This window comes from Plecotus auritus, assembly GCF_963455305.1.
Source record: "Plecotus auritus genome assembly, chromosome: 7".
NCBI classification, from domain to species: domain Eukaryota; kingdom Metazoa; phylum Chordata; class Mammalia; order Chiroptera; family Vespertilionidae; genus Plecotus; species Plecotus auritus.
The window spans coordinates 130,487,981-130,776,338 of NC_137774.1; the positions used below are offsets into that span (position 1 = coordinate 130,487,981).

A 288,358-nucleotide genomic window follows, 5' to 3' on the forward strand; every position below is an offset into this window, starting at 1 on the left:
GGTCAGGGAAAAATTCCTGAGAAAGTGACATTTAATCCAAACTAGAAAGGTGAATAGGAGTTAGCCAGAGAATGGAGGAAGTGAGAAAGAGTACCCAAGAAAAGCGAAGAGTAGCTGCAAGGGCTTGGAAGTAGAGCCAGAGCATGGAGAGCTGGAGTAGTTTAGTGGGTTTCAGGGGAGAAGAGTGAAAATGGTCAGTGGAGTGAGGAGGCATCATATCATGACAGGCCTTGTAAGACATTTAAGAAAATTGGACTCTTATTGAAGGCAGTGAGGAGCCAATGATGAACATGGAACCTTAAAATGACTGAAGTGGGAGACAGGATTGGGTTGGGGGCAAGGTTAGAAGAAGAAAGATTTGTTGGGAGTCTGTGATATTGTTTTAGACAGCAATGGTGGTAGTGTTAGTGAGGATAGAGAGAACGGGCCATTACAGAGGAAGAAACAACAAAATTTAGTGATTGGTTGAGAGCCAGGAGGGGGGACAATCCTGGTGAGGGAGATGGAAGAGTCCATTACAATATCCATGATGAAGTATACGGTGCTGCCTCTCACCGATGTGAACAGTGCCCGAGAGAGAACAACATGTAGCTAAAGGTGGAGGGAGATTATAAATTCAGTGGGAGTTTGCTGAGGCTCTTCAAAAGCAGAGATATGTGTGGACAGGCAGTGGGGCCTCTGAAAGGTACTGCTCTCCTTTTCTCTCTCAGAGATAAGTAAAGGAATGAAGAAATACTGACAATTTCTCCGTTCCCAGGAGCCTTCCCGGGAGCATGTGTGAGTGACCCACAATATAAGATGTGCAGAGTGGGAGTGCCAGGTTTCTAGGGGGGATCTGCCTTTCTTCTGAGCAGGAAGACACGTCCCACATCAGACAGAAGACACAGCTCAAGACCCATGGCTCTGAGAATTGGGCTGCCAGGGCATCTGCAACAAGAGTTAGACACTTAGTGTGAAAGATCACATGACTTCATCACCAACTTCTCAGCAATATGCTTAAAGGGGACTCCGTGGTCACAGGGTTTAGGAGTTTAGGGGAAGGAGGGGAAGCCTGAAATAGATAAAACCTGAGCTGGGGGCACTTGTACTTTCTCAGGATCCTGGCAACATATTGGCAATATACTCAGGTTTGGGATCAGCAAATCAGACCAAATTGAAATGAGCATAAACAGATGAAATATAAGGAAGAAAATAGTAGTTCTTTTCATCTTAGCTTTGTTAGGTTGTACATTTTCTTTTGTTTTTTAGTGGTGCATACCATTTGCAGTGGAGGCCTCATTTCTTGCAAAATCATTGCTTTTGCAATTCAATCTGGAGTAATATATAAAAAAGATCATAAAAAATGAGGAACTATTCTTCTGTCATTTTTAAAAAGACATTCACATGGCTAGATATTTGCTAAATGCCAATATAGTTCTTTATTTTTTAAAATTGATTTTAGAGAGAGAATGGAGGGAGGGACAGAGAGAGAAAGAGAGATCGATCGGTTGCTTCTCACACATGCCCTGACCAGGGATCGAACCCCAAACCTAGAATGTGCCCTGAATGAGAATCAAACCTGTGACCTTTCAGTCTATGGGACAACACTCCAAGCAACTGAGCCACACTGGCCAGGGCAATGCCTGTATATTTCTAACAACCCCAGTTGAAATATTTTTACTTCTCTGTGCTGTTAGCTGGACAAAAATGAAAGAATTCAAATATTGTAGTCTAAGGGGAGCATTTTTTATTTATTTTCAACCTGAGTTTTTCAGTTTATTTTCCCATTATCATCATCAAGTCCTATGTCTCTCTCCATACTATTTCTTTATATAATAATACAACCTGCCTCATCAAAGGCTAATACACTATTAACAAAGTATATTTCACTGCGGGCAGTTTGTTAGAGAGTTCCTAGAAAACTATATTGAGTATATCTTTAGAGGTGAAATTTTTCTGTAAATGAGTAAACTTATTCTAAGAACTATGGCAGGAGCTACAGGATTGGAGCTCATCAGTGACCTGAATTTCTGTAAGTGGACACAGTCAACTTTTCAACAAACCCTTCACAAGGGTGGCCAACTCCCTTCTGCTGTATTAGTCATTGTTAGCCACACCAGGGAGTGATTTAACTCAGTTTACAAAAAATGCAATTGTAGTTCTACCCTCATGGGAATTTAGTTAGTCACCATGCCTTCTTCATCACACTGCATCCATCCTTTCCTGTGTAACAGCTTTGGCTAAACTGGAAGTGGCAATAGATTAACACTAATAATCCCACACCCATAATGCAGCTCTTCTTGCGCACCAGGCACTGTGTTAAACCTTGTTTTACATGATCTCATTTAATCCTCAGAACCACCTGTGATGTGGGATTATTGGCTGCATTTTAGAAATTACAAAACTCAACCTCAGGGAGAGGAAGAATTTCCCAAAGGTCACCCAGAACTGGGGTTTGAACTCAACTCTTTGACTCTTCAGTCTGTTTCTTAATCACTAGACCAATGGCTTGCAAATTTTGTTCCCCAAGGATGAGGAGGCAGAACTCCAGGATCCTACCCCAACCATAGCAACTCTTCTCGTGTTGTTTTATATAAGTAAGTTTCGGTGTAGAGCTCATGGAAATAAGGGTTCACAGCCACGTTTTAAAAACAGTGAAGCTCCTGCATTGGCTGTGTTGTCTCTGTGCCGCCTGTGAGCCAGCCGGAGATCTATCCACGGAATCCAGAACTGCTGCACTGCGCACTCTGGGGCCACAGACAATTGTCTAAAAGAACAACTCCTGCCCTCGATGGTTTTGCTCAGCCTGTGGACCAAATGGTCCCAGGTTCAATTCCAGTCAAGGGCACATGACCTGGTTGTGGGCTCGATCCCCAGTGGGGGATGTGCAGGAGGCAGCCAATCAATGGTTCTCTCTCATCATTAATGTTTCTATCTCTCTCTCCCTCTTCCTTCCTCTCTGAAATCAATAAAAATATATTAAAAAAAAAGAACAACTCCACTGGTTGGCTATGAAGTGTACAATCTTATGTCAGTAACTCTGGGGCTAGATCAATGAAGGCCTGTTAAACTGATCACATGACAAGACAAAGGGTAACACAGTACAAGTTAACTTGCATGTGTCTTTGGCCTCAATTATTAGCTATCTTGTTATTAAAAAACTAGTGGCCCAGTGCATGAAATTCGTGCACATTAAAAGGGGGTTAATTAGAGAAAATATTTTAATATTGCTATTTGCCCTTTCTCTATAATACAAGTGTCAGAGATGAAAGAAAATTAGTAAAATGTGTATGAAAATCTTCCTCCTATCAGAGTCTGTGGTGCACCACCGGACCCAGAATCAAGTCCCTGCCCACCCACGTGCACCTCAAAATCGCATGAGACCCAGACCCAGCCGCCCCCTCCCCCCCACATTGGGCTAGATCAGCCTTGGGCAAACTACGGCCCGCGGGCCGGATCCGGCTGTTCTATCTGGTTCTCTTGCTCTCCCCTCCGCTCCTTTACTTTGAATTTATATTAGTTCACACAAACACTCCATCTATGCTTTTGTTCCGGCCCTCTGGTCCAGTTTAAGAACCCATTGTGGCCCTCGAGTCAAAAAGTTTGCCCACCCCTGGGCTAGATCCCGACCCGGCCAGTCCCAGCCTTGTCAAGCCCCACCAGGGCAGGGGACATGGCCTGAGATTCCCTGTCAAGCACTGCCAGGTGGGGGGCATGGCCTGAGGTCCCCCGACAAGCCCCGCTGGGCGGGGGGCAGCCTGAGGTCCCCCGGCCCGGGGCAAGGGGTGCAGCTTCAGGTCCCCTGGCCCAGTGCTGGGGTGGGGGGCATGGCCTGAGGTCCCTCATCAAGCCCTGCCAGGTGGGGGGCATAGCCTAAGGTCCCCTGGCCTGGCGCCAGGGTGGGGGGCGCAGCCTGAGGTCCCCTGTCAAGCCCCACGGGGGCCAGGGGGGCACAGACTCAGGGCCCTGCTGATTGCTTGTTAAGGATCATTACGGGAACTCAGCCTCTGCTGTGGGTGCAGCCATCTTGTGTTACGGAAACCCCCACCTCAGCTGTGGGCACCACCATCTTTGTGGCGAGTGATGGTCAATTTGCATATTCCCTCTTTATTATATAGGATGTCCCAAAACAAGAACCATGAACAGGTATATTTTGCTAGTAGTAAGGCTAGAAACAATTACAATAGTAGAGCCCCACTGAAGAGATAAAGTGGGACAGATAAAGAAAAATAATTTTCCCCCCATAATGAACTAGTCCCATATAGCAGACATTTGTTGTTGTTGTTGTTGTTGTTAATGAGAAGGTTCTGACTCATTGCAGAGTGTATTTGAAGGGCAGCTAATCAGATTTAATTTCTTATAGGCCACTCTGGGAAACTCATAGTGAGTCTCTTTACATTTTTTCCTAAAGACAGTTCTACAGTTAGAAATACATTAGTCTTCATCCTAGAGACAGCTACCATTTCACAATTCATAAACAATATTTGAGAGTTTATTTTATTAATATGGCACAAAACCTTTTGGATTTGAAGCATTACTATTATCTAATAGATAAAGGAAACCCAGATTATAGAGAAGTAATGTGCATAAACCACATTCAGCAAATCAGATGCAATACGGTTTCCTGCATGAGACTGTACTGCAAACTTTTGGACACTAAAGGCAGAAGCTGAGAAATCTTCCATTTTGAGGCTGCAAGTAATTTTTTGTATTCCAAGAAGCCAGACCTAGAGCAGACAGCTTTTTTATTCTGGGAAAACCAACCCTATATGCCTTTCAGTTCTGAAAAGTAAACTACATATTCTCTTTTTGGAGGGCAGAAATAATAACATTGATTCAGATACTGCAAATCCAGTGTGTGGGTCTTCCATTTTGACACATACATTGGATATGATATAGCAGAGTTCTCTTTCTCTGTAGACACACAGTCCAAGGCAGGAAACTTTCCTTTTTCTTTATACGTATTTATGCTGCCTTACATTAGCATATCATTGTTTATTGTAAGGGAGACCCCTCTCAGAGCATATAAGCCTGTGGTGTGTGTGTGTGTGTGTGTGTGTGTGTGTGTGTGTGTGTGCGAGCGCACGTGTGTGTACATAAGCATTTGTGTTTGTGTTCTTTTCTCATATGCCAAGATCTTAGCATCAGAGAATCCGAAAACTGAAGGAAAGTTGGGTATGTCTGAACCTGATAATTCCTAAAAGGTCTTGACTGGGCTTAGAACAGCTTATACTGAACAGCAGATGCCTCATACTTGGTGTAATAAGTAATTTAATAGCCTCATCTTGATACAGATATTGAACCATTTGCTTGCTGAAGTCTAGTTAATGCTCACACTAAGGCAGGGTGTGGGACTTCCCTTGGAGAATGAGCCCAATTGACCTGGGAAGAGGCAGATCCTGGGATATTAACCTGGCCCAGGAAGCTGGCTTTCAGATGAGAAGATCATTTTCTTTTTCTCTTGGAGCCTCATGATGCTTGGGCATTGAGGGCTATGCTTCCGTGTGTGCTGGAGGTACGTGTTGATAAGCTGGTTCTGACAACATGGCCACATGACACTGGTGACTCCTTGTAGGTCTGCCTGCTGTCAATGAAATTAGTCAGTGTGGCATATTTCCCTCTCATTACTCCCAATATTTCGGGGTTTTATGCAATCAGGGTTGCAGTGTGAATAAGAAGACTGTGGAATGACCATCAAATTTAGCAAGATGGAGGCCACCAGAGAGCTTGATAAAACTTATTTAAAGTAACAGTTTGGTCTCTGCTGTGCTATGGGAAGTCAAAGAAGGCTTGATGCCCCCTTTTGGGATGAAGCAGCATAATGGGGCAGCAGAAGCTTAAGGAAACCCCTTCTAGAGAGATAAAGAAGTGCGCAGTGAATCACAGAAGAAGCAGAGACCTAAGGTCTGAGCCAGATGATGGGCTGAAATGACAATGACTAGGATGGACATGGAGGGAGAAGAACCCAATAGTCACAGAGGGTGAAGGCTCAGGTCTTTACTTCAGATATTTAAAGTTAATCTGAACATGGGGATGCAAATATCTTTTCAAGATAGGGTTTGCTTTTCTCCACATCCTCATAACCCTTTATTTGACTGGGAATCCCATTGTCTTTTGAGTAGGTTGGTCACAGAAAGCACATTTATAAACAACTAGAGGCCTGGTGCACAAAATTTGTACATGGGGGTGGGGGAGGGTCCCCTCAGCCCAGCCTGCATCCTCTCCAATCTGGGACCCCTCGGGGGATGTCCGACTGCTGGTTTAGGCCCGATCCCGGAGTTTGGGCTGAAATTGGCAGTTGGACATCCCTCTCACAATCCTGGACCACTGGCTCCTAATTGCTCATTTGCCTGCCTGCCTGGTCACCCCTAACTGCCCCCCCCTGCTGGCCTGATTGCTCCTAACTGCCCCCTCCCTGCCAGCCTGGTTGTCCCTAACTGCCCCCTGCTGCTGGCCAGGTCAACCTCAACTGCCCCCCCCCCCCCCGCTGGCCTGATTGCCCCCAACTACCCCCCTCTGCCAGCCTGGTTGCCCCCAACTGCCCCCCCGCGGTGGCCTAGTGACCCCTCACTGCCCCCCCCACTGGCCTGATCACCTCCAACTGCCCCCCCCCACTGGCCTAGTCACCTCTCACTGCCCCCCCTGCCGGCCTGGTTGTAGGCAGCCATCTTGTGAGGGTGTGAAGGGCAATTTGCATATCACCTCTTAATTATATAGGACTAGAGGCCCAGTGCACGAAATTCATGCACGGGGGGGGGGTGTCCCTCAGCCCAGCCTGCACCCTCTCCAATCTGGGACCCCTCGAGGGATGTCCAACTGCCCGTTTAGGCCCGATTCCGGTGGGATCGGGCCTAAACGGGCAGTCGGACATCCCTCTCACAATCCAGGACTGCTGGCTCCCAACTGCTTGCCTGCCTGCCTTCCTGATTGCCCCTAACTGCTTCTGCCTGCCAGCCTGATCACCCCCTAACCACTCCCCTGCCAGCCTGATCAATGCCCAACTGCTCCCCTGCCAGCCTGTTTGCCCCTAACTGCCCTCCCCTGCAGTCCTGCTCACCCCTAACTGCCCTCCCCTGCAGGCCTGGCCACCCCTAACTGCCCTCCCCTGCAGGCCTGCATCCCCCCCAACTGCCCTCCCCTGCAGGCCTGGGTCCCTCCAACCGCCTTTCCCTGCAGGCCTGGTCACCCCCAACTTCCCTCCTCTGCCTGCCTGGTCACCCCTAACTGCCCTCCCCTGCAGGCTTGATCGCCCCCAACTGCCCTCCCTTGCAGGCCTGGTCCCTCCCAACTGCCCTCCCCTGCTGGCCATCTTGTGGTGGCCATCTTGTGTCCACATGGGGGCAGCCATCTTGTGTGTTGGAGTGATGGTCAATTAGCATATTACTCTTTTATTAGATAGGATAGAGGCCTGGTGCACAGGTGGGGGCCAGCTTGTTTGCCCTGAAGGGTGTCCCGGATCAGGGTGGAGGTTCCCTTGGTGCGTGGGGCAGCCTGGGCAAGGGGCCTGTGGTGGTTTGCAGGCCGGCCACGCCCCCTGGAGACCCAGCGGAAGCCCTAGTACAGGGGTGGGCAAACTTTTTGACTCGAGGGCCACAATGGGTTCTTAAACTGGACCGGAGGGCCGGAACAAAAGCATGGATGGAGTGTTTGTGTGAACTAATATAAATTCAAAGTAAAGGAGCGGAGGGGAGAGCAAGAGAACCCTCCGCTTTTTCGGCTCCGCGGGCCAGATAGAACAGCCGAATGGGCCGGATCCGGCCCACGGGCCGTAGTTTGCCCATGGCTGCCCTAGTATCTGGCGTTTATTTATCTTCTACAATTGAAACTTTGTAGCCTGGAGCGGAGCCAAGCCTTCTGCTTGCTCTGTGGCGGCAGCCATTTTTGGGGGGACTTATGTATCTTCTATAATTGAAACTTTGTAGTCTTAATCAGAGGCCTGGGCCGGCCAGGGTGTGCGGAAAGCTTGGCTTCTTCCATCGCCGCGGGCAACCCTAGCCTCCTGCTCTTTCCAGTTCCATGGCTGCCGCCATTTCTGTTTGGGTTTATGTATCTTCTATCATTGAAACTTTGTAGCCTTGAGTGGAGGCCTAGGCCAGCAAGGGCAGGCGGAAAGCTTGGCTTCCTCCATCGCCGGGAAACCCAAGCCTCCCTCCTGTTCTCTGTGGCTGTAGCCATCTTGGTTGGATTTATTTGCATATTCGCTCCTGATTGGCTGGTGGGCGTGGCGGAGTGATGGTTAATTTGCATATTACTCTTTTATTAGATAGGATAAGTGGTATTTCCTGAGGTGATGGACCTCCCATCTAATGGCCACTGAGTGCAAGTCTCATGAGCCATAATGATTCTTGCACACAAATTTGTGACTATCCAGTGCAGATTTTACCAAAAAGGCTCTTTCTGCATAAAGGGTTCTAAAGGACTGTGGCCGGCAATTTGAAAAAAACTGTGTTAGCCTCTCTTCACCTTTTCCTAAGCTTTCACCTCTGGGTTTTTGTTAACATTTTAAAAAGATATTTAAAACTGCACTTCAGCCACCTTGTAAAATGAAAGAGTACATTGTACAGCTACCAAAGGTACACGTCAGTGCTTTTATCAAGTTTGGGGTCCTGTTCTGCTGCACTAATTGGAACCATGTGTTGAAAATGCAAGACAGGATTTTCAGTTGTTCTTTAATTAAATGGAATAAAATATAAAGCTTACATTTCTTTATAGCAGGAGGCTGCTGTGTTACTCCATTAGCAGGGCTGGTGGGTGATCCTGAGGAGGAATACTGGCTCCCCCGTCAGGGCCCCAGGGACACTGGTAGTTGGCTTTACTAGTAATATTTGAGACATTGTCAGTGATTCTATGTTATGATTTAGCCAGGTCCACAGAAGGCCCGGTGGCACATGCCTCTCTCATAAGGAGATGAAGAGAAGTGATAGAGAAACCAATTATTTTCAAGTGTACTGGAATTGACTCATGAAGATTTTTAAATATTTTTATAAAGTTCAGTTACTGAAAAGATCATCAGTGAAGTGGAAAAAGTGCCTCCTCGTGCACTTGCCCACTGAAATCTGTGCAGAAATTGTGGCAAATGTGTCTACTACAAAGACTAAGAAATATTGTCTCGTTTTCTGTTGAAATACAAAAAATATATAATTTGATTTTTAAATGTGTTATTTCTGCTACTTTATATTGGGGGGGGGGGGCAATAATCTATCACTCTTACTGTCCTAGGATCAAAATCCCAAGGAATAAAGGTTAGTCCACAAATGTATCAGTTCAGGGCTTAAGCCCCTCTTTCACAATGCTATACATTATTAACATCTATTGAATGGCACCAGTGTAGTGACCTGCACTCCCTCCCTGTCTTCCCAAGGTTGGGAACCAGAGCTGGTACCTCTGCACCAAGTGCTGATGCTTTAGGGAAGAAATGTACATTCTGCTTCCAACACAACAGTTGCACCTACAGCCTCCAGAAAGAGGTACACGGACAGTGCAAATGAGGACAGCGACAGTAATTCCTCCAAAGGTGCCTATGAGTAGCATTCTGCAGGAAATGGGTGCCCATGTGCCCACTCAGAATCACCCATCAGTCCTGCTAATAGAATGGATAAATGCTTCTCTTTCGCTCTGGGGTGTATGGTTTAAGATATCTTTCAGAAGATCCTGGTGGGGTGGAGCATGCATCATCCATAGGGCTGGCTGCCTTGATAAGGCCTCCCTACACTGGCTTTTCCTCCTTCCCTTTTATGGTTTCTGTCCAGCACTCCCACTGCCTGCGTCACACTCCCAAATAAATTGACTGTATGCAAACCCTTGGCTCAGGCTCGGCTGCTGGAGAAATGCAGAGCAAGACCAATTCCTAGGAGTGTCTTGTATGAGCAAGTTCCATAAATAGTCTAATCTACCTATAATTTATTTGACTAGCTGTGTTGTTTTTCAGATAGTAATTAAGTTGGAGACTGTCTCTAAATCAAAAGTAGGTGGTTCAGGACCAGTCTATATTCTGTTTACTGAAACAGTGGCCACCAAAATTGCTCCTGCACTTAATAGGAATAGCTACTATTAAGATAGGCACAGAGCTCTAATCTCTCCTTTCCTAGAGAACCAAGAGCCTTTAGGGACAGAGACCCTCACTCAGAAAGTATGGTTCTCTGTGGCACTATGAGATCAAAGTTTAGGATGAGGGAAGAAAAATCAACGTAAACAATAAAATTCATGTTGAATATTATTCAAATAGAGGGGAGAAAAATCAGAAAATGAGGACAAAGGCTGGTAAAAGAGAGGACATGTGGGTATTTGAAAGGGAAAAATGAGTAGAATGTAGGCTGGAGAGTGTTTTGAGTTGGTCAGAGTTGGGAGTCAGAATAGGAGATGGTGGATGGTCAGTTATGAAGCAAACACAAAATGCTTGTTGTCATGTAATTTTCAAGGTATCCTTTTCGAGTTATTAAAATGCAGATAAAATCATTCAGGTTACCACTAAACTACTTGGAAATATTAGAAGCTGTCAGATCAGCAGTGAAAATTTTAAATTCAGACTGTAGCTACAAATGGATGCATGAATAGTTCTTTTGTGGTTCTATCACTCTTACAAAAAGTAACTATTTTTTTTATTTCCTGATTTATAGGTAAATTCATGAGGCCTTACATGAACTTAGATGTTAGCTTCATTTTATTAAAAATGAATTCTTCAAATAGTGCTGAGTGAAGGAATGAGACACAAAAGGACGAGTGTGAGCTGGCTCATCTGAGCAGTATCTACCAAGAGGCCCTTGACTAGGCTTACTGTCCATTCCCAGCTGTCCAGGATGGGCCTATGACCTGAAGTTTTCTGGGCGTCCATAACTTCCCAAGGAAGTGCCAGTCAGAACGGTGGAGCTTAATTATTGTTATGTCCTTATTACATAAATTAATATCACACTCCTCCTAAACACCCCTGGCCAAAACACTCTCTTCAACCTACTCCAAGTTCTCTTAACCTTTTTTTTTTTTTTTAATATATTTTATTGATTTTTTACAAAGAGGAAGGGAGAGGGATAGAGAGCCAGAAACATCGATGAGAGAGAAACATCGATCAGCTGCCTCCTGCACACCCCCTACTGGGGATGTGCCCGCAACCAAGGTACATGCCCTTGACCGGAATCGAACCTGGGACCCTTCAGTCTGCAGGCCAACGCTCTATCCACTGAGCCAAACCGGTTAGGGCCTCTCTTAACCTTTTAATTGGATCTTTTATCTTCTGTAGGTCCTCACCCATAACTTTCCACATATTATTCCCTTTATGCACTTATCTTACCACTTCTTGATATTACAGTTCATTACACAGTGATTTTGGGCCTAAGCCCACTCTCAATACTCCACTCTTTGAGAGCAAGCCCCAAATTTCATTTACTAGAACATAAGCTCCATGGCAACAGAACGCTCATATTATTCACTGCCACATCTAGTGCCCATAGCAGGGGCTGCCACAAATGCTTAACAAATATTTAGTAAATGGATGGATTCATCCTTAAATTCTTTGCATGGCCCAGTTCTGTGTTTTGTGCCTACCTGATCCTTTATAAACATTTGGTGAATCAAACTGAATCAACAAAGAGCTGCTCAGCTCCAAAACAGGGTCAAGTATTTTACTTTATTTTAAACTGTTTTTTATTGAGTTCAGAGAGAGGGAGAGGGAAAGATGGATAGAAACATCAATGATGAGAGAGAATCATTGAATGGCTGCCTCCTGCACACCTCCAACTGGGGATTAAGCCTGCAACCTGGGCAAAGGCCCTGATCGGGAATTGAACAATGATCTCCTAGTTCATAGGTTGACGCTCAATCATTGAGCAACACTGGCCAGATAGGATGGAGTATTTTATAAGTTTGAGTGATAGACCATTAAAAAAAGAAAATTTTTCTAAAGTAGTTTCTTGCCCTTTTAATATTACATAATATCTCTCTTCTGGAGATGTGACTTTTCTTTTCATGAATTTCCCTAAAGAAACCTGAGCCATACTATAGGATGCCAGGGCCAAGAATTATAAATTTTAAGCTGAAAAAAACCTTCAGAAATGCAATCCCATTATTGTATTATTTTCCACACAAACAACCTTAAACCTACTTTTGCCACACCCTGTATAAATATATGTGACTATAGTTTTAATACTCTAATTTTGGAAATATCAGCATATAAATGATATTTAAAACCACAGATAACCTAGGGAGATAATGTAAGTAATAAAACAAGAAGGCTAAAGATTTTTAGGTAAAAAAAACTCAGCCAAGAAGCCTTAAAAAAAAAAAAAAAATGAGTGGCCAGGAAGAAGAAGGAACACAAATAGCATATGTTATTGCAAAAGTCAAATGAAGAGAATGTTTACTGAGAAGTGTTTGACTATCAAATGTTGCTGAAAGGATTAGTATTATGAAATGGCCCAATTTTTAGATTTATCAACATGGGGGTCACTCTTAACTTTAAATAGCATGGAGGAAATGGAAATCCAACTGGAGAGAAGGAAGATGAAATGAGAGATTAGGAAGTAGGAATTGAATTTTTTAAAAAGTTGTTGCAGATGTCATTGAGGTGAATATGAAATGTGAATACAAGATCCTTGTCACCAAAGAAGGTTCCATACATGTAAAACAAATGTTTTATCAATAATTTCCATGCTTTTTTAAAAAATAAAAAGAGGGGTACATTTGTATCAGTAACCACTTTATGAAGACCTGCTAGTATAGTATAGTAAAGGAAAAAGTTAAGCTAAGTAACATATTTTATTAAGAATATGAAATCTTCAATGCATCAGAAATTGTATCATCAGATTTTAAGGTAGTTTGTGTATAAACTAAAAATAGGTTTTATACATCCACAATTTATTCCACAAATTAAAACGCTCAGATATAATTGTTCTGAATACAGTAGTTAAAAAACACACAAACCTGTAGACATTTTATTTGTCGTATTTCCAAAATCTTCCCAGACAGGATATTAGACAGCTCCCACATGTCATACGTGTGAACTGAATAAGATAAATGTGTCCTTTGCAACAAAAAGTGAGATTTTATATAATTATAGGCATGCTGAATGAATAGTTTAGAATAATGTACCACTGTCATCAAATCATATCTTCATATACACATGTAATCCATTTTGCACAATGGTTTCAGTTCAGTGTGTATGTAATTAAATCGTAAGATGAAGTAATAGCTGCTGCTGAGTTGAAATTTCACTTTTTTCGGTTCAAAGAAATTAATAGAAAACATAGTCTAGTGAACATCAAAGCCCTGTTCTGGGACAGTTAAATCTCATCAAAGAGGTCTCCGGAACTACTGTTTTTCAGAGTCTCTAAGGACATGTTGTCAGTTGAGCTGAGCTCCTTTTTCAAAGTCTCTGGTAGTGGAGGATCAAGCCTAGAGAAAAAGGAAACCATGATAATTTTATTTTTAAAATATTCCACATAGAGTAAAATAAGCCTAAGATACATAAGTAAAATAAAAGTTAATTTCTCTTTCAGAATTGGTTTTAGAACATAAAGAAAGATGAAGGGAATTTAATTACTTTAACTGTTTTAGAATTAATCTGTTGCTATTCTGGGTCACAAAAATTCAAGGGCCTACAACAACAATACTCATGATTAAGGTGAAAACACACAATAAGCTCTGTTTTCTAAGTACGTTTATGCCAAGATCAGGATGGTTTCTGAAGCCATTTCTTTAATTATTCTATCCCAATTTTCATTTCCCTTTGCCTACCTTAAATTCTACCTATTAACATGTGTTTTAATCTCAATAGTAGAAAGTTCCAATCCCAGGAATTCCCTTTAGTGGTCATTTGATTATAAGTGTGTGTATATAACTAACAATTTCACATTTTAGCAGTTGTTGATCCACATCTCTTCATATCTACACTTATAATCTACATATCTTCATTTAGTAACTAAATTTTATTCAGTTTCAGTACTGCAGTTACTACCTCAATCAACTGACCTCTCTATGTGAATATTCATTTTGAGTCCTAGGATGAAAGGCATAGTAGTCACGGACTGTTAACTCGTCTTAAAAACCAGTTTAAAAAAAACTTAACAACCTGCAGGGTAAACAGCTCAATCAGAAGGGCAGCTTAGGAACAGCTTATACACTTGTATAAGCCTTGTCAGTGGTCCTCTATGGGACCTAAATAAAATATGTTAATATTCACAATAAATGTGCCTTCAGGGGCAATTAAGACTAGGTCAAGTCACCCCAGCAATACTGAGTAATATTTCTAACTTCAAAGGCAGAGGAGCCACCCCAGCTTGGTGTGGCTGAAAGAAGGGCTTGAAGTCAGGACACATAGATTTGAACCCCGGTCTATTTCTTATTAGCTATGTGACCTTAGGCAAGTCATTTAACCTAACTGGATTTATGTTCTCTCTCCTGGAAAACCGATATAATAATATCTGCCTCAGAGGTAGTCTAAAGCTTAAACGAAGTGTTGAACATGAAAATGCTTATAACTTCTCACAAAACATTTGGAAACTATTAATATTAGCTGCTAATATTATGTAAACTACAAAAGAGCTCCTGCTAATAGCTTCTTTAATTTAAAAGAATAACCAATTTAAAATCCCCAAACATTGATTATGCTTTTGAGATTATGAGTATTTCAAAAAGCCTGCACCCATACTTAGCTGCACAGGTTAATAAAAATAAATCATGACTGCATACAATTAATTAACCATGGTTGGCTGCCACTAGACCTGGGGCGTGTTCTGTCTTATCTTGAGCAAGCCAAGTTCAGACAACATCACCTTCACTGGAATTCTAAGGTGTATGACAACTACTACCCTCTGGGAGTGCCAATGTTAAAATAACCATAAAGAGGGACACAATTATTGTGACATGCAATTAAATATTTAAAAATATAGTCCACAGGAGAATAAAATGATACAATACAGAATAAAAGTATAATTAATACATGCATAAGTTTTTAATGTCAACTCAAAACACATTAAACATTTTTCTCTGGCCATAAATGTCTCAAGAGTTGATTTCTCTCCTTAGTAAAACAGAGAATTGAAGTATTTCAATTAAAAAGTCAGACCTGGAAAAACCCTGTATAATTTTGTTTGCAGTCTGTAGACACTGTACAACCAGAACACAGAGATCCTTTTAATTTAAAAAAATTAGCATAAGACAAAAGGACCCCTCTGAAGTGACAAGTCTGAAGGAAATAGATTCCTAGTGCTCCATTTATGTTTCCCATCTTCTTCTGAAGTCAAGAGGAGCTTAAATAGATTTAGACCCTTTTGTTCTTAGTACCTAGTACATAATAGGTGTTCAATAAACTGCATTCAATGAATAGAGATAATTTTTCTACAGTTTTTATATCCCTGGTAAGTTCTTCCCACAACCAAAATAGAAGTTTAATCATTTTTATGAATAATAAATATTTATTTTCAGAGTTTTTATAAATTCTGAAAAGTCCATCATCCTGCCTGGCCAGCATGTTTTCCCATGAATATAATATTTACTAGCCTGGAAAAAAAAAAAAAACCAACACTAAAAACACAACCTAGTGGTGCAATTAAGGAAAATAAGAACACACAAAGAAAGAAGGCAGAACTCTACTTCTGGCTATCAAGAAAAGAAGGGAAAAGATGGGCAGAAAACAATATCCAGTGATGGAGGTTAGAGATTGCTAAGGAAGTGGCAACCAGGAGTGATAGTTTCACCAATGTGGAAGCAGCTGTTTAGTTTCTTGCTGCTGGTGTAACAAATTATCGTAATAGAGTGGCTTACAACAATACAAATCCATTATCTTACAGATCTGGAGGTTGGCAGTGTGACCCAGATCTCACTGGACTAAGATCAAGATGTTGGCAGAGCTGCTCCTCTCTGTAGGCTCCAGTGGAGAATGTTTCCTGGCTTTTTCCAGCTTCCAGAGGCCGCCCTCTTCCTCCATCTGCAGAGCCAGCAATGGCAGGTGGACTCCTCACATCATCACTTCGACCTTGCTTCCTTCCTCACATGTCTTTCTCTGCCTCTCTCTTCCATTTAAGGGCCTTTGTGATACATTGGATCCACATGAATATCCAGGATATTTACCTACTTTTAAGGTGAGCTGATTAGCAACCTTAATCCATCTGCGCCCTTAACTTCCCTTTGCCATGGGATCTACTATAGCAGTGGTCGGCAAACTCATTAGTTAACAGAGCCAAATATCAACAGTACAACGATTGAAATTTCTTTTGAGAGCTGAAAACCGACTTCTGTGCATGGGCCATGAAGTTTCAATCGCACTGTACGTGCGTGCCCGCACGTGGTATTTTGTGGAAGAGCCACAATCAAGGGGCCAAAGAGCCGCATGTGGCTCGCGAGCCGTAGTTTGCCGACCACTGTACTATAGTCTCAGTTTCCAAGAATTAGGATGTGGACATCTTTGGGAAGGGGGCATCATTCTGCCTACCACTCCAGCCTTAACTTGGTTAGGGCTCAATTGTCATTCCAATCTATCAGTGTAAATACATTTCAGTATAACTGAATAGAGAAAAAGACAGCAAAACCAGGATATGGAAGGCCTTCACTAAAAGAAACCCTCATGCTGGCTGGAGGAGACATGTGCAAGGTCTGTGCAATATAACCTGAAGCTCAAAGGAACCAACACAGGTCTTCTTATTTTGATGCGAACTGAATCAGAATCACCAGTGGGGAAGACAGCTGGCAACCACTGTTATCCAACACTCCCCCCACTCCTATACCACCCACTATTCATCAAGAGCTTCCCATGGTCAGAGACTGTGCTGGATGCTTGGAATACAAAGGTGAGCAAACAAATAATCCAAGGCAAAAATAACACTGAGCTGCTGATATGCTCATATATACTTCAGCAGCCCTGGTCTTAGAGATAGCAAAACAGAGTGACAGAGTGTTGGTTTCACTACGATAGTTCCAAAGAGTAAGGCTGTTAAAGAACCACAGACAAGGCCACTTCATGGGCACGTGACCCATGCCGTCAGTCACACAGAGCCACACGCTTAGAAGGGCCTTATCCCTGGTTTAATGTTCTGCTATCACTATTTTGAACAAAAGTGTTATGAGTTTTCATTTTGCACAGGACCTGTAGATTACTGTAGTCTGTCCTGACCTGTATGTCCTGGTCACTTTGAGTGACTTTGGTACACCAGACACAAACTGAACCTAACCAAGTGCTCAGACTTATTTTGGACCAATAAATGTAACTTAAAAACAACAACACCACCAATTGTATGGGTGTATGGACTCATTCTGTCCTATTCAGAATCTAGTTTTGATCCTTAATTAGCATAACCACAAGTTAACTTTTCTAGCACTTAAAAAACACCTACTTTTTTCTCTTCAGGGAAATATTTGGTGAATTTTTTCACTGGTAATTTTTGTTTTTTGCCTGAAAATAATTAAATAATAATGTATTTTCCTAACAAATGAATACTCTGCTTTATTAGACTTCTTCTCCCTCCCCTCCTCTTTTTTCTTTTTAAAGTTTCACTGTCTTCCGCTTTATAGTAAGAGAACTATTTCTACTTTAATTTACAGATTTTTTCAATAATTTAGTCCTTGCTAGTGAACTTTATTCTTAGTGTTCATCTCTGCTCACAAAGCAGCAAACTTGTCATCAGTATCATCTGTGTTGTAGACTTCCTATCGCCTTCCCTTTTGATTTGCTGAATATCAGTCTACCCCAAATCCTACTTGATGTTTTCAGGGTAAGTTCCCATAACTCTTGAAGAGACACTTAGCTATTAACAATTAAAAAGTGACTGATGAATCTCAGAGGAAAGATTGAGAGGGGGTGGGATGGGGGTGGGAAGTGATTAACCAACCGATTTATATGCATATATGCATAACCCAAGGACACAAGACAGTGGTGTGGTGAAGGGAGGGGAGCAGGTCTGGGTTGGAGGGGGTCAATCTGTAATACTTTAGACAATAAAAGATAAATTAAAAAATAAATGAAAAGGACTTATAAAAAAAGAAATTCTTAAAAGTAAATAAATAAAAGTAATTCTTACCCTTAATAACAATAATTGTTTTCATTCCTTAAGCAACTTTTCTCATAAAGAAAATGAAATTTATTGCTGTATCAGAAGATAATATTAAGGGAATATTTATTTATACTCATGGGAATTTTATTAAAATAATGATAGACCCTATTAGATACCCAGATAAATCCAATCCAAAATACTGCATCCAACATTTAGGTGGAGTGTGGTTAAAAGGCTATTTCCACATCGGAATGGCCCTTCTAGGTCCAAAATTCTAGTGTTTTCAGGATAGAAGAGAACAGTTAAACTTTTAGGTTTCATCCAAAGTTATGAAACTACATGTCCTGTTATTATCTCCTCTTCTTAACTTACTTTGGGTGTTGAAATGTTCCTTAGGATGAAACAGTTACTACTTAAGATAAACATTTGGTTAAAAGAAATAATGAATTTCCCTACTTGCTTCTTAAGAAGAAGACTAGGTTTCAAATACAGAAATTCTAAATCCTATATCAATCCTAGTGAATGCAAGGAATAACAAAATCATTTGTTTTTTGGTATATGAAGTAGTATATGCATATTATAAAAAAATTCAAAAACTTTATAACAACAGAAAAAGTAAAATAAAAATTATCCTGTCCATTCACCTGTTGATATTTTAGTATATGTTTTTTTTTAATTCAATCAAAATTCTGTTGAAAGTCTATTCAAAGTTGCTAATCTATCACTCAGACTAATAGAAACATTATTGAATGTTCTCCTTACTCCAGGTACTGTGTTAAGCTCCTTATTCATGTAATTGTCACAATAACCCTATGTCCTGTTATGGTTTCTATTTTCCAGATGAGAAACCAAAACTTTAGATATTTGAATGACTCACTCACCTAAGGTCTCACAATTTATAAATGGCCAAGGCATGGCTACTTTCCCATTTCTCCTTTGCCTCAAATGTCTTTCCCTTCATTATTACCTGCCCCAAACCTACCTACATTTGAAGGCTCAGCTAAAATGCTACATCCCTCAAGAAATTTGCCTTGAATTCTGCCTCTTTATTTAAAACTTGATTTTAGAGGGGTGGGGGGAGAGAGAGAGAGAGAGAGATTGATTTGTTGTTTCATTTACTTATGCATTCATTGGTTAATTCTTGTATGTGCCCTGACAGGGGATCAAATCCACAACCTTGGTGTATGGGAAGACACTCTAACAAATGGAGATATTGGCCAGGGCCTGAACTCTGCCTCTTTGAGATCTCATACCACACATCATTAGAGAATTATTCTAACATAAAGTAAACTAATTCTGTTCAAAACAACACAGCTTTATGTGTTCCCTGGGTAATTATAACGTGTGAAATTGAAAGCAGGGCCATTGACAGCAAATGTTTCTTAAAGTGAAAAATGTGCTTAAAGTTAGATTATAAGCTCTATTTTTCCTTGAAGTCATTAACATCACCACCTTGATTGACAATACTTAGCAAGCATTTGAAAGTGAATTATGCTCCACTGGACACTGTCTGCATAATATTAAATTGACATGGTCACTGCCCTCTTTGAGCTTACAATCTAAAACAGATGTCATGGTATAAACAAACATAAAAAGAGATAAAGACGCCGACATACATCTGTTCAACAATTGAAATACACTGCATGAAATGCTTATATTATAGTGAAAGTGTTGTGTGTGTGTGCATGTGTAGGAAATTGAGATGTTCATATATGGGATCGAGGTAAGGATTTTTCAAATGCAGATTTTGTCTGTATAAGAAGGCAAGAGCTCACATCTGTGCAATTGGGACTTTATTAGAGGAATACAGTTGTCAATCACCACAGAATAACCACTGTACACATGTGAACCAGATGCTTCCATGTAAAATAACCCAGGGTGTTTCACAGATGAATCACTGAAAACGTAATTACACATCAGTCCTCGTTTATTAGTAACAGGTCCACTTATGTGGAAGCCATATGGTACTGTCCATCCTGAAGTAGTGGAAAATACAAAAATGGGTACTCTTGAGATGTTCAAATATAAACTCTGCTGCTGCTGCTGCTGCTGCTTTGCTGTATTATCCTTGTGGTGGGATTAGTGATAATTATACATGTTCAATCAAATGTCTTTCAGAGAGATGTCTATGGTTGCCTTTTATTAGTAATGATTGTGCCAATAAAGTTTAGTTTTATTCTCTCCTTTTAGGATTTTATTTCAACAGAAAAGAAAATGTTTAGCGGCCACACAACTCCTATATAACTATATAATGACTGTTAGGATAAATATTCATTTACAATACCTTAGAATGTGAGCTCACTCCTAAATTGTTATGAATGTAATCTCTGCATATAGTTTAAATGTTGAGTCAATATATATGGATTCCCTGCAGAACAACAGAGCCTGTGTGAAGCTGTCAGGAAGTATCTATGTTTTACAACACTGATCCTCTGAGCTCCAAGGGTCATTGGTCTGTGTTTCATAAGCTGTCTACCTATTTACATAATCGATTTGCTTGTTTTTTTTCATGTGTCAGAGCATTGTCTGACAAATAGAAATGGAACTCTTTAGTTAACAGCAAAACCTTTTAAGAAGAGTTTAATTTTCTGCTTCAAAGAGACTCTTTAAAACAAAGAAAACCAGCTTGCCCAAGTCTACTTCTACAGAATACTTTGGTTAGAAAACTACAGCAAGATAGCACACATCTTCAAAGTCATCTAGAGCAGTGGTCGGCAAACTCATTAGTGAACAGAGACAAATATCAACAGTACAACGATTGAAATTTCTTTTGAGAGCCAAAAACTTCTGCGCATGGGCCACGAAGTTTCAGTCGCACTGTACATGCGTGCCCGCACGTGGTATTTTGTGGAAGAGCCACAATCAAGGGGTCAAAGAGCAGCATGTGGCTCGCGAGCCGCAGTTTGCCGACCACTGATCTAGAGTATTGTACCCAAATGTCCATGCTGTATTGTGAGGCTGAGGTAGAAACAGTTCATTTTCAAATAACCTAGGTCCTTGGGACATCATACTGAACTGTATTTGAATGCTTTTTCACCATATATATATATATATATATATATATATATATATATATATATTTATGCTTAAAAAATACATTGCTAGATATAGTTTTCTAATACTGTCCAGGATTTTTGTACCTATGCTCAGGAATAATATTGGTCTGTATTTTTTTTTTGTCAAACTCTTGCTTTTTTTGGTTCTGGAATCAAACGTATGTTAGCCTTCAAGAATTAGTTGGGAATATTTTCTTATTTACTTTGCCAGAAAAGTTCAATAATATTAAAATAACGTGTTCTTGAAAAACCTGAGGCCTTTCTTCTGAAAAGGATTTGTATGTTCTTTCCCACTGAGTTAGGGGACACTACTCAGGGTCCTTGAGGCATAAGGCAGTCTTCCAATGGCTGTGCTCAAGCAGCATTTCTATCTCAGGGCGGCCCTACTCTTCAGGTGATTTACTCTCATAGCAAGGTGCCTGCTTTGGCTTCAGCTTGTTGCTTGGCCTGAAAGAATTACAGTAACTTCAAATTCAGGTTTGTGTGCACTAGAAAAAAAATATTTGTAATTTCTGCAGGACTTAGTTGTATTTCAGTGAAAGGATACCTCGGATTATCTAGTTTGCCACATTGTCAGAGAGAGATTCAGTGGTTTTAATTTAATAATAAGTGGTCTTTTTCATGCAGTATGTACCAAGTTTGAAGACAAACAAGACTGGGTTAAAATTATGGATCTGTCACTTTGGTGATCACGAGATTTTGACGAAGTCCGAACTTTTCTGAGCCCATTTCCTCTTTAAATTGGGGATACTAACTCCTACTTTATATGGCTATTTAAAAGTATGCAACAAAATATAACTGACATTTACTAGACACTAAGAGCCAGACACTGTTAAAAGTGCTTAAAGATATAAACCCATTTAATCTACACAACAGCCCTATGAGGTATTATCATTATCATCTCCTTCGCACAGTTGTGTAAACCTAGAGGTTGTCAAGGCCATAAAACTAATAAGAGGAGGAGAAGGGATTTTAATCAAGTCTGGATCTATTGTTTAAAAAATACTATGTTATTATTTGCAGCATTAAATCATTTAAGTTATGTTAAAAGTATACCATAGGAGAAACCAAGATGGAGGCATAGGTGAACACCTAAACTGCTGCCTTGAACAACAATTTCAAAACTACAACTAAAAGACAAAACGGACATCATCCAGAACCACAGGAAGGCTGGCTGAGTGGAAATTCTACAACTAGAAGGAAAGAGAAAAGCACACTGAGACTCACAGGAGCTGCAGAAGGCAGAGGTATGGAGGCGCGCATGCGGAGAGGGCTGGCAACTGAGTATGCGGCTGGCTTTCTCAAGTGGGAGGGAGACAAAAGTTCCCGACAGCTCTGAACTCCAGTTCTGGGCGAGACTCTGGGGACCCAGACTCATTCGGGGAGAAACTGGACTGTCTGGCAGCAGGTGAAACTCGAGGGTGGCTTTCTCTCAGAGGTGCTTGCAGCGATTACCGTGGGACACTGAGACCCAGGGGCCTCTTAGGGCAGGGCTGATGGGAAGCCATTGCTGTCTGCTCTGCCCTGAGACTCCGCCCCATCCAAGCTGAGCACAGAGGCTTTTGAAAGTCTTGTCTCATAAGGGTGTTTCCAACACAGAAGTTCTCCCAGTGTAGACACAGCTGATCCTCACAGCCAATTGGCCTGGAGGTCAAATCCTCCCAGTGATATCAACAACAATCAAGGCTTAACTACAAGACTGTGCACACAGCCCACAAAGGGGTGCACCAAGAGTGTCACCTCAGGTAACTGGGGAGGCTGAGCCACTGGGCCCTATAGGACACCTAGCACACAAAGCCACTCTATCAACTCAGGGAAGCAGCCAAAATGCAGAGACAAAGAAACAGGTCACAAATGAAAGAAATGGAGGAAAGCAAATGACTGGATATAGAGTTCAAAACCACGGTTATAAAGTTTTTCAAGAATTTTCTAGAAAAGGCCGATAAATTTAGCAAGACCCTCAAGGATATGAAAAAGGACCAACTAGAAATTAAGCATACACTGACTGAAATAAAAAAATAATATACAGAGATCCAACAGCAGACTAGAGGATCGCAAGAATCAAGTCAAAGATTTGAAATACAAAGAAGCAAAAATCACTCAACCGGAAAAGCAAAAAGAAAAAAGAATCCAAAAATCTGAAGATAGTTTAAGGAGCCTCTGGGACAACTTCAAGCGTACCAACATGTGAATTATGGGGGTGCCAGAAGAAGAGAGAGAGCAAGATACTGAAAACCTATTTGAAGAAATAATGACAGAAAACTTCCCCCACCTGGTGAAAGAAATAGACTTACAAGTCCAGGAAGCACAGAGAACCCCAAACAAAAGGAATCCAAAGAGAACCACACCAAGACACATCAAAATTAAAATGCCAAGAGCAAAAGACAAAGAGAGAATATTAAAAGCACCAAAAGAAAAAGAGTTAGTTACCTACAAGGGAGCACCCATATGACTGTCAGCTGATTTCTCAACAGAAACTATGCAGGCCAGACGGGAGTGGCAAGAAATATTCAAAGTGATGAATAGCAAGAACCTACAACCAAGATTACTCTACCCAGCAAAGCTATCATTCAGAATTGAAGGGCAGATAAAGAGCTTCACAGATAAGAAAAAGCTAAAGGAGTTCATCACCTCGCACAACAATTTCAAAACTACAACTAAAAGACAAAACGGACATCATCCAGAACCACAGGAAGGCTGGCTGAGTGGAAATTCTACAACTAGAAGGAAAGAGAAAAGCACACTGAGACTCACAGGAGCTGCAGAAGGCAGAGGTACAGAGGCGCGCGTGCGGAGAGGGCTGGCAACTGAGTATGCGGCTGGCTTTCTCAAGTGGGAGGGAGACAAAAGTTCCCGACAGCTCTGAACTCCAGTTCTGGGCGAAACTCTGGGGACCCAGACTAATATGGGGAGAAAATGGACTGTCAGGAAAGAGAAAAGCACTGAGACTCAGAGGAACTGCAGAAGGCAGAGGTACGGAGTATTATAGTATTATATGAAATGCTGAAAGGTATTCTTTAAGAAGAGGAGGAAGAAGAAAAAGGTAAATATAAAAATTATGAACAACAAATACATATCTATCAACAAGTGAATCTAAAAATCAAGTGAATAAAAAATCTGATGAACAGAATAAACTGGTGAATGTAATAGAACCAGGGGCATGAAAAGGGAGTGGACTGACAATTCTTGGGGGGAAAGGGGTATGGGAGGTGCGGGAAGAGACTGGACAAAAACTGTACACCTATGGATGAGGACAGTGGGGGCGGGTAAGGGCAGAGGGTGAAGTGGGAACTGGGTGGAGGGGAGCTATGGGGGGAAAAAGAGGAACAATTGTAATATTCTGAACAATAAAGATTTATTTTAAAAAAAGTCTACCATTGTACCTGACACATAGTACTTTAAAATAATAGCTAAATTTTTCTAATAATAACATAATTATTAATAGTGAAAGAATTTATAAGGTGAATGGTTAAACAAATATGATACATCCACACACACACAGTACTACTTATTAGAAGCAATGAAATGCTGACACATGTCTACATGGAAGAATCTCAAGAGCATGCTGCTACATGAAAGAAGTGACTCAGAATGGCTACATATTGTATGATTTTATGTGACATTCTGGGGAAAAAACAAAAGTATTGAAACAGATCAGTGGTTGCTAGAGCTGAGTGTGGAAGAAAGGACTGACTAAAAACAGGCGTGAAAAATCTTTTTGGGATGGTGAAAATATTTCCTTGCTTGATTGTAATGTTTGCCAAAATTCATCAAACTATACACCTAAGAATCATGAATTTTACTTTATATTATTTGTATATCTATAAGCAAGACAAATAAAAAAGGTATAACTTTTCCCCTGAATAGCATTTTTAAGCTATATTTTGTTTTTTATTGTTATGTCATTAAGAATTTTTAAAAAATACTAATTTAAAAATATACAATGTATTCTTAATTGTGAAATAATATCCGTGGAACAGGAATAAGAGTTCCTTACCAATCCCCTAAGAATGAAGGAAAGCAATTAGGAAAGAAGCTTGCTAGTTTCAAACTTTCATGGGATGCTTAATATGCTTCTTTAGATTTTCTACTTCTTTCTACATTCATTAAGAAATAGGTCACAGCCCTAGCCAGTTTGACTCAGTGGATAGAGCATCGGACTGTGGACTGAAGGGTCCTGGGTTTGATTCCAGACGAGGGCACATGCCCAGGTTGCAGGCTCAATCCCCAGTGGGGGCCGTGCAGGAGGCAGCCGATCAATGATTCTCTCTCATCATTGTTGTTTTTCTCTCTCTCTCCCTCTTCCTTCCTCTCTGAAATCAATGAAAATATATTTTAAAATATATATAAAAATAAAAGTTTTCTAAAAAAAAAAAAAAAAGAAAAGAAAAGAAATAGATCACAAGCTGCTTTCTGGATAGAAGTACTTGCTGAAAGATCAAAAGAAATGTAACTGTACAGTACTAAAAACTCATGTTATGCAATGATAAAATTACACTTGTTGAAGCAAAACTTCAAGAAATAAACCATATTGTAGTTCCAAATGGAAGAGTGGAAAATGTGATGTCAGTAGAACATATAGATCCAAAATGGATTTTCCCTTACAGAATATTAAACATGAAATGGCTTGAGCTTGGTTAGAAGGTTTACTTACTTTCTTTCAATTACGCTTTAAAAATTAGAGACAGATTCTATTATGAAGAGTAATTAAGTAAAATGAAATCTGGAGGAAAATAGACTATTAATATTAAGAGGATCTGACTGAAAGCAGGTAAAGTTACAGTTTCTAAAAGTACAGTAAACTCAACTATGTGATAGCTTTGATTATGAGGCAGAAGGGGAATGTTGACTTTGGAATTAGGTTGTAATAGGGAGTAGAATAGGAAATGTCTACCATGTCAATGATCTGTTCCACATTGTGATAGGAGGCAACTTCTTCTACAAAAAATAAAATAAAATAAAAATCACGTGAGTGTTCATTTGATCTGTGAAAGTAGCAAAAAAAGTGTGTGTGTGGTGGGGGGTGGGGGGGAGATCCTATCCTACAGATTACCAAAGGCTCAGATCAACCTCTGAATTCCCTAGTCTATTTTCAAATGGTTTTTAGCCTGCCTTTACAGAGTGGGCTTCTTTTTGAATTTCAGATGGTAGCAGTAGGTATATTATCTTGAGTCAATCAAAATCTTTACTCTCCTAAGGTGACTACCTGATTACCTAGTGTCACAATCTTAGCAAAGTCTTATAGCTAATTACCACAGCATATTGTTTTCTTCCTAGAATAATAAAAAACTGTATTTTCCTTCTTCCAACGGCACAAAAAAAGCTACAGGAATAGCAAAAGACAATCTTACTGCTTATACTTAAAAAAAGAAAAAAGCATTGAGGCAGATATTCTACTGTTTCTCTTACATCTGTTAGGTTGGGGCAAGGATAAGATCTGTTGTAATTCTATATACTAGTAAATTAGCATAGTATCCCAAAACTGTGATTTTTGTAAAATTCACATTGGTATACTGGCTGATTAAATGGTAGTTACTTTTCAGCCTAGTTTCCCTATTTTTGTCAAATGGAGACAAACAGAAGTAATTTCTTGTCTAGAGACTAGCAGACCAAATAATTTGGGAATGACTGAAATGTCCAGGATTAGGCTGGCATGAATAGAAGCCAGAGAGATAAAGATGGAATAAGACAATATTTTTGTTAACAGGGTAGCCAATGAATACAACATATGAAAAATCCTTGAAAATTAATGGAAAGGTATATTTCTATATAAATGAATGGTATTACCAATGAACATAAAATTCTTAGATATCTGATTATAAAACTGAGCAAGAAATATATTTTTAGAATAGTTGCAGAAATATTTTGTTTTGCAGTAAAATGAAAAGTAGAAATTGTAAAATATTTAAAATGAATCTTTCTATAAGTGAATATTAGCATGTGTATTGTTCCTAGAGGTTATTATCCAAGTGATATATAAACGGGTGGGGGGTGGGGAGAGAAAGAAACTATGCTCAGAGGAATAATGAGATGATTCCTAAACTATGTGCCATCCATTATTTAAGCATTATTTGGTGGATATGAATAAAATATTTTAGAGTTTTATCAACAGAATTGATGAAAAACAAAGAAACAAACAGAATATTGCCATCTGTGTAAATGACTTCTAACACCTCTTTCAGTTCCATGTCTATTTGCATATAGAGCAATGATTTCCAGATTGGTTTTGGAGGCAATTATCTCATAAAATCCTCTGCCAAAATAATACACGAGGTGAGACCTCTCTGGTTGGCTGAGTTTACAAACCTATTTTTAACTGGAGTATAGGCATGGCTCCATTTACCAAGTGTTTGGCCAGAGGCAGGAGAGACTTGGGGAGGGCTTGAGAGCTACATGGCTCTCAGGTGAGCTGGGGATGCTGAGGAGGGGAGTAAATGTTGGGCTTTCACAGGAAACCAAGTGAATATGGCTAAGACATCATTTACAAAGTTTATCCCTTAGTGCTTTGTGAAATGCCATTTTTGGCCTTTTTACCTACAAAGTTGAAATGTTTGATAATGTTTTGAAGGGTGTGGGAATGAATTTCTCAGTATCTAGTAATTAGCTAATCCAATTTCTTGGCTCTAGAAAATGAAACAAAATCAACAGCTGCCTTTTTAATTTTACTTTTCTTGTATGTCCTGGATAAACCAACTGTGCTTTATGATTTATTTGTTCCCTCCTCTTTGTTCTCACAGCCAAATCACTGATAACCTGATTCATGTCATAGTAAATCTCCATCTGATTTATAACATCTTTTCTTTACCATTCTCTCTTTCAGGTACTTAAATAAACTTGGAAAATAGATTTTAAAACGCATTCAAATTCTGTCCAAAATTTCTAGGGATTACCCAACACAGTATCAGATATTTTGTTCAGTCCTCCTCAGTACTTCTAGTGTTTAATTTTGACAAAAGAACTCTGAGAAATTACCTCTTTTTTTTTTTTTTCTTGGCCAAAAATTTCTAGGCAAAATTCTTATAATCCAAATAAAATGGGAAAAGAAAAATATTTTTATTGAAAGTGTTGTCTATTTCTATTACAATCTAAGAGGCTGATAATTATTTGTATAAGTAGAATAAATAATCTCTCCCTAGCTCATTAAGTCAGGGTACTGTTGATATGCTTTAATCAAAATTTCCTTAAAATAACTTTTCCAAAATCCTCAGCTTCTGACAACGACAAGAGATAATAATTATTCTTTATACTTTTGATACAATGGGATATTCCTTTATCTATTCACTAGAGGCCCGATGCATGAAATTCGTGCCCTGGGGGGGGGGGTGTCCCTCAGCCCAGCCTGCACCCTCTCCAATCTGGGACCCCTCGAGGGATGTCCAACTGCCTGTTTAGGAAGCCTAAACAGGCAGTTGGACATCCCTCTCACAATCCGGAACTGCTGGCTCCCAACCGCTCGCCTGCCTGCCTGCACGATCACCCCCTAACCACACCCCTGCTAGCCTGATCGATGCCTAACTGCTCTCCTGCCGGCCCGATTGGCCCCAACTGCCCACCCACCCCTGCCGGCCCAATTGCCCCCAACTGCGCTCCCCTGCCGGCCCGTTAACCCCCAAATGCCCTCCCCTGCAGGCCTGGTCCCCCACAACTGCCCTCCCCTACAGGCCTGGTCACCCCCAACTGCCCTCCCCTGCAGGCCTGATTGCCCCCAACTGCCCTCCCCTGCAGGCCTCGTCCTCCCCCAACTAACCTCCCCTGCAGGCCTGGTCGCCCCTAACTGCCCTCCCCTGCCAGCCTGGTCGCTCCCAACTGCCCTCCCCTGCCGGCCTGGTCACCCCCAACTGCCCTCCCCTGCCAGCCTGGTCACCCCTGATCGCTACACCTCTGCAATTATGTTATATTCCTATCTGTATTCCACAATTCCAGTTAAAGCTATGAAATAAGCCTCCCATACCTGTGCTTCTAAAGTGGACATATCTAATTCACTTGCATACTTTATGAGATATCAAGCTGTTTGTATGTTTGGTCTCCTAATGTACTTGAAATTAACAGCAATTTGAAAAATAAAAAGTTACTTTTATGTTGTGGCTTCACAAAGTATATAAGACTACAAAAAATTCAATCTAAGTTTTTCTGTATTAATAACATTAAATGTTTCCATGAAGTAGGGGAATCTAAAAGCTCTGATAACACTATCAAAAGAGTTAGAGGTTTTCTTGATGTATTCTGCTATGTCATTCCACAGTAGCTGATGGAATTTGTGGCAAATTTTATAACTCTAAAAAAATGAAGTGAAACAAATATTTATTGCAGTCATATTGCTCAAAATTATTGTTTACTGAATATTGAAACAACACTGTCTACTGAAAGTTATTATCACCTATAGCATTTAAATTATTATTTCTTTCCATTTTGGGTGAAGAAAATGCAGACTATTTTACACATAACAATTTCACTAACAGAACTTTTTCTTTTCAAATTATTTTCTTTCACTAGGCTACATTTTATCTAAAAATGCTGTTAAAAGATAATTATCAATGTACAGGGTTATATTACTTTTATCCTTTTATTAGAGCAAGATATATGATTGATCTGTTTGACTAATACAGATTTTTTAAAAACTGGTGTCTACCAGGTATTATGATTATACTTTTATTTATTTTTAATTTTAATTTTTTTAAAATTTAAATTCTTTATTGTTTAAAGTATTACATATGCCTCCTTTCCCCTCCTTCCGCCCCCCCCCCCCCCCCGACGTCTATGATTATGCTTTTAAAAGAGATACACAGGGTGGGGGGGAGTAAGTTTGCAGTTGGGAGTATACGACATACAGAGTTTATTCTTGTTTTATTATTTATTAACTAGAGGCCCAGTGCATCAAATTCGTGCATGGGGGGTGGGCTGTCCCTCAGCCCAGTCTGCACCCTCTCCAATCTGGGACCCCTTGAGGGATGTCCAAATGCCCGTTTAGGCCCGATCCCACTGATGTGTTAGTGAAAAAAAGAGAAGTAAATTATATATAATATTTTAGAGAATATAATGCTCAATACAGAAAGATTTAAAAAAGAACTAGATTGGGAGTGGGATGGGATTACAATATTAAATAGTATGATCAAAGATGGTCTTACTGAGAAGATAAAATGTGAGACAAGATGTGAAGGAGGAGCAAGTTGATATCTAAAGGAAGAACATTGTAGGCAGAGGAATGCTTGTGCAAAAGCAGGCCTACAACTGATGTGTTGGAAGAATATGTAGAAAGCTAGTGTGGCTGGAGCAGATTGAGCAAGTGGGAGATGAATAAAGCTCAGAGAGGTAAATGGACACAGATAGCAACCAACAGAAAATCCTGCAGCAGTAGATTGATTCAGGTATCATGGGAAATCTGTACGATGATATACTTTGGGGCTATTACCAAGGATGGGTTAGATCTAAACGTGCTGGTATGAAAAGATCTAAATGGGCAGGTCAGGTACTATGATCCTATTTGTGTACATTAACATATGTCTTTATGACAGAAAAAATGCTTTCCAAAAGGATATATGAGAAAGTTAATAGAGCCCTTCTGAAATGGTCCAGAGGTGGAGTATGAGGCTTTTACTCTTAATTTTAAACATCTATACTGCCAGCGTTCTTGTTCCAGCATTAAGAAGGGTTCAGCAATCTGCAGAAAGGCTGTGCGTAGATTAAGTAAGAGTCCAGAGATGAAAGATAATTTTGAAAGGCATTGGGGGTCAGAGATGCCTGGCTGAAGAAGCCAAGTTTTCTGTGTCTCAGGACCCTTGATTTTTATTAACACAATTTGTCCTAAGGCAAGGTGGAGATAATACACTTCAAAGGGTAGGGTACAGAAGCATTGTCAGATTGGGGAATAGCCTACGGCTGTTCAGGTGTTTGGCCAGTAGGAGGCAATCACATGTAGATTAAGATGCCCTGAGCTGTCTGGCAGTAAACAATCATCCTATTCAGGTTTGGGGAAAATGCCTTTAGCCATTCCAACAGGTGATAACATATGTGACTCAGCCCTTGTTGAGTCCCCAAGTTCCATCAACCTTTTGATGAAACGCTTGCAATTATGACATGCTGGAACTGGCTTCTGGCACTCTACTACCTTTTAACCACCTCCATATATGATTTTTACTTTAAAAAAGACAATAAAAAGAGCTATTTATATATCTGCAGCATGGTCTCTTTCCAGTCAAACCTCATCAGCAGTTGATGTCAGAGTTTTGCCTTTTGCCCTTTGGATGGCTCTTCAGCATCCTGAAATGAATTTTGCAAGTATTGTTTCCTAACTTCCTTTCTCAGAGCTTATTCCAATGACTTTACTAAGTCATAATAATTTCACTACGAAAACCCAGTTCCTCATAAATCTTGGCTACTTAGCAACTTCATAAATCTTAGCACTTTCATTCCCATAACTTTTGTACCATCCACCTAGAATCACTCAGATTCCCTCCTCAATCCTGCAGATAAGCTATGTCCTCCATCCCGAAATGCATTTTCTACTCTCCTCAAAAAACAGACTCAAAACTCTCCTCCTACATGAAGAATTCACTTCCAACTTACTTTTATCACTCAGAACTTCCAAACATAATTTATCCTGTATTAACCACATGCTGGTATCAGTTTTGCTTTGCATTAAGCATGTGCTCTCTGTAAGAACGGGGGCCGAGTCTTTTCTTTTTTAGTATCTCTCCACCTTGATTGCATATGATGTTCGTCATACAATTGGTGTTCTATTCATGTTGCTACATTAACTGACTTAATTTTCTTAATTCATATTTCTTAGAAAGGTCTATAAAAACATAGAGAATGATGAAACCTAGAATGGTCATATAAATAAACTCAAACCCTCTGTTGAATTCTGTGGATTTTTCTGCTCATCTTCTATTCCACTCTCATTATAGAATAACTTTTTACCACTGCAGGTCTTGGAAAGCTAAAAACCACTTCCCATTCTCCTCTGTAAAACTACCAAGATACCTGGAAGGTGAAAATGAAGCAAAGAACATTTTCTTGATTCATTTTTGTTTCTCTCCTCCCACCAGCAAGCAGTCTTGATGCAGAGGAAGAGGCTTTTCTGTAGCAGATTCCTGTGTCCACCATTCAGCTTTCTATGTGTCAGGCAGTTGTGGCAGAGGTGATGGCCAGAATACAAAGTCCCATGACCATTTACCAAATTTGAGGCTGTCATGCACAGGAGTTTGCTGGCAACTGGATTAGTTATGGTAGTGGCCTTGTGTTCTGATAGCATGGCCTCTTGTGTTCTGCTAGCAGTGTGAGGCAGATGATTCTAGAGGCCCCTGGAGCTCAGTCCCAGGCTTTCCAACAACTTCATGAGCACCTAATGTCTGCGTACATTGATTTTCTGTGGCTGAATTATGAAAAAAGTGGTGGCCTACACACACAAAAAAAATGTATTCTCTTACAGTTCTTGAGGCCACAATGTGAAATGCAGCTTATGGGACTAAAGCAAGGTGTTGACAGGGCTAGGTTCCCCCCACCCCCCCGGGCCCCGCCGCCCAAGGCTCTAAAGTAAATTCATCTCCTTGCCTTTTCTAGTGTCTAGAGCTGCATTTCCTGGCTTATGTCTCCTTCCTGTGCATGCAAAATCAGTAGTTTAGTATCTTCTCTCTGTGACTCTGCTTCTATCACATAGCCTCTTTCTCTTCTGCCTGAAATCTCCCTCTCCCTCCTTCTAATAAGGACCTTTGTAATTGCATTTAGGGTTCATCTGGATAACCTGGGATAATTTCTGCTTCTCAATATCCTTAATTTTCAGCTGCAAAATCCATTTGCCATATAAGGTAAATTCATTGGTTCCAGTGATGAGAACATGGATATCTTTGAGGACTATTATTCAGCCTACCATCTATACCTTCCTCTTTCACATGTCACTATATGGAGGAAGATATTCTCAGATTCCAGGCATTAGAAAGTTGATATCTTTAGGGATGTGAAAGGAGGTATTATTCTTCCTGCCACAGAAGGGTACAGAGAATAAATGTGAAAACATGATATTGAAATCTTCAAACTTTTCGTTCTGCCAGGAGGATTTTTTTCTTTATTACATTCCCCACTTCTGGCCCATCTTCCTCCTTAGGTATGACTCCTGCTACTCCCTTAGATTAATCTCCACCAGGGCTCATCAAGCCTCAACCAGTGACTGTACTGCCTCCTTGCATAGAATGCCTCCTCCCTCTCCACGCAGCTTCAATCCTCCCTCATTACTGCAGTGAACCACAGAAAGCCTCCACTCCCTAACATCTTCCCCCAGCACTTCAGCTTACAGGGAGTTTGGGGATCCTATAGTGTTGCCTTTACCATCATAAGTTATATGAGTATATGTCATTATCTTCCCATATGACCACATCTTTATACCCAGCAGATACGTAATCTCCCAGAGGTCAGATACTATATTTTGCATTCATAGGTAGTTAATTGTCATTCCTAACTATGTCAAAAGAAAATTCATACTACTAAGCTTTAGAAATGTCTGCTTTTTTTAAACAATGATTTTTTAAATTGAGATATAATTTACATATAATATTGTGTAAGTTTGATGTGTACATGTTACTTTGATACATCTATATGTTAGAATATATTTGTTTTTATTTATATAGAATATGTGTATTTTTCTCTATATTTTCTATAACATATAAATTAGTTTTGAAATTCTTAACTTGCTGTGCTTTTACTTTGCAGAGAGATGACAGTGGATGGTATGTAAAAAAGATTGCTGTTTTCTTAAATCCTTAAACCATTTGTGAGAAGGCCCCAGAATAATTCTTTGTGTTCAAAAAGCATATGAAAATCACATAAACATTATATTTATTATAATACTATTCCTATAAATATTAATAGAAGTAGCCTAATGGAGTCCAGTAAAAATTTCAGTTTTGATATTTCAATGTTTGTTAACTTAATGTGAATCCCATGGATAGCCTTCTCAAATGGCAAATTGCATTTTCTATGCGTAAAATTCCCTAAGGAATTGATTCTTATTGTGCAATAAACGAAAAGAATGGTTCTCATATTATGAATTCTCACACATGGAACTATGAAAAACTCAAATCAAATCTGCATTGGGATACAAAATTATATAATGTAAATAATTATGAATCAAGTCTAAATTGCAAAAAATGTAATGATTATGCAATCTAAAATTTAATGAATACTTATGAGTTATACAAAGAGTTTAAATGTTAGTTTGAAAAATTTCCTTTAAAAACATAATTAGGATTATATTTACTGTTATTTTAAGTTTAGGAGATATATATTTAATAGGTAAATTTTTATTAGGTAAAGAATATGCCAAATATTACAGGTACTTACATTTTTTTAGAATGTAAAATGTAAATATTTTCAAAGAGAGCTTTTGAATTAAGGACAAAAATATGTGTAAAAGTGTGGAGGACTTTGGCATTGACCTTTCTAAGGAAACCAGAAAACTATTTTGTAAATGCTTGTGTGTGTAATATGCTGTTGAGTCAGCTCCAACTTTTGGTGACCTTATAAATGAGTGATGTCTACAATATCCTGCCCTCAACTGTACTTCTCAGCTTCTGTAGACTCAGGCCTGTGGTTTCTTATATATGGAGTCAATCCATGTCATGTTTAATCTTCGTCTTTTCCTGCTGCCTTCTATTTTCTCTAACATTAATGTCTTTTCCAAATGCCTGTATCCATGTATTAAGTAAGATTTGTATTTTCTCAAAAATATAAGTGGTTAAAAGTGGCCTATTTCTATAATGATATTAACTTATTGCCACACATATTTTTTTCAAATATCCCACACCACGTACTTCCATGCATGTGCCTAAGCCTCTATCCATTCACCTATCCATGGTATTTATGTCTATTATGTTAAAAATGGACTGCTCAAATGCATCAATGCTTCCTTGGTAATATGACTGCACAAGAATTTCTCAAAGGACTTAAACTTCACTTTATTGTTGAACTCTTTCTTCATATGAAACCTTGCAGAAATCATCTAACAAACAAATAGTAAAAAGTTGAACTGCTTTGGGAATGAGAAAGAAGAGGTGGGAGGAAGTTCTTGTGATTTACCACCAGAGCTCCCTTGACCCTCCAAAACATATTTGACAAATTTTTAGGGCTTTATGAAACATATTCAGAAAAGGGGGAATATATAGGGTGGGGCAAAATTAGGTTTACAGTTGTGAATACATGAAACACAGAATTTATTCTTGTACTAGAGGCCCAATGCACGAAGATTCGTGCAAGAATGGGCCTTCCTTCCCCTGGCTGCCGGCACTGCCTTCACTCTGGCCCAGAGCTGCCTTTCTGCCTTTGCTCCAGCTTGGAGCCGCCTTTCAGCCTTCCAATGCTGCCCAGAGGCCTGGAGCGGCTGGGGCGGGGTGGTGCCTGCATATGCAAATTAATCCGCCATCTTTGTTGGGTTAATTTGCATACTCACTCCTGATTGGCTGGTGGGCATCGTGAAGGTACAGTCAATTTGCATCTTTCTCTTTTATTAGTGTAGATTATTACTTATTAACTAGAGGCCCAGTGCACAGATTTGTGCACCAGTGGGGTGCCTCAGCCTGCCCTGCGGGGATCAGTGGACCTCCACGCCACCACAACATGGCCTTACCCATCAGCTCGTCAGGCTCCAGCCCGCTGTCCGGGTGGATCCTGCACAGCACAAAGTAGTGCGGGAAGCGGCAGGAGGCCGGGGAGGAGCCTGAGCCCAGGCTGGGTGCCCAGGCTAGGCGCTGCACTGCTCCCGCTCATCCTGGCCCTGTTGCGCCTGCCACTGCTGCCACTCAGGCACGCAGGGGGAGTGTCCGTGGGAGAGACTCGTGCAGCCACAGCTGCACTGCCAGTCATGAGCCTGGCATCTGGCGCCTGTCAGCTGAGGGGTGCTCCTGCTATGGGAGCCCACTGACCATGAGGGGGCAGCTCTTGTGTTGAGTGTCTGCCCCCTGGTGGTCAGTGCACGTCATAGCTACCAGCCGGTCATCCAGTCGTCCAGTTGCTTAGGCTTTTATATATATAGATTACTGTATTATTTATTTATTTATTTTTTTAAAAGGTATTTTATTGATATTTTACAGAGAGGAAGGGAGAGGGACAGAGAGCTAGAAACATCGATGAGAGAGAAACATCGATCAGCTGCCTCCTGCACACCTCCCACTGGGGATGTGCCCGCAACCAAGGTACGTGCCCTTGACCGGAATCGAACCTGGGACCCTTCAGTCCGCAGGCCGACGCTCTATCCACTGAGCCAAACCGGTTTAGGCTATTTTTTATATTAACAACTGTAAACCTACTTTTGCCCCACCCTGTAGAGTGTGCTTAAAGAAGACACAGAGTATACTACATGCTTCATAAAGACTTTCTTCACAAAAGTTAAAATACAAGGTTCAAACATTTAGTGAAGTTATTTGATCTGGAATTTTCTATCTGAAATTCCATATTGTTCTAGACAGCTAATCTTTTATAGTGCATATATTTAGTAAAGAGTTGTATACATAACTACAAAATATGCCTCCTGGCTTTTACCTTACTCTTTTTAAACATTTTTTTTATTATTGATTTGAGAGAGAGAGAGATTGATGTGAGAGAGAACCATCAATCAGCTGCCTCCACATGTGCCCTGACCAGGGATTGAATCCATAACCTGGGTGTGATCCCTGACTGGGAATCAAACCTACCACCTTTTGGTGTACAGCAAGCATGTCAAATTTGCGGCCTGCGGACCGCATGTGGCCCACAATGAATATTTTTGCGGCCCAGCCAATATAACAGTAAGAAACATTTTAATAAAAATTTCGTAACTTAATCTTTACAATATTCTGTTATACATAATTATTAATAACTACAACATTCACTAATGACTGATTATTATGGTAGTGTTGCATTCATTTTCCTTACGTGCCTTTCTCTCCACTAATACTAGCAGCGAATATTTTAGCAGCTGATTGCCACATCATTAGTCTTGTACTGACTTGTTTGGTGTGTGCAACAGGAAATATTTCGCTTTCGGAGAACAAGAAAAATAGGTTTATTTGTGTTACGCTTATTAATTGGTGCAGTTATTTAGTGTATGGTAAGTTAATGTTCAAGAAAAACTACTAATTTTTATTAAAATGTTCTATTATTTTATGTTAGTGATTACTCATTTATTTCAGCCCTTTGTATTCAGCACGTCTCTATCAAAATAAACCTACTTTTCTATGAAAATTGAAGCTTTTGTTTTTTTTTGCAGCCCACAAACTTAAACCTTTTTTATTTGGCCCGTGTCAGCCTTTGAATTTGCCATGCTTAGTGTACAGGATGATGCTCCAACAAATTGAGCCACACCAGGCAGGGATCACCTTACTTTTGCAGTTTGCTCTCTCACCTTTCTTACTATGCCCTACATTGCAATTAAAAAAGAATTGCTATGAGCAGCAAGTTTTATTAATTAGAATAATACTTGTTATGAAAGTGACTGATGCTAAATAATTCTGATTGTTTTTATTGGATAATTTATTACATATAGACTTAAACTATCAGCCTGCCTAGTGTTTATTAAACTTTGTCAAATATATATTCTTGTTTTTCCATTGTATGTAAATTGAAAAAAATATGTATCATTTCTTTGTTGTATGCTGGATTATGTAGGAAATGTCTGGGAACAATTCAAAGAAAGACAGAAACAGATCCTATGGATGTTTTGTATAGTATCTTGGCATTTGTGTTGACAATTAAAAGTTCACTTCCAGATAATTAAAACTCACATAATGCCAGATTTGGTGTGTGCCCAATTTGAACTTCGGTATATAGTTTCCTAATAGTCACAACTAAGTCAGTCCTCCACCCTGGTCCATGACACTCTGCTTATGATGCTCTTAAAACATTTTTTAAAACTCTTAAGTTAATATGTATCTTGCTTTGCCTTAAAAGTAAACATTTTGTGCATTTGTTCCTCCCTTAGCTAAATTATAAGTATATTCAGGGAACTACAGTAGAGGAAGTTGGTAGCCCCTCAGTGTTGAAAACAGTGTGAAATCTTTCAAAATTGCTTGTGGAAGGCCCATAAATAGATGTATTAGCTGTTCTCTACAACTCCTCTTATTTCTCCAACCCCCAAACAACCATCAGAAATAATGCGTAATCATTTTTTAAATGAGAAAGCATTACCAGATTGAATGAATTAAATTAAAAATGCCATCAGAATTCCTTAAACACTTTAGAAATTCTTCTACTAGCAAGAAAGTATGCTAGACGGAAATATTTTGGGGAATAGTCTTGTGCCTCTTTATAATATCTGGCCATAGAACTGTAAGTGTAAAGCCCAGAGGTTAGAAAAGGTAACTGGGGAGAGGGAAAGTAAGTGTGCATCCCTATGGCAGAGTAAAAGCCTTGACTTCCAAATACAAGCAATTCTGACTACTTACTCCCACATCAATAAGTCCTGACGCAAGAATTGAATATTGAAATATTTTAAGAGAGTTACAAAATGCCCCTTCCTTCTTTCCCTCTCATTTTGGTGTGCTCTGTTCTTTGTTCCGTATTTGGGTGCCACATGAGGGAAGAAATGAAGCCACAAAGATGAGTCAGGGTTTCCAGCCTCTCTCCTAGAGACACTGGCTCAGCTGTGATGCAGATTCCTGTTGCCTAATCTGTGCTTTCGCCAGAGTTCGGGAGGGAGATTGATGCTGTGGCTTTGCTGCCATCATCCACAATCCATCAATGCCATGTGCTGCTTACCCTAAACTATGTAAAATATCACACAACAATGGCTGGGAACCATGTCATTCCATTTCTATGATAGTGATACCCCCTGTTGATTATAAAATTATTCTTGTTAACATAAAATCTTAATCATTTGGCACTTAAGTCAATCTTAAGAAAAGAGTGTACAATCTAAAGAGATTTACTTCATTACTTGAATGTTTTATGTTTGACCCTACTTTAAAATGTGACTTATAAAGTCTAACATGGAAATTCAATAATAATCTGTGATTTCCTTTCCATGAAATGCTTCCTTTCCATATTTAAAATGAGATGAATATAGAAATTACTAATCTTGAATATATATATATTAATCCTCGCCTGAGGAATGAGGATATTTTTTCCATTGATTTCTAGAGAGAGTAGGAAGGGGGAAGAGGAGAGAGGGAGGGAGAGACGGAGGGAGGAAGGAATATGGAGGTGAGAAGAAAAAAATCAATTGGTTACCTCCTTGGTCAACACATTATGGTTTTCTTGGTTGCAAGAAGATGACTAAGGTTTGATTCTTTTTGTTCCAATCACTATAAAATGATCCCTAATATGAATGAGTTATAATTAGCTTATATGTTTATTTGGTTTTAATTCAGAAATTGAACTTCTGTTCAATAATTCAATATAACAAATATTTTTAGTTATATCGTACCAACCAATTTCAGTGCCTTTAAAAATTTTTTTTTATTGATTTGTGTTAGAGAGAAGAAGGAAAATAGAGGTAAATATCAATTTGTTTTCTACTTATGCATCCATTAGGTTGCTTCTTGTATGTGCCTTGACCAGGAATAGAACCTGCAACCTTGGCGTATCAGGACAATGCTCTAACCAACTGAGCTACCTTGCTTGGGTCAATTTCAATGTCTTTAAAAGAAAGTTAGTTTTATTTGATGAAGCAAATAAAACATTATTCTTAGAGCCTTATGTAAATATTAATTTATGTAAAACTTGATGATTTATGTAAAAATTTTATAGAAGCAAAAGCAAAGGTAAATTTCCTCCAGATGATTATATATTTGGAAGGGAACTCAACTCTTGACTATCTGGTAGAAGAAAAATAAAGTAATAATTACAGAGAATGTATTTGTGAAGAAATTAAATTACTGTAAATCTATACAACATCTACAAACCAAAATATATTTGTAATAACAGATAGTAGAGAGCAGTCTACAATCAGCTGACCGCTAAGGTCCTGTCCCTCAGCTCATACAACAGTGTTCATGGTATATTCTAACAGTGTACAGCATGGACTTTGGTTGAACTTAAATAAAGTTAGCAAAGAAAGAGAAACATGGTTTTTTGCCTAATTTAGGTCTCAAGAATACAAGCAATGTTTACTAAGAAGTTGTTTAACAGCTTAGTATTTTTTGATATATAATTTATGTGGTCTTAAATAAAGAATGTACTTGTATTATTTTTACACTTTTGGAAAATATCTGTGAATTGTGGTCTGAAATACCAGATAATTAATAAATTAATTTTGTGCCATATTATTATTAGTTTTGCTCTAAACACAATTCTGGGTAATTTGTGGTTTCCTTTTTATCTATTCATTGCTCCAATTATGACAGTTAATCAGGGTTCACTATAGTTGAGTTCAAAGTAATTAGTTTTACTATATTCTCAAATTGTTTCCTAATTGGCCATGCGTCATCTGCAAATATTATCAAAGTTTTCCTTAATAATATTTATAACCATTTTTGAACTTGAAATTGCTCTCATTTGAATCATTACCTCAAATCCTTCATCCTTAACACAGTTCATTCCTATAATATTAACAAATATAAATAGGCTATGTGGTGTTCTTTGTCTCTCTAATTAAATTTTCTATTGTGTTATTTGTGTCTTTTTTTTCAAGCTAGATTATACTTGATTTTCTCAAGTTATCCTACATAATAAAGAACTAATATGCTAATTAGACCGGACAGCAGAACGACCTCTGGAACGACCAGTGGACAGGGGACGGGGTGGCGTGGCAGCTGGGGCTGCAAGGGCCAAGGCAGCCAGAGCTGTGAGGGCCTACTCCTGCATGAATTTCGTGCATCGGCCTCTAGATGTACCATAAAATTAAGGCTATTTTAGTTTTTTAAAGATTTGCCATAAAAGTAATCTCTCCTTTACAATTTGGAAGTATTGTAAATTATTGTGGTTACTTAACTTCTATATACTTTATTATTATACTAGAGGCCTGTTGCATGAAAATCCGTGCAAGAGTAGGCCTTTCTTACCCTAGCTGCCGGCACTAGCTTCCCTCTGGCACCTGGGACCCAGGCTTCCCTTCTCCAGCCACCCACAGGCACCAGGGACCCACGCTGGCTTCCCTCGGGCCACCTGCAGGCACCCAGGACCCGGGCTGGCTTCCCTCTGGTCCCGGCTTCATCAGGAAGGACGTCTGGAATGACGTCCAGAAGATGTTCGGTCTAATTAGCATGTTACCCTTTTATTATTATAGATTGCCACAATTATAATTAAAACTTCTCATAATAAAAATATTGTCACCAACATTTATGTGATGTCTCCTATACTATATAATAACTGTTCTTATCAATGCATGTTTTGCCTTAAAATTATCCACAAAGAGATATATTTGAAACCTTCCTATATACATAAATAAAAATATCCTTCAGTTTCCTTTATTACTAGAGCAACAATATAGTATAGAGCATGGATTATAGATTGTTATTACCCCAGCTTGATTCCCTTTTATTATTTATTTTTTAAATTTTTATTTATTGATTTTAGAGAGAGAGGAAGGGGAAGAGAGAGAGAGAGATGGATTGATTTGTTATTCCCCTTATTTATGCATTCATTGATAGTTTCTTGTATGTGCACTGACCAAGGTTCAAACCCACAACCTTGGATATCAGGACAATATTCTAACCACTGAGCTATCCAATCAGGGCTCGACTGCATTTCATATCACTTATTATCTGTGACTCTTTTGTGTCTCAGTTTTCTCATGAATAAAATGGGAATAAAGTTACTACCTAATAGAATTAGTAGAAAGATTAACTGAGGTAAAGCATTTTGAAAAATTGTTAGTAGAAACTTTTGAGCTATTTCTCCTTGAATCTGGTCTTTCATAATTTATTTTCAATTAAATAAATGTATCACAATAAGTTATCTTTCATACATCTGATTAAATTTATCTATAAGTTTATTCCACTTATATCTTTAATACAATTCTTGCTAGATTTTCGCTTATCAATATGAATGCTTGTTTGCAATATTTAAAACACTAGGAGTCTACACAATATCTCTTGCTTAAAATAACTAAAAATGCTCATGTGAATGTGTGTGCGTGTACATACATACATACTTTCCCCCTTTTAATAGCACCGGAAAGCTGATAAAGTACTAAGGAAATATTAGATGAAAATTTAAAGAAAGGCAGGTCCTTCCAGAGGTAAGGAGCACTGAAGCCTTCCCCCTCCCCTCCCCCCCCCCCCCGCCCCAGGACATTTACTGGAACTTAGTGAACTAATGCTGCCGTTTTCAGAATTGTAGAGCAGAGACAAAGCCCAGGGTTTGCCCAAAGTGCAGATCCTCTCCCATGAAGGTAGGGCACCACAGATTTGCTTAGTATAGGTTTCAGGGGTACAATTCTATAAAAATATCATCTGCATATCATATTGTGTTCACCACACAAAGTCAAGTCTCCTTCCCAGTGGAAAACATCAACCTCTACATTGAATCTGACAACACATCATCCCTTTCATCTCTCTAAATTACTAGTACAATAGTCTCCTCACTGGCCTTCCAAAGTTCCACTCTTGCCCACACTCAATCTAGCACAGAGCAGAAAAGTGATCTCACAAGTAAATCAAATAACAAAACTCACTGTTTAAAACCCTGCAAAAGCTTTCCAAAATACATAGAATAAAAACCAACTCCCTTACTTTGGACTCCAGACTCTTCATGATCTGGCTTCTGCCTACCTTTCCAAGTTACAATCACCCTTCCCCCCCACCCAACCCCTTCTACACACACACATACAAATATCTTGCTAAATGCCATGGGACATAGAAGATGCAGGTGTCCTATCTCAGTGTGAAAGCAGCTTAAAAACTGAGAATGGAAGCAAGGCTTGTACATAAATACCAGGAAAAATGGGTAAAACATTAGATGATGTGCTAAATAGCCTATAAACTCAAAGAAGAAAGAGGGATTGCTTTTGTGATTTCCAGGAAGCCTGGCAGAAGAGGTCACTTTTGAAGGAAAGGACTGTAAAATAAATAGAAAACAAGAATTTTGAAGCAGCTAGAACAGTTTAGGGCAGCCGTGGGCAAACTACGGCCCGCGGGCCGAATCCGGCCCGTTCGGCTGTTCTATCCGGCTCGTAGAGCCGAAAGAGCAAAGGGTTCTCTTGCTCTCCCCTCCGCTCCTTTACTTTGAATTTATATTAGTTCACACAAACACTCCATCCATGCTTTTGTTCTGGCCATCCGGTCCAGTTTAAGAACCCATTGTGGCCCTCGAGTCAAAAAGTTTGCCCACCCCTGGTTTAGGGAGAAAAGAAAATGAATGGATGAGATGTATTTAAGGAAATAAGTCAGACTTGAGAAAAGTGCCGGTAAGTAAAGCAAAGATTAGTATTAAGAGAGAAGGTTGTAGTCCTAGCCAGTTTGGCTCAGTGGATAGAGCGTTGGCCTGCAAATTGAAGGGTTCCAGGTTCAATTTCAGTCAAGGACACATGCCCAGGTTGCTGGTTTGATCCTCAGTTGGGGGTGTGCAGGAGGCAGCCGATCAATGATTCTCTTTCATCTTGTTGTTTCTATCTCTCTCCCCCTCTCCCTTCCTCTCTGAAATCAATAAAAATATATATATTTTAAAAAGAATGTAGTTTAAAAAAAAAAGAGATAAGGTTGTAGATGTTGGTTCATAGAAAAGGACATCATTTTCTTTGGGAAGGAAAGGAAGAAATATATGGAGATACATAAAAGGAATATGATTAGTGATAACCTGTCATTAAATGTACAATAAAATAAAGACTCAAATTTCTCTCTTTTCTTGTGAACTAAGAAAAATCTAAAATCTATTTTTGTAACCTAGTATAGATAATAAATAAAAAGAAACACATTTGATGAAATTGTGAATTTATGAAAAAGTAATTTAGTTAATATGTTACTGCTCAAACAACTAAACTAAAAAAAGAAAAAAGAAAAGAAAGGGTTGCCTGGAATATTAATTAGCCTATAAGCGTGAGACCAAAGTACTGCTGTATTTAACTTGTAGAATTAAATTTACTTACAAAAATGAAATTAAATAATCTCATTAATTTTGGAAATATGGTACTATCCAAAATGTCTTTAAATAACACCATTTCGTTAACATAAAACAAACAGTGGGAAACTAAAATGCATATTTAAAGATTTGCTTCAAATTAGATTTTGCAGCTTAAGTTTTTGGGTAATGAATGCCATAAAACACTGAATTCTTCAGCAAAAAATCATTTAGTCAATTCCAATTATTCTGGAGGATACTTACTAGTAGTAGTATTAATTGTAATCATAAACTGCTCTGTACAGTGCTTTCCAAAATCCCATGAGACACTCCAGTAAAAAGTGTTCTATTTTCAAATACATTTAGGAAATGTTCAATAAATTTAACATTCAAATGTACACTGTGAATCTAGGAAAGGGTTATAGCCTTCAAAGTTTTCCAAAAACATAACCAGGGAACCTGTTATTGGCTTTTTACCATTTTAAGGAAGTAACTCTGAGATGCTACTCTATGAGAAATTATGGAATTCATTTTTCGCTACAAACTTTGCTAGTTTTGCTTCACCTTTCTTTATATATCTTATTCATAGGATGTCCTCAAGTCCCAAACCATGCCCTACATAACATACACACACAGCATATAAATGTATATATGTAAATATCGTATCTATCTACATTTCTATCTACCCACCCACCCACTCTTCATGGGCAATGCTCCAGGATCCAGTTGTTTTATCTTTCCATCTCTCCCAAATCAAAGTATTAACACAAAGTGTGCCTCCAAATCAGCAGTCACAGAACAGCAGCTAATTAAGATGATTTGGCAGATAAAGTTGGTAACTAATCTGGTGTACAGAAATGTTAAAAGTATAGATCTGGCTGTCTTAACCTAAAAAAATAAACCACAAACAGTACTGTGTGGTTATCCTACATAATAAAAGGCTAATATGCAAATAGACTTAACGGCAGAACAACCGAACAACCGGTCGCTATGATGTGTGCTGACCACCAGGGGGCGTGTGCAGAACATGGCGGGCGTTGGCTGCAGCGGGATGGTGGAGCAGGTGACAGGGGTGCAAGACCAAGGCGGGGTGCCAGTTGCTGTCATCGGGGCGAGCCTCTGGTGGTTACTGAAAATTCTTTGCTCCCAAGCGCCACAGTCCCTCCTGGCACTTGCATTTGCTGCTGGCGCTGGCCCTGCTCACACCTGCTACCGGCGCCAGAGCCACCGCTTGCACCCACTGCCAGCGTCAGCTCCACTTGCACCCACTGCCAGCGTCAGCTCCGCTTGCACCTGCCACTGGTGCCTGGCACCGGTCCCGATCACTCGGCGGTGTCATCAGTGGGTGTGAGCGGTGGCTGCCGGCCATGATCGCCCCTGAGGGCTTCTCCACCTCCCCTGCTCCAGAAGGGCGATTGGGGCAGCAGCCGCTGCTTGCACCCACTGCTGGTGCTGGCCCCAATCACTCCGCGCTGTCAGCAGGTGTAAGCTGGGGGCCAGCGCCATCAGTGCGTGGGAGCCACGGCAGTGGGAGCAGGGCTGCCGCAGACAGGGGACTGCGGGGGCTGTGGCGGGAGGGGCTGGGCGGGGGCGCGGAGGATGGGCCGAGACCTGCCCCTGTGCCTACTGCAGCCCTGTGGCCCACAGACAAATTCATGCACTGGTCCCCTAGTATATTATAAAAAGACTAGAAGCCTGGTGCACGAAATTCGTGCACGGGGGAGGCGGGTGTCCTTCAGCCCAGCCTGCACCCTCTCTAATCTGGGACCCCTCGAAGGATGTCCGATTGCCCGTTTAAGCCCAATCCCTCTCACAATCCAGGACTGCTTGCTCCCAACAGCTCGCCTGCCTGCCTTCCTGATTGCCCGTAACCGCTTCTGCCTGCCAGCCTGATCACCCCCTAACCACCCCCCTGCCAGCCTGATTGATGCCTAACTGCTCCCCTGCCAGCCTGTTTGCCCCTAACTGCCCTCCCCTGCAGGCCTGGTCACCCCTAACTGCCCTCCCCTGCAGGCCTGGTACCCCCCAACAGCTCTCCCCTGCAGGCCTGGGTCCCTCCCAACTGCCTTTCCCTGCAGGCCTGGTCACCCCCAACTTCCCTCCTCTGTTGGCTTGGTCACCCCTATCTGCCCTCCCCTGCAGGCTTGATTGCCCCCAACTGCCCTCCCTTGCAGGCCTGGTCCCTCCCAACTGCCCTCCCTTGCTGGCCATCTTGTGGTGGCCATCTTGTGTCCACATGGGGGCAGGATCTTTGACCACATGGGGGCAGCCATCTTGTGTGTTGGAGTGATGGTCAATCTGCATATTACTCTTTTATTAGATAGGATAGAGGCCTGGTGCATGGGTGGGGGCCTGCTGGTTTGCCCTGAAGGATGTCCCGGATCAGGGTGGGGGTTCCCTTGGGGTGTGGGGCGGCCTGGGCGATGGACCTGTGGTGGTTTGCAGGCCGGCCACACCCCCTGGCGACCCCAGTGGAGGCCCTGGTATCTGGGGTTTATTTATCTTCTACAATTGAAACTTTGTAGTCTGGAGCGGAGCCAAGCCTTCTGCTTGCTCCGTGGTGGTGGCCATTTTTTTTTGGATTTATGTATCTTCTATAATTGAAACTTTGTAGCCTTAAGTGGAGGCCTGGGCCGGCCAGGGTGTGCGGAAAGCTTGGCTTCCTCCATCGCCGCGGGCAACCCTAGCCTCCTGCTCTTTCCAGCTCCGTGGCTGCCGCCATTTCTGTTTGGATTTATGTATCTTCTATCATTGAAACTTTGTAGCCTTGAGTGGAGGCCTAGGCCAGCAAGGGCAGGTGGAAAGCTTGGCTTCCTCCATCGCCGGGGAAACCCAAGCCTCCCTCCTGCTCTCTGTGGCCGTAGCCATCTTGGTTGGGTTTATTTGCATATTTGCTCCTGATTGGCTGGTGGGCGTGGCTTGTGGGTGTAGTGGAGTGATGGTTAATTTGCATATTACTCTTTTATTATATAGTATGTTCTATTCTGCTGACCCAACAACTGTTCTACATAGGATTTACATGTAAGCTCAGTAATATATTTTTATCCAAGGAAAACATTGCTTTCATACTTAGGAAAAGTAATTTAATTTTTTCAATCTCTTCTTCTACCCTTCCCAACACACATTTAAAAAAAATATATAGAAAGTTTCAGCAAATTTTATAGAAAAATAACAAACCTTTTCAAAAACTTATTTTATAAATTTCACAATTGCATAATCTTATTGTAGCCTATGACATAAAATTATATAACTTATGAGCTGAAACTACACTTATGAATCACCTAATATAATATACTCATTTGTTGATGAAATATTAAGTCACACAAATTTATGGCAAAACCAGTTTACAATCCAGGTCTTTAAGCTATTTGTCCTTTAAGTTTTCCATTTCACCAGCATACCCCCTGCCTCCATCTTTTTGTTTTGTTTTGTTTTTGAAAATCTTCACACATTTCAAAAACTATATATACAAATATATTTTGTTTGATATACTTAAATGTCTAGAGATTAAAAGCTATGAGCAATGTTTATTTTATTTTCTATCTGAATTTATTCATATCAATCTGCTGATTTTGAAGTCTTGAAAACACATGTATAATCTAGCTAAACTGACTAAACACAAGCTCCCCCCCCCAAAAAAAAAATAATTTTGTGAGTGTACTACAGTTCCCCTTCAAAAATGACATTCTCATCATGTTTAAAGAAGAGTATATCTTTACCTGCCAATATTCCTGAGGGGTAGTAATTTTGTAGCATTCTACAAATCTCTGAATAGTGAATAGTGACAAAAGCACAAAACTTCAATTTATTTAGATTAAAGAAATTGTGAAGAACTTAGACTTCTTGTACTAATTTAGAAAATCCCTGAGCTCTCTAAAGTACTACATGAGCTCTTAAATGAGAAGTCACAAATAATGAAAAATTTTACTTTACGCATGTAATAAAATGAGACAGGTTCTTTCCAATTATTTTTCAGTCAAGAAACTGCTAGCTTCAGTCACAACAATGTGCTGTATAAAGTGTCTGAGTAGTGAAGATTGATATTTAGCAGAGAATCCTTGTAAATCACATGGTAAAGAATATAATCAGAGTACCTAAAATGTAGTAATCATGCAATAAATATTTACAAAACAAATGAAATATGGGTGGATATTTGTTTTTATTTTCTTAAATAATTATTAAAATTGCACACTTCATAATTCTACATAATGTATGTAGCATTCAATTTTTATAATATTCTAATTGTATAAATCAAATTTAGTCAAGATAAGAATATTTCAGTTCTCCATTTGTTTATAGATTAGGTAAATTCAGTATTTTACCATAAGGGAAATGTCTAGTTTCACTTTTGAAATGTAAATGACTTGGAAGTCATCCCTCCTATTCTTACAAGAAAAAGCTGAATAAAACTGAAAACCAGTAACTTTTCTTGGACGAATCAGACACTAGAGATTGCTGGGCAACCCCCTCCCCCCCGAATCTAGAAAGATAGGTTAATCCAGAGAGTCACAATTGAGATATGCTAACCTGGAGTTGAAGCCCCTGTAGCCATAAATTGGTAGAAACTCTTAAATGGGAATTTTAATGAACTGTTGAAGAATGAATGTAGACTAGCTTGAGAGTCAGAAACTCCCGGGGAGCATAGTCTTAGGAAATCCCCACCTTTTCCTGGATTTTACCTCAAGGAAACCCAGCAGTTTCTCATGGTGAAGATCCAAAAAGGGGCCCCTACTGATTCTGGCAGGGGAAGGTAAAGAGTCATCATTGTGAAATATATCCAGACCCTCCACAAAAAAGGCCTTCTCTCCAGGGTAAAAGCTTTTCCCCACCTGGGATAAGGATAGTTCTCATGCTGTATCTTTCTTATCTTCCTAACAGGGAAGAAGGAAAACCTATAACACCAAAGAGATATTGTGAAGGTCATAGCTCTAAGACACAGGCCCACCAATAGACAGAGATTTAACCATAAAAATATAGAATGCTTTCTTCTATACCATACCATCACACAAAGAAGGTGTCAGTAAAACAACAGTGGATTACAGTTGAAAGCTGGAAGATGCAGACTCTCTCTGAGAAGAAGTACTCAGGGAAGCCCAAAGTTAAGGGAGACAAAAACAAGAATACTGAGGAATTTAATGCTTCTGACACCCACAGCTACAATAAACATTAAATAGGGTACAATGTCTAGTCACAATAACATAAATCCTCACATAAATGGGCTCTTTATTTCAGACCCTATGTTCAGCTTTTAATAAAAAATTATAAGGAATTCTAGAAAACAAGAAATATGTCTTAAGAGTAAAAAGCAAGCATCAGACTTAGATGCTTGCTTTGGAGGTATTGGAAACATCACACAGGGAATTTAAAATAATTATGATCAATATGTTAAGGGTGCTAACAGAAAAACTAGACATTTTGAAGGAATAGATGAGTAATGTAAGCAGAGAGGTACACACACCAGGAAAGAATAAAAATTAAGTGCTAGCAATCAAAAGCACTATAACAGAAATAAAGAATACATTTGGTTCATCAAAAGACTGGACAGAGCAAAGGAAAAAAAAATAAGTGAGTTTGAATATAGGTCAAGAGAAATTACTTAAATTGAAATGCAAAGCATTCAAAGAATGGAAAAGAACAGAATATCCAAAAATTGTGGAACAATTTTAAAAGGTATAGCCTATACATAATTGGAATACCAGAAGGAGATGGAAGAGAAAATAGAGTAGAAGGAATATTTGAAGTAATAATGTCTGAGAATTATCTAAAATTAATGAAAGACACCAAACCATATATCTAAGAAGGTCAGAGAATACAAAGCCAGATAAACATCACAAACAAACAAACATATCTAGGAATGCATATTAAAATATCAGAAAACTAAAGACAAAGAAAAAATCTTGGAAGCAACAAGATGTGGTAAAATATCTTACCTATAGAGGCACAGTAAAACAAAGAATAAAGAAAACTTTCTATTTCCTTTAGTTGAGTTCAGATTAATTCATTTTACCATATTCTCGATGAACAAGGTAAAAATTATAGTGGATTTCTCACCAGAAACCATGCAACTAAGAAGAAAGGGGTGTGAAATATTTAAAGTGTTGAAAGAAAAAAAACAACCTACCAACCTAAAATTCTATATCCAGTAAAAATATCCTTCAAAATTGAAGAAATAATGACTTTCTCAGACAAACATAAAAAGATATAATAGACAAGACAAAACAACTTGAGCATATATGTAAATAATAATATCAAAATACATGAAGCACAGCTAATAGAATTGAAAAATGAAATAGAAAAATCCACTATTAGAGATGGAGATTTTAAAACCCTCCTTTGAGCAACTGAAAGATCAAGCAAGGATATAGTGGGCCTAAATAACATTATCAATCTCCTTGATTTAACTGACATTTATAAAATCCTTCATCCAATAGGAGAATACACATTTTTTTTTTCAAGCTCACATAAAAACATTCACTAATAGACCACATACTGGGCTATAAGACACAACACATTCCAAAAATAGAAACCATGTATGTTCTTAAATCACAATGAAAGTAAACTAGAAATCAGTAACAGAAATATTATAACTGGAAAATTCTAAAATATTTGGAGACTAAACCACAACTTTTAAATACATAGGTCAAAAAAAAAAATCTCAGGAGTAATTTAAAAATATTTTGAAGTAAATGAAAAAGAAAATATAACTCATCAAAATTTGAGGAAAACAGCAAAAGCAGTGTTCAGAAGAAAATTTATAGTTTTGTGCATATATTTGAAAAGAGAAAGATCTAAAGTCAATAACTTAATCTTTCATCTGAGAAAATTAGAGAAAGAAGAGAAATTTAAGCCTAAGAAATAATAAAAAAAGAAATAATATTAGACCAGAAATCATTGAAATTAAAACAAGATAACAATAAAGAAAATCAATATGAGCAAAAACTGTTTTTTGAAAAGATGAGTAAAATTTATTACATCAGACAATGTATGTGAAAGTACCTTGTAAAGTACAAACACAATATGAAACTGCATTTTTCATTCATTTAAAATGTATTCAAATAAGAAAATTAAACATCTTAAAGAGAGACTTAACATAATACAGATGGTCAAAACATTGATAGCAATCCAATCTTTTGAATATTATATGGATGAGAATGCATGATGAGGATTTTATTTTTATATTTCTGGATATCTGTCTGCACTTCTGTTCTGCATCATTTATAATGGGAGCAAAGAAAATTGCATTATAAAATTGTATGGTAAATTGTCAGCTGAAATAATCAAATGTCAATATTAATAAAATTTAACTCAGCTTTATTTTTCAACCCTTAGGATGAACACTTGTTGAATAAAGTATAGAGAGCTGTGCTATTCTCCCCTTGTTGCCTAGAACATTGGGTTATAGGTTGTTTGAAAATAGAGATTTCCTTGTCAGATAGAAAAGCTTTAGCCCATGATTTTGCACTAAAGTTTTTCTTTTATTTTCTCATATTGTTCCTGAAACCTTATAAAAAGACAGGATAGTAAGTCTACTATAGATCTTTTCAATATATGTGTCCTTCTTTTCCAATCTCCTAAAAATATGTTGACTGCAACTGTGAAAAGAAGGCAGAAAAATGGAGGTGAAGAGTCATCAAAAATCTACATGATTGCTTCCTGGAAATATGCCTAAAAATCCTAGATATGTAATACACACCATAAATGAAATTGTGATCCTTATGGGCCAGCCTAGAACACTGATGGTCAATGAATTTATTATTGGTGGTAGCCTTATATCATTTGTCCAACTGGTGACCAAGTACTGTCAACTCTATCTCTTTCACATTGTATTTGTCCCATAATTTTCATCTAGTCTTCAACTATTTTAGGTGCCTATCTTTAGCTATCTGCATTATTAATCACCCTTTATTGTACATCTCTCTCAACATTTCTCAATCTTCTTACATACTTACAGTTTCCAGCTTGTAACTGTTAGTTTTACATGTCAAGTGGCTAGGCTAGAGTACCTACCCAGTTATTTAATAAAACACTAATCTAGGTGTTGCTGTGATGTGGTTAACATCAGTTAGCTGAATTTCTGTAAAGGAAAATACCTTCAATAAAATGTCTGTTTAATTAATTTATTATATTTTTAATTTAATAAATCTTTATTGTTCAGATTATTACAATTGTTCCTCTTTTCTCCCCCATAGCTCCCCTCCACCCAGTTCTCACCTCACCCTCTGCCCTTACCTCCCCTCACTGTCCTCATCCATAGGTGTACGATTTTTGTCCAGTCTCTTCCCGCACCCCTCACACCCCTTCCCCCCCCCCCCGAGAATTGTCAGTCCACTCCCTTTCTATGTCCCTGATTCTATTATATTCACCAGTTTATTCTGTTCATCAGATTTTTTTATTCACTTGATTTTTAGATTGACTTGTTGATAGATATGTATTTGTTGTTCATAATTTTTATCTTTACCTTTTTCTTCTTCTTCCTCTTCTTAAAGAATACCTTTCAGCATTTCATATAATACTGGTTTGGTGGTGATGAACTCCTTTAGCTTTTTCTTATCTGTGAAGCTCTTTATCTGACCTTCAATTCTGAATGATAGCTTTGCTGGGTAGAGTAATCTCGGTTGTAGGTTCTTGCTATTCATCACTTTGAATATTTCTTGCCACTCCCGTCTGGCCTGCATAGTTTCTGTTGAGAAATCAGCTGACAGTCATATGGGTGTGCCCTTATAGGTAATTAACTGTTTTTCTCTTGCTGCTTTTAATATTCTCTTTTTGTCTTTTGCTCTTGGCATTTTAATTATGATGTGTCTTGGTGTGGTCCTCTTTGGATTCCTTTTGTTTGGGGTTCTGTGTGTTTCCTGGACTTGTAAGTCTATTTCTTTCACCAGGTTGGGGAAGTTTTCAGTCATTATTTCTTCAGATAGGTTTTCAGTATCTTGCTCTCTCTCTTCTTCTGGCACCCCCATAATTCGGATGTTGGTACGCTTGAAGTTGTCCCAGAGGCTCCTTACACTATCTTCATATTTTTGGATTCTTTTTTTCATTTTACTTTTCTGGTTGAGTGTTTTTTGCTTCTTTGTATTACATATCTTTGACTTGATTCTTGTATTCCTCGAGTCTGCTGTTAGATCTCTGTATAATATTTTTTATTTCAGTCAGTATATGCTTAATATCTAGTTGGTCCTTTTTCATATCCTCGAGGGTCTTGCTAAATTTATTGGCCTTTTCTAGAAAATTCTTGAAAAGCTTTATAACCGTGGTTTTGAACTCTATATCCAGTCGTTTGCTTTCCTCCATTTCTTTCATTTGTGACCTGTTTCTTTGTCTCTGCATTTTGGCTGCTTCTCTGAGTTGATAGAGTGGCTTTGTGTGCTGGGTATCCATAGGGCCCAGTGGCTCAGCCTCCCCAGTTACCTGAGGTGGACACTCTTGGTGCACCCCTTTGTGGGCTGTGTGCACAGTCTTGTTGTAGTTAAGCCTTGATTGTTGTTGGTATCACCGGGAGGATTTGACCTCCAGGCCAATTGGCTGTGAGGATCAGCTGTGTCTACACTGGGAGAACTTCTGTGCTGGAAACACCCTTATGAGACAAGACTTTCAAAAGCCTCTGTGCTCAGCTTGGATGGGGCGGAGTCTCATGGCAGAGCAGACCGCATCGGTTTCCTGTCAGCCCTGCCCTAATAGGACCCTGGGTCTCAGTGTCCCGCGGTAATCGCTGCAAGCACCTCTGAGAGAAAGCCACCCTCGAGTTTCACCTGCTGCCAGACAGTCCAGTTTCTCCCCGAATGAGTCTGGGTCCTCAGAGTCTCACCTGGAACTGGAGTTCAGAGCAGTATGGGGCTTTTGTCTCCCTCCCACTTGAGAAAGCCAGCCACGTACTCAGTTGCCCGCCCTCTCCCTGCACGCACGCCTCGGTACCTCTGCCTTCCGCAGTTCCTCTGAGTCTCAGTGTGCTTTTCTCTTTCCTGATAGTCCAGTTTCACCCCGTATGAGTCTGGGTCCCCAGAGTCTCACCTGGAACTGGAGTTCAGTGCAGTTGGGAGCTTTTTTCTCCCTCCTGCTTGAGAAAGCCAGCCGCGAACTCAGTTGCCAGTCCTCTCTGCATGCGCGTCTCAGTACCTCTGCCTCCTGCAGCTCTTCTGAGTTTCAGTGTGCTTTTCTCTTTCCTTCTAGTTGTAGAATTTCCACTCAGCCAGCCTTCCTGTGGTTCTGGATGATGTCCATTTTGTCTTTTAGTTATAGTTTTGAAATTGTTGTGTGAGGCAGCAGTTTAGGTATTTAACTATGCTGCCATCTTGGTTTCTCTGTCTGTTTAATTTATAGAAAACATCAAAATTAATAAGAAATTGATCCTTGGCAGATAGTAATATATGTTCATTGGAACCTCATTGTCTGTTTCCACTGTAGAGTGAAACTTGCTATCATGTAGGCTTTTGGGGAGGATACTATCTGGACACAGGTCTAAATCCTTACTATGCCATGTACCCTTGGGGAAACTAGCTTGGGAAAGCTCCCTATATCTCAGTTTCTTTTTGTGTCAAAGGTGGATAATAAGATCTTCCTTCAAGATTGTTGTAAAATGTAGAGAATCTATGTAATGCAATGGGGGAAATATCTCTATATATAAAAGCCTAATATGCAAAGTGTCCCCTCGGGAGTTTGACCGGTCGGGAGTTTGATTGCTCGCTATGATGTGCACTGACCACCAGGGGGTGGCGCAGAAATAAGGCTGGCAGCTGGCAGCCGCTAGGGACCCTACCTGTGCAAAAATTTTGTGCACTGGGCCTCTAGTAGTAGGTATAATGGTGGCTGCTGGTATTATTGCTATCATTTTATTGTTATCACAAACTTATGTGGTTTCCTGTATTATAAAGAGTACATCTTGGAGAATCACTTCAGAGAGCCACTAAGCGAAAGTGAGGACCACTGTTGGTTGCTTTGGGCATAGAAAAATGACAAGCTGTTATACAGAAAAGCAAATGTGTGAGTCAGAAAGGTCAGAGAAGAACTATAACAGGGACCTTATTTATATTTCAGACAAGAAGTTGATTAGTTGAAAAAGGAAACTGAAATTCACACAGACAGACCAATTCATAGTCCACTGGTCCCAAGAATCAGATTTATATTTCAGTCAGAGATGTGTTGTGCCAAATTATCCCATCTCTAGAACCTCGCCCAGCTACAAATATTATCTTACTAACCAAGAATTAAGGGCTGAATTGTCTGGTTTTTCTAAAGAAACACATGTAAAGGGCAGGGAATATTGTAGACTAATTCCATTTCAGATTCAAACAAATTTTAAAAAAAGAAATAACAAGGTCCTGTGAAAAGTCATGTTTTTATTTTTTGCAAGTCAGATGCCACATTACAGGAGGGTGGAGTGAAGGCAGAGGCAACACAGGCCATGTCTCCACCCTTGTGAACAATACCCATAGGAATTACAAACAGGACCAAAAACTATTACAATGTAGAATTATAAGAACATATTCGTGGTTTTCAACTGAATTTATTACTTTTAATTTATCAAAGCTATTGTGATGAAATAAACAGTTCACCCCTTGATATTAGTTTGCTGGGCAATATAGCATCTCAGCCAATTTCTCCTTAATTGCCATTTATATCCCAAAACTATGAAGAAATTAGAATGAGTGAAAAGAGGCTTAGTTTCAATTCCTTGGTGTCTGTCAGTCAGTGAGTCAAAACAAGCATAAAAAAATATATTACATGGTGATTCCAAAGACATGGAATTACCTGTTTTTGTTCACAAAATAGCACTCTACCATTTACCTCTCTTCTCCTTCCTAGTATAGTCCAATAACTCCCAGAATCCACCCATACACTCTTTACAATTAAAAAAAACAACAACCTAGAAATAAATTTAACAAGGATATAAAAGACCTATACTCAGAAAATTATAAGACACTGAAGAAATAAATTGAAGAAGATACATATACCATGTTCATGAGTAAGGAAGAATTAACATCATTAAAATGTCCATACTACCCAAAGGAATCTATAGATCCAATGCAATTCCTATCAAAACACCAATGGTGTATTTCACAGAACTAGAATAAATGTTCCAAAAAGACCCCGAATAGCAACAGCAATCTTGAGAAAGAAGAGCAAAGTTGGAGAAACACACTACCTGATATCAAACTATATTACAAGCTAGTAGTAATAAAAACAGTCTGGTACTGGCATAAAAACAAATATATAGATCAATGGAACAGAAAGAGAGCCCAGAAATATACCCACACCTTTATCGTCAATTAATATTTGACAAAGGAGGCCAAAACATATAGTGGAATAAAGATAGTTTATTCAATAAAGGGTTTTGGAAAAATTGGACAGATATATGAAAAGAAAGAAAAAGAAAGGAAGGAAGACCATACACCATACACAAGAATAAACTCAAAATGGATAAGACTTAAATGTAAATCACAAAATTATAAAAATCTTAGAAGAAACCGTAGACAGTAAAATACAGGACATTTCTTGTAACATATTTTTTTCTGATATATCTCCTTGGGCAAGGGAAACAAAAGAAAAAAAAAACAAATGGGACTAAATCAAACCAAAAAGCTTTTGCACAGTCAAGGGAACCATCAATAAAATGAAAACATAACCCACTGAATGGAAAAACATATTCACCAATGATACATTTGATAAGGGCTTAATATCCAAAATTTATAAAGAACTTATAAAACTTAATACAAAAAAAACAAACAAACAACAACAAATGACCCAACTTAAAAAAATGGACAAAGGACCTGAATAGATACTTCTCCAAAGAGGACATACAGATGGACAATAAACATATGAAAAGATGCTCAATGTCACTAATTATCAGATAAATGTACATTAAAACCACAATGAGGTATCACCTCACACCTGTCACAATGGCTATCATCAATATATCAACAAACAAGTGTTGACAAGGATGTGGAGAAAAGAAAAGCCTAGTGCACTGTTGGTGGGACTACAGATTGGTACAGCCACTTTGGAAAGCAGTATGGAATTACCTCAAAAAATTAAATATGAAATTGCCTATGTCCCAGCAATTCCACTCCTGGGAATACAACTGAAGAAACCCAAACACTAATTCTAAAGAATGTATGTATCCCTATGTTCATTGCAGCATTATTTACAATAGTCAAAATCTTGAAGCAGCCCAAGTGTTCATTAGTAGATGAGTGGATAAAAAAAGCTGTGGTACATTTACACAATGGAATACTACTTAGCATTAAAAAGAAGGAAATCTTACCCTTTGTAACAACATGGATGGACCTGGAGAGAGCATTATGCTAAGTGAAATAAGCCAGTCAGAGAAAGACAAGTACCATATGATTTCACTCATATGTGGAATCTAAAGAACAAAATAAACTAATAAACAAAATAGAGAACAGACTGACATTTGTCAGAAGGGAGGGCGTTGCAGGACTAGATGAAAAAGGTAAAGTGATTAAGCAAAAACAAACAAACAAACAAAAAACAACAACTCATAGACACAGAGAACAATATGGTGATTACAAGAGAGAAAGGGAGTGGGGGGAAGTAGATTAGGGTAAAGATAAGACAAATGGTGATAGAATATACAATATACAGATGATGATGTATTGTAGAATTGTATACCTGTAACCTATATAATTGTATTTGTCAATGTCATCCAATGAATTCAATGAAAAAGTAAAAAAAGAAAAACAATATTTTATTTATAATTCTATAAGTCATACATGACTGTACTTCAGATCAGGCTAAAATATCCTTTGAGATACTAACCAACCACCCCTCAATTTCAAGCCCCAACCTGCATCAGAGGTAGCCAGAATTAACAGTTTACATGTAACACTTCAGAATGTTTATGTACCAATAGAAAATATTCACTACTTTCTATTCTGTTTTTTTTACTAAACAAATTGTCATTATAATGTATGTCCAATTTTGCAACTTGCTTTTATTAATCTACTAGAGGCCCGGTACATGAAATTCACGCACGGGTACGGTCCCTAGGCCTGGCTGGCGATTGAAGCGTGAGTGTTTGGCATGGAAGGGCAGTTCCCAGCTGACCTCTGGGCCCTGAGCAGCACCTGGGCCCCCAGGCCCCCACTTGCCCCCCTCTGCCTGAGTCACGGTGCCCGAGTCCCCACGTGGAGATGTGATAAGCGCGGCTAGACACCGTGGGCCAGGGTGCAGCATGGGCTTCTGGCGCCGCACGGAAGCCGGCGGGCAGCACGCTCTCTCCCAGCTGGCTTTGGCAGACTGGCTCCTGCGCAAACCCAGGGTGAGCCCGACCAGCCCTGTGGTCTCGGAAGCCCACTGGGGCTGACAGCACCTCCACTGCCGTCCTCTGCAAGTGCCTCGTTGCCGACGCCCACCATGTTTTGCGCCACCCTCTGGTGGTCAGCGCACATCATAGCAAGTGGTTGAACTCCCGGTCGAACTCTTGGTCGAGGGGACAATATGCATATTAGGCTTTTATTATATAGGATATCTTCCATTGATTTCAGAGAGGAAGAAAGAGAGAGAGAGAGAGAGAGAGAGAGAGAGAGAGAGAGAGGGGGGGGGGGGGGGGGGAGAGAAACATCAATGATGAAAGAGAATCATGGTGGATCGGCTGCCTCCTGCACGTCCCACACTGGGGATCAAGACCACAACCTAGGCGTGTGCCCTGACAAGGAGTCAAACTTTGACCTCCTGAGTCACAGGTCTACTTTCAACCACGTAGCCACGCCCGCCGGGCTCTTGTTCTTATTTTAAAGGAGAAGAATTAACACTCCAGAGGTTGACTTGCCCAAAACAGCCAAGTTTTGCAGTGACAGAGTTGGAGGGAGGAAGGGGGACTGGTTCTAAACATGCACTCATGAGACACTATCTCTGGCTCTTCAAGAGGCACTTCCTCGAGGCCCTCAGATTCCCCACATGAACCCCCACCCTCCCTATCTGCCATCAGAGCTGAGGAGAGTGGAGGATGGGAAGGGCCATCTGTGGTTCACCTGGGAGAGGCATGGGAGGGGCAGACCTGGGAGCACCACAGACCCCGGGTGGGAGTTAGAGGCAGTGATCTGGATGCTGATCACCCTGTCCCAGCAACTCTGGAGTGTTTCTCTGAAGCACTGCAAGCACTGCCTTAGGCTGTGGGATGTGGGGCTGCTCTCCGCCGTTCTGTTCTGTGGTACGGGATCCTCTCTGTACTGGAAACTGGAGTCAGGGATTGGAGTCGGACCACCTGGGCAAGCCCTTTGCATTGGACCCTGACATCTTTTTTGTCACCTGTGACCCGGTTCTGGGCACAGTTGATCTGTGTGTCCAAAAGGGGACTTCATTTTCCTAGTTTTCAATGTTTGCTTTCCATAATACTGTACATTCTGTTTTGTTGTTTTTTATACCAAAAATAAAACCATTTGCTTGTTTCCAATAAGTACTTGCCATCACTAAAGACAGCTTGGGGTTGGGGGGCCATTGAGGGATTAGGGCAGCCAGCCGGGAATGATCTGCCTCTTGGACCTCAGGGTGGGATGCTGGTTATGAACACTCCATATCCCTCATGTGGAGCTCAAACTAAGGTCTGGGTTTTACAGTCAGACCCTCAAAACAGACGGCCCCTTACCAGCAGCTGCCAGAGACCCTGCCTTCCCAGGGGCCTAGCCGAGCATGGGTCCTCCTCATGCCTCTCCCCACATCGTTCCTCACGCTCTGGCTTCCCTCCAGCACACCCCAAAGCCGCCACCTCAACTGCCACAGTTTCCATGTCTCCACATCGCCCTTGGGGAGGGTGCTGTTGCCTCCTGCTATCTCCCTACTTCCTCTTCTCCTTCAGTCTGCTCCTGACACAGAAGCTAGCAGGTTCTCACCTACAGCCCTAGTGCCTCCGCCTGCACTCAGGGGATGCCAGGTTCTCACGGGCCCTTAATCCCTGCAGGATGTGTCCCTTGACCCAGCCTTGACCCCCTTCCATTCAGCCTCTTGCTCATCCTGCTGCCCCTCTATAGACTGTGCCCTCTGCCCGATGCCCTTCTCCAGGCATCTGCCTGGCTCTCCTCCATCCGCCCACTTTCCCTCAGTTACCCTCCCTTCACAGAGCCCCTATGTGGCTTCATTCCCATGTTTTCATGGTGCCCATGCCCACTAACAGCTGCACCTCACATCTGTCTGAGGCTGTTTCCTCCCTGCACTCCCGTCCTCTCCTGGCAGAACGCACACTCTGTAGGACAGGGTGGCTGGCTCCCTGCTGCTCTGCGAGCACCCAGGCATCGCCTAGGACATGGTGGGTGCTCAGTCAGTGATACGGGTTGAGTAAGATGCTCAGGCAGTGGTGTTAGGTGTAAAGGCCATTGAAAGGCAGACTCACTTGGAGCTGAGGGCCGGTGAGCTCTCCGCACAGCGCTCAGGGAGGGGCCTTGGGAGCCATTTGGTCTTTTCTTGCAAGAAGGTGGGAGGAAGAGAATGAAAAAGGAGCAGTGTGTGTTTTCCCTCAACTACTTAAAATCTCATTCCATTCTGAAAGCTATGAATAGAAACCCTTAGATCAACCCTGTGAGGCGGGTTCTGGGAGTATCAGATTCCATGGAGAGTACACAGCCTTCGCCTGCCACAAGGACGGTGCTTAGTAACCGCCAGCTTTTAGTGCTGTGATTCGTGCACTGGTCGGGGGTGGCCTGTGGGGTCAGCCCAGCAGCTGTGGACCCGCACGCTGAGGGGCTGCTACCGCTGTGGGAGGGCCATGCACTGACCACCAGGGGGAAGCTCCTGCATTGAGCATCCGGTAGGTCCATCGGTCGTTTCAGTCATCATGGTCACTGCCTTTTTATATATATAGGTAAGCTATTCTACGGCACATAATTATTTATACAGGCTACAAGATTAGCAGAAATAATGCTGGAAACAGCAGAACTAGGCCAGTGCATAGCCAGGAAACTTTGTGTATGTCACTAACCTCTCTATCCTCATTTGTAAATAACCTTCCATCTCCCTCACTTACAGGTTTGGTGTAAAAACTAAATACAGTGTGCATGTGTGCGTGTGTGTATGTGCTTTAAAAACTATACAGCTTTATATATAAATATAATTTCTCAAACATCTGAAAAATGAAATCAGGTAGTGTAATTATTCTAAAAGTATCCTATATAATAAAAGGCTAATATGCAAATCAACCTAACAGTGGAATGACCAGTCACTATGACGTGCACTGACCACCAGGGGGCAGACGCTCAACACAGAAGCTGCTCCCTGGTGGTCAGTGCACTACCACAGGGGGAGAACCGCTCAGCCAGAAGCCGGGCTCATGGCCGGCAAGTGCAGCAGTGGTGGTGGGAGCCCTGCAGCAGCACTAAGGATGTCCGACTGATGGCTCCCCTGGGGAGCGGGCCTAAGCCATCAGTCGGACATCCCCCAAGGGCTCCTGGACTGTGAGAGGGCACAGGCTGGGCTGAGGAACCCTCCCCCTGAGTACACAAATTTCGTGCACCGGGCCTCTAGTATACTACAATATACTATAGGTATTTAACTTAACATTTTAACCATGAAGTATCATAAGAATATTTCAATATTAAAATTTTTAGCTAGTGGTACAGTCATCCCTAGCTTTAAATGCTTCATTGGAAACACTGATACATTATATCAAAAGTTTAATCATGAGAAAATATATAAGCATAAATTGATTGTTTATAAATATGATTCCATTTTTATATCAATGAGGTTCTGTATTTGATTCCCAGAGTAAATAAACAGCAACTCTGATGTATTAAAACAATTAGAATTACTAAACCAGAAAAGAGGTTGCAAAACTACACTTAAAAATATTTTAAAATTTACCTTAAATCTAATACATGTGGTATTCAAAGGAATTATTTTAGTTAAAACCTAATAAATGATTTCAGTTGAAGTCACAATTCTTTTAAAACAAAATATTCTTATAAGATATAAGCCTGAAAGGTTTGCATTTTAAGTAAATTAAGACATTAAGATTCTTAGGGAAAATGGTTAGAAAAGAAGCTCTATAAAGCCCTTCATCTAGTTTTTTTCATGAATAGAATCATCAATAAAAAATGATTCCAGACTGGGGGAGAAACCAAGATGGCGGCATAGGTAAGCACCTAAACTGCTGCCTCGCACAACAATTTCAACTAAATTTCAACAACTTCAACAACTAAAAGACAGAACGGACACCATCCAGAACCACAGGAAAGCTGGCTGAGTGAAAATTCTACAACTAGAAGGAAAGAGAAAAGCTCACAGAGAATTGGAGGTACGGCAAAGGGTCTTTGTGCGCGCAGAGAGGAAAGGCGGCTGAGAGCCTGGCTGACTTTCTCTGGTGGAAGGGGGAAGGAAGCCCCCGTCCACACTGAACCCCAGTTCTGACTGCACTGAACCCCAGTTCCGGGCGAGCCTCTGGGGACCCACGCTCTTACGGGGGGAGTCTGGACTCTCGGGCGGAGACTCGGGAGCCGGGAAGGCAGAGGTCTGAAGGAGCACGCGTGCCAGTGCGCACAAAGGCTGCGGAGGTTGCCACAGGCTTTCCCTAGTGAAAGGGAGTCAGAAGCTCCTGACTGCACTGAGCCCCAGTTCTGACTGCACTGAACCCCAGTTCCGGGCGAGCCTCTGGGGACCCACGCTCTTGTGGGGGAGTCTGGACTCTCGGGCAGAGACTCGGGAGCTGGGGAAGGCAGAGGTCTACGAGTGCGCGCAAGGGCAAGGCTGACGGGAAGCCAAGACTGTCTGCTCCGCCCTGAGACTCCACCCTATCCAAGCTGAGCACAGAGGCTATTGCAATTTGGCAAGTCTAATCCTATAAGGCTGTCTCCAACACTGAACTTCTCCCAGCATAGACACAGCTGATCCTTACAGCCAACTGGCCTGGAGGTCAATTCCTCCCAGTGATACCAACAACAATCAAGACTTCATTACAACAAGGCTGTACACACAGTCCACAAAGGGGTGCACCAAGAGTGTCCACCTCAGGTTAACTGGGGAGGCCGACCCACTGGGCCATATAGGAAACCTAGCACACAAATTTACCCTACCAACTCAGGAAAGCATTGAAAATGCGGCATCAAAGAAACAGATCACAAACGAAAGAAATGGAGGAAAACAAACGACTGGATATAGAATTCAAAACCACGGTTATAAGGCTTTTCAAGAATATCCTAGAAAAGGCCGATAAATATAACGAGACCCTCGAAGATATGAAAAAGGACCAACTAGAAATTAAACATACACTGACTGAAATAAAAAATATTATACAGAGACCCAAAAACAGACTAGAGGAACACAAGAATCAAGTCAAAAAATTGAAATACGAAGAAGCAAAAAACACTCAACCGAAAAAGCAAAAAGCAAAAAAAAAAAATCCAAAAAGTTGAAGATAGTATAAGAAGACTCTGGGACAAATTCAAGCGTACCAACATCAGAATTATGGGGGTGCCAGAAGAAGAGAGAGAGCAAGATACTGAAAACCTATTTGAAGAAATAATGACCGAAAACTTCCCCCACCTGGTGAAAGAAATAGACTTACAAGTCCAGGAAGCGCACAGAACCCCAAACAAAAGGAATCCAAAGAGGACCACACCAAGACACATCATAATTAAAATGCCAAGAGCAAAAGACAAAGAGAGAATATTAAAAGCAGCAAGAGAAAAACAGTTAATTACCTACAAGGGAGCACCCATACGACTGTCAGCTGATTTCTCAACAGAAACTATGCAGGCCAGACGGGAGTGGCAAGAAATTTTCAAAGTGATGAATAGCAAGAACCTACAACCAAGATTACTCAGAAAAAGTAATCATTCAGAATTGAAGGGCAGATAAAGAGCTTCACAGATAAGAAAAAGCTAAAGGAGTTCATCACCACCAAACCAGTATTATATGAAATGCTGAAAGGTATTCTTAAAGAAGAGGAAGAAGAAAAAAGTAAAGATAAAAATTATGAACAAGAAATACATATCTATCAACAAGTGAACCTAAAAATCAAGTGAATTAAAAACCTGAGGAACAGAATAATCTGGTGAATATAATAGAATCAGGGGCATAGAAAGGGAGTGGACTGATAATTCTCAGGGGGAATGGGGTATAGGGGGGTTCAGGAAGAGACTTGACAAAAATCATACAACTATGGATGAGGACAGTGTGGGGGGAGGTAAGGGCAGAAGGTGGGGTGGGAACTGGGTGCAGGGGAGCTATGGGGGGGGAAAGGAGAAACAATTGTAATAATCTGAATAAAGATTTATTTTAAAAAAAAATGATTCCACCTTCACCTTAAATAAAGGTGAAAGGTTTTCATTATTGGTTATTCACTTTTTGGGGAGCCTGGGGGTTTTTGGAGGGAGTAAGTGATGTTTCTGAAACTTCCTTTATTTGAAATACATTACCTTTATTTAAAATAAGCTCAACTGGCCTACCCAATTTTCATTTCTCAACATGAAACCCAAAAAGAGCCATGGGAAAGTGCTGACATATATACACATATGTAAAAAACTATTACACAAAGCCATTACATTTTGGGGCGGGTGTCAATGTGATCATAGCAAGATAATTCAGAGATGAGTAAAGATCCTGAATGACACCTATTACAGAGTGCTTCCCAAGTACATTCATGTCTGAGAAGGAAGGTGGGGTAGATGGAACATGTATCTAATGTCTACCTTTTAGATGCCAAAAGTGAAGGAAACTGTAACAATCATTTGAGCTCAATTCAATTGAACTCCAAATTAAAAAATGTGAGTGAACCTACAGATTTAATGAATTAGTGGAATAAAGTAGATTATAAAAGTTGATTTTATAAATCAGAAGGAGTCATGACAGTTTTAGGATCTGTTTTAATGTCCTAGTTTGTGCCAATTTTTCTAAATAGAGAAATTTTAACCACTGGCATTTAAAAAAAAATTAGTTTTCACTCATAGAAAAAAGTAAAAAATACACAAAGATACATGCTCCACCTAGGATTTCCTGTGCTTTTTCCACTAACCCATTTTACACGTTGGGTTAGGGGGAAAAGCACAGGAAATCAAAAGGCCACCAGCTCCCAGCTCTCACTTCAATATACTGAAACATTTTGGTCATAGTTTCTTCAAATATAAAATGAGGGGGTTGGACTGTATCTTCAATATTCTCTACAACCTATAATATTTCATGGGGGGAAAATTCATAACAATAGCAGACTTAGAAAACCTATGATTTGCATGCCTAAAATGGTAAGCTAGGAATTTTACAGTGGCCTGTAGACTACTTACTGCTGTCAACAATTTTTTTTTAAAAAACCATTTTTTTTGGCCTGGTACAGAAATAATTACATGTTATCTGTAAACAATGTAGAAAATAGAGATAAATACAAGTAAAAAGGATGACCTATAGTCACTACCCCAAAAAACATCTGAGCTGTTAACATAATACATGTTTCTATATCTATTGTATAAATTACTATGATTTATTGAATCTACAAGTTTTCAAATTTTTATATTTATGAGCAAAAACATTTTTTTCTCACATGTAACCTTAATATGTACAAGAAATAAAAGTGAAACACTACTCTGGTTAAAGTGGTGATGAAGCTCAGGGTTTTCTAAGATGGTTATGAACACACTCTGTGGAATCATTAAGTTGAAGTACTGTTTTAAAACCATTCATTGACTTAAACAATTTTCTAATATTGGACATTTAAATTGCTTCAATTTCTTTGGTGTACACTCATGGTTACTTCCCTAGGATAAATTCCTGGAGGCAGGATTTCTGTGCCATATGCTTTTTTAAAAAATATATATTTTATTGATTTTTTTACAGAGAGGAAGGGAGAGGGATAGAGAGTTAGAAACATCGATGAGAGAGAAACATCGATCAGCTGCCTCCTGCACACCCCCTACTGGGGATGTGCCCGCAACCAAGGTACAGGCCATTGACTGGAATTGAACCTGGGACCCTTGAGCCCGCAGGCCAATGCTCTATCCACTGAGCCAAACCAGACAGGGCTGTGCTATATGCTTTTAAGGCATTCATTGTCATGCCAACTGAGTGTGATGATCACCTCCTCACAAATGGGGCCACTAGCAGAAGGTACCCATTTTCTATTCTGCTTGTTAAATGGTAACAAACCCCATTTGTAGCATTTGAATCAGATTCTATTTCTTTCTGACATATTTACTCATCTTTCTTATGATGATAAATAGGTTGCTATTAAATGCCCTCTCTGAAGCACCAATAATTCCTTCCTATTGAATGTCATTGGATACCTAATGGATTAGCCGTTTGCTGTCTTTGGACAATCATCTCTTCAAGCAGTCAGCACTTCAGGACACCACAAGGTTTAGTTCAGCCGTGGGCAAACTATGGCCCGCGGGCCAATCTGGCTGTTCTATCCGGTTCTCTTGCTCTCCCCTCCGCTCCTTTACTTTGAATTTATATTAGTTCACACAAACACTCCATCCATGCTTTTGTTCCGGCCCTCCGGTCCAGTTTAAGAACCCATTGTGGCCCTCGAGGCAAAAAGTTTGCCCACCCCTGGTTTAGTTTCTTTAAGTCTTGCATTGTATGCATATAAGCTTTTGTTAATCTCTGTTCAAAGTATCCTCTGACCCTGGATTCCCAAAAATGAACAATATAGAGCAGATTTTCAAATAAGAAGAGACCCTGGAGATCATCTAATCTATGTTCATCATTTTATAGATGATGATACTGAGGTCCACATTGTGACACAAAGACAAATTATACATTGCCTCTGTCCCCAAGAAGTTTACAGTCTTGTGGAGGATACCAACAAATAAATCAACAAATGCTATCCAGTGTGATAGACACTATGAGAGAATAGGTGGTGCACATACATCAGAAAGGTCAGCTGGGTGAGTTTTCTGAAGACGGCAAAACTGTACTGTACTTTTAAGGAAGAGGATGGGTCAGTGAGATAAGAAAATGGAAAGGCTGGAGGACATCCAGGAAAGGGTAAGCATAAAACTTTGGAAGAACGTGATAAAATTCAGTGCCATAAAGAATGAACATTAAAAAGTGGCTGAGGAGGTCAAAGGGGGATGAAAATTCAATGCCCACAAGTTACAGAAATGGGTGAGACTTCATGGATAAAAACTGTGGTATATTAAAGAGTAAATGTCCTTTCTAAAGACATATATTAAGTGTTCAGTCAGTATAGCCAATTGCTACCATATAAGGGATAATCTTAAAATTTTAAGAGAAGCCAGAAATCTCTCAATTTTTAAATTAATGTTGGTACCAAATTTTTAAGTAAACATGGACAAACCATAACAGATACTTTTGTGAGCTGAATTTTGCTTGCAGACTTACAGTTAATAGCCTCAGGGCTAGAGTCAGGCAAAGATCAGTTCAGGAAGGCTCTGTTTACTAACCTAAAGAGTTTGCACGTGATCCTGAAAGCTGTAAGGATTCATTAAAAGACAGAAAGTGATTGACATCTTAGAAGGATCACTCCGGAAGTTGTGTGAAGTCTAGAAGGAAACTATGGAACAAGGGCTTAAAGTTTAACCAAAGCAGTGACAGGGACCTGGAAAGAGGGAGACTGATTTGAAAGAGTCAAACAAGGAATAGAGTTTAGTAAATTACACAGTTGACACTTGAAAACAGGTTTTCAACATCCTTGCTCAATATTCTTGTAACTATATCATTGAAGGATGTCTTTTTGAGCCGAAGGTTCTTTAGTTTACAATTAAACTCCAGGGGAGATTCTTTGCAAGCATTAGGTTGGAACAGCAGATTTTTTTTTTCCCCCTATAGATCAGTGGTTCACAACCTTTCTAATGCCGCGACCCTTTAATACAGTTCCTCATGTTGTGGTGACCCCCAACCATAAAATTATTTTCGTTGCTACTTCATAACTGTAATTTTGCTACTGTCGCAACCCACAGGTTGAGAACCGCTAGCAGGGTCGCCTAAGACCATCGGAAAACACAGATATTTACATTACGATTCATAACAGTAGCAAAATTACAGTTATGAAGTAGCAACGAAAATTGCTAACTGTATTAAAGGGTCGTGGCATTAGAAAGGTTGTGAACCACTGCTATAGATACTATTAGTAGAGTGTAAACAAATACTACACTAAAACAAACTCCAGGAAAGAGGATAAAGAAATGAAGAAGAGATAGACAGCGAGCATAGACTTTGACCACAAATAAAGCCCCTGCTACCATGCTTTATTTGGCTAACATTCTATGCCAGTTTAAAGTAAACAGTGTATAAAGAAATCATCAAGTATTTAGTAAAGTAATAGGAATATCTTACTCTATTTCCATCTCAAAAGTTCTATGACTAAAAATGACTCAATTTATTAGTTTCTGGATCATCTACATTGTGGTTAATCTCTGCATACCTAGTGGAGTAAAGACTATGGCTTTAATTTGGTTAGTACTTTTTTTGGTTCAAGGAATAACTGAGACAGACAACAAATAAGCAAGTCAAATGGAAAGTGCAGTCATTTGGTGGAGTGAAGTGATGTCAAATCGGAGTGTTTTCTCTCTTTACCTTCTGGATAGGAGCTGGACTCCCTTGTCTGACGACCAAGAGGAGCTTATTAAAGGGCATTTGTTAAACATCTCTGTGAATAATAAAATCTACTCCCACTAGCTGCTTGAGGAAAAGGTGAAAATGCTAGATTTTTCTTTATTAAACAACATATTAATTTGTCTGCAAAATTATTAAAGAACTGCTGTCCTAACATAACATTTCTGTATTATATAAAATTACAATGGTAAGGGGAGAACATAACATTTCCAAATTGTAACAGTTGGAAATATGTTATATATTTGTAAGTTTGTAATAATACAAATATAGCTAAACAATGGTTTATTCTGATCCTCTACTCTGCTTACAGTAAAGGTCTCAATAATCAATGTTGTCTTCTGGTTATTTTTTAAACAGCAGTTTTATGGTACTAAGAATATGCTATAGGTGGACAAGTCTCTGTATTCTATTGGTTGGAATACGTTAGGTTATCCCACAGTAGCGAACACCCCAATATCTCAGTGACTTGAAATAACAAAGCTTTAATTTCTCATTAGTGCCATATGCCCATCAGCGGTGGCGGGGGGGGGGGGGGGTGCGGGGGCTCCACTCTGTGCTGTCCTCATTCCAGGACCTAGGATGACAGGGCAACTACAACATTGCCAGTGACTATAGCAGAAGGAAAGAGAGTTCTCTGACTTGGAAATTAACCATGACATTTTTAATCAAAACTTGCTGGTAAGAACTAGTCTCATAGCCTCACTCAACTGTATCTGTGAAGTTCAATTCTACCGTGTGCCCAGAAGGCAGAGAGCTGGAAATATTTAGTGAGCAGAACTTTTGACTATCACAGTCACTCAAATAATTGCTCTATTAGGGTTTCATGTATTTTTGTTTTCTCTACCTAGCTGGGCGGTGGAGTCAGAACCTATGCCTTAAAAGGCTCCCTCCAAAATTATTCTGATTCAGTAATTTAAATTGAGAACCCAGTTTAAAGTGTGATTAAAATAAAGTAATTATGTTCTATTGGAACTTTCCTCCAGTACTCTATATATTTTAAAATCCAGTTCTGATATAAAGTTACAGTCTCCAGGAACAGATAATTAAATTGTTCAGTTGTACTGAAAGCCCAGAAAGCAACCACCTGGCTATTAAACTCAGGTATAATCCATAAAATCCATCATCAAAAATGGACTGCATTCATTTTTCCACAGATGTTATAATCTATTAAAGGACAAAGCCTGGAACTCTGACACTGCAATAATATTTCTCTTTTTACCTTTAACCTATTTGCAGTTTAAGGCTACACATTAGAAACCACTCAAGCACTGTTGCCGAGAAACACCCACCCATGCTGACTATTTCACTTTAAGATCATAACCATAAATCCCAAATGTTTAGAACTCTCAAATCTTTGTCTCCAGACCTCTCTTCTTCCAGAAATTCCAGACTCATATATCTTGATATCTCTGCTTTGATGTTTGCTAAGTATTTCAAACTTAACCCAGCCCAAACAGAACTTTTTCATTTTCCTGCACTGCAAACCTGCGTCTTTCTCCGTCCTTCCCGTGTCTGAAAACCGCTACACTCACCTAGTTTCTCAAGCCCAAAACAGAAATCCTCCTGATTCCACCCTTCCCCTTTCTGTCCTAAGTAAAACCCAACAGCAAGTCCTGGCATCTTGACTGCTAAAACATCCCAGCATCTAGGATGTTCTCACTATTTCCCCACACAGCCTAAGCCACTATGGACTCCCACTGGGAATACTGTAAAACCCATCACCTGATGTCTCTGTTTTCATTAATCCCACTGCCATCCCATTTCCACAGTGAGAATAGCAATCATTTAAAAACAAACATAAGACCATGGCATTTCCCTCCTTAAAATCCACCATTACACTTAGAATGAAATTTAAAGAACATTGGCAGCAAAAGCCCTGCATGACCTGGCCCTTCTGGTTCACTGACCACATATTTACAGCATGTATTTCTCTTTCCCACTGTAGGAGCCACCTTTCTATTCCTTCAACGTGCTGGGTTTGGCTCACCTGAGCACCTTTGCATTGCTTGTTTTCTCCTGGGCTTTGTAGAGAGGTCTACTTGTTATCTGGGTTCCCTTTAAATGTCGATTCCTTACAGAGATCTTCCATGACCATTCCATATAAAGAGGAACCACCACATCACTCTCTTATAGGTCACCCTCTTTTAATTACCTGCGTATTTCTTGTTTCACACAACTAGAACATAATGTCAACTGTTACGCTCACTGTCATACCCTCTGTGCCCAGATCTGTGCCTGGCTCACACTAGGTACTCAGCAAATATGTGTTGAAAATTATTTATGATTTGAGTATGCACAAACTACATATTATCAGCAAGCAAGTACCAATGCTACATAACATAACCCGTCTAAATTCATCTTTGGCCACTTTCGAAATATTCTGGTAAATATTCTGGAATTTTCTATGATAAAAATTATTAGATTACAAATTATTGAACAGAATAAAACATAACTTATATGCTTCTATAGCATAACTTTACCAAGACTAATTAACTTGACTTGGAAGACAATCTACATTCAAAACTAGACAGTGGGGACAGTGAAAGGGGAAAATAAAATGAATAAGAACAAGAGCAGCAGTACTAACCTATACTGAACATTTACCATATGCCTGGCACATTATCTTTGTCACCTCATTAATTTTAATGAGGTAGGTATTACTATTCCCATTTTAGAAATTAGAATATTGAGCCTCCATGATTTAAATTTGCTGTCATTATTTTAGAAGTCGTTCTCTTCCTCTAATCTTAATGTTATCTAGTCAGTGATGTTTGATAATATATCATTTATAACTGTTATGTTTAAATTATCTGTATGGGAATTTAAACCATCCTTGGTTAAGGAAAACAAAGGTAATAATTTTTATTTTGTGTTATTTGTGCATACCTCTAATATTCATTTTAGTTAGGCATTCCAAATGCACCTGGAACTACTGTATCACATGGCCTCATTATTACACTGTTCAGAACAGATGAAATCTATTTAACAGTTTATATGCCTTATATGGTACCATCTATTTCTTAACCAAAATAAAAAACAAAACAAACCTCTCAATAAATAGAAAATATTTTTCTCCTGGTTTCCTTGAAATAGGGATATATAGGTTTGTTTGGTTTTATACCATTATCTCATAACTTCATTAGTTTGCCAAATGCATTTGTAAATACAATTACCATTTTATTCTCTATAGTCTGGAAATTTTAGAGTCATATATTTTTATCATAGGCAGAACACTTTGTAAAATCAGCACTATATCCATAACAAATTTTGACAGTGAAAAAGTTGATTTTCTCTGTAGCCCATAAATAGAATATCATATATCTGCAAGCAAGAGAAACCCCATAACTTCAGATTGAAATAAAAATACATGTTCAAAGGGAATATTTCTTGTGGCCGGAGCTAACGAGAACTCTTACATGGATGAAGGTTTTCAGAGGTTATAGTACCCCTTTCAGATTGACGACCGTTCTTAAAGTATGATTTGAAGATAGTTTACTGATTCAATTAAGTTCAAGAAAATTAAATAAATGAAAAGAAGTAAAATAATATAAAATTAATATTGTATATATCCATATACTTGAGCATATAAATATGCCAGCCTGGAAAAGAAAACTTTTCCACTCTTTTGTGAAATCACAGCTCATGACCACCAATATTTATTTATCCAGCTTTTGTGGTAGGCTGATTTCAAAAGACAGATCACTTACTTTAATAAAGATCACGTTTACCAAATACCTTTCAATAACTGATGAGGCTTCCCAGGTCTGTGGTAGTAAGAGGAGAGCAGCCTTAAGTGTTTCTCAATCCATCCCTTCCTTCCCTTTCCAATCACATACACTTATAATCACTATCCCTCTTCAGAGAACCCTTCCTGGAGTCCTCTAGTATCCTATCTTCACTGACAGTCTGCAAACATTCCCTCCATCAAATACTAGTATATGGTTTCCAGGGAAATTTCCCTAAAGCACTATTCATCATGCCATTGTTTGGCTCAAAACCTTGAACAGTTCCTTGCTGAATTAATGAAAGAAGCCCAAATAAATCAACTTCGGCATTTGTGATCTGATCCCATCCACCTTGCCAGCTGTATTCACATCTCTGTGCATCTCGTGACATGGTCACTGGTCCCCTTCTTCCATGTATTTATTTATGCACTCTGGTACTCTGAAAGAAAAGGCTTTTTTTTTTTTTGCTAGGGGATACCTCAAGTTCTGTAACGAAGAGACCCAAAAAGCACCATGATTCAAGTAAACTAGACATAGTCTAGAGGAAGCAGGGTGTCTATGGTGGAGATTGCTCAGGGACTGTGACTCTTCCTCTCTTGTTGCTCTGACCATCTCCTAGGATGTTTGCCTTAAATGCTAGATAGAAGACAGGCTGAGAAAGGAGAGAGACAGGGGAATGTATGCCCAATCATTTTGTGGACAAGACCCCGAAACTGTACATATCATGCAATTCATACCCCTTGGCAAGGACTTTGACACATGGCCAAATCTTCCTTCCTGTGGTGTGGGAAAGGTAGCCTCTAGGTTGGCAGCCACTTGCCCTATTAAAACCTGGGGATGCACGAGGTGGTAGGAAGGGGGTTCTATTACTGAAAAGAAGAGAAGTCAGGAGACTGGGTTGAATGATTAGTCTCTGCATTATCTTTCTTTAATTTATGTATCTAGAAACCTCAATTTTTCTACAAAGACAAACCCAATGCCTCAGTCTAGCCCGTTTTCTCTTACCACATGTCTGTATTCCACAGTCCTCCAAATGGAATATTGATTCTCACTCCTCTAAAATTTAATAGTTCTTATACCTATTATAGAATTTCAGCTTATATATAGTAAATATAGTTAGTTAGTAAGAAAATATGTGGTCAAAAAGAAAAAGATAAATGTGTGCTACTGATTAATCTTCCTTCATTGTTTTATTTCATACACAAAGTTGTTGAAGACAGCTGTGACAACTTCTTTATTCTGTTTTTTTCCTAGAAGTGGCATATGTGGGACAAAGCACTCAATAATGCTGGTATAATAACATTGCTTCATTCAATACACTAATAATTTATCTTCATTTACTACAAAAATATCATTTTAAAAAGTAATACCCATAAATTTGATCTACAAAAATTATAGGTTTAGGAACTGTTTAGAAATAAAATTATTGTAAAATATTTTCAATTAAATAATGTATGTGTCCTAAAAATTTGCTGAAAATACTTTTGAATAATGATGTTCAAACAAAAGATGTCTGTGTTTTTTATCCTTTACTAGAGGCCCGGTGTACAAAATTCGTGCATGGGGGTGTGTGTCCCTCAGCCCAGCCTGCACCCACTCCAATCTGGGACCCCTCAAGGGATGTCCGACTGCCAGGTAGGATCGGGCCTAAACGGGCAGTCGGACATCCCTCTCACAATCCAGGACTGCTGGCTCCCAACTGCTTGCCTGCTTGCCTTCCCGGTTGCCCCTAACCGCTTCTGCCTGCCAGCCTGATCACCCCCTAACCACTCCCCTGACAGCCTGTTTGCCCCTAACTGCCCTCCCCTGTAGGCCTGGTCACCCCTAACTGCCCTCCCCTGCAGGCCTGGTCACCCCTAACTGCTCTCCCCTGCAGGCCTGGTCCCCCCCCAACTGCCTTTCCCTGCAGGCCTGGTCCCCCCCAACTTCCCTCCTCTGCCAGCTTGGTCACCCCTAACTGCCCTCCCCTGCAGGCTTGATCGCCCCCAACTGCCCTCCCTTGCAGGCCTGGTCCCTCCCAACTGCCCTCCCCTGCTGGCCTGATCGCCCACAACTGCCCTCCCTTGAAGGCCTAGTCCCTCCCAACTGCCCTCCCTTGCTGGCCATCTTGTGGTGGCCATCTTGTGTCCACATGGGGCAGGATCTTTGACCACATGGGGGCAGCCATCTTGTGTGTTGGAGTGACAGTCAATTTGCATATCACTCTTTTATTAGATAGGACAGAGGCCTGGTGCACCGGTGGGGTCCAGCTGGTTTGCCCTGAAGGATGTCCTGGATCAGGGTGGAGGTTCCCTTGGGGCGTAGGGCGGCCTGGGCAAGGGGCCTGTGGTGGTTTGCAGGCTGGCCACGCCCCCCGGGGACCCAAGCAGAGGCCCTGGTATCTGGGGTTTACTTATCTTGTATAATTGAAACTTTGTAGCCTTGAGCGGAGCCAAGCCTCCTGCTCACTCCGTGGCCACAGCAATTTTTGTTGGGATTTATTTATCTTCTATAATTTAAACTTTGTAGCGGAGGCCAAGGCAGGCTAGGTGCGGGGGCTGGCTTCCTCCATCACTGGGGGCAATTCAAGCCTCCTGCTCTCTCCAGCTCCGTGGCTGCAGCCATTTTTGTTGGGATTTATTTATCTTCTATAATTGAAACTTTGTAGCCTTGAGTATAGGCCTGGGCTGGCCAGGGCAGCAGGGAAGCTTGGCTTCCTCCATTGCTGGGGAAACCCAAGCCTCCTGCTTGGTGCAGCTCCGTGACTGCAGCCATCTTGGTTGGGTTAATTTGCATACTCGCTCCTGACTGGCTGGTGGACGTAGCTTGTGGGTGTAGCGGAGGTACGGTCTATTTGCATATTACTCTTTTATTAGATAGGATTAATGATTTACCAAAATTAAAAAAAAATTCTTGAATAAAACTTACAAATAATTATCTATTTTTAATTTCTTTATTTAGATTTTTTGTTTTTTATTCTCATATTTGATTTCTTTACTCCATTTGCCAACATCTCAGTTACTTGTGAGGTTTATATATCTTCTTATTTTGACATAACTAGTTTATATCTTAACACAAGCTGACTTTCATACAAGCTTAGAACATGAAACAGCCGTCACTTCTATTGTGATAAAATATTTTCTTTCATTTCATGATGTTTTAATACAAACCAAATACCTATTTAACATTTAGTTGTATATCAGATGAATTAAGTTTTACAATTTCACTGTTAAAATGTAAATTTTGAATATAGCATACCAAATAATAAAAAATAAATATACCGCTTTTCCTTTTGATATGGAACTATAAATTATGAGCAGGGAATCATTTCCTTTGATTAATAATCCCTCTGACCAGGTATAATGAATATTTACACATTATTCTACATTGGTAAAGTACTTAAAATATCTGAAACAATAACTATTATCAAACCAAATTTATAGAAATTTTTATGTAAGGAAGTCTTCTAAATGATAGGGGCATAATATATATGAAACATGACAAATTCCTTTTATCTAAAATGCAGAAAAATTATAACAGATTTCTATTAAAATTTTATCAAAAAGAAGTTCAAGTCTGTCAGTAATTTGAAATCTAAATGCATGTAATAGCCTGAGGAAATTATAAGGGTTGTTCCCAGGGTGAGTAAACATGGAAATACTTTATATAAACATGTATGTATTTTCATTTATAACATAGTATTCTAAAATTATGTTAAAATAGAACTTAAAATATACATACTTATAAGACCAAGCCTCTGATACATTTGATAATCATGTGTAAAAAAGCCATAAAGCCAAAGTTAATATTGAATATACTTTTAAACTATATTAACATTTGTCCTTTCTGTATAGTTAAAAATATCCACTCAGGCAAACTTTATCTGAAAGTGTAATACTGATTTTATTGGCAAAAATATAGTAATGTATATGATCAATCTTTACTCAATTATTTGAGTCACAAACACAATTAATAAATCATCTTTGAAGTGCACTGACCATAATCAGTATATTCTGGAACAAGTCCAAGGGGCCATTAATCAAACATGCAGAAAGGAAAGTGAGAGCCACAGCCTGAACAGTTAGGTAAACACAGAGTGAAGCTAATAAAAACCCAGCTCGTTTTAAAACCACTATGGTGTTTACTTTTGCAACTAAGATAAACATTATGATAAAATTAAAGTTGTGTAAAAAATGAGGTTTGCTCATGATGACCAAAGTAAACATATAGCAATTGCACATATATTTTATGTTCCTAATTTGACACTAAAGAAGTTTAAAGTTCAGTTACCAAAATCTTCAAGAATTAGATATTTGAATCGGATAAATTATATTCTCTGTGTAGATTAAGCACACACATTTCAAATATGCTGAGGTTTAAACTAGAAAGAAAGCAATAAATTGTTAGAAATTTTTAAGAATCAGGGGTAAGTATGAAAAGAGTTCTTTTTGAAAGAATAGAATGGCCAACCACCATATTCTAAATTGACAGATGCAAATGATTAAATTGTAAAAAATAAGTAAATACTTGAGTGAGTTGGAAATAAAATTTTCAATGATTAATAATATAAAATATGATAAACTACAAACACATACATATCAAATTAACCAATTGCTTTTAAAACCTGATTTTCCAATTGTGTTATTTTCCTCCAAACTTATCTTATTGATTACTAAATAGAAGGAAAGATGATTTGCTGATCTAGCACATAAAATGGTAAGGGCTATCCTCATTTCCATAAGAATTATGAGGAAAGAAAACACTCCAGGGTTAAAAATTCCATAAACACAATTTCCTTCCCAGGAATAGGTTTCCAAGATTTAGCCGAAACCCCAGGGAAAACAGTGCTTTAAAAATAACAGTACATCATATTCCTAGAGTGTCCTACTGTGCTAGTGCTCTCATTCACATGATCTCATCTAACCCTCATATTCATGTTGAAAGGTAGGCAGGAGTATTATTAACCCAATCCCTGCACTAACAGAGCTGTACAGGTCTATCTCTACTGTGCTACTATGTAGAAATTAAACAGCAGTCAAATCTCACTGAAACTTATCGTCATTCAACTACTAATAAATATGCATATAAAAGAGCCCTACTTCATAGAATTGTGGTGAGAAATGAATTAATGAAATTTAAGTACTGAACACAACACCTAGCACATAGTTATAAAATAAATAGTTATTATTGTTATTTTTGAGGCAGCATAATAAAGTAGTTAAAACGTAGGGTCTTTGGAACAAAATGTAGTAGATTCGAAATCAAAGATGTGGCATTTGTTTTTGGGCAAGTTCTCTAAACTCTCTAGGTGAGAGTTCCGTGATATGTGAAATGGGTATTGCTAAATTAGATAATGCATATAAAAGGCTTTAGCACAGTATCTAGGACATAAATATTCAATGAATGTTAAGTATTATTATTGATAGATTGATCTAATATCTTATGTAAATATAAAATGTCATTAACAAAAATTAAAGGGCAAATGACCAGGTAGGAAAAACAAAGATTTATATTTTTGGAATTAAGCAGCTCTTATAAAACAACTAGAGGCCCAGTGCATGGATTCATGCACACTGAAAGGAAATTAATTAGAAGAAATATTTTAGAGGCTGGGGAGGGACCGTGGGAGATTGGCCAGAAGGGGAGGAACCGAGGGAGGGCTCCAGGGCATATCTGGCCTGTCTTGCCCAGTCCTGATCAGCTGGACCCCAGCAGCAAGCTAACCTACTGGTCGAAGCGTCTGCTCCCTGGTGGTCAGTGCACGTCATAGCGACTGGTCGAACAGTCAGACGGACACTTAGCATATTAGGCTTTTATATATATACTAGAGGCCCGGTGCACGAAATTCGTGCACGGGGGTGTGGGTTGTCCCTCAGCTCAGCCTGCACCCTCTCCAATCTGGGACCCCTTGAGGGATGTCCGACTGCCCGTTTAGGCCCGATCCACGTAGGGTGCTGATTGCCCCTAACCACTTCTGCCTGCCAGCCTGATCACCCCCTAACCCAGTGGTCGGCAAACTGCAGCTCGCGAGCCACATGTGGCTCTTTGGCCCCTTGAGTGTGGTTCTTCCACAAAATACCATGGCCTGGGCGAGTATATTTTAAAGAAGTGGCGTTAGAAGACGTTTAAGTTTAAAAAATTTGGCTCTCAAAAGAAATATCAATCGTTGTACTGTTGATATTTGGCTCTGTTGACTAATGAGTTTGCCGACCACCACCCTAACCACTCTCCCGACAGCCTGATTGATGCCTAACTGCTCCCCTGCCAGCCTGTTTGCCCCTAACTGCCCTTCCCTGCAGGCCTGGTCACCCCTAACTGCCCTCCCCTGCAGGCCTGGGTCCCCCCGCAACTGATCTCCCCTGCAGGCCTGGGTCCCCCCCAAATGACCTTCCCTGCAGGCCCAGTCGCCCCCAAATTCTCTCCTCTGCCAGCCTGGTCAACCCTAACTGCCCTCCCCTGCAGGCTTGATCGCCCCCAACTGCCCTCCCTTGCAGGCCTTATATAATTGATACTAGAGGTCCGGTGCACGAAATTCGTGCATGGGGGAGGGGGGTGTCCCTCAGCCCAGCCTGCACCCTCTCCAATCTGGGACCCCTCAAAGGATGTCCGACTGCCCGTTTAGGCCCAATCCCACTGGAATCAGGCTTAAACGGGCAGTCGGACATCACAATCCAGGACTGCTGGCTCCCAACTGCTCGCCTGCCTGCCTGCCTGATTGCCCCTAACTGCTTCTGCCTGCCAGCCTGATCACCCCCTAACCACTCCCCTGCCAGCCTGATTGATACCTAACTGCTCCCCTGCCAGCCTTTTTTCCCCCAACTTCCCTCCCCTGCCAGCTTGGTCACCCCTAACTGCCCTCGCCTGCAGGCTTGATCGCCCCCAACTGCCCTCCCTTGCAGGCCTGGTCCCTCCCAACTGCCCTCCCCTGCTGGCCTGATCACCCACAACTGCCCTCCCTTGCAGGCCTAGTCCCTCCCAACTGCCCTCCCTTGCTGGCCATCTTGTGGTGGCCATCTTGTGTCCACATGGGGGTAGGATCTTTGACCACATTGGGGCAGCCACCTTGTGTGTTGGAGTGATGGTCAGTTTGCATATTACTCTCTTATTAGATAGGATAGAGGCCTGGTGTACGGGTGGGGGCCAGCTGGTTTGCCCTGAAGGGTGTCCCGGATCAGGGTGGGGGTTCCCTTGGGGCATGGGGCGGCCTGGGCGAGGGGCCTGTGGTGGTTTGCAGGCCGGCCACTCCCCCTGGCGACCCAAGCAGTGGCCCTGGGCCACTTTTATGATTAGGAAACAAAGAAAATAAGCCTCATTTTATTGAAAACTAAATGGATTCCTTCAGAAGGTAAGTGGATAAACTGTGGCACATCCAGACAGTGGAGGGGAGGAAATACTGTGGTAAAATATGCTGTATCTTTTCCTGTTCCTTGTTGCCATGTGGACTATAAAATTGTGTAAACTTGACTAATTAAACCATAAACTTAATCTAAGAAGTGTGTGTGTGTGTGTGTGTGTGTGTGTGTGTTGTGTTGCCACATACCACTCACCTAAAATGTAGCTATACAATTACTTAATGGGTTTAAAGATTCAGAACACACAGTTAAAACTTCTTCACTATAATTCAAAGAGCAACATTTGTGAAAAGTTTTAATTTCATAATATTTTTAAGGTTGTGTATTAGACTCTGTTTCAGAAGACATCCATCACATAGAAGACTAAATATACATGTGGGCCTCGCATAAGATACCTATATGAACCTATATATCTTTACTTGCTAGCCTGAAGAAACAGACTATATAAAATTATCTTATATACATACCAAATTTTTTTTCTTGAGATATATTTAATGCCTAATACTCTATAATTATGGTAGAGAGGTTCTTATATTTTTAAAATCATTGATGTTTAAGAATTCTGAGAGTTCATTATCCCAAACTAAGGACCCTGCAGAAGGTTATTTTAGGAATGTTACTCTTTTGGAAGGAGGTAGGGAGAGTGGATGAAGGTGCTATGCTGAAGTACGCTTTAAAATTGATTAAACAAAGTAAAATAAATTATTTCCTATGGAGTTTCTCAGAGCCTTTAATTTGTAAATCTCAAAGTTTGAGGGGTTGGGGCACATGGAAGTGTGGGAGCTGTTAAGTATAGCGTTCCTGTTAAGATCTCTTTTATCTAGTTCTACAGAAATTAGTCTTTGAATAGTATCATAAAAAATAAATTCTGGACTCATTACCATCTAACTTAAATAAACATCTTGACTTTCTTCCCTCTACTTGTCCAAATCTCAGAGCTGGAGGCATTTTGTTCCTACCTATATATTGAGCTCATTCTCCAGACCAATGCTTTTCCTAGTTAAGGATCATTTAAGGAGGAACATCTGCAATAAGAACTTTATAGTGCAGTTCTGTTAACTAATCCTATATGTTATATCCCTGTTTGACTCCCTGTCTTAGTTTACAATATAATCCTTATTTGGTTGCGACTGGGGTTTGGCTTTATTTGTGGCCACCCCTCCTGGGGGCTGAAGCCCTGATTCTGAGACAAAGTTTTCATTTATAGACCCTTGTTCAGATGCTAATTTCAATATCTCTTAAAATTAGTTTCCTTTCAAGAAGAGAATCTATAGAACTGAGAAACAAAACAGCTAGAAGAAGGTAAAGCAGAATTTTCAAGCAGGTTGAAATGAGCTGAAACAGTTGAAGATGTAACAAGCAATAAAGTATTAATTAAATTATTTTATCTGAGCATTTTGTCAGGTGGTCAATTTTATTAACTGGTTGCTAATTTCAATGAGACTGGGACATTGACTTAATTTAACCTAATAAGTAATTAATGAATGGATTAATTTATCAATTTTAAAGTGATCCAACTAGTCTAACAGGCTACAACTGACCTTATGTCCTATCAACAGAATGCTATTAATAGGCTTTTAATGTGTTCACTCTTTTTAGGATGTTGGAAGAATTAAAAGCTCTTAAATTTGAAAAATATTTAAATGTAAAATTCTTCCTTGATTATTATGTTGTCTGATAAAGCATTACTTCATTAAAAATTTAAGCTGGTGCCTAATAGAGCCAGAATGTAGTGCTATTTCATTTAGACACATATTGTACCCTTGTCTATTTATAGAGAGTAATTTTACAATGTTCTTGCTTATACTCAGGATTTTACTATGTAAATATGAAAGTAATTTCACTATTTCTGTAGTCTTTGTCAGCTGGTTCATTTTGTTTAACAAATGGAATTAAAAAGTTATACTGAACAATTCTACAAATCACAATTTCAAGTGATGCAAAATAGAAAATAGCAAGGAATGTACAGCATATGGTTATGTTGGATAATAACTCTCAGTGTTGATGCTAGCTGACAGAACAGGATGAGTATTGTCCAAGCATAATCATATTGTGTGAATTAGTCACACTAAATTTTTTAATGAGTATTTATCAATGTATGCCAGATTTAAGGATTGCAGAGTCTTTTTTTAAAAAAAATATATTTCATTGATATTTTACAGAGAGGAAGGGAGAGGGATAGAGAGCTAGAAACATCGATGAGAGAGAAACATCGATCAGCTGCCTCCTGCACACCTCCCACTGGGGATGTGCCCGCAACCACGGTACATGCCCTTGACCGGAATCGAACCCGGGACCCTTCAGTCCGCAGGCCGACGCTCTATCCACTGAGCCAAACCGGTTTTGGCTGCAGAGTCTTACTAGAAGTGAGAAATCATCAAAGATCTAAAAATATTCCTGAAAAATGTACTTACATTTACCAGTAAAAAGGTAAAATGGAAGTACAATTCTGCACCTCAGTACTGCTAACACATGCCAATTTAAGCTAGTATCCCTGTGAGGACTCAACATAAGTTTCAGTATGTTTTCAATTTTCTAGTTTCCTGTGTTTCAAAAGGATGAAAGTTGTTATTATTGGGAATCCAAAACTGTACAACATTAACCAGTTTGAAAGCAGAGTAAAAAAAAAGAGAAAAAGAAACAAATTACAATAGCTTCAGATAATTTTTAATTATAATATCAAAGAAGATGACCAAAGTATTAGAGTTTTCTAATCATTCTGATATTTTTAAAACTCTTAAGATTTAAATAACTACATCAAAAGGTAGGAAAAACAGGAGAAAAGTCCTTTGTGATGTGAAAAACAGAAATGCTATCATGCTGTGGATGAAAAGGGGCCACATGCTAACATGCCTAGCTCAGGGAAGGCCTGCATGTTGGCCTTGCAAACTCAGAGACCTAAAGTAACCACAAAAAATGGTCTGAAATTAAAATTTTAAACTAAAAGCAGTTTATGGTGGGTAGTCATGTCCTAGGCCAGTATCTTCCCTGACAAAGGTCAATCTTTATCTGTCTATTGTCTTTTGTATCTAGGATAACATTCCTTTGGAACGTAAGGGTAATTCCCCCTTTTCCAGACCCCACCAGTGCACCAGGGCTGAAACCCTAAATCCTCTCATTGTTTTATCATGTTAATTTTTGGCTGTTAACTATCCTGTATCCACCTATGTAAAAGGTGTATGTATCTATCATTTTACTTTTCATTCAATCCCAGAGGTTTCCCCACTTTGCTTTCTCCCACCTCCCTAATTTATCACCAGTGAATTTAATGTAACCCACTTGCGCCCGTTCTTTTGATTGTAATGTATAAAACAAGGTGCAAAACTGCCATTCTCTGGAGCATTATCTGAATCCATTGAGATGTTGCTTCCCGGCAATTGTTAACAGTTTGGCTCAAATAAACTCACAAAAATTCTTCACAGGTTTGTTTCTTACATTAACACTACATACAAACAAAGGCTGATTTTTCAACCAAGGCCACACTACCACCTTGTTCTGGCCCTCATCCTCATTTCACTTCCTTCCTTCCTGCTCCCTTCACTCCCATCGCTCACAAATTTCACCTGGGGGCACACTCACAGGCCTTTCCTCTACTTAAACACTCCGCTCTCCAAGCTGGACTAAACTACTCTTTATCCTTCAGATTAGTGATCAAATGAGGATTCCTCAAGCCATATCCCCTTCCCTTTCCCCCAAATTCAAAAATCCTTCAAAAGGTTTCGAATATATATCTTTGTAATGATATAATTAATGCTTGCCTTCACTCAGACGGACTAAGCTTTATGAGAGCTGGGACTGTGCTAGTTTGCTCATCAATGTTCCCCAAGTGCTCGGCATGCAAGCATTCTGTAATGAACGATAAATGAATGAATGAATAAAGGAATGAGGGAAAGCCATAGTCAGTTTTTTTTTGTTCTCAATAAACAGCAGTATCTACTGTGCATATCCTTGGTCATTGTAAAATCATGTGGGGAGTCTTAAAATGCATGCACACCCTACTGAGGGGAAGAGGATACAAAGGAGATAACATTGTGAGAGTCTGACAAAAATGTTTCACGTCCAGTATATGCCTACAATTAAAACAAATAATGAAGTATGGCTTTCCAGGTAAATTAAATGGGATATAATGGTTAACAAGCCATGGTAATATGAACTATAAACACAAAACTTTCTGTGCAATCCTCATGAATTTTGATTGCTAGTAACTAACAAACGTGATTTTTTGCTAATTTGGGTTTATGTTTTGAAAGTGGTAAATTGATCAAAGTATAATTGAGTTAGGTGCCAATATCTTTTCACCCCTAAGTAGCAACCTACCCACATCTGGGAGGCTACAGCTAAAGCACATTAACCTAACTCAGTGGTCGGCAAACCGCGGCTCGCGGGCCACATGCGGCTCGCAAGCCGCGGTTTGCCACTCTGTTGACTAATGAGTTTGCCGACCACTGACCTAACTGATAGACATATTGTTGATGAGAATTTATCAGAGTGAAAAGCTGTTTAGGAAGGTAGAAATAGGTAGCATTTAAATTTAACAACATAAGATAAAGGTGCATCATCAGTGCTTGAGCCTGAAGGTACACAATGATATAAATAGCAGGCAATTAAAAAAGCTAATATGGTTTATATCAACTTTGTAAGTAAAGTATACAAAGTCAGTATTGTCATGATCATCTAAACCTGGAAAAGAAACACATTGCCTTTAGCAAAAAGCCTAAATAAAACATTTAGTCTTTCATCCACATCTAAACTTCTTCCATCATTGTACCATGCATATAAAAAACCTGTTTAAGCAATATATGTATTCAGAAAATGTTAGTAACCTCACAACCTTATATTTAGTTCACACATTGAACAGAAAGACTTAAGATGCAGCTCTCCAACATAAAACCAATATACTTCTTTCTCAAGATCCTGAAATCTTTATCAGAAAAAACAATTAGACTAAAAGTTCCATGAGGACAGGATTATGTCTATTTCCTACTCTCCTGAACTGTCAGCATCCATTATTATACCTGGCACATAACTGATATTCATTACCTTTTTGCTTACTACTTGACTGAATGAAGTACATTCTGAATATTTCAAAGTACAATTTTGTTTTTTCCATATTAACCTATAGGACTAGTTTGCTTACTCTAATGTTTTCAAATTGGAAATATTTTTGATTCATTACTTAAGAGATAATACCATACTATGAACTCTATGGAGCTAATTAATAAATTTACATAATAAACAACCAGAAAGAGTAGTGCACACTGGGTTTTTACATATATTGTCTGAAGACATAAGGGACCCACCATAGTATACAAATGGCATTTTCAAGTATTAGTATATCAGGCCAATTGTAGAGAGAATAAAACCCCAATGACAAACAAACAAAATAATTCCACTATTAACTGTAAAATTCTTACTTTTATGCAAGAAACTAAAAAAATCCTTTTGGTCAGGCTGTTAAGTCTCCTGAAGGCATGGACTTCTTGCGCTTATTTGGCATCCTCATGGTCTATACAGAATTCTAAAACTTTTTACTCTCAGACTCCTTTACACTTTTAAAAGTTTTTGAGGACTCCAAGAATTTTTGTTTATATCCAAAATTAACACTGAGAAAAATTTGAGATCTTTATTAATTCATTTAAAAATAAATCCAGAATATGGTAACACAATATATTCTTTATTAAAAAATCACTGTATTTCCCAAAGAAAAAAAATCCTGTGTGGTCAATGTCTTAACACCTTTACAAATCTGTTTGATGGGTGGCTGATTAAAAACTATGGAATTCTCATTGGCTTCTGCATTCCATCACAGGGACATGTTATTTCAACTGAAATACATGAAGAAAATCTGGCCTCACACAGGTATAGAATTGAAGAAGAGACACCTTGTGGATCACCACAAACGCCTTGGGAATGCCCCGGTCCTCATCATTCCACACTTTGAAAACCACTGGTGTGTAATATCATGTCATATAACTATTGTTCAATAACTATTTGCCAAATTAATGAAAAGTTTAAAGAAAAAGAAATAAATTTTCAGGTATACATAAGATTTGCACCTTTGTTTTTTTGTTTGTTTTTAAAATATATTTTCATTGATTTTATAGAGGAAGGGAGAGGGGAGAGAGAGAGAGAAAACTCAATGATGAGAGACAATACCTATAAGCTGCCACCTGCACACCCCATACTGGGGACCAAGCCCACCACCCAGGCCTGTGCCCTGACCAGGAATCAAACTGTGGCCTCCTAGGCTGCACCTTTGTTTTTTATTCAACTGATAAAATTCCTTATAAATGCTGATTATTTTGCTGCAATAAAATGTTTATTAATTCAACTTCTTGATTCATTACAACTAAATTAGAATGCAGATTAAAGGGAGGGTAATCAAAAGTAAAGAGTGAACTATAAAAATAAAAAATGTGTCTAAATTTAAAAGAAATAAATAGGTGACTAGAAAGACATTTCACATAAAAAAAATTGTAAGCATAACCAAATCAAGTTTGGTTACTTTGAATGCTGTGTGGGCCTCTTTAAAGCAGTAAATTAAATTGAAATACTTTATTAAATGGAAACTGAATTCTAATATTTTAGTATCTTATATGCCATTTCTAATTACTCCAAAAAAACCACAAGAAAAACTTTTTGCTAATATTTTTGACACTTCTGTCTTAAATATTAATAGGAATTAACTGAATACCAGGGAAAATGTATGGATTTAAACATTTTACAATTTCAAAAACCATAATTTTTGTTCGTTAAAAATAGCCTTATATTCAGAAATTAAAATATAATTTTAGATTAGATATTAGATTTTTCAATGTCATCTCACTATTTTACAAAGAATAAGATGACTTACTTTTCCTTTTCTTCAGGCTGATGTTCCTGAGAAGCCATTTTAGGTTCTGTCCCGAGATTTTTTCCCATCCGCTGCCTCCTCTTTCTACTTGGTGCAATATCAGTGACATCGGGACTTGAAAGAATGGAATCCTCTCTTCTTAAAGTAGCTAAAATAAAATGACATAAAAAATGTGATCCAACAAAATTCTGCATATAATCTGTAAGTAAAGTATCAACTTGCTGCTTTAGCACTGATAAAGTGACACAAATTATAGCAAAACTTTTTTTTAACAAACCATATAGATTTGAAGTGAACCAGTTACATGGTGTATTATACTTTAATACCAATATAAAACATAAGGTATATTGTATACATGGAATAATTTGGGCAAAATGGTCTTTGCCTATCTTGGGCAACAATCTTTCCAAATGCATTGTAGGCAGTTTGGTCTCTCAGTGCTGGGACTAGATAGAAGCTCCTCAGAGGCACCTCTAAAAGGTATTTGGATGGAAAAATAATGCCACAGGAATAATATAAATCAAATTGATACTAAACAGCACTTATTAGCAGGAATTGGAACTTCTAATAGTGATCCAGAGATAGTTACACAGACTTTTCCATTGTGAGCAGTGAGCACAAGAAAAATGTAAAAAAAATACTAATAGATGTCTCTAATGTAGCCAAACCATTAAATTGCCTCTAAAAGTTTTTGATACACATGAAACAGAAACAACAATAGAAACATGCTGGATTCATATTATTTTATTCTCTTATAAACAACTTAGTTACAAAGAACCTTAGTGGAGTTTAGAATTCTTTCATTTAATACACAGCATATTCTGTTGTAATACATATTTCTATAAAAAAGAGCTCCTTGCTATTGGTAAATAATAAATAATATCAATATAATTTGGACTTTGGATGTCCTGCCAGTTCATATACTTTTTTCTAGCATGTTAATGGTTTATAGTGATCAGGGGCAAGCTTTCATCACAATTAGAGAAAGACTTAGCAATGTATAAAGGTTTAAGAAACTGAAGACAAGTGGCTAAAAATCTTGTGCAAGTCCATTGCTTTAGCACAAATAGGGGCAGGCCTAGTGAAGCTAAGAATCCTACACTTTTCATAAGTTTAGCTCTATGCTAAAGCTGTAATTACAGCTGAACAACCTGTGGAGACTTTTCTCCCTGTATCTTGAGTCAGATACTTAATTTTGATGAAACTACTGGAATCAAATGCATCAATAACTCTCATCTCCATTTAAGAGAAAGTGTGATGGAAGGGGTTAGCCTACTGTGATGCTGGGTGCAAATGTTGCTAAATAATTAATGGAGTTAATATTTTTATTAGGATTGTAACTAGAGAACTAACAACAATCTAAAACAATAGATTTTGTGTGGTTCTATTATTTGTAGTATATAGTTCTGCAGATGGAGTGGATTTTAAGGCACAAGTTTATCACATTCAAGAAGAAAACTCTGTATTCTGAGTTCTCACTGTGCAGTCATGCTTCTCTGAGTGACCTGAGATAACTTGGACACAGTTGATCAATCTTTTGAAACTCTTCTTTTTTAATTTTTTTTCTTAAAATAGATACCATTTTTGAAAACACATATGCTGGATACTTTGCTGTAGGTTTTATATCTGTTATCTTATTAATATTTAACTTTGTGAAGTACTTACTACATTTACTTGTTAGGAAACCAAGTTAGTTAAGTAATTTGCCCAAATCATACAGCCTTTGTTTTTATAATTTATCACATGACAACTTAAAAATTTTTCTCCCTAGTGGGTAAATTAGTCTTTGATCAAATATTAATTGAGGGCCCATCAAAGCATATTTTACTTTCCAAAGCTTTTAAGTTATCAGGACACATAAGTTCCACTATATTTCTTGCGCATTATTTTTATTAACCCTGAAAAATATTTCTGGAGTAAAGAAGGATAAACTTAAAAAGGTTATTCCTCTGAACACATTAAAACTGAATGATTTCCCTACTTTTATTAAGCTAGGAGGTGACCAAGGAAGAAAACCGCAGCTTACTGATTTCTCACCCAGTCCGCTCTCACCCAGGATTGTTTACTCAGTCACCTACTAGTAAGCAAGCAACAGAGTACAGGCTTGTCTATGAACAAAACCAGCAAAACTGTCTGAGTTAGAGGAAGTTTCAACTATAGATAGACTTGAAAAGTGGAGAAAGACTGCGTTTGATGCATGTTGGACATCAAGGAGGAAAGAATATTAAGTTTAAATTAAAATGTATGGTAAATTAAAAAAAAAAAATAAAGTCACCAAAAACTTCTGCCACTCATTTCAAAAACTCTAAACCAGTGGTTCTCAACCTTTCTAATGCCACGACCCTTTAATACAGTTCCTCCTGTTGTGGTGATCCCCAACCATAAAATTATTTTCGTTGCTACTTCATAACTAATTTTGCTACTGTTATGAATCATAATGTAAATATCTGTGTTTTCCGATGGTCTTAGGCTCTACAGCAGCGGTTCTCAACCTGTGGGTCGCGACCCACAGGTTGAGAACCGCTAGCAGGGTCGCCTAAGACCATCGGAAAACACAGATATTAGAAAGGTTGAGAACCACTGCTCTAAATAATGGCTTACACACTGGCATCCAAAAGGATGTGTTATACATGATATGGTTATATTATTTGTTGTAACATCTACAATTTACTTTAAAATACAATATTTAAACGTGTATGTTAGGCAAAGTGAGTATAACCCAGGTGTGGCTAGCATCTACACAAAAATACACAGACCAGAAACAGTTGTTGGGATTTGAGTAACAATTCCCATGCCCTTAAAGAGGCTACCAGAGGCTCTCTGTGCTCTGCATCTCAATCAACACCAGATGATTTACTAATCAGTATACTGAATGACAGAAATGTGTGTGCCGCCTGGTGAACACAGGGCAGGAAAACAAGCATGATGAATATTGCTTATGAGTGAAATTAAAGGCATTCTAGATATACAGATTGGCTAAAATATTTCAGAGATCATCTACATCATTTTATGAACAGGGATAAACACTGTGAGGTCTGTTTACTCTTAGAGATGATGCCCTGTGCTAAATCTTAAAGTGGTTCTGTGTCCAGTTATGAACTCTGAACAATTGTAGTTGCCTGAAGCCAGGGAAAACTGCCTGATAATTCATTATCCTGCCTTAAGAATAAACATTTTATAGGAGCGAGTGACTGGGACACCCAAAATTTCTTTAAACTTTAGGGCAGGTTGGTGAATTATTTTGTGCTTACTTGCTAGTAAGTATTTAGTTGGAGATTGTCTGTATGGTGGGAGAACAACCTGATAATTCATTGTCCCAGCCTTCACATTTCTTGGTGTCTACCATTATTTGCCACAAACAATCACAAGTTGTGTGAAACCAAGTGTTTAAAGTCAGTTCACTAGCACCATTTTTTTCCCATTCTCCTGACAAACGTTCCCTTTCGAGTCTTGTAGCCACTGTCATGAGTGAAAGGGGCGCACACAAGCCAATTACTGTTGAAACTGAGTATGTCCTTTTTGGTTTCTGTTTGCACCATGGGAAACAGTTTTCCCTTCAGTTTATTATATACATGTACGAGCAAGCTGTAAGATATTACCTTAGTTTACATATCAATTTAAAATAAAGATTTCATAACATTTATATCATCTTTAATAAAAGGGAAAATGTTCCATCTTATATTTTCCTCTCCACCCCCTGCAATGCCAGAAACCAGGAAAAAAGAGGCACTATTCCAATACCTGGTACCTAAGGATTAAACTGCTCATTGCAAATAGTCTTCAAATTTGAACCCGTTTAGTCCTCTCTTTATGTTTGGTCTCAATGCTGATGCTTTATGTCTATTCTGACATTGGATCCTTTCAACAATGATTCTGAGTTTCCAAACAAGCAAAGCTGTTTTATATACAACAGAAGGGATCTGATCCACATCTATAAGAGGTCAAAATGTCTATTATTATTTCACAACCTTACATAAACTGGAAGTTTTCAAATCCAGGCAGAAGTATATACATTTGCTATTGACAGGGAAACTTTTTCTGAGATTCCACCTCCAGAATTCTCAGTCTATAGTATTCATCAGTCTTTGTCACGACAATGTGTCTTGCACCATTTCCAGGAACTTTTGAAAAAAAGAAAAAAAACGATTGCCAATTAACTTACTACAGCAGAAACACTCATTGGCGGAGCCACAGGATAAATTTCAAGTTCTCATTAGGTTCACTGAACCTAGAAAATGGGGCTCTTTACAGAAGCCTTGCTATTGTGAGAGGTGGCTCCACAGAAAGCCACACTTCTTCCCATCTGACAGAGAACTGCAGGAGCTTGGCAGCCAGAGTTCAGGCAGGATAGACGGAGGGCTGGCAGCCTGGGTACTCTCAGTCTCCAAAGGAAGCGGCTGTCGGCTAAACTGCTGGCGACCTGCATAACTGCCATGAGTTAAACTACCTGGTAAACTTAAGTCTCTGACCATTAAACCCTTAAATCTCAGTATTTTTTAAAGACATTTTTCAGGTTTATAATTTGTTTTATCAGGGTCTCCTTATTATCTCCTGTCTATGGATTTTTCCCTTCTTCATATGATATATAGCCTGACACATCGATTCTATAAAACTGAGAGATTGCCACACTTCATTCCATCTCCCCACCCCAAACACACACACCTCTCTCCAGCCCCTGAACAAAACAAAAAGTTAATATCCTGAGGCATGTTATTCATGGCAATGGCTACTTAGCTCTTTGGTTAAATTATTGAATAAAAGAGGCTCTGATCTTTAGGTCCCTTGTCCATGAAAAAATAAATGTATGCTGTTTGCAATAGGCCATATGCAAACAAAAAATTTTCAGTGTTTCCCATGGCCTGTAAAATAAAGTCCTAAGATCCTAGCCCTGCATTCAAATCCCTCTACAATGTGACCGTCACCTACCTCTCTAGCCATACTTCTCACAAATCTTCTACCATAGTATGTAAATTCTTTCAAGGGCTCCAGGGTTCCACATCTTTTTGGTTCCTTACTTTCTCTGTCTTGAATGTCCTCTACTCCTCTATGGGCTCAACTGTGTGTTCCCTTCCAGCACAGCCCAATTCAGTCATTTCAGTCATCTTGAGTAGTTCTAACCCACAGCAATCTCTCCTTTCTCTGTGTGGCTTGTAGTTGAACCACTCATTTTATAAGTACTATCTCGTATAGTTATTCTTTGTATGTATACCTTCTGTTTCTCCAATTAGATTACAAACACCCTACAGCTAGAGGGCATGCTTTATACTTTGATATAGTCCTAGCATTACCCAATGGTGTTATACATGAGAATATGGAGACTTGAACTCTTATTTTCAAATGTGTGTCATATTTTTAAATCAAAACTTAATTCCTATGGACCTCCAGATGAAGTGCATGAAAAAAAACCAAATCAGGACTGGGTCTGGGTCTCTAATTCTGCCAATTACCTTTGGCATATTACAGAATTTCTTTAAGTTCCTCACTGAAAAATATATGATTTCATTTATATGTGGACTCTAATGAACTGAATGAACTAACAAACAAAATAGAGATAGAGTCACAGTCCAAGAGCAAGCTGACAGTTGGGGGTAGGGCTGAGTGGTGGAAGAATTGAGCAAAAGAGAAAAAAACACTTAGATGTGTGGACAACAGTGTGGTGATTATGGGAAGAGGGGAAAGGGGGGTAAATAGTAATAGAAAGAGACTTGACTTGGGGTGTTGAACACACAGTACAGTAAAGAGATGATGTGTTGTGGAATTGTGCACCTGAAACCTGTATAATTTTGTTGCCCAGCGTCACCCCAATAAATTAAAAAAAAAAAAGGAAAGAAAATACCAAAAAAATTATATGTTAACCATGATTTCTGACATGATTAAATGAGATAAACTGTTTTATAAATCATAATATCAAAAATATTTGACATCAGCATTAAAGTATTATTAACAATATATGTATGTCCTTACAAAAAATTAAATTGAAATTCACTTAGATGCATTTGAAAATCTTTTAGGTTATCTTGTATAGCTTCTTAGAGATATACAAGTAAAATAATAATAATAAAGTAAGATAAATTCATGGCTTTAGAAATTAAAAGTAAACCAATTTTCATAGATCTATCATCTGTTATAAATATAGAGTAGCCAATCTGCTATGACTATTTTTGCTATTTTATTCAATTATTCACTTCACAAAGACTTAAGTCATTTTGTTTTATTTAAAAAGATACAAAATAATGAGGGAAAAACAAAAATCCAAACCTTAAAATACTACTCAAAGTAAATGTGCAACTTCATAAAGCATACTCTTTCTTACACCAGGGAAAACACCCAACCAAAGCCTTGGGCTATCCTGTGTCTCTGCAGTCTGTCTTACTGACAGGCATGAAGATAAACCAAAAAAGAAGCTGAGATAAGGTTGGTAACACCATACTTCAATGAGCAGTATCTTAAAGTGACCTATCTTATGGTAAATTTCTAATCTTACCAAACAAGCAAACTTTGTTTTGCCTCACCATTCACCAAATAGCTCTTTTTCAAATCTGTAATCAGTTGCTACCCAGTTTCACAATCTAATCTGAATAACTGATGACCATCTTACACAGAAGGTCAAGAGTCTAACCTACTAATCAGCAATCACCAAAATAAACCAATAATTAACATCACACTGAACACTTAAAAGCGTGTGTGTGTGTGTGTGTGTGTGTGTGTGTGTGTGTGTATCCATGTACGTACACTTTTCCAAAAGTCAGGCTCCTCTTTTAGCCAGCACAGTGGGAAGTCAGACTTAATGACAACATGACATTGGGGTAACCTAAGAGGTCATCTGTGGAAATCCAATGCTCTCAATGTCAGACGCAAGGTGGGCCACTAAAGATAAAGTACAGACTACAGAGATACAGTATTAAAAAATAGTAAGTTGAATATATTAAGTATTGTTCTATACTTGCAAAATAATCTGATTTTTTAATTAAAAAAGTGTAATACCAAATTAACTGTTAACTTAAGGATTCTAGCATTCCTCACTTATTCAACAAATATTTATTGAGCATATTATATGCCAAGCACTATCCAGCAGACACCAGCACTATGTATTCCAGAAGTTTATAACTGGATAGGGCAGAGGGACACACTGTTTGCAAGAAAGCCATAGTTACACAAGCACTTATAAAGGAATTAATTTCGAATTTCTAAGGAACACAAAGCTTTCTAATCTCCCAGTATTTTTTCCAAATTAATCTGTGAAGCTTCAGTTTTTCTTTTCCATTATCAAACACTAACTATAACTTGATTTCTTACAACATCCTTAGTAGACTTACCACACTTGTAATAATATTTGTAATATTTATAAGCTCTATGATGGCAAAAACTGACTGTGCTCTATACACTGTTAGTACAAAACAGACTAGCACAATCTCTGGCACACACTATTTCTGTAATAAATGTTAGTGGATTGACTGATATAAATTCTTAAATACTAATAGAGTTAATAATAAATAGCTTTTTAAAATACTACACTATTGGTTAGCTATGCTTGCTGCTGCCAGTCTAGTTAACATTAAAAGAAAAATATTAGTAGGGAAAAGCAGTTTATGAAAGAGAAAAATTAGCCTCCAATTTATATAATTTTGTAGTTAAAAATAAAAAACCTTAAAAAGTTTTAATGGTTAATACATTTTCAAAAAACAAAGCTACAATTTCCAGCTTTCACCAGCTTTATAAAAGGGCCTCTGCCTCTGACCTATGTCATAAATGTTTGGAGCCAACATAAAGCTTTTATTGTTGTACCTGAATCACAGGTATGGTCTTCTGTCAACTTAAGACTTTTTTTTAGTGTTTTCTTCATAGAGATTTAAAGGTTTCTGAAACTTTCATTCTTTTTTATTTGGGTAGACTTTTAATAAAACCTAGGCCTTTTACAGAGCTTAGGATTTCATTGAACTAGTATAAATTTAAACACTGGACAAAAATAAATAAAATATAAAACCTTTTTAAATAAATGATATAAGGATTTATTTATTTATTTAAATCTTCACCTGAGGATGTTTCTTATTGATTTTTAGACAGAGTGAGATGAAGGGAGAGAAAAAAACCCATCAGTGTAAAAGAGAAACATGGATTGGTTGCCTCCTGTATGCTCCCCAACCAGGAATCCATCCACAACCTGGGTACGTGCCCTGACCAGAAATTGAACCCGCAACCTTTTTGGTATAGAGGGCGACACTACAACTAACTGAGCCACCAGAGCTCAGTATATTTTTTAAAATAATGTACTATAAGCGTTTTATCTGCAGTGACTCTAGGTTAACTGGTTACAACTAGGACAAGGTCACTAGTTTAGCAAGTCAAATCAGAAAAGAATGGAAGTGGCAAAAGTGAAGTGGTGCGTAATTATATGATGAATTGGATAGATAAGAATCATTAATCTTGGGCACAAATCCTCTCTTTGAAAAATAATAACAGAAAGAGGCTTTGACAGTTTGACATGCCAGACTTTCGACTTTATTTTTCCAGCATTTGCTTAATCTTTTTAGAAAAGTTTGGACTATTTTTTTATTGGATTTATTGGGGTGACATTGGTTCATAAAATTATGCAGGTTTCAGGTATATGATTCTATAATACATCATCTGTATATTATATTGTGTGTTTACCACCCCAAGTCAAGTCTTCCATCACCATTTATTCCCCTTTCCCTTCTACCTCTTCCACCCCCCTTCTTTCTGGCAATCACCTTACTGTTCTCTGTGTCCATGAGTCTTTCTTTTACTTTCTTTGCTTAATCCCTTCACCTTTCATACCCAACCCCCAACCCCCTCCCCTGTGACAGCCATCAGTCTGTTCTCTGTATCCAGGAGTCTGTATAACTTTGTTAGTTTATTTTGTTCATTAGATTCCATATATAAGTGAAATTATATGGTACCTGTTTTCCTCTGACTAGTTTATTTCACTTAGAATGATAACTTCGATACATTAAGAAAAAGTCCTCTATTTGACTTCTTTATACTTCTTTACAATAAGGTTAATGCCTTTATGATATAATTAAGCCAGTTTGTAGTGGTTCTATGAAGAGCTAAATATGAGACTAAATTTCAGAGGCTTTCCTTGAAAAGTGTGGAATAATTTTCTGAAAGGAGATTTCCTGGTCTGCAGTGCTAGACACATAGTCCCAACTAGCTCTCAAACCAAATGTCATGAAGGTAATGCTTTCACCAAGAAGGACTAAAAAAATTTCCTTGCCAAATGGTAAAAAAACTAAGAGAATGTTTAAGTGAACTAATCTATGTATAAAAGCGCAGCAACCGAACGGCAGAATGACCAGAACAACTGGTCAACCAGTCGCTATGATGCACACTGACCACCAGGGGGCAGACGCTCAACACAGAAGCTGCCCCCTGGCTGACCGGGATGAGTGGTGCTCCCACAACAGGCCAATCCCACAGGCCATGCCCCCCACCAGTGCAAAAATCCGTGTACCGGGCCTCTAGTATTACAGAAATATCCTACATCTGACTCTGTCATCACTGTCTGATGACTCTGAGTAAATCATGTAATACTTCTGTGAAAGTTTTTTTTATTTTAGTTTATAAAATTAGATATAGAAAAGTTAGACCAAATAGTTACACCTATCATAAAAATGCCTAATGCTTTAATTTATTATGCTTTGCAAAAAGGATTATATTATTCGAATTTGGTAAGAAAAATGAAATGCACTTTCAGGCCAGTTTGAAGCACTTTTAAGTGACTACTATGTTAAATGTCTTGCCCAAATGAGAAAGTTTTTCTTTGGAAATTTCATTTCCAAACATCCGTAGACTTTTATTTATATTACACTGTTTCATTTTGTTTATTGATTTTTTATCTATATCATGAAAGGTGTGTGGTCCTGAAACCGTTATGGCGTCAAGACCAAACAACCCGTCACCAGGAGGTACATGGAGCACCTCTTGCAGGCTGAAACTCGCGGCTTGCACGGCGAGGCGGGGCTCGTGTGGGGCAGGCAGGGGGGCTGCGTGGCAAAGAAGGTGCAGCAAAGTGGGTGGCAGGCGGGCGGGGCTGTGCAGCAAAGACGGTACAGGGATGGGTGCCAGACAGGCGGGGGCGGGGATCGCGGCATGGGTCCCCAGGTGGCGAGTAAAGGTGCTCTCGCCGCTGGGGGAGGGGCAGGGGTGCACGCGGCCGTACGTGAGGAGAGGCGGCACGCGGGGGAAGAGCGAAAGCTGGGAGCTTTGTGGGGTGATGGCAGCATCCATGGAGCGTGCGAGGCGTCGCGGTCGGCAGACCTGGCCCTGACGGCAGGCTAGGCCTAGGGAACCCTACACGTGCACGATTTAATCGTGCATTGGGCCTCTAGTTTTTCAATAAAAACCTTGTAAAGTTTTTATTTTTAAAACAAATATTTTGTATACTATTTTGTCATGATACTCAAAATTAGACAAACAAGAGCAAAATTATTTTAAGCATTGATTTGACGAAGAGAATAACATTTGGGAAACTAATTACAGTTTATTATTAATGTATATTCTCTACATTAGACCTTATGTGTGTGAAGTTTGTTTACCATGCTTCATCATCACTATTAGCAATTGTTGCTAGCAATGTGCTAACTTCCCCTTTTCAGCATGCCATCTTAGTAATGTTCAGTCTCAGTACAAACCCTGCATAATGCCATTGTCCCCCAAACTTACCAAGAACCAAACTTAAAATCATTTTTGATGCCTTCTAAAACTTCTCTAGTCACATCCAATCAGCACCTTGTAAAAAGTTCTGAGATCTGATAATTCTCTGTACCCTGTACTTTCATAAGATCTTGCCTAGACTACTGTTAGAGCTTAAAAAATTGCCAAAGCAACTCCAATTCATTAATTTCCTACAAAATTCCTGAGAGAATTTTTCTAAAACTGCAAATCTGATCAAGTCTTGTCCTTTCTCCCTGCTTTAAAGACAAAGATAAAATTCCCTGATGCACTTTAATATCTCTTTTTTTTTCCTGGTTCAACTTACTTTTATAGCCTTACTGAATTCTGTCTGATGCACCATCCTCTCTCTCTCTCTCTCTCTCTCTCTCTCTCTCTCTCTCTCTCTCTTGGATTTTGCACATGGGATCTTCTGCCAGAAATAATGTTCTACCACCTAGCATTCAACTTGCTAACCCTCACCCTCCTTGAAATCTCAGTAAGATCTCACCCTGTCAGGAAACCTCAGAAGTCTGGTTAGATTTCCCTCCTCAGTACTTCCACAGCACCTTTACTCCTCCTAGCACTGCAGTATAGAGAGTGATTATGGTCACAGATTAAGAAAAATGAAGTTGGAAAAAACTGTTTTGGGTTCTTCTAGGAAGTACTAGATATAGTGGGGTTGAATCTTATTGTAAGTCAGTGCATATGGCAAACAATCACAATTAATCAAAACAACCCTTGAAAATTCCTTAAATTGCCCAGTAAATACAGACAGTAGATATAAAACTGTATGGTAACAGTCACACACAAATATTTAATAAATACCATATTACAGAGTTTCACAGAGAAATTGTATGCAGAAAGAAAATTACGCAAGGTTTCCAATAACCTAAACCAGTAGTTGGCAAACTGTGGCTCGCGAGCCACATGCGGCTCTTTGGCCCCTTGAATGTGGTTCTTCCACAAAATACCACGTGCGGGCGTGCATGTACAGTGCGATTGAAACTTCGTGGCCCATGCACAGAAATCGGTTTTTGGCTCTCAAAAGAAAATTTCAGTCATTGTACTGTTGATATTTGGCTCTGTTGACTAATGAGTTTGCCGACCAGTGACCTAAACCAGTGGTCAGCAAACTGCGGCTCGCGAGCCGCGGTTTGCCACTCTGTTGACTAATGAGTTTGCTGACCACTGGGATAGGGGTTAATCACAAGGAACAACAACAGCCTGTAATTATTGGAATCGAGAGTCTAGGTCAGTGGTCAGCAAACTCATTAGTCAACAGAGCAGCAAACCATGGCTCACAAGTCGCATGTGGCTCGCGAGCCGCAGTTTGCCAACCACTGACCTAAACGAACGATTTTCAACCCTTGTGATGCAAGAATTTTTAAAACATGCAATAGCTGACTATTTAGTGAGGGGCCTATTGACCTCTTTTTCCTTAGATTGTCAAATAAGAAAAATGACAGTAGTCAGCACAACAATAGCCGTTCCAGTGTGAATGAATCAAAATTATACCTATTTTTTTTGTCAGATTGGCAAAATCTATAATATATTTTTTGGTGTGCTGCAGAATTCTAGTAATTATGTGTGCCATGAGATGAAAAAGGTTGAAAATCGCTGATCTAAACACTTCAATATAGAAAGATCCAACTTGCTAGCTCTTCCCATTTAATGTACTCATCCTACCTTCTGCTCTGATGCTTCCTGAAGCAGGGCTCTCTATGGTCCCCAATCAATGTTTCATTGTTTTCTATCCCAGATGAAGATGGCATCATCTTACTTGCATAGCTACAATTTCTTTGTCAATAGCCCAATTCTTAAATAACCTAAACCAGTGGTCGGCAAACTACTCCTACTGGTTTGTAATTTTTCCCTATTGATATTAACTCATCAGGCTTAATAACTACTTGTGGACATACACTTGTAAAGTGGAATAGCAGGTAATCAGCAGAACTATTTTTAAAAGTGTAATTTTCTTCTCCCTTTCTAAAAATCTAGATTTTTCTAGATTTTACTTTTTCATTAGATCACAATAATACAAAATAATTTTAGATCCAAATTATTTTTTTAAAATCAAGGAAGACAGCAGAGAGAAGAAGAAAGAGAGACACAGAGAAAGAGTAAAGAGGGGAGAGAAGGAAAGGGAGGGGAAGGAAGAGAAAATCAAGAAGGAAACTTTTACTGAATTGTCATCTAATATTAATTTGTATTTTCTTCTTTTCTGATCAAACGAACTATTTTAAAATATCTTTCAAACAATTACTCTATCCGTATTTTTTTTAGGTAAAAAAAATTATTCCTTTTAAATACAGACATCAAATGAACATTTTAAGATTGAAAATTAAATAAATTGGTACATTTTAACACCCATGAAACTTGTTATAAAATTATTCAAGCCCAACCGGGCTGGTTCAATAGTTGAGCATGGACCTATGAACCAGGAGGTCATGGTTCGATTCCTGGTCAGGGCATATGCCAGGGTTGCAGGCTCAATCCCCAGTGGCAGGCATTTAGAGGCAGCCAATAGATGATTCTCTCTCATCATTGATATTTCTCTCCTTCTCTCCATCTCCCTTCTTCTCTGAAATCAATGAAAAATATATTTTAAAAATTATTCAAAAAGTAGTTTAACTTCTCATTTATTTTCTATTTATTAATGTGTTATTTCTATGATGACAATAAAGATTATATTCCTAGGTTTCTAGTAGCTAAACATTTCTGTTTTTGTTTATATTTAAAAATTATTTTAAAATCTACTAACTCTAAGTTGTTACACTAAACATGACAAATCCAAAAATCAGTAAGGATACTTCCTAGACTCCCTTCTTCAAGTCTATACAGAAACAGATTAATTTCAAAAGCTCTTGTTTCAGTAATTATAATAAACAAAACAAGGTGCCCTAATGATTTAAGCCATGACACCTGTTGCTATTTCCAAACCTATTTTCATTAACTACAGAAGAATGTTGACTTTGTTACCCGAGGACATCAAAAGCTAAGAAAGAAAGAAAAAAAAAAAAAGCTAAGAAAACAAACTTCTGTTAACAGAACCATTCTCAGAACACTTTTCTCAGCTCATGTGATTTTAACATGTTGTTCCTTCTCAGGATGGGGTTTTTATTAAGTGGTTTACATTAATGTTTCAAGCTGGTGTGATTTATCTTTACTATGTTGCTAATATATAGCCATGTTTGATTTCTTCAAAACAGTAGTAGTATTAATAAGGATATATAAAACTGGCCTCAGCAAAAAACAACCTCTATAAAGCTGAATTTAATTTTATCAAACCCCATGTTTAAGATGTTTTCAATTTCTCAAGAAGAAATGATTGGTTTCGAACACTGAACAACAGCTGGTGCAGGACTATGCTTCCTGAAATAAGGATGATACAAGAGGTGAGCCCAGGATCACTCTGGCTTTCTGACTGGTGGCACTTCCTGGACCTCAGCCAAGGAGGCAGATGGAGCCCAAGCAGAGCACAATGACTGCACTCCATTGAAGGGGCAAAAATTAGAGTTTGGTGCTATTGAAATAGTTGGAATTTGCAGGGCGGAATACCGAAAACTACACAAAATTGAGCCCCCCAAAGGAGTCACTTTGGATGAATAATAAACTATACATGCACAGAGCAGGACGTAAGGCCCAGCACAAAACAGCTACTAATGAGCCGAATAGAAAGTCCAGATGTAACATACACATGGAGATGCAGAACTTCTGACTGGTGGAGTAAAATGCCACCAGTCCGAAGTTGAAAATGCTGAGTATTTGGTGACACCCCTAAAATGTCTGGACCCACCATAATTAAGCATGAAAAACAAGAAAAAGGACTGAGCTTATTTGCCAGTAAATTAACTGTTTAACTGTTAAACTCAACAGTCTTCAAAGGAAGATAATAGACTCTTGACAATATAGAACTCTTAATGCCCAGTGTACAGTATAACAAAAATTACTAAACATGTAAGATAGGAAATTTTGGTCTATAATAAGGAAGAAACCACTAATACTTCAAATACATGATGTGAAGAGTTATATTCATTTTTCTACTACATTCACCATTGTAAAATAGTGGAATTATGAAAAATAATATCTTGGCCCTGGCCAGGTAGCTTAGTTGGTTAGAGTGTTGTCCCCATACACCAAGATTGTGGGTTTGATCCCTGGTCAGGGAACATACAAGAAGCAACCAATGAATGAATAAATAAGTGGACCTACAAATCAATGTTTCTTTCTCTCTCTGTCTCTCTCTTTATTTCTCTCTCTCCTTCCCTCCCTCTCTCCTCTCTTTCTAAAACCAATAAATAAAATTTTAAAAAAGAAAAATAATGTATTTAAATTAGTTACATACCTTCAAATCCAAAAACATTTTAACTTTACACATTATCTCAAAAAGATATGCTCTAAGAGTTTGCCCTCATCTGCCACATCGCACAGTTGTTTGTTCCTCTCTCCATTAATTTAGACTTTGTCAGTGATAGGCACATAGCAAGGATATAAACTTTGCAAATCCCTGAACAGCAATTTTCTGCTTGTATCTAGAAAGGCTGGTTAGATCAACATATCGGTCTTGACCTTCCTTTCTCTACATCATTAAAATGTGCTTCCAATTTCTTAATCTATTGCCTCCTTTATCCTGCTGACAACAGTATTCAGGATCAATACTCTATCTGTTGATATCTTTGCTAGATCTCATTTTCATTAAATGAATTTGCAATCCTTTTCAAGGTATCTATGTGCAATAGATTGCCTTTTTTCATCTACTAAACTCCTTGTTATGGACTGAATTGTGTCCCCCTAAAATTCACGTTAAAGTCCTTACATCCAGTATTCCTCAGAATGTGACTGGGTTTAGATATAGGACCTTTAAATAGGGCGTTAAGATTAAATGAGGCTATATGAGTGGGCCCTAATCTAATGAGTGGCATCCTTATAAACAGAGAGACACCAGGATGGGCACACACAGAGAAAAGGCCATGTGAGGACACAGTAAGAAGGCAGACAAGAGCAAGTCAAGAGAAAGACCTCGGGAAAACGAAATCTGCCAACACCTTGATTTTGGAATTCAAGCCTCCAGAAATGTGAAAAAATACATTTCTGTTAAGTCACCCAGCTGTGGCATGTTGCTATGGTGGCCTTAGGAAACCAATACATTCCTATATTTTCATTTTTGCTGGAGCACTCACTCAATCTCCTTACATTTGTGAAACTATTTTAATGATACCACATCCATCAAAACATCATTCTCTTCCCTTGAAGTAAGACAAGCATGTAGTCAGAACACTTACCAACCATTGCTACTTTTAAACTACTACTACATTATTACAGCTCAGTCTTTAAAAATGATGTTTGATTTTAAATGGAAACAATATATCAGGAGAGATATAGAAGCAGGTGTGTGTGTCTTGGTTAAAAATACAAATAGCAATCTGTTGTTACAGAAATCAGTTTAAGAGGGAGCCATATATGATACCTAGGTTTCAATATCAGTTTCCCTGCTGTGTATCCTTGGGCAAGCCATATATCTCACTGTGGACAGTAACAGTGCCTGTTTTGCTGTGAGTTAAATATGTTAATATTTATAAAGCACTTAGTCTGGCACATTAACTGTTATGTAAGTGCTTGCTATTATCAAGGAAACTGATTTTGGATGGATTGCTAAGGGAGTAAGTATAGCAAAAAGGACCAATGTAATGGGAAGATTGAAGTAGCAAGTGTTGATTACATACATATTAGAAATTTGGAGGAAAATTAAGGTTAGATTCAATAATAATTTTAAAAATGAGTAGAACAAGCAAGATAGAGGTTTTTTTTTTTATTTTTTAGGATAAATGAGAATCAGACCTGTTTACAATCTCATAGAAGAGAGTTAGTGAAGGTAAGAAAATAAGCATCAATAAGGCAAAACACTGAAACATTAGGGATATCAAATAATGTCTTGGGCCAGAGTTCTTCAAACTGCAGGCAGTGACCCATTACTGTGTTATAAAATAAGTTAAGTAGATGGTAACCAGATTTAAAAAATAAAATCTTAGAGAATACTCATGAGATATAAGCAAGAGTAAGTAGTATTTCATAAAATGTATGCCAGTTTTACACACACATGCAAATGTGTATGCTCGTTGAAATATGAAATATATTACTGTGAGGCTCAGTAAAAATGTGAAAACCTTACTGTAGAATAATAAAGCATTTTTGAAAAAGAAAGCCTTCTTCTGAGATGAAAAAAATAAAGATCCATGAACTGGAACTGGGTATTATTCTATTTAACAGAATTAATTCAGTACACTATATTCATTACAAAAGAAACAGATTCATGTAAACTTGTACCTCTTGGATTTTAAAATAAATAATATGAGTGCAATTATTTAACAAATGCATTAATCTAAAAATGTAACAACTCAAAATTTTATTTTCTTTATTTCCTTTGTATTGTTGAAATTTTAACATAAATCACTCTTTGGAAGTCCTGTGGGATAGTCACTAGATACCAATTAAATATACATACTGGTTTTCACACATCTGTATTACTTATTTTGAGTTACCTTAGAAACCCCTCAAAAATAATCTTTGTTTTTTCTGACAGGGCCCTTAGGGTCATGTGTAAGGACTCTCAGTATCTCACAGTACTGGCTCTCCTTGGTGACCTTGCCAACTTATGCTGCTGTTAACTATGACAGAATCTACAGTAGTGTGCTTTCTTAGCTCTGGATAAAATTCCAACTATTTATGGGATTTTTTTTTTATCTGAGGTCCCCAAAGCACAAATTCATATGTGAAAAATTTTAAACCATTAGTTTGATTACTAGTCTTACCATCTATCTACTACCGTGTTTTCCCGAAAATAAAACATCCTCCGAAAATAAGACCTACTTACAGGTTTCCTTCTGAGTGAAATATAAGGCATCCCCCGAAAATAAGGCCCCCAGGCTCTGTCTCAGAATGAACATTAATTTACCGTAAACTGGTCGCTAGGGCCGCCCCAACTGGCATCTAGCAACCAGTGACGTTACGCGGAGTCCTGACGTCACTGCTGTGTGGAGGCGGAGCGGAGGTCGGAGTGAGCGGTGAACGCGGGGCGGGAGAGAGGAGGAGACTTTCGCAGATGCGCGTAGAAGAACAGGAGGATTACAGCGGACAGGACGCGGCGAAGGTGGTGAGTGCTGGTCTGTCTCTGGTGACACTACCTGATGCTCGCGGCCGCCTTCATGATGACTGAAGGTTCTCAGTCAGTGGCAGACCCTGCTCCAGCCCAGATCCAGGCCCCAGCAAGCCCAGTGACAGTCCCCAGGCAGGCCCCAGGGGGTAAATGTCTGATAAAGGGGTAGGGGGGATGTCTGGTGAAGGTGTTCAGTGGCACAGGGGTGGGGGGAGGGGGATCACTTAAAATGACACAGGAGGATCAGAGGGGGCAATCAAAATGACACAGGAGGATCAGAAGGGGCAATCAAAATGACACAGGAGGATCAAAAGGAGTTACTAAAATGGTAATCCCCCCTCTGATTCTCCTGTGCCATTTTGATTCCCCCCTCTGATCCCCCCTGTGTCATTTTGAGTGATCCCCCTCCCCCCACCTTGATACCCCAATTCCTTTTTTTTTACCCCTAGAAATGAGCGCAAAAAGAAAAAGCTACTCCGTGGAGTACAAGAAAGGAATCGTGGAAGACTCTTGGGGCCAAAATCTTACTGCTTTCTGCAAAGAGAAGATGTTGAGTATCCGATTGGTCCGAAAATGGTGAGCAGAGTATGGTAACCTCATTGAACAAGTGGACAAGGGAAATGCTAAAAAGCGCAAGTGTGGATCAGGTCGGCAACCATTATTTTCCGAGCTGGAAGACCTGATCTGTGAATGGGTTGTTGACAGGAGAGCAAAGGCTTTGGTTGTGAATAGGGCTCAGATTCAAGAATTTGCCCTTGCAATGGCACCACAGTTTGACATAGCCCCCGAAGACTTCAAAGCATCACAACACTGGCTGGATCATTTCCTTCAGCGAAGTGAACTGTCTTTAAGAAGATCTACAACATTGTTTAGGTTGGAAGATACTCAAGTTATTAAGCGAGCACTTGCATTCAAGTCCTTTATTGATGATGCTGACTTCTCTAAATACAATCTTTCCAACATGATTGCTATGGATGAAACTGCAGTGTTTATGGGCCAATCATCTCAAACAACAATTGAACAGCGGGGTGCCTCCTTAGCGTACATTCCCTCCACTGCTTACGAAAGTGCACCTGTTTCCTGTATTTTGGCAATTCGTCTGGATGGCACTAAAATCCCACCTTTAATCATTTCTAAGGGCAAGAAGGAAAAGATTGAACGTGTTTTGGGCGTTTTTATTCCTGAAACTGAAAAAGCCTGGGCCACACAAGCAGTTATAAGGAAGTGGGTCGATTTAATGCTGCCGCTTGTTATGCGAGGGAGCCAAAGAGGTCTGCTAGTCTGGGATGCAGCCAGCACTCACCGCGCTAAAGACATGAAGACATTTCTTCACGAAAGAAAAATAGATCAGATAATGATTCCCGCAGGAATGACGGCCTATCTCCAGACTCTTGATATTGCAATAAACAAGCCATTCAAAGACAATTTGTCCATGGAAATTAATGACTACATTGAAAATAGAATGGAGAAAATCAGCGTGGAAACTTTGTGAAACCTAAACTGCAAGAAGTTGTGACTTGGGTGAAGAATTCATGGGAGAAAATCACTGACAGTTGCATTGCAAATGCACTGCGAGCAGGCTACCTTGACAAGAAGTACTCATTTAAAGACAGTGCTATTGCTAAACATGAGAGATTTGGTCCACTGATTCTGAAAGAAATGGAGTCACAAGAAATTCACCAGGAAATTCAGGAATTGGATTGTTATGATGATGTTCCAGAAGATGATGACATGATTGTCATTGAATAAATGAGTAAATTCTTGATACTGTAGGATTCACAGTTTGTCTGGTTTGTGTTGACAACTACTGTACTACCGTACTGTATACAGGTAATAAATTTCCTTTATTTTCATTTAACAATAAATGTGTACCATATTCTTCTTCATGGAAAAATAAGACATCCCCTGAAAATAAGACCTAGCGTGTCTTTGGGGGCAAAAATTAATATAAGACACTGTCTTATTTTCGGGGAAACACGGTAGTTTAAGATAGGAACCTAAAAAGTCAGAATGCTCCCATTCATGGGGAATAAATCATCAAGTTCTGTTAACTCTAGATCTAAATAGCTCTCAATCTTTCCGCTCTCCATCTCAGAGGACACTATTTTCTCTTGTTTTAATTCAATATTCTTTTAATTCATTGCTGCCTTCTGGGTTCTTCTTTATGGTCCATCCTCCACACTCTAATGACCTTTATCTTCCTAAAAGATTAGTGCAATTATATCGCTCCCTATCCAGCTCATTTCTCACCATGCTGCCTCCCTTCCTATTCTTTTACTCATTTTTAAAAAAACACCTTCATGCCTTTGCACATGTTATTCTCTCTACCTGGAATACTCTGTGCTTCCTTCTCGGCCTGCTCTCTCTGTAGCTCTTCTACTTACTCTTTAATGTACAGTTCAAACATCACCAATTCTGTGTATAAATCTTAGATGGATTCAGTCATTCCTTCAGTTTTTACCTTCATCTCACTTCTTACATAGCATTTTAAATTTTATTCATTAATTGTTCATTCACTGAACATATATTGAGTAACTTCCACTTCATACACTTGCTACTTTGCACTGAAATTAAATGTTTAGATATTTCTTTCCTCAAATACAGGCTGAATTCCTAAAAGAAAAGACATTTAACGTGAGATCCCTGGAACCAGATATTAGGCCCAATACCTAACAGGCATTTAACAAATACTGGAGTAAATAAATTAATTTGATGCTTTTTAACACACGATTCTCTTTCACAGTCCAATCATTTGTACTCTTCCCAACAAAATTTAAAATTCATGCAAATAGAATCATTAGGCATTTAATCGTTAATGGCATAGTCTAGTGCAGTGGTCGGCAAACTGCAGGCTCGCGAGATACATGTGGCTCGAAAGCCACGGTTTGCTGCTCTGTTGACTAATGAGTTTGCCGACCACTGGTCTAGTGTGAGCAGGAATTAAACATCTTTTCTAAAGAGATACCAGTCTACTTATGAGCTTTGATATCTACATCTATTTGTTGTCTCCTAGCAACTAACCATTTCTTAAAAGAAAAAGTTAACCCTATTTTGCCTAGCTCCTTACACTTTAAAGTCTGTATCTTGAAAACTTTTACAATCCTGATAAAATGGATTCATTTTTTTATTACTTATGAACCTGAGAACCATATAGCTAAAAGGTATGACCTAAGCTTGCTATGTTGATGAAACTAAATTGATTCATGGAAGAAATAAAATTTCAACTTCATCAAAATCACTTTGCAAATATAATTCTCTTATTCATCATATATACACATAGATGAACACTGTGTCTAATAGTATTTATTATTACACTTTTCTACCTCATTCTTTAATGTTTATTTTTGTTATTTAAAATAAGGCTGAAAATTAGAGAATTTACTAAAGAAAGAGCTTTGTGAGTATTTGGTAACATCTATTGACCCAAATAAGCATGAAAAGAATTACTAGAGCACAGCAGCTTTGTCCAAATTTTGAAAGTGGCTGGGGGTACGAAGGCTCATTGTTTAGCCTACCAACTCACATTTCTCTGAAGCCTGGTAAATCCCATCCCAAAATCAAAAGTCCTTGTTCATCAGGCAAGATCTTATTTACTGAAAGCCACCATTATATTTCTTCATAAGTCTCTTACCAAATTTTACTAAGATTAAATTCCAGGAATATTTTTAAAATATGTGAATTACTAGAATGAATATTAGCATATTTTTAAATATTTCTGAAAATTTAAGTAAAAGAGTAATATTTATTTGCATTTAACAGTAATACTCTTACCATCACCACCACCACCACTAATCTACACTAATAAAAGAGAAATATGCAAATTAACCACACCTCCACAACGCGCCCACCAGCCAACCAGGAGCAAGTATGCAAATTAACCCAACAAAGTTGGCGGGTCAATTTGCATACATAGGTGTGGAGCAGCTGGGTGGGGCAGGACGACTGCTATGAGGGGAAGGGCAGGGGGTGGAGGGAGCTACAGGAGCGGCGCTCTGGCCGGAGTGAATACTGAAGGCTCCGGCCGCAGTGAAGGCGGAAGGTGGCAGCCGGAGTGAAGGCCTGGGTCCCAGGTGCCAGAGGAAAACCGGTGACGGCAGCCAGGGGAAGGAAGGCCTATTCTTGCATGAATCTTCATGCAACAGGCCTCTAGTAGTATAATAAAAATGCTATATTCAGCTAATTTTTATTGAGTATGACAGGTATTATATTACATTATATCCTATATAATAAAGAGCTAATATGCTAATTAGACTGGACAGCAGAAAGACCAGTGGGCGGGGCCATGGGCCCACAATACAGCTAGGCTGCAAAGGCTGAGGCAGTAGGGGCTGTGAGGGCTGAGCCCCTTGTAAATTTCAAGCATTGGGCTACTAGAATAATAATATCAAGTGATAATTAATATATAATATAAAAATTGTATTTAAAGAAGCTTAAATTTAAATATTTTTAAAACTATATAATTTCCATTAATATAGCACCCCCTTAGCAATATAAATAAGGTGAACCAAACATTTTCCTGGAGATAGGAGAAATGTTATTGCCCAGGATGATAAATTTTATAACCATTTTAAGTTTCTTCTTGACTGAATTTCTAGTTACACTTTTGATAGGTAGAATTATCAAATACCATAGGGCTTCCCAAAAATCAGATGGAGGAAAATAAAACTATGATTTAATCATTGAGCTGCTTACTGTATATAATTCCTTTCAGAATTATTCTGATGGCAATAGGTAGACGAAAACCTAGGAACACGCTTCTACCAAATAGCATTAGAGTTACCTCCTGGCAACCTGACCTCATTAAAGAATAAACAATAGACTTTAAATGCATTAGAAAACTGACTGAATTTGTGGTTATTTAATTTTCTCCTTAAATTTTACAGATGAGAAAAATTAGATGCAGAGAAGTTAGCAAAAAATGCCTTGATCAGAGAACTAAGATATTGGTAACTACAGCTAAAAACTAGGTTTCCATAGTGGTGTAAACAATTGTGGCATATATCACAATTTAACAGAAGTTCTAAGAAGTAAACGTTTCTGGATAATACACACATGCAAGAGACCATTGTCCTTTCCTGGGAAAGGATGAGTTCTCCCTAAAGAGTCAGTCAATAAGCAAAAGATCAATTACATTATACCAAATTAACGCTTCAAAAGGGATGTAAATTATTAACTAGCAGAGGCCCAGTGAACAAAATTCATGCACTGGTAAGGTCCCTAGCAGCTGCCAGCTGCCGGCTGGGGCCTCCCTCCCTTCCCCCAGCTGGCCCTGACCCCTGGTCAAACTCCCAGACAAATTCCTGGTCGAGGGGACAATTTGCATACTATGCTTTTATTATATAGGATAGTAATCTTAGAATCTCAGGATGAGGAAGAGTAGAGGAGGCTCTTCTCTCTCTGGATTCTCTTCCAGAGAAAACCAGAAGCACTTGGGTACTTCCATTTGCCTACAGCACAGACAGACATAAGAACATGTGGTTATCCAAGTCAAAGTTTAAGAACTAAGTACAATTTATATTGACATCAGACTTATTAAACTATGAAGGGTTCTTTACAGATTGGCCTTTTCTGTACATCTAATTGAGTTTTAAATGATGTCTCAGTAACTTTTTATTTTCCAGATACTAAATGACAATATCGTTGTTGTTGTTTTTTAGTTCTTTTAAAAAAATACTTTTTTTTTTTTTTATTGATTTCAGAGAGAAAGTGAGAGGGATAGAGAAATATCAATGATGAGAATCATTGATCGGCTGCCTCCTGCATGCCCCTACTGGTGATCGAGTTCGCAACCTGGGCATGTGCCCTTGACTGGAATTAAACCTGGGACCCTTCAGTCTGCAGGCCGACGCTCTATCCACTGAGCCAAACCAGGTAGGGTGATAATATCGTTTTTTTTACTTCAATATTCTTTACATTAAACCTTGTCAGTTCACCCACATAAAAGAGTTAAGATTTGATTGTTTAACAATCAAATACAGTTATTATTTAATAGTAAAAGAGCCTAAATAACAGTGCATAATTACGTAAGACAGGCTTTATCAGCCACAAATGAGTTACTAATTTGGCCAATCAAATATGAGTTCAGTATGAGTTCAAATGTTGGCTATTTCACTTACTCATTGCATAACCTTGGACAAATTACTTAACCTCTCTGAAATTGAGAGCTATAAGGCCTGATATTGATGGTGGTCAAGATTAAATAAATTATGTAAAGCACCTAGCCCAGCATCCCATACAGAGCAGCACAAAATTAATGTTCGTTTACTTTCCCACTACTCTTTTTGACCAGAAACTTAGCAGACTCAACCACCTTGTTCTTGAACAAGATTTCATTACAATAATCCTAGGCATCCTATTATTTTGAAAGGGGGATAAGAGGTTATCTAGATGGATTTGGACAAAACTCCACAAATTCAGTTCTTAACCCCAAACTGAACAAGTCATTTCAGATGAAAGTCCTAATGCTCTAATGCCTTGTCTTTCACCCAGCCACCTGAGAATTACCTGACAGCTCAGCTTCTGCTCCTGGTTTTTAACTTTAGGCCACAGTTCTACTAAAGACCTCTGTGTAACTTCCTAGTAAGATTTTTCATAGATCTTTTATGGAAGTATTAGGACAGTTCAATCTGACCCAAAAATTTTGGTTACCCATTAAGTAAAGCACTGTGCTGATTCTGGGATACAAGAGTATAAACCGTGGTTTTATCCCTTTTCTAAAGGAGTTCACAATCAGGCAAATACACAACTAATTACATCAGTGGCATTTGTTGTGCATTTTTTAATTTATAAGAACTGTACTAAATGTAAAAGGTGATTTTGGTGAATTGGTTGATGTAGAATATTGTAACTGTTTATGTTTGTGAAAATATTTTATGGCGGCATAATTAGTTTGCACTCTGGCTTTTAAAATATTTTTGGATATGGTTTCATGGAACAAAAAAAATAATGAAGAATAAATGTTTTCTTTGGGGTAGTGTCCAACAAAACAGAGATTTAAACTGGGCTGACCTGCAGATGAAAGGAGTATATTTTGCAGAGAAAGTCATTAAAAACACCTTATTGCACGTTGTCAAGTCCAATAGCAGAGGGAATTGTGACTCATTTAAACTCTAACAAATGAGGAATCCGTATAAGTGGGTCTCACAGGCAGTTTATAATCAATCATAGTCAATGAATCTGTAAGTAAGTGGCACGCCAGCCAAAGAACAGAGAATGAATGGAGTCTTTTAGGCTAATTTGGATATAACACAAAGTTTAAATAAGTGTTATGAAGCTAAGAGAAAAACAACTAGTATAAACCATAATTTATCCTTCTGAAATAGGTAGGAAATTGCGCCAAATAAAAGTCATAACAGCAGAGCTTTGTTTAGCAATATTATGATGCTAAAATAAACTCTGAGTCAGTCCTGATTTTATGCCAGATAATAACAATGAAAGTCCAAATTTGTCCACATTTTACTAATGGTATTTAAACAACATGGCAGGAAAATGAATTTAAAACAATCCAATTAAACTTCATTTATTGTGTTCATCTCAAATATATTTAATTATACTGTGAAGAATTCATTCACCACTTAATGAACAAGTATTAAAAATCCTACCATGTACTGTGTGCAGGCACTGTGCTGGGTGATGCAAAAATAACACGAACTCAACTCAGCTACCTTTTACAATAGAGAACAGAAGTATGGAAAAAAAAGAAAATGGTATCTAAAAATTTCTTTGGAATCTATAAATTCCTTCTTAAAAGAATAACATTGATTAGAAAGATACTAGTCCATGTGTTCTACAGAGTGCAAATACTTTCATATATATAGTTACTATACAGCTTCAGAATCCCTGCCTGTTGTAGAGGTTCAGAAAGGGTATCCTGATCCACAATAATTAAAGGAAGATCAGACATGAGCTCTCAGCTCACAACGTAAATCTTCTCCATTAAAATAGGCTATGCCTCGCCAAAACCGGTTTGGCTCAGTGGATAGAGCGTCAGCCTGCGGACTGAAGGGTCCCAGGTTCGATTCCGGTCAAGGGCACGTAACTTGGTTGCGGGCACATCCCCGGTGGGAGGTGTGCAGGAGGCAGCTGATCGATGTTTCTCTCTCATCGATGTTTCTAACTCTCTATCCCTCTACCTTCCTCTCTGTAAAAAATCAATAAAATATATTTAAAAAAAAAATAGGCTATGCCTCTCACAAACACTATTTTATTTTTATGATGCCGACCTTCAAATAAGAAAGTAGCATTAGAATGTGGGAGCATCTAAAACATGTGGGTTGTTACAATTTAATGTGATATTTAAACAAGCACATATAATACAAAAGCAATTCTAAGCAAAAAGGAATTATTATAAGAAGGTAAATTTTCCTCTTCAGAATTACATGAGATGGTGGTTCAAGCGATGTCAGATTATCCTTTTATGTGAAAACATAGATTAGTTCTTAAAGTTTTACCTATTTTTTTTAAAAAAATTTTTGTTTCTAACTAAGCATGAAGTCAAGAAATAGAAAGATGCTAATAAAATGATGGCATCTTTGTTTTGTTTCTAAGGCAACACGCTTCTGCTTTTGAGTTACAATGAGAATGCCAATGGTATTCTGACCTGTCAATCACATTCTCTGTAACATGAGCTGTAAGCACTTGGCTTTGAAAACAGACTTTCCAACTGACAGCATGTCTATGAGAGGTTATCCATATAACTATCAGATGCTATTTTTTATATGTTTTGTTTAGCTTTGAGTATAAAATAAAGTATTTTAAAAAAGGTTGTCATTTATCAAGCAATTAAATTTTTAAAAGAAATGATTATTTCTGTCCTCCTTTGTAATGGAAATTACATCAAGTTATAATATCTAGTATTTTACTTTGGAAGCTGTTCCAGAATACAGCAGAGAAAGAGCTCCTCTGCAGGCTTGATTTGCAGTTGAAAAATCATGAAAAGAAATCTTCAGAATTTTTAAAGAGAAAATCACATTAAATAGCCTTTGAAATTTGTGTTGTTTACTAAAGAACATGGCCTGGCCCATCTGATGTGGCTCAGTGGTTGAGCATCAACTCAGGAACCAAGAGGTTACTGGTTGATTCTCCATCAGGGCATATGCCTGGGTTGCAGGCTCGATCCCCAGTAGGGGGCATGCAGGAGGCAGCTGATCAATGTTTCTCTCATTGATATTTCTATCTCTTTAGCCCTCTCCCTTTCTCTCTAAAATTTAATAAAAATATTTTTTAAAAAGAAATTAGTCTGAGTTTTGTCAAGTAAACTAAATCTATTTATTATTTTTTAAATCTCTAAAAATTATTATTAAAATTTTTATTTTAAAATGCAATCTTTCTTACCGAACTTCATAATTTTATACTTCCAAACCAAGTATGCTACAAATATCTCTATGAAACATAATAACCATTAAAAGTGAATAAAGAAAAGATAAATGCACAGAGAAATGTAAGGAAGTTCTATTTCAGTAAACATTGTTTATTAAAGACTGAATTTTATATTAACAAAATTAATTCGAGTATAGAATGGCAAATTGAAAAGTATATCAAACATTGTTATGCACTTTATTTAATTTTCAATAATCTCACATTCTGTTGGAAATAAATTAACTTTATAATAATGCAAATGTTGAACTGTGGAAAATGGTGCATGCTGTATTCATTATTTAATAAGATAAAAAATGCATACTAATTGCCATAGTAAAGATTGATCAATTTAGAAGTAAAGAAAATGTTTAATTTTTATTCACACAGTGTTTTGCAAACTTATTTGTTAATAAAACTCAAGAATATTTTAACATTTGTCTTCTGGAATAGTTTTAATGGAATAAACATAATTTCTTAGAAGGTATTTCTCTAGCCCAATTTATCTTCCTGTTGGTATTCAATTTTAACCATAATTTTTCCAAAGGAAAACTATTGGAAATGCATTGAAAGCAGGTCATCCAGCATCTTCTTCCGAACCCATCACTGGTCTTTTGATTTACCAATAGATCATTCCTGATTCACCATCAACACTGTCACTTCTACTGGTCCCAGCAGTTTTAAAAATCTTGTTGTTACCAAAGTGATATAATGAAGAAAGAGTTCAGACTGGATGTGTATAATCTTAGTTAATGCATCTTATAGTCATCACAGTGTTTGCCATTGTAATGCCTGAGAGTAGCAAGGTATATATCAAAGCCTCATATCTCAAGTCCAGCTCACAGAATAAGTTCTTAAAAAGTTCCCATTCATACTGTTACACTATTCTCAATTCCCTCATAAGGCCATAACACCCACCTCAATGATGAACAATGATGTGCCATATCAAAATACGTGGAAAGAATAAACTATATTATTTAAATTCTGGAGTTGTTTCTGTTTATTTTAATCACCCTTTGGAGGCATTCAGTTACTACATCTGCTTTAAGTATATGACTACAACATGCTTAATGCTCCTTTGGGCACTTTTACATTTGAAATGTGTCATGAATGGGGTAAAAACACTTTCAAAATACCATACACACATCTGCCATCAGTAAATCAATATGAAGCACACACATACGTCAAATTCACTAATTATTTTAATTATCACATTCCTTTGATTTGCAAGACACTGAATAAACCAGGTACTATAAGAGACCACCACCTTCAAGCAGCCAACAACCAAGGGATACATACCCTCAAAGTAGATTAATATACATGCCTATTTGACTCATCATATAGAAGGAAAATGAATAAGGACCAAACCAAAAGGTTGGTAATTTCAATAAACAAAGTAGATCAGTTGAAAAAAATATCAGCCGGAGCACACAAAACTAAAAAAATTGAAATTATGGAAAAGACCATAAGGAATGTATGGAACATAGTGAAAACTCTAACATATGGAAAAGTCTAATATTAGTGTAATTGAATTCCCAGAAAGGGAGAAGAGAAAGAACAGGATAGAATCAATATTTGAAAAACTACAGGCCAATAATTTTCTAACACTGACTAAAGATTTCAAACCACCAATTCAGAAAGCTCTATAAATCTCAAGCAGGAAACACACACACACACACACACACACACACACATTATGATAAATCAGACAAAAGCTATTAAACACTAAAATGATAGTATAAAATTAGCAAGAATAAAAAGACATTAATTTCAAAGAGACAATTCCTTAATAGGAACAAAAAAGCCAGAACACAATGGAGTAACAACTTCAAAGTGCTGAAAGAACAACTGTTAACTTAGAAATCTATACCAGCAAAATTCTTTTCAAAACTGCAGGCTTTCACAAAACTAAAACCAAGAGAATTTATTGAAAGCTAACTGTGCACTAAGAGAAATATTAAAGAAAGTTCTATAGGATAAAAGAAAATAACCCCCAATGACAACACAAAATGCAAAAGGGAATAAAGAACAAGGTAAAGGTAAAGCTGTGAATAAACATAAATATTGACTTTTCAAAACTACAATACTAATGCTTTATGAGGTCTACAATACATGGAAGATTTAAATACATGCTACAACAATGCAAAAAAGTGATGGTTAAGTGGCATTGAAGTGTCCTAAAGTCCTAGCATTATCTAGTAAGTATGAAAGCTACATTTACATTAGACTATAGCAGGTCACATATGTATGTTGCCATTTCTAGGGTAGCCATTAAAACAAAAATATAAGAATAAATAATTAACAAGTTAATAAGGATGGAAAGTTGGAATAATAAAATAAAAAACAAATAGTATCTCAGTAGAGCTAAATCTAAATCTATAAGTAATTACATGAACTACAAATTATTTTAATCCTCACTCCAGTTAAAAGACAAAGATTATCAGACATTACAAAGAATAACTATAAGTTGCTAACAAAGGACAGTGTTGAAAACTACAGAAAACTAGGGAACCTATGCCCTGTTTAAATGCATTCAAATTTATTATTTGAAGCATGATATCACCAAAGGAAAAACGAAGTATGTAAACTGGATCATGCTAAGGATTAACAGTTTACAACCTCTGATTTAGTCCAAGTTATTCATTTAGATTAATACATAATATGGTTGTTAATATGGCTAGCCATTGTGCTTAAAAAACAATATGCCCAGCAATACCCTAAATTCTTTTCTGTTCTGTAATCCCCCAAACTGTATAACCCTTCCCCTCTCCCCACAAAATCCTGAGTGTATATGTTTGAAGCTTCTATTTCCCAGCTTTCCAGATGTTTTACAAGGCTTGAATCTGACACTTAGGGTCTCACTTTGAGTCTTTCTTTTGCCCACCCTACTTGTCTGTTCTCTTCCATTGCATCATTCATAATCTGCTTAGCAAGCCTGCTGATATCTATCCTTCACACATCCCTAGACCCTCAGAGTTTCAGAAGTATCATGTCAATGTTGGTGGGATGGTACATTCTACAACCTCATCACTGGTAACCTTCTCTATCCCTTTGATCTTAACTACTGCTTATAGGTGATGCTGATGAAATGCCTCAAGGAACCAGATGTGCTATATGTGGTATAGATCCCTATCACAATTACAGAGAGATGAGAATCCTACATGTTACCTTACAGACATTCAGCTGATTTAGAGATTGCTGCTGCATTTCTCCATCTCTTGTTTCAACTGGGTCATGGTTTGCAGTTTTACAGGACCAGTAAAAATGTTTAGTTTCATTTTCTGAGGACAAATTGTTAAATGATGCAGGCTTCCTTAAGTCTGCTTTACTACAATTAATAAAAAACAGCAACAGTGCAACATCTTTTGTATTTCTGAGGTATAAAATACTCATATCCACCTATAGATCTCATGAACTTACGTTAAAAGTTTCATAGACACTTGGTAGTACAATTTGATTTCTTTTCCACAATCATATAAATCTATTATAGAATCACATAATCAGCATGACATGGAACTTTCTCGAACAGTAAGATCAGTGTGTCTAATAGAGACATAATGTGAGTCACATATAGATTTTTAAATTTCCTATTAGTTACATTTCAAAAGTAAAAAATACACACAAATGAAGTTAACACTAGTAATAATATTTAATTTTACTAAATATATCCAAAATATTATTTCAATGCATAATTAATATAGAAATGTATCAGATATATAACATTCTTTTTACACTAAATTTGTGAAATCCAATGTGTTGTTTATAATTACAGAACATTTCAATTTAGACTAGCCACATTTCCACTGTTCAATAGCCTCATATAGCTAGTGGCTACCTTACTGAACAATGCAGCTCTAGACAAACCTCCAGTCCAATGTACTGACAGAGGTGACTCAGCTTCCATTTGAATACTATTTTTTCTTCTCATCTTGTCATTTATTATAAGTTTCCATTTTCTGTCAACAAGTGTTATTCTATCTTTTTGGGTTCAACACTATTCTCTAAGATAAATGGTTTTGAATATTTTCTGGAACATGGTCTCTTTTGCAGATATACATTTCCATTGTTACGGGATGAATTGTATTCCCCCCAAAATATATTTTGGAGTTCTAATCACCAGTACCTCAGAATGTGACCTTTTTACAGAGGTAATCAAGTAATGAGGTCATTTGTGTGGGCCCTAATCCTTATAAAAAGAGGAAATCTGGACACCAATAAGATGTTCAGTGATAAGCCTAGGAGAGAGGCCTGGAATAGATCCTTCCCTCATGGCCCTCAGAAGGAATCAATCTTGATGACACCCTGACTTCAGACTTCTAGCTCATGAGACAATATATTTCTGTTGTTTAAGCCACCAAGTTTGTGGTGCTTTGTTACAGAAGTCTTAGCAAACTAATACATGCATACATAATTCTGAAGGGCTCACTGATGCCCTCATTAAACATTCTTCATGAACCAGAGGTTAAGAACTCCCTTTGAGATAGATCAAATTAAGCAGCATTTATGTAGTGTTTCTTTCAACTATCAATATTAATTATATCAACAAACATTTGTCCTAAGTCCATTTTCAGACCAGTCCTCTGACCACAACAATGGTAAAAATATCATTTTAAACTATTACCAGAATTCCTGCAAGTCACTCTATGCTTTGAAATTTAACATTATTCTCGTGGGTTCATACTATTCTTTGAGAATATATCCTTGATTATATCCTCTTCCTATCTAGTGCATCTTCTCTTAAAACAGGGACATATAGAGACTGTACTGGGAAAGTATTTCCTTTTTTAAACACTTCCCCCTTTCTCACCTCATTTATATACAAGTTGAAATAATCTAAAAGAAGATTTCTCACATGGGTTGCATGAAATAATAACATCCATTGAAAAAGTCCCTAAGGTCATATAATTTTGAGAAATGTTTTACAGTACATTGCACCCTTCCTCACTATGCACAATAGCATATTAAAGACTCTGACAAGTTATGCACAAAAGAAAAAATTTGTTTAAGTTAAATATGTGACAACATAATTTTTCTTATATAAGTATTACCCATTGAAATAGCATATAGATGACTATTTATGTCAAGTCACCATATCTGTAAAATCCTCGTCATAGATGTTTGAAGCAAGATGGTACAAATGTAGCCACATAGCAGGCTAACCTCAGGTTAGAACATCCATTGGTCCAACCCTCTTAACAACTATAGTCAAGATCATTACTTCCACCAATAACACTGCTGGATGTGGATATCACTTCCACTGATAATTGAGTGAGCTCTCTTTGGTCCAGGCATAAAAGTTGCCAGTCTTCATGGTCTCCCAGGTCTTGACAAAACTTCCATACTGACCAAGCTGAGGGAATGAGGGACTGGGGGATAACACTGGGGCAGCCCTAGGCAAGTACTACACAGACCCATTTTTTTACCTGAATTTCAGCAATTTTTCAAGCATAAACACTTCATATTGCTATTTGCCTTTTGCCAATTTCCAGAACACTGAAATGTTTGTTTCTCTTTTTTATCTAGTTACTTTTTAAAGGAGAGGATTTGCCAACCTCCTCATTCATCCATAGCTAGAGACAAATATTATTAATAGAATTATTTTTGTCTGTCTAATAATAAATAAAGATGCAGAAATAATGGCTTAGGAGGTTCGATCAGTTATATTTTAGCAATGGGGTTATAAGGAAATTCACAGATTTGCTAACAACCATTGGTACATTTGAGAGTTCTCAGGTAAATAACACTAAGTCAAAATCTGAAGAAATTAATATACAGAGTCAGACAAAGAAAGACAAATACTGTATGCTATCATTGATTTGTGGAATTTTAAAAAGCCAAATTTGTAAAAACAGAGGGTAGAATGTTGACTAACCAAGGCTGGGGAGGTGGGAAATTGGGGAAATGTTGTTTAACCGTACAAACTTGCAACTACCGTAGTAGATAAATAAATCCTGGAAATTAATGCACAGTATATTGATTATAGTCAACAATACTGTATTATAAACTTCAAAGTTGCTAAGAAATTATATTGTCATTATTCTCAACACATTTGTACACCTTAAACTTACAGAATGTTACATGTCATTTATATCTCAATTTGAAAAAATATAGAAGGAAGACCTCAATAGAAATACATACATTCTGCAATTTTCTCCCCAAGCTATCTATTTGTTTAATCTGATGATGCTGAATATCTTTCTGGAGATTTTACATACAAATAAGACCTCTCTTCTCTTTGGGAGAAAAAGTGTTCTCATTATTCAATTGCATCCATGGTGATTTACTCAGTGTTACGAAATCTCTTAGGTTTTTACAGTATCTCAAAAGAGATGTGAAATGTGGTTAATTTATTGTTACAGAAGGCAAATACTTTCTCATTTTTTTTTTTCTCTTGAGTGACCAACAGTAATCTACTTAACATTTCTGGCCGCCTCTGTTCCTTCATCTGAAAAATAATGAACTTGAACTACATAGAAGATCTAGAACTATAGGAGATCTAGATTTCTCAAGTTTAAAATGTCATTCCTCAGCAATACTACTACTAATGTGTAAAAGCCCACAATTGCTAGGAAATACATTCAAATTGCTTTTTTAGTTTTGTGGTAGGTTTTATTAAATCAAGCTTTTTATTCAGAATTTATAAATGAAAGTGCCTATGATACAAGCTGGATAAGATCAAGGGCAGAATCTGTGACTGTAAAGCTAAACTTCTGAGTAATCTCTTTGGCAGTACATGTTGTTATCCCCTCTGTGAGCAGACATTCACTGTTCGAAGCAACAAGCTCTTTGATACTTAGAAATTTTGGATTCTGCTCTATTTTTAAAAGCTACTATATCAGCATTCATCAACTGTGTGACATAGCCATTCATTTATTTTCAAAAAGGCTATTCTATAATCACACTTCCTTTCAGGAAGCCCACCAACTAAGCAGAAGCCTAAATTACTAATAACAGTTACACAGAGGCCTTCCTGTTGGTTAAGTAGCAGGACTAATTAAACTAATGTGCTAAATCTCAAACTAATAATTATGCAGGAAAGTGGCAAGAAAGCTTATTTTATTTGTTTTTAGTGGTTGTGCACCTTTCATATGAAGCTAAGAAGGGTAAAAAATTCTAGAATAAATATTTTTCCTACTTGTATTTTTAGGAAGGCTGATTTCATTGGTCTCTACTTGTAAGAAATATTGCCAATTTCTACTAATAGAAATAATTACAATTCAAAAAATATTATTTAAAAAATTAAAAATAATAAAATAATTCCTCTTATGATGGCTAATTAGGAGCCAAGTAAATTTTCAAATTCTTCATAAGAAAGATTCCATTTCTATGAAATAAACCCAATTTTTCCACTAAATATTCACATGCATTTTGAATTACAACTAAAATGTTTTCTAAAAATGGCTAAAATTCTTAGAATATTCATATGCATTGGAAAACTGTATTTACATACAATTCTACTGTTATTATAATACAAATTATTATGAAAAATATTTAAAAATACATAACCATAAATTATTTTTTTATTATATCAGATATTGTTGGAGCAAATGACAGGCAACTTAAATGTAATACTGGTAGTCTGGCACTTAGCTGCTATATTAATTATGTTTATATCTCTATATATTTTGGTGAGATTTATTACTCAGGGGACCTAATTCAACTTGTAGCTTCTCCACAACCATGGACATCAGGTGTTACCTTGATTTTATCCAAAGAAACAGAAGGTTTCTTGCAGTGAAGGTTGTTTCATAATATCTATAATAACCTAACAGGTTTCCATTAAATAAACACACACACATACACACACAAAAACAACAACCCATAAAAATACTTTAGATGCAGGAGGAACCCAGATTAACTAGGAAATCTTTAAAGCAACAGGCGTTAATACCAACTACATGGGGAGTTCAAGTGACCCATCTTCCTTTGTAATGGAGGGGTTGAGCTATATATAGAAATCCCAGTAACCACCGTCTCTGTCACAATCTTAATCGGGGAAAAATGTAAAATATCTATGATCCCTAGAGCCTTAGCATGAGGTCACAGCTAACGAAATAAAGTTTATAATACCATTGCTACCTATCTAAAAATTCTGGAAGTTCACACAGAGAAAGTAAACCTTGCTACAGAAAGATGCAAAATGTACTTGTGGGGTGGTGCAGACTGTGATATTTAGATTTCAGAATACTTTAGAGATCTTTTAGTTAATAAACTGCTAATGAATAAAGGTTTTTTTCATACCATATGCTGTGGTTCATATGAGCATGATGCAGATTATTAGACTGGACTACATATTATTAGTTATTTTCTCAATAATCCTAATGATAGGAAAAAAAATTTGAACTTCAGAGATAAAGTAATAAAAAAGATTGCTTATTCATAAAAATTAAAGTATCACTACCCTAATTCTGGATACAGGCATAAAAATAAACAGACTATTTTCTTGAATGAATACTGTGGAATCACTGAATGATCTCAGTCTCATTGAAAACCTCTTTTTGTCATGCAGTAATAGTTTAAAACAATGTGAACAACTAATGAAAAAATTTGGTGATTTTAATAATTAATGATGAAAATGCATAATAAAAATTACTACCCAGTTACACATTTCACAATGTAAAGAAATGGCTTTCTGAAAGATAGAGTAAATGTGTTGTATTAAATCCCATCAAGTTCCTTTCCTCTTGTTTTTATTGTAGGAAAAGCACACATGTACCTGCAATCTATATATTTAAAACCCTTATACACAAATAGACCAAACGGTGGAACAACTGAATAACCGAACAACCAAACAACCGGTCACTTTGATGTGTGCTGACCACCAGGGGGCGCGCGTGGAACATGGCGAGCATCAGCAGCAGGTGGCAGAGTGGAACATGGTGGGTGTCAGCTGCAGGTGAGTGGGAGTGCCAGACCAAGACAGGGTGCTAGTTGCTGTCATCAGGGCGAGCCTCTAGTGGCTACTGAATATTCTTTGTTCTCGCGCCGTGGTCCGGCCCGACATTTGCACCTGCTGTCTGCACCGGCCCTGATCACTCAACGCCATCAGCAGGTGCGAGCACCAGCTGCCAGCCCTGATTGCCCCTGAGGGCTTCTCCACCTCCCCCTGCTCGTGAGGGGCAAGCAGGGCCGGCAGCCGCCTCTTGCACCTGCTGCCAGCACCAGAGCCACTGCTCACACCTATTACTGGCACCGGCCCCAGCCCCGCTCACATTCGGCACCAGAGCCGCTGCTTGCATCTGCTGCTGGCACCTGGCGCCGGTCCCAATTGCTCAGCACTGTCAGCAGGTGTGAGTGGCAGCTGCTGGCCCTGATTGTCCCTAAGGGCTTCTCCACCTCCCCCTGCTCCTGAGGGGCGATTGGGGCAGCAGCCGCCACTCCCATGCACTGAAGGTGCTGGCCCCACTTGCCCCCACTGCTGATGCAGTCCCCAATTGCTCCATGCCGTCAGCGGGTGCGAGCGGGGCTGGCGCCGTCAGTGCGTGGGAGCCATGGTGGCAGGAGCGGGGCTGCCGGCAGATAGGGGACCGCAGTGGGAGGGGCCAGGTGGGGGCACAGAGGATGGGCTGAGAATTCTAAGAATAAGTATTATATAGTAAAGATGGAGAAAGGAATTGCTACAGCTCTCCCCAAAGCACAATATATTAACATGTAAAATACCAAAAGATACAGCTGTGATTAAAAAAAAACATGTGGCCTAAGAATGTACTTTATCTCTGTACAAAGTAAAACATGGAATATGGTAAATTATAAGGAGGCTCACTTTGCTGTTTAGCACATACAATGTTTTTCCTCAGATCTATGGAATCTAGTTCTTAATTCAGTATCAAGTATTTTAGAACTGAGGTTCAATTTTTTTTAGCAAAATTTAATTTCCTGAACATTTCTTACTGAAGCAGAAGGAAAAGAATAGTTAAAGTTTCTATCTTAGTTCTTGACATAAAAAACTTATCAAAAGCAATTAAATACAAAAATATTAGAATAAGAGACCTATACATCAAATATATAGTGAACTCAATGTGAGTTAAAGAAAATATGCCATGTAAAATAAAAAATAAGCAATGAACATTTTTGAAGAGAAGAGAAATTTTGCCAAATTTAAAAGAGTACAATTGTAACTTAAAAAGATTTGCTTAAAAGAGACTGAACATATAAAGAACCCATTCTCATATACCCAAATTTAACCATATATTTTCTCTTCAACAATAATTTTCATTTACCTCAAAGGTTGGTGAGATTCTCTGAATAAGGGACAAAATCGAAAGCCATTCTATTTTTTAAAAACTGTGAATATTTAAATTGGAAAGAGTACAGATTTTCTCTGTGAGCTTTTGATTACATTTTATTACTAAAGAATGATTTCATTTTAAATTGGTCACTAATGTAAAACAAGCATAGCCTCCAAATGAAAAGAAATTTAACTCTGATGTACAAAAGCAAGATTGTGTGATACAATTCAAATCTAATTAGAATCAGGTTAATCAATCAACTAATTTAATCAACAACAATAAGTTTCCATGACTGCAATTAGATATGTTCCTGTGTCTTTGTCCATTTAGTCTACCTTCTTTTCTGTCATTATGCCCATGCTCCTAGCTAAATGAATCCTGCACTTGTTCATTTGATCCCATTTTCTCTTTACTTTGAGACGTATTCCAGCAATCCTTACCTCTGTATATTACCTGGATATTCCCTCCACCTCTCCTTATTTACTCCCATCAGTATGCAAACATGATATTATTTCTCTCATCTAAGAAAAAAAAAATCAACTCTCTTGATTCCACCCGCCCCCTTTAGCTACTGCCCTGGATATCATGACCAAGGCCTTTTCTGTGCCCTGGCCAAAATCACAATCCTCATCCTGATTTAATTTTCTCCTTAGCACTTAACATATTTTATATTAAATGCATCCATTTTGTTATTGTCTGACTAGAATTTAAACTCCACAAAAGCAGAAATTTTTGTATTTTCTTCTCTACCGCATAGAAAAGTTTCTGGTACATAATAGACAATCAAAAATATATTTGCTAAATAAATGAATCCAACATTAATTGTGAGAATATTGGCTTATGCCATAATCATGTAAATATTAAATGAGTTCAGGGGCTTCTGCTTCTAGAAAATCTATAAAACTCTAGTAAAATAATCCGTGGGTTAAAAAACCTGCTTGCTGGGTGCTTGACCTGAGGGACTGAGAAAGGCTTAGGTATGTGTATGGTTGCCAGAGGGAGCGGAGGGAGGGGAGAAAGGGGTCCTAAAATGAGGTGACAGGAGAATATTTGACTTTGGGTGGTGGGCACATGGTCCTATATACAGATTTTGTAAATTAGTAATCCACACATGAAACCTATATGTTCATGTTGTCTAATGTCACCCCAATAAAATTTAATTTAAAAATAAAAATTTTTAAAAATGTACTTATAATAAGATTTTTTTAAAAAAGTGCCATTTCTCCTTCTCTTCTCACCGACCCCATGTCACCCCATTACAATTCCTTTTCTGAATAGTGAGAGAAGGTCTCAACCTCAGGGTAGTCTAAAGCATTCAAGATTTATACCACTGCTGCCTTATCCCACCCTAGCTAGATTTTATCTCAAATGTTAAAGGCAGCCATCTTTGAGCTGGAGATATTTAGCATGAAGTCATATTTTGCTTATTGCTTATGCATCATTGTTTAACAAGAATAGTATACCTTTGTTTGTATGTATGTGTTCATGCTTGCTTGTTTTGTTGTTGCTAATGAATTGCTGCATTTTACAATAAATATTCATGGTTAACATTAGTATTTAAGGTTTTAGACTAAAAAGTCTAAATAATTTTTTGTAGAGAATTTTCATAGCATTTATCATTATAGATTATTATAATTAGAGTGATAAGCCCAGCTGAAATATTCAAAAGAGGAAATAAGTGTATTTATTTTACCTGGAGCTAATGCTGAGGGATCAGGCAGGTTTTTATCTTCCTCATCAGTACTTTCATCATAGTTTGTATCTCTGTTAGCAGATATTTCAGAACCTGTTGTAGTTTCCCTAGAAAAAGAAAAAGTTAGATTATATATTGGTTCACCTCTGGCTAGATATCAAATTCACTAGTAAGTAATTATAGAAAATATACCTGGAAAAACATTATAATTAAACATATATTGAAACATATATAATTAAAATGAAATCACTTACGTTAACTACATCTATTTATATAAAAGGCTAAGTGACCAACCGACGGTCTGTCCAACCGACTGACCGGCTGGTACATATGACGTGCACTGGCAATTTAAAAATAAATGTTGACTTGCGCATGTGCGATACATACAAAACTCTCGCTGGTGCCAATCACACGTGTGTTTCGATCTGTCATTGTCGATGATGAATTTGGTTGTTTTTGTTGATATCAAAGTTAAAGTTGTAAATACTTCATCACAAGGGAAATTAGTCAAGCACTCTGAAACTGTTTTTACTCATAATGTGGTATACAGGGAGATGTTAGAATAAGTTTAATCAATTTATCAGTCACTGTTTTTATCAATGTTGTTTTTATATAATGTTTTTGTTGTTTTTATATCATGTCTTTGTTGTTATTGTTTATTAATCAATTTATATATTATTTTCATATACATTTTATTAATTTTCTTTCATTTCTGACACTTCTATTATAGAGAAAGGGCGAATAGCAATATTAAAATATTTCTTCTAATTAATTTCCTTTCAATGTGCACGAATCTGTGCACCAGGCCACTAGGGTTAATATAAATCACTATATGTTAACTATCTTTTAGCTAACCTACATATGGTTGAATGCTCACTATACTTAATTCTTGAATCAGTTTCTTATCACTTATCAAAATACTATTCTTCTGGGGTCACAGTGTTCAGTATTTTAATCTCAAAACAGTTCTTCCTTTCATTTGATCTCCTGAAAATTCTGAGTCAGATGCTTTTATTCATATTATGGAGATACTCAAGCAAGGCATAGAGAGTTTAAAGGACTTGCCTAAGGTCATGTAGTGATAGATGTCAATGTCAGACTAGCACTTGAAATAGGACCATCTGACATCAAATGTTATATCTTTATACTAGAGGCCCAGTGCACGAATTCATGTACCAATGGGGTCCCTCGGCTTGGCCTGCAGAATCGGGCCAAAACCAGCTCTCCGACATCCCCTGAGGGGTCCCAGATTGCAAGAGGATGCAGGCCAGGCCAAGGGACTCCACTGATACACGATCAGGGTCAGGAAGGAATGTGGGAGGTTGGCCAGCTGGGGAGGGACTGCAGGAGAGTTCCAGGGCATGCCCAGCCTGTCTCGCTCAGTGCCGATTGGCCAGATGCCAGCAGCAAGCTAACCCACCGGTCAGAGCGTCTGCCCCCTGGTGGTCAGTGCACGTCATAGCGACTGGTCAACCGGTTGACTGTCTGCCCCCTAGTGTATCATTAGCATATTACGCTTTGATTGGCTGAACGGATGACCAGACACTTAGCATATTAGGCTTTTATTATATAGGATTATGCCACTAGTAAACTTATGTTTTCTCTCAGATGCAAGGCAAAAGACCCAAACCTATATCTGCAAATGCCTAAAATAATTATAAATATCCAAGCCATACCAGCCATCAGTCACCTATGATTTTTCCTTAAAAATCCAGTACATACCCTCTCAGAACCACGATTCTAAAATTAGCTATTACTTAGTCATCAAGATTACAAATGTGTTACCACTCTGTAGTTGTTCAAAACATTAAACTTTTAAATTAATATATTTCTTAGTGATGTCTAAGAATTAAACCAATAATATTTAGATAAACTTCATGCCAGTTTCATGATTTAAGTGTAAGTGTGACAGTTGGGCAGACATGGAGAGATCATGTTGAGATCTCCACCCCATTGTATCTAACAGCGAGAGCATCCAACCCCACCCACACTATCAAATAATCTCATATTATTAAAGGAAGGCACCTAACTTTCATTGAGTTTGGGAAGAAATTCCACTTAAATTTATGCATCTGCCATCTCAAACCAGAATGGTCAAAATACCTTTCATGCTCAATGTTCTTTTCTAGTTCTTGAACTTCGCTTAACAATTTATGTAAGCTTCTGATCTTTGCTTTCTTCTCATTCAGCACCAAAATAAATCGTTTATAAAGATCAGTCTCCAAATTTTCCTTAGCATTCACACATTTTTCAAACCTAAAATGTAAACAAATAAATAAACCATGTTGTTTTTCTTAACACATACACTAATAAAAGAGAAAGATGCAAATTGACCATACCTTCACGACGCCCACCAGCCAATCAGGAATGAGTATGCAAATTAACCCAACAAAGATGGAGGGTTAATTTGCATACACAGGCGCCGAGTGGGCGGGGGCAGGATGCTCGTGTTGTCACCATGGAGACGACGCAGGCATTCCACACCACCCAGCCACTCCACACTGCCCCAGCTGCTCCGGACCTCTGGGCAGCATGAGAAGGCGGAAAGGCGGCTACATGCCGGAGCAAAGGCGGAAAGGTGGCTCCGGCTGGAGTGAAGGCGGTGCCGGCAGCCAGGGGAAGGAAGGCCCATTCTTGCACGAATCTTCGTGCATCGGGCCTCTAGTTAATATTATAAAATTTAATAGTGAAGATTATTTCAAGAAAACTTTTCAAGGAAAATGCAATTAAAAATGATTTTTAGATGCTTGCATTGATTTAATTTAAAGTTTTATAGAAATAGCTAAATAAATCAGAACTTATGGTTTATTACTGTTAATAATCTATGTATTGAGAGAAGAATCAAAACTAGAAACTGATACCAAAAACCTTTTAAAACATCTAAATGCCTAAATGCAATAATTCAGTCACATCTCCAGTTTATTTTCAAATGAATATTTTTATGGGAGAAAATAAAACAAGAGTAACTAAAGCCTATGTTTCCTATCTTGGTTAATATTACTCTAATAGCAATAGTGATCTTGTTTTGTGACTAAGTGATTTACCTAATCTGTTTCCCCTAAATAGATTATGAGCTGCCCTAGGCCAGTTGTAGCTTATAACCCAGCAACACACACACTCGCGCACACACACACACACACACACACACACGCACGCACGCACATGCACACAAAACGAATGAAAGTATACAACTTGAAAATTCCAAGCAGTGATTAATGAAACAGCAAATGTGAAACACTATATAACTTCAATTTTAGATATGTAAGACAAAACATAAAATTCTCTATTATTTCTAATTATTTCTACAATATTCAAATGAGCTAATAGAGTGTACTAATTTTGATCTCCCAGATACACTGCATAATATAAAGAAAGCAAACTAGCAGAGTTTGCATGTACTTGATATGTGCATATACACACACACACACCATGAATAAACATCTATGTAAAGACTCAAATATAAATTATTTCATATAAAATATGCTTTTAAATTTAGTCTAGTTCTGCCTTAGTTTTCTCTTTACCATATTGTTTGTGTTTATGTTGTTCCATGCAAGTATCCTAGTATTATCACTGTATATATTTTTACATATCTATACTATTTTTTATATATTTATAATATACAAAATATTTTTCAGTGAAATGATTAGAAACAAAACTGTCAAAAAAATTGATACCTTTGATATATATGCCCTTATGCTTTCAACAACATATCCATCTAGAGCTACAAAGAATTAGGACCTCTAATGTTATGAACAGAAACATATGGCAATATATTTTCTGGGAACAATTACAGCACTCTTATAGCATAGTCATAAAGGCAAAGTGCCTGTGTGTTTCATTGGCTGCTTTATCCTTAGTACCTAGCAAAGTTCTGCATTCAACAGATACTGAATAGTTATTTATGAGATAAATGAATAAAGTCAGTGCATTACATGGACACCTTATAAGGAAATGGAGAACCAGTGATTCTGAATTTTATATTTTTCACTCCTTTATCAGCTATTCATCAATGTAGCAGTAATACTTTTCATTTTCTTCAGCTTCTAAAAAATTGTGCTAAATATTAATATCACAGCACTCCTTTCCTCAAGCAAAGCTCTATGAGAAAGAAGTAAAGCAAAAAGTGTGTGGCAGGGAGGCGGGGTAAAGTTGAAGAGCTGCCAATATTGATGGCCTATTTTAAGCATTTGTATTTCAGATGTAAAGTGTTAGGTAAACATTATTTCTCATTTTCTTGTACCATTTTATAATGTAACACAATTAACACAAATTTTAAAAAGATAAATAGAACATACATACCATTAAAATACTTGAGTATATAATAATGAAATACTTTAAATCTATACAAAATAAAAACTAATTATAAAAATATACACTAAAAATCTTGTATAATTTATTATATAAAATTTTAGGAATGGTAACCAATTAGTAATTTGTCTGATTTAAATACATATTTAATTTCCATTTAAAACACTTCATTAATCCCTGATTGATAGAGTATGTGCACTTATCAACATGAATTAAAAGTGAAAAAATATATAAAAATGAAATATCATATAATTTTACTAAAATATTGTTAATCTAAATAATTAGTATCATGGCCACATTGTCAAAGGCAAAAACATTGCAGTAATAGGAGAGCAAACTCAGTAGAATGAGTGGTATCCTATGAGTTAAACTTGCTTGGTTTTAGCTCAAGCTCAATTGGTTAGAGCTTGTCCCATGCACCTAAAGGTTGTGGTATGGATTCAGGTCAGTGCATATTCACAGGTTGCGGGTTCCACCTCAGTTGGGGTGCATACTAGAAGCAGTGATTAATGTTCCTCTCTTATATCTTTCTTTCTTGCTTTCTCTTTCTCTTCCTCTCCCTCCATCCTTACCTTCCTCCCTCCCTTCTTCTCTCAAGTAAGGATAAAAAATAAATAAACTTGCTTAGTTTTAGCAAAACTTAGAATTTTGTTGCAACCAAATTTCTGACCATCAAACTGGATAACACTTCCTAAATATAGCTGGGAAGTGGGGCTTAGCAGGAACAGAGTATTACTGTGAAAAATTTCAGGAAATAAATTTACTCTTAATTTATCAACAAATTCAGAGGATGCTATCCTTTTATTCACTATTTAGTACTAAAAGGTAATGACCATCCCCCATCCCCCATATTTCATGCCAATCCTCCCTTAGGGCATTAAGTTACCATGACTTCCATATTACTTGTCTCATGCCAACCCTCCAGCTCAAGAATTAAACAGGCATTATTACTAAGTGGTACCATTCAGTAGAAGAGAGACATGGGATTCACTGCTAAGTAGAGATACTAAAGGAGAACTCATGTACAACTAGATTAGACAAAAATTAATCCAAGGCAAAGCTCAAACCTGATGAACCATAAATAACTTCAAACAGGAAAGGCCTAAATGATGTTTCATCTTTTCAAGGGTGACTAGGACAACAGAACAATTATTAAGTTTAATTAGTAACTTAGGACTGAGGCATAAAAAAATGAAAAGAATAAAAACTAAATATGAAAAATACTGGATATCCCAAAATAAAATATTTCTGATGGGAAAACAAAGAATCTAAGAATAAGAAGTTTAAAAACAACAAAAATAAGAACAGAAATAAGGCAATTTCATACAGAAATAACATCCAAAATAAAACAACAGGTTGAATAATAAACCCAAATAAAACAAAATACATAAATGTGAACATGTGGTACTTAGAAACAGTACAGTAATCCTTGTATTTATAATCAGCTCTGGCAAAATTTATATCCAGGTCAGGGTTGTACAGCATAGGAAAATATAAATAAAGTTCAGAGGACAAAGAATGCTGGAAAAGAAAGCAGTGGTAAAGAGATTTAATAAGCCTTAAGAACAGAAGATGGTAAACATCTGTTCCTCATCCTTTCTGAGGACAGAACAAGAGGAAATGGCCTTCAACTACACCCTGCAGGACTTAGATTAGCAATAGAAGAAAAGGGGAAATTTCTGACTGTGAGTGTTCTTCAACACTGTAATGGGCTACCAAAGGGAGTTGAAGCTATCTCTTGAGGTCTTTAAAAATCAGATTGAATTCATCTCAATATAATGTGATTCTAGCTTGAAGGCAGACTGATGGAATAGAAGAGCTTTCAAGGTCTCTTCTATTCTAATGATTCAATGTGTGTCAACCGATTTCGATCTGTTGAAAATTGCCTCAAATTATATGTTTAATAACTAAAATCAGAATAAAGCTAGAGAGTTTCTAGCTTGATATAGGAATGCAAACAAGAGACCTACTCAGTAACATGGAACATGAGTTATTTAAAATAAATAGAAAAAAAGTAAAATAAATATTGCTAATAAGCTAAGGGTTTACATACAATATTTCTAATGTTTTCTCTATCTAAACTATACAAAATTAAATTAATCCAGTAACATCACTTGTTCAAAATCGAACTAAGACCAAAATTATTAAAAAGTAAATAACAACAGCAGCAAATAAAGTCTACACATTAAAACTCATTCTTTTTAATTGTACTGTAATCCCTCATTTTTTACTCAAAGTTCCTTTACTCTCCACTGTCATCCCAAATGAAAATAGCTTTAGAGTTGGCTCTGATTATTATAATATGCTTATTTCAATATCAAAATATATGCAAAAAATATCACCAAAAAGTGAAGTAAAATTTAATTCACAATTCCAGACATAGACTATTAAAGATTCATTTTTTTCTTCTAGTCTCTATCTAAAGATATATTTTGCAAAAAAATGGGATATTATTCATATTTTAGGAATTCATATTTGCTCTTAACATATCATAAACATTTTTCATGAAATAAGCACATGTGTACATGATTACTTTTTTGCTTCTATAATATCCTATTGTGTATTAAACATATTTGAAACCTAACTACCCTATCTTATAAAGGAATTCTCTGCATCTATTTTATGCCCCTCCTTCTTTCACTCCCCTAGACATACAGTCTGGAACAGTGACGGGGAAGAAATGATTGGATCATGGATAGACACTGATATAAGAGAAATCAGAGGCTACTAAGAAAACTGAACTGTGGCCAGACCTAAATGATGGCCCCAACTAATGATTCTCTACTTTCCATGTCCTCAACATATTGACTCTTTCTAATCTCTATTTCTAATCTCTCTAAAGTCTCTTGATCAATATTGTTATAGGCAGTTAGACAGACATAAACAGAGCAAGGAAAATGGGCCAGGTATAGAAACTCACCAGGGCAGAAAGCCCCAGTTGCCCAACAAGGGGCAAAACTGGGAAAACCAAAACCTCACCTCAGAATTACCTATCCTTCCCTAGCACATCACTTGTCATTCAGTTTACACCCCCGGACCTTGTCCTCCCTAAAGATAGCATCTAAGCCTCAGCTGTATTTCAGCTCCAGGCCCAGAAAAGCAACAAAACCAGACAAGGGATTTCATGGCTATCTCAAGACCAGCTACACTGATTAATGAACCCCTGCCCTGGCACTGACCAATCAGAGGATACCACACCCTGAAAGAGCATACCTGGAAAACTAATGAATATTCTATTGAGACCCGCCCCTGTAACCTCTCCTAAGATTTCCACCTGCAAGAGAAAGATAAATAAGCTCAGGATGAAGGACCCAGTGCACGCTCTCCCACAAGGGAAGACACCCGTGCCATTCCCTTCCCCCTTCTTCCCTCTAAGGGACCCATGAGACTTGCAACCAGGGGAGCAATGAGCAGCAGCAGCTCATCCAGGGCTAACCCCTTGAACTGTCTCCAAGGACCCTTTTCTCTGACTTCTCAGTAAGCCAAAACAGCCCAGCCTAGGCTCTCCTGATGCTTCTATGCCCTTCCTTGTTTCACTGTTCTCAGTATATTTTTGCTATAGCCAATAAATTCTTAATTTGCCACACTTTGTATCTTGATTAAAAACTTTCCTTCCAGGAAACAAAAACCAAGGTCTTGTCATATCCCTAGTAACAGTACTACTTACCTCATGGAAGCTGGAACTGCAACTCTTGTGGCTCATTTTCTAGTATTCTAAGACTTTTGAGAGGGAACACTAAGAAAGTACTGCTTGGCCATGGCCAAGATACAGTTATAGCTCCTTAAAAGAGCCCCTTTCTCTGTTGAAATTGAAAATTTGGGGAATAGTAGATAAGCTACTAATCTGACACCTGGTATATAATGAACCTAGAATTCTCTGGAGTGGTCTCTCTTTCCTCTCAGTTTGAAGGGTTACCCCAACAGCACACATCTCCAGCCTCTGAAGATGTCTGTCCCAATATTTACAAAAACATAATAGCTGGCACATAATAAGGCAGGTGATAAAACACATGGCTATGCTTTGATCAAATAGAAAACCTTTTGCCACAATACCACAAAGGCACTTTCTGCATAGCTCAGATATAGTGAATGAAGCATCTGTGGGCCACATATTACATGTACAGCACAGGGAACATTTTCTCATCTTTGTTCCCTGCTGCTTTCCATTCTATGGCAGTGGTGTTGAATACTAATGAGATAATACCTCTTTCAACCTCTGGCAGACATTTTAAAGTAATTTGTTCAAGTACCAAAGACCCAGTCTGCATTTTTGTGGGCAATTTGTGGATCAAATTTTCTATCAACTTGAGGGTATTTTGAGTTTTAAATATAATGGCTTACCATGAACACAGTACATCTCCTTTAATTTGATTTATTTCATATATAAGTAGACCCCAAAACATGCATTCTAACAGAGATATCTGATACCAATTCAAACATGAATAAAATAGAAGTTAAAGAGAAAAATTAACTTATTTTTCTGTATGTTTTCCTAGTATTTATACATATTATATTTGGTTTTATTATTTTTATATGATTGGAGATAAAAATTAATTCAGAACTAACCAAACTACTTTCTTAATAACTGAGAGCCAAATATAACCTAGGTATTAGAAACTTAATTTGTATGTCTTGCATTAATTAATAAAAATGATAAGGGCACATATGTAACACCTTAATCAATAAAAAAATAAAGTGTAAAAAAGAAAGAAAAATAAATAAATACAAATAATTTATTTTAGTCAACCTCATTTTTACATACATCCTATCTAATAAAGAGGGAATATGCTAATTGACCCTCACGCCATCAAAAAGATGGCGGCATCCACAGCCAATAAGGAGGGAATACGCTAATTGACTGCCCGCCCTCAAAGATGGCAGTGCCCACAGCCAATAAGGAGGGAATATGCTAATTGACTGCCATGCCCACAAAGATGGAAGCACCCACAGCCACAAGATGACGGTGCCCAGTCCCCTCAGCCCCGCCGGGGTGGCAGCCGCACAGCAAGGCTGGGCCCGCCCCCAGGCGGGCCCAGTCTCTCCACGCACCTGCCTCCGGGGTCCCCCAGTCCCCTCAGCCCCCCAGCTGGCGGCTGCCCAGCCGCCCAGGGCCGCCCAAGGCTCAGGTAACCAGGGCCGGCCAAGGCTTGCACTGCCGGCAGTGGCAGCAGCAGAGGTCTCATGGGACGTCACCCTCCCCTGATCGCTGGGTTGCCTCCCGCCCCTGAGGGCTCCCTGACTGTGAGAGGGGGCAGGCCGGGCTGAGGGACCCCACCGCTCCAGTGCATGAAATTTCATGCACTGGGCCTCTAGTATATTAATAATATCCTTCATTTATTCTTCATGTATTCCCCCATACATATATGTTTACTAAAGTACATAAAACCAATGTCAAATGATTCCCCTAAAAAGAATATGATCCTAAATAGAATGTGTTCTTATGTTTTAGAGCTACTACTGGTTTGAATAAAAATTTTTAAAATCTATTGTACACACTGGAGGTAATAATAATTATCATTATTATGTACATTCCACATAATTAAGATGTTGTAAGATATATATGCACAAACATATGCATATTATACTATATATGTCTTTAATGAACTAGAGTGTTCACAACATACATTTTATTTTCTTCAAACATCTTTTACACAATAGAGTAACACAGGTTAAATCCTAGGCCAGCCTAGATTATTCCATAGTTGAGAAAATTTATAATGAAGAAAAAAAGTGACTTTCCTCTTCATCTTTTAAAAAATGAGAGGTAAAATCTGGAAAATAAAAGGCTTTCAAATGTCTTTTCCAGTAGTCACAATTACCTGGTCTTTTAAAAATGTTGGTGGTATGAATTTTCAATCAATCAGGAAAAATAAGTTTGTATCAGGAGCCAAGACACACATCATTTGAAATAGTTGCCATTCATATAAAGATTCCAAATAAGGAATAAATCATTCCTTATTTATGTTTCATGTCTCTTTTTATTCACTACTAATCCTGTAATTTGAGCTAAAGTAATCCTTATAAATATCACCTTCCTAAATTTTGATTAATATTAATTGATTCTGATTCTCATTGCCCAATTATTCCTTATCATTTATAAGTTTGCTGGTGCAACCAAATACTAATGACCTGAAAGTGTTCATTTATTACTATAATGTACAATAGTGACCAATAATTTGGTTTAATTATAATAAGGTATAACAAATGACATTTTAAATATATGCTAGTCTATGTTACACATTAACAAATCTTTAACACTAAATGATCTAAAGAGAGCTTAGCGTTTTTATGATACATTATGCACACACCTTCCTTGAACATCATTCCAATCTCTCAGAAGCCTTTCATTTTCTTTCTGCAGGTGCTCATTTTTGGCTTGGTTTTCTGCAATGGTGTCAAGGCAGTCACAAATAAGTTTTCTAATGACCTCAGCTGGGCTTGTGACTTTCTCTAAGTTGAAGGAACCAAGTCTGAACTAGGATGAAAGGAAAATATGATTAGCTTTAGAAGAATATAAAAATTGAGCAGCCCAGTTTTAAATACACATAATTTTTTCTAAAGGGAAAAAGTTTGATTCAAATACAGCACATTTACCAGATATATAATGAACAAAAACCTGAGCAACTTCCTTCTTCCTTATTAAACTTTATCACATAAAGCAACATATAACCTAAGAATAATTTTTGTAAGTTGTAATTCACTCTCCCACCTCCTAGAAGAAAACAACATAAATGCCATATGAGGATATTATTGTTTGCTATAACCTTATTTAAATCATTCTGCTGAGATTAAGATAAGAAATTACACATGAGGATTCTTAATGCTAATTTCTGTTAATATTGAAGGTAAAATTGAATAATTGAAATAAGCTATATCTGAAGAAAGAGAAAAATTTTGGTAATAGCTAAAAGAAGTGTAGGGTTTTAGGAAACTATTAAACCTGGGGACACCACACAGTAACAAAAGCAATAATTTATTACTATCCTATATAATAAAAGGCTAATATGCAAATAGACTGAACTGCAAAACAACCGAACAACCAGTCTCTATGATGTGTGCTGACCACCAGGGGGTGTGCGCCAAACATGGCAGTGTCAGCCACGGCGGGATAGTGGAGCAGGTAAGTGGGGGCACCAGACCAAGGTGGGGCACCGGTCGCTGTCATCGGGGCAAGCCTCTGGTGGTTACTGAAAATTCTTTGCTCCCGTGTGCCACGGTCCCGCCTGGTGCTTGCACCTGCTGCCAGAGCCAACCCCGCTTACACCCACTGCTGGCACTGGAGCCACCGCTCACACCCACTGCTGGTGCCCAGCGCCAACCCCCACCGCTCAGCACCATCAGTGAGTGTGAGCGGCGGCTACCAGCCCCAATCGCCCTCAGGGCTTATCCACCTACCCCTGCTCCAGAGGGGCAATCAGGGCAGCAGCTGCCACTCACACCTGCTGACTGTGCTGGCCCCACTGGCACCCACTGCTGGCACTGGCCCCAACTGCTCCACGCCTTCAGTGGGTGTGAGGCTGGCACCGTCAGCGCGTGGGAGCTGTGGTGGTGGAAGCAGGGCTGCCGGCAGACAGGGGACCAGGGGCCATGGCGAGAGGGGCTGGGCGGGGGTGTGAAGGATGGGCCGAGACCCACCCCTGTGCCTATCGCAGCCTCACAGCCTACAGTTCCTTTCAAGGTGCACAGATTTGTGCACTGGGCCTCTATTTTACAATAATAAAAGCATAATATGCTAATTAGAAGGGAGGACCTCCCAGACAAAGCTGGGGCTGCGAGGGAAGCCCAGGTCCCAGATGCCTGATGATGGCCGGAAGGAAGCCCGGGTCCCAGGTGTCAGAGGGAAGCCCGGGTCCTCAGGTTCTGGAGGGAAGCCGGTGCCGGCAGCCAGGGAAAGGAAGTCCTACTCTTGCACAAATTTCATGCATCGGGCTTCTAGTAAATTATAAACAATAAAGAACTTAATTCTTCTTCTAGTGGGCTTTTGAAAATAAGACAGTATGATATAGTTTTAGTTACAGTTATGGAATTCTGAAGGATACACAGGTTCTCATTTGGTAGATAAAAACACTAAAAAGCAATTAATAATTACAATTATCTTAACTACTAAAATTATAATTATTACAAGAACCAGTAAGATTTTAAAAATAAATACTATTATATAGCTGCCATGTCTTGCAGTGGAAGGATCACTCAAGTGCACCACAAATATAAATTCATCTAATCATCACCAAAATGGAACTAATATACATTTTATAGATATAAACTGGGGTTCAGAGTAGTTATCTTATAGAGTGAAGAAATCAAGTCAAGATCCTACTCTGCCATGCTGTTGGGCTGTTTCCTGACGTAAGAAGATGTCCTAACTAAACAACTAGAAGAGGAACCTACCAGGTTCAGAACCTCCACAGAGAGATTCTGATGACACTGAGTAGCACAATAGAGAGAAAAAAAGTGAGCATTTTTTGTTTTGTTTTGTTTTGTTTTAGCCTTCTAGATTAGTAATTTCTACTATGGCATTTATCTAATAAGAACATTTCCAAATGTCTTGCTTTAAAAAGAATCCTATATAATAAAGAGGTAATATGCAAATTGACTCTCATAAGATGGCTGCCTACAACCAGGCCAGCAGGGGAGGGCAGTTGGGGGTGACCAGGCCTGCAGGGGAGGACAGTTAGGGGCAACCAGGCTGGCAGGGGAGGGCAGGTAGGGGAAATCAGGCCGGCAGGGGAGCAGTTAGGTGTTGATCAGGCTGGCAGGGGAGTGGTTAGGGGGTGATCAGGCTGGCAGGCAGAAGCGGTTGGGGGCAATCAGGAAGGCAGGCAGGTGAGCAGTTGGGAGCCAGCAGTCCTGGATTGTGAAAGGAATGTCCGACTGCCCATTTAGGCCTAATCCCACCAGGATCGGGCCTAAACGGGCAGTCAGACATCCCTCGAGGGGTCCCAGATTGGAGAGGGTGCAGGCTGGGCTGAGGGACACCCTGCACCGTGCATGAATTTCATGCACCAGGCCTCTAGTATTTTTATAAGTATGTTATATACAGATTGAGAAATATGAAATAGTGGTTGATAATTCTGTTGCAAAACCCTATTAGCCAATTTACAAATAAAACTAAAAGTCACTAAAGTAAATATCCAATGTTTATAATCTGAAAAACATTTCAGTTTATTTCTGTAATTTAGAATTATTTGAATGTTTAACTACACAGAATAACTTTTCTGGATAAATTGTGTTTAGTAATTTAAATTTTCAAAAAGAAAATGTCTTAATATTAAAGAAACCCTGCCAAAGGCTAAATACTGATTATTCCTACATGTTGAGAAACATTTATTCATACTAGCTCTAAATCTAAAGGGGAAAAAAGGATATTTATATTCTTCAGTATTATTATAACACACTTTAGAGGACTGAATAGTCAAAAGAAAAACTGTGTGTGTGTGCAAATGTATGCTTCATCTTTTAATTTATTTTATCTTACCTCTTCCTGTTTTTTAACACAAGAAGGGGAGTCAGATTAGAAAAAAGATCATTTAATTCAATGAATACATCCAGGTAACTAAATTAAGCAATTTGGACAATGTTTACCCCAAAAAAGACTTGGAAAAACTAAGAATTATAATTTATTCTATTAAAATTATTTCAGGGAATTTGTCACATCTGATTTATATATCTTAAATTTAGAATTAAATGATCAAAAGCACTTGCATTTCCTCATATAATGAAACAAGAATCCATTTAACAAGCTTATAAGTTTAAATAAGAAAATTTTATCTATGTAAGGAATATATAAGTTGAAAGTTAATTTGAGCATTTACCTTTAGAAGCTTCTCTTAGTGTAAACATATATGCACACAAAATAAAGATCTTCTGTAGAGTATTACTTTTCAAGTCAATACAAAGTAGAAGAAAAATTAAGCTTATTTTATTTTTAGACAACATATTACATTATCAGTAAAATGTAAACCCAAAAAAGTGATTTTTTTATTCATCACAATTGTCAGGCAGCTTTTACTAAGATGGACATTTTTAGAAAGGAGTTTTTATAACTTGAAAGTTTCAACAATGACAAATGAATAATTAATTTGTGCCACACTTTAATCCTGAATAAAGTAATTGGTAAAATACAAATACACAGATAAACACAAGTCCAGACCCCATCCTTCTATTTTAGATGGCAGAGGAAGAAGGAACCAATTCTAAATCAATCATTACAATCAAGTTCTTTCAAAACATTATTCAAATGTATATATTTAAAATTCCAAAAGAGATTCTTACATAATTTCTTGGCTACTCAGTACAGAATAAACTTAAAATGTCACTGCTTCTTAACTGTAGGCAACTATTGTTTGGTTTCCATTTTAAAATTATATTTCCTAGTTTTTTCCTTTAACAAATGTGAGCATCTGTTATTACAAACAATAAAAATGAGCAAAAAGTATATAGAAACTCAATCCAAGAAAGGATTTTACTTAAATACTACAGGCCCGGTGCATGAAATTCGTGCACGGGAGGGTTCCCTCAGCCCAGCCTGCACCCTCTCCAATCGGGGACCCCTAGAGGGATGTCCGACTGCCGGTAGGACCGATCCCTGTGGGCCCACAATGGCCCTCCCCTGCCGGCCTGATCTTGCTCCCAACTGCCCTCCCCTGCAGGCCTGATCTCGCCCCCAACTGACCTCCCCTGCAGGACTGATCTCACCCCCAAGAGCCCTCCCCTGCCAGCCAGTTCACCCCCAACTGCCCTCCCCTGCCGGCCTGATCTCGCCCCCAACTGCACTCCCCTGCCGGCCTGATCTTGCCCCCAACTGCCCTCCCCTGCCAGCCTGATTGCCCCTAACCCCCTTCCAGCCTGATCTCGCCCCCAACTACCCTCCCCTGCTGGCCTGATCACCCCTAACGGCCTCTGCCTCGGCTCCCACCAACATGGCTTTGTCTGGAAGGAAGTCGGACATCCAGAAGATGGCGGATGAACAGATCTAATTAGCATATTTCCCTTTTATTAGTACAGACTAGAGGCCCGGTGCATGAAATTCGTGCACAGGGGAGGGGGGTGTCCCTCAGCCCTCTCCAATCTGGGACCCCTTGAAGGATGTTCAACTGCCTGTTTACAAGGATCAGGCCATGGGGGTGTGGCCAGCCTGGTGAGGGGCTGAGGGCTGTTTTCAGGCTGGGCACACCCCCCAGCGACCCAAGCTCCCAGCCCCTCCTTTTTTTCTTTTCCTTTTTTTTCAGCACCTCCTTGAGCGGAGACCAGGGCCAGCTGGAAGCAGGTATCTGGGATTTATTTATCGTCTATAATTGAAACTTTGTAGCCTTGAGCAGAGGCCAGGGCCGGCCAGGGCGGGCGGGAAGCTTGGCTTCCTCCATCACCAGGGGCAACCCAAACCTCCTGCTCGCTCCAGCTCCATGGCCGCCGCCATCTTTGTTGGGTTAATTTGCATACTCGCTCCTGATTGGATGGTGGGTGTAGCAGAGTGATGGTCAATTTGCATGTTTCTCTTTTATTAGTGTAGATTATATAGGATAGGATTGCTTAAATGGGGGGGGAGCCTTTTTCAGCAGGAGGAGATGCTCTTGACAGACAAAAATACATAATCCCTATATCTGGACTGATAGCCAGCCATATGCACTATACTGCCAAACCAGTCATTAAAAAATTGAACCGCTTTCTTAACAGCTGTTGCCCTAAAACCCCTCCTCAGTCCCCACCTTAGGTTCTGCCTTCACAGTTCACCCAGATTAGGTTCTGATTGGCCAGTTTCTATGCCAGTCAGCATCAAAAGCTCCACATTCTAGACAGCTATTGGCTCCTCGCACTTCACCCAGATTTGGTTCTGACTGGTCGGTTTCTATGCCAGTCAGTGTCTCCGGGCCTATCTCTGGGCCTGATCCGTAGTCTCTGTGGCAGCTGCTGATCAGGCCTTGCCTCTCTCTCTCTCTCCAGGCCTTGCCAGCAGCCACGGCAGCTGCGGATCAGGCCCTGCCTCTCTCTCTGGGCCTCTCTCTCCAGGCCTGATCCACAGCCCATGGTAGCAGCAAAGTCATCAGGCCTCCGCCTGGCCCCGGGCTGGAGGCTAATGACCTCGCTGCGCCCGCCTTGCCCTGCCCAACCCTGGCCACCCCACCTGCTCACTGGCCGCCAGCCTTGCTGTGATAGGAGCCTGTGGACCGCAGGGGAGGGACTGAGAGGTGCTCCATGCACTTCCTGGTGACCGGTCGTCCATCTGGTCGTTTAGGTCATGACAGGCCTTTTATAATGTAGATTAAGATTATTTTTTTGAAAAATTCTGTTCTGTCTGAGAGAGTGACTCTACTGGACCATTTTGCTTATATACACATGGGTCAGAACCGAGAAAGAAGCACCCTTCCACTTTCACGGCTGCTGTTCCAGCCTGCCCACAACATTGCAGATGCAAGACTCCACTTGCCCATATACACTGAATTTTGATAAGGACTTCATATCCGCCTTGAATAAATTCAGAGGCAAAAAGTATTTCTGTGCTCTAATCCATATTCAGCCCATCCTTATCCTGCCACTCAAATGAAAAGTGGCAACGAAGGAAAGCATTGTTTTTAAAACTAGCAAATTTGCACAAAAGCTATATTGTACGGTTGGGTCAATTTTAAATTCTTTAGCTTTCTGTTTGACAAGTAAGCCTATTAGCATGACTATTCTTTATTTATTAGTTCTGTCATTTCAAAATAATCTGCAATATAAAATCTGGGCTTCAAAAGGTACACCAGAATCAGAAACCACAAATTAAAGACATTTTGAAAGTATATTTCTTCCTTAGAATCATGGGCAAAAATATGTTTCTTTTTGCAGTCAGTTCCAAAGATCTTTTGAAGAATTAAATGTACATAGATTTATACTGAGCACCTCAATCAGTCTATAATCTAAGATTTAAGCTGCTTTATTTTTCTATGTTAAAAAGTTGAGAACAATTAACTTTTTAAATGTTGTTAATCATGGTAAGTTACACTAGACAAATACATAATTGCATATGCATAGTTGTAAAATTCTAGTAACACAGGAAATCAGTCATGTTAAGTAATAAATAGGAGAGTAAACAGTATTACTTTGGCCTAGTTATATTAATCATCAACTGTTAAGTATTTTGAATCAACTGTATCTTCACTAAGACCTTTTTATCATGAACTCTTTGGTTCAGTGACATGCTCAAATGTTTAGATTTAAACAAAAAAAAAAAAAAACACATTACAAATGAAATTTCTAAAGCAGTAACATATCTAAGTTGACAACTAGTCACATTTATCTTCCAAGGTAGCAAGAACTGAGAAAAGAATACTGATAAGAACTAAAGAGGCAAGAGATCTATATTGTGAGACTACTAATCTTACTTTTCCAACCATTTTCTTGTCCAACTTTCTTACAGCTCAAAAACATGCTTAAACATCTCAGATTGCATGATAAAGAAGGCTCTGCAGCCCTAGCTGGTTTGGCTCAGTGGATAGAGCTTCAGCCTGTGGACTGAGGGGTCCTGAGTCAATTCCAGTCAAGGGCACATGCTCAATTTGTGGGCTTAATCCCCAGTAGGGGGCATGCAGCAGGCAGCTGATCAATAATCCTGTCTCGTCATTTATGTTTCTATTTCTCTCTCCCTCTCCCTTCCTCACTGAAGTCAATCAAAAAATATATATATTGTAAAAAGGAGGCTCTGCATATTTTAGATCCTGTAGGTTCTTAAAATCAAAATGCAATAATCTAAAGGTAAAAAATGTGCTGAGCTCTAATTATAGTGCTTCAAATTATTAGCATTTCAAGACCATGCTATATGCTTTAATATATTAAGTATCATTTAAGAATTCTTATTTCAATCTTCATAATTGTAAAAAATCATTGGTGGGAGTCAGAGAATCCTTGAGAACAAAAATCCAAGTCTATGTGGTTAGGGAATAATATAAATTACTTTTACTTGGAATGACTATAAATGTTCACTCCATTAGTATGTTAAAATACAGGTAATAAGTCATTTGGCTCACAGGAAATACAGTGAAATCTATATTTATCTTAGTCTAATTGGGAGTTTTAATTAACAATGAGAAAGTATACTACATATAAATTCAGAATCAACTAGAAGGCTTTCTTATAGTAACTGGTCAAATTAAAAGATATTATGTTGATATTAGAAACATTTTGAACAAAATGTTTTATAAAAACTTGCATTAACTATAACTCTATTGTCCTTAAAATCAGTTATCATAAACTTATAAACTCAACACTAGTGAACCTTTAAAAGTCATAGAAATACAAAGTTTCTTTAAATCCTCAATTTAAATAAAATGAGAAAATATGAAATCAAGACAAAAAATGCTCATTTATTATATAGTTTATGAATTTATTTTTAAAGTTTTTAGAGCTTAATAATTATCTTTTTAAACTACAGATTAAAAATTATTCTGCCATATATTGTCATTCAAAAGTATTTAATAAGAATCCAAAACTCTTTACTTATAATTTTATAATTTAATGGCAGATCTCTAGGAAACAAATTTCTATCCAAAATATTTACACAGAGAAACTGGTAATATTTACTTTGATTCATTTCCTTAGTTACTTAGAGACAAGATAAAAACAAATTATTGTTCTAAAAACATTTAAAAATGTTAAGGTGGTTTTTAGGTGAATAATTACATAGAAAAACTGTTTATAAGCTATAAAATTTAGCATCTAATTTTGATGAGATTAAGAAGAATTGGAAAATACAATGAATGCTAACTATGCATTTAATTGAATTTTCTTGCAAATAAAAAAGTAATTAAATGTTAACAATAAGGTAGTTTCAGTTCATGTACTAATAGCAAAGTAAGCTGTACTAGACTAACCCTACCGGAGATAATAATTACAAACAATGAACCAGAAAGAAAAACCCAAAAAACACAAAAACCTAAAAACAAAAATCTATTCAAGGAACTGAAAATGACTGAGAGAAGGCAGCAATTGGAGAGTCCTCAAAAGAGGTTGAGATCCATATTTACATGACTATTTCTCACAGGTCACTCTCTACTTGTAGAGCTCATGTACAACAAGTAGAAACCACACTTGCTGACATGAGAGGTATGCAAGGATGGAATTCTGGGCTATACACACACACTAAATAGTTTGAAAATAGGAGGAAAAAAATCAGAGGATCAGTACAGTATAGGATCAGTTACAATCCCCAGAATAGAATTAGACAAAAAAAGAAAACAAAATGAAGAATGAATTTTAAAAGTATTAGAAGAAACGCATGAATTAAAAGATTTAAATTAACAAAAAGAAAGGGTCTACTATAAGGTTCCAATACACTGGATTAAAAGAGGAATCATATCAAGACATACTATCATTAAATTTTAGAACATTTCAGACAAGAGAATCCTAAAGATTCCAGAGCAATAAAATAGGTTACATATGAATGATCAGGAATCAGAATGGCACTGGATTTCTATAGCTATTCTACTAGTAGATATTAGAAGTCAGTTAATTAACATCTTCAAAATAATGAAGACATATTCAGAGAATATGTTCCACCAATGTGATGAAATAAACCAAATCTACACTAATAAAAGAGAAACATGCAAATTAACCATCACTCCACTACACCCACAAGCCACGTCCACCAGCCAATCAGTAGCAAGTATGCAAATTAACCCAACCAAGATGGCAGCCGGCCACAGAGCTGGAGCAAGCAGGAGGCTTGGGTTGCCCCGGAAATGGAGGAAATCAAGCTTCCCACCCACCCTGGCTGGCCCTGGCCTCCGCTCAAGGCTACAAAGTTTCAATTATAGAAGATAAATAAATTCTAGATACTTGCTTCCAGCTGGCCCTGGCCTCCGCTCAAGGAGGCGCTCAAAAAGAAAGAAAAAAAAAGAAAAAGAAAAAGAAAAAGAAAAAGGAGAAGGAGAAGGAGAAGGAGAAAGAAGGAGAAGGAGAAGGAGAAGGAGAAGGAGAAGGAGAAGGAGAAGGAGAAGGAGAAGGAGAAGGAGAAGGAGAAGGAGAAGGAGAAGGAGAAGGAGAAGGAGAAGAAGAAGAAGAAGAAGAAGAAGAAGAGAAAGAGAAAGAGAAAGAGAAAGAGGAGGGGCTGCAACCTTGGGTCACCGGGGGGTGATCAGTCCAGGATGGGACGGCAGGGGCCGTTAGGGGTAAGCAGACCAGCAGGGGGGCTATTTGGGGGTGAGAGGCTGTCAGTGGGGGTCAGTTGGAGGTGATCAGGACAGCGGGGGGGGGCAGTTTGGAGTGAGCAGGCCATTGGGGAGGGAAGGTGGGAGAGAGCAGGCCAGCAGGGGGGGTAGTTGGGGGTGATCAGGCTGGCACGGGGGGCAGTTGGGGGTGATCAGGCTGGCACGGGGGCAGTTGGGGGTGATCAGGCTGGCGGGGGGGGGGGCAGTTGGGGGCGAGCAGACCGGCAGGCAGAGTAGTTAGGGGCAATCAGGCAGGCAGGTGAGCGGCTAAAGCCAGTAGTCCTGGATTGTGAGAGGGATGTCTGACTGCCGGTTTAGGCCCAATCCCTGTAAACCGGCAGTAGGACATCCTTCGAGGGGTCCCAGATTGGAGAGGGTGCAGGCCGGGTTTAGGAACACCCCCCCCCCCAACCCGTGCACGAATTTCGTGCATTGGGCCACTAGTTATAACATAACACTCTTCTAATAGTAAGTAATATTTAATGAGTACTTACTATGTTTTAGGTATTGTCAGTTAATACAGAAGTCTCTGTGGGACTAATAGAAATAAATTCAGATTTTGTGCTCTGTATCTAAGACTAAAATAGTATAAGGAGCCCTGGTCAGTGTGGCTCAGGTGCTTGGACATCTTCCCATGCACTGAGAGGTCACTGGTCACATGCCAGCTTGCGGGACCAATCCCAAGTGGGGGGCATGCAGAAGCAGCCAATCAATGTTTCTCTCTCTCTCTAAAAATACATAAAAATTTTTTAATTGTATAAGAAACATGTAAAATGTAGTCAAAAAATTTCTGTAGAATCCTACATGAAAACTTCAAATTCAATTAAATATCCTTTCTTTAGTTTTGTATATTGAAACTTCTACGTTATAGAAAGATGAATCAGAATATATGCTTTACATAAATGCAAGAGTAATAGTATTTTATAAGACCTACAATGTTAATAGATTAATTTCAGAAAAATCAATGCAAGCTATAATACCACAACCATAAATTTTTAACATTTAAAAGCTCAAAGTGTAAATGTAGCCAGAAAAAAAAGAGTAAAAAAGTTGGGGACTAAAATTACTGTTTTTAATGAAATAATGTCATTAATAAATGAAATAACAAGTGTTTTGTGGTAACTATGTAAATAAGTCCTGTTACATAGACTAGCACCTTGCTGTTAGCAAATATTAAAACCAGAAGCTCAGTTTCAGTGTAGTCCAAAAAAAAAAAAAAAAAAAAAATCAACTGTTTTGGCATATTATAGCTTCACTTCTGCAAACTTTCTTATTGAAGCAATCAAATGAGAACTCTTACTCATTGCCAAAAAATGTCCAAATGGTATAGCAGTTATTGTATTTTGACAATGTAGTAATCCCAGTTCATTTGAAGGGGTACTAAGGGATGAATCCCTAAAATTAAAGTGAAGGAATAGTGGTAGCATTTTGAAAATACAGAATACTAGTGTACTGAGATACACAGTTATATAAAAAGTTATATTCACAGAGAAACAATGTCAGATGCAAAATGAATATATAATAATATTTTTAAAGGATAACTTTTCTTTGTATGACTCAAAAGGTCAGAGGAAAGATGTATGTTCAACTGCCAGAAATGCTTTGGCACTTACTGTCATTGTTACAATATATTAAGAGAGATTCACATCCTCTGGTGTACATGCCTATATAATCCTCTCCTTTCATGTGTGGGTAAAACTTGAGGATTTAATGATATATTCATGTGATTAGGTATGGTTACATGGCACATCAGACTTTAAAAAGAAAAGATTATTTTGGCTGGGTCTGATCATATCAAGTGAGCCCTTAAAATGGACCTTCATGAAGAACAGAAATTTAACTTGAAGAAAATTCTCTGCTGCTGGATTGAAAATGGAGGATGCCAGGAAATGTCCACTAGGAGCAGAGAACCACTCATGGCTAACAGCCAGGAGGAAATGAATGCTGCCAACAAACACGTGAGCTGGGAAGAAGAACCTGAGCCTCAGATGAAAATGCAGTCCTGCTGACACTTTGATTTGAGCCTCATAAGATCCTGAGCAGAGAACCCAGTTATGACATGGCTAGACTTCTGATCTATAGAAACTGTGAGATAATGGTTGGTGCTTTAAGCTGCTAAGTTTGTAACAATTTGTTGTGCAATGACAGAAAACTATACAGTTGGTAATTAGGAAGTAAAGTTTTTTTGAATTAAACAATGGGGATTGCTTCAAGATAAGATTGGTGGAACTGCCACATGAGAGCCAAGCTGAATTTACTTTCTAACAACTTTGGTTTCATCAAGTTTACCCAAATGTCATATCAGGCACAAGGTGGTACACTAGAAAGAAAAATAACTTCCTGTGTTATAAAGAACTAGAGGCCCAATGCACGAAATTTGTGCACGGGAGGGGGGGGTCCCCTCAGCCCAGCCTGCACCCTCTCCAATCTGGGAACCCTCGAGGGATGTCCGACTGCCAGATCGGGCCTACCTAAACCAGCAGTCAGACATCCCTCTCACAATCCGGGACCACTGGCTCCTAACTGCTCACCTGCCTGCCAGCCTGGGTGCCCTCAACTGCCCCCGCCCCCGCCCCGCCGGCCTGGTCGCCCCTCACTGCCCCCCCTACCGGCCTGGTTGCCCCACGCAGCCTGCTGTTCAGTCATTTGGTCGTCCCTCACTAACCCTCCTGCCGGCCTTGTTGCCCCACGCAGCCTGCTGTTCAGTCGTTTGGTTGTCCCTCACTAACCCTCCTGCCGGCCTTGTTGCCCCATGCAGCCTGCTGTTCAGTCAAACGTCTGGTTGTTTTGGTCATGATGGCCCCTGGCTTTTTATATATTAGGATTTTAGGTTATATACCAAGGAGTTGGACAGATCTTCAGAATGCACTTCCATGAAGTCTACAGAAGAAAGCAGATGGATACAGCAAACTCACAAAGTACAAGGTCACTATTTCATTGGTAGTTAACAAACATGAAAAATGCTATCAGGTAAATTCCTGAGAATTTAACACCTTCAGAAAGTTCTAGCCATCATAATTGCTATACAAAATTATAACTTCAAGTTTCTCCACTGAATAGAATAAATGACTTTCTATTAAACTCTAAAAAAAAAAAAAATGTTTGCATGGCAAAAAATTTACATATATATATATATATATATATATATATATATATATATAAATAATTGCTTCAAAAAGCATTTCAATAATTATGGCAGAAGTAAAACTTATGAAAGAATAATAGTATTAATAGAGTCCTGGTGGCATTTAATGACTTAGTCTTTTGAAATCCTTGTTTACTGTCTGGTTTCCACAGTAATAAACACAGCCTGTTTATTTTAAATATTCCATTCTAAAATGAGAATTTTTTTTCTCAAATTCATACTGCACACTAACCAACGTCCCAAGCCAAAAGAACACAGGAGACCAAATGCGTAAAAGACAAGTAAATCCAATACCAACATGATCTAGTCTTTAGATTTAGAGACGAAAAATGTCAAACTCCAGCTGTTCTAACTTAATAAAAGGAGAGCCCAGATTGGCCTACTCCTTTTCTCTTGAAGGAGACAAGCAGCCCATGACCTCTTTTGTTCATTTTTGTCAGTAAGCACAGCACTTGCTTTGTGTTTCATCTTTCTCTTGTCAACTTGCAACTCTCCCTAAAGAGTACAACAAAGGTCTCTTTAGATAAAAAGTAAAAGTCTATTCCCAATCAAGGAATATTAAAAAAATCAATCTCAGAAAAAACAGAACTTAAAATTTAGAATTGTCCTCAGATGAATAGTTTTAAGAAGGTATTCTCTGTTGTCCAATCAGCATATATTCTAAATAGAACAAAAGTGCCTCCCTTTAAATAAATTAGAGTATATACATATATATACACACATATTACATGTATGTATATATATGTACACATATATATGCATATATATGTATATATATAAAACAATCTATAATTTTAAAAAGGAAATTAACTATGAAAAATTGACTATTTTCCAAGAAATTATAAAATCTGAAATATATTCATTTAAAAATTGAAGCATAAAATAGGTGGAAAATGAGAATGGGAAAAACATTAAAAACAATTTATGCAAATATCAACTCTTACTCAAGACAACCTGACACATCAAATAATCAGCCTCCATCACCAGCCCCCTTCGATTCACCCCTCTTGGCATTCTCACCAACTCCTGCTCCAAAATGGCCTGGTGCTCTCTAAGTCCACTGTATTACAGTCATCCTGGATCTCCCTTCAGCATCATCCCAAGGATTCTCTTCACAGATCACATGGTGTGAGCTGAAAGCTTGGTTCATCAGTCTTTACCATTGCTAAATACACACTTAAAAATACAATAATTCTTTAGCTTCAAGTTCTGATATATACAGTGTTTTGGCTGCTGTTCAACTTTAAATGTTTCATAATCTTTAAATTTCTTCTTTGGCCCATTAATTTTCTTATGTGTGTGCTTTATATCTGTGGGAGAGACACTCTTTGTATAATTAAGTTATTACAGAAAACGAACTAATGTTAATTCTCTGGTTGAGGAATCCTTTGTGGCCTAGTGTCTAGTTAAATTTGTCATGTTTTAGTATGCATGAAAAAAAAAAGTATATTCCCTACTTGTTAAAAGGATCTAGCTATGTATATGGTGTCCCCAAAAATGTATACACACGTTTAATAATTATAAAGGCAGTGTTTATTAAAATACATTTCATTTTCAAAACAGAGCTATCTGCTTTAAAAGTGTGTATACATTTTTTTGGGGGGACACCCTGTATTTATCAACCATCCATCCATCCATCTAACCAATCTTATTAAAATATATTGTTCAAACCTTCTATTTTCTTGCTGTTTTCTCATCGGCTTACTATTTGGTTTCTGAGAGAGGTGTTTTAAAACTTTCAATTGAATTTCAACTTGTAATTGAGTCAATTATTGCTTTCTGCATTTTGAGGAATGTCGGAAGTGAATACAAGTTCTCAGAATTATTATATCTTCCTAGTCATTTGGTCTTCCCTATTACAAGCAACACTCATTGCCTTAAGGTGTATTTTTTGTATGTTAATAAAAATCTCTCAGAAGTTATATTTTAATTCATATTTGTCTGGTGTATTTTTTTGTTTCCAAACTTTATGATAATTATGTTTTAGATGTGTTTCTTATAAATAACATAAAGTTCGACTTTGGATTTTATAAAATCTAGAACCTGTCTTTTAAGAGGAGAATTTTAAGTTCACATGATTAATTTACTGATTTATTTTTATTATCTTATTTTGTTTTCCGATTTTCTATGTATTTATTGTTTGCTGCATTTTACTGTGTTTAATATTCCTTTAAAATCTGCTTAATCACTCAAAATATTTATTTTATATTAATGTGTATTTTTATTTCATGTTTTGTGATAATAATCCTTTTTTGTGGCTGCTGACTATATCAGGTTAGGTAATTATTGTGGCTGGAATTCTTATTTTGAACTTATCTTCAAAGGGGTATTCTTCCCATAAGATTCCCATCTATCTGCATGAAGCCTTGCATTACCTTCTGAATAGCTTAGAATCTGCTTTTGCAAGAGTCCAGAAATTATTTATGACGATCATTTGCCTTGAAATTTCTGTGCTTTGGGGACAGGAAAGTTCTGACTCAATTCAAAAATGTGCATAGGAGGCTCCACATAGGCAGTAAGGCAAACCCACTTGTACACAGGAAAAATGACCTCCATGGCCAATGAAGTAAAACCCTGGCCTCAGTTATCTTTTCCTTTCTATACCTGGAGGTGGTGTGACCCCTAACCCCCTTACTTGTCTCAGCATTTCTATGTAACTGGAATGGGAGAGAGGATCATGACAGTCCAGAAATCCATACAAAAGTTTTCTAATCACTCATATTACTTTCATGAATATCATTTGGTATTTACTGAGTAATCAGCTCAGCACAAATGTGAATGACAGGATAGTCATGTCATCGGCCCACTTTGAGTTTATAAAAGGCCTGTGGAGAATTCATCAACATCCTCAGCAATTTCAACATGAAATATTACCACTATTCCAATTTTCTATCAGGACATAAAATTCTCTGATTCCATAGTATCTTTTTCATAATAATTTTGAATTATATAAAATATAATCAATTATATCCAGTGATTACCCAAATCACAGACATGTTCATCACCTCAAGAAATGAGATTTTCAGAAACAATATCTCCTTAGAGAAACTAATTTTACTCTAAGAGGTTATGCTTATTTAGATAGAAAGATTATTTCCCTATGTTCAAAATCAGGCAAATTTCACATTTGTTTTCATCTTGAATTGAAAAATGATAACTAATTCTGCATGTTTGTTCAAAGTTGTAAAAATCTGGGATGCTATTATATAAAGGATTATCTTAAATCCTTACCTAATAAGATAATGGTTTCTTTAACAGTTCACATTATTTGGAATCTCTGGAGTAAAAAAAAACACCACATTTTAATTATTTATAATTAAATAAAATAAACATAAATGAAACACAATAATAACTTACATGTTATCCATAAAGTAATTTTATATTCCTAAAAGTTTCATATTGTCAGCTATAATTATGAGAGTTTGCTCTTAATCATTTCTTATATTTAACAAAATGAAATCAATATAATAGATGCATTTTTATTTAATATGAAAGATTGAAAGATTTTTTTAACAGAAGATACTATAATATGTTACATGCTCAAAATATGTCCTAAGCTTGTAAAATGTTTAACATTTCCTATTATTAATCTTAGTAATGTCTAAAGAGTAATGATTTTTGACTTTTGAAAAGAATAATTCATTGGAAACATTATACTGTAAAACTTGTGTAACAAAAATATATTTGAATAACAACTTAAATGTTAAATTCAACTTAAATATGTGCTAATACAATAAATTAATTATTATAGATTCTATTTCAAATTTCATGGTAATTTAATACAAAGTTGAAGTTTTTTTCTATTTAGTAAATTCTTATGCACTTATCAAAGGTCCTTATGGTGAATAAAACTTAATAGAACAAATTTCTTTCTAAGAATCAGGGAATTTACAAAATTATCCTTTCAATTAACAACCAATAGTTTTGTTTGTATGTTTTTTGTCTTTGTTTTGGTTTGTTTAAGAAACTTAATGCCCTCTATAATAGAATTTCTTTAAGGATTCCATACTAAAGACCTTTGACATGCTGGCTAGATTTTCTAAGACCTTAATAATTCTGTACATTTACAAAAACATAGACCTTCTACTAGCTACCACCATTTTCAAAGCCACATTGCTCTCAGGAGACGTTTCTCATGTCATAGACCATTAGGAGTTGCTCATGTTTTGGACATTAAAGTTATAAATATCAGAAGTCTACTGATATAATCCATGATTTGTATTTTTATATTTGGTCTTTTCCCTGAATTAATCTATGGTTTATTTTGTTTTGTAGTGCTTTGTTAACAGGTATACAAATATAGAAATGTGTCCATTTAGATAGTTTCATTAATAAAGTTTGATTATTGCCCTAGCTGGTTTGGCTCAGTGGATAGAGCTTCAGCCTGCAGACCTAAGGGTCCCAGGTTTAATTCTAGTCAAGGGCGTGCAGGAGGCAGCCTATCAATGAGTCTCTCTCAACATTGATATTTCTATCTCTCCCTCTCCCTTCCTCTCTGAAGTCAATAAAAAATATATTTTAAAAAAATAAAGTTTGATTAACAAATTTGGCAATGCTGATGAGTAAAAAGATAACAATCAACATTAACGAATCAGTTTGTACAACTCTGGGTCAATCTAAAGAGCACCCTCATTTGGGACTTCCTACCCTATTTATTCAGAATTATATTTCTTTTATTCAGACTAATAAACAACTGAGAAACACAACTGCTTGAATATAAACTACTGGAAAGAGGACTGACACTAGAACTGAGGGACTCCAAAACAGCAGCCGAGACTACTGCAAACAGCCACAGATGTCCACCACCTGACAGTCAACATGCTGACTGACCATGGGGGAAGTGATGATAGTTCTGTGACCCCACAATACTTGTCATAATATATAAGTAACCATCTGTTCTTTGTTTCTAGAAACTCAATAATTTTCAAGATGTATTCACATGGAAAAAACATGTATTAAAAACAAAACAGTATTTGACATTACTATCATCTTTGCATGAAATAACTGTTATGTATTTCTTGTATGTTAGGTGAATTTTATTGATTTATTTTTAAAAATATATTCACGATATTTTCTTTCTTAGGTTGACAATGATTTTACATTAATCATCAATATAAAAGCCTTTTACATTGGTACTGGAATATAGACAATGATTCTTTCACAATCTGATCCCTGTTGTAAAATGTCATATGTGGAGTGACTCAAAAAGAAAACAAGAATTCTTTTTAAATGGAAAAAATAGCTATTAGGTCATTGAATCCATCTGCTGTCATGTACTTCCACCTAGCACAGAAGCATAACAGAACACTACTAAAGATGGTGCCCTAGTCCTTGATTTGGGAGAAATCTCTGTTTCAAAATTTAAAGTTATTGAATGTAGTCAACATTTATCAAATTGTTTTTAAGAGAAAAATGAAACACTTAAGCATTTATCCTTAGGTATGCTTCCTCTTACAATGAGATTATTATAGAGCCACCATATCTTATTTATAAAAACTTCCAAATTGCACTTGAGTAAACAAACTATTCGCCATATAATGTACTATCCACCTAAATGCAGATTCTTAAAAAACAGTCAGTTGGATGGACAACAAATTTCAAAATAAGTATAGGCATTTTCAATTATAGGCTAGTGGCCACTACCTTAACTTTCTCTTTATCAAAAATTATTTATGGCCGAAACCGGTTTGGCTCAGTGGATAGAGCGTCGGCCTGCGGACTGAAGGGTCCCAGGTTCGATTCCGGTCAAGGGCATGTACGTTGGTTGCGGGCACATCCCCAGTAGGAGGTGTGCAGGAGGCAGCTGATCGATGTTTCTCTCTCATCGATGTTTCTAGCTCTCTATCCCTCTCCCTTCCTCTCTGTAAAATATCAATAAAATATTTTTAAAAAAATTATTTATGCTCTTAAATGTTCATAGCACTGTTTTATGTAATAAAAACATATTTAAATCCTTACTTCTCCAAGGAGGTTTTATATCCTATTAGAAGCATGCAGCTATGGACCAAGAAAGTGGACACAGCTATCTATGTAATCAACTTGACACATCAAATGAAAATTTAACTCAAGCATTTTGAGAGCTGGAAACTGTTCTTAGTATTAAAACAATCACATGTACAATATGGAAGAGCATATCAAAATCAAAGGAATATTTAATTTCATTTTGTTTGTTCTTAAATATATTTTTACTAGTGGCCCAATGCACAAATCTTCATGCAAGAATGGGCTTTCGTTCCCCTGGCTGCCTGCACCGCCTTCACTCTGGCCGGAGCAGCCTTTCTGCTCCGGTCCGGAGCCGCCTTTCTGCATTCCCACACTGCTCAGAGGCCCCGAGCAGCTGGGGTGATGCGGAATGCCTGCATCATCGCCTTGGTGACAACGCAAGCGTCCCACCCTGTCCCTGGCTGCTTGGCTCCTGCGTATGCAAATTAACCCACCATCTTTGTTGGGTTAATTTGCATACCCACTCCTGATTGGCTGGTGGGCATCGTGAAGGTATGGTCAATTAGCATGTTACTCATTTAATAGGTAGATAGATTTCAGAGAGGAAGGGAGGAGGGAAAGAGAGATAGAAACATGTATGAAGAGAGAGAATCATTGATTGGCTGTCTCCTGAAGGCCCCCTACTGGGACAGAGTCTGCAACCCGAGCATGTGCCCTTGACCAGAATTGAACCCAGGACCCTTCAGTCCACAGGCCAATGCTCTATCCACTGAGCCAAACCGGCTAGGGCTTTAATTCCATTTTCCATCAAAATAATGCATGTCCATAGTTTAAAAAGTCAAAGAGTTCTACAAGATTTATAATGAACAAGTTCCATCGCACTCCCACTACCCAGACTCTACCTCTACAGAAGCAGCCCCTTTCAAAGCTTTTAGCTACTTTACATGATTTTCAATTTTACCCATTTACTACTGATTTCCTCTAGTCTTTTCTTCAATCTATTCCCTACACCAGATTTAACTCTTCCATGACTCCTCATTCCCAATTTAACTCTTCCATGACTCCTCATTCCCAATTCATTTTTTCTACTTCCATTCATCCACTAGTTATATTTTTAATAAATCAGTTTAGTTTTTAAATAATTATGAATGTGTAATTACATAGTACATGGCAGAACTATGTAATACATCATGGCATTCATATGCAAAAAAAAAAAGAATCTAGACACAAACCTTATACTCTTCACAAAAACTAACTCAAAATGGATTACAAACCTAAATGTAAAGTATAAAACTAAAAACTCTTAGAAGATAACATAGGAAATGGGTATGGAAGTGAGCTTTTAGATGCAATACCAAATGCACAATTCACCAAAGAAATAACTGATAAGCTAAACTTCATTAAAATTAAAAACTTCTGCCCTGAAAAGGACAATGTCAAGAGAATGAGAAAACAAGTCACAGATTGGGAAAAAATATTTACAAAAGACAAATATGATACAGGACTGTTATAAAAATATACAAAGATCTTTTAAAACTCAACAATAAGAAAACAAACAACCTGACAAAAAAAGAAGCAAAGTCTCTAACAGACCACTTTCCCAAAGAAGAAATACTGATGGCAAATAAGCATATGAAAAGATGCTACCCATCATATGTCATCAAGGAAATGCAAAATAAAATAACGAGATACCACAACACATCTATCAAAATGACTCAAATCTAAAACATGGACAACACCAAATGCTGCCATGGTTATAGGACAGCAAGGACTCTCATTGCTGGTGGGATTACAAAATAGTATTGCCACTGTGGAAGACAGTTTGGGAGTTTCTTATAAAAGTAAATACAGGGGAGAAACCAAGATGGCGGCATAGGTAAGCACCTAAACTGCTGCCTTGCACAACAATTTCAAAACTACAACTAAAAGACAGAACGGACACCATCCAGAACCACAGGAAAGCTGGCTGAGTGAAAATTCTACAACTAGAAGGAAAGAGAAAAGCTCACAGAGAATTGGAGGTACGGCAAAGGGTATTTGTGCACGCAGAGAGGAAGGGCGGCTGAGAGCCTGGCTGACTTTCTCTGGCGGAAGGGGGAAGGAAGCCCCCGACGGCACTGAACCCCAGTTCTGACTGCACTGAACCCCAGTCCCGGGCGAAACCCCATGGACCCAGGCTCATACAGGGGGAGTCTGGACTGTCAGGTAGAGAGAAAGGCACCCGGAGACTCGGAGACCCGGGGGAGACCCGGGGGAGCCCCGGCAGGCAGGGTTCTGAAGGCGCGCCCGCCAGTGTGCACAAAGGCTGCGGAGGTTGCCACAGGCTTTCCCTAGCAGAAGGGAGTCCGAAGCTCCTGACTGCACTGAACCCCAATTCTGACTGCACTGAACCCCAGTTCCAGGCGAGCCCCTGGGGACCCGCGCTCTTACAGGGGGGAATCTGGACTCTTGGGAGGAGACTCGGGAGCCAGGGAAGGCAGAGATCTGGAGGCGCGCACATGCCAGTGTGCACAAAGGCTACGGAGGTTGCCACAGGCTTTCCCTAGTGGAAGGGAGTCAGAAGCTCCTGACTGGACTGAGCCCCAGTTCTGACGGCACTGAACCCCAGTTCCAGGCGAGCCCCTGGGGACCCACGCTCTTGAGGGGGGAATCTGGACTATCAGGCGGAGACTCGGGAGCCAGGGAAGGCAGAGGTCTGGAGGCGCACTGAAGGGTCCCAGGTTCCATTCCGGTCAAGGACATGTACCTTAGTTGTGGGCACATCCCCAGTAGGGGGCGTGCAAGAGGCAGCTGATCAATGTTTCTCTCTCATCCATGTTTCTAAACTCTCTATCCCTCTCCCTTCCTCTCTGTAATAAATCAATAAAATATATTTAAAAAAAAGAATCAACCAATGAATGAATAAGTGGAACAATAAGTCCTTATTATTCTCTCGTTCTCTCCCTCTCTCTGCATACATCTAAAAATAGATTATTTTGCAATAATTAACACTTTGCCAAATAAATACTGAGGATTTCAGTTTGGGATATGTTTACGTCATAAATATGAGATACTTCCTAATTTCAATATTTCCTTCTCTAATAAAAATTATTTTTTTTTAGTAAGATTCATTGATTTCTTAGAACTTTTCACACCAAAAAATTATTATCACACTAAGATACTTAGATTATGTTTGTTAGTATTTCTCAGGAATGACTTTTGGGTCTTTTTAAATTATATCATTTATAATATTTTGATATTTTAATGCTGAAGAAAAACTATCACCTTTTAAAGAATAACTACCATATCTTAGTTAATAAGTGTCATTCACAGGGTAGTGCTCCATTTGCTTCATTTTTGAAGTTTTTATATTTCATATGTTGTTTCTTAATGCTAGGTCATCCCTGACATATTTTTTTCTTGTAGATAACTATTTTCACAAAGAAATAGTTTTATTACTTTATAATAGTATTTGCATATAACACAGTAGATGGCAAAAAAAAGTTGTTTTGAGATATCAATTTATCAGTTTTTCTCTCTAAGTGTCTTAACTCCCACAGAAGATCCTTTGTGATATCCAGGACTTAAATTTGTGCCTAGCGAAAAAATTAAATCACAAATATGGACAGCACAATAATGTAAAATTATTGAATACCAAGGATATACTGAGAGTCATGGGCTTTCAGTGTTAGTCTTCACAGAAAATTTTTATTTTATCATTTAGTTTTATTGTTTTTCCAATTACACTAAAGCCTATTAATAATACTAAAATACTAGACTAATACAGGTAGTGTTTTTAAAAATTCTTATATCTATATTACAAAAAAACCACCATGTTTAGAAAAATGAAGCAAAAGGAAATAAAAATAAGAGCATAAAACTCAGCAAGAAATGAGCTATTACACAAAACACATAAAGTGAAGACATATGTAGTAACTAGGACTGAAGTGTCTATTATATAACTATTATTTACTCAACTATATGACATGTAATTTGTTACAAGCAAAAATACAATTGTAATCATATTTGTTAATTTGTTTCAGATGACACAGACACAAACTCATAACTACGTAATTGCATACTACAGTAATGATATAATTTCATAATATATACTCAAAATTAAATAGCATTATGTATGCCTGATAAACCTTTCATAATCCTGCTGTAATCCCCTTCTCTTCTACATTTGTGTTCTGTGCATCAAAATAAAAAAGTATGAGTATTCCTAAGTATAAGTTGTTCAAATTATTTTTAAAAAACCCTCTTACTTTATTAAATAGCTAAAAAAGACCTATGAAAAACACTGTAAGTATAATTTAAGAGCAATACTAGAAGTGCCTGTTCAGGTCCTCTGCCCATTTGTTTATTTAGATTGTATTTTTGTTGCTGAGTGTGTGAGCACTTCATATATTTTGTTGGGAATGTAAACTGCCACAGCCACTATGGAGGTTTATAAAAAAATTAAGAGGAGAGTTACCATATGACCTGGCTCCTGGATATCTACCTGAAAAATTTGAAAACCTATATTCATAAAGATATCTGTGTCTCTATGTTCATTTCAGCATTATTCATGGTGGCCAACACATACAAAGAACTAAAGCAGCCTTCAATAGAAGATTAGATAAAGAAGATGTGTTACATATATACAATGGAATACTACTCAGCCATAAAAAAATATGAAATATTGCCATTTGTGACAATACGGGTGGATCTTGAGAACATTTAATATGCTAAGCAAAATAAGTGAGATGGAAAAAGTGAAGAATCATATGTGGGATGTAAAACTGAAAATGAACAAACAAGACAAATAAAAACTCATAAACACAGACAACATATGGTGGTTAACAGAGGGAGGGGAGAGGGGAAGGTAGTAAAAGATAAAGGGGATCAAATATATAGTGACAGAATGAGATTTGATTTTGGGTGGTAAACACACAATGCAATATATGGATGATTTATTATTGAATTGTACACTTAAAACCTAGATAATTTTATTAAACAATGTCATCCCAATAAAAATAAATAAATAAATAAATAAATAAATAAATAAATAAATAAATGTAATACATTGTAGAAATTACTATTACTAGCATTTAGGTCTTCTGGAGACCCGAAATCTATCTCTAAGACTCACATATACTATGTGGATCATTACATAAAAGGCTTTTTGCTTTCTATACAAAGAATAAATCACCTTAAAAGGAGAATAAATATAGAAGTGGAGATAAAGAAAAATATGAGTAAAGGGAAAAAATAAGCGTGGTGTAGAGGTTATGACCATCAGAATTACATAAATCATAACATACCAAACATTTCCTTAAAATGAAGTCTATTAAATGATGAATCTTCCCAGGAATGCAATGAAAGCCCCATCACTTAAATTGAGAACTAGCCCAGACAAAGCACTTGAGAAAATCTCATAGGGACCAGTCTAGTATTCGCAGGAGAATTGCTTGATGAATTTCTTAAATTTTCAATTATGTTTGTCATTCAATACACAAAAAAGATAGGTTACATTCCCTGAAGAATTTATCTGTAAATAAATAATGAAGAATTCATTTCAAAATGAAATGTTATGTTCTTCACAATTTGCCCTTCTAACCATTTCAAAATTAAATAATTAACAGTTCTTTTGCATTGAACATATTTCATTCACAACTGACTTGTCAGTTATACTATCTAGTTTTATTTACTCTTCTATCTTTAAGCTTCCAATTTCCAGGAAGTATTTAACTAATGAGTAAAATTAATATGTAAAAAGACATGAACGTTACAGTTCATATTGCCTATGTAAAGCCAGAGAAAAAAAGAGGTAAAATAGCAAAATGCTTAAGCAAAATATCCTAGAAATACATGTTTTTAAAATAATTTTGAAATATTTCATTCCTTTTTTTTCCAAAAAAAATTTAATATACCTTTTATTGATTTCAAAGAGAAAGGGAGAGGAAGAGATAGGTAGAAACATCAACATCAATGATGAGAGAGAATCATTGACTGACTGCCTCCTGCATGCCCCCTACTGGGAATCAAGCCCACAACCCCAGGAATGTGCCTTTGACCGGAATCGAACCCGAGACCCTTCAGTCCGAAGGCCGATGCTTTCTTTATCCACTGAGCTAAACTGGCTAGGGCAAATATATCATTCTTTTAAAAAAAGATTTTTCTTAAGTTTTATCTTAGTACCAAAATAAATTTGACATTCAACTTATGTATATGTTTTTAAAGTATTCCATATGCTAAATTACAATTAGTTAATCATATTCTGATGTCTATTCTTACAGTTATAACAGTGTTGTATATTTTTCATGTATTGGAAAAATGTCTAACTATGATTCACCCAAGAACTACTTCCTCACTTAAACTTTATACCACTCTTGTTAGATTAGTCTAAGCTGAATCTTCACATGTGGGAATTAAATCCATTGAGGACAAAATTAAAGATTCAATGAACATTCTGTACTTTACATTTAACTAATTAGTTTCCAATTTCACATCATGCAAGACTACATAAAATCAATGCTTGCAAACCCCTTTTAAGGTAAACAGTCAAGTTACATGTATGGAGCAATTATTTTTGTACATTACTTACTCAAATACAGGGACTGAGGGACAGCTTCCTAAGGGTAATAAAAGTAACATTTTGTTATACTATTGTAATCCTTTCCTTCTTTAGAAATACATTAAAGTTATCTTCAGAGAGTCTGATGAGGACTTCCCTAATATATATTTAGATGCATATCTTGAATATATGGAAATTTATACTCCTTGGATACATTGAGAATCATACCTTAAGTGTATTTCTACCAGGCAAGAATATGAAAATCCTTATTTTTAGTAATTTAACACTTTATTTTTAGAGCAGTCTTAGGTTCACAGCAAAGTTATGAGAAATTTCGCATATACCCCCATACATGTATAGCCTCCCCCATTATCAACATATTCCATTGTCTGATGTGTCACGGCTTATTTATCCATTCACTGGTTGAAGGACATCTGATTGTTTCCCACTCTGGACAATTATGAATGAAGCTACTATAAACATCATGCATGGTTTTGGCATGAACATAAGTTAATAGCAGATTTATTTGTAACTAGAGGCCCGATGCACAAAGATTCGTTCAAGAATAGGCCTTCCTTCCCCTGGTTGCTGGCACCTGGGACCTGGGCCTTTGCTCTGGTCATTACCTTCTGCCTTTGCGCGCTGCCCAGAGGCCCAGAGCAGCCGGGGTGGGGCGGGACGGAACGCCTGCATCCCGGCTCGGCAGCCGCCATCTTTGTCATGTCAATTTGCATATTCCCTCCTTATTTGCTGTGGGCGCCATCATCTTTGTTGTGAAGTGATCATCGATTTGCATATTCTGTGTTTATTAGATAGGATTGCCAAATTTTGGAAGCAACCAGTACAAGGGTTGGCAAAAGTAGGTTAACAGTTGTGAGTATGCAAAATAGTTTACTCTTTATTATTTATTTATTATTGTATTACTAGAGGCCAGTGCACAAAATTCGTGCACAGGGGGCAGGGGTCCCCTCAGCCCAGCCTGCACCCTCTCCAATCTGGGACCCCTTGTGGGATGTCCGACTGCCGGTTTAGGCCCGATCCCGGGGATTGGGCCTAAACCGGCAGTTGGACAACCCTCACAATCTTGGACCACTGGTTCCTAATTGCTCACCTGGCCTGCCTGCCTGGTCACCCCCAGCTGCCTTCCCTGCTGGCCTGGTCGCCCACAACTGCCCCCCATGCCAGCCTGATTGCCCCCAACTGCCCCCGCTGCCAGCCTGCTTGCCCCCAACTCCCCCCACCCCCCCACCGGCCTGCTTGTCCCCAACTGCCCCCACCGGTCTGATCACCCCCAAGTGCCCTCCCCTCCTGGCCTGATCACCCCTAACTGCCTCTGCCTCAGCCCTGCCACCATGGCTTTGTCCGGAAGGACGTCCAGAAGGTCTCCCGGTCTAATTAGCATATTAACCTTTTATTAGTATAGATTTATTATTATTATTAACCTACTTTTTGCCCACGCTTGTATGTCCTTCAGTAGGTGAATGAGTAAATAAACTGGTATTTTAAATTTAAAATAAAGAAATGAATTTTCAAATATGTGATTGTTATAAAACTGGATATGCTTGTTTAAATTATATCCATCCTCTTACTCCTTTCTCAACCTAGAAGCTGAGAATTATCTCTTTTTAAAAAAATGAGTGGAGGGGTAAAGGAGAGAATTTTGGACAAGGTGAGAACATTAGCAAGAGTACAGAATAGAAAAATAGTGTGTTTTAGGGAGAAACTAGATAAATAAAAAGCCATAAGATTGGGGATGGTAAGAAATGAAGGGAGAAGAAGGCATAGGACAGGTAATGGGTGCCTTAAAAGCTGTGTTAAGTTTGAGCCATATCCTGTATGGAACTGAGCTTATAGACATTTGTTACAGCACCTCACAGGAAACAAATAACTGGTTTTAATACTAGATAGATGGAAACATATTATGAAAAAAATACCAAATGTCTTCATAAAATTAAAAATGTTCATCAATGTATATTTTATTTTTTAAAATCAGTGTACTATTTCAAAATTAGATTTTGAACTCTATAGAAAACATACATCATAAACATGACAGTATTTTCTCCACAGGATAGCATTTTATGAGAATAGTATATACTAGTCACTGTCACAAATGAAATAAAATGAGAGACCAGAATATTATTATGCAGGTGGCTTTCCTTCTAGTATTCCAGGCTTACACAGTGTCAAATTATGATATATCAAGAACAAGAATTGTCACTGACCTGAATCCAGAAGAAATTATCTTTTCCTTTGCAATCAAGTTTATAATAGATCCTATCAAAGAAAAGTTTTGAAGAAATTATCTTTTCCTTTGCAATCAAGTTTATAATAGATCCTATCAATGAAAAGTTTTTACATGTACATTTTTTACCAGACTCTAAAGCTGATGAATTGAAATTATACCCATGAAAGCTATAAAATCTTTAGTTAATATAAACACGAAGAAGCTATTTTATTTACTTGTGCCTGTATTAAAAACAATTAAAAAATTCTTTATCCAAAACCAGTTTTCCATTTTGATTGTCAATGTTCTGTGTCCACTATTATTTTCAATAAACACATTTCAGCTGAAATTTTCCACTAGGGAGGGTTCTAAAACTGAATGGAAGATCAGGTGTCAGTACATAATGTTACCTCAGCATGCAGTTTGACGTGGAATGAAAAAAGTTAAGTTTTATAGTACAGATTCAATTCAGCAGAGATTATTCAAAACCTGACATAATTAAAGTATTTTCTCTATGCATCGCTTTCCTAAAGCACTTTGTCACTACAGATCTATGACTGACCCCAAGGAGCACTCCAAAGTGGAGCTGTGGTCAGCCAGTGTTGGTAGAACTACTTATAATTCCATAAGAATGGCCTACATTTATTCTTTTCTAAACCTATATACCCCAAAACATTCTAATTCACAACTAACATTTTTAGAAATTTTTAAAAAGTGAAACAATAGTCCTATATTGAAATAGCTGTTACCAAACTACAAAATATTGAAAATGTTAATTCCAATGCTATTAATGATAGTTCAATATTGACTTCTGATTATTCAAATTAAAAAAAGATATATCCACACTTGTTTTATATCAGGATTTTTTTTTTTTTAATTTTTAAGGGACTAAGAGATTTCCCCCTTCCTAAGGCCTAAGAATATTTAACTGCATATGTAGGTACAATTGTCACAGGACTAAAAATATATTTATTTTACATATTGTTTAAGTAAGTAAATGAAAATTAAATATAAAAGAATGTTATGGAAAGATCCATGCTCTTTTTTTTATTAAATTTTTAATGTTGAGACAATTGTGGATTTGCATGCAATTGCAAAAATAGTACAAAGAAAGAAATCCTGGGTACACTTTACCCAGTTTCCCATATGGTGACATCTTCCAAAACTATAGTGCAACCTCACAACCCAGAAATCAACACTGATACAATCTATCCATCTTAACCAGATTTCCCCCGTTTTTCCTATATTCATTTTTGAGTGTATTAAGGTCTACTGTAATTGTAGTTCATATATATTGTATCCATCTCCAGACGAAGAACACATTCCATTACCATAGTTCTATTACCACAAGAATCCGTGATTCTTTATCCCTAACCCCTGGCAACCACGAATCTGTTCTCCATCTCTATAATTTTGTCATTTCAAGAATTTTGTGATATAAATGGAATCAATTTGGGATTGGCTTTTTTCACTCCACATAGTTCCCTTGAGATTCATCCAAGCTGTATGTATAAATAGTTCATTTGCTTTTATTGGTTAGTATTCAATTTAAATGTACCACAGTATGCTCAACCATTCACAAGTTAAAGGACATATGGGTTGTTTCCAGTTTGGGGATACTAAAAATAAAGCTGCTATAAACGTTATTAAACAGTTTTTATGTGAACCTAAGTTTTCATCTCTCTGATTGCTACTTCGTTAGTGTATGTTTAGTCTCATAAGAACCAGTCAAATTTTTTTCAAGAGTGAGTGTGACTATTTACATTCCCACCAGCAATGCATGTGTGATATTGTTTATCCACATCTACACCAGCATTTGTAACTGTTACTATTTTTTGTCATTTTGATAGATGTATAGTGATATGTCATTGTGTTTTAACTTGCACTTCTTTAATAGCGAATATTGTTTCATGTGCTTATTTGCCATGTATATATTTTCTTCAGTAGAAGGCCTGTTCATGTCTTTTGCCCATTTTTCTAATCGAATTATTTGGTATTTTTACTATTGCATCTTGAGAGTTTTTATATACTTTGGACACTAATCCTTTGTTGGATATATGGTTTGCAAATATTTTCTCCAATGTATAGCTTGTCCTTTCATCCTCTTCACAGGGTCTTTTGCAAAACAAAAGTTTTTAATTTTTTGAAATCCATTTTATCAATTTTTTGCTTTATAAATCATGCTTTTGGTGCCAAATATAACAACTTTTTACCTATACCTAGACCCCAAAAATATCCCAAAGGTGTTTCCTTATGTTTTTCTTTCTAAAATTTAGACACTTTTTTATATTTAAACCTGTAATCCACTTTTAATTTCTGTAAAAGGGATGAGGTTTAGATCAAGCTTTATTTTATTGACTATGGATATTGCAGCACCATTTGTTGAAAGACTATCTTTCCTCGATGGAATTTTTTTTGCACTTTTATCAAAATCAGTTGGGAAAAAATACATAAGGTTGGGGACCATTTGTAGATGGCTGTAGTGGTTTCCAGTTCAATTCTCTTCATCATCTTCCCCAAGGAGAATCACAAGCAACTAAAAAATCTGTCACATAATTTTAGATTGGCACAAATCGTAAGCAAATTGGAGCAGAACCATATTGTTAGGCTTGTCACTGAGACATTCCCTGGTTCCTTGACACACAGTTGACCATTCCCTGGCAAATACTGCCTCAAGATTTTTATCTACTTTGACTATAATACTCAATTAATTAAAGTAAAATAATTTCTTGAAAACATAAATTGAATATATTCAAGTGGGTCTATTTCAGTGGTTCTCAATTCTGTTCTATTGATCTGTGTCTATGTCTCTGCCAATACCATACTGTCTTGATTAGTGTTAATAGCAAGCTTTCATATCAAGTGAAGTGATACCTCCCACTTTACTCTCCTTTGTCAAGATTGTGTTGGGTATTCCAGAGTCTGGGCCTTTTCTTTTAAATAAAATTTAGAATCTGACTCTGTCTACAGAAAATTTTTCTGTGATTTCATAGAAATTACTTTGAATCTATGGGTTAATTGGGGAGAAATATAATCCTTATTACGTGAGTATTCTAATCCATGAACATAATACATCTCCCTACATGAGTACTTCATTTTCTCTGGAGCAACAGTCAATAACATCTTTAAATTTTAGCTCCTACATTTTTGTTGTTTCAAAGTACTTTTTAACTGGCTTACCTTTGTTAGGGAAAATGGGTAAAGACTTTGAAACAGGCAAAAGATATTTGTCAGTGTCTTTTCAATGGAATGCTGGATGTTCTCTAGAGAACATCCCAGGGTATCCAATTCTATGGAGGTGTACAAATAATGACTGTCTTCTATAACTCTGTAAGTTTTTAAAAAACTGCAAGTACAATGGTTTTGTCCATAGAAATGCATTTTGTCTGACATAAATACACCAATTTCCCTCCATAGAAAAGATGATTACAAACATTATATTGCTGTATAGAATATTACCCAGTTTTACACTGATTAAAATTTATTTCAGCATTACTGATTACATAAGTATACACTATCTTCCTTTGAAACAGTTTTAATATCTTACAGGTTCCCACATTAATTAATGAGTTAAATAAAACCTTATATGGGTTCATTTTATAATTATAATGTTATGATTTTATCTGTTTTGAAATTATACTTTAATCGATTTAATAAAAACCAAAGTTAGTTTTATTTACTAAACTGCCTCTACAGGAGTTTACTTTCCTTGTCAGGCTATGCAGATATGAATTTCTTGTTGTACTATTGCCAAATGGTAAAATTGGCAAAGTACCTAATGCAAGGGTCTGCAAACTTCTTCTGTTATGGGTCAAACTATAAATATTTTAGGCTTTGAGGACCTTATAGTTGTCTGTCACAACGATTCATTTCTGCCCATGTAGCATAAAAGCAGCCAAAGACAATATGCAAACCAATGAGTGTGGCTGTGTTCCAAGAAAACTTTATTTACAAAAACGAGGCAGGTAGAATTTGGTCCACAAACATAGTTTGCCAACCCCTGGCCTAATGTGCTACTGTATTAGAAAAACAAATCTCCAAAAAAATGTGTTTGTCCCAAAGTAACTCCCAAATCTATAAGCAAACCACTCCCATGGATCTATCAAGGATGAAATGGCTGTCTCCTGTTTACAGCACTGCCAGTTGCTCCCATGCAATGCCTGGTGAGTTCATTACAGCTCCACCCATTTCTTACAACATGTCTAGATGCTCTGACAAAGATCCACTGATGATTATTTTTCCTCCTGACACTGATAGAATTAGAAGAGTGATTAATCTTCTGAGTAAAGCGTTTACGATATTTTCAAGCCTACTGTTTTGTACATGAGAAACTACTACTTGTCAAAAAGCAAATACTTTTAGTTTATAACATCAAAACATGATGCTATTAGAAACTTGACTGCCCATGAATGTATTCAAAGCTTAGTGTGCAAATGAAAACTGGGAGTCTCAAAAACTATCCCAGAGAACATGGCAACGCTCATATAAACATTTCTCTATTTTTTCAAAAACACCACATTTTAATTGAGCTAAACATTGATCAATGATCTCATGCATTTATGCTAAGTACTATGTATACATGGCCCATGACCTTAAATAAAGTAAAGCATAGCATTTAAGAGAGGTGGGTTAAATGACGGCAATACCTATGTCAACAAAGAGGGTGCTAAGGAAATGTATGGCTTGAGAAACCAAGAGGCATGTGTTGATAACTGAAATAAGTCTCAAAGTACTAGGAGTTAGTCAGGATAAGGATAGTGAGAGAACTAGTAGCACAAGCAAAAGTAATTTCTTGGTGGAAGTAGACAAGGATAGTAGGAGAAAAACAGATCATAAAGGGCCTCATATGCCACGCTATAAAGTTTAATTTTTATCAGAAAGCTTCTGAAAATTATTAAAATATAATTTTACTAAGTCTTTATAAATTACATGCATTTTAAATAAGCAATGTTATTCTAATTGCTTTCAAAATTGTTGTTACACTCATGGTGAGATAGAAAAGGAAAACAGAAATATAGCTGATAGCAACTTTTGCTAGGACAATTTACACACTATCAGAAAAATATAACTGTTCCCATGACAAGTAGGCTGAGGCAGAGAAGTTTAATAAAATGCCCTACGCCACACATGGAGTGAAAGGGCTGGATTTGAATCAGGAGTCATCTATCACCAAAGCCCATGCTCTTCTCATTACATACTGGCAACATTTTATAAACCCTTACCTTAGGCCAGTGGTCGGCAAACTGCGGCTCTTTGGCCCCTTGAGTGTGGCTCTTCCACAAATACCACGTGCGGACGCGCACGTACAGTGCAATTGAAACTTCGTGGCCCATGCGCATAAGTCGGTTTTCGGCTCTCAAAAGAAATTTCAATCGTTGTACTGTTGATATTTGGCTCTGTTGACTAATGAGTTTGCCGACCACTGCCTTAGGCCATCACCACAAGCAGTAAGTGACGTTACATCATATACATACTTAACATAAGCAATGTAAATTCTATAGACTTACAAAAAGTGTACAAACAAATATTTTTGGTACAACATAGCACCTAAATTAAGGGTGACTTTTTTTTTTAACCCGGTGGTCAGTGAAAAGAACAGCAATGTCTTTTATCACTATAGAAAAAAACTGCTTGTACTGAACTTAGTGGTAGATAGTGCCATGCATATTATACTTACTGGCAATTTAAAGGACTTTCAAGGATAATTTTGACTACTTTCAACCTTTACCTTAGGCAATGACTCTAACATTTAGCCCTCCACTATATTTGTAAAATAATCCACCATGATTTACACTAACTCATTTTTACTTCATCTACCACTCTCTTTGTTGAGGGCCATAGGAAAAAAAAACACTTTAAAAAAGTGCTATATACTTACGTTTATATAAGAACTAGAGGCCCGGTGCACGAAATTCGTGCACGGGGGGTGGGGGGGATCCCTCAGCCCAGCCTGCACTCTCTCCAATCTGGGACCCCTCCAGGGATGTCCGACTGCCCATTTAGGCCCGAGGATCGGGCCTAAATGGGCAGTCGGACATCCCTCTCACAATCCAGGACTGCTGGCTCCCAACTGCTCGCCTGCCTGCCTTCCTGATTGCCCCTAACCGCTTCTGCCTGCCAACCTGATCACCCCCTAACCACTCCCCTGCCAGTCTGATTGATGCCTAACTGCTCCCCTGCCAGCCTGTTTGCCCCTAACTGCCCTCCCCTGCAGGCCTGGTCACCCCTAACTGCCCTCCCCTGCAGGCCTGGTCACCCCCAACAGCCCTCCCTGCAGGCCTGGTCCCCCCCAACTGCTCTCCCCTACAGGCCTGGGTCCCCCCCCAACTGCCCTCCCCTGCAGGCCTGGTCACCCCTAACTGCCCTCCCCTGCAGGCCTGGTCCCCCCCAACTGCTCTCCCCTGCAGGCCTGGGTCCCTCCCAACTGCCTTTCCCTGCAGGCCTAGTCGACCCAAACTTCCCTCCTCTGCCGGCCTGGTCACCCCTAACTACCCTCCCCTGTAGGCTTGATCGCCCCCAACTGCCCTCCCTTGCAGGCCTGGTCCCTCCCAACTACCCTGCCCTGCTTGCCTGATCGCCCACAACTGCCCTCCCTTGGAGACCTGGTCCCTCCCAACTGCCCTCCCCTGCTGGCCATCTTGTGGTGGCCATCTTGTGTCCACATGGAGGCAGGATCTTTGACCACATGGGGGCAGCCATCTTGTGTGTTGGAGTGATGGTCAATCTGCATATTACTCTTTTATTAGATAGGACAGAGGCCTGGTGCACGGGTGGGGGCCAGCTGGTTAGCCCTGAAGGGTGTCCCAGATCAGGGTGAGGGTTCTCTTGGGGCATGGGGCGGCCTGGGCGAGGGGCCTGTGGTGGTTTGCAGGCCGGCCACTCCCCCTGGCGACCCAAGCGGAGGCCCTGGTATCTGGGGTTTATTTATCTTCTGCAATTGAAACTTTGTAGCCTGGAGCGGAGCCAAGCCTTCTGCGTGCTCCGAGGCAGCAGCCATTTCTGTTGTGACTTACATATCTTCTATAATTGAAACTTTGTAGCCTTAAGCAGAGGCCTGGGCCGGCCAGGGCTGCAGAAGCTTGGCTTCCTCCATCACCGTGGGCAACCCTAGCCTCTTGCTCTTTCCAGCTCCCTGGCTGCTGCCATTTCTGTTTGGATTTATGTATCTTCTATCATTGAAACTTTGTAAACTTGAGTGGAGGCCTAGGCCAGCAAGGGCAGGCAGAAAGCTTGGCTTCCTCCATTGCCAGGGAAACCCAAGCCTCCCTCCTGCTCTCTGTGGCTGTAGCCATCTTGGTTGGGTTTATTTGCATATTCGCTCCTGATTGGCTCGTGGGCATGGCTTGTGGCTGTAGCAGAGGTACGGTCAATTTGCATATTACTCTTTTATTAGATAGGATGGTTATGTATTATGTAAGAATTTTGCTTTTATTTTAAATAAATCTTTTTTAAAAAACTTACTATATTGAAAAACACACAAGCTCAATTTATAATAAGACACATACTTCAATATAAAAAAAAAAATCCTCTTCACCAGCAGACTATGAATTATACAAATACAGAATTCCTGAATAATTATGTTTATCTTTATCATGGAGGCAAAAATTCTAGCCACAATAAATCCTAGAAATATTCTGCACTAATTTACAGCTGTGTGACAGGCCAGAGAATAAATTTGCAAAAAGTTAGGATATATTTTTGGAATAAATTTCATAGCACACAAGCCCAACAATCTTTCTTATTGTTCATATACCATCAATGCAAGGACGTGTGTGTATGTGTGTGTGTGTGTTTGTGTATTTATGTTGAACCCTCACATAAGTCTTCAATGCACCCATGTTTTCTGTAACAGTAAAACTTCATCTTTGAACAGGCTTTTTTTCCCTTAATTAAACAGTCAGTTAAAGTACCTGGGAAACACTCTGAACTCCAAGTGACCTCTGCTATCCAAACATTATATATTAGACCACACAGTTATATTATAATTCAAACCTTGATCTACCAAATTCTGCTTAGGAAGCTTTTAACACCAAGAGGCTTCCTTTGCAAAGTAAAACACTTAACTCCATAATGATAGACTGCTATGAACATGCATTATTCAAGGATACTCAATAAAATTGATATCAGAGTGATAGCTGTTTTTTTAATATTCTCAGAAATTTCACTGTCGTGGCAAAACATAGAGACAGATAATACAAATATTTTATTTAAAAAACAATAGCTTTATACAGAAAGTTATTTAGATAGTATTTAAAATAAGATGTTTGCCATACTAAAATTAAATATTATAATTTAGCTACCATTTAAGATTCAATTTAATTATCAGATTTTAAATTTATATCAAAGATGATTCTTCCTGATTTTATTATTTTTATTTTTTAATATAAAATCTTAGCAGCTCATATACTTGGAAAGATTCATTTCTTTCTAACTTATGTAACTTAGATCAAGCACCAAGTCACAGAATCAGCAGTGCTGTTTGCTTAGGTGGCAGCAGCTTAGGTAGCCAAGCCTCAATAAGTACTCACTGGACTCTCCGTGGGTGGCGCATTTTAGCCTTGCAGCTGGGTTAGCACAATATACCAAACAAGCTGCTATTTTAATGGAAATAAACAACACCTTCTGTGCTCATTACTCAAACCCTAAAAAAGTGATCCCTTATTGAACACTTACAACCAGCCAGATAGCAGCTTAGTGAGTTAGCATATCAGTGCATTTATAAATCAGTTCTTACAACATCATCTCTTTTGATGAAATATTACCTTGGTTGGGAGTGAATATTTCAAAATACCGAGTCACCCAGAAATGCAGCTTCTTTGATCGCTGCTTCAAAAGACTAAATGGAGAGCAATAATTATAATTAAGAATGTTAGAAATATTTGGAGTTTGTTGTTTTGAATGAATTATTCATTTTGCTTTAAGGATGCCTTTAATCATTATGCTACTATTAAAGTATAACATTTAACAAAGTCTAACATGTAATGACATATCCATTACATATATTTCCTATATCTCAAAAATAAAAATACTGTGGACTAGTAGTAAGTTAATGCAAAATACTTCAACATAGTTCAGTCATTTAAAGAACGCTATATGACTAACTAAAAAGAACAAGAGCCCAATGTAAACTCCATGAACAGCAGAACACAATGTAAAACATTTATATTGTTGGTCTTCTTCCACAATTCCTGGCTCACAGCTTCCCAAACCACTGGGATTTATAAGTGTTGAAAGTGATAAAGATGTCATTTGTTATGTTAATTTAGGTGACTTTCAGACCTGATGGAAGGGTTGAGACAGATTGCCAGAACCAACCACATGATTAGAGGTTTCTGAACTTTCACCCCAGATCTCCAAGGAGGACAAAAGAACATAAAGTTGAATTTAACTGCCAATGGCCATGACTGAGTCCAGTGTTTTTCAACCTCTCCATATCATGACATACATAAAGTAATTACTAAAATTCTACAGCACACCAAAGAATATATATTTTTTTGCCAATGTGACCAAAAAGAGGGAAAATTTTGATTCATTCACACAGGACAGCTATTGTTGTGTTGGCTATTGTCATTTTTTTATGACAATCTATGAGAAAATAGGTCAGTACCCCTGACTAAATAGTCAGGTATTGCATGTTTTAAAAGTTCTTGTAGCACACCAGTGTACTGTGGCCCACTGGTTCAAAATCACTGACTTTGTCAATCATGACTATGTAACCAAGCCTCCATATAAAACCCAGGAGGACCGCACATTGGTCCTTTTTCCAAAAAGCTTCTACTATCAGGAACCAGAACACTCCCATGGGACACCTTTCTGGGCCCCAGGCTCCACAGAGGACAAAAGTTCCTTTGTTCAAGACCTCCTCCTATGTATCTCTTCATCTAGCTATTGATTTGAATCCCTTAATAATTAACTTGTAAGTAACGTTTCTCAGAGTTCTGTAAGCCATTCTAGCAAATTAATCAAACCCAGGGAGTGGGTTGTAGAAACCTCTGATTTATAGCCTGTTGGTCACAAGTGCAGGTAACAGCCTGAACTTTCCATTTGCATTATGAGTTGGAGTGATGGTTGGCACCTCCAATCTATAGCCAGTTGGTTAGAAGAGTAGGTAAAAGCTGGGACTCATGGCTGGTGCCTGAAGTGTGTGTGTGTTGGGGGAGTCTTGTAGTACTGAATGCTTAACCTATGGAATCTGATGCTATCTCTGGGTAGAAAGTGTCAGAATAGAGTTGAATTCTTAGACACTTTGCTGGGGTTAGAGAATTGTCTGTTTGTGTGTGGGCAATCCCCATCCCCAACCCTCATGTTGGAATTCAGTCCAGAAACTTCATTTAATCAGTGGGATTAGCCAGAACAAACCTGGCTCACAGAAATGTGTGGTTTGGGAAGAAAAATAATGAAACGTCAAGGGATGGGGAATCTTTGATTCCTGGGTGGCCACATGGTCATCCATGGTATGGAGCAGCCACTATGCTACAATTACTACTAAAGGTACAAGTTACCAATAGAATTTCGAGAGGATGCAACTCCTAGGGAGTTGGTTCATTTGATACATAAGAAAATGAAAACTAATAAAAAATGTTAAATACATAATTCCCTGGTTATTATTATCTGTAATAGCCAAAATGAAAGTAAAAGAAAGTACTGGGTCTTAATGTTAGACCAAACTTATATTTGGGTCAGGAAAACCCATTCACCATGTATAAAGAAGACTCTCACATTTCAAGATGCATGAAAAGGACCATTAGTGAACTGATGGAAATCTCTGCTAGATACATAAAGCAATAGGAAATGAAAATATAAATATACTAGAGGCCCAGTGCACGAAATCCATGCACTCGGGAGGGTCCCTGACCACAACCTGTGCCCTCGCAATCCGGGAGCCCTCGGGGGATGTCCAACTGACAGCTTAGGCCCCCTCCACACGGGGAGCGGGTCTAAGCTGTCAGTCGGGGAGCGGGTCTAAGCTGTCAGTTGGACATCCTTAGTGCTGCCACAGAGGCGGGAGAGGGTCCTGCCACAGCCGCTGCGCTAGACAGCCATGAACCTGGCTTCTGGCTGAGTGGCACTCCCCCTGTGGTAGTGCACTGACTACCAGGGGACAGCTCCTGCATTGACCATCTGCTCCCAGGTGGTCAGTGCACGTCATAGCGACCGGTTGTTCCACCATTCAGTTGATTTACATATTAGCCTTTTATTATATACTAGAGGCCCGGTACATGAAATTCGTGCACTTGGGGGGGTCCCTCAGCCCGCCCTGTGCCCTCTCGCAGTCTGGGCGCCCTCGGGATATGTCCAACTGATGGCTTAGGCCCCTTCCCACAGGGAACGGGTCTAAGCCGTCAGTCAGACATCCTTAGTACTGCCACAGAGGCAGGAGAGGCTCCCACCATGACCACTGTGCTTGCCAGCCCTGAGCTCGGCTTCGGGCTGAGCAGCACTGACCACCAGGGGCCAGCTCCTGCGTTGAGCAGGATCAGGTTGAAACAAGCTCTCCGACATCCCCAGAGGGATCCTGGATTGTGAGAGGGCGCAGGCCAGGCTGAGGGATCCCACCGGTGCACGATCGAGGCTGGGGAGAGACAGGGAGGTTGGCCAGCCAGGGAGGGACCACAGGAGGGCTCCAGGGTGTGTCTGGCCCCGATTGGCCAGACCCTACTGGTCAGAGCATCTTCCCCCTTGTGGACAGTGCATGTCACAGCGGCTGGTCGACCAAGTGACTGTCTGCCCCTGGTGGTCAGTGTAAGTCATAGCGAGCAGTTCAGTGGCCTTAGCATATCATTAGCATATTACGCTTTGATGGGTTGAATGAACAACAGGACAGTTAGCATATTAGGCTTTTATTATATAGGATGATATGATAATATAAACATATAAGTGATGTGATCTGATAATTGAATACAAAATACACTGTATATTGTATTTCGATATTCTGACTTAATGAAGTTTTTGTTTTGGGTAGGACTATTAATGTTATAACGTTGCAAAAATAAAATATAAACTATTTTTGCTGGTTGGAACTGAAATTTTTGCAGCTTAGGTACTCTGTTAAAAAGCATATCTCTTCATTTGTAGTATATTTGATACAATTTCTTTATTATAATTATTAATAATAATTATTATTGTTATTGTTATTATACTGAATGTCCTAATTAAGCTATCTCTTCCAGGAAAAGCCATTCACTCACTGATACTTTCACTCTTCACAGACCTAAAGGAAATACTTCACACAATACATTATATAAAGTGGGCACTCAATGAGTATTTTTAAAATATGAAGTTACATAAACATATCTCTAAGAACTTATTTTACACTAGAGGCCTGGTGCACGAAATTCGTGCACAGGGGTGTGTGTCGCTCAGCCCAGCCTGCACCCTCCCCAATCTGAGACCCCTCGAGGGATGTCCGACTGCCCGTTTAGGCCCGTACTACTGGATTGCTGGCTCCCAACTGCTCATCTGCCTGCCTTCCTGACTGCCCCTAACCGCTTCTGCCTGCCAGCCTGATCACCCTCTAACCACTCCCCTGCCAGCCTGACTGATGCCTAATTGCTCTCCTGCCAGCCTGTTTGCCCTAAATGCCCTCCCCTGCAGGCCTGGTCACCCATAATTGCCCTCCCCTGCAGGCCTGGTCACCCCTAACTGCCCTCCCCTGCAGGCCTGGTCCCCCCCCAACTGCTCTCCCCTGCAGGCCTGGTCACCCCTAACTGCCCTCCCCTGCAGGCTTGATTGCCCCCAACTGCCCTCCCTTGCAGGCCTGGACCCTCCCAACTACCCTCCCCTGCTGGCCTGATCGCCCACAACTGCCCTCCCTTGCATGCCTGATCCCTCCCAACTGCCCTCCCCTGCTGGCCATATTGTGGCGGCCATCTTGTGTCCACATGGGGGCAGGATCTTTGACCACATGGGGGCAACCATCTTGTGTGTTGGAGTGACGGTCAATTTGCATATTACTCTTTTATTAGATTATTAGATAGAATACAGGCCTGGTGCACAGGTGGGGGCCGGCTGGTTTGCCCTGAAGGGTGTCCCAGATCAGGTAGGGGTTCCCTTGGGGCGTGGGGCAGCCTGGGCGAGGGGCCTGTGGTGGTTTGCAGGCCGGCCCTGCCCCTGGAGACCCAAGCAGAGGCCCTGGTATCTGGGATTTATTTATCTTCTATAATTGAAACTTTGTAGCCTTGAGCGGAGCCAAGCGTCCTGCTTGCTCTGTGGCCACAGCTATTTTTGTTGGGATTTATTTATCTTCTATAATTGAAACTTTGTAGCCTTGAGGCCAGCCAGGGCTGCAGAAGCTTGGCTTCCTCCATCGCTGGTAGTAACTCAAGCCTCCTGCTCTCTCCAGCTCCGTGGCTGCCGCCATTTTTGTTGGGATTTATTTATCTTCCATAATTGAAACTTTATAGCCTTGAGTGGAGGCCTGAGGCAGCCAGGGTGTGCGGAAAGCTTGGCTTCCTCCATTGCCAGGGAAATCCAAGCCTCCTGCTATCTCCGTGGCCGCAGCCATCTTGTTTGGGTTAATTTGCATACTTGCTCCTGATTGGCTGGTGGGCATGGCTTGTGGGTGTCACAGAGTGATGGTTAATTTGCATATTACTCTTTTATTAGATAGTATTCTCGTTTACTGAAAGTTGAAGATTGAGGCTATGAACAGGTAAGCAATGTTAAATCTGGCTCACAGACTCATACTATTACTGGAGGTCTTCCAGTGAACCATGCAAGCAGCCCCAGAGTACACTGAAGAACAATGCTCTAAGAAATTCCCACCAATCAGAGATTTTACAAGAGAGAAATTCTGAGTTAATTCAATTACTCAAGTCATAAACAATTTAACTAACGATCAAAAGTTAAGCCAAAAAGGCTCCAGGTCACAGAGCAATTAGTTGGTCCCATGTTAAAATATAAATCATCTAAAAAGCAAGAAAGAAGAAAGTACAAAGATTAAAATAATTAGCATAGCCATCCTATATAATAAAACACTAATAGGCAAATTGACTGAATGGCGGAATGACCAGTTGCTATGACACATACTGACCACCAGGGGGCAGACACTCAATGCAGGAGCTGCCCCCTGGTGGTCAGTGTGTACTCCCACAGGGGGAGCGCCCCTCAGCTAGAAGCCAGGCTCACACCTGGCGAGCACAGGCCAGGCTGATTGACCGCCCCCTCCAGTGCACGAATGTTGTACACCAGGCCTCTAGTCATAAAATAATAGCTATCATTTATTGAGTGTCTACTGTGTATCTCAGATGATGCTAAACAATTTTATATATTAATCTCATTTTAAATTCACATTTACTATTTGAAATAGGTATTAATTATCCACACTTTTTAAAAGTGATAAATCAGAGAAGTTAGGAAAGTTTTCAAAAGTTACAAATGAATACAATATGTAGCCAGGATTCAAAGTCAGAACTATTAGACTTCAAATCTGGTACCATTAACCAATCTGAATAATATTCTTTGATCTAGCAAATAACTTTGATATTCTATTCGATATTATATTCTCCTGGAATATATTTCACAGTTAAATATATATATATATTCCTTTTTTTTCCCCCCCCAAATAACCCAAATGACAAAGTACACCTAAACCCAGGATTCTGGACTTAGAAGAAAAGGGAAACAGAAAAGAATAAGATAAATAATGGAAAACATCAACCTTATTTATCACTTTCAATAACTGACATCCATTTGATAGTGTACTGTTATTTAGAAAATGTAATAAAAGTACAAGGAATACTAATACTTATTAAATGCCTTTTATGTGCCAGGCACTATCCTGGATATTGGGAATGCAGTGATAAACAAGACAATTCAAGGCCTATCATGGAATTTTATGACGAACCATATAAAAATAAATACACTATTTCTTTTCCTTTCCAGGAGAATTTTCATGATCAATTATAAGCTTTTTAAAGAAGTCCATTTTGTCAACCCAATTCAGAAGCTCATGTTAATAATGTACAACCTGAAGGGCTTTCCTGCTAATGAGGACACTGAGAAAGATAACCATGAGATCATGCAAACTGCCATCTGCCAACACAAGACCTGGACGTATTACCTGTTTTTCCTCTGACTTTTCCAATTCAGTTTGACATAGCTCAGTGAAAGTCCCCTTGCCAGACTGTTTAGTCTCAGAAATCTCACCATTAGATACTTTTTCCTGAGGTTCAGCCTAACTGGCCCTTTTCTTAGTTTCATTTCATAAAACTCTTTTGAGTGTCAATACCTCAATACTGCTATTCACTTTCCCTGGAAATTTTCTACTATTCAAATATAGGCACAAGTTTAATTAGACAAGGCAAAAAGAGTAGGACATCTGAAAGACTGATTCTAAGGAATTAGGCCAGAACACAATTTCCGAACAAAAAGATCAGAAATATAAACATACTTTTGTTGAAATAAGAAAAGCCATGAGATCATAAGGGATTGAAGAGCTTAAAAGCTAAGTACAGATCTCTGCTTCTAGTCTTGGTCAGAAAGCTCTCTTAGGATATGATCACATAGATGACAATTACAAACTCTAAACAAATTATTTTTTAAAATACCTGAAAACACAAAAAAGTTAAAGTAGGATGAATCTGAAAAGAAGAGAATCACACTGAATAAGATTTCCATTTTTATGGCTTTTAACCTGGAAAGGAGAGATCCAGAGAAGGGAAACTCTAATATGGATAAACTATTCAAATCTCTTGTTAATTCCTAAACCAAGTATGTGAGAGTTGGACTCCAAGCAGCCTTCTTCAGGTTGAAAGAACTGACCTGATATTTCCCACCAGCTGAAATTTGAAGTTGGGGGATAGCCAAGTTAACTGACTTAAAAAACAAACACATCAAAAAAGTCAATATTCTTCAAATGTGTCTAAGAGAATCCACTTTCTATAATATATCATTCACAATGTCCAGGACAAAATCTGAAATTTCTCAAGAAATGAAAAAACAAAAACATATCAAAGCTATATCCCATATATCATTGGAGAGGGGCATATTTTATCCAGATGTTGAAATGAGCAAAGATTTTAAATCAGCTAATATAATTATAATCAAGGATTTAAAGTAAAATATGATCATAATAAATGAAAAGATAGAACAGCTCATTGGAAAAATAAAAGTTATAAAGAACCAAATGGAAATATTGGAAATTAAAAATTAGTAAGTTTTTCAAAATCGCTGGATTGAGATGAAAAAAGAGACAATAAACTTTAATATCAATATAAATAATCTAATCTGAACAACAGAGAAAAGGAATTTTTAAAATGAAGAGAGCCTCAGGAACCTTTAAGTGAAATCTCAGAAGGAAGAAAAAGAATAAGAATATATATTCCTATATTTGAGAAATAATGAAGAACTTCCCAATTTTAGTGAAAGACATAAATTTACAAATTCAAGAAACTCAGGAACTCGTACAAAAAAGGTATTTTTAAATTAAACTCATAGGCATATCATGGCCAAATTTTTGAAAAACAAAGATAAAAACAAAATATTAAAAGCAGACAAGAGAAAATATTACATACAAGAGAATTATAAACTAAAGGAACAATAACTTCTCATCAGAAATAACAAAGATTTAAAAAAAGAACTTAACATATTGAAATTCCTAAAATAACAAAAAATGTCAATCCAGATTCCTTTGTCCCCCTCCCCCTGAAAACAAACAAATAGATTCTTCAAGATTGAAGGCAAAATAAAGGAAATTTCAGAAAAAATAAAACTAAGAGAATTCATTGCAAAAACAAGCCCTACACTATAAGGAACATTAGAGAAGCTTCTTTAGGCTGAAGGGAAATGATACCAGAAGAACATATGGATCAAAAGAAGGAATAAGAAGCAAAAAAAAAAGAAAAAAGTAAAGTATCAACCCCACAATATAATATTAAAAGTTTTATTTTCAGCACTTTTTTGTTGTTGTTAATCCTCAACCCAGGATATTTTCTCCGTTAATTTTTTTTTTTTTTTTTTTTTTTTTTTTTTTTTTTAGAGAGAGTGGAGGGAAGGAGAGAGAAGAGGAGGGAGGGAGTGAAGGAGGGAGGGAGGGAAGGAAGGACATCGATGAGACACATCAATGTGTTGCCTCCATCATGCACCCCAATGCCTGACAGAGGTGGGGACCAAGCCTGCAACCCAGGTACTTGCCCTTGATAGGGAATCCAACCAGCAACCCTTAGGTCTGCAGGTAGATGCTCTAACTACTAAGCCAAACCATCCACGGTTAGCAGACTTTATTTTAACTAAGAGGATAATTTAATCAAGTTGGATGAACTTGTGATATAAAGAATACCTTTAAAATTAAGTGACTTAGTGGTTTTATATTATATTTCTTTATTTTCATTTCATTTATAAGTACAACAGACTTTACTATTCTTAAGTATTTTTAGTATAATAATTGTTTAAAAAACAACACTAATAAAACTGATTCTCCTAATATAAAAACAGCACTGAAGAGGATTTTAACAAATCACTTAATCTTTGAATCACCCTAACAAATAATTATACCTGTTCCATAGGGTTATAAAGAGCCCATATAGTAATATGCAAAAAAAGTTTATCACTTTTCATCACAAAGTATTCTGTTACTGATAACTATTCAAATCTCTATATTTAAGTGCCATCAAGTAGAAAAGATGAGCTGATATAATAGAAACTATCATTAACATTGAATACCAATTTGACAAACCCATTGAAAAACATTTATGCTACTCAAGGATTTCTGAAAACTATTTAAACAAGTAATTTATCTGAAAGAAATTTTAATAATGTCTATTATTTACCACCTAGAAATAAAATGAGATCAAAGATGGATCTCTGAATAATAATTGTGAAACAACGTACAAAGGAAATGGGTGTCTCTCGGATGTCATTTAACCAGGAGCCATGTAGAGAATGGGTTCCTTTTGCCAATGTAATCAGAATTAAGGATTGTTTCTTGAAATACAAGGAGGCTTACCCTGACAAACCTTCAAAGAGCCTTACAAACTTGGCCAATACAGCTCAGTGTACCTGACTGCATGTCGATGTACAATTTGTCTTCCTAGGACTCTTTCCTTTTACTGCTGCTCCCTTAGCCAAGACCCTCCCAACCTTACAAATGACATATTGTAATGCCACAGAACTTTAGTAAATCAATTCAATATAAATTTGAGCACATTAACTACATACAAAATTAAGAGACATTATATATAACTCGGCAGTTAGCCCATATGCTTTGAAGTCAAATCACCTGTGTTCAACCCCAGCCCTGCCACTCACTAGCTGTTTGGATTTGGATGTTATATCCTACTGAGTGTTAGTTTCCTCTATAATAGCTAATTTTCATCCATAATACTGAGATGATAACAGGATCTAGTTCAGAAAATCATCAGGGTTGTATGTAGCATAACGTATGGCACATAGTGGTCATTTTCAATGTTAAGCACAGTAAAAGAATGAAATATGACAAGGTCCCAAGTATTAGATTTAAATGGAATTGTAAAATATCAAAAACCTATAGGAATACCAAGAAAGTCAAGAACAGTTTTGAAAAAAAGAAGTGAAAACTTCTTGAAGGATAAGGCATTTTCACACATCAACAAAAATAAGCACTCTCCATAGAACAGTATATATCTATCTATATATATATAAAAAGCCAGTGACTGGAACACTGTAACGACCAGAATTACTGGTCGCTATGACGCCCACTGTGGTCAGCAAACTGGCCGGCCAGCCAACCTCCCGCAGCCCTTCCCCCTGGACGGGCCCCTCCCCTGATTGCCCCCAAACCCAATAAGGGGCAGGGCTGGCAGGCCAACTTCCTGCAGCCCAACCTCCTGCAGCCCCTCCCCCCCCCGCCGACCCCACCCCTGAAGGGCCCCCACCACTCCAATTAGCCTGTAGCCCCTCCCCCAGGCCGGTCCCACCTGTGATTGCCTCCCCCTACCCAAATAGGGGGTGGGGATGGCCAATCTCCTGAAGCCTCTCCCCCTGCCCAGCCCCACCCCAGATCGGCCCCCACCCCAATCAGGGGCAGGACCGGCTGGCCAACCACATACGGCACCTCTCCCCAGCTGGCCCCACTCCTGATGGGCCCCCACCATCCCGATCAGCCCGCAGCCCCTCCCCCAGCCAGCTCCGCCCCCAATCAGCCCCCCCACTCCAATCAGGGGCAGGGCCAGCTGACCAACCACCCATGCCCTGCCCCCAGGCTGCTGGCCCCCGATTGGCACCCTGGACCCCATTCAGGGACAGGGCTGGCCAGCCCACTACCCACAGCCCCTCCCCATGGCTGGCCCCACCCCCAATCAGCCCCCACCACGCACATCGGCCTGTGGCCCCTCCCTGCAGCTGGCCTGGCCCTGATTGGGCCCCGATTGGGGCGGGCCGGCCAGCTGGCCAACCTCCCACCATCTCCTCCTCCCAACAGGCCTGGCCCTGATCCACCCCACCCATGCACAAATTCATGCACTGGGCCTCTGGTCTATACTTATAAAAGGGTAATATGCAAATTGGTCATGGCGCCCTCACAATAACAACTGACCAGCCGGCTGTGTGGGGCAACCAGGCCAGCAGGAGGGTTGGCGAGGGACGACCAAACGACTGACCAGCAGGCTGCGTGGGCGACCAGGCCAGCAGGGGGGGCAGTGAGGGGCAACCAGGCTGGCAGAGGGGTGCAGTGAGGGACAACCAGGCCAGCAGGGGGGGGCAGTTGGAGGCGACCAGGCCAGCAGAGGGGGGCAGTTGGGGGCAACCAGGCCGGTGGGGGGGGGCAGTTAGGGGCGATCAGGCTGGCAGGCAGAGGCAGTTAGGGGTGATCAGGCTGGCAGTGGGGGCAGTTAGGGGCGATCAGGCAGGCAGGCAGGTGAGCAGTTAGGAGCCAGCGGTCCCAGATTGTGAGAGGGATGTCTAACTGCCGGTTTCAGCCCGATAAGGGGTCCCAGATTGGAGTGTGCATGCTGGGCAGAGGGGACCCCCCCCCCCCCGTGCACCAATTTCATGCACTGGACCTCTAGTATATAAATAAAAGCCCAGTACCATTATGGCAGAACAATCAGAATAACCAGAACGACCGGTGGCTGACACACACTGTGGCAGCCAACCAGCCTGATCTGGCCCCTTTGGTCCCCCCAACCTCCTGCAACCCTCCCCCTTGCTAGTCCCACCCCTGATCGGCCCCCACACCTGCTGGTCGCAGATTCAGGGAGCACACAACTGAGGTGTCGGCACCCTTCTGAGAGGAGATGCCCGCCAGGTAACAGAAAGTATACAGAAAGCGCTCAGCGAGGAGTCCACACGGGTTGTGTTCGCACCTTCATGCTGTCCCCCCACCACCACCACAATGCCGAAGGAAGCTGATTCAGGAACCCCATGCTGACCACCCACACAGAGAAACAGTGTGTAATAAACATCATGTCTTGCAGACACCTGAATCTGCCTCAAGAGGAAGACGCAGAAAGATCGGGACTGAGACAGAAGGTCTGGGAAAAGCAGGGCCACGATGGCCGTGTTCTGCATTTGCTGCCCGACCCTGCTCCCCGGCCCCTTCTGTGTGTGAAGCGCCTGCATCACCGCCCTTGCACGGAGACCTGTGAGTGAGTGAAATACCATGACTGCACTCGGCCTCCTGCCCTCGTGGATAAGCAGGAAACATATTTACGTGCCAGACTCTAAAACCCTCTTTATCTGTAATAGCGCAAATAATGCAAGACCTACACGGTTTCTAAACAGGACTCTGTCCAGCTGCATGTGAACCCAGATCGAAGGCGTGCTCTCTGCAAAGGAGGCTGCAAGGGCTGCTCCTCTCTCTAACACAAACAGCCTGGAGAGGTTTAAAGGGAAAAGGAGATAAAAATAAAACAAAATAGCAACAAGCTCTGAAGCCAGCTGCTGATGCTGTCAAATCCTCAGCACAGTGGTGATGTCAGAGCCCGTCTCCCTGTGCCCGGGGCTCAGTCAGCTGAACTGCTGACACCTGCCAGGTCGCCTGGCACTGGCCTCATCTACACAACCACTTTCAACCTCCCGCCAGCTCCTGGAGGCGGTTGGGCTTGCAGATGGAGGCTTCAGTGTTAAAGCAACCCTGTTGGTGTAGCACAGACATGCGTGGGCTTTTTGGTGAGAAAGAACCCATAACATCCTTTGACGAACATGTTTTTAACTGTTCTGAGATCACGCTCCCAGCCTTGGCGACTCTGAAATAGGCCTCAGTGATTCCACTCGCCCAATGCAAAGACTGACCCGGGTTTCACAGAGACCGAACCCTTGGCCCCCAGAGCAGCTGTGTCCTTTCAAAAGGAAGGTCACCCTGGCTGCAGGTCCTTGCTCTTCGTCACTTTGAATATTTCTTGCCACACCCTTCTCTACCCAGCAAAGCTCATTTAGAATTGAAGGCCAGACAAAGAGCTTCACAGACAAGAAAAAGCTAAAGGAATTCATCACCCCAATCGGGGGCAGGGCCGGCTGGCCAACCTCCCTTGTCCCCTTCCCTGGCCGGCCCAGCCTGATCAGCCCGATCTGGAGGCCATCAGGACCCCACCCATGCACGAATTCGTGCACTGGGCCTTAAATATAAAATATACTTAAAGAATTACAAGGACCATACAGAAGTGAACAAAATGTCCAATTCATTTTTTATCACAAAGAGATTAAAACAGCATTATTTTTTCAGTACAAGACTATCCAGGATATTTGAGATATGTTCTCAAAGCCAAATAGTATAACTAAAAAATAATTTTAAAGCAATAATTTGAGTCCTTCTATGGCTTAACTAGAAAATACATACTTTGAGCAGGATTTCTGCATCACTTACACTACTAATTTACTTCCCACATTCAAAAAAGGTCAGGAAATTATAAAGTGTTTAATATAAACATGGCAGATGTATACAAATACTTTTACCATAGAAATAAAGAATACTAAAACTTCTTTTTCAGGCATTCAAACAACACATTTGCAACCCATACTCCCACAAACCTGAAAGTCATTATTATTTTTGACAAAGTATTTGGCAGAGAACCATAATAAATGCTCCAATTCTGATATTTCATCTGGAAATCGCCATTTGAATTTAAAGTCCCCTAAACCACAAGGACACATGGCAGTAATACAGGATTTTGGACTGCTGTTTTTAAAAATAACTTTAGCTGCTTTTGGCTAATTTATTTTACCTCATTTATATATATGAGAAATGTAAGTTAAATAAATGTAGGGAGGATGTTTGAACTTAGAATGCATTTTCCACTTTTAAAATAAGTTAAAATATATAGTGATTACAGTTAGCCTATATGTTGAATATTTTTTAAAACTAAGATATGACTGAAACATAGATTTGTAATAAAAAATACTAGGGAAATACCCTTGTAATAACTAAAGTAAACCTTTCTGAATGATGTTTCAATCTTCCCTAATGTTAACATGCAGAAACTGCTAGTTGTCCCTCAAAATCTACCTTCCACTCTATATACAATAATGGAAATTTCTGGGCATAGAACATAGTTGAAATCACATTTCACAGACTTCCCTATAGCTAGGTGAAGCCATGTGATTTAGTTCTGGACAATATGATGTGAGCAAAAGTAATGCATGCAATTTTAGGGGGAAAGCCTAAAAGAAAAGGCACATGGCTCTTTATTTTCTCTTTTACTTGGTCCTGTTGCCTGAAAGGTGAACAAACAGTGAAGCCTAGAGCAGCCATCTGGACCATCAGATAAAAACTACCTGCTAAAAATGGCAAAGCAACAGAATTAAAGAAGCCTAGGCCTCCAACATCATAAAGCCATCATATTAATCCAGGACTGCCAATTTGGACTTTTACATCAGAGAACAACAAACCTCCATGCAATTCACATCATAAAATTTTCAGCCTAAACGGCCAACATTTGATGGTGGGGTTAGGGGAGACGAAAGGAAAGGAGATACAAAAAGACTTTACCAGAATTCTAATAGAGACCTGTAGTCAATTCTCATGTATGTGTTTATGCAGTATATGTGTGTGCACGAGCGCGTGTGGATTTATTTGTCATACTTAATTTTCCTTCAAATCTCCTGGCTTTCCTTCATTAGGACAATTTTTAGAAATAAAAACTACAGTATTTTCAATGACCTAAACTAAATCTAAGAAATCACTTTGAAATTTTATAGATGAGAAAACAGAGATGTGAGCAAGCTAAATGATGAGCCCAAGGCTATTATTATAAAAAATAATTAGGTCTTTTTTTCTTTGTAGCTCATGAATGAAATTTTTTTTTCTGAAGAAACAAGCAAGCTATGAAAGCAAAAAAAGGAAGAAGAAAACATTAAGATGTACTATTTGCATGACAAAGCATATACTAATGTAAACTCAGTATGAATTGTGAAAGGCAGAGGGAAAACAATGACACGAAGACCATGAATAGTCTCCAGAATGTGTGAGAGCACTTATACAGAAGAGATAATGAGCTCCCAATGAGGGCACTAGAGTATGCTTTCATCTAGCACAATCTACTGCCAACTGATGAGCACTGGTGATGGTCCCAAAGGTTTATACTGTACAGGGAAAAATAGTTAAGTGTCTAGCAGGTCATTCAACATTTATCCAAATGGGAATTAAGCTAAAATAAAAGCATCTATATTATCTATAAAGAAAAGCCAATTAGAGCATAAATGAAATATTGGATGTGTTGAGTTCAAAAGCAATCTCATGAAAACTATGCACCTACTCCCCATTTCCCAAAATGTATATAAACATCGACATATACATTATACATTTAAAACATTTAATTGCTGTCCTGCTGGTACGGTTCGGTTGGTTGAACATCCTCCCATGCTCCAGAAAGTCACAGATTCGAGTCTCAGTCAGGGCACATACCTGGATTGCAGGTTTAGCCCCCAGTCAGGACACATAGAGGAGGCAACCAATGGGTGTCTCTCTCACATAGGTGTTACTCTCTTCTCTGTCCTCTCTCTCTCTTTTCCACTTTCATCAATAAAAATTAATATTTTGCTGCTTTGTAAATTGACAGTTCTTTCACTCTGATAAAACACAGATAATATTTTTTAAAAATCAGTTTTTAATATAAAAATCAGCAGCTATTTTATTTTTTAAGATTGAAAAAAAATAAAATTTGATACGAATATAAATTTCAAATGCCTTGTATGACTTTGTATATTCAAAATGCTTATATTGTGTAGTGATTACCAACACAGAATTAGACGCATAAATCTTCTTGAATTATGGCAACAAATGCTTAAAAACCTGGAATCCTAGAATTATGACTCTGGTAGCAAATATACTTAGAACTCATGGAATATATTTAGCCATGAAAAAGTAAATTTATGTCAACAAACACCAGAATTCACTGAAACCTTTTGAGCGGAATCTACATTCATTCTTCTCTTTTCTTCTAAGTGTAGGAGGTCATATTTGGCAATAATCAGATGTCTGTGTCACCAAGGAAAGGATTATAAACTCCATTTAAACTTTTAGGTCACCAAAGTATAATTAACCTTAAAAAGTATTCTGCTATGTTTCCAATTGTCTGCAAATTTTTGCCAGCAGATGAATTTATGAGATACTGTAACTCTGAAATTCAATTTGCAGAAACACATCCTGAAGCACTGGAAGATTCCCAAGGCAGTTTGTCCAAATGGACTTGAGATTTTCATCTGTATCCATTAGGTTGACTGCAGAACTGTAAACTGAAAGTTTTACCTCATTCAAATATCCAAAAATATCTCTCAAGTAAGCCAAGCCATGAATAAACTCCTCCTTGTCTCTGAGAATAGCTTTTCTCTTTCCCATAAGCAAGTTAATAAATGAATAAATAAAGAGGCTGCTATCTAAACTACAATGTAGTGATTTAAGACATATCCTTTAGGAAACCATACACTTCTCAATTACTGGGAATCTCTTATTCTGTTTCCATTTCTTAAGAAACCTGTTGAAAAGGCGTTGGCTCTGAAAGAGTTGGTTAGTTTCAGGGTGGTATCTTTCTGGATTACTCTCACCATTTCTGATGCTGATACATGGCAAGCCAATTGAAAAAGACATGAGTCATGAGGACTTGAAGTTCTTTCTTCACAGAAGCAACAAAACCAGATGTACAGCCAAGCATGGCAAGTTCTCCATCCATGCCCAATGTACCAAACCCCACTTTTCACCATGTCTAAGATACCAATAGCCTTTCAGATTTCAAAGATACCTCACAAATATGGAATTTGTTTTAGTATACATAAAACACATGAAATCTAGAAATGGGCTGCATAAAATAACGTTATTTACTTCCTACAAAATGAATGGGAATGTTGAATGAGAAATGGCATTACTCCCAATCTGACAATGATTTACTTCAAAATATTAGAAGATACCATCAACAGTACTATAGTGTGTGTGTGTGTGTGTGTGTGTGTGTGTGTGTGTGTGCGTGTGAATCCTAATATATAAAAACTCTGGGTCCATCACATCCACAACAACCGGAGGCTCAACCAACCAGAAGTCAGTCCTGCAGTCGGCGCTGTGGCAACCCAGCGCTGACTGCTATTGCTGCAGGCACAGTGACTCAGCACTGACTGTTGAGGGGGCTGCGAATCAGTCCCAGAGAGAGGCCTGAAGAGAGAAGCAGGGTCTGATCAGTAGCCTCTGTGGCAGCTGTTAATCAGCATTTGCGTCTCACTGTCTCTCTGGGCCTGGCGTGCCTCCATTTCTCTCCAGGCCTCCACCGGGTCTGCTGATCAGCCCCGCCTTTCTGATCAGGCCCCGTTGATAGGCCCAGAGATGCTGACTGGCATAGAAACTGACCAATCAGAACCAAATCTAGGTCAACTGTGAGGAGCCAATGGCTGCCTAGGAGGCGGAGCTTTTGATGCTGACTGGCATAGAAACTGACCAATCAGAACCAAATTGGCCGGCAGAGGAGGGCAGTTGGGGGCAAGATCAAGCCGGCAGGGGAGGGCAGATGTGGGCGAGATCAGGCCAGCAGAGGAGGGTAGTTGGGGGCAATCAGGCCAGGAGGAGAGGGCAGTTGGGGGGGACCAGGCCTGCAGGGGAGGGCAGTTGGGGGCGAGATCAGACCGGCAGGGGAGGGCCATTGGGGGCGAGATCAGGCTGGCAAGGGAGGGCAGTTGGGGGCAACCAGGCCCGCAGGGGAGGGCAATTTGGGTGGGACCAGGCCGGCAAGGGAGGGAAGTTGGGGGCCATCAGGCCAGCAGAGGAGGGCAATTGGGGGTGAGATCAGGCCGGCAGATGGCAGTTGAGGGCAATCGGGCCATCAGGGGAGCAGTTAGGTGTTAATCAGGTTGGCAAGGGAGTGGTTAGGGGGTAATCAGGCTGGCAGGCAGAAGCAGTTAGGGGTGATCAGGCAGGCAGGAAGGCGAGCAGTTGGGAGCCAGCAGTCCTGGATTGTGAGATGGAAGTCTGACTGCTGGTTTAGGCCCAATCCCACAGCGATCGGGCCTAACCGGCAGTCAGACATCCCCCAAGGGGTCCCGGATTGGAGAGGGGGCAGGCTGGGCTGAGGGACATACACACACACACACACACACACACACACACACACACACACATAATTGTACAGTATTCAGGGGTCCTCAAACTTTTTAAACAGGGGGCCAGTTCACTGTCCCTCAGACCGTTGGAGGGCCGGACTATAGTTAAAAAAAAAAACTATGAACAAATTCCTATGCACACTGCGGGCCTGGGACAAGTCGGCTGCTAAGCAGGACAGGCAGCGGCACCCGGCGGGCCAGATAAATGTCCTCGGCGGGCCGCATGTGGCCCGCGGGCCGTAGTTTAAGGATCCCTGGTATAGACAGTCATTGAATTGTACAGGAAAGAACACTGTATAGGCAATCTAAACCTTCTTATTTAACCTATTTTAAATTACCATTTTTAAGTACTTAATTTATTGGAATTTACATACATTGGCAGCTAATTTAAAAAGTATATATCTTCTAAATAGAAGCAATTACTGATGCCAGTCTCTCTGTACTATTTTCTGAAAAAAAAAATGATTCAATTTTTTGCTTCAAATGTTTCTCTAATTGATGAAATTCCTATCTGAGTTAAAGAATTTTTAAAATAATTTTAAACCAATTTAGTTCTAGCACAAATTGTCAATAACTGTCTTTAAACTTAATGTAATAAAGATGGCCCTCCTTTTCTTCTATTACAGAGCTCATTTCTGATTAATAAACCACTGGCCAAATGCAGACAATTTAATCTCCAATTATCCCTTAAACTTGGGTAAAATATACAAACAGTAAGCATAATACTTTTGATCAATAAATCACTGGTCTTGATCTGAGGTATAGGAACTGAGCAGGACAAGCAGTAGATATCCTGGTCTGAAAAGCATGTAAGCTTTGGAAAGCTGGGGTTAAATTATTTCTTTCTATTTTAATATTTCTAAGTTTGATAATATAAATAAAACATCTTAATTCCTAATTATAAATTCTACTACACTTAATTATATCATTTTATAATTCCAAATACATTCTGATAGTAGAAAAAGTCATAATTATTAAATATTCAAAGATAAATACATTATTTTCTTTCTTAAAATCAGTATTTCCCCAAATGTATTTCAATAGACCTTGTCTCAATTGTCTAAACCTTCTGACCTCACTTTTCAGAACTGCTCCTTCATGTAATTATCTCTAAAATATTTACTTAAAGCTTTAAAAACTAAACACATTTTCTAGTAATTATTTTTCATAATTCATTAAGATAAAGCATTGACTGTAACTTCAAAGCATTCTTCCAACTTGGAAAACATATACTTTTCAAATTTTTATTTCTGAGGTATTCTGAAAATAATACACTAATTACTTCAATAATTCCTCAGATGTGCTCTGACATTTTACCACATTTTGGAAAGTATTACTTACAGAAACGTCTTTCAGGTTTTTCTCAAAGGAAAAATGACAAGACTCTCTAGAAAAATTAAACTTGTATGCATCTGCTGGTCCTGCTCCTGACACCAACGCTTTTTTCAGTTCATCAACATATTTCTCTTTTTCCATTGCCATGTCATCAGCTTCTTGGGAAATCGCTGATTCACAAACTATGGAAACATTAATAAAAAGTTTTGAAATAAATTTCTAAACATATGACCATATTTCTTTACTTGTTGCTACTAATTTAACACTTATGTAGCAAAAATTTAAACAAAAAGTAAAACAAAACCTCACACCATACATTTTTAAGTCAAATTATACCTTTTAACTAAACTCACAATTTTTGAGAAATGCATTTAGTTTCAAATCTTATCTGAAAGTATTAGATTCCTTGCCTTCTTTCTCTTCTCAGATGAAATGCATGCCTTGTAAAATACCACAGAAACTACTATCTTATGTACCTGCTCCAAGGTCATAGCCAGAGAAATCATTTTCTATAATCTTTATAAGCTCAGTATTTTACTACATCTTTCTATTATTAAAGAGATTAAATAGTCAGCAGTCTATTTCTCATTCACATAGGCAGAGTCAAATTAAAGTAAAAGTGGAGTTCATTCCTCTTATCTCAGTACTAGAGGCCAGATGCACAAAATTCGTGCAAGGGCCTTGGCCCTGGCCCCCGTCCGCTGCCACGACCAGGGCCTCTGCCACCTCTGCCTGGGCCCCTGCCCACTGCAGCTTTGTCCAGATGGAAGGATATCCGGAAGGACATCTGGTCTAATTAGCATATTATACTTTTATTATTATAGATGTGCCAACAACAGAAAAGGTGAGGTGATGAGGAAGGAATTAATAATTATAGAGTGTCTCTATAATTAGGGAAGGGAACTAATAATTATAGAGTGTCTCCTCTAAGGCAGACACTATATTATAGACCTGGCTTCCAGTTTTCTCACCTAGGTATTTTTAAAGCTCAGGTTTTATTCATCCATAGGGATATTTAGTTCAATAAATTTTCAATTTTAGATACTCTGTTTCTTTGTCATAATCTGGTTTTAGTCACACCCTCCTTTTAAATATTTGAAGACTTTAAAAATACTTAAAATCTCTTTCAGATCAGTCCTTATGCATATTTCCTGGGTATATATTCCATTTCTTCTATCTGCTTACATATTCTCATTATGCTTTTTTCACTTTCCTGCATGGCCATGTTTCAGCATGGCTCTCCTATAGCCAGAGCATCCAGAGTGGTATTAAATAAAACTGCTGGTTTGCCTGCCTTGGAGTCAGTCCCTATAGATGTCACTGTTCTGGACCAATTTTGAAAATTAATTTCTTAACTTGGTTTCTACATGTGAGACAAAGAACTCAAATTTAAACCCTCCCACTCAAACATAACACAGGCTTCAGGTTCTTATTTTTGTTGGGTTATTCATTTGTATCTCTTGACTGATTGTGTGCTGCATCCCCAACTAGAGTGTAGTTTGAGTGGTTTTTTTGTTGTTTTTTCAAGATGATTTCATTAACATGTTAACATTTCCAGATTCCTTTCTTTATATAAAGAGCTCAGCTCCAATTCCTTAAGAGGCCTGCAGTCTTAACATCTTATCACACTCAAATATTACAATCACAGACATCTAGACATATTATGTAGTTCAGATATTCAACGAACCTATATAGTCAAGCTTTAGTTGCCATTAACCACTCTGGTTTTCAGCTGTCTCCTCATACATGGCACCTGGGGATTTCTCTTTCTTACATTCAAATGCTGTGATGTATCTTGTATCTGTTTGCTTTCCAAATTACAAGGTTTAATCTACATTTGTTTGGAATGAGTGTGCAATTGGGTAGTTTTCTGTGTCTAAGTAAGCTACCACAAAGATGCAAGACCATCGGTTCTATATTTTTATATTTAAAGGTTACATTTATTTATCCCATTCCTCATAACACTGAAAAATAGACATTATTTTCATTTTACAAAAGAGAAAATCGAGGCTCAGCGAGATCGAGTAATAGTCTAGGACCATGGTTGGCAAACTGCGGCTCGCGAGCCACATGCAGCTCTTTGGCCCCTTGAGTGTGGCTCTTCCACAAAATACCATGGCCTGGGCGAGTCTATTTTGAAGAAGTGGAGTTAGAAGCAGTTTAAGTTTAAAAAATTTGGCTCTCAAAAGAAATTTCAATCGTTGTACTGTTGATATTTGGCTCTGTTGACTAATGAGTTTGCCGACCACTGGTCTAGGGTCATGGAGTCAGTAAGCGGTGAACCTACGATTCATATTTATGTCTCTCTGGTTGTTCTGTTTGGACGTGAGGCAGAGATATGAGATATGGGATAAACTCTTTTCTGCCATGATACCGAGAAACATTAATATTAAGTATTACAGAAAACAATGAAATCTTGATTAAAGAATCCCTGAAAATACAAGAGCTTTTCATAATGTTCGTCTGTGTGCTAACAAGTATCTGGAAGCCCCGTGACAGGCAATAAGGAAGAGATCCATATATATTTCATGAGCAATTTTTGATAATAAGTCTAATATTTAAATGAGTCTCAACGCAGCCTTTGAAGACAGGTAAGAATAAAAATATATTCTTTTGTGATTTTTACAGTTTCTAAAATATTTTCACATATTTTTTCTCTCTGAAGCAGATGCATATTTAAGATGATCATCACTATCAAATCTATTCACCTTTTAAATACCCTATTAGCCCTTCAGAAACAATCTACAAATTAGAAGACAAATGCTTTCTAATTGAGGAATCCCATATAATAAAAGTCTAATATGCAAATTGACCAAACGGCAGAACAACCGGTAGAACGACGGGTCGCTACGATGCACACTGACCACCAGGGGGCAGGCGCTCAACACAGGATCTGCCCCCAGCCTGCAAGTCCCAGGCCAGCCAAGGCAGGTGCCAGCAGGGCCCCCCCCTCACCGATCTCCTTGCCAGTCACCCCACAGATCGGCCCTGATCGCTGGTCAGGCCTAGGGACCCTTCCCATGCATAAATTTCGTGCACTGGGCTCCTAGTAATCTCATATTTTGTGATTGGATAATTTTAAAGAGTTGCAATTAATTCACAGAGAAATAAAAATCTGTAGAAGCCATCTTTAATGCAGCTATTGACAAACTTATAAAACACAAAAGAAAATAAAAATAGATTCTCATTGATAAAACATAGTTAAAAGTATTCTAAATTTCATTAAAATGAAAAGATAACTATCTGAAAATATTTAATATAATTTATTGATTCATTTATTTAAAAACACTTCATGAACTTCTAGTATGTGCCAGTCACTATTCTAGGCACCAGGGATACAACAGTTAAAGAGAGACAAAAATGCCAATCTATAAAGTGTAGATTCAGATAATAACATCTTAGATATCCTCTTATGTTACCCCATCTGTGAATGCTGCATTGATTATTATGGAATATTTCATTTTAAAGAAGAAAAAACATATGAAAGAAAATTATCTTTTTCTTAACTGAACTTATTGGAATGACACTTGTTCACAAAACCATACAAAACCCCATAGATTTCAAGTATACAACTCAACAAAATATCATCTGCACACTACAGTGTATATCCATCACCCAAAGCAAAGTCTCTTTTGTTCCCCATTTTTCCTGTTAATCCTCACCTGAGGATATTTTTTCCCACTGATTTTTAGAGAGAGTAGGAGGGAAGGAGGGAGGGGGAAGAGGAGAAAAAGGAGGAGCAGGGAGAGAGAGAGAGAGAGAGAAACATGACATGAGAGACACATGGATTGGTTGCCTTCCACATAGAATCAAACCCGCAACCCTTCATTGCTTGGGCAGATGCTTTAACCACAGAGCAACACCAGACAGAGCTTGGTCCCCATTTATCCCTGCTTTGTCCACCTCTCCCTATCCCCACCTCCCCTTTCTTTCCGGCTATCACTATACACTGTTGCCTGTGTCTATGTGTTATACATATACAAATACATATATGCTTTCATGCTTAATCCTTTCACCTTCTTTCATCCAGCCTCCCAACAAACCCCTTGCCTCAGACAGCTGTCAGTCTGTTCTGTGTAACCATACCTGGTTCTATTTTTTGTCAGTTTTATCTTTCTAGTTACTAGTACACTCATCCTTTCAAAAACTGTTTAATAAAAAGGGACCAGCTTTTTTAAAATTTTACTTGAACATGTCCTTAACAACAAATGTGAAATTTTGACTGCCTATTTTGAACTTCAATCTTAAAAAAACAACAGCTTAGCTACCAGTTTCAAATTTTGTGCTAAGACCATATGGAAGGAACACAGCTGTAAGCATTCAATACTCCAAAAGCTTCAGTGACCAGGATTAAAAGCCATGGAAATAATAAAATTCAGCAAGGATATGGAAATTTTTTTCAGACAGGTAGGAGCCAAGAAGGTATCACTTTCTCACTGTGTATGGTTAGGTGGAAATGTAAGTAAGGAAAGAAAATTCTTTCCTTTGGATTCTTATGTATTACGAACTAAAATGGCCCCACTTTACTACCTCATTCATTAAAAATTCTTTTCCACTGAGCCCTGCCACATAATCTCCATATAGGTCACCAAATATTACTGTTTAGGACAAGTATAAGTGGATATAATTATGATAATAAAAGAATTACTACAACTTAATTGACTCTTCAATGAAATTTAAACTACTCCAGAGATGGGTGATATAAGTTTTTTACTGTTGACTGTAACTCTTATAAAAGTCACATAACAGCCATCGATCATTAGCCCACTTTGTGACTTAACCCTGTGATATTACCCCCTATAGTGAAGTGATGATAGACCACAAGATAATTAGACCCCAAAAACATTCATTAGATAAAACATTGCTAATGAAAAAGAAATCAGTGAGTTTAGTGTGTGGGAGATTAAAAAGAACCCCACATCCTTTTAATTTCACTCAAATGAAAAGAGAAAAAAAATTATTCAAATTGAAGGTTGCAGCAATCAAAAAGTTGTACAAAAAGCAGGATGAGGTATAGGAAGGAAATCCATTTTCATGTTTCAATTATTTAATTGTTTCAATGCTCTTAATCATATTATTGTCTATCTGTAAACCAAATTATATTTATGTAATAAGCCTTAAATAAACATGGAAAAAATGTTATATTATCTGGCTTTCATATTTTGTCCCTAAAATTTAAACAAGAAAATAGAAATGAATAATGAGTGTATAAAACATATGTGAGATTTAAAACTTTATCAGATATCTTTGAATAGAAAGTGACCAATGCACTGGAAAATTTTGTTTGAAAGTTTGTTTAGTACAGGAAGCCAACCCACCAAGTAATCCAGAAGTCTGATATCTAACTTTTGTGACATTAAATTCCTTTAGCTGGAAAATACATGGTAGAAATGTACTTCATTTAATATCAATGACAAGAAATATGAAACTGGATTTTTAATAATCTGCTAACTCTAAAATGAATGGTTCACTTTTGTTTTTTTCCTAACCAGTTTTATATATTCCAGGCATCCTTTCATTCTTTCTTTCAAAAAACATTCATTAAGTAAGTATGTCCTAAGTACTAGTCAAGATACTTATCTAAAATGGTTGACAAATCAGATGTGTTCCTTGCTCCTGATGGACCTTGTCTAGTGAAATAACATTCTTAGTAATAGTATTAAGAACAACTGCCAACACATTTTGTATAGCATAAACAAAATGTTTCATAAATGTAAAATTAACTTAAATTTCTGGTTAAATTAAGATTTAAGTGTTAATGAAATTACTCTTTTTCTTTCCCAATGCTTAATAACAAAACAAATAAAATTTAAATTATTATTGTTCTTTGCCTTGGTGAATGAGGGTTACTGACCAGATTAGAATGTAATCTTTTCCTTTAATAATTAAGGCTCTTAAAGTACCTCAAGGTCCTCTGACCATAATTGTTCACTATAAAAACTAGAGGCCAGGTGCACGACATTCATGCACTGGGAAAGGGAGGGGGAGATATCCCTCAGCCCGGCCTGCGCCCTCTTGCAGTCTGGGACCCCTCGGGGGATGTCCGACTGCCACGGAGGTGGGAGAGGTTCCCACCACTGCCACTGCACTCACCAGCCATGATCCCGGCTTCTGACTAAGCGGCCCTCCCCCTGTGGGAGCACACTGACCACCAGGGGACAGCTCCTGAGTTGAGCATCTGAACCCTGGTGGTCAGTGCATGTCATAACGACCAGTCGTCCCACCGTTTGGTCTATTTGCATATTAGGGTTTTATCATATAGGACTAGAGGCCCGGCGCACAAAATTCATGCACAGGTACAGTCCCTAGGCCTACCTAGCCTGTGATCAGGGCCATCTTCCCTGGCTGCTGGCAGCCAGCCCTGCCCCCCGCCACCACCCACCCAGCTTCCCAGTTTGCCACTGGGCAATCAGAGCCTGACGGCCAGAGAAAGAGACGGAGAGGTTGGCCATTCCCGCCCACTTGCGGGCCCCACCCCCACCACAGGTCACCCTCTGTGTTGGGGAGGTGACTGGCAGGGCGGGGGCCTTGGCCTGGCACCGCCCGCAGCCCCAGCCACCCACCCCCAGGTCCCCGTTTGTCATAAGGCAATCGGAGCCTACTGGCCAGGGTGAGGGACCAAGAGGTCAGCCTTTCTGCCTGCTCGCCGGCCCCACTGCCCGCAACCACCCACCCCGGTTCCCTGTTCGCCATCGGGCAATCAGAGCCAGACGGCCATTCCCGCCCGTTCATCAGCCCCACCCCCACTGTGGGTCACCCTGTGTGTGGGGTGACCCAACTGGTGGGGCAGAGACCTTGGCCTAGCACCGCCTGCATCCCCCGCCATCTACCCCTGGGTCCCCGTTAGCCATCGGGCGATCAGAGCCTGCTGGCCGGGGAAAGGGACCAAAAGGTGGTCAGTGCACCTCATAATGAATGACTGGTTGAGTGGTCGTTCTGCCATTATGGTCACTGGGCTTTTATTATATAGGATAAGCCATTTGCCAATTAGAAATATTTAAGTTATAAACACAGTATTCCTCACATACAAGCAATCACTTCACCTAGGACCTGCCTCCTGGGCTCTGCTGTTGGAATTGACCTACTGCCAAGGTCTTCAGCCCTGTGCAATCACTTTACCCTAAAACAGAGCAATTGTCACCTGGGTCCTCCTTGGACAGCACACACAGAACTAACCTGACAAATTTTTCCTCCACTCCTGCACTACAACAACCAACCAACAACTGATTTCTCTTACATAAAAATTTACAGCCTAAATAGATACTGTAAAAGGTACTGCAAACATCACTCTAAAAACTTCTTTCTTTATTTTGCAATAATCCTTATACCAATATCCTTTGCAATCAATCTGTCATAAAATAAACAAAAACAAAAAACCCTCACAAGTATAAATTCAGTTTGACTGAGTTATGTAACAGAATATTTTTAAATTTATTGAATTTACTGGGGTGACATTGGTTACTAAAAGTATACAGGTTTCACAATACAATTCAAAAATACATCATCTGTATATTGTATTGTGTGTTCACCACCCTAAGTCAAGTCTTCTTCCATCACCATTTATCCCCCCTTTACCATTTTTTACCTCCTTGTATGCCCCCTTTCCCTCTGGTAATCATCATACTGTTGTCTGTGTCTCTGAGTTTTTTATTTGGGGTTTTTTTTGCTTAATTCTTTCACCTTTTCACGCAGCCCCCATTCCCTCCCTCCTCTGACAGCTATCAGTCTGTTCTTGGTATCTATCTGGATCTAGAAGTCTGTTTCTATTTTGCTTGCTAGTTTAGTATTTTGTTCATTAGATTCCACATATCAGTGAAGTCATATACTTGTCTTTTTCTGACTGTCTTATTTCTCTCACCAAAATACTCTCCAGGTCCATTTATGCAGTTATAAAGGGTAAGATTTTATTCTTTTATATGACTGAGTAAGATGCCATTTTGTAAATCAGGGGTGGAGAACCGTTTTTCTGCCAAGGGCCATTTTGATATTTATAATATAATTTGAGGGCCATACAAAATTATCAACTTAAAAAGGAGCCCACTATATTTGGTCAAACATTTAATTAACTCACACCCTAATGACTTTGCAGGGACAGACTAAATAACTTTACAGGCCTTTATATGGCCCACAGGGCGGATGTTTCCCATCCCTGGTATAAATGTACCACAGTTTTTTTTTATCCACTCATCTCCTATAAATCAACAAACAACAAGTGTTGGCCAGGATGTGGACAAAAGGGAACCCTTGTGTACTGTTGGTGGGAATCAGATTGGTACAACCACTGTACAAAACAGTATAGAATTATTGAAAAATTTAAAAATGGAACTGCCTTATGACCAAGCAATTCCACTTCTGGGAATATATCTGAAGAAACCAGAAACACTAATTCAAAAAATTATACGCAACCCTATGTTCACTGCAGCAATATTTATAATAGCCAAAATTTGGAAGCAAACCAAGTGTTCATTAGTAGGTGAACAGATAAAAAATCTGTGGGGTAACAGAATTTTTTACATTAAAGAAAGAAACAAAATTTCAGAACATATATAATTTTAAAAGCTGATATAATATCATATGTTAGAGAAGTATTTCAAAAGTTGATAGAAGATAGTAATAGCATGTAAATTAACATGACAAAATTATTTTACCTAAAACATCATTCACAGCTATAGAAATGACTGTTGCATAGTTATCAAAATAGTTTTTAAAATCTTTTGATTAATACTTTAGAGGAGTGTTAAAACTTTGTTATATAAGTAAAACAGATTTCTAATATTATATCTAGATTTCTGATATTATATGTGCCATGTTCCATAAATTATTTCAGAGCCATTAGCCTTTTTAAAAAGATTATCACCAAAAATAAAAATAATCAAGAGTCCCTGGCTCCTGTGCTCAGTGGTTAGAGCTTGGGCGTAAGCACTGAAGGACCTTGGGTTCAATTCTGGTCAAGGGCATGCATGTACCTTGGTTGCACATTTGATCTATGGCCCCAGTCGGGGAGTATGTGAGAGGCAACCAATCGATGAGGATTAACAAAAAATAAATAAATAATTCAAGAGTCTATTTCATATACTAATTGCCCAAATCCAATATATAGGTTTAAACCTTGCATTATAAACCTTTAGGCTATAAGTTCTGTTTCATTTTGTTACAAAGGTGGTATATGTTCATAAGACAATAATTAAACATAAGTATGTGTGTATGTACACTATATATATATACACACACACAAAAGGTTAATATGCTAAGTGTCCGTCCGGGTAATGACATCACATAGCAACTCCTGGCTTCCTCTCCCTAGTGACTAGGCTCCTTGGAGTTTCTTCAGCCCAAGAACACGACTTGCTTCACAGCCAGGTGGGAACATTTTACACTGTAACCAAATGTCTGTGAAGCATTTTCACGTGCCTCAACTCATTTGATCCTCACAGAAGTCCTGGAGTAGGTAGATAGGAGACTCAGTAGAATCCTATTTTCTTTTCATTAGCCGGAAAACAGAGATTTAGAAAGCTTAGAAACTTGACCCAACTGAAAAGAAGTAAGAAATGGTGGACCTTGAAAATGACTTCAGGTTTTCTCACTGCGCAGAATATAGTCAAACACTGCTGCAGTTAAATATTTTACCCTTTGTTCTCCCTGTGTGATCTACGATAATAATCTGCTCTGTGTTGATATTTACTGCTGTGTTGCTGACAATTACCTGAAAGAGAAGTTGGGTGCTTCACTGGGCTTGAAAAAGTTTAGCTAAATCAGAAAGCAGATCTAATTAAGCAAGTTTATTCCATATATATAAAAGGTTAAGTTGACTCACGCATGTGCGATACATATAAAGCTCTCGCTGGTGCCAAGTGCATGCATGTTTCGATCTGTCATTGATCATGAATTTGATTAACACTTCTATTATAGAGAAAGGGCGAATAGCGATATTAAAATATTCTAATTACTTTCCTTTCAATGTGCACGAATTGGTGCACCAGGCTACTAGTATAACATAAAAAGAAAAGCACCACTACTCTACTCCACCAAACCAACACAAACTCTTGAACTAGCCAATCCCTCTCCCCTACCTGCAGCATTTCCCTGGTGTCCTCAGAAAAGATACAAGTAAAAGGTACTATTTTCGTTTGGTATAAAGATGTCATTTAAAAGTCCAACCAAGTGCCAAAACCGGTTTGGCTCAGTGGATGGAGCGTCGGCCTGCGGACTGAAGGGTCCCAGGTTCGATTCTGGTCAAGGGCATGTACCTTGGTTGCAGGCACATCCCCAGTGGGGCTTTTGCAGGAGGCAGCTGATCAATGTTTCTCTCTCATCGATGTTTCTGACTCTCTGTCTCTCTCCCTTCCTCTCTGTAAAAAGTCAATAAAATATATTTTTAAAAAAATAAATAAATAAATAAAATAAATAAATAAAAGTCCAACCAAGTTCAAATACTAAGGCTCAAATGGTAACCAGAATTTGCAGACTCTTATTTCTCTATCCTTCTATTAATATTAATTATATAAAATGGCATTAAATACAATACAAATCTGTATATAACTTAGATATCAATAACAAGCAAAAGCAACAATATTAATTTTACCCAACATCTGTTTTAAAAAAACACTTTAATTTGAAGTATCACTGAAAACTGGAAAATAGATGGTTACTGAAATTTTACTTTTTATATTACCTGTCCCAGTCCATGCTGACTGGCCATCGGTAAGTGTAACAACAAAGCCAGATCCAAGTGTTTTCTCCCAAGTGACTTGTAGAAAATGAATTCTATCAGGTTCAGAAGCAAGGCAGATCCTGATTAATTTTTTCTCCATTTCTGGTCACCTGTCATATAAGAATAAAATTAATAATTTAGCAAGAAATTATGACTATCAAACAGCAATGTTTTCTGTATTAGTTTATCAGTTATTGCAACAAGAAAATAAGTTTAAAATAAACTGTAATAGTTAGCCAACCACTAAACTCAATAAATCAGTTCTGTTCAATACTGATTCACAATTTTTATAGATATGAAAAGCGGAGGCCCATTAATGGCGAATGATTTGCCCAAATCATGAAGCTAAATAAAAATTACTATCTCCAATATGAAGAGTAAATTTTCTACAAGATCCAATAGCCTCTTTCTCTGTCAAAGACTATTTGAAATGAAAAAAAGGCATTAAGAACAAAGACCAAGAAAAGAAAATCTTAGAACCCAAAAGTTGGTAGTACCAAGTCAGTCATGCCTTCTCCAGGAAAGAAGTTACCAAGCTCAGTGACTCACTCGGTCCCCTGAGACAGGAACACCTCTTAATAGAGATGTGTTATATGGAAGTATTGCAGCTTAAAACCAATAAACAATTTTTTGCATTTTTAAAGTTTGGATTGAAGTATTATATACAGGGAAAAGTACACATAAAAAATACAACTTTATAACGTTGAGCAAATGTAAGCAATACCTAAATCAAGAACATTACCATCTGCCCTACCCAGTTTGGCTCAGTGGATAGAGCATTGGCCTGCGGACTGAAGGGTCCCAGGTTCGATTCCGGTCAAGGGCACATGCCCGGATTGTGGGCTCGATCCCCAGTAAGGTCGTGCAGGAGGCAGCCAATCAATGTCTCTCTCTCATCATTGATGTTTCTATCTCCCTCTCCCTCTTCCTTCTTCTCGGATATCAATAAAAGTATATTTAAAAAAAAAAAAGAACATTACCACCCAAGAACCAATTCTCATAATACCTCCCTTCATGTCCCCAAAGAACCACTCTTCACACTTCTAACAGATATTAGAACTTGAGTATTTCTGTACTTTTATGTAAATACTAGAGGTCCAGTGCACAAATTCATGCATGAGTGGGGTCCCAAGGGTGGGGGGACGGGACGCAATCAGCCCTCCGGGTGGGCAGTGGAACACCCTTACCGGCCTGGGATCCAGATCCGTCCCGCTGACAATCGCACTGGTTGTTGGAAACCACCTGGCGACTGCTTTTATATCCTTTCTTCCTTGAGGAGCATCTAGGGAGGGGAAGCAGCTGTGGTGCCCGAGGCTGACTTCCAGGAGGCCAGGGGCACTGTCAGGATGGTGCCCACAGTGCTGGTCCATCAGTGCCTGCCTCATTCTCCAGAGATTGGACCTGCAGGACTAGTGATGGAGTGAGTGGCTACCACTGGGCTGGTGGGCCGCCAGGACGGGTCAGTCAGCTGAGCAGCGCTCCCACTGTGGGAGCGCACTGACCACCAGGGGATAGCTCCTGCGTTAAGCATCTGAGCCCTGGCGGTCAGTGCGCATCAGAGCAACTGGTTGACCAGTCATTCTGGTCGTTTAGTCGTTTGGTCGCTTAGGCTTTTGTATATATACTAGAGGCCCGTTACAGGAAGATTCCTGCAAGAATAGGCCTTCCTCGGGCCTATTCCTGCAAGAATAGGGCTTCCTGTGGCTGGAGCCAAGCAGAGAAGGGAGCAAAGCCCACCATCGGGAGCAAAGCTCCCTCCCATCTCCGCTGCCTCACTCCCTTCTCTGCCGCCTTGCTCCCTTCTGCAGTGCGTGGCTTCCTTATATGCTGTCTTCAGTCTTCGCTCCGTGCCTGCGTATGCAAATTATCCACCATCTTTGTTGGGTTAATTTGCATACTTGCTCCTGATTGGCTGGTGGGCGTAGCAGAGGGACAGTCAATTTGCATGTTTCTCGTTTATTAGTGTAGAAGACTAGAGGCCCTATGCATGAAATTCTTGCAAGACAGGCATTCCTTCCCCCGGCTGCCAGCACCAGCTTCCCTCTGGCACCCGGGACCCGGGCTTCCCTGCAGCTGCCGGGACCTGGGCTTCCCTCGCAGCCCCAGCTTCGTCCAGAAGGACACCTGGTCTAATTAGCATATCACACTTTTATTATAAACACATGGCATATTTTATTTTCTGTCTGGCTTCTTTTACTCAAACTTATATTTGAGAAATTTATGCATATTTCTTAAGAGTTGTATGAAGATCATGTATACTATTCCATTATATGTAATATAATTTGTTGATCCATTCTACTAGTGATAGACATTTGAATATATTCCAGGTTTTGACTATCACAAATAGTGCTGCCATAAACGTTCTAGCAAATACCTACAGCATATATACATATGCTCAGTTTTAGTATTATACAGCCAAAAATTTTCTAAAAGGTTTGTACCAATATATACTTGGTATATGAGAGCTTGCTTGATGTCCTCGCAAACATTTCTCATCTTTTTAATTTTAGCCATTTTAATACGTATGCAGTATTATATTATGGTTTTAATTATAATTCCCAGATGAGAACGTTGTGTACTTTTCATATATTTATTGGGCATTTGAATATCAAGATTTATGGAGTATCTGTTCATGTGTCTTTTTCTTATTGATGTTCTTCTTTTTTTATTTGTTCTTTATATTGTGGGTATTAATCCTTTTATAGATATACTAGAGGCCTGGTGCACGAATTCGTGCACAGGTGGGGTCCCTCGGGGTGGCCTTCGGGGATCTGGCCCCAGCTTGCGCCCCCAGGCTCACAGTCCCGGCTCGTGCCCCCAGCCTTGCAGCACCACAACCCTGCAGCCCTGCCTGGCACCCCAAGAGCCACCCCCTCACCTGCTTTACCACCCCCCTGCAGGACGATTGATCAGGACCGGGATCCCCACATGCTCCCTCAGTGCCTGGGAGCCGGGCGGCGGCCTCACACCCAACCACTACCACTGGTCGCCGCCTGCGGGGCCATCGGCAGGGCGATAGGGCCCCGCTTGCACCTGCCTTTGCCTGGTGCTGCCCGCTCACCTGCTCCACCATCCCACCGCGGTCCCGCTCTCATCGGGACCCATCTGGGCCGGCATCATCACCACTGCTGCCCGCTGCCAGCGCCGCGTCGCCAACACCTGCCATGTTCCGCACCATCCCTGGTGGTTGACGCACATCACAGCGAGCAGTCAAACTCCCAATCGAACAACAACCCGAGGGGACAATTTGCATATTAGGCTTTTATTATATAGGATGTACTGTGAATATCTTCAACTCTGTAAGTGACCTTTTCATTTCCATAATGGTATTTTTGGATGAAATGTTCTTAATTTTACTGAAGTTACAATTTACCAAAATATTTATGGTAATACTTTTTGTGTTCTGCTTAACAACTCTTTGGGCACTAAGATGTTCTCCTATGGCTATCTCAAAACTTTATAATTTTATCTCTCACATTTAGATCTGCAATTGATTTCTGTGCATTGTGTCCAGGAGGGGTCAAAATATATTTTTTCCACATGGATATCAAATTGATCCAGTACTACTTATTAAAGACTATCCTTCCCTGACTGCACTGCTGAATCTCCTTTGTCTTCAGTCATGTGACTGAATATGTGTATAAGGTTCAATATTGTTTCCTTGTTTCTGCAGGGGTGCAATTTTATGTTTTACTAGAGGCCCAGTGCACGAATTTTGTGCACAGGTAGGGTCCCAAGGCCTGGCCAGCGATCAGGGTCAATCAGGACCTTCCGGCTTCCCACCAGGACCTTCCTTCCCCAGCTACTGGCTGGGGCCTTCCTTCATTCTGCACTGCCCCCTGGTGGTCAGCACACGTCATAGCAAGCGATTGAACTCCCGGTCAAACTCCCGAGGGGACACTTTGCATATTAGCCTTTTATATATATAGAAGATATTTGGCTTATCAAGTTTACATTGAATAATGATTCTGTTACTGTGATCCAACATATTATAATCTCTTCCTGATCTTGCCATTTAGAAATTTGATAAACCTCCGTCCTAAGTATTAAAATAACTTATGTAAAATTTTATCAGGACAAGCTTGAGCATAGACATCTGTGGCTTACAATTAGAAACAAGCCTCTCATAGACATCAATCACTACTCAGTAGGTATACTGCTGTTATCTCCATTTAAGTCACAAGGATTCAGGAAAGTCCTTTGTAAAACCTACCTACTCCACAAGTCTAGCAATACTCTGTTTTTAAAAGGAGAATAAATTAAGACTTAAGACTTTTTTTAGTGATTCATTCTCATTTTAGTGTTTTTTTGTGTGAAAAAAACCATTCTTCTGGTAATTCACTCTAGAACCTTGCCCAGCGTGACCTCAAACTTACCAGACTACAGTAGGACACATATTATTTAGTTCAAAGGAAATAATCACATTTTTCTAATACTAGAATATCACTTGACCATGTCACTTCATTGGATGTATAAGCTGTAGAAGCGAAAAAGCAAAACTAAAGAAATGCCCTAAAAATGACAAATATGCAGAGAATAAACATGATAAAAAGTCAAATCCAGGAACAAAGCACAAACTTCAAAGATAGAAAACTAAAGAGAATTATCCTTTAATTACATAGCATGAATCTCTTACTAGATGATCCTAAAAAAAGATAAAAGGATATTCTGTAACCTTTCATTTGGGGGGAAGAATGTAAATTTGCTTCGAATTTTTATGACCAATAAATATAACATGCTACAAAAATCCAAAAATAAATTACTGTCATTTCATTGACAACTGACTACATTTTAATAAGAGCAAATTTTTACATCAGAACTTCTACTTTCCTTTTCAATTTAAAACTATTATGTTCTTATAAATGAAGCATCATATTTTTCTAATTAACAATGAATATAAAAATAAAAACAACTCACTTTGTCAACTCTTCACAAAACAACACTAGCTTACTACAGATCTCTGTCTTTTGGAAGTGGAAAAGATGCTTAATTGTAGAATGTTAAAGCTATACAAGGAAGTCGAGAAAGTTTCATAATAAAGAGAAAAATATCTAAAATTAAGAGTCCATGATACCTCCAAATTGATGAATAACATACAATTCTAATTTCTACCTGAAGTTTATTCAGAAAAATATTTATTATTCTTCCCAGTAAAAAACAAAGTTATAAAATATCCATACTTCAGTCACCTCAATTAAGCATGTTGACATTTCAGACATATGTAAATTTGTAGGACTGACATCAGAATCACTAAAAATATATATAATAATTTTTAAATATTTCATTTAGTCCAAATTTTTTCCTACATCAAGGCCATTGTTGCCTATATGTGCTTAACTCTGAAGTGCTTTACCCATTTGGGAATAATGCTTTTAGATCAATTAGTTAATACACTTAACATGCAGTGAATTACTCACATGCTCCATAATCCTTAAATTTGAAAAGTACTGGAAAATGTGTGTTACTGTTTTTATAAGCCAATCATTGAAAAAGACACATAGAAGCTTACACAATTCTAATGGGGAAAAGGAGGGTAATAGAAACTACTTATGAAGGCCACATTTTGCCTCTACAAAATTTATATACAAATACACACACACTTACACAAATTATTTATTCTTAAATGTGCCTCATGAACCACAGCTATTGCGAGCAATGAATGTAACTTTGTGAAAGGAAAACACAGCACTTAGAATTACTACACTAAAACAGCAGTTGGTTTCACTGCTATTTTTTACCATATTGAAAACAAGTCACAATTTTTAAATTATAAATTAACTTAAAATTCAATATTCCAAATGCCCATCAGTAACTCATCCTATTCAAAATTACACAAAGGGCTTTAATTTCAATAATCTTAAAAAGATATTTAAGAATTAGATTAGTTTTAGCAACAGCTTTGAATTATTAATGTTTCAAATATTTTCCAATTTCCTGATTAACTCTAGGTACTCATCACAAAAACAAATTAATATCATTTCAAAGATTCTATTATTTTAGTAAACTCAGATTTGAAACCATGGATGCTACATGTGAGCTGAGTTTAAGCACTTAACATATTGATAGCCATATGTGATAGCTTAGTTTTCCATAAGTATTTTGTGCAAGTAGCCTCAGAAATGTTTTATCAACTGAATCCTAATCCTATCTAATAAAAGAGTAATATGCAAATTGACCATACCTCCAAGCTACACCCACAAGCCATGCCCACCAGCCAATCAGGAGGGAATATGCAAATAAACCCAACCAAGATGGCTGCAGCCACAGAGAGCAGGAGGGAGGCTTCGGTTTCCCTGGCAATGGAGGAAGCCAAGCTTTCCGACTGCCCTTGCCGGCCCAGGCCTCCACTCAATGCTACAAAGTTTCTATTATAGAAGATAAATAAAGCCCAACAGAAATGGCCGCAGCCACGGAGCTGGAAAGAGCAGGAGGCTAAGGTTGCCCGCAGCAATGGAGGAAGCCAAGCTTCTGCAGCCCTTGCCGGCCCAGGCCTCCACTTAAGGCTACAAAGTTTCAATTATAGAAAATACATAAATCCCAACAGAAATGGCTGTCACCATGGAGCGAGCAGAAGGCTTGGCTCCGCTCCAGGCTACAAAGTTTCAATTGTAGAAGATAAATAAATCCCAGATCCCAGGGCCTCTGCTTGGGCCGCCGGGGGGCGTGGCCAGCCTGCAAACCACCACAGGCCCCTCGCCCAGGCCGCCCCACACCCCAAGGGAACCCCCACCCTGATCTGGGACACCCTTCAGGGCAAACCAGCTGGCCCCCACCCATTCACCAGGCCTCTATCGTATCTAATAAAAGAGTAATATGCAGATTGACCATCACTCCAACACACAAGATGGCTGCCCCCATGTGGTCAAAGATCCTGCCCCCATGTGGACACAAGATGGCCACCACAAGATGACCAGCAGGGGAGGGCAGTTGGGAGGGACCAGGCCTGCAAGGGAGGGCAGTTGTGGTTGATCAGGCCAGCAGGGGAGGGCAGTTGGGAGGAACCAGGTCTGCAATGGAGGGCAGTTGGGGGCGATCAAGCCTGCTGGGAGGGCAGTTAGGGGTGACCAGGCCAGCAGAGGAGGGAAGTTGGGGGTGACTGGGTCTGCAGGGAAGGGCAGTTGGGGGGGACCCAGGTCTGCAGTGGAGAGTAGTTGGGGGGGACCAGGCCTGCAGGGGAGGCCAGTTAGGGGTGACCAGGCCTGCAGGGGCAAGCAGTTAGGGGCAAACTGGCTGGCAGGGGAGCAGTTAGGCATCAATCAGGCTGGCAGGCGAGTGGTTAGGGGGGTGATCAGGCTGGCAGGCAGAAGCCGTTAGGGGCAATCAGGAAGGCAAGCAGGCGAGCAGTTGGGAGCCAGCAGTCCTGGATTGTGATAGGGATGTCCGATTGCCCGTTTAGGCCCGATCCTACCGGGATCGGGCCTAAACGGGCAGTCGGACATCCCTCGAGGTGTCCCAGATTGGAGAGGGTGCAGGCTGGGTTGAGGGACACGCCCCCCCCTCCCCCGGTGCACGAATTCCGTGCCCGGGCTCTAGTTTCCTAATAAAACACTATTTCCTAATAAATAAAGTACTTCATTATTTTACTTACTGAGGACATCCTCTCATTAAGTATCAAATGCAAAATACATAAGAACAACAGAAAGAAAAAAAGATTGACTTGGATTATCTTTTAAGATTCAGTATGAACAAATCAAGCACCTCTTTGCTTTCACTAGGCATGTAAATAAAAATAGTCAATCATAGGGGTTGTTGTTTTTTTGCCCAAAGACTACTTGAAGAAAAGCGGTGTGATCCTTTTCAAAGGGACTGATTGATTAGGGCCATAAGAAAGCCCAGATTCTGTTTTCTAGGGGCACTAAAGGTCAGACTAGTATCAGTACCTCTCCCAGCCAGAGCCAAGGATCTAACACAAGCCTGCAGGTGGAAACAGTTAGGTCCCACCCCAATTTGTACATCAGTAGCTTTATTGAGGCTCAGAACAGATGAGAATTGAGAGGCTTATCTTTAGTACTTTGTGTCTTTGATACTTGGCTTCTCTCTTAGAAGAGAAATAAGTTGTTGGCTGGTATGCAATTGATGTGATCTACACTCTGAACAAATAGCATTCACAGTTTCCTCTGAATAAACAAGACACTTTTTAAATTAGTTTACAAAGAATTTTGTATGCCCTTTTGGATGCTGATAAGGAGCAGTGCAGAAGCCAACTCTCTTAGGTCAGCTCAAGTTAGTGACAACACTGTATCATTGATAACACCATTTGGAACTTGAGCCTCTTTCAGTTTCCTGTATAGTAAGTTATGGTTTCTTTTCAAGCTGCTTGGGCTGCAGGTGTTCAAACTTCTGCAGCTATGCCAAGGAGTTGTACTTAATCAGAAACGGCTAAATGCATGTTTCTAATGAAGCAATTAAACTTAAGTGCCCCTTGTTGAGAAAAGTAGGCTGATACCTAAAGTGAGTTCGGAATAAAGATTAGCACAGAGCACATGCTGTTAGTAGTCTGTAATTAGATTACTGATCACATTATTTTGTTCGACCTAATGTCTTTTTTTTCAAGGAGAAGAAGAGCCCTAGTCAGTTTGGCTCAGTGGATAGAGCATAGGCCGCCAGACTGAAGGGTTCGATTCCAGTCCAGGGTAGGAACCTCGGTTGCCGGCTCTAGCCCAGGTCCTGTTGGAACTTGCGGGAGGCAAGCAATGGATGTGTCTCTCTCACAGCGATGTTTCTCTCTGTCTCCTCCCTCCCTTCCATTCTCTCTCTAAAAATCAATGGAAAAATATCCTTGTTTGAGGATTAACAACAACAAAAAAGAAAGAAAAAAGGTAAATTGTAAATCAAAAGTATGCTGATAAATTTTTTAAAATCCATCACATTTTAAAAATTCAAGGGTAAGACCATGTATAATCCTATATAATAAAAAGCTAATATGCAAATTGACAGAACGGCAGAACAACCGGCCGCTATGACGCGCAATGACCACCAGGGTCCAGACGCTCAACACAGGAGCTGCCCCCTGTGGTCAGTGCACTCCCACAGGGGGAGCACTGCTCCGCCAGAAGCTCTGAGCTGGGCTTATGGCTGGCGAGCACAGCAGGTGGCGGTAGCCTCTCCCACCTCCGTGGTAGTGCTAAGGATGTCCAACTGACGGCTTAGGCCCGCTCCCTTTGGGAAGCCGGCCTAAGCCGTCAGTTGGACATCCCCCGAGGGCTCCCAGACTGCGAGAGGGTGCAGGCCGGGCTGAGGGACCCCCTGAGTTCAAGAATTTCATGCCCTAGGCCTCTAGCTGCTAGATTAAAAAAAAAAAAGAAAGGTTTAGGCAACAAATATTGAGCTATTTACTTGTGATAAGGCAAACATCATACAATAATTCAGGAAAATTAAGTGTAAAGGACTATTTCCCTATTTATTTAGTATTTTTTTTCTTTTTTTTTTTTAAATATGGAACGCTTCACGAATTTGCGTGTCATCCTTGCGCAGGGGCCATGCTAATCTTCTCTGTATCGTTCCAATTTTAGTATATGTGCTGCCGAAGCGAGCACTATTTAGTATTTTTTAAAGCATTGATTATTTGTATATATCTTGTCAGAATTCTTATATTGCAATATTTTAATTAATTATTCCTAGCATTTTCATTATTAATAGCATGTCGACTTGCTGGTTGATGTTATCTAATGTAAAAGTTTTGTTTTGAAAAATGACCATAAAACCAATTTACCTTTACATTTCCAAAGCAATTAAAATAAAAATATCAAACTAACCTTATTTAAAAGAAATGCTTTCCTGAAATAATCTTTTCAAGTTAGAATTTTCTAAATTTTAAGGGTAAAGTATTTATAGAACTATTAAATAGTCCCTTTCTAATCATGGTAGGATTATCTCCATTCTATTATGTTTGAAAATGAAAACAAAGTGACCATCTGCCCAGGTTCAGCTGAGATTTTATGATTTTAATACTGAAAGTCCTATGTTCCTATGGGGTTAGGAAACCTCCTAACCCCAAGCAAATTAGAATGGTTGGTTTACCTTAAGTAAGGGTAAAATATAGTTAAGACTGTGGGCATAATCTTATTCAAAAAGTGATACTATATGGCTGATGTTCAAAGAAGACATTATGTTAACAATATGATGTTTCATAAATATTAGAAATATAAAATAAGTCTAAAAAATTAGGTCATAGTCCATTCTCAATTACCTCTCATGGCTGTGGAATGCCAGCTGCTGCCATTTCAAATATCATATTTACTGTTCATTTCCTCTGCTAAATCTTTTAAAAATACCATTCATAAGCATTAGTTTCAGGGATTCATTTAAATTTAACTTCCTCTTCTTTCTTTTCTCTTACTTACGGAAGTATTTAAAAACAATAAAATAGCCTGAATAAATTTCCCACATTAAATCTAACGTATAGGTTTCCAAAATGCCCTTAAAAGTGGCCCAAAAGTTCCAAGACTATGACTTGTTCATATTCATCAAAAGGACACTCTTGATTACAAAAAACGAGGGCAGATGAATTAGTATACTTATCATTTAGAACTTTCACAAGAACACTTCAGTTCTAATTGCAGAGTTTCATGTGAGAATGACACTTAACAGAACTAGAGATACCATAGTACCTGAAATATAGCATTATTAAGCAACAGTCTTTTCTCATTAAGAATTCAGTAATTATGATTTCTTAAGTCTCAAAATCTTGACACCTCTCTCAGATTTTACTTTCAGAAAAGTTAGGATATTCTTATGAAACACCATCAGTTATGCTTATATAAAGTCTTTTCTACATGAAAAAATATGCTGCTCAGAACTGAAATTTAACTAAAGGCAATTGTGTGGAAAAGGAACAAGACTTGCACTGTACTTTTTTTCATTCACAAACCCACCATTTACTTAAGACTGCATCCATTTATCTCCCTATTTTCTAATGGCAAACAAGGAAATGAATGATAATACTGGGGTACAAATGAAAGTTAATCCTACCTAATTCAGCCATACAAAAATATTTAAGAACCATATAAAATTGTCAGTATTTAACAATTTTTAACCCACAAAGAATGGCAATTTTACATGGTTGAAATAATAGTAAGTAATAAACAGTGCATGCAGATTACATTCCTAATTGGATGAATAATTACATACTTCCTATGCTGCAATTTCAACCACATCTCTGAATATATTTTGGACAACTCTATTGGGAGGAGGTTCCAAGATAGAAGCAAAGATTTAATTCTAAGTCTGCTTGGATGATACATTCCCAAACTGAACTGAAACTTTGAACTTCCTAAAACTTAAATCAAGCCTTGTACATTTAAAACGAGGGTAAAAATCCTAATGCCTCCAGGAGCTATGTGCGTCAGGTTTAAACCCCCCTTATCCATGGGGAGCCCCTCCCTTTGGATGCCTGAAACTATGAATAGTATCAAACTATATCCTATATAATAAAAGGGTAATATGCACATTGACCCAAACAGCGGAACAATCAGGAACGACCGGTTGTTATGACACGCACTGACCACCAGGGGGCAGATGGTCAACGCAGGAGCTGCCCCCTGGTGATCAGTGTGCTCCCACAGGGGGAGCTCCACTCAGCCACAAGCCAGGCTGACAGCTGCAAGCGCAGCGGCAGGGTAGGAGCCTCTCCCACCTCCTCGGCAGTGCTAAGGATGTCCGACTGCGGCTTAGTCCCGCAGCTGTCAGTCAGACATCCCCCGAAGGCTTCCAGATCCCAGAGGGATATCTGACTGCCGGCTTAGGCCTGCTCTCAGCAGGTGGATATCCCTCGAGGGGTTCCAGACTGTGAGAGGGCGCAGGCTGGGCTGAGGGCCCCCCCCACCCAATGCACAAATTTTTGCACGCCGGGTCTCTAGTATATACTATATGAGAATCTTAAAAGCAGCAAGAGAAAAACAACTTGTTGCATACAAATGAAACTCCATAAGGCTATCAGCAGATTTTTCGGCTGAAACTCCACAGGCCAGAATTGAGTGGCATAACATATTCAAGTGCCCAAAGAAAAAAACTTCCAACAAAGAATTAATTCTCTAGCTGCAAGTTTATCATTAAGAGTTGAAGAGATTAAGAGTTCTTCAAATAAGCAAAAGCTAAAAGAATACATCACCACTAAACCAGCCTTACAAGAAAGAAATGACACAAATTAAGACAAGAAAGCATACAAAAGTAAAAATCTCACTATAAAAATGTAAACATATAGTAAAGATAGTAGGTCACTCACTTATGAAGCAAATATAAAGGTTAAAGGACAAAAGTAGTAAAATTAACTAAATGACAATAATTAGTTCAGGGATGCATAAAATAAGATGATGCAAATGTTGTGTGGACTTCAGCAAATCATTTAATTTTCTTAACCTAAATTATCTCATGCTACCTGCAAAACAGCTGTAAGTAACTGTGCATATTCCATCAGCGGTATGTATGCACCATACACTTTGGGAAACACTGTATTCGACAACAAACAGGAAATTTTACATTTTAAACTTACTATGCTTACACTCTCATCAAATCTAAAACACATGACATTTTCAAAATACTGGACAACTTTCTCATCCTGTATAATAAAAGGGTAATATGCAAATAGACCCAACAGCAGAACAACCAAACAACCAATCAAAGCGTAATATGCTAATGATATGCTAAGACTGCTCAACTGCTCGCTATGATGTGCACTGACCACCAGGGGGCAGTGCTCCAAACAGTAGGTTAGCTTGCTGCAGGGGTCCGGCTGATTGGGACTGAGCGAGATTGGTCAGACACGCCCTGGAGCCCTCCAGCACTCCTTCCCTGGCTCCATTGTGCACCCGTGGGGTCCCTCAGCCTGGCCTGTGCCCTCTCACAATCTGGGACCCCTCAGGGGATGTCAGAGAGCCAGTTTCAGCCTGATCCTGCAGGCCACTCTCCTTGGGAGGGCACCAGACGCAGGGCTTATGTCTGGCAAGCACTGCTATGGCAGTGCAAGCCTCTCCCAATCGGGACTCATTGGGCACAAGCCCGCGACAGGCACAGTGGGGCCGGGATGAGCGGGAGCAGCAGGTAGGAGCTGCAGATGGCATTGGACTGCAGGTTTCGGCCCGATCCCTGCAAACCACCCATAGGGATCCCACTCGTGCACGAATTCGTGCACCAGGCCTCTAGTTGCTACATAATAAACACTTGAATATTTTGCACAAGGCCCTAATAATTCTAGAAGAATATCGTATCTTATTCAAAGCACAGGTTCAAGTCTTAGTTACATGCCAAAAAATAAAAAAAGTTTTCTAGGTTTTAAAAGTCACTAATTAATAAGTCTAGTGTTTTCTCCTTAAAACTTAACATCTAAAATCAAAATGTTGGCAAATTCTCTCTAAAAGAGAGATTCAACCAAATTAAATTTTAAAACTGTCTTCTCTTCCATCTTTAATATAATGAAAATAGGTTAAAAGCTTTAATGAAATTCTAAGCAAATTTGTCTTTTCATGTTTATCAAGGTATTTATAGAAACAAATAGTGTATAGCTTCTAACAAAATATCTGACCTCAAATGAACTTTGCATCCATTCTTCACAATATAAACATAACATTATGTGCTTAAATGATTAAATTGCTGAATAAAATCCATCAATTTTTGCTATCAGAAAAGAGAAACAATGACAGGTGCAGTTGCAATACCCCTAATTTATGACCTTCTGGGACTGTCTGTAGGACTATCACTCAAAAAAACATGAAGTTTAACCTTCTTCTACAGTTTGCATAACAGATGTAAGATTGTGTGGTTGCAATGACTCATTATAGAAGCTTCAAACATCCTTCTACTTTACATCAAATACAGTGATATTCATATGGGATTTAACAGTGTTGATGTGTGATATTCAACCATACATATCAACTTTATTCACTCTTTTCTCCAGACTTTCTTCTTAGACATAGTTATTAGATGATAACCAGAACCAATTTCCTTATCACATTTAAACTTCACAAACTTTTTTTTTTTTTTAATCTTCACCTGAGGATATTTTTCCACTGATTTTTAGAGAGAGTGGGAGAGGGAAAGACAGAAACATCTATGTGAGAGAAGCACATCGACTGGTTGCCTCCTGCATGCACCTGACCAGGGTCCAGACTTGGGAGGAGCCTGCAACCTAAATACATGCCCTTGACCATAATCAAACCCAGGACCCTTTACTTCGGTCCGCAGGCCGATGCTCTTATCCACTGAGCCAAACCAGCTAGGGCCAGAAACTTCATATGTTTTCTATATTGCTAAATTCTCAGAGCACAAACTTTTAGTTCCCAAAGGTAATATCTAAGTCATGACTTGGGCCAATTTTTATAAGAATAATGCTTAAAATGAAGAGGTTGGTTCCTAAACATAATATTAAGGGAAGATTTTTAAAAATCAATTTACACATGAGTAAATAGCACAACTAATTTACAAAGTTATAAATTACAACCATGCTGTCATTTTTTAAAAAAAACACTTAAGTGAAGCCCACATATGGAACTATATCAATATACTCTATTGTATAAGCACCTACCTACAAATTAGCAAAGAAGCATCAATAATTTTTTAAATGTTAACTATTTAACTGCCCCACATTTAACAGATGCTATATATTTTTTCTGAGCAACTGTTCATTTGGACATGTTCCTTATTTATTCATATACTGTATTCAATGCTAGTGTCATATTTCTTAAACAGGAACTTGGAAACTTCCAAATTCTATGGTAAATATTGACATGTCATGTCAATATTTGTACTGTAAGGACTTCGAGTCTCTTCAACAATGGCTGCATCTTATTTCTTAGCAGCCACTTGCTTCTGTTCCAATTGAGTAAGTTCTTTCTTTATCCAATAAAATTCTCATTAACTGTTCAGATAAAATTATAAAGCTAAAAGCATCCTCTCAAGCAAAAAAAAACAGATTAAGCTCTGTGCTTATTTCAGCAGTTTGGTCACTTCTGCATGGTGAGTAAAGCTCAAAGAAACCAGTCACAAATTCAGGAGTGTCCTCCAAGTATTATTTGGTTTTGACTACTTAATCTCAAGCCTAATCATTTTCAGCTCCACAAATGACAGGGAACAAATTGCCCATCCTTCTATTATTTTAAAGATGGTCACCTTTCCTCCAGGAAACAGACTATAGCAAATGCAGCATTGATTTTATACTCAAGAGACCAAGCTTGAAATCAAAACCCTACTGCTATGAAGCTGAGTGACTTTGGTCATGCCAATACATTAAAACGTTCATTCACTACCTATGTACCCAGGCTTGGATATCCCACATTCTCAGCTCTCCAGTGACACAGAAACACACAAAGAGAAGTATTACAAGCCTCAAAAGTGCAGAGGCAGGGTGGGAGCTCCTCTGGAAAGCCGCACATAAGCCAGCCTGACACTGCAGGAAAGGCTTCCTTGAGTTACATCTTCTAAGATATGAATCTTAAAGGGTAAAAAAATGATTTAGGGGTAGAAGGAAAAGATAAGGAAAGGAAAAAGAATCCGCAGGAGCAATGGCTTGGAGGCAAGAAATAGCATGATATATGGAAACGATAAATAATTCAATGTTTTGGACGGACTGTAAATCAAGGTTTACAAATTCAAATACCCAGTCAAGTTCAATTATTTAACCAAAACATATTGTGTACTCCTATGCATCGAACAGTATTTTAGAAAACGGCATAATTGAATGAGATAAAAATTCTTGCCTTTCTGAAGTTCACATTTTAATAGGAGCAGACGAACAATTAAAATTATACCTAAAGAGTATTAGAATATGGTGATAAGTACTATAGTAAAAGGTGAAGATAAAACAGGGTAGAGGAAACTAGGAGCACAGAAGCCAGCTGGGAGAAGAGGGGAATCAGTTGCAAAGCTACAATTTTTTAATTAGGAAATCAAGGCACGCTTTATTGAAAAGGTGACGTTTGAACACATTCATAAAGGAGGTGAAGGAATTAGTTGTGTGGATGTCTGGGAAGAAGCAGTCCAAGTAGATGAAGCAGCCAGTACAAAGGCCCTAAGGTGGAAATGGGCCTAGCGTATTTACAAAACAAGGCAGCCAGGATGGCTGGAACAGAGTGAGGGGGCAGAGAATATAAAGGAATAAAGTAAGAGAGGTAATGGGGAATCAGATCATGTAGAGTCTTGTCAAATGAGAAGACATGAAATGTTTTTAAGCAAAAAAGCAATGTGACATTTGCTTTTAACAAACTTTTTATTTGAGAATAATTCTGAATTTACTGAAAAGTTGAAAATACAGAATTCCCATATACCCTTCATACAGTTTCCTCTAAAATTAACACCTTATATTACCATGGTGCAAATATCAAAACAAAGAAACCAACATTGGTGCCCTACTATTAGGTGGACTCCAAACTACTCAGATTTTACTAGTTTTTTCCACTAATATTTTTTGTCTACTTTAGGGCCCAATCTAGGATAACATATTGCATTTGGAATCTTACATTTTAATACAATTTTTTACTTACATTTAAAAGTATCACTCTGGCTACTGTATGAGAATAGACTGTAGAGAAGCAAGGATTAAAGAATGCAGGGAGACCAGATAGAACATTATTACTGCAACCCAAACAAGAAATGATAGTGGCTAATAACAGACATCCAAGCAAGAGATGATCAGAACACTAACAGTAGAAATAGTAGGAAACAGTCAAATTCTAGATATATTTTATAGAAAGAATCAATAGGATTTGCTGATGGATTGGATGGAATATAAGAAAGAGTGGAGAATGACTCCAAATATTTAACTTTTAGCAACTGGCTGTACAGAGTTGCCATCAGCTGAAATAAAGAATGGGGTAGGGTTGGGGGTAAAAGAGTTCAGTTTCTGACATTTAAGTTTGAATATCTTGAAGTAAACAAGTGGAGATGTAGAGGTAGAAAGCTGGATATGTGAGTCTGGAGTTCAGAAAGAGAGGGGACAAGGAATATGAATTTGGTAGTCTTCAGTATACAGATGGTATTTAAAGTCATTAAGACTTGATATTATTAAGAGGGAGTGTAGACAGAGGAAAAGAGAACCAAAGACTGCACCCTGGAGCACTTCAATAATAAGAGATCAGGACTACCTGAAGGAAGACTGAGAAGGAACAACCAATAAGTAGAAGAAAAACCAAGAGTGTGGAGTCCAGGAAATCAAGTGAAGAAAATATATCATCAAAAAAAGAATGATCAATTGTGTCAAAAGTTGCTTACAGTTCAAATGATAACGAATGAAAATGATTGCACCTAGAGATCACTGGTAACGCTAACAAAAGCATTTTGCAGGTGTGTGGGAGCAATTGCCATTTTGAAATAATTCCAAAATATGCTTACTGGGATAGTGATTATTTAAAGCTGGTTAAATAATCAGGAAAAATCTTTAACCTCTCCCCAATAGCTTAAAAGAATTTAAACAAAGGTCCTGCTTCAGGAAGAGAGCTATTATCATAGACAATTATAGTTTAATAAGAACTAGTATATAATAAGGAGGAACCTACCAAGGCTCATTCGACCAAAGTCCTCTCTGCACTGTTAAAGATGGCCCAGGAAACATTTATTTACAAAACATTTGCTTTTCTATTTCTAAGTTTGCTTCCCTCCCGTATATAGTCCCAAACCATCTATCCTTTACCCTTCTCCAGGGCTCAAAATGGCATATGAGCCTTAACTACCCAATTTGACCTCTTATCACATTTTCTTATGAAACTCCCACATGTAATATGTAATAAACCTGGTTATTTTCTCCTATTAATGTATCTTATATTTACTTATTAGTCCAGCCAGAACGTTATAAGTGTAGGAGGGCATTATTTTTTCTTCCCCCATACAAGAAAGAATAGAAAAAAAATTGGGATTTAGAGTATAGAGAACTAAGGATTTTTCAGAAGAGCAAATCAATAGGGTTGGAAGTGGAGAAAGGTTGAGAAGCATTTCTTAAGGTAACAAAAAATAACATGCAAGTCAAACAAAACGTTTACGGGTCTTAATCTACGAGCCATGGGAAAAGAGAATAAAAAAAGAGGAGGGAAAGGACAAAGACAAATACTAGAACATGAAGAACCTCAACCTCAAACTATGGCGGCTACTTGAGGATCAGAGAAAACAGTTAAATAAAACTATTTAATATATGTGAATATCAGTGAATGAAAGAAAATGGGAAGTCATATAAAAGGAAAGCTTCAATACTCAATACTAGATACAAAGTAAAAAGAGAAAAGGGGGAGAAAGTGGTCTGGTGTTATAAAAGCAATACCAATTTATTTCAAAAACCTTTTGAGTGCCTAACATGCAAGCCAATCAACTCTACATCATTATCCCTCCCTTTAAGGAATTTTTAATTTAGTGAAAGAGAAAGCCAGGCACACAATAGGCACTGCTTACTGTGTGCTTATTAATGCCAAATTCTTGACGAGATGATTTATTTTATGAACTCATTTAAGTTGTAACACTGGAGAAGACTCTGAACTCTCTCCACAGAAAAATATAAATATGCACTATTTTTACATAAAATTCTAGGAAACCCATGAAACCAAAATTGAAAATACTCTTCTAGATGCAGGAGTGACAATGGTTTTTGAACAAAGGAATGACACAGTCAGATTTTATTTTTAGTAAGTAAAGGATCTAAGATGATTTAGTAAGAAATGAGAATTCATAGCAGAGCTGCCAGAAAAGAGACTTTTGAAATAGTTAGCAATGTAAGAAAGTACTTGAAATAGTTCATTGGCAGTAAAAACCAAAAATAGGGGATTTATGTACTTAACGACCATGTAGCTCAACTACTAACTTCCCACCTCTCACTACAGGTCAGATTAATTTTGTTTGCTGTGTTACATTTAAAAAAAACATTATACACATATGTTTAGCTTCATTTATTGCCATTTGTGTTCCTCAATGAAAAACTTTAACTGGCAAATATTGTTCTTTATTCTTTTGAAGCTGAAGTACATAAGTGCCCATGGTCTAAAATTAATTGTAATTCACAAATACAGAGTGATCTTGAACAACTTCAGCTTCCTAGTGCTCTTCACAGGTAGCTTGAAGCACAGCTTCACACGGAAGTATTTCCCTTAAATGTTCATATAGATCAAGACGATCTTCACATGAAAGCAAAAACAGTTATGAAATCTCAACACATTTACTACTTTAGAAGCCAAGCTTGATGAGTTGCACAACATAACTTCTATAACTAAGCCAAGTTTGTTTAACTTGAATGGCAAGACTTGTAAGGTATAAATGGCTTGGTTTCTTGTAGAAGAGGTTACTGTACACTTTTTACACATTTCTTACTCCCCTCTTTCCCATGATCATTAAATTTCTCCAAGAAACAGGACATCTTTATTCCTCTGCTGCACTCTCATTTTCCCATTAAAAAAGCTCAGTAAAAACTTGATATTGTATATTTGACCAACTCTTGACAATTCAGTAGATTGGAAAGTTAATTATATTTTTTTAAAACTGAATGTGGTAGCAAGCAATATAATCACATAACAGAAATCTAATGTTTTAATCACCATGCTGCCCTAAATATAGAAGGATCTCATAGTTTGGCCAAATACAGCTAAGGATCTCATAGTTTGGCCAAAAACTAACAAATCAACTCCTTATTAGTTCCTTTCCCATTTTTCCTCTATCCACTTTCTGAGTTAATAAAGAATGTAAAAAATAACATTCTGAAAAGAACTCTGCAGTCTGAGAAAAAAAATAAACTATACATCTAGAACCAACGAGTTGTCATAATTTTCTGATTCATTTAAAGGGGTAGAGGAATAAACTCAAATAATTCCAAAAACTATGCAAACTGAATACGTCAACGCGCCTGTTTATCTAGGATATGCGAATAAAGAAATGGGGGAAAATATAGTCTCAGCTACTGGGATTATTAAAATTAGAGGAAGCTAAATAATACTAATTAAAAGAAAAAGTTGGCATATGATTTGTCTTGCCGTTGGATCACTTCTCTAGAGTACATAATCGGCTACTGAACTTAGGAAAGAGCAGTTGCTCTCCTTTCCTTACCACAGAAAGTTGCCAGTGATCCCAAAGGGCCAAACATTTCAGCCCCAAATGCAACCTAATGACTGTTTACAAAAAGCTGGGGATTGGGAGAGAGAAGAGGCCAGTGATAGAGAAATGATCAAACAGCCTACTCAACACAACCCACAAGATTCAAGGGTCCTCCTCATCCAAAACCATTACAGAGCATTTCAAAGACGCTTTTTAATCCAAAAAATCCCCCAGGTACAAAGGGAGAAACTGATAAGGGGGCCCAGCAGGGGCACGCCTTGCGGATCCGGCCAGCGAACCCAGGCGTCCCGGAGTCAACAAACGGATGGCCCAGTAGCTTACACATTAAAGGGGATCCTAGTCGGAAAATATCCACGCACTGCGGAGTTCTAGACGGAAAAAAAGAGGGAACTAAAAACAACTAAAATTTAAAAAATTAAAAGAGGCGGGGGGAAACAAGCAAAAAAAGGGCAAGACTACAATTACTGTTACTTAAAGAGGCAAGCCCTTGCTTCCGAAACCTACCTCTCAGTGACTCGACTTCCGGTCTCCTCCAAAAGGCCCGCTCCCACAGGCTGACGTCCCGCAGCCAATGAGAGTGTCATCTACTTCCGCAGGGGCGCGTGACGTCATTAACTCCCGCCTTCTTCCGGTGGAGAGAAGCCTATCCCGCCGTCTGCGTCGCGCGGCTCAGGAGGCGGTACCCTGAGAGGCCCAACCGGAACGCCGGAAGGAGCGAGACCGGCAGGCAGCGAGCACGCCTTTTCCGCCCTGGGCCCGGAAGGGTGATGTGGCTGGGGCTTCGCCGGCCTCACTATGGTAAGAACTGGGGCTGTGGGGTCGTGGTTGAGCTTTCTGAAGGGGCTGTTACCCCGAACCAGGGCTTGAGGGTTGGGAGGCGGCCCGGGGCGCGCGGGCCGGGGATCCTTGTCACTAACCTAATTCTACCGGGGTTCGGAGGATGCACGGGCCCGGGAGCCATGTGGCCCCTGCACGCCCAACCCGGAGAACAAGGGCTGACCACCCAAGTATGACCCCGGGGTCTGGAGCCCCTCCCTTTCTCAGAGGCCACTTTCTTGATCTCTTTCGAAGAAATGTGCTGGTTTGGTTCTTGGAGGTCTTTGACCCTCTGAGACATTATAGCTTCTAGAGTTTGCTCTGTTATTTTGCTCTCCTTTCCTATGCTCCTGATCCAGATTTTTTATTTTTAATTGTCCAACTTTACACCTTAATTTTTTATCTGTTGAATTAGTGGCCTTTATGTCCCTCCTACTTGATTCTCTAAACCTTAAGGATGCTACTTTACACACTATAGGTTTTAATGCTTGGAGGTTTCTGCAAAGATGCGTCTTCTTCCGGTAGCTTAATGTACTTGGAGTGGTGTCTGGCCTCAGGCCTTCCTCGCCTTCCATCACGTTATTAAGATTGTATGTTATTTTGTGTTATTGCAGATTCATCTGATAGTTTGGGCCTCTTAGAAAAGTTTGAAATAAGTCACAAAATTTGCAAAAGAAATGCTTACATCTTCAGCCTGAAAAAAAGGAGGTAAAGCCAGCATGGACAGAGGACAGATGCAGTATCAGTAGTAATAGAACAAGCGCCCAAGCTCTGTCTGAGGCATTTTACCTGTGTTATGATAAAATGCCAAAAACCTACTTCATGCCCTCATGATGAATTTATGAAGTCCATGTGCCAACTGTTGCAGTTATGAGCATATTTTGGGGGAAAGGATGCCTGCCTTTTATCATAGAGTCAAAAGCAACCACAATGCCCAAAATGCTATTCTACAATAGTTGCTAAGCTTGTATTCCCAGAAGTTCCCAAGCAGAAAACCTTTAGACATTTAATGGAAAATTTATTACTTGTTACAGCTTTATGCTAGCTACTTTAATTATAGCTAGCACATAAGTCATAGTCGCTTCCCTGAAGAAGTTCACCACTCACTTATGAGGAGATGGCAGTTTGTCCCAACTTACTCCTTCCTTGGACAAGGATATTGTCCAGCTTCTTTCTCCACCTACCAAATGACAAGGTGGATACACTTGTTCTGAAAGAGTGTCATTAGTGAGCTGTCATTTAACTTAGATTTGGTTTCTTAAATTTAAAAAGAGTAGAGAGACTGTTACTCTTAATTCTTGTATATCTTCCAAGAAGTTTGTAAGTATTGTCTTATTTCAAGCTTAAAAGCATTGTCTTATTTCAAGCCCACAACAAATTCTGAGTAGATGAAGGAAGTCAGGGACAGGGAGATTGATGTGCTTGGGGTTGCACAACCTAGTAGAACTCAAATTTATTTTAATGTCCAGATGCCAGAAATCTTCATTTGTTGTTAATAGAAACAACCTAATAGAGGATGAAATGTCTCAGTTATTTGTCACTCATATGTAATATGCCAATCAGACATGGGTGGATAATAGAAACAACTGCCAGGTGATTAATTTTTCTTTTCTGCTCTGTTCCTATGAGCTTCGGGTGTCAGCATTGAGTTTGCACCTAAACTTGGTATATTTATGAAGTTACCCAGGGATAATGACTTAAATCTGAGTTACCATATTTTAATGAATTCTTTTTTAAATGCTTTTCAAGGCTTAAAATGTTGAACAACAGTAATAATTTACAACTATCAGAGCATTAAACAGTCTGATAAGTAGACCACTTAAGAATTAATATTTTTTAGAACTTTAGAATACTTTGTTCTCCCTAAATTTTTATATCTTTCAAGATTCACTTCAAGTTTCATCTGTTCCTAGAACCCCTTCCCTGTCCTTCTATTTTTGTCTGCTTTAGGTATCCATTTGGGCATCCAGAGGCCTGGTTTGTATCTCCAGTATCCCACTAGCATAGCACTTATCGCAAGAAAAACAGCAAAAAGGTGTTGCCTATATTTCTCCCCTCTTTTGGCAGATAGACCTTTCAATCTTGACATCACAGTGTCAATTAAAGTTAGTACACCAAATGAATGAGAGTTTGGAATACAAAGTCATGTGAGACATGCTCAGTGTATTCAAGAACTTCACAATCCAATGGAAAAGTCTATTAAATAAGTAAATTCCATGTGGTATCTGCTAATATTTAGAAAGGCAATCTTGTAGTGGAAAGACTGAGCCAGATGGTCAAAATCATTACCAATTCCCATCCTTTTCTTGGTGAACCTAAGGAAGTTTATCTTCATTTCATTTATTTGTTGATGTATTAGGTGACTTACAGATATTCTCATTTAATGCTCACAAATTCTACAGAGTGGGAGCTTTTGCCCACATTTTATATTTAAACTGAGTATAAAAGAAGCGGTGTGAAATGTTCTCCCTCATCTTATAGCAGAGAGAATATTAGCACAAAAGTTCTGATGAAACACAAAAAGGAGTAATTCTGGCTGGGAACTGCTGCAGAGAGGTAATGCTCTGACCTATATGTTCAAGAGTGATTAGGGATTACCTAAGGAATCATTAGCTGGAGCTGGACAGTGTTCTCTATCCTTTAGATAACAGATAAAGGAAGTGGCAGTTATGGAGCCAAAGGGCATCATCAGTTGGATAGTTGCTTGGAAACTGGCAGCAATAGAAGTTAAGTACTGAAATGATGAAAAATGAGACTAGAAATATTGGGGCCAAATCTTGAAGGGGTTTTTGCCATACTAAGGACTTTATATTTTGATGATGTTTAATTGTTTACCTGGTAAAGACTTTGAGCAAGGAAAAGAATGGTGTGCATTTTAGAAAACCAACTGGTAATAATACAGAGTGTATATTTAAATAGAGGAAGATTAAAATTTGGGAGACCCGTTTAGAAACAAAAGCAGAGATCCAGGTAGTACATGATTGAATGCCTCAACTCTTGATAATAGTAGTTAGGTTAAAGGAAAGGATAAATAAGAAAATAATTTTGAAGGTGTTGCCAGTGGAGAACAGAGTTGACTGTAGCTTTATGCGTAGCAATGAAAGTTATTAATTTTAAGTGGAAAGTGTAAGTGGAGACAAGTCTCTATACTTTTGAAACAGATTCAGTGAGATCAAATGGCTATTTAGTCCAGCTTCCTCACTTTATAAAGGGTATTAAACTGATGCTTAGAAATGATGATTTACCCAAGGACAAATTTATACACTTGGATTATTTCACTAAATAATCTAGATGTTTACTAGCCACAGGTACTCTGAGAAGCTGGTGTGTTCTTAGCATTGAAGCATGAAGCAATCCTGGTTTCTGGGTTTCAAATTAAACTAAGATAGCTTGTATATTTGGTACGATATCAGTGCTACCTTAGCTTGACCTTAACGTTCTAAAAATGCTAAAAGAAAATGTTATATTTCTTTGTATTAGTGAAAATCTTTTCAGTCACCTGTAGTCAGTTATTTGGGGTAAATGGAGTATTTGTGTATGTGTTTGAACATTCACATACAGGCTTACATTTATCCCTGTATTTCCATGTTTTCCTTTTTCAGAGATAATAGTGGTACATATGAATTTACAAGTACAAACTAGTTGGAAAATGCTGACCTGACCTAGATTTGTAAATGATAAAGTGCTGACCCACTTTTCCAGTGCTGTATAATTTTGTAACACAATTAGGTCAGGAATGTCATCTCTGGGTTTCTTTTGACCCCCCAGAGAGGGATAAATGGCTTTAGTTTTGTGTAAAAGCAGTAGTTATTAAAGTAAGTAAAATTGCTACTATTTGGAGTCTTTTAAATTTAAATCTTTGGTATTCAGTTCTTGATTAAAGTGAATTTTAGTTAAACTGGCAGAATTAAATAGATTAATAAAAATGTGTTTTCCACATAGGAAACAGTCAGCATTTAAAGCTCCCAGACAGTATTAAGCATAAAGAAGGCCCTTAATTAACAAATTGATTAAACAATTTATTTTAATAATCTTAAAAATAAAGAAATAAGCTACTTGTAGCCTAAGTGATCCAGGACTAATGAAAATACTATAGGCTTAGTTAAAGTCTTATGGTTAGCAACCAGTCATTGAGCACTCTCTGGGGAATCACTGTTTAGCATATTAATATGCATATTTCTGCTGCTTTTCTCATTGTTTCTTTATTTGAACCTTTAAACTGCTGGGATCTTTTCCTCTTTTTTCCTCTGTTCCTAATGTTTTGAATGATTTCTTTTACTTAGAACTATTTTTATTTATACATCTAAAAACAAAACTTTATATTGAATTCTTGTCCTTATATTCAAACTCAGTGACTAGTTTTAACACTTGTGTGTAAGTGCAGACACGCGTTGTCTCGTGACCAGTCAGCATTAACATTCAAGAATGATTCCAAAAATAATAATAATTATATCTGCATAGATGAAATGACAAAAACAGAATCTGATATAGGTATTGCTAACTTTTCAAACTGACTTCAGTACAGCGAATTTTAAAAAGATGTATCAACATTGCAAATAATTTCGTGTTTGGACATTAAGCTTTGCATTGACCATTCTCTTTGTCTATTCATTGATAAATGATTCCATGCACTATAGTAGTGGCCAAATGAAAATCTTTATTATTTTCATTATTTCAAATGGACTGAAAAGTCATGATTTACTTTAAAGAGATTATACAAAGCAACTGACTCATCAAGTTGATTTCCTTCTGGTTTAGATAAGTTAATTTAGTACAATAACACTAATTATTTGAAGTATTTTAGAAGCTCTGATTAGCTATGCATAGTGTGATAGGTCTGGAGTAAGGGGCCTTTGGAGAAAAATAGTTGGAGATCTCTCATTACCATTTTTTTAGAGGCACAACTATGAGAGTAATGGTCAAAAGTCAAGGGTTACCATTTTGGCTATATTTGAGGTTGTTTGTGATCCAGGTGTCCAAGCAACCCTGAGTCTAGGAAATGTTATTGGATACCTCATAAAAAGCAAGTATTTGTAGGTTTGGTCAACAGAATGCCCCCCCACACACAAACAAAAGGAAACCTTGCAAATATGTTATCTTATTTGGCAAAAGGAACTTTGCATATTTGATTAAGAATTTTGGAATGGGATGAGTATCTTGAATTATGGGGAGAGGGAAGGGACGATTTAATCACAAGGATACTTGTAAGAAGGAGGCAGGAGGGACATGGATCACACAAAAAATGACTATAGAAGTCAGGGGGTCACTAGCCAAGGAATACATCCAGCCTCTAACAGCCGTGGGCAAACTATGGCCCGTTCGGCTGTTCTATCCGGTTCTCTTGCTCTCCCCTCCGCTCCTTTACTTTGAATTTATATTAGTTCACACAAACACTCCATCCATGCTTTTGTTCCAGCCCTCGTGCAGTTAAAGAACCCATTGTGGCCCTCGAGTCAAAAAGTTTGCCCACCCCTGCTCTAGAAGCTAGAAAAGGCAAGAAAATAGATTCTTCCCTAGAGCCTCCAGAAGGAACAAATTTATAACTCCTTAGTTCCAATGTGCATTATTTAGTGTTTAATTCATGTAGCTATTATTTATTAAGCTGGATAGCATGCCATTGTATAACCCCTGCCATTGTCACAGGGTGTCCTCATGGACAACTAGGTAAACCTGAGATTGGAGAATTCTTTGAGGTTCTAGAATTTTCTGGCAGCCAGCTTGCCCACTTAGTTATCCAGACCTCTTAGGTGAATCAGAAGAATACACATTGTCCCATATGCAAGCACCTTAAGACTGGCTGCCTGATAGAACTTTCTCTGAATTCCAGTTTGTGATACAAAAAGATTTAAATATTGAAAGGAAATTACCTTAGGCCTTTATTTTTTACCCTACAGCCTATGCCCTTAACATAAACATAAGGATATTTGCTTCTTCCTTCTGGATTTTCCAAGTATCAGTGACAAGTAAATATAAATGCAAAGGAATATGTGGAGGTTTCTCTTAAGTAAACAATATTCAGCAGTCTGATCTACACTTTTTTGTAATAACGTGCATTGTTAATTTGGAATCTAAGTATGCTCTTGCATTTGTTAAAATGATATTATTTGTGATTGTTTACAAGTTCCTGTTCATTCAGCATTTTTCAGTGACTACTGTGTACTTTTTTTTTTAATAGTCACCGGGGTTGATAAGAACCCCACAAAAATAAAAGATACAATTACAGTACAGTTTGATGGGCACTGTCATGGGCATCTGTGTGTGTAACACATGTCAAAGATCCTGACTGCTTGGTGTGGAGAGTGGGGACAGGAAAGATTTCACAGAGGAGGTACCTCTTGAGTTGAGACCAGTTTTAGTCAGTTCACCAGGCAGGCAAAACTAGATGGAAATGTGCGAAAATGCAGAATACCTTGAAAAAGATTTCACGATTTAAAAGATCTGAAAAAAATTAAACACAGTAAATGAATTTTACTTCCTTTACCACCTTATCATCTTTCCCTCTATTTTGTGATCAGATATGCTTTATTTTTCCTTAGCTTCTTCCCTTTTCTTTACTAACACTTCCCTATTTAAAATCCCAATTAATGTTCTCCAGAACAGGAACATCTGTTTCCTTTAACCCTGAGAATAAAATTTTATATCAGTGGCCAACAGATGCTAAGCGTTAAGAGGACTGCTTAGGTAGGCTAAGCAATGATACACTGATGTCTAGAAGTTGAAACACTCTTTAAACCAGTCGGAGTACATCTCAAAGACTTTACCACCTAAGATTATTTGTTTAAATTTGAGGTTTTATAAACCCCAGGAACAAAGTTGTATGTATTATATATTGCATACTTGTAAATGATTTTCATTTGTAAATGGTTTAACATACAAATGTATATGACACACCTCACTTCTTTAATAATAGTCATGTTTCTAAGTGCCTCAAAATCTTTTATTATGAAAAATTCAAACATACAAAGGTAGAAAGAAGAGCCCAATGAAGCCTCATACTCAGCATTTCATCAACCCTACACCTTCCACCACACATGCACTGGATTACTTAGAAACCAATCCCAGACAGCGTATCATTTAAGCATGTTTCTTTAACAAGACATTCAGGGAAGGAAACAATATACATTGCAAAATCATGAATTTAGGTACTCCATTAAGGAAGATGATAAAGCTCCTTTGCAAATTTATTTTCCAGCCACTTTACTACATAAATCCTTTGCTTAATACAATAAATCTGCACATTATTCCCTGAACATGCAAATTTCTGATTCTGTGAAATGCTTTACATGCTTTGGTCTCTTCTGGAGCCTGCTCTCTGTTCTTTGCCCATCTGATTATGCTCTTTCAAGGCTTGATTCAGTGCCTGCTTTCTCCTTGAGGCTTTTCCTGACTTTCCTTTATGAAAACAGCACTTTTTTGTCAGCATGGCTCAGTAGTCACATATGCTACAGCGAATTGCTATTTAGTTTTGAAAACATATGTCCTATTATAACTACTGTATACCTCAGTTAAAATGTATAAAATAAGGGTATTAGTAACATATATATGAGGATAAGTAAGATAATCCTATATAATAAAAGAGTAATATGCAAATTAACCATCACTCCACTACACCCACAAGCCACGTCCACCAGCCAATCAGGAGCAAATGTGCAAATAAGCCCAACCAAGATGGCTACAGCCACAGAGAGCAGGAGGGAGGCTTGGGTTTCCCCGGCGATGGAGGAAGTCAAGCTTTCCGCCTGCCCTTGCCGGCCTAGGCCTCCACTCAAGGCTACAAAGTTTCAATGATAGAAGATACATAAATCCAAACAAATGGCAGCAGCCACGGAGCTGGAAAGAGCAGGAGGCTAGGGTTGCCCCAGGTGATGGAAGAAGCCAAGCTTTCCGCACACCTTGGCCAGCCCAGGCCTCCGCTTAAGGCTACAAAGTTTCAATTATAGAAGATACATAAATCCAAAAAAAAGGCTGCCGCCAAGGAGCAAGCAGAAGGCTTGGCTCTGCTCCAGGCTACAAAGTTTCAATTGTAGAAGATAAATAAACCCCAGATACCAGGGCCTCCACTTGAGTCACCAGGGGGTGTGGCTGGCCTGCAAACCACCACAGGCCCCTCGCCCAGGCCACCCCACACCCCAAGGGAACCCCCACTCTGATCTGGGATACTCTTCAGGGCAAACCAGCTGGCCCCCACCCGTGCAGCAGGCCTCTATCCTACCTAATAAAAGAGTAATATGCAGATTGACCATCACTCCAACACACAAGATGGCTGCTCCCATGTGGTCAAAGATCCTGCCTCATGTGGACACAAGATGGCCAGCAGGGGAGGGCAGTTGTGGGCGATCAGGCCAGCAGGGGAGGGCATTTGGGAGGGACCAGGCCTGCAGGGAAAGGCAGTTGGGAGGGACCAGGCCTGCAGGGGAGGGCAATTAGGGGCAAACAGGCTTGCAGGGGAGTGGTTAGGGGGTGATCAGGCTGGCAGGCAGAAGCGGTTAAAGGCAATCAGGAAGGCAGGCAGGTGAGCAGTTGGGAGCCAGCAGTCCTGGATTGTGAGAGGGATGTCCGACTGCTCATTTAGGCCTGTTCCCGGTGGATATTGAATGTAAATTCAATATAGGTAAATTCAATTCTTATAGATACTGAATGTAAATTACTCTAAACATCATCTGAAATTTTTTTTATACTTTAGAATAAAGCTTTCCATAGCTAAAGATAAAACTGTGAAATCATACATGCTGCTTTTCCTACCACTTAGCATTGTATGGAAGCATTTTTTGTCCTTAAGGATATTGGTAAATAACGTATCTTTTTTTAAAATGTTTTGAATAGTTTATAAATATTCTAAAAATGAATAAAAAGTTAAAAGTATTATGACAATTTTTGACAGGGCTAGTTCTTTTTTTAGAATTCTGGCCTTTTTTTCCACATGTAAACTTCAAAATCAATTATCTCTATTTCAAAAATAATTTGTTGATATTAAGTTCACTTTAAATTTACAGATTAATTTTACAATGTTGCCTTCTAGTATAAGAACCAGGTATCATACTTAGTTCTACTTCTATGTTCTTTGTTATGTTTTATGGTTTTGTCAGTTTTGTTCTTTGATGCCAATCTTGCACATTTCATATTAAGCTTATTCCTAGATATTTTGCTATTGTACATGAAATCTTTTTTTTTCTTTTATATCTTTTAACTGGTTGATGATATAATCATGAAGCCTATTGATTTAAATATTTTAATTATGTACCTAGCCACCTTATACATAATTCCTTTATAGTCTGTAATTTTTTTTTCATTAGATTCTTTTGGGCTTATTATATATACAGTAGCATTTGTGCACTTTTTATTTATTCAGCCATCCCTTATTTGGTTCCTAATGTGTGTTAGGTGCTAGAGATTGAGTCTGATAAGACAATGTCCACTCTTCAGGGCCCGACCATTATAATAAATGTATGTCAATTTACTATGGGAACAGAAAGGAGAATTCTATATGAAATAGGAGAGGGGAAGCAGATGAGTTCAAGATTTCCTGGGAAAGATAATGCTTGAGCTGAATTTTGAATAGAGTAAGTCTACCTTTCTTTTACTATGACTGGAAACTTACGATTTCCTGTGTGGTTTTTTTTTATTGAATAGCTTTTAAACATTCAGCAGTATAAATGATCAATTGCTTTTCTTTCACCAAAAGCAAATAACATAGTATGAATCAGTGCGTAATTGCTTAAATTTAAAGCATCTAAAGAATTTCAGAATTGAAAGAAACTTTAGCCAACATTTAGTCTATCTCCCCACTCTCCACTCAGTTTTACAGATGTGAAACAAAGACTTAGAGGCTAGTGATTCAGTTGAGGTCATGTAGCCAGCTACTGGTAGAGCCTTGGAGACTCTTTGTCCTACATGTAGTCTGGGCCTCCAGAACATCTGTATTAATTACATATTGATTCAGCTTTGATGAGCTATTTTGGATTTGTGACTTTTTTTTTTTTTTTGTAGTGTTTTAAAGTTGTTGAATTTAGAATTTTTGTTACATCTTCTCCATTCCTTAGCCCAAAGACTAAAAGAAGAAAGTACACTCTCGGAATACCTTATTATTTTGGTTTTAAGTGTTCTCAGATAAGTTTTTCTGTTTGGCTTTTTGAAGAAAAAATATGATTCTTTATATGGACTTGTCAGGCATATTTTGCCTATGCAGTTTTTCTTTTGATATTAATTTTTCTTTTTCTCTTTTTAGTCTGCCATTTTCAATTTTCAGAGTCTGTTGACTGTAATCTTGCTGCTTATATGTACCTGTGCTTATATCCGATCCTTGGCACCCAGCCTCCTGGACAGAAATAAAACTGGGTATGTTACTAATGATATCTAATCACCCAAATTAATTCTTATAGATATTGAATGTAAATTACTCTAAACGTCATTAAACAATTTAATTTCTATATATAGCTTAGTTTTGTAATAACATTTTACATTATTTTCTTCCTCTGTTTTAAAAATCAAACTCTATTACAGAATCTTATTAAATAAAAAGATAAATATTAGAAGTGACCTGAAATTTATTAGATTGCAAAATATGTATATTTAAAAAGATGCAACAGAATTTTTTCTGGGATTAAGAATATAGAATAACTAGTAAAATTGGTTATCACATTTTGAAAATATTAAAGTTTGTAAGCATACTTTCTATAAAAATAATAATATAGACATTCTCCAGTCTAAGACTGCTCTAATCATATGAACTCCCTGTCTATATCATAAAATAAACATCTTTGAATAAATTTATTTACTTAAACATTCTTGGGCATGTCACATCCCTGTTAATTATTAGATTCATTATCCCTCCCCCCAAAAAAATTTGAGCTTAGTATCATAACACACAGAATTAAATTTTGAAGTGTCATGTTCATAATACAGAAATACATGTTGAATTTAACCAAAAGGAGAGTATATTAAAAAAAAAGAGAACATGTGGTAAAAACTGTTTTCTTTGCCTTATATATTTGTTAATTTTCTATGAATAATTGTCTTAATCCTTTCATGATAAGAGCCTGTACCTCACTTAATGATTTTAAGAAATAAAAGGATGAAATAATAGAAGATTTCACATAGGAATAATTATCTCCAGCACCTTTTTTTGTTTTTAACAGGAAGATAAGACAAAGGCCAAATTAGGATCCTGAATGGTCAAACACTTCTCTTCCACTAATAAAAACTTCTATAAAAGGCCAGGTGGTAGATATTCAACCATGAGAGTAATAATTTCTGCTCTCTTTCCTTCAATCCTATTCTATCTTTGGAGTCATAACTAACACCAATCGAAACATTCCATTCTCTAAATTATTTGTGTTTTTTTAACCCTTTTTTTTATTTACTAGGGTTGTTTGAACATTTGTAAAGAAATAAATAGAGCTCTAACCAGTTTTGAATATTGAAAATCATTAGTCCTGTTCTAATAAACTGATAATCTGTCTCTGTTGGCCTGAGGGATTTTATTTAATTTACTAAAGTTGAAAACAGATGCTATTTGTCCATCAGTTTTTATGACCATGCCCCACTTCCTTTGTAGACATTGTCTTTTTGTCATTCCTTTTTTTCTAAACTATTGCACTTCGTCTTCAGCACTCAATTTAATACTTTGTCCATTTGTTGAAATTGCTTAATTGTATTTGTTTCTTACTTGCGCGTGAAGTCTTTTTACCCAACCAGTTTTATTCCCTCCTTTCCTTCCTCTGTAACCCCAACTATTAACTTATAGTTAAAGCATATGGTAGAAACCAGTAAACATTCTCATTGATCCATTGTTTGGATTTCTAATATAATGCTAATTTCTATCTAATAAGATACTTTTAAGTGTTTGTTTCATTAAAGAATAATCACATAGTAGAATAGGATATGTTGATGCTATCATGAAGAAAGTAGGTTGCATGTGGAAATATGTCTGCTCCTCATTCCTTTGGGAGCAGGAATACCTCCATAACATGCTACATGAAAGGAGTTCTCAGGGCTGCCAACCTTACAGGAGAGGTTGAGTAGTAGTATATTTCTCCTACATAGAAGACCTAAGAAATAACATGTCTATTTTTACATTTTAAAGTTTATGTTGATAGTCAACTCTTTGAAAGCTTTTTAAAAAAAACTTTGTTTCTATTTATATAAATATTAAGTCCCATTTTATTCGATTTGTTTATAAGAAATATTTTCTGCAGAAAAAATTTATACACCATTGTCTTTTTTTGTTACAATACATATCTTTACAGTGAGTATTCCATGCTTAAGAGTCTAGGTCGATTGCATAAAGCTAGTTCTTGATGACTTCACTGCTGGAAATAACAACTTAATTTTTTGCTGCTTCAGATAACAGAAATAAAAAACAGCAGAAAAAGCTTGCTATTTTGTCTTGTTTCCTATTTTCATAGACCTGATAGCTTTATCAGAAGGTATACTTATGGGCTCATAGCCATAGAAACTAAGCAGCATAATTGTGTGGGTTTTTACCATCTATTAAAATTCCTGTGTTTAAATGAATAGCATTTGGAATAATACAGAAATATGTCTAAGAAGGAAATAATGTCTAATAAAGGCCAAAGTGGCAGTGGTACATCTCTCAGTGGCCAAGTTGGGAATTTTTATTTTGTTTGAATAGCTTTAGTATGTCAACTGTGCTGTACAAATTTCTGATGATACTTAATAGAATATTATATCTGAAAAGACCTTGACTGTGATCATATGGTTTCAGACTATGTTCTGTGGGACTTTAAGCTTCCCATGGAGGAGCTCCAGGTATGCTGCCTTGAGTCCCACAAGCAGAGTAGCTTTAAATCAGTAGTGTATATTATAATTAATAGGTTTCTAGAATCAAGGAACCATGGCATTATAGATCACTAACCTATTGTCTTCTATTTTTTATGAAATACAACCTGATTTTAAGTGATACCTGGAGTTATTGTCACATGTGCCTTTAGCAGCTTCTGTATTACTGAACACAGCACATGGTCACTGTTCTAAAGACTTGCTGTGTAAAAACTTGCTTAATCCTTTTAACAACTCTATTGAGTGCTGAATGCTATTAAAGAGATAAATGGCTCAACTTAATCACAGTTAAGCAACCAGTTAAGTAGGATTAAATTTAGGCACAATCTGGCCCTTTTATTATCAGTCATTACTTTCATTCAAGAGTATATATAGTTTTTGTCCTTTTATTCTTACAGTAAAATTGTTTCACCTGTCAGAATGTCCATCCTTCAAAATAACTTCTGTTTTTACCCATTCCATTTAATCTGAAGTAAGAGACTTTGCTTTGAGGTCAGGAAGCTATTATACTTCAGAGGAGGAAGAACCTATTTAGAACTTAATTGAACCAGTATTTTCTTTCAGTCTTAATCATTCTAATATAATGAATGATTCATTAGCCAGACATCTCTTTGGGCAAAAAGAGTGTAATATAAATTTCCCTGGAATTTAAGTATCATGATTTTGTTAACACTGATCCTAACTTACAACAATAAGTAATTTTAATTTATCTTAACTTGTAACCATGCACAACACCATTAATTATTCTGTCAGACCAACAAAATAGTTATCTATAGTGTTTTTATTTTTTTCTGATATCTCTATTCATTGAATGTCTTTGATTGCTATTTCTTTTTTGCATTGGTACTTTTTATATATTAAATAAGTGACATATACGTACATATGTATTTAATCATAATATACTCATTTATAAAATTGAAATGGACATCTTCATTTTCATTCTCTTTATTTCCAGAAAGTGTTTTAAATGCCATATTTAATTAACTCATATACAGTGTCCCTAAGCTGTAATTTTCTACTAATATTGAAAAAATAGGCACATATTTTTGTATTCTTTGTTGAATGTTATAGTTTTATAGATGCTATCTCTGGAGTTCATGATTGTAAATTATTTAAATATAGAGCTGCATATTAAAAGACAAAATAGTAAGCCCTTGTGCAAATTTTTGCCACTCTTGCATTAATGCACCGTAGGTTTAACCTAGGACACCACATGCATTCCAGTTAGTAAGTTTATATACATTAATAGTGGTTAAGTTATTATGTTCTGCTTTCCTACATAAGTGACTTAATGTCAAACAAATTTCAGTTTGGAAGCAAAGCATCAGAAGTTAAAATACTAGTATAATGAATTATCTCTGTAATACTGAGAAAATGATTTATCTTTCCCAGTAATCAGTAGCTACTTTTTTCTTTTTTCTTCTATGCAGACTGTTGGGTATATTTTGGAAGTGCGCCAGAATTGGTAAGTGTCTCTATATAATCTTCCTTTCTTCAGCAGTAAATTGTTGGCCAGTTTACTTATGTCCTATTCACAGAAATCAAATGTCAGTTTTTAAAGTGCAGGCTTCCTAATTTTCTGCAGTTTTGTAAAAGTTTGTAGAGTTCTCTGAATTCTTTTCCTTATGTTTTTTCTCCCTTATGTTTTTTAAAGCTAGACTGGTGGATACCTCGTGAATATGAGAAAAGTCTCTCTTAAAATTCAGGTATAAATACTGTGCATTCCTGGTTTTGAGAAGATTTTAGACAAATCTGTATAGTTTTATGCACATATGCCTATAGTAGAGAGCATGTTGTATAATGTGTACCATTTTGGTAATTGAGGATGACTTTCCCATCAATAAAAGGCTTGCTGAGCAACTACCTAAACGTAATCATTTTATTGCCCTATGCCAAGTCATACAATATTATTTGTTGCTTTTAGAAAACATTAACTTTTGTCCGTTAAACCCACATGGGCATAGCTGAGCTTTATTATGATTGACTAAATTTAACATAAATGTAGTTACCTTTTAACTTTTCATAAGATTAGTAGCATCTTACGTGTATTTATAGTTAGATGATAATACACTCCTTATTCAGCTATCTGTGTAGCATTTAGCACAGTGTCCAGCATCACATAGTAGACTCTCAAATGATTGGTAATGAATGAATTAAAATGTATTGTATTGCTGTAATTCACCAGTACTTTTGCATAATAGATTATACTCGTTTTAACATGGCTTGTTCCAAAAACAACTACTTCGGGACATTGGTACTTACACCACTTCGACTGAAAAAATGACTATTTCTTGTCTTCTTTAAAATTATTTATATGATTCCCTCAACAAAATGATTTTTATACTGTCTTCTAACATTGAATTTATACAATACTACTTTTTGAATGAGGCTGTCAGGCTTTCATAATGAAGAAAATAGCCAATCTAAAAACTGCCTGAATTCCCTAAACTAATTCCTTTAAATAGGATGGAAAATTTAAGAATCATCTCCTTTATATAAGCTGTGCTCCCTTTAAAGTATTATGTTTTATTTTTATTGTCACTTTTCAGAGATGTGAAAGTTTTAGAAGATGGTCCATAACAGGAAACAAAATTAATTAAACATTGAAAAATATAAACTGAATTCTTACAATATTTAGAATTTTTTTAAAGAAGACCTGAAAATTGATGTAATGTATCTAAGGATAATTATAGACATAACCTATTCTCAGTAAGGACTAAAAATTAATTGTAGGAGTTTCAAAAATTTTTAAAGCATCTTCCAAGATCTATATGGTGTTAACATTGAAATAATTTTGAGAGAGCAACTTTCCTCCCTTGAGCTTTTAATGATAGGCAAAACCTATTCACAGTGCAAGTTGTAAGTATAATACTAAATTATCTAGAGTCCTTTAAAAAGAAAAGCTGTTATGATGAGATAATACGTTTCCTTGGCCTTTTAGGTTTCTTCCTGTAGAAAATGATAGTAAAAGCACAAAGAGCTTCACAGAAAAGTACCTCTTTCAAAGCCCTCATTCTAATATGTTGAGTATTGAAACAGACATTTTAAATTTTAAGTTCTCTGAATTTAAAATTCCAGAGAATTCATTGTGCTTTTAACATGTTGCACTGTTCGTCAGTGTTCTTTGTTGGGCTTTATTCTCTCTTAAACAGTGATAGACATGAGAATCTGTTTTTGGTAAGAAATATTGACCTCAGATTGATAAAGCACAGACATAGCCTAGATAAGTGGTTGTTAGTCAGGGGACATTTGACAATGTCTGGAGATGTTTCAGATTGTCACAACTAGAGTGGGGGTACATATACTGGGTATAGGTTAGGAATTTGCTAACCATTGTTTGATGCATAGGACAGCCCCTGTCAACAGAACTAGCCCAAAATGTCAATAGTGCTGAAGTCGAGAATACCCAACCTAGATTTACAGAGCTTTGTGGCTTATCTGGCATTCAGTCATGCTCAACAGCTGCAAGCCCTGAAATAGTAGAAGAAATCTTAAGCACTTTAAAAATAACTAAACGAGAGAGATAAAGAGACACAATAGCACCATCAATGGCTAATGCTGATAGCTAATGGTAAATGTAAGTATATATAAACCAAACCGTTTGCTTCAGAGCCAAGTCACCCAGAAGAAGAAATAATATTGTCAAGGAACAGAGTGGTAAGAGTATTTCAAGTAAACTTCAAAGAGAGAACATAATGGAGGAGCAAGACAGTTTGAGAAAATAGAGAGAATGTCACTGTATTAAAGTAATTATAAATATTCATTGGTAAAAATAAAGTATGGAGTTAGGAGGCTGAGCTTTCATCTCAGTATTATCATTAAGTTTCTAGTTCAGAAATAAAATATTAAGGTATTTGAAATTCATTTTATGTAATGAAGCAGATAAGTACAGCTTCATTCATTAGTCAACCCAGGTAACTCCTTTGCTCACAATTATTACTTGAAAATATAGCTAAAAATTTAGGACATTCAGTTTGTAGCTTAATGCTTTCCTGTAGTCTCATCTATTTTTATATCTAATTATAAACTGACTTTTCTTTTTTGCTTGCTCATTTATTATTTTTATTTTCCTCTCGATTGCATGACTAATAGGTTAAAGAGTTCAGTTAAAGTATTACTTCTTGCCAATTCTATAAGTGCATTAGCTTTTCATTTTGGCAAAGAAACTTAAAAAATGTTGATGCTGATATGCTGCTTTCTCAAATACATGCTCCTCTTATCTTGACACAGAATATATCCACAAGGAAAGGATGCAATTTTAATGGGAAAAGACCCAGCCAAATCATCTTACGTTACACATCACATTACAGCAACTGTTTCACATTCACGTATACAGAACCAAGACCAGACAAGAAGTAACATTCTTACCCAAGTTCAACCAAAGATGTTTAACTCTACCACATGGCAATCTCTTTTAGGAAAATTAAAAACAGGAAAATGAAACCCATATGTAAATTATAGCATTCTAAGTTGGAGAATGAGGAAGAGAACTTCCTCAAAAATTAATTTCCAGCAGATGGAAAATTTAGGACAACATTAATTTCTCTTTCGGGTGTTTAATAAGACTATTGGACAATGAGAGTTTCTAGCCCCAAGAAGGGTAACAGGCTTACTTATGGAATCTACCTAAAATTTATGTTGGAATGAGTTTGTGTGGTTTTTAATTTTGTTTAATAACGAGTTTTTTTTAACCACCAAAGAAATCAACATTGCTTAAAAGTGATAACCCAAGGAGATTTTTAGTTTTAAAAGATTTTTTTTTTTTCTAGTTGAGGTAGTGGTATTGTGAAAACACTATTCTCTCACTTCCTAGATTTTCCTTTAGCTGGAAGCAGTCCATTAAATGTCTATGGATAGAAAAACACTTTCAGAAAAACACCAAATGTTTATTTTATTTGTGTGTGTGTGTAATATCTTTTATGAATATTGTCATTGAACAGATACAAAGATGTACACTCACTAACAATAAGACTATGTTAGCTCAATTGAGAATTTTAGTTAGATTAGTGTGGTCAAATTTGATGTTTTTCTGAGGTAATTAACTGACCTTGCTAAATGAAATAAGGATCCTAGTTACTAGAAATGCTGGTTTTAAACATCATAGAAAAACTCAAGTGAGCGATTTATAAACCATATCTACTAGAGGGTCCCGGTACAAACCCAGGATCATTTCTAGAAGTAGCACATCACTCTTTCTTATGTGTTCTCAAGGCAGCACATAAATGCCTGGTGCTTTGTGAAATTGTACAACCTTGCAATTGCTAAAGAAACAGGAAAGAATAAGATGAATTTGAGTTAACTCATGATCACAAATCTCTGTTTGCAACACCATTTCACAAGCCTACTCCAGGTCTATTTCATGCAAAGGAAAGTCACCCCAGTATAAACAGTCCTTAAACACATGTAAAAATCAACTCATACTGAAGTGGTTGTTTAAAGTTCTGACCCAGAGTAATCATAACTATTAAAAAAATACAAAAGATTTGATATGAAATTCTTCTCAGAAATTGTTATTTCGAATAGGTTTTTTTATTAAGCATCTTATTTTATGCCCATTCTTTTTTCTTTTTTTTTAATAATATATTTTATTGATTTTTTTACTGAGAGGAAGGGAAAGGGATAGAGTTAGAAACATCAAAAACAGATGAGAGAGAAACATCGATTCAGCTGCCTCCTGCACACTCCCTACTGGGGATGTGCCTACAACCAAGGTACATGCCCTTGACCGGAATCAAACCCGGGACCCTTCAGTCCACAGGCCGACGCTCTATCCACTGAGCCAAACAGGTCAGGGCTATGCCCATTCTTAAAATGCATTTTTATTAATCACCCTCTGTTCATTTTCCTCCACAAATGCTTCTTTTTCCTTTTAAAAGTGTCACGAATTGCTACCAATGAGGAAAAAAAATAGCTAAAATTAGTATGTTGAGTTTTTTTTTAATGGAAGTTTCCCTTTCTGCAGAAAAAATTAAGCAATATTTGTTTGGCCTTAATTGAGAATAAGTCATTTCTCTTGGATCTCTATCCTGCATTCTGTGTTGTATTTTTTTAATATCTGGGTTTACTCAGTGGCACAGGAATGGTGCATTGAGGATTTTCTAAACAAGTGAAAAGGAGGTGCTCTTAGAAATAAATTGATATAGTTTAGTGCATTCTGTATTGTACTTTTTTCTAATCTTTTTATTGATTTTAAAGAGAGGGGGGAAAGAGAGAGCGAGAGAGAAACATCAATTGGCTGCCTCCTGCATGGCCCCCATCAGGGATCGAGCTGCAACCTCAGGCATGTACCCTGACTGGGAATTGAACTGGTGACCTGGTTCATGGGTTGATGCTCAACCACTGAGTCATACCGGCTGGGCTATACTTGCTTTTATATTACATCTAGTTCTTGTTTTCCCCACCCCACCCTTAAAATATATGGACTTCACAACAAGAACTTTATCTTGATTCTTATCTACTCTTCTCCAATAGTAAGTATAACCGAATCATATCTGTTAACTACTCAATCAACTTGAATATCTCCCTTGTTTCCAACAGGTGAACGGAAGAGTCCTTATGTTGCAGTATGCTGTATAGTGATGGCCTTCAGCATCCTATTCATGCAGTAGCTTGGAAAAATACCTGAATTTAATTGTCATCAGATTTCAATATAAAAATGGGACTTATCAGCAGAAAATAATGCAAAGAATGGATGTTTGTTTCAACATTGAATGAGATAAATTCCCAGCTGCTGTTCTCTATTTTGTTATTGGACCAATGTTCTATATAATTAAGATGTAATCATTTAATACTCAAAGAGTTTGTAGCAATCAATCTCAGTACTGTCACTACAATATTACATTCTGCAAATGTAATTTCATTGTGTCCAATACCAGTTTTTAGTAAGGTATCTCTAAGGCACATAGTAGAAAAATTTGGTAAATTATCAAATTCCTTTCACTGTGACTTGGAAGTGATATATCTTTATAGAATGAGACCGTATGTTGAACTAGCTTTTTTATTGGGAAAAAAGAGGTTTAATTTGTGTTGCTAAGGGTTGCATTCATATTTAATAACACTTGCTTTACCTCTGGCCACACCATTTTGAGCATTAACCAGGGTACCTCTACTCTTAACGAACTCTGTAGTTTATAGCAGGCTTTTAAACTATTTAAAATAAGTCTATGCAGTTCTAAGGAGAAAGATAAATGAGATGTGACTCGAGTAGTATTGAGAAAGTGTTCATATTTAACGTGAAAGGATTTAGAATAGCTGATTGGTGTAGTCGCTTCTGCAGCCTCTGGTTAAGTATGGATAAATGTCTTAAGTATAAATTTGACCAGCTGTCATTCTCTAAGTAAAACTACATTCTTAGAATAAAAAGAATAAAATAGAACAATTACAAAATGATAACCCTGTGTTGTGTAGAGTCAGGTCTCCACTTATTTTAATTACCCTAAAATGTAAACTGTATTTTTGTTGTTTTTTAATACAGCACTTTGAATCTGTTTATGTTTGTCTGTCAACTTGAACTGGAATCTCTTATGTAACTTAATAGGTGATGATTAATAGTTTTCAAATCTACTGATCTGTGGACCATCTTAGCTAGAAATTGCCTATTATATATAGTATTAATTATATATAGTTATTGTTCTCAGCTAACCCCTGTAAAGGTAAAAAGAAAAAAAAAATTTTAAAGAAAATAATTTTAAAATGAGTCTGCTAGTAGCTCTTTCTGCAGAAACAAGATATAGATCTGAAAGCCACCTCTTTTTAAAAATTAAACTACTTGGAAAGAATTCTAGGAAACATGTAAGAAAAGTTGGGTATGTGTTGCCAGCTTTTTCTTTTTTTTCCTTTTTCAAAAGATAAAAGCTGCTTGTAAGCTGACAATATATTTGTTTTATTTTATATTTTTGGCCTATCTAAAGCTGGTTTAAAGTGTTATATTTTGCTTTAGATAGAGAATCAGGCTATGATAATTGTTCCTTCTCTGAACTTTCTGTTAGGCTTTGCATTAGGTCAAGAATTTTCCAGGTATCCCCAAAATAGTACTCTCTTGTCAGCATATACATGCAGAGTAAGTCACCTTTCTGGGTCTGGTTTCTTAGTAGCCATCTGTTGTCCAATTCTGCTGCCAACTAGATTTTCCAAAAGCTATGTCAACTAACTTTTCATGTTACATGAATCTAATACACACACAAAAAAAGGACGAATATTTTAGATAATTAATTCCAAGACTTTTCTTTAATTTGGCATTTTGGAGGATGTAGGTGGAAGATAGAGGAAGCAATAATTTCTTTGGAAAATTTGTGGTAATATATAAAAATTTGAACTTCATATAGATTCTGAACAGAGTGGGAGGCAGCTTATTTCTGACCCCAGCCATTCTGACCTTTTGAGACACAAGCTCTTTAGGAGGTGGGGGAAAGACACAGGATTCTATGAATAAAGGCAATTAGCATTTTCTTCATTGTTTTCAAAGATTTACCACTGAATCCTGTTCTATAACCCAAAGGGCAGTGTAGGTAGTTTTAAGCCTAGGGAATATTCAGATACTCCCTTTGTGGCCTTGGTGGGATGGTAGGATGCAGAAGAGGAATAAGGATCAGGTTCCACATCAGATGGACTGCTGCTGTCACACAGTCTTACTGAGGGGCTGCATGGCATAATGGGCACTGCAGTTCACAGATTACTAGGTTCAGATACTCTCCCTAACCTTCCTGGCTCCAGAATCTTTTGATTCCATCTCTCCTAGAATTTGTTTTATACTGATAATTACTTCCTGGTTGGCTTCAGCTCTGCCAATGGTAGGGGCATGTCTTCTTTCTAAGCAGTCTTAAAAGATAGTCAATCAAAGGCCACATAGTGTGTTGAATTCCCTCTGTGGCTTAAAGTTTAGAATCAAGTCTAGTGTTTCCTTAGTGCCTGCACTGCTGGTCCAGGCACTATCCTGAGTGCTCTTACACATTCAAATTCAAAATAGCCCTTTTGTGGTAGGGATAATAGTAATATATAATGCAAAATAGGCTCTTTTCATCTTAGTGATATGCAGACCAGTCTAGTTTTATCTTTGGACAAAATAGAATTTTGAATGAACTAACTTCTCAAGTTTACAAAATCACAAATGAACAGATCTCTGCTTAGTTTTGTGAAAAGAACTAGGACTTGTAAATAGAATATTTCAGTATTCTTTCAAGAAGCATATAGTATATTATCACTGAAGATAGACAAGTACACAATTTCTTCCCTCCAATAGTCATAAAGTAGTAGTGGGTGAAAGAGCGTTTATTATTGAGATAATGCCAGGTTTCTAGAAGAAAGAAAGGGTGACAACGCAGTCAGGGATATGAACTTCCAAAGAAGCAATGCCTAAGCTGAATTTAAGAGCAGAATGCAAAGGCACCAGTGATATATTGACCATAAGTACCTAGCTTATGCCACCTGAGGATTAGTAAGACAAGCCTAGAAAGGTGAGCAGAGGTTAGATCCTAGAGGGTCTATATTTTTCTCATTTTCTGTTACCTACCTCAGAATTGAAGCTCAATATGTTCCCTTCTGCCTAACCAAAAAAAATCCTTCCTTGGTGAATATATAAACAAGGTTGAACATATCTGTTGACCCAGGAATACAATAGCATACTATCCAGAGACTCACCTGCTAAGTATATAAAGCAAAGGTAAATAGGTCAAGTATTTTTAAGAACCCTTAGTCACCCATACTCCATCAATGCCAAAGCAGCCATAATTGTTAGAGCACACATCAGCACAAGAGCAGACATTTCTTGGGTGTTCAAAAAAATATTTACAATAAGCAAGGACTTACACTCTTTTCAAAGCCTGTGAGAAGTTACTGGATCCTGGGAAGCTAAAAACAAGAATGGGAAGACTGCTCTTTACTTTCTTGATATTCAGTAACAATAGATGTTCAGAAGATAAGTAGCTGAACACAGCAAGTACACGACTAATGTCATTTTGTTATAATATTGATGAGATGCCTTAGGAACTTAACTTGTCTATATCCATTAGCCTATGGTGAAATTGCTTTCGCTATACATCGTTTTATTGAAAGTCACAGAACCTATTGATGTTAAGTGAGAACTCTAATAGCGTTGTGGATACGGTGCAGCCTGTTCTCAATAACAATTAGCAAGTTACACTAGCTTCCAGAAATAGCTTCACAATTATGTCATTTATATACTGCCCTCCATGGTGTCTTTTACTTTGCCCTAAATTAATCCCAAATAATCTGAATATCACTCCAATGTCAGAAAAAAGGGGGAGAGTTGGAAATATATTTCCTGTGATTTTAAGAGTACAGTTAATCATCTTACTCTGGTTAGTCCTCATGCCTATGGTGTATAATAAAAATCAAAATGAACTCACAAGAGCCTCCTAATTTTTATTGTCAAATGAGTGAAAGTTTCTTTAAAGGTTAAAAAAAATTGAAATTGACATCTTTTGAGTAAGATGGTAATAGAGAAATGTCTCTATTTTTTTACTTCCATATTTTAATTAATGGTCAAGATCAGTTTGGGGGAGTTTATATGTTTTTGATTGTTTTGCAACTTAGGACTGTTGAGTCTGTTACTGTTTCTTTGAGTGAGCCTTCAGTAGTCTAAATTACTTACTTTAGGTAGGAAGTCATTAATTCCCCCAGAGATGGTTAAAATCTGTTCTGAATGAAAGTGACAGTTATTAATTACAATTATTTTTAACCTCCTCAACTGAAAGCCTTCAGATACCCAAACATTCTGGCAAGTGGCTATCTTTTTCTGTCCAAAATGTCTAAACAGTCCCATCATAATATTCAGCAAATTTATACCATTGGAAAATATGAAAAGACTTGTATTTTCATATTGCCTTCTTTTGGGTAGCATGGTCTTTCTACTGTTGTCTTCCCAGCGCGGATTTAACAGGCATACCTTTGTTAGACCAGTTACTAAAAAGAATTCATGTAACCAAATGAATTGCAACAACTATGCAGAGGTGGGCAAAGTAGGTTTACAGTTGTTTGTATGGGAAATAATACAATAATTAATAATACAAGAATAAACTGTTTCCCCATTCAAATGTAAACCTACTTTTGCACACCCCTGTATTTGTAGCTGAATTTTGAACTCAAAAAGTATTTCAGATGTGAATGGAAAAACTGTCTTAGTTTCCTTTGATGTGTATTGTAAATCCTCACTGCTCCATTTTATTACCAGTTGATGTGAGACTGGAGAAAGTCACTGAATTTCTGATTTCTAACTGCTCAAAAGAATTCAAAATGGTTGCTTAAGACCACTGAATTTAACATAGTAGAAAAGCAAAATCTGCAAGTCTGCTTTCAATTCAGAAGATTTGCATTAATATCCTTAACCTTACAGATTTGTCTGGAGTGGGCATGGGGGATCATAAGTATTGGAAATAAGGGTAGTCACCAAGCACACTTTGTGAAGTATGAGAACTACAAAATACTCAGACACTAATAGTGTTTGAGCTTGCTTTGGCAAGGGAAGTGGCCTAGGAGCAAATGTGGTGATTGAGGATTTTTACTCAAATGCCAAAATGTAATTTATGAGCCACTTTAACATTTTTGATCAAGTACTATGTCTAGGCTAAATGCTGGAAAAATAATACGCAAAGATACTAAACTGTTTAAAAAGAACCGTTTAAGGCATGAAGGATTTCAAGAAGGCTGGCATCAAAAAAGGAATATTTGCAGTATTGAAGTGTTAAAGGAAAGTGATCTGCAGGCTTTGAGTAGGACCAAAATATTTCACCTTGGAAATTATGAAATTAGAATAATCACATTATTATTTAATTAGGGCTCCTGGAAAACAAGATAGTTTTTTCCTTTTGATTTTATTACATAAAAATATTGTTTATTCTTTGCTTGTTTTTCACTTAATGTTATGAATTCACAAATGGAACCTCTGTTAAATCTTGGAAAATATTGAGCGTACCGTGACTTGTATGTTTAAGAAGGTTACAATCCTTCCTATATAATAAAGAGCTATTATGCTAATTAGACCAAACAACAGAACAACCGTCAGGACATCCTTTTGGATGAAGCCGGGGCTTCAAGGGCCGAGCCTCTTGCACAAATTTCGTGCATCGGGCCTCTAGTATGAAAATAAGAGTCCTGGATGGGTGGCTCAGTTGGTTAGAGCATCATCCCATACACCAAAAAGTTGTGGGTTTGATTCCAGGTCAGGGCACATATCAAGGTTGTGGGTTTGATATCAGGTTGGGTGCATACAAGAGGCAACCAATCGATGTTTCTCTCACATCAGTGTTTCTTTACCTTTTTCTAAAAAGCAATAAACATATATGACAATAAGAGCTGTAGACCACAAAAATATTCAGGTAATAGATTAGTTTTCTGAAAATTCAGTCTTATGAATAATCTAAACCTCATTCAGAGATTTCTGTTAATGTGCCACTGTTCTCTAATTCAAAGACAACTGATCTAATTATAAACCCATCATGTAAAACAGCATTTATACTCTGGCAACTCCAAAACTCATTGAGTTTTTATTAAGTATTATCACAAGCACCTTTTCAAAGAAGTGTAATTTAACCTGTTAACACTTAGAAATTGGACATAGAAAACAATTGAGATATTTCTTGAATCCTTAGGCAATTATTTTGACCTGCCATGAAGAACTCAGGATAATTTTTGTGCTCCCAAGAAATGTGAAAATAATCCCTTGGCATTTCTGCCTCACAAGGTAGAGTCCATAACTCCCTTCCTACTCTTAGAAAAATGTGAGAACTGATTGCGTGTCAATTGTAGCATCAGGGTATACAAGATAGAGCAAGACCAATACAGTTCCTGTTGTCAAGGAACCTGTATTCTAGTGAAGACCAACTAACCAAAAAGTTAATTAGGTAAGCATACCCAACCTCTAGTAAGGACCCTGAAGAAAACAGGATTATTTAAATGGAGTGGCCAGAGAAGGCCAGTCTGAAGCATGAGCTTAGCGGCAGAAGGAACAGCATATTCAAAGACCCAGAGACAGGAAAAGAGCTTGGGATTTGAAGTGGTCAAGAAGTTTATATGACACTAGCATAAAGAATATTCTAAGTGAGACAAAGAATGGTGTAAATTGGATAGAAAAACAAGCCAAATCATGCAGTGCTTTGAACCAAAGAAAAAGCCAGCAGACTCATGCAAAAGATCACTACACAACGGGAGCAGGTTTAGTAGTTTCTCTAAAGCTGCTGTGTTGAATACTGGACCTGAACTCCACAGGGAAGGGAAGGCTAGAAGCTTCAGGGTGGATTAAAACCCCCTATCAGTTCTTACTCCTCTGATCTTGGTACTGTGGATGTTCTGAAGAAAGACCAGACCCCTTCATCTTGGGAGGTAAACACATACCTCTGACCCAGAAATCAAAAGCTGAAGGAGAAGGTAGAGTAGTTGTGGGCCCAGCTGCTGCCTCAGGCTAACAAAGCAGCACATCTGTGACAACAGATCTAAGCAAACAATATGGCTGTTGCCTCACCTCTGCCCTCCACATTTCACACAAGATTCTCCTGTAGCCCCCTCTACCCAGAACCTTATAGGGAAAGGGATTCTAGGAAATGTAGGTCGGCCTAACCAAGTTGACACATTACTAGGTCATTGTGACCTCTAGGACCCTTCCACCTGGATCTGCTCCCAGCAACTCAAATTTAATGTTTCCCAAACTAAGCTCTTTATCTTCGCTTCTAAACATGCTTCTTCTATGTTTCCCTATTTTTGTAAGAGATACAACTTTCCTTCTATTATCAAAATTTCTAATCCACTAAACTCTTCTTTCCTCATTTCCCTCTGTTGCTCCCACCAACCTGCTGTAACTTAGTCATCATTTTTATTTCTGCAGTGCCCATCCCTGTTGTATGATTTCAAACTCACCAGGTGATTACACAATCCCACATATTGATTTCATATTTAGCTTGATATAAGCCCCATTCTGGAACCCCAGAAGTACAACAGGGCATTCTCCCTACAAAGACACAGGGAGTGAGTTATGGTGCAGGAGCCAGCATGCTGATACCATTATTTAAAACCAAGAAAAACACTGTAGACAAGATGAAAGATCTAATAAAAAGGTGTTCTTATTCCTGATCCTAAAACTTTAACAGCTGGGCTTTCCCATGTGGAATAATGTTACATAAATAACTCAGCCAGGAAACAGAGGGGCTGTGAAGAAGTCCAACAAAATGATAGATGATCTTGGATACTCTGAATATCACACCCAATGGAGTTAACAAAAAATTTTAAAAAGTGGTCCTTGGAAGGTACTGGTGAGCTGGTGCTGATATGACCAGCAGACTTTATAGTACCTGAGTTATGTATTACTAACTCGACAGAAATATTCTTTCTATTTAAGCATATTAACACTGACCTACTCCACAGGGACTTTTACTGCAGCATCCAAATTTGTCATTTTTTTAAATATATTTTATTGATTTTTTACAGAGAGGAAGGAAGAGGGATAGAGAGTTAGAAACATCCATGAGAGAGAAGCATCAATCAGCTGCCTCCTGCACACCTCCTGCAGGGGATGTGCCCACAACCAAGGTACATGCCCTTGAACGGAATCAAACCTGGGACCTTTCAGTCTGCAGGCCAACACTCTGAGCTAAACCGGGTAGGGCCAAATTTGTCATATTTTAATTAGTCGTGGAACTCTAGAGAAATTAGCTCTCAAAAAATAAAGTTGTTGAAATTTTAAACTAAAATAACTCCATTCTTATATTTAATTTTGTCTTAAAGGGGACGGATATCACTGAATACATCCTATTTAGTATTCTGTCCACATAATCTACGTGTAGCTCATGTTACATTTTCTATTCCCACTTCTTCCTTCCACTGAAGTATACATCGTCTGCAGTTACAGCACAAATGCCAGAGTTATGAGAAAATAGAGGAGTGAAGAACAGAACTGCAGTCTAAGAAAGCGAACTCAGCTCTCCTTATAGAATAAGAAAGTGGTGAAAGGGAGCCAATCTGTGTAATAGATACAAAACTTTGGGGCAAGTCTCATTTCCCTCAGGTTTGAGTTGTCCCCCACTTATATTTCTCAGCAGGTGCTTAAACGGACAAAGCGCTCTTAGAGAATGAAGATTCATTTGTTTTTTTCCAGGCATTTCCTTGGCCATCCCAGTGTGGTTGGAATTTCTTCTTTGTGAAATGTACTCATGAATCCACCTTGCCAGGAGTTATGTGAGGGCTCCTTTCAGTCTTCCCAAGAGTTACAGGAGACGTTCTGTGATTGCAACAGTGGTGCCTTCAGCAGGAAGCATTCAGGGAGCACTTGGTTGCTACTTAACCTAATCCTGAAATTACCCTTATTTATGAACATCAGCAAGAATCAACTCATCATTGGCTAATACCATGCAAAGGCAAATATCCACATCAACTTGAGAGTAGAGAAGGAGAAATAAATAAAACACACTACGAGGTGTTTTAACTGCTTATCACTTCCCCCAACTCTCAGCCCTCCTTCTGTTTTTACTATGATGCAAGGTAACATGCTATTGTAACTGCATTTACCCCTGATCACCCCAGCACAGTGTGTCGCTAAGCAAGATATGCCTCTATTTCCCGTTATTTATTCTTTGTTTTAAGAAACTATTGACCTCTGAGTAATAAGCCTTGTGCTTGAGGGATAGTGATAAAGCTCCTTCGGAGTCATATTTTCATGGCACCTTTCGTTTCATACTTAAAATGACTTAAAAATTTACTCATTACAAAATTTAAATCTATGAACTACAGAAAATTTAGAAAACGCAAATACACAAAAAGAAAAAAATAAATGTTTCCAGTAATCCTACCAGTCCAAAATAACCATCTTTAACTATTCATGTATAGATAGCCATATAAAGATAAAACATATGTAATTTATTTTTATAAAATAGTGCATGCTATTTTATGGCCTCCCCCCTTAATAATATATCATGAATGTCTTTACATAAATTATAAATTTTTGCTAATATAGCCTTTTAATATCATTGGAGAGTATTTCACTATAGAATACAACATAATATATTGAATCTATAGCCTGCCATTGGAAATTATATTTTTCCACTTCAGAAATGATACATTTAAAAGAACAGCATGGCATAAATCACACCAGTGTCCACTAGGATTAATTTGTATCACACACGTGCTTAAGTTAAATGCATAGCTAAGTTTGCACTTAGGCCTGCATGAGCAGGGTTTTGGGGTTTTTTTGTTTGGGGCAAAAGAATTGACTGCTTCTGTTTATTTCAAGCACACTTGGAAATAGCTCCCACTCCACCTCTACCCTTAAAAAGTTTAACATTCATATCTTGTCAACCTTTAATAGAGTAGGGCACAATTCATTTTAAATCATTCCTTCCTCCACTACCATGAGTCTTCATTGAAGTACCTGCCTGCTTTAGACGGGGGAATCTAATTCTATTAAACATTGCACTACACCGAGCAAAACAGAGTTGTTCCCCAGGTTAGACAAAATAAGTTGGACATTGAGACATGAGAGAAGCAGAATAGTAGCAGACAGAGAAACTTGAAAAGTAAGCCCAGGATGTGGGCATGTCATACGACTGAGAAAAACACCGCTGGATGCAACAGCCTGAATGTCCTACAGTGATCTGTCTACTAACATCTTTGCTGCCACCATTTTTAGTCATTCCGGGTGCAGTGGGGCTGTAGCTCCATTTTAATAATAGAAGTTGTGGGGGATCAATTTATAGAAAATTTTGATAGAACTCATTTATTTGTTTATTCTACAAAATGGGATATTTATGCAACTATTAAATGTATATAGGAGTATTGACAAGGAAGGATGCACACAATATATTAAGTGATGAAATCATGAAATATGCACTGTGATCTCTTAGTTTAAAAAATCCTGTATATTGCCCTGGCCGGTTTGGCTCAGTGGATATAGCGTTGGCCTTCGGATTGAAGGGTCCTGGGTTCAATTCCAGTCAAGGGCACATGCCCAGGTTGCAGGTTCAATCCCCAGTAGGGGACGTGCAGGAGGCAGCTGATCAATGACTCTCTCTCATCTTTGATGTTTCTATTTCTCTATCCCTCTCCCTTCCTCTCTGAAGTCAATAAAAATATTTTTTAAAAATCCTGTATATGCACACACATGTGCACACACACATTTATATAAAAATAAAAATACATACCAACATGCCAATAATGGCTTTCTCTATGAGGTATGAATAACTGGTTTTATTTCCTATTATTTTTAAGTCTGTGTTTTTATGGTAAACATATATGATAAAATAAATGGCTAGTAAATGCATTTGAACTTTACACTCTACTTTTTTTTCATGCTTAATGTTTTCAGATCATCAGACTCCTGTTGCAACTTGCTTTATTGACTTTTTCCCTCTTTGTTTCATTCCCATGAGAATATAAAATGTCTGTCATTTTGTCTCCAAATCTGTTGCTCTATCTTTCGTTTTCCCTACTTTCTCCCATACTCAATTTCTCAAGCTAGATGTTTCATATGAACTTAACGTATTTAAGGGTGGCCACCCCTTATTTGCCTTTGGAAATCCAGAATGTGAACAGTATTTAGTAAACTTTCATCCATCATGTAAATTCTTAATTCTTTGAAGAGGCACAAATGGACTGAACTTACCCCCTAATGCCCTGACTTTAAGCACTTTCAACCATCAAGAAAAGTAAATCATTTAAGTTTAGAACTGACAAGAAACAGACTCAGTTATCTCCAACGTATATGCTAAAGAATGGCCTGCCAAGGGTTTTGTGTAAAGGCAAAAGATAATAAACCTAAAATGTATATACTAGTCAATGAACGTTTCAAATATACAACAGAGTGAGTGGTCCAATTCCAGAAATAAATGTCTTGCATTGAATATATAAAATTAGTGCCAACTCAATGAATTTTTCTAAGTAAGGAAACTCAATTCTCTATCTTAAATGAAATGAAATGTATCTATCTGATATTAGATGACACAAAGATATCAACTAAATAAATTTTCCTGATTACCTGGTTTATGACAATAATGACAAATGTATCTCCATCCATTTTACATGCCTTTAAAATACTGGAGAATTTGATATTTATTGCATCATTCAGTTATGTATATTTTGAGGCTTTTGAAAAAAATAAATCATTTGACAACTCTTAGTAAGAAAATCTCTACATGAATGATACTGTAGTAGTTATGTATGGCTTTGGACATTTAAAAATGTTGTCCTATAAACCTGTTAATTACTGAACAAGGTTAATATATGGCATAAGGAAGAAGGGTATTATATATGAGTTGTAGCTAATGATTGAAGTCTTCTTTCTTACCTAATGAGTTATTCTATCTTACTCACTAAGAGTGCTTAGCATATCAAAGGGATGTCTAGGTATTAACAATTAGATACGGAATAGATGTGCCAATGAGGCATAATTTATTAGTTTTAGGATTGTTAATAAGCATAATTTATTGACTGAAAAACTTCAGGATTTAATTCCACTTTCCAAGTATGCCACTTCTTTACTACCTACCAGAAACTCTATCAGAGAGACTGGGAAAGTATAATGATTGATCACTTTTGATGGATATGTGCTGTGACCTGGCCATCAAAATATAAATGTATGCTCACTCAATACTGACTTTTTCCTCAGCAAAAAAACCCATGCCAGTCTCATTGATTTCAAGAAGAAACAGACTTCTGCCTTCTGTGGAAGTTAGAGCCTTGACCTCAACTCTGGCACTTTCATGGAGATCATGTATGTTTGAGTGATGTGTAGTTGGCAAGTTTTCTGGACTGGATGGACCCTTTTGGAGTGCCAGCCCAGCTTCTGTTTCCTGCTTCTCAGGGAACAGCCCCACATGGGGCAGATTTTTCCAGGTGTGGGTGACACCTGGCCAATGTAGACAATCAAATTCTTTCCTCCAGGTACTGGAGCGACGTGAAGCTTGGAGTAAGTGGAGTAAAGATGCATTAATGGCAGCATTCTGATGCGCATTCATGAGAACCCTCAAAAAAACTTACCTACTTTTTTTTTCTTTCTTTTAAATTTTTTTCCTGCTTAAATTAGCTGAATTTTGTCTCTGTTGTTTGAAACTAAAATACTATATCTAGCACACTCCTTTTGGGAAACCGACTGGGGTTCAAATTACATAGTATTAGTTTATACCCATGGGCTCATTGTCAAGTGCCCCTCCGAATAACATCTTCCAGTACAGGTGAATGGCTGGCTGTTTCCCATCTTCAAACTAGGACCAAGACAACTTGATGAAGTCAAGCAACAGCTAAGTGATGCTTTTAAACACTGGAAAACTCCACAAGACATGACTCAAGTGGCATCTACTCTACTTATGACTAGTCATGATTATACATCTTATTTCTCAAGCACTTTGCATACATTCAAGTCCCTGAATAAAGAGAGAGTTTTTGTAAGATCCCTCAAAGTATCCAGATGTTTGTAGGTAAGTCATAGGTCATCTTCCTATAATGAGAAACAACATGTGAAAGGGAACCAAAGGATGCTTATAATTCCTGCCAGCTTGCCTTGACAGTCCATCCACTCTTCCAGACAGCCTTTTGATATAAGAGACTGGCAGAAACCATTTTATTCTGCTACACCAAGCGTTCATTAAATTTGTGGTAATTAAGGTAATAGCAATGGCTTAATTACTTGTGCTTTTATCCCGTACTCCTGGGCGTTATGCCTAATTGAACTACATCTCATAAGAAAAAAAGGAGGGGAGGAAAAAGTATGAAGTTTTTTGATGGCTGCTTAAATTAAAGAGTATTATAAAGAACCTAAATCGCAGTTAACATTTGAGCATTCACAGTGCTGGGCACTTCCAGTGCACTATTTCCTCATCCTAGAAACCACCCAATGAGATAGGTGCTGTTATTTTTTAATTTACAGATGAGCAATAAAGCTTAGAGAGATTTTTTTAAAAATATATTTTATTGATATTTCACAGAGAGGAAGGGAGAGGGATAGAGAGCTAGAAACATCGATGAGAGAGAGACATTGATCAGCTGCCTCCTGCACACTCCCCACTGGGGATGTGCCCGCAACCAAGGTACATGCCCTTGACCGGAATCGAACCCGGGACCCTTCAGTCCACAGGCCGACGCTCTATCCACTGAGCCAAACCGGTTTTGGCAGCTTAGAGAGATTTGATAACTCATCCATGGTCACATAGAGTGAATGTGGCAGAGTCTGGATTGGAACTCATTCAGTAGACCACCAAACCTGTCTTCTTGAGTCTGAGTTCAGACTGCAGATCATTACTTCCAGTTATTTCACATTGTGATCCTGATCCTTAAGGTTTCTCAAACAACAGGAGGAAGAAAATGGTCAGCACTTTAGGCTCCCATTTGAGTAGCAATTCTTTGGATTCTTCCTGAGACTTCATTTGAATAAAAGGCTTCACTCTTAGAAAATGTTTGAAAACCACTAATCTAATCCACTCCTCTCATTTGACCTGAAGGCCCAAAGTATTTCCAAGATGTAGTTAATAATTGGTCAATCTGAAACAAGAATATAAATTTCCTAATCCTTCTCTATTTTTCTTTTCCATTGAGTTTATTCCAGATTACACTAACTCCATTTGCTAGGATGATTGCAGATTTGAGCAAGAAAAAGACAAATACATATTATTGCACTTATATGTGGAATCTAAAGAACAAAATAAATAAAATAAAAACAGACTCATAGATACAGAGAATAGATTGACAGTTGACAGAAGGAAGCGGTGTTGGGGGTTGGGTAAAAAAGGTGAAGGGATTAAGAAATAAGATTTGGTAATTAGAAAATAGTCAGAGATGTAAATTACAGCAAAGGAAATATAGTCAACATACAATATTATAATAACTATGTATGATGCCAGGTGAATATGGAGGGACCACTCTGTAAAGTGCATGATTTTCTAACCATTATGCTATACATCTGAAACTAATACAGAATAATAATGAATGTGAACTGTAATTGAAAAAAAAAGAGGAAATATTACTCTCAATCTTTTTATCATTAAAGAGGGACTATATTGACTAAAATATAACCCAATAGATTCTGGTGTGGTCTGGTCCAGAACTGTGATAGGACTTGCAAAATTTTATTAGCTCTGTCGTCCATATTTTTGGTTTTACTTCCCCCTTTCTTCTTTCATCATAGCATTAATAGCTATAGCGATTTCAGAATTTCCCCCTTCACCATGCAATCCACAGCAAAAAAAAGAAAAGGGGGTCTCTCCCTTAACTTCTGATGAAGAATAGGAAAACTCTTTCCCCATAATTCTTTAGCAAAAATCCCTTCACGTTGGCCTAAGTGAGATCTTGTTCTTGTTCCTAAACCAATGACTATGACCAGGGGACATCAGATGCTCTGATTGGCCCAAACTACCCAAATTACAGGGCCACTAATAATAAAGGAAATTAAGGCTCCCAAAGGAAGCACATGCTGGGCACATGCTGGGGTTGTGGGCTAGATCCCCAGTAGGAAGTGTGGAGGAAGCAGCCAGTGATGTTTCTCATCTATATTTCTCTCTCTCTCTCTCTCTCTCTCTCCCTTCCTCTCTCTCTAAAATCAATAAAAATATATATTTAAAAATATAAATAAATGAGTGTGCCTGTTTTGGTCAAAGTTTGTTTATGAACCCTGATATTTGAATTTCATAGAATTTCCATGTCATAAAATATTTTATACATACATATATATAATTTAAAGATATAAAAATCATTCTTAGTTTGTGGGTCATATAGAAATAAGCTCTGGGTGATTTTGGTCTGTGGGTCATAGTTTGTCAATTCCTGTCCTGTGGAGACCCAAGTGGTCTGTACCTGCCCTGCCTGAGGCATAGTCATCTGCCTTCCTCCCTGACTATGCCTGAGCCTAGTAGTCTACTCACTACCAACTGGAGTCTCAGTAGCAAATCAGCTGAATTACTGGTGAGCCAGACTGCTCACTATTGTCATTCTTAAAATGTGCTGGTTCTGCTATTCTAGAACAGCTTTAGCCTCTCTTAGAGAAAGTACTTTGTTAATGTAGAGAAATCAGTTGTATCTCCAGCATTGATGTCCTCCTTCTTCTGGCAAGTGTATAATGCTGAAGTAGTGTGTTTTTATTTTGTTGCTGTCCACTCTTCATTTTCTACATGATGAGTTTTCCTTCACAAATATTCTGAAGGAAATTAAAAAAAAAAATTGAAGAAAAGTGTAGAGCCTATTGGGGAATTAAATGGTATAATTATGTATGACACCAAAATAAATGAAGGCATTCCTTCTTCCAGTCCTGCTTCCTACTAATGACTCTAATAACTGAAGTGTTGGGTTTTATTAAATAGAGCAGAAGTGAACTCTCTGGAGATGAAAGCAGCTATTGAGATTCATACCTGCTGAAATAGAAGGCGTCTCCTCCCTTTTATGGCTGACAGATAGACCCATAATGAGCACATTTTGTAGCTGGAGAGCAAGAAAAAGATGAAAGGAAAATCTTCTGAAGGCTAGAAAAAAAGGGAAAATCCCACTAATGCAGTGAAGCCCCTTAAATTGTTTTCCAAGAGACAAAAAAAAAGAATACTATTTAAAGGTCACATTGGCTGTTTGAGTTAGTTTGGCTTTGAGAAGATAAATATTGTGCATGGGAATATAAGAATGTCTGCTAGAAACCACTTTCACACAGCGAACAAAGGAGTCATCCTAATCTGAGATTAACCGATGTTCCCTGTTCACTACAAATGCTGGCTTTCCAATACTTCAAGTGAGGGGCTTTTTATGTATTGGTTGAAGCATCCCTTAGGACATCTAAAAGATTAAGACTAAGTGCTGCTTTAAGGTTCTTTCTTTCTTGAAAAAAAAAGTATGCATATAGATTTTTAAAACATGGTGACTGCAATAGCATCATTTATTTTAAATTAATTAACCTATCAATAGTTTTCAAACACTTTTCTGCAACATGCCTCATTATCTCAATGTCTATTAAATAACAATTTTATTTTTTCTTATATCCTCAAAAAAAAAGTCTAATAGTAATAACATTCGCTCTAAAGCCCAAATAGGTTCTGTGACTTTAAATGCAAATTAACAAACTGTTCCTGAGGCAAGTGAGAAGGATTGCTACCATCATGCTGTTATTTAAAATGAATTTTAACCCCTTAGGCTGACAACAAACACAAACCCAGATTGCCACAAAGAGAAGCCAAGAGGCCTGTTGAAATAAAATCTGCTGTTTCCAGTAGAAAGCAGAGCGATGCAATAAAGCCACAGAGAGCAAGACTGAAATGCTGAAATCACAGATATGGTGGAGATAAGACTGAGGAAGAACAACAAAGGAAGATACGAATGAAATTTTACCTCGGGTAGAGGTGACTGGGGAGCCTTTCACACACTGCTGAGGTAGCCAGTGTTTCATATAGCCTGCCTCCCACACACACTCCAGTCCATTGATTATTTCATGTGTCCAATGATTGATGTTGCTTTGGTTCTAGGGACTCACCCTGGGATCTGACAGGAAATAGTAGATTGCTTATTTATTTTTAAATTAGCAAACCAGTTAAGCCCTAGAATCCTTGAATTTAAAATTGGGTCTCATCTTAGAAGCCACCCTACATGGGAGGACGCTAAATCACATTCTGCTTATTATAATATGTTTATTTAGGACTTTCCACGTTATCACTGGCTCTGCAATGCCTTAAATGAATCATTCCCTGTATCCTCTTCTTTCCAAATGCTCAATTCTTCAACACTATTCATGGTGCAGGCTAGTTCATAGTCGTGGCTTGTTAAAGAGGCTGTGTGTCTCTGCTGTCCCAGCCATCGCCAGTCCTGCTCCTTTTGAAATGTGGCCGGGTGCCCAGGGAATGAACTAGCTACTGCCTGGTAGAGAGGGGAAGCAAAGACTGGCACTTGGCAGGGGCCTCCGCTCCTGCAGCTGCTGAGTGCTAAATTATGACTGATGTGCTTCTCCAGCCGTGCACAGCAGGGCCGGCTGAACGCAGCTCTGAGCCTCTCTGCTGGCCCTTCACACAGGGCCTGGGTTTCAGAGCTGGAATAAAAGGGGCAAACTGGGCTGGCTTCTGCCCAGGGCAGAGCGGTGAGCATGTCATCCAGCACAGATGCTGAAACGCTGTGGACATGTTTTCTGCTCTTCATGTGCATGCGAACATGTGTAGTCTCCCACCGAGAGGCTAATGTGATTGCTTGAGAAGCTCGGTGGGTTTTGCATGGGTATACTAGTATACATTGATCCACTTGAACTTCTGAGGCAAAGGCACACCACTTAGAGCTCTCATAAAGCAGAGGACGGCCAGTCTCAGTGAGAGACTACAGGGAAAGGGTGAGCCAGCTTTCCTTCCTTCTGCTTAAAGAACTGTGCCTCCACACAGGCTACTTTAAACCTGGCATTAGGTGCTCTGTAGTACACTAGCTAGGTGTGTCTGCTCTGGTATTCATTTGTAAAAGAGGCAGGGAGGGTTTCTAGAAAGAACCCAGGGCCCAGGACACCCCTGCATGACTGTATGACTGCAAAGAAGTGGGCTTTCTGTGCCTTCATTTTCTCATCTGCCTCCTGCATGTATAGTATAGATACCTAGATTGCTAGTCCTGGTCATTGCCTACAATTTTAGGGTGAATCTCCTGCAATGTCAATGTAAATACTATTGCATGAATAGTCAAATTTTAAATTATACCCATCAGAGTGGGGTAAACTCCACTCTGAAGTCTTCTTTTCCCCAAAGCTCTTACATGAAAAAAATTGGGTTTTATCTTTTCTTTTTTTTTCTTTTTGGGTAATTTCCTTTTAACAGCCACTTAGAGCAGTAGGTGACAATAATTACTGTCAATTGATTTCTTTCCCATTGTGACAAACTTTAGTAAAATTTAGAAATTTTCAGATCAGATCTACCTGTGTTGGTATGTAACACTAAAACATTCTGTGTGGCTTTTATTTCTCTTTCTTCTCAAGATAATGAACTCAAGGAAGTATAATTTAAAAACCAAAATTCCATTCAAGATAAAAACGCACACACGTTTTCCCCCATATCCAGCTGAAACCTGTTTTCCACTCACTTTCCAGAGGAAATTTACATTGAGCAAACTAAGAAGTCTCCTGTTAATTATTCATGTTGGTTTCTCATTGACTCTGCATTCTAAACAACTGATTCATTAGCATTTCATTTGGTAACTGGCTGCTTTGCTGTAATATGGATACTGCCTTTGAGTATTTCCACGCTTTAGAAATGTTCCAAAAAGAATTGGAAAGAAGCTACATCTCTACCTCAAAGGTAAACCCATAAAACTGGTATTAGAAGTGCTCTGTATAGTGCATATGTTTCATTATACATTTCAATGTTCTCCCTGACAAATCCTTCAAGACATGACTCTCCAATATTTCTTTTTTTACGTAATCTTCAAGACAATAAGGGAGAAAAATCAAGGTAGCTTCTTGTCTCTGTAGGTGGTTTTTCATGGTGACAAAGTCGTCTCAGAGAAGTTGCCTTAATGTAACACAAACCCAGCTACTTGTGGAGGCAGCTTAAACCCCACTAGGGAGTCTGGAACTTTCTGGGACTCTGTTTGCCTTTGGTTGATCCATTCTCTCTTCCAGGTTGCTGGGGTTTATTTAATCCAATACTGTTTAATAAGAATGTGATGTGAGCCACATACAAACTCAAAATTTTCTATTGACTATGCTAGGATAAGTAAAAAAAAAAAAGAATGAAATAAATTTTAATAATATATTTAACTTAACCCACTATATCCAAAACATTATTTCAACCTGAAAGCAGTATAACAAATTACTAATGAACTATTTTACATTATTTGTGTTGACACCAAGTCTTCCAAATGGAGTGTGTATTTTGCACATGCTCAGAGTCATGTGTGGCCAGTAGCTTGGGTATTGGACAAGGCAGGTTTCATCCATTACTTTTTACCAGAACATGTAATGGTGCCTGAGGGACCAAAGGTAATGATGTGTCTCCAAACAATGAGCAGCTCTTGTTTTCACCAAATAGAATCTAAACTAAAAAAGGAAGAAAACCAGGACCCAGAGATTTAAACTCATCAAGGGCCAGAAGAAGCAGAAGGAGGTTGATGTGGCTGAATCACTTCTGCTACTTTGGACACTTTTGTCTTTGGGATTAGTGGAGACAGTGGTGTCCTTTCCTGCTTCTCTCCTCATGGTCAAAGACAGCTTCAGAATACTGGAGAAACTGTTCTAATTCTGAGCCCAACAAATAAAAAAAACCCAAAAAAACAGCACTAGTATGGAAAAGAGTCCCAGATGAAGACTTGAGGAGGTTCCCAAACTTAACCTCAAAACATTTTGGGAGCAGTGCTCAAGGCTTGGTTCGGTGTGCTCAGTTCCAAGCTGTGATATGGATGAACTTCCCTGCCTGCAGTCCTACATTTAGGGCTCAAATGATTGCAAGAACAAAGCAGTACTAGACCCCATGTCCACCGGAGTTCACTAGACACATTTGACAAGGACTCCCATATCCAAACTTCCATCCATGGTCAGAAATTAGCAGAAGCTTTATGGAATTTCAAGGACTGTAAAGAGAGCACCTTGATCCAAGTAACAGAACACTTGGATACACTTGAGATAGCCACTGGGGAATTCCAAGCTCATAAAAATTATGAGGCAGTTCTCACAGAGGGTGTGAAATTGATTCAATATATAAAATAAATGACTAAATATGAATAACTTCTTGATTCTTTGGGACTGAAATTAATACTACATATTACTTGAAACAAATTAAAAGTTCATGGTAAGGTCTACGATATGACATATGACTTTATACCATGATAATTAGATCATTATACCTAGTGAATTACCTTATTTGCTTTTACAAAACCTCACAGACAAAAGTATGTTGATTACCAGAGGGAAGCGGGTAGGGGGGAAGTGGAAGAGGATAAAGGGAGGATAAATGGTGCTAAACTTGTTCAGGATGTTGCCAGTAATACAAATGAAGAGGCAGGGGATAGCACCACTACTGCTACTGCACTGGCACACTATTGCCAAGGAAGACTTTGAGAAGATTAGTAAAGGTGCTAATACAGTGGAAATCAGCAGAGGTGTGATGTTAGCTGTTGATGCTGTAATTGCTGAACTTAAGACGCAGTCTCAACTTGTGAGGACCCCTGAAGCTCAGGTCACTATGATTTCTGCAAAAGGAGAGAAATAAATTGGCAACATCATTTCTGATGCAATGAAAAAGGTTGGAAGAAAGGGTGTCATCACATAAGGACATTGGTACATTCCTGATAACTAAGTGCAAGAGCCATCAACTAATGTACTGCTTTCAACTTACTAGGTGTACTAGTTAATAATGCAGATTTTGTAATCAAAGAAAACACGATAATTTCAAGAGAAACATCAAAAGTACTTTATTCAAAGTAATGTTCATTGCTAGCTACACATTTCCCCCATCATTAGGTAATTTGTGGATACTGTCCCAATAGAACTTTTCTTGTTTTGAGGCAACCATTCAGAGACCCAATTTTCCACTTCTTCATACGTTTTGAAGTGCTGCTCAGAAAGTGCATGTGCCATCGATCGGAACAAGTGGTAATCTGAAGGAGCAAGGTCTGGTGAATACAGCGGGTGGGTTAATACTTCCCAGGCAAGATCTTTTAACTTGTCTTTAACTGGTTTTGAAGTGTGTGATGTTGCGTTATCATGAAACAAAATTACTTTTCCATGTCTTCTGGCCCATTCTGGTCGTTTCACCATCAAAGCTTGGTTCAAATTGATTATTTGTTGTCGGTAGCGATCAGTATTAACGGTTTCACCTGGTTTTAGAAGCTCATAATACACCACACCTTCCTGATTCCACCAAACGCAGAGCATTGTCTTCTTTCTGAAGCGATTTGGCCTTGCAGTCATGTTGATGGTTGACCTGGATCAACCCATGATTTTGTGCATTTGTGATTCTCAAAATAAATCCTCTTTTCATCGCCAGTCACAATTCGATGCAAAAAAAAGACTTTCGTGCCATTGAAGCAACATTTTACTGATGACTTTTTGGTTTTCCATTTGCCTTAAGTTCAGTTGATGTGGCACTCATTTTCCTTCCTTTAAAACCTTTCCCATTGCTTGTAAATGATTGGAAATTGTTTGCTGAGCAATATTTAATCTTTCTGCAAGTTGTTTTTGATTTTGACACGCATCTTCATCCAATAATGCTTGTAATTGTTGGTCTTCAAACTTTTTTGGTTGACCTGGACATTCTTTGTCTTTCACATCGAAATCATCACTTTTAAAGCATTTAAACGAGCGTTCACAAGTATCTTGAGATGGAGCATGTTCACCATAAGCTTCCCGCAGTATACAATAACTTTTTCTTCAAAATAAAGTAATGAATTAAAACTTCCCGCAAATGCTCTTTTTTTTTGGCACGAAATTTGACATTTTTAAGAGTAAAAATATCTATGATGTTAACACATTCAGCAAATTTAACATATGAAGTTTTTAAAGCTTGTTGTCAATACAACAAAATAGCATACATATCAAATCGCATATATATCAACATATGTGTAACGCCATCTTTGGAAAAAAATCCGCATTATTAACTGGTACACCTAGTAAATCACTGAGGTATTTTTACTTCTATTCTATTAAAATCAGGGTCTGAGTTCTTCCCACTCCCATGAGAAGTTAAGAAGCAGCCTTTCCCTGGAGAGTAACCACTTCCCACCCCCTCATAACCAGCATGCCAATTTCTGCTTCTAAGACTTTTAAATTCCACATATAAGTGAGATCATGAGTATTTCTCTTTCTGTGTCTGGTTTATTTCACCTAGCATAATGTCTTCCATGTTGTTGCAAATGACAGGATTTCTTTCTATTTTAAGGATGAATAATATTCATATATTCACCTTTTCATATACCTGTTGGCCATTTGTATATCTACTTTTGAGAAACGTCTATTCAGGTCCTTTGTCCATTTTTTCATGGGGTTATTTGTTTTCTTGATCTTAAGGTTTGAGTCACTTTTATATTTTAAACATTAACCCCTTATCAAATAGATGGTTTAAAAATATTTCCTCCCATTTCATAGGCTGCCTCTTCACCCCGTTGATTGTTTCCTGCCTCTTCACCCCGTTGATTGTTTCCTTTGTTGGTCAGAAGCTTTTTAGTTTGAAGCAATCCTATTTGTCCACATTTCCCTTTGCTGCCCATGCTTTCATACACATTTAGTGCACAGAAAAACTGTCTCAGTGTACAATTTAAGGATTACAATTTTAGAATAAAATTAAGATCCACTCTTGGTGCGAAAATTTGACCACAATACTGAAGGGACAGTTTATATGTGAGGTTCCACGTCCCATTAAGTATTTCTACTAAAAAAAACCACACACACACACACACACAAAAAAAAAAAAAAAAAAAACAACCACACAGCATGTTGGAAGTGCTTAATGATTTTTTTCTTAGCTGAATTAAAACAAAGCCCTGGAATCAACTTGGTCTCTGCCTGTTACTGCTGTTCAAGCACCCTCCAAGAATGGATTTGGTTCAAGTTGAACTTTCTCTTTTTCTTATGACACAGGTAGAGCAGACATCCACAAGTTAATTAGCCACTTTTTATGGAAATTGATGTAAAGAAAACCATTCATCATAGCCACCTACTTGCTCCCTAACTTTTCTTTTCCTTTCATAGAAACCTCCCAAGAACCTTTTCCCCAGTGCCTAATACTCCTGAAATACATTCATTGACAACCAGAAACAGAATTGGAGGGCAGACCTTAAAGGTCACATAGCTCAGCCACCCCCACTAACACTCTCACTTCCAAGCTTCTTCTGTGCTATGTCACCTCTCTTAGCTCCCAATGGAATGAGACATTTAAATTACAACAGCCCATTCAGAAACACATAGCAGCTGCCCATTTTGAGTTGGCTTTAGTATTTGTGTTTGAGAGAGGGTCCTGGCTGTCTGATTCACTCCAGAAAATTATTATAGATGATGCAGTTGGGTCATGTGACACAGTTAAAAAAATAAACAACCCTCTTGTTGACACATGACCTACAGCTAAGACAGAGGCTTTATAGTTCATGTGATGAAATATTTGGCTCTGAAGAAATGTCACTAGTTTTGTTTTTCTTAGCATGGAAAGCCAATCACATTTTCATATGAGGCTAAATCTCAACTGTGTCAACCTTGTGGTATCTCATAGACTGGACTCCTCAAAAGTTGTTTTCTGCTCAGCAAGAATAAGCTACAAAAGCTTTTTGAAATGAGAGACTTTAGGAGCCATTCTCTACCCTCTCTGTGCTCTCCTTGGTTGCTGGCTTGCTGACCTGGGGCTCTTTACCTGGTGGTCTGATGAGTCATGGCTTGGGGGGTGGGGAGGGGAGCGGGGGAGGAGAGAAAACAACAAGGATATTTGGGTGGTTAGATATAGAGGCAATTAGGAAAAAAAAAAAAAAGATATAGAGGCAATTAAAACCCTGCTGGGTGGGCCCTTTTCCTGTAAGGCCTGGATGCTGATTTGGAAGATGATAGTGGGTTCTCTTTGTGATGCCTACGAATATTCTAGGAAATAGAGGAGAAAGGGAAAGTGAAGACAGACTCATCAGGACAGTTCATAGATTCTTTTTAAAAAAAATTAATTGTTTATTTTTGGTAATATTTTTCACCTCCTTTGAATTCAACTCTTTTTTTTCTTTATTGATTAAGGTATTACATATGTGTCCTTATCCCCCTCTCGTGTCCTCACTCCCCTAGTGCCTGTGTCCATTGGTTAGGCTTATATGCATGCATACCAGTCCTTTGGTTGATCTCTCCCTCTCCCCCCCTCCCCTGCCTTCTTTCTGAGGTTTAAAGATCTGATCGATGCTTCTCTGTCTCTGGATCTGTTTTTGTTCATCAGTTTATGTTGTTCATTATAGTCCACAAATGAGTGAGATCCTGTGATATTTATCTTTCTCTGACTGACTTATTTCGCTTAGCATAATGCTCTCCAGGTCCATCCATGCTGTTGTGAATGGTAGGAGTTCCTTTTTACAGCAGCTCTTAAAGTCTTTGACAGATTTCTAAGAAGGTTACTTTAAAAAAATCTCAGTTATGAAATTGAGTTTGAGGAACAATCTGGACACAAGCAAGCTTGATTCTAGTGGGAAGTGTGTCTGGTGGTGGGCACTAATACAACTCAGTCTCTTGTCTCTTAAGCCAGTTGCACCTGTGACCTCATTCTTTGCTGATAACTGTTAGCAGTCATCAACAGTTAGCCAGGCCAAAGACTTCGCAGTCCTCTCTGACTCACCTTCCTCATCTACACATGGTGAGTTACTTCTCAAATACTTTTTGTCTCCTCCTTTTGCTACTGTCAACACACAACCTGAGAGCTTCACCTTCTCTCAGTGGAGTCATGCAAACTCTCTACATTGCCGCCATTTTATCCTGTTCTCCCACAATGATCTTTCAAAAGTCAAGTCTAAACACATATCTGCTTAAAAACCTTCAATGGCTCGCTTCATCAGGATTAAGTTCAGATGTTTTACAAGCCAATAACCTATATTTGGGAGGCATATAGCTTAAGAGTGTGGGTTCTGGAGTGGGAGTGGAAGTCTAGCTGGTTCTTTTACCAGTTGTATGATTTTAGGGAATCACTTAAGCTCTATGAACTTCAGTCACTCCATTTGCAAAATAGCCATCATAACAGTATCTACTTCATGGAATTGTAAGGACTAAACTAGATAATACCAAAAATACTTGACATGGTGCCTGACAGCCACTGCTCAATGCTGGAAAGTTTTATTATTGTTGTTGTTCTTGTTTTTACTTTTATACCTCTAGTATTTGCTATTTTCTCCCAAATCTCCATATTTTTGGCCATATGCACCTGTTTTCTGTCCCTGGACAATAGCTTGTGTTTTCTCCCAATTTTTCAGGCCCTGTTCAGGAGGATGAGGCAGAGTTGATAGAGAAATGCATAAAGGAGTTATGGATCATTGGAAGGTGCTAGACCTTTAGTTGAAGTAGGATGATGTAATCTAGGAATCCTCCACAAATATGCTGAAGTGAAATCATTGCTAGGGTCCAAGTGTAAGATGGATCGGCTCCTTTATCAAGAACTGGACGGAGGCCAAGATATAATAGGAGACAGGTCATACAAAACTGGTGAAAACTGGAGTTTCAAGAAGAAAAGGTTAACAAAACTGAGAATGCAATAGAAAATTCTGCTCTTAGAACACATCTCATTCTGCCAGAAGGGAACAGATCCTTAAAAGTGCTACACCAGGTTGGGCAACTCTCTTCTTTGCCTAGATTGCCCTTCTTTGTTTGTTGATTCCTTTCCATCTTTCAATAGCTACTTCAATTGTCCCCTTCTCTATTAGCATTTCCCATGTTACCTAACTTCTCCTGGGAGCTCTCTAAACTGTTGCTTCTTTTAGAGCATATACCATGGTACACTGTAATCATCTGTTGGATTAGGTAGGGACTTCCTAGGTCATTGTTAGATACATGGTAGGAGTCAAGTGGATATCTGTTCAATGACAGGGTGTGGAGCAAATATTTTCCTAAAATATGTTTTTGACCTGGCTGAATTTTAATTTCTGCTCTTTGGCTTTCTCTTAGGTACAAGGTACTTCAAAAGGAAGGAAAACATATAGTACCTTTGCTTGACAATCTAAACAAACAAACAACCAAACAAACAAACAAACAAAAAGCATGTAAGGATACTAACACTTGAATCCAAGTATGGTGGAAAATAGAAATCTGGCTAGAATAAATTGATCACATATAGGTGACATGCTACAAATAGGGAAGAAACATATTAGGATGTCCCATATGAAGCAAATCAGGGTTCTTGGAAAAAATATAGGAAATGGAGAGCTAGTGATCCTGCTATTCTGAATGCAAAATACTTCATTAATTTTGCTGGCAAATCCTTCCCACCTCCCCGCCTCCAATCTGGCTCTCTGGGTCTTCTGCTTGTAAATTGGGTGAACTTGAGGCATTTAGACTCTGAGTCTCAAATTTCTCATAAGTAAAGTGGAGTGGGGAAGGGGTGGGAATGCCACCTGTTCTGCCCACTTTATAGGTTTGTTTTGATTTTCAAAAAAGAGAGTATGTGATAACCTAATTTTGGCATTTTCATGAGTAATTGAGGTTAGAGAAGAAATGCTGATATTACGGTTGTTTGTCATGTATTAACTAATGTTAACACTTTAATTAAACTCAAACTCATCATCATTGTGGTAGTCACTTTGTGTTTTCAAATTAAAAATTAAAAGTTACCTAAAATATTGAGTAAATGCTTATCAGAATTCTGAAGCTATTTTACTGCAGTAGTTCAACTCAGAAATGCAATTAATTGCACAGGGCTTTGTGGTTTGTGAGAATTTATACCACAGACCAGGTATCAGAATTACAGAACATTTTAAAGTAAAATAAGTGGCTGAATTAAATGCATTTGTTTATGCTCTCACCTTTTGGTGCTTGATATTATAAAACTGTAGTTTAATTAAGAACATGATATTAATATACTTTAAGTGACTTTATAGGAATTTTACTGCTATTATTACTATAACTGTAAATAGTAACAAACTAGGTTACAGAGCAATCCTTTGGCACTAGCTTTCTTTACAATAGGTAGAGAAGAATAACTGGTAATTCAATGGACATAATTTGAAAATAATGTAATAATGGTAATTATTGCATATAACTGGATTTAAACAACTTTTGGCTGTGTTTGCTTAATTTAATATTAGTGATTGAGAAATATTTCCTGGTTATGTAATCAATATACAAATAACATTTATTAAGTTATTAAAGGTACTTGAGGTATTGAAATATCTTAAACTATTTTCTTATATTTTACTTTATACTTTCATTAACCTGGTAGATAAAGTTTGAAAACTAAAGGTAAATTTTCCCTTTTAATAAATCATAATAATGAGGACTCCAATTAAAGCCATTTGTGGGGAAAGGTGTAACTAGCTAGTTCTATAAATAAATAAATATCTTGCATATTTTGAAATAGGATATGATGCCATCAAAAATCACAAGAACTGTCTGGAAATGTGAGGAATTTTAAACAAGCAATTACTTGTTTTACGAAGTTCACTCAGATGTGCATCAACCTTTCTTCATCCCTTTATGAATAACCACAGGCCACTATGCAATTTTCTGTGTATCTTTTCTAGCTAATATTAAATTGTAAATGCAGAAGGAAATAAAATTATGTTGTCAGCTTTAGGTACTTAATATTATAAACCTGGAGTTCTAATTGGAAATAGGATATTAATATACTCCTTAGAAATTGATCATATTCTTATTTTATGAAACAAGAAATAATAATAAAATTGTTAGCTATTTTAATCAGGAACCATTTGAGTACTCATAAAATAAAGATTTTTAGATGTCAGAGCAATGAAGCCATATGAAATGAAATGGACCAGCTGATTAAAAGAGTTTCCATGTTTCAAGTTCATAAATAACATAGCCTAGAAGCGAGGATTAATTTTCTCTCAGATAGCATGTTATCTTGTTTTAATGTGATTAACTGTCCCCCTCCCACCCCTCCCCGCCCCCACACACCCTCTGCCCAGGCTCTGATGTTAATCTCTGCTCCAATGACTTGGATCTTATCAAGCTTGAGAGCTACTTTGGAAATGAGAGTGCTCTCCAGAAGAACCCGCAAGGCCAGTATTCGTTTTTATAAGCTGCTCTGGGCTAATAAGAGAGCAGCTGAGTTTACACAGATTATCACTTGTGGCTGTCTCATCAACTTGACATTGCACAGGAAGAGAACTCAAAGATCCAGGAGGCTCAGACAAGGTCAGACAGGTAGAAACTGGGAGACCATTTCAGTGATTTGCCTTAAGATGCTTTAGGTTTTGTTTTATCTTCTGATGTCTCTAAGATTTCCCCTTTTTAGCCAAAAGGTTTACATTGTATAAAGAGTCCTTGTTTTAAAAAATTCAATACATTATTCATTCAAAACACATTTATTGAGTGTCTGTTATAGGCCAATTATTGTGCTGAGGGGCTGGGGTTGGGACTGGGGATGTAGCGGTGGATGAGGACAATGAAGTACTTATCCGTCTGAGACCCACAGTGGAGGCAAGGTTGGCATTAGCTAGACAGTACAGAAGAGTAGTAATGGGCCTAAAAGTGTCTTACTTTTTAAAATATGCTCACTCACTGCAGCCTTCTGTTAAGGTACTTATAGGCTATGTTCATGTCTTCCTGTCACTTTATGTTTGGATACAATTAATATACACCCATTCCTTCATTTGTTATTCTTTCAACAAGTATCATTTGAGTGACTTTATTGTCTCTCTAACAACTGAATGATAGAAAGATGAATTAGTCCTACCGTCAAGTGTCTGGTGTGGGGATAATATTTGTATATACATCATGATGATGATGCCACTTCATAAGAGTTATGAAAGTTCAGATAAAGGATAGAATATTTCCCTTTGACAGGGTCAGGAAAGGCTCCATGGGTAAAGAGGCTGTAAACGGGGCCTTATAAGTAGAGAGGTTGTTAACATATGGCAAAAGGAAAAAGATGTCCCAGGTAAAAGACAGAAGAACAAAGGCATAAAATTGGGAACTCAGAGAGAGTCAACGAAGCAAGAGCAAGCATTCGGTTTGGCTGACTTTTCATTTCAGTTTTGTTGAGTGGGTTGGGGGGAGGGGTGAAGAGGTATAAAGAGAAAAAGAGAAGTTGTTGCCAAGGACCACCACAGAATACTCAACTATTGGGAAGCTTCTTTATGAGAAACACTTTGAAATTTAGGGTGTTCTACAACCACCCACCCATGGTGCTGGTCCTCTCAGTTTTTATTCTCTTACTAGTATCTAGTTATTCAGGAATGCACAACGTTAAACATAATAGATGCCGGGGCCCAATAATCAACAATAGTTGGAAACACGTAACTTGAAAAGACATGTCCTCATTTTGAAATTGAATCCCAGACACAACCTCTGGAATTTCAGATTTGATTACGAACATTGAACTTGCATGAAGTTCACCAAAGTTCACTTCTAGGGAGCCTGGAGGGAGTTAGGTGTAAATCAGAACCAGCCAAGGGGGCAGCCTGCACACATACATTCATAGGTATGGAAAGACGTGCCCCAGTTCTCTGTAGCTTCAGATGGAAACCATATGAAATGCCGGAAACCTGGCCAGTTTAGTGCCTTGCACCAGGTCTCTCTCAGTGGTTTTATTTCCATTTGATCCTGGACTTACAGCTGGGTGCCTATCCTGCCCACAGAAAATAAGAAACTTGAAGAAATAAGTGGGCCCAAATGACTGGACTGTCCTCACTGCCCAAACCTATGTTCTGTAAAATTTATGACAGACGTGATTACCTCACATTTCCATTGAATTAGAGCATGAATGTGCAAGCTCGACTCACTGGGGCTTCCATTATTGGATTTTTTCAGTTGGCATCAACTTCTGTTTCTAGAATTACGTAAAAAAAGAATGAGGCAGAGAAAATATTGCTTTATCTTACTTCAACAGCATCATTGCAGGTTATCAATAATGTTAGCACTTTGATTCACTGTCAAAGTGCATACATTTAATCACAACTTAGAAATGTTTTGCGAGTGCTATTTAACTTACCAAAGAACAAACGCTATGATTCCTTATGCTTTTAGGGCATTTTCCTGATTAAACAATCTTAAAATAAAAGTCAGCATGTCCTCTAGTGGGCCTTTTCTCCTTATAAAAGCCAAAGATGCAAACTTTAGAGACAAAGAGATGCTAAAGCGTTTTCTGTTCTCATGTGCTCGAATAACTGTACGATGTTTTGGTGCTTTGTTTAGGAACATTAGACAGGAAGTCATGTGTAGTGTGACTTAGTGTGTATCTATTACATCAATTGAAAACATATCTGAGCTTCATGTCTTCACTTTCCTTCATAGAACCATAAAAAGTTACTTAGGTCCTAAAATGGTGCTAAAAATAATTTTAAAAACACTTCCTATGTCACATGAATAAAATGTACAAACGAGGGCAATATGTTTCAATGTAGTAAAATAAGTTTGAAAGGCAGGCATCTAAACGAATCTATTTTTAAAGGTCTGCATCTCGTACTGAGTGCTAATGTGCATTTTATTGCTCATTTGCAAGGCCCAGTACAAAGAAGTACAACATTCCCTGCCTACCTGGCTGCAACAATCCAGTTCATTTCAGACATTTTGGCTCCAACAGGAAAGAGGAGAAAGTTTCCTTGCATGTGTTCTAATATACATTATTTTAATATCTAAGATGTCTCTCACCTTAAAAAAAAGTTGATGTTCTGTGTTGTGTGTGTGTGTGTGTGTGGGGGGCGGGGGGGGGAGGGGTGGTCAGCGGTTTCCAAGTGACTTGCCTTCTTAGTTTAAACTATTAGGTTAAAAAGAAAAGAAAAAAAGAAAAAGAAGTGAGAAAAAAGCCGACCTTTCCTTGAAAGAAAGGTGAAATCATTGATTTTTTCCTGCAATGTTCCACAGGAAAGCGCACCACCGAGTGATAGATATATGCACCCCGGGGCTAGCAGCTGGAGGGCAAAAAGCACTTTCTACCCGTGATTGACAAATAATACATAATGAGAAGAGAGGGGCAATTCAAGTTTTAAATTTCACTCTCATTGGCTTTTCAGGGCAGCTGGGCACTGCTGTTCTCACTTGGTAACTTTTGAGGCGCTGCCAGGAAAGGGGACCTGAGTGACAATTTTTCCATTCCTGCTACAAACCCCCCAAGCTTTAGTAAATCTGTGTGGCCTGCTCTTTCAAAGAGGATCCAGCTGCTAACAATTCTACCATTTTTCCTTAGAATGAAAATCCTGGGGGTCTGGAAATGTATTGCATGGTTATAATGACCACAGTAGAGTAAGGCTGAGATTTCAAATTCCTAAAAGTGGCATCTGTAGGTGGCATTTGATGCTAGCTGATGAGTAAGCATTGGAGAGAGGGGAATAGAAAAAGGGCAAGAAGAAAGGTCGAATCAGACCTGTCATAAGTGAGATTTATGAAGTAGAGTTGTAGATAGTCCAGATTTTTACATTTTTACAAAATTAAGACATGTTTGTTGTAAATAGTTTAGGAAATATGTGAGAAAAATCACCAGTGAAGTAAAAAACTAAAGATAACTGATGTTAACATTTTTGGTCTCTTTTAGATTTCTCTCTTCATTTCTGTACGGTAGTTCCCCCCTCACTCCTCCTCTACAGTTTTGCTTTCTGCAGTTTCAATTATCACAGTCAACCGAGACCGGGAAAGATTAAATGGAAAATTCCAGAAACTAAACAATTCATAAGTTTTAAATCGCACACCATTCTGTGTAGGGTGATGAAATCTCAAGCCTTCCTGCTCTGTCCCGTCCAGGACTAGGAAGGAACCATCTCTTTGTCCAGTGTGTCCACACTGTATGCACATTCCCTGCCTTTAGTCACTGAATAACCATCTCGATTATTAGATCAACTATCATGGTGTTTGTGACAGCCTCTTATCTGGCCTCAGCTTCTGCCTTGGTCTCCTTCACCTCCAAAATAATGGCTGGGCTGAGCCTTAATAAATATAAGTGAGCCCGTTCATTCTTCTGCACTGAGGTCTCTAATGACTTCCATCTAATTTAGAGTAAAGTCCAGAGTTTAGTTATCCAGGGTCTCTAAATGGGAATGCTGTTTGCATTTTGGGCAAAGCCCTTTTTCATTGCACAAAATGTCCTGCAGGCTGCATGATTTTTGACTTCTCTGTTCCCTGTAAGTGACAGCAGAGTTTCAGAGTCACAACCAAAAAACACCTCTTCCCCAGATTTCCATATGCACTCTGAGGGATACCTCCCTGCTCTCCACATCCGAGAACCATTTTGTCTTCCCTGTCAACACTCCTAACTCATCTCTACCTATTTCCCCTCGGCTTATTCTGTCACAGCCTTGCTGCTCACTGGGGAGACTTAGAGTTTGCATTTGCTGTTATCTCTACCTGGGACCTTCTTCCCCCAAGTCACAGTTGTTGTAGGTCTTTATACAAATACTAGAGGCCCGGTACACGAAATTCGTGCATGGGGGCTGGGGGGTGTCCCTCAGCCCAGCCTGCACCCTCTCCAATCTGGGACCCCTTGAGGGATGTCCGACTGCCCGTTTAGGCCCGATCCTACCAGTAGGATCGGGCCTAAACGGGCAGTCGGACATCCCTCTCACAATCCAGGACTGCTGGCTCCCAACTGTTCGCCTGCCTGCCTTCCTGATTGCCCTTAACCGCTTCTGCCTGCCAGCCTGATCACCCCCTAAGCACTCCCCTGCCAGCCTGATTGATGCCTAACTGCTCCCCTGCCAGCCTGTTTGCCCCTAACTACCCTCCTCTGCTGGCCTGGTCACCCCTAACTGCCCTCCCCTGCAGGTCTGGTCCCCCCCAACTGCTCTCCCCTGCAGGCTTGGGTCCCCCCCAACTGCCCTTCCCTGCAGACCCAGTTGCCCCCAACTTCCCTCCTCTGCTGGCCTGGTCACCCCTAACTGCCCTCCTCTGCAGGCTTGATCATCCCCAACTGCCTTCCCCTGCTGGCCATCTTGTGGTGGCCATCTTGTGTCCACATCAGGGCAGTCATCTTTGACCACATGGGGGCAACCATCTTGTGTGTTGAAGTGACAGTCAATTTGCATATTATTCTTTTATTAGATAGGATTAGATAGGATAGAGGCCTGGTACATGGATGAGGGCCAGCTGGTTTGCCCTGAAGGGTGTCCTGGATCAGGGTGGGGGTTCCCTTGGGGCGTGGGGTGGTCTGGGCGAGGAGCCTGTGGTTGTTTGCAGGCTGGCCATGTCCCCCGGTGACCCAAGCAGAGGCCCTGCTATCTGGGATTTATTTATCTTCTACAATTGAAACTTTGTAGCCTGGAGCGGAACCAAGCCTTCTACTCACTCCATGGTGGCAGCCATTTCTGTTGGGATTTATTTATCTTCTATAATTGAAACTTTGTAGCCTTAAGCGGAGGCCAAGGCAGGCCAGGGCTGCAGAAACTTGGCTTCCTCCATCGCCGGGGGCAACCCTAGCCTTCTGCTCTCTCCAGCTCCATGGCTGACGCCATTTCTGTTTGGGTTTATTTATCTTCTATCATTGAAACTTTGTAGCATTGAGTGGAGGCCTGGGCCAGCAAGGGCAGGCGGAAAGCTTGGCTTCCTCCATTGCCAGGGAAATCCAAGCCTCCCTCCTGCTCTCTCCGTGGCTGCAGGCATCTTGGTTGGGTTTATTTGCATATTCGCTCCTGATTGACTGGTGGGTGTGGCTTGTGGGCGTCGCTTATGGGTGGAGCAGAGGTACGGTCAATTTGCATATTACTCTTTTATTAGATAGATCATCTTCTCAGTGAGCCAGACACTTCATATCCCTTCGCTCTGCTTTAGCATTTATCACCGTTAAACATACTATCGCTTTTGTATTAATCTTGGTCATTGTGGTCTACTGTTTTACTAGAATGTAAACTACCTGAAGGCAGAGGCTTGGTGTATTTTGTTCATATCAATGCTCAATATTGTGAGAATAAACAGGTCATCTTTTCTGTTAAAGAACAGTTTAGACAGCCACCATTTTGGACTGTGTGAATTGGCAGCCGCCATGTTGGCCGCATGGCTTGCAGCTTCCCTGTGGGCTACCATCTTGAAACAGCAAAGGCCAACCCCTCCCTTTGAATTAGCCAAACATGAAAGACTGTGCGCCTGAGCTCCAATCAAGAGCAAAGGACAGGTCACGTGGGTAAGGGATTATAAAGCCAAGCAGACTGCCTGCTTGGTGTGCACGCGCTTCCAGACCATGTGTGTGCGCCCTTCTACGTAGAAGTGAATACGTTTGCCTTGCTGCCTGGCTCCCGAGTGTTTTTGTATTCTATCAGAACCCCTGACTTGGGGGGCTCGCCTTATTTCTAACAATATCTAGAGCATTTCTAGCACGTAGTAGGCATGTTATAAGTAAGGATCATTAGAGATTTTAAAAATAGAATTATTTTTATATATTGTAGCTCAAGAGAATTTACTAAGTTAATGGTTTTTAATCTTTTTTATGTCAGAAAACTTTCTGAAAATCCAATGGAAACTGAATTCTCTCCCAAGGACAGTGCATATCTGTGACTACAAAGCGTATAAGGACATGTATTATATGTAGATATAGGTACAAAGAGATAAACATATGGATGTAAGTATTGAAATAGAAAAAGTATAGATATTGAGATACAGTAGGCCCCCTTGTCTACAGGGGATACGTGAAACTGTGGATAGCATGGAACTCTATATATGCTATGTTTTTTTTCCTTGATACATACATACATTCATAGTTTTCCACTCCAAAGAAGCACTTTTATGGCTTCTCGTTGGCATAGCTTTTCTCCTGTGCATGTGAGGAATCCATCAAGTTTTTCACAGTATTCTTGAAAACAAGGTGAGAAAACTAACAGTAGAGTTGGGTGGATCGGTGACAGATAAATGACCCTCTGAAAAAATACTGAGGGACCAGCTTTAATCTGAAAACCAGGAAGGAGGATATGAAGCAAGATCCTTTCTTATTCTGTTTGTTTTCTTGTCCCCTGGAGGAAAGATTAACTGCATACACATCAAATTTACGGGACAAAAATCAAGAAGGGAGAGTTCTAGAATAAAATCCCAAAATACCTTGGCAGGTTGAAATAATGAGCCAATATAAACACTGAGATTTAACAGGGTTAAATATGAAGCCCAACTGTGGAAGCTCATGCTGGTGAAGATGAGCCGTAGCAGAACTTGGGGGTTCCAGTTCACTGCAATCACAATGTGAGTCAACAGAGATTTGTAGCTGCCAAAACAACTAATTAAAGTTACAGCAATGAAGTGAGTCAGTAGAGCTCTCTTATACTCGGTTGGACCAAACAATACCTGTAATGCTATGTTTAGTTTGGGGTGCCAAGAATTTTGATGGGATATAATGTACCAGGCAATGACTTACCCAGGGAATGAGGATCCTACTAACCAGAAATCATAGGCATTTTCACCTGAAGAAAATGAAAGACTTTGAGGTAACATGATCATAGTCTCTAAATATTAAAAAGGCTGTGACATGTGATTTTTGTTACTACAGAGGGAAAATGGAGGACCAATGCAGTAAAGTTACAGTAAATCATCTTTTCCCTACACACAAGAAAGAATACATTTTTGCAATACAAATTGTGAAAGTTGAAATGGACTTGCCCTCACAGGAGAGCTGGAGATTTTAGAAATCAACTTGATAGGAATATCACAGAAAAAAAGCAAGTGTTGGATCGCCCTTCTTTAGATCCCTTGTAGCTATGGAATTCTGTCAGCTGCATTGTATTCTGCTCCCCCACCCCCACCCCGCGCTTGTGAGGCACCAGGACACTAGTGGTAGCTTCACTGGCAATGTCTCAAGGAGACACCCTGTGGTTTAAGTGACAGCTTTCTCACTGTGTGGAGAATTTCCCTGTATTTTCATTAAAATGCCTGAATGTAACACCGACTTAAATTCTGCTTGAGGTTTTCCTACATGAAGAGGGTGGGTATTTTTTCAAAAATGGTTGAGCGAATTGCTTTCATCAGGCGGTTGAAATAGGTGTGAAGCGCTGGTAAGAGGTCACAAGTCTTAGGGACTTTTAGATGAAGAAACAAGGACCTACATTTCTAGTAGGAATTATAAATGTAAACATTCAGCACCAACAGGTATCACATAATCAGCCTGGTGTAAGGCAGCTGTGAATGGTGGGCTATAGCACACCAGACAGGCTGTACCTTACTGAAAACAGGCAGGTATTACCAACTCTAGTCCATTTCCCCATTTTCAAGAAAGGCTAGAAATTCAAAGCTTTTACATGAGATCTTCTGATTTTAAATGCTGGCCAAAAAAAAAAAAAAAAAAAAAAAATCAAATTAAAAAACAAAATCCCCAAATAAACAAACCCTGTGCTGTATAACAAAATACAACTGTCTCTCAGCGAGTGTTATAATGATGGTTTGTGATATATGTTGTAAAATGAGTTTCTGGATTCTCTCCAAACTTCACTACATCTTACAAAGCATCTCTGGTGTCCCAGAAAATCAATTCTTAAACTAAATCCAACAAATATTTTTGAGCCTCTAATAAGCGAAAAGTAGTTTGCTAGGTATTTGAAAAATATGATCATGAAAAACAATGATCTTTGTTCTCAAAGTTTGCAGTTTTATAGTCAAGTTAATACAAACACCAATACAACTATAATTAAAACTAACATGGAGTTTTATGAATGGTACAGATAAAGTACTGGGAAGGGAAATATTAAAACACTGGGGGAGTCAGGGCAAGGTGCATTTGTGGAAGATTTTTATAAGTGAGAGGTGAAGGGTGGAGACTTTCTATGGGGGAAGAAAGAACCTGAGAAAAGGTTCAATGAGAGTAAAGTGAGAGGTATTTGAGGAACCAGTGTGTAAATAATTTACCTGAAACAGAAGAGAGGTGTTGGGGATTTACATGAGAAAACTTCCATGGAAGGTTAGAAATCAATGGTAGGCCAAAGAGTTTTGACTTAACTCAATAAGCTGCTTGAGAGAGGCAGCTGTGTAACCCTGAGCAAATCTTTAAAATTCATTACATGCCATTTCCATTACTTGTCATATGAGGCATAACCTACTTGGAAATGTGGTGTGAAACATAAATTATATCAGTAAATCAATTCTTGTGAACCTTGTGAGTTAGTTATTGTTAGTGATGGGCAAGCACTGAAGGATTTGGACTAGGGGAAGGATGTCATGGGAACTATGCTTTTGGGGAAATTAATCTGGCACTTGTGCTTTGAATGCATGCATGGTAAAAAGACAAGCAAAAAAGACCACTAGAAAGTTAATTCACTTGCAATATACATATTTTTGAATGTGCAATAATACATGTACATTCTTCTACATTGAAAAAGTACAAGGGGTTTCATAAGGAGAAGTCCCCTCTCTTTGAATGTCCCCCAACCAGCCAGCTGTCTGTCCCTGACACAATCACAAAAACCAGTTTTTATGTTTCCTCCCAGATATTATCTGCATATTTGTAAACACATATGTATGCACTATTTCAGTTTTGGAGCTATTTCTATTTCAGTTAGGAAGGGAGCTTCGGCTCAGACACCACGTGAGCCTGAATTCCATTTCGAACTGACAAGGCGATGCCAGACTGCAGAACCTGTGGAATGCGGAGGAGCAGCCTGGGAGGTCACCTGGGGCCTGTGGGATTTCCAGGTCAGCAGAACCCGTCTTGCTTTCTCCCTGGGGTAGTGTGACCCAGGATTTGAAAAGTATTAACCTTTTAGCTATTAAGAACACTTCTTTGCTTTTGAGTTTAATCTAAATGTCTGAAAGTTGTTGGGTGGTCCTGGTGATTCATTTCAAGTCGGTTGGCGTTTGAAGATGCGGCTGAGGATGAGAAAGAGGAGATGAAAGAGTTTGAACAGTTATTTTATACTGAGAAATTCTTTTGTAAAACTCTTCCATGCCTTTATTAATCGCTATAACTGAACTCCACTGGATTTACCCAAACTTTTTTTCCTCTTCCACCTTGTCCAAACTTCAGATCAGTGTGGGCAGTTTCTTTTAAGGGCCCTAAAATGCCATGGATACTCCAGTGACTGTGCCTTCACTCCTGTAGGCCCTCTTTTGTAGTATACCCTTGTTTGTTCAACTTATTAAGAAAGACTGCTAAATCTGCAAAATGCTCACCAAGTCTATCTTATTTTATGAAGGCAGAAAATCTTCATAGTTAAGCAACCACATGGTATGATTTGATGATATGGGTTCAATTCCTAATCCTGCCTTTTTTGTTGTTTTTCCTCTTTACCCGAGGATATTTTTCCATTGATTTTGAGGGAGAGTGGAAGAGAGAGGGAAAAACAGAGAGAAACATCGATGTGAGAAAAACACATTGATTGGTTGCCTTCTGCATGAGCCCTGACCAGGGCCTAGGTTGGGGAGGAGCCTGCAACCAAGGTATGTGCCCTTGACCAGAATGGAACCTGGGACCCTTAGGTCTGCAGGCTGCCGCTCTATCTACTGAACCAAACTGGCAAGGGCACCTAATCCTGCTTTTTATTAACTTTTCAACTTTGGCAAGTTAATCTCTTAGCATCAATTTCTCTGTAAAATATTGATGATAATGAATGAAATTTGTAGAGTTGATGCTAGACTAAATTATATATTATTAAACAATAGTGGCCCGGTGCACGAAATTCGGCCTGCACCCTCTCCAATCTGGAACCCCTCAGGGGATAACCGGTAGTTGGACAACCTTCTCACAATCCAGAACTGCTGGCTCCTAACCGCTCACCTGCCTGTCTGCTTGCCCCTAACTGCTTCTGCCTGCCAGCCTGATTGTCTCTAACTGCTCCCCTGCTGGCTTGATTGCCCCTAACCACCTCTGCCTTGGCCCCGCATCCGGGACGCAGGATTTTCTCCCTCTGGTCAGCCATAGGTGCCCAGGCTGGCTGCAGCCGCAGGGGATGGTGGGCAGGTGGCTTTGCCTGGGCTGCAGCCGCAAGTGCTGGTGCCCAGGACCGTGGGGTGGGCGGATTCTCCATCTACTAGGCTGTAGCCAGCTGCAGGTGCTGGCACCTGGACCGCAGGTGGGTGGCTTCTCCATATTCCCTGGGATGCAGTGTGGGTGACTTCTCTGGGTGGCTGCAGCCTGGGATCATGGGGCAGGTGGTTTCTTCACCTCCCGGGCCACACCCAGCCTCAGGCACTGGAGCCCGGTTTCTCCGTCTCCCCAAGGACGTGGGGCAAGTGGACGTGAGGCTTCTGCTGTTGGCTGCGACCTGGGATCACGAGGCAGGCGGCTTCTTGGTCTCCCTGGCTGCAGCCAGCCTCAGGTGCTGGCACCCGACTTCTCTGACCCCCACAGGCCCGGAGCAGCTGGGGGCGGGGCTGCCGCCATGTTTTCAGGTTATTTGCATACTCACTCTGATTGGCTGGTAGCATAGCAGAGTGACGGTAATTGGCATGTTTCTCTTTTATTAGTGTAGATATCTGGTACAAGATGTGTATTCAATAGATGATAGTATGATGGTAAGGCTTTTGTAATTCCTCTAAAGAATACGATTTTCTTTATTGGTCCTTTTTACATCATTATAGCCTGATTCACAATTTAGTGGTTAAAATGGTTTCTTATATTTTGGATTGAGGCCCTGAAATAGATTGTAAATTCTTTAAAAGCAGAAACTATGGATTAAAATTCTTTCTGGACATATAGAACCTATTCTATAAATACTTAGGTAATCACTTAACATAAATAATTAATCATTTTTCAAACTTAAATTAGTTATAGAGAAAAGCCATTGCTTCCTTAGGATAGAGATTTGGAATTCTTTAAGAATAATTATAAGGCAGTGAATAAAAAGAAATTCTAAAATAAAAAAATAAAAAGATTTCCTATTTTGATGCAGTCATCAATGTCCAAAACACCATTTCCAGAAAGTCTGTATTTTCCTCTTGGCTTTGTTAGAGCTCTGAAAATCCTCAGCTTTACATTTTAAAAAGTTGTGTTAAATATTATCAGTCCCATATAAATCTTATTGTGTGTAAAATCTCATTCCCAAGGAAGTTATTTATTGGCAGGTTACTGGCTAAAAGTAACATGTGGATCATGGGATCTAGCATTATCGGAATCTTAATATCACACCACTTCTGCATGCCATTCTCAAAGCTGAATGTTTTTCATGAGAAAACTCATTTTTCCTCCTTAATGTTAGTGTGCATGAAATTTTCTGGTTTACATTTTTTAAGAGGGGATATGCACTATTATATGTGCATGAAATATAGTTGCAGAAGCTTATTTCCCTATACTTGGGCTTATCCCAGCCATTAAACTTAAAGTTTAATCTTGTCCATGCTTTGTGACATGGTTGCTTGCCAGCAATGTAAACATTTCATAGCTCAAGCCAATTTATTTAATACTTAAAACATTTGTACTTTTTTCCAAGGGCATATCAGAAGGAATATTTGTGTTTTGGGATCATAATGAATCAGTTAATACCTCTAAAAAAAATTGAATGGGTAGATATTGGAAGAGGTAGAGGATACTGATGGTTGCCCACACAGAAGCATCCATTCTTCACATTTTCCTTCTCTAAAGAATCCCAATTTTATGTTAACCATCACCTTTGTATTATGTAGCTAAGTAAACTAACCTTGGGTGGGTCATTATTCCACTACTCTACAGCCTCAAATACTGGTACACAAGAGGGTATCCAATCCAATTTCGACCAAAGGCATCTGAGGGGGAGTTTGCTGGGAAATTCAACAAGTTTCCTGTCTTCTAAGAGTGAGTTCTGAAAGCTCCATTTTTTCTTCTCTTGGCTGTAGTCATTCGTTGTTGCAGTGTTTGTATCTTCTGAAGCCATCGTGCTCCATCCTGTAGGTCACATCATACAGGGAGCAGGACAGAGCTGAGAGAGCTATAAAAGAACCCGACCAGAATGATTGGATAATGCCGTCTCTGGAGTTCACCTTACCTCTGCATTTCCAGCCAGGCAAGCCAAAAAATTTCCCAATGTTTAATCCATTTGAGTTTCCTATTACTGTGAGTGAGAGCATGTTAAATGATACAAAAATATTCTGAATTTATACATGCAAGTATGTTAATGAAGTTATCACTACTTAATTTTTGTATAAAGATTTTGGGGGTATGTTTGAATAAATAGATTGGAGTTATAATTGAATTTCTCACCTTAATATTTATTACTGCTGTATTTCAATCCTACATTTTTGGGGGGATCAAAACAAAATTAAAGGAAAATGGGGGGAAAACAGGGCATTAATTGTTAACTATGATCAATTATTGGGATACATTTGAAGAAATGGATTCATCCCATAAATGAAAATGAATCCTCTGGCATCCAGGAATCAATATCAAATTGGGCCATCTGATTTTAGAAATACTTATAAACTTACATTGATTAAGGTTTAAAAGCTGACATTAATTCCCATCCCTTTTGAATAATGACAAATATTTTCACAAAGCAATGCTTTCCTAGCCCATTAATAATTACAGTGATGCTCTAACCATTAGCTAGCCAAGAAAATTCATAATGGAATTCAGTAAAGCTTTTCAATAAATTTTCAATTTATTTATTATGAGATTAAAAACCTAATGTTAAAAAATGGAGTCACTGTAGTTCAAAGAAAGGCTTTATGTATATCTGGATTCAAGGATTTTACATATTCATTTTACAGATGAGAAAGCTGAGCCTTAGAGAAACTAACTTGTGAAGCTCATTGAACTAGTACAGTGGTCGGCAAACTCATTAGTCAACAGAGCCAAATATCAACAGTACAACGATTGAAATTTCTTTTGAGAACCAAATTTTTTAAACTTAAATTTCTTCTAACGCCACTTCTTCAAAATAGACTCACCCAGGCCGTGGTATTTTGTGGAAGAGCAACACTCAAGGAGCCAAAGAGCCGCATGTGGCTCGTGAGCCACGGTTTGCCGACCACTGAGCTAGTAAATGGAGGAATGGGGGACATAAAGCCTCTGGAACCCATGTCCTTCACTATGATGCCATGTTGCCCAAGAGTACTAAATCAGGTCAGATGGGGTGGAGACAGAAATCCAGAGCTCCTGAACTTCAGACTGGACCACACTTGTCTCATTGGGTTTTGTAAAAGGAATGTGGCTTCAGAATTAGGGAACTTTTTCCTTTTTTTAATATACATTTTTATTGATTTCAGAGAGGAAGGGAGAGGGAGAGAGAGATAGAAAAATCAATGATGAGAGAGAATCATTGATAGCTTACTTCCTGCATGCCTCACACGGGGGATTGAGCCTGCAACCTGGACATGTGCCCTGACTGGTAATCGAACCATGACCTCCTGGTTCATAGGACAATACTCAACCACTGAGCCATGCTGACCGGGCTAGAATTAGGGAACTCCTTAGAGTGAATCCCCTGAAAATGAGCAGCAGAGCAGAGATGCCTGGATTCTTAATCTAACTCTGCCGTTTACTGACCTTGTATACCTTATTTACCTTTTCTCTATATATATCTTTAACACAGAAAGAATACAAGTTTCCCTGTCTATCTCATAGGTTTTAATGAGTAAGCCAAATTGTTTATACAAAAGAAAGTACGCATTATCATGATCGTGTGATTTTCTTATTCCTTCTCTGGCTTTTCCACAACTGAAAATACTGTACTAAATTATAATATTGAGAGATATCTACTATTATTGTTGTTGTTAATCCTATATTAAGAGATAGGATTGACCATCCATTAACTGTGGAGGGATTAAGAAAATGGAAACATGTTCCAGCACTCAAGCTAATTTGGGGAAACTTGATAATAGGACTTTGGAACTGACCTTAACAGAATAGCCAAAGGGTGGTGCCACCATGAAAAACCCTTTTAAAAAAAGGGTAAGATGAAGAGCAGATTTTAAAAGATGCCTTCTCATCCCACCTGAATAAAAGGAAAATAAATCTTATTTATGTAGCATATACATTAGATAATTGTATTTTCTTTCTACACTTGAATGAACAAACACCATATTTTCATGACTGTAGAATTTCTTGAAATGGAAAGATTATGGAAAAACTTACATGTAAAACAACTAAGGAAATAGAAAATATAATCATATTTATATAGTTAATTAGAAACATCTATACTAATAATAGACAAATATGTAAATTGACCATACATCCGTGACACCCATAGCCAATCAGGAGTGAGTATGCAAATTAACCCGACAAAGATGGCAGGCCTGTGGGCAGTGTGCATGCATGCAGGTGCCGAGCAGCTGGGGACCCTGCCCACTTCGAGCCTGTGGCCAGAGTGCGTGCGCACTGGTGCCAAGTGGCCAAGGTCCTGGGGATGCCACTGGAGTGTCCGGTCCTGTCAGCCCCACCTGGGGGTGGCTGAAGTTCGCATCCTTTTGGTTTGTGCAGCCCCGGGACCGGAAGCAGAAGCCCAGAGCATGAGGAGCACCAGGAATGCTGGGAATTGTAGTTCTGATGGCAGACGTGTTGCGGGATCTCCTAGACACTAGAGCAAAGTCAGCCTGGAGCAAGTTACTGTTGCAGGTGGGGGATGGAGGGAAAGCAAAGGTGAGAGACATAAGTAAAGTCACAGTGTTGAGCAAAAATTAAAGGGAAGATATACTGCAACTTCTTGGAAATCTCCACCAATGGAGCAAAGAAAAAAAAAGACCTCTATTATTCTGTGAGGACCAAACCAAACTGGGTTGGGGTCTCAGACAATTTGCTCATATGATTGCAAAGACAGACAGAAACTCTCAGATTGAAGAGGGCTCTTCTGAGGGCTCCCAGATTGGAGAGGTTGCAGGTTGGGCTGAGGGATCCACCCCCCATGCATGAATCTTCCTTGCACCAGGCCCCTAGTCAATTAATAAAGATATTCTGTCAAATTAATAAGTCTCAGCCCAGCTAGCGTGGCTCAGTGGTTGAGTGTCGACGTATGAAAAAGGAGGTCATGGTTCAATTCCCAGTCAGGGCACATGCCTATGTTGCAGGCTTGTTCCCCAGTTGGGAGTTGCAGAAGGCAGCCAATCAATAATTCTCTCTCATCATTGATGTTTCTATCTCTCTCTCCTTCTCCCTTCCTTTCTGAAATCAATAAAAATATATTTAAAAAAATGTTTCAGATCTAATGGTTTTCTTAACACATAGATATTCTAAGTACAATTCTAATATGTTTGTTTTTTCATGCTATTTTTTCCCTTAGGTAGATTTTTTTAGGATTGAGTGCAATTAAACTCTAGGTAACAAATATCAGTCAATTAGGGATATATTTTGTTGGATTTTTCATCATGTAAAAATATAGTATTAAATAATGGAAAACACTCTGATCTAAGATACAGAAGTTCTAGGTTCTAGTACTTTTGGCTGTATGAAAGTAACGATGTCACATACTATGCTTGCAGATTTCAATATTATCATCTGTTAAATGGAAATAATATGTACTTGGTTTACTTTAAACTTTTTAAAAATGTAAAATAAAATGGACTCTGTAGTACTTGGTAAACTTATAATTCTATTAATCAGGTGTTCAAGAGTTTCTGTGTATATCTTTATTCTGTTCATAATGTGAATTATGTGTTGAAGTTTTTAAAATAACAAAAATTCTACCTCATCTTTTATGATGGGATATATACTAATGAGATCTGAATGGGATGTGTACTAATGCTTGTCACATGGCTGAATCAAATGGTTATTTGCTCTTAATTTTTTCTCAGGAACCCATGTACCATAATTTATTTGGAAAACCAGTTTTAAAAGCAACCTATGAGCCTTTTATACTGTTTGCCTGTTGTTACTTATAGGAAACCCTTAGTGAATCCTTTGAATTGTGAAATACAATAATGCTAACTATATATAAAATTTATATTCCGATAGTTATGTATATTCAGAGATGGTCTGTGCACTTAAAAAAGATCCATAGCTACTTTAAGTGTTAAAATATTTCTATTATGTCTTTAAAAACAGAACAGAAATTAAATTAGTAGACTTTTTCCCTTTTACTATTCTGGCAGGCTAATCATGTGAACTGAAATATGGATAAGGAAGCATATCTGGTTCTAATTTCCGAAGGCAACACCAGATGTTGTTTTCAAGGTTTGCCCTTTTGAAAATTTTAACTTTCATGAAGCCATCTCAGCCCAAGGGGGAAAAATGACTACAGACTAAAATTTTGTATTTTATATTTTTACTTATAAAATAGACTTACGGGAACATAAGTGAATGATCCTTAATGACCAGATACCCTTTCGATATAAATATATTATATGCAATGCTAATATATTGTCAAGTCCTTTTAACCTACAATATGAAATGAGAAGTTTGCCCCAAGTAGAAACACCATATTCCTTACGAAGCCCCTCACCCACCGCTGGATAGAGAGAGGATCTTGGGAAGCATTCGTATCCCAGGAAACTTATGAGACCTTCAGTTTGGCAGCCTCTATTAGCTTTAAAAGCTTGCTCTAGGGACAAAAGTGAGTCATATGTCACCACTGAGTATGGGGAAACTCCAGCCATTCATAAAATTAAAAAATATTTACCTTTAAGCAATTATTTCCAAATTGATGCCCAAAGGTTTTTTTCAGGCTCTCTGTAGTTATAATTACTGACGATGCAGATAGGCTATTAGTCAAACAGAATTACCAAATACTGAAACACCTATGGTTATATTTCCAAAGTGACGGGACAAACCCATGATTTAGTACTGTCACTCTTTCTTTAAAATAAGTTTTATGGGTATGGATATTTATTTATTTATGTTGATAAGATATTTAGTAAGTTCTATCTTATTTGAATGTAAAAAAGAGGTGAGAATTGTGAGTAAGGTAGTATATAAACTAAAAGAGCACCTATTCATCTATTAATTCACCAAACATGTATTGAGGGCTTGAGGTATACCAGGCACTCAGAAATGGAAGAGATATATATATATATATATATATATATATATATATATATATATATAT

The 288,358-nt window shown here is 38.3% G+C and overlaps 2 protein-coding genes across 7 annotated transcripts; one reads left to right on the forward strand and one right to left on the reverse strand.

Annotated features, from left to right (window-relative positions):
* Positions 1–10,983: 10,983 nt before the first annotated feature.
* XRCC4 (X-ray repair cross complementing 4) lies at positions 10,984–222,961 on the reverse strand. Of its 6 annotated transcripts, none has more exons than XM_080680146.1 (8): positions 222,878–222,961; positions 202,322–202,470; positions 191,656–191,831; positions 136,105–136,271; positions 127,589–127,741; positions 125,486–125,592; positions 86,383–86,530; positions 10,984–13,362 (listed from the first exon to the last, which is right to left on the reverse strand). In XM_080680146.1, exons 2-8 carry the CDS (start codon positions 202,458–202,460, stop codon positions 13,251–13,253), a joined length of 1,002 nt encoding a protein of 333 aa, XP_080536272.1. In that variant the 5' UTR covers positions 202,461–202,470; positions 222,878–222,961; the 3' UTR covers positions 10,984–13,250. The 6 variants fall into 6 exon arrangements, with proteins under 6 accessions (XP_080536272.1, XP_080536273.1, XP_080536275.1 ...); XM_080680147.1 differs by having other exon boundaries at positions 11,582–13,362; positions 222,695–222,885; XM_080680149.1 differs by lacking the exon at positions 222,878–222,961 and adding an exon at positions 222,510–222,875 and having other exon boundaries at positions 12,314–13,362.
* A 42-nt stretch (positions 222,962–223,003) lies between these two features.
* Positions 223,004–243,474, forward strand: TMEM167A (transmembrane protein 167A). The gene is made up of 4 exons (XM_080680818.1): positions 223,004–223,171; positions 233,415–233,524; positions 237,418–237,452; positions 242,525–243,474. The coding sequence occupies exons 1-4, from the start codon at positions 223,169–223,171 to the stop codon at positions 242,593–242,595; spliced, it is 219 nt and encodes a 72-aa protein (XP_080536944.1). The 5' UTR covers positions 223,004–223,168; the 3' UTR covers positions 242,596–243,474.
* The last annotated feature ends 44,884 nt before the right edge of the window (positions 243,475–288,358 follow it).

Bases quoted from the DNA above. Each gene is read 5' to 3' on its own strand.
- XRCC4 (XM_080680146.1), bottom strand. From the start codon at position 202,460: ATGGAGAAAAAATTAATCAGGATCTGCCTTGCTTCTGAACCTGATAGA. The intron at 191,832-202,321 runs GTAATATAAAAA...ATGTTTCCATAG, and splicing joins GTCAGCATGGACTGGGACAG to TTTGTGAATCAGCGATTTCC. The intron at 13,363-86,382 runs GTAAGTCATCTT...CTTTTTCTCTAG, and splicing joins CAGCCTGAAGAAAAGGAAAA to GCTTGATCCTCCACTACCAG.
- TMEM167A (XM_080680818.1), top strand. The intron at 233,525-237,417 runs GTATGTTACTAA...TCTTCTATGCAG, and splicing joins CTGGACAGAAATAAAACTGG to ACTGTTGGGTATATTTTGGA. The intron at 237,453-242,524 runs GTAAGTGTCTCT...TGTTTCCAACAG, and splicing joins TTGGAAGTGCGCCAGAATTG to GTGAACGGAAGAGTCCTTAT.